This window comes from Capricornis sumatraensis, chromosome 3 (assembly GCF_032405125.1).
Source record: "Capricornis sumatraensis isolate serow.1 chromosome 3, serow.2, whole genome shotgun sequence".
Classification (NCBI taxonomy): Eukaryota; Metazoa; Chordata; class Mammalia; order Artiodactyla; family Bovidae; genus Capricornis; species Capricornis sumatraensis.
Window position 1 is genome coordinate 2,900,152 of NC_091071.1, and position 245,017 is coordinate 3,145,168.

Genomic DNA, 245,017 nt, shown 5'->3' on the forward strand with positions numbered 1-245,017 from the left:
TAAAAATACAGAGCCTCAGGCCCCACCCCAGACTTTATAGATCAGAATCTGTATTTAAACCAGATCCACAGGGGATTCACAGACACAGTAAAGTCTGAGATGCTCCGCTCAAGAACCCTGGTCCTTAAGACCAGCTGCGTGTTGAAACCATCCGCCGAGCTTTTCAAAAATGACCCTGATGTAATCTGTTGGCTACAATCTGCATATCAGGGATTTTTTTTTTCAACTCCCCAGGTGATTCTAACAGAAAACAAAGTCCAACTGCTTTTCTTTCTATTAGAATAGTTTATCAATATTTTATTAAATTTTGCTAATAGTTTTCTTAATATCCATAGGAAATTTTTTCTCCGGGGAAGATACAGAAATAGCCAACAAGCACAGAAAAAATGCTCGGCATCAGTAAGCAGTAGGGAAACGCAGGAGGAAACCAGAGTGAGATGCCACCTCCCACCTACTAGGGCGGATATCATTGTATCAGTGGGCAGTAAAAGGTGCCAGTGGGCACAGGCAGAAACTGGGACCCTCGCACGTTGCCAGTGGAATGTAGAGTGATGTGGTGCCCACAGCCTGTCAGTTCCTCCAAAACTTAAAATGGAGCTGCCATATGACCCTGCACTTCCACTCCTAGCTATTTACCCTAAAGAATTGAAAACAGGGAATCAGACGTTTGCTCATGCAAGCTCATTGCCGCATTACTGACAACAGCCCCAAAGTAGACACAACCCAAGTGTGTACCAACAGATGAACGGATAAACAATATGTGGTCTGGCCACACAATGGAATATTAATCACCAATAGCAAGGAGGGAGTGGCATGATGCATGCCGCACCATGGAAGACCTTGCAGACATTAAGACGCTCACTCCTTGGAAGGAAAGTTATGACCAACCTAGACAGCACATTCAAAAGCAGAGACATTACTTTGCCAACTAAGGTCCGTCTAGTCAAGGCTATGGTTTTTCCTGTGGTCATGTATGGATGTGAGAGTTGGACTGTGAAGAAGGCTGAGCGCCGAAGAATTGATGCGTTTGAACTGTGGAGTTGGAGAAGACTCTTGAGAGTCCCTTGGACTGCAAGGAGCTCCAACCAGTCCATTCTGAAGGAGATCAGCCCTGGGATTTCTTTGGAAGGAATGATGCTAAAGCTGAAACTCCAGTACTTTGGCCACCTCATGCAAAGAGTTGACTCATTGGAAAAGAGTCTGATGCTGGGAGGGATTGGGGGTAGGAGGAGAATGGGACGACTGAGGATGAGATGGCTGGATGGCATCACGGACTCGATGGACGTGAGTCTGAGTGAACTCCGGGAGTTGGTGATGGACAGGGAGGTCTGGCGTGCTGCGATTCATGGGGTCGCAAAGAGTCGGACACGACTGAGCGACTGAACTGAACTGAACTGAAGCTAAAGAGGCCAGGCAGGAAAGAAGAGCAGTGCAGGAGCCCTATTACATGATATATCTGGACTAGGCAGATTCCTAGAGGCAGACATGTTTTCCTGAGTCTTCAAAAAGCCAAGTTCTTGGACCCTCTTCTTCCAGTCTATTGCAAAGTGGTCAGGGCCCTTCTTCATCAGCTAAAACACCTCGGTTTCATCAAGAAAACTCCCGTCTTTCAGTCCTTAAAGGGAGAATAATCTGTCCTAAAGACTTTGCACATTTTTTAGGTTACTCCTGGGAAATTTCATCTTTTATTGTAAAAGGGATCTTCTGTTTCTTTCATTTATTTATCTTAATTGGAGGATCATTGCTTTACAGGGTTGTGCTGGTTTGTGCCCTACATCAGCATGAGTCAGCCGTAAGCGTGCGGATCTTCTGTTTTCTAAGGAGATGCTATCGCTATATAGAGCTGCTATTGATTTTTTTTTTTTTTTGCTGTACACCCACCCTTCTATTTTCAGTATTGATTGATTGATTGATTTGGCTGCGTCGGATCTTGCAGCACGCAAATGCTTAGCTGCAGCAGGTCAGATGTAGTTCCCCAACCAGGGACTGAACCCAGGCCCCCTGCACTGGGAGCACAGAGTCTGAGCCACTGGACCCCCAGGGAGGCCCCCTACCCAGGTCATGGTGGTTTCCCAGTGGCCCTAAGGAAACTGGTAGTTCCCTAAAACAGGATGTAAGCTAGAGCTGACGTCACGTACAAAAAAATCTTCAGTGAGTTTTTTGTGCACTGAAGGACCAGACTTGAGTCTTCTTCCCACTGAGTTTTATACAATTTTAACAGATGACAAGCCTATAGAAACCACTCCTGGATGCCATTAGAAGGTCAAATTGCTAAAGAGGTTTCTAAAGACTTATTTCCGATTTCTGTGCTTTCTTGCCATGGACCAGGAAACACTGGACAGACCAGGAGTGGTCCACAGACTTAACATTTTGAGTATCGTTGCTTTTTTCTTAATTGGGGTATAGCCAGTTAACAATATTGTGGTAGTTTCAGGTGAACAGCGAAGGGTCTCAGCCATATATATGCATATATCCGTTCTTTCCCAAATCCCCCTCCCATCTAGGCTGGTGTACAAAATTGAGCAGAGTTCCCTGCGCTATACAGGAGGTCCTTGTTGGTTACCCACTTTAAATCTAGCAGTGTGTACACGACCTTCCCAAACTCCCTAACTATCCTTCCCCGCTGCAGCCGTAAGTTCATTTTCTAAATCTGTGAGTCTCTTTCTGTTTTGTAAGTAAGTTCATTTGTAACATTTCTTTTTAGATTCTACTTACAAGGGATGTCCTACCTTATTTCTCCTCTGTCTGACTTCCTTCACTCAGTATGACTGAGTGTTATTGCTTTAGACCTGGTCTCCAACTTCATTAAATGTTAGGATTCCAACCCTACACTCTGTAATACGTTCTCAGGCGTTGTTGCCGAACTCCGTTTATTACTGCAAGATCAGACTGCTTCTACAAAGTACAGGAACGTGGATTATTAAGTGTGTGTGTGTAGTAGACTTTTTATTTCTAAAACCAGGAAAAAATGAAGAATGCAGGACATTCCAGAGATAGATACACTAGTATATCTTGATATTGGAATACTTCCTGGATTGTCTCCAGATTTGATGGAGTGAAACACTGCCAGAGGAAACTGGGCCAAAAATAAAGTTTAAAAATTCTGAGCAAATTACAGTTTGGTGACGAGGGACAGTGGAGTCTTTAAAAACAGAGGCTTCAGAGAAGCTGTCTGCCGTTCCTGTGAACTAGCGTCACAGGCAGCACGCACCGCCTGTGGCTCCTGCAGCAGCAGACTGCCTCCGCGTCTGGGGCCCTGGAATTAGCATGCTGGCCCGTGTCTCACAAGACCTTCGTGGCACTACTCAGGGCGAGTGGTATCTGGGATGCTGCCAGTTCCTCCGCTCTGCTGGCAGGGGGACAAGTCACGCGCGGCAGGGACACCAAGTCTTCCTGTTGGATCCTGGGGCCTGCTGGGCACAGCTGGGCCTCCCCACCCTGACTGGTGGATCCCCTGCAGCTAGCCTCCCCGAGCATCTTGTTTTAAAATCAACCATCGGTGCCACTGAGGAAGGCAAGGCTGCCAAAGCGTGTGTTCTTTCCGAGATGAGGTGTGATGTAAACACATTTTGATTTTTTTTTTTTTTTATATTTATATATTTGACCACACCGGGTCTTAGTTGCAGCATACAGGATCTTTAGTTGCAGCATCTGGGATCTAGTTCCCTGTCCAGGGATCGAACTCAGGCGCCCTGCATTGGGACTGCAGAGGCTTAGCCCCTGGACCACCAGGGACGTCCCCAGACACTCATATTTTAATAAGGATGCCTCACGACTGTCCCTGGGGGCCTCCACAGCTGACTGAACCCTCACACTTACTGCCTCTTTAACTCGTGACAAGTTTGGGTGATGGGGGCGAGGGGTGTCATCAGTGGAAAAAAATGATCCCACCTGCAGCTTGAGCCCTGGTTCTCCCTTCTGGAGCCTCTATTTGCTCATCTTTAAAATGGGTCCAAGAGTTGCTGGGAGGACCACGTTGATGACTACATGGCTGTTGCAAGCAGCAGTTAGGAAGGCTGGGTACACTTGCATTAAACTCATAGGTTCCTCTTGGGGGCTTCATGAACGCTTCCTGCAGGCTGAGCCCCAGCTGGAGGCTACAAAGGCAGCTGTGAGTGAGACACACTAGACTCCCGGGAGTGGACAAGACAGACAGTGAACCGCAATCCGCGTGATAAGGCCTGCGAGGGCTGTGCGCTGCTTGATCAGGGCAGCGCTCCGGAGGCCTCCAGAGAAGACACCTCAGCCACAGATGGGTCAGGAGGCTCTGATCCTGCAGCCCCTTCCCTGTGGCTGGAGCCAAGGGCGGTAAGACAGATGGAGGGGCCTGGATCACTCAGTCCCAGCCCAGCTCCACCCTCTAGCCCTGGGCAAGTCACTTTGCCTGGAAGCATCATTTTCTCAATCCCTAAAAAGAGCTAAGATCACTTGTGTGTAGTGATTTTTTTTAATATATAATTAAATATTTTTAAAGTATTTATTTATTTGGCTGTGCCAGGCCTTAGTTGTAGCATGCAGGATCTAGTTCCCAGGACAAGGACAAACCCAGGCCTCCTGCATTAGGAGCACAAAGCCTTAGCCACTGGACCATCAAGGAAGTACCTCTGTGTAGTGATTTTTAAAACATGACTCCAAAAATCTTTGACGCTCCTCCGGCCAGGAGGTCGGTCTCCATCACCTCTCCTTGAAGCTGGGCAGGTTTCCAGTTGCTCCGACCAACCACATATGACTGTGACTTCCAAGGATATGTCTTAAAATAGGCCCTTTCCACCTGGCTCCTTTGGGCACCTTGCTTTTTGCAAGAAGTCCACTTTTCCTGAGACTACCACGTGGAGGAAGCCACAGATGGGCAGCCCCATCTGAGCCTCCAGCTGACAGCTGGCATCACCTGCCAACCTGGGCATCCAGCCCCATCCAGCCATCAGCTGCCCACACCTCCCCACCATCTCCTCCTGGTCACCACCGAGACCCCCACCACCACCACCCCCAAGCGAGAACTGCCGGGCTGAGCCATCAGATTGTGAGTCAGACAAGACGGCTGTCTTACACTAGTAAGCTCAAGGGTCATCTGTCCCCTGGTTTTAGTGATGGGAGCACCTCTCTCTCTACCCTCACTTTTGAAACCTCTCTTGCTCACCAGCTCCTACCACCGCGTCTTTTTTCTGTTCCTCAGACACACTGCAGTGGTTCTGGCCTCGGGTGTTTTCCATGAGCCATCCTCTCTCTCTCCCTGGAAATTCCCCTCCCTTCCCCCATCTTCCATGGGTCTCCTTATCTTGTAAGGTCTCTGTTCAAACAGCCAGCCCTCAGAGGGCTCCTCGGGTCACCTGATCCAGATTAGATCTCAGATCAGGAGCTGCTGTCACATCCACAGAGGCTTCTTAAACACTTAGGCAGCATCTGCTAGTTTTCTGTGTCTGTTGACTGTCCTCTGCCAGACACAGTCCTCGAGAGGAAAGCCCTCCCCGACTTTGATCTCCCATGTATCCCCCTGCTCCTTGCAGAAAGTCTAGCACAACTTAGGCGTGGATCCGTGTCAATTAAATAAATGAATATACAAGAGGACACAGCCACGAGGACAGGAGAGGGACACACATTTCTGTCCGAGAACAGCAAGAAGTGACGAGGGTGGCACGTTCCGGGTCAGAAAGACACCTGGTTGGGGCTCCAGGGGTTTGAGATGACACAGGCAGGATAAGAGGGGTCCGGGCCTTTTAAAACATAGGATATTTTCACATCAAGAAAATTAGGCACAATGTGAAGAAGGCTGAGCGCCGAAGAATTGATGCTTTTGAACTGTGGTGTTGGAGAAGACTCTTGAGAGTCCCTTGGACTGCAAGGAGATCCAACCAGTCCATTCTGAAGGAGATCAGCCCTGGGATTTCTTTGGAAGGAATGATGCTAAAGCTGAAGCTCCAGTACTTTGGCCACCTCATGCAAACAGTTGACTCATTGGTAAAGACTCTGATGCTGGGAGGGATTGGGGGCAGGAGGAGAAGGGGACAACCGAGGATGAGATGGCTGGATGGCATCACCGACTCGATGGACGTGAGTCTGGGTGAACTCCGAGAGATGGTGATGGACAGGGAGGCCTGGCGGGCTACGATTCATGGGGTCACAAAGAGTCAGACACGACTGAGCAACTGAACTGAACTGAACTGTGATCTCACTGGGGGGTGGGGGGGTGCGGGAGGGGAGGAGATGGTAAAATACATGTAACATACAATTTACTTGCCTTAACTGTTTTTAAGTATACATTCTGCGTGTGCATGCTCAGGCGTGTCCGACTCTTTTTAACCCCATAGGCTGTAGCCCTCCAGGCCCCTCCGTCCATGGGATTCTCCAGGCAGGAATACTGGAGTGGGTGGCCATTTCCTCCTCCAGGGGATTCTCCCCAGCCGGGGATCAAACCGGACTCTCCTGTGTCTCCTGCAAGGTGGGCGGATTCTTGACCAGTTCAGTTCAGTCGCTCAGTCGTGTCCGACTCTGCGACCCCATGGACTGCAGCAGGCCAGGCCTCCCTGTCCATCCCCAGCTCCCGGAGTTTACTCAAACTCATGTCCGTTGAGTCGGTGAGGCCACCAGGGAAGCCCCTTAAGTGTACAGTTCGGTGGTATCAGGACGTTCACACTGCTCCCCTCCGCCGCCGCGGTGTCCGTGAATCTGCCTATCCTAGAGGCCTGGCGGACGTGGAATCTTAAAGCCCGTGTCACTGTGGGTCTGGATTACTCTCCCCGGCCCACCCATGTTAGACAGCACACACTGCGGCTAACACACAGCACGCATTCTGCTGCTTCTTAAGGTGGAACAGCAACTCCACTGCGTGCGCACACCGCCTTCTGTTCACCGTTCACCAGCTCGGGCGGACGGGCGTGTCCAAGGCTCTCTTCAGGGCCGGGTGAACCCTGCCCCGGGGCGGGGACGGCCAGTGCGGGCCGAGGACACAGCCAGGGAAGGCCAGCAGTTCACCCGCACGACCACCCGCCTGCGTCCCGCCGTACGGGCGAGGGGCCGGCCCAAGTCACAAGGCCCGGAGCGGCGGGGCAGGACCGGGCGGGGCGGGGCCCCGGAGCCCAGCCCATCCCTCCTTCCCGGCCGCCAGCCGCCCCTTCCCGGCCGCGCGCCCCGCCCGGCGCAGCCCCGCCCAGCAGCGCGCAGGCGCGGGAGAAGCCTCGCGGCGGCGCGCGGAGCGCATGCGCGGAAGGTGCCCGGCGCGGAAAGCGCAGCTCCCCGCCGGGGTTTCAGTCCGCGATCCGGGCTTTCGGTCTAGCCCGGAGTTCTGTTTATAAACACACGGCGCTGGCCGCCGGCGAGGGGTGAACCCTAAAGGTGGTGGGGTCAGAGGTCAGAGGTCGGCGGGAGCGCCGGCTAGGAGACCCATCCGTTCGCCTTCTCGGGCCGCTGGCCGTGCGGCGTGGCCGGCCCAGCTGCCCTACCGGGGTCTGGGACGGCCCGGGGGGAGGGGGGGCGCCACGTGGTGCGCACGTGGTCCTGCCTGGCGCCGCGGCCGCCCCTCCCCCACAGCGCGGGCGGCCCCGGCGCCCCCTAGCGGCGGACGGGGGTGGGGCGCCGCGCTGCAGTCACGCTTGCGCACAATGCGTCACGACGCGCCTTCCGGTGTGCGCTGTGGTCGGGCCACGCCCGTTACGTTGTCGTGAGGCCGGCAGTGCGTGTGGGGCTGGCGGGGGCTTGGGGCCCCGCCCTGGCCTGAGAGGAGACCTCGGGCCGCTGGGTTGCGATAACGCTGCGGGGGAGTGTGCGCCGGCTGGACGCTGCCCGGCGTCAGTTTAGGTTCCCCAGGGCCCGGTGCCTGCAGGTGCGGTGTAAATGCTCGGTCAAATCAGTAAACGGAGGGCGGGTTAATCATTATTCAGGAAATGCTGATTCAGATTTTTTTGTCACTTCGCCTACTTTTTGTAAGTTTTATTTATGGGATTGTGCGTAAAAAGCTCGGGCTTCCCTTGGTGGCTCTGTGGTAAAGAATCGGCCTGCCAATACAGGAGACGCAGGTTCGATCCCTGGGTAAGGAAGATCCCCTGGAGAAGGAAATGGTAACCCACTCCAGGATTCTTTGCCTGGAGAATCCCATGGACAGAGGAGCCTGGCGGGCTGCAGTCCATGGGGTCACAAAGAGTTGAGCACCACTGAGCGGCTAAACAACAACATGCAAACCAGTTCGGCTCAGAGTCAGCACTGAGGGCTTCCCTGGAGGCTCAGATGGTGAAGAGTCTGCCTGCAGTGCAGGAGCCCTGGGTCAGGAAGATTCCCAGGAGAAGAGAATGGCAACCCACTCCAGGATTCTTTCCTGGAGAATTCCATGGACAGAGGACCCTGGTGGGCTACAGTCCACGGGGTCACAAACAGCTGGATGCGGCGGGGCTTCTGACACTTAGCCCTGAGCCTATGGTAGTTACTGTTATGGTGGTGCCTTTTATTTTTTGTCCTTTTGAGTTTATTCTGTTAAGTGTAAAAAATTTGAGCTGCGCCTTACCAAGATTAAAAAGACTTTCCCCCTCTTCTGCCATTTTATCCTAAAGACTCATAATTGCCACTGCTGGTTGTTTGTACAATTGTTTCTCAGAAGTTTACCCACTTCTGTGTTTTTAAAATATCAGAGTATGTGCCAGGACACTGCCCCAGGTCCTAAGGAAGATGGATCCCACCTTGGTAAGAGAAAAGCTAAAAGTGATTTCTTACAAAGGAAATCAGGAAGTACTTACCCTAAAGGTCAGGCCGATGGCACCTGTGTAACAGCTGGCGGGCGAAGAGTGCGCATTTACACACGAACATTTATTATAAACTACTAATACAATGCGTGTGCAGCGCCCTTTCGCAGACGGGCAGCTTTTAGGCAACAGACGTGTTCCCACAGTTTGGTGTGGCGTGTGCGTGCTCGGTTGCATCCCTCTCTCTGGGACCCCGGGAACTGTAGTCCAGGCTCTGTGCATGGCATTTTCCGGGCAGGAGCGCTGGAGCAGGTTTCCCCATTTCCTTCTCCAGGGGGTCTTCCCGGCCCCAGGATCAAACCCTCTTCTCTTGCATCCCTTGCGTGGGCAGGCAGATTCTCCACCACTTGTGCCTCCTGCAAATCTGAGCTTGCTGCTTGTTTCCTCCAAGGCCTCTGCTTGGCTGAGAGAGGTGAGCGTCTTCCTGTCCTCACGTGCTCGTTCCCCTATGCGTGTCTGCGTTCTGACCTCCTCTGCCAAGGGCACCAGTCTCACAGGGCTACCCTGGTGACTTCGCTTTGCCTTACCTCTGCAGAGGCCTCGTCTGCAGAGGTCATGCTGTGAGGAGCTGGGGGTTAGGGCATCCACATATGAATTCAGAGGGGACACAGTTCAGCCATCACAAACCCCCAGTTTACAGATGAGGCTGAAGTAGAGAAAGGCCACGTCACTTGCATGAAACCATGTAGCTGATAAGGAACAAGCCAGGACTCACGCCCAGGGAGCCTTACTCCCTGCTGTTGGACTGAACGCGTGTGCCCCCCGCCCTGCCCCCCACCCCCAGATTCTTTTGCTGAAACACTAATCAGCCAGGTCATGAGGGTCCTCACGGATGGGGTTGGCACCCTTAGAGGAAGAGACGCAACAGCAATATTTCTCACCCTCCTCCCACCCCCGCCCACGTGAGGAGGAGGAGAGAAAGCAGCCATCGACAGAGCCGGGGGCAGGTTCTCACCAGACAGCCGATAAACTGACACCTTGGCCATGGGCATCCTCACCTCCACACCGTCAGATAAATGGCTGTTGTCTAAGCCACCCAGTGCATGGTATTTTTGTTAGAGCAGCTGAGCTGATGTAAGACACTCCCACCGTCAACCCCTGCTCTAGCGCCTCGGAGAACTTGTTGGAAAACACTGCCGTGGCACCCTAGGGCCACAGTTGACCATGTCGTCACTTCCCACCTGCAGACACAGGGCCAGGCACCCTGCCTGAGTTCCCAAGGGTGCTCCTGTGCTGATGGGGGCTTGGCAGTCGTCAGACGAATGAAGGGAAAGGGCCCAGGGCAGGGACACCTCCCAGGACAGCCTTCTTCTACCACCCTCCACCCCACCCCGTTCACCCCAGGAACAAACAGCCCCAGGAAGCGCCCAGCCCGGTGGGCTCCAGATGGGCAGTGGTTTCCAGGCCTGGGTGGGCCAGGTTGCTCTCCTTCCTATTTAATGGCCCCCTCCCCCCACTGCGACTGGTCCCCTTCCTCGCACGTCGCAAGCCCACCTCACTTGTGTGGTCACAGGAGGCCTCGCTCAGCCTGCCCACAGCCTGGCTGAGCCTGGCCAGGCATCACATCCCATCCCCAGGCCTGGAGGTGGAGTCATCAGGCCGCCTCCTGGAGTCGGCCCCTCTCCGACCCTGCCTCCTGTTTCCTGCTGGGTTTCACAGCAGAAGGGCTTCCCTGGTGGCTCAATTGGTAACAAATCTGCCCGCAGTGCGGGAGACCTGGGTTCAATCCCTGGGTCAGGAAGATTCCCTGGGGGAGGGCACGGCAAACCCACTCCAGTGTACTTGCCTGGAGAATCCACGGACAGAGGAGCCTGGGGGCTACAGTCCATGGGGCCGCACAGAAGTGACTTTCACAGGAGAAACTGGGTCTGCGGCCCCAGCGCTTGGCGAAGCCTGGACGCTGCACGCCCAGCCCGCGATCAAAGGCCCGGGCCCTGGAGCCTGCGCGGTGGTCTGTTGGAACCTTGGGGTAGGTCCCAATTTATCTCTCCCTTTCGTGCCTCCGAGGCCAGAAAAGGAGGCAAACAAAACCTCTTTTCTAAGCCAAAGGGACTTTAGAGAGCGAGAGGAAGAGCTAAGCCAAGTCTCCCGGCCCCTCTCACCAGTGTAACACAAGTTGCCTACCTGGGCCTCCCAGACTCACCGATGGGAACAGGAGTGCCCCGGAGAGGGGTCCAGACGAAGACCCATCGCCCTGGTGAGCCCAGAAGGCTGCAGCAGGGGAGCCAGCAAGGGATCCTGGCCTGTGTGCACACGCCCCCCCCCCCGCCCCCACCACCTTGATTTATTTAAAAAACCAACACAACCCAATTAAATGGTGTGTTTTTTTTTTTAAGTAGACACGCACTCGGAGGGTGGGAGAGAGAAACAGAGCCCATCTTCCTTCTCCGACGTCACCTGAATCTCAGCCCCTTTGTCTGCTTCCCCTGCTGCTGCCAGCTGCCTGAACCAGCAGTGAGAAAGAACCCGAAGCGTAAGGAACAATGCACCTGCCTCACTCCTCTGTGAGCAGAAGTTGGGCTTCTCTCTGTAAACAGGGCTTGGCCCAGCCCAGACACCAGCAGGCCCTCGCTGCCCCCAGAACCAGGCCTGTTGTCTCTGATCCCGTGTCCGGACTGTCCTGTTACAGAGAGAGATGGCCTTTTCATCCAGACACTGGGGCGCTTTTTCAGGCAGGAGGGGCAGCAGTCCTGGATGTTTATGCCTCTCAGCACAGGCACATTCTTCTTCATTAAAATTTAATTCAAAAGAAAAAAAAAAAGCTGGCTCAGAGGGCATCGGCATGTCGTCTGTTTAGAGATCAGGGCAGAAGTCCGTCCAAAAGCAGTGCAGAGCGATAGCCTGGAAAACCAGAAGAATGAAGCAGACAGCAGTTGGTGGAAAGGACCTCCGCCTTGGCCTCGCCACGCACGGCAGGGGCGTGATTCCCGGCACAGGTTCTGGCCTACCTGGGCTGCAGCCTCGCTCTGTGTTAGGCCCCACCTTGAACACGACCTTGGGCTCTGAGCACAGGCCTGCCTCCTTCCGTCCTGAGCCTGTGCTAAGCCCTGGGTCCTGTCGAGCAGGTGTCATTTCCCTGTTTTACAGCTGAGAACGCAAAGCTGCCCCGGGCCAAGCGGGGCCCAGCTCCCGTCGCGGGAAGAGACCACTTAGCACAGATGCGGGAGCGAAGCCCAGGGCCGCCTTGCTCCCGAGTCCACGCTCCTTCCCTGAACTTGGCCGCTTGAATCATTTAAGAGAACCCACTTCGGGGCAGTGGGAACAGGGGGGTTCATGTGCTGCTGCCCAGGAGACGGGGGGACAGAGTCTCACATGATAGCATCCATGCGGGGCTTCCACCCAAGAGAGCAGATGCTCTTCTCACAAAGAGAAACCCGAGAGTCAAATCCTGCCCCCTGACTTAACGCTCGGCGAATCCCACCCTCTCCGCAGGGCGTAACCGAGCTAAACGACGAATTCACGCCCTGTCAGGTGTGCAGGTGGTCCGGCCTGGCACGTGCCATAATCACATTGCAGGGGAAGTTGCCAGCGTGGCAGTTAAAAAGTATTTCTGGAGCTTCGCTATGGTGAGGGTGGTTGTTGTTTTTATTTTTTTAATTAAAAATAATAGCACTGTCCTAGGAGAGATGATTATAATGACAGCTCTAGAGGTTACAAAGGAGCCGCCACACCAGAGAAGCTGGGAAAATGTAGCTACAGCTGAAGCCGAATCACTGTGATTCCAGGAAGCACTGAGGTCTTTGATGGCCAATCAAACAAACAAAAAAAAAAAAAAGCTTCTAATGAGCCCACAGCTTTGTGTTTTGCTTTATGGTTTGCAGCGCAAAGCAACGCACAGGGGCCCGCCCCCAAAATCCAGAGACCTTCCTCCCACCCCACTCCCAGCACAGGTTTTTATTTTTCCCAAACTGGAGATTGGCAAGAAGCCACACCTTTGAGCTGAACAGAGAACTGACAGTGAGGAAAGGCTGGCGCTTAGGTTCTCAGCTTGCCCCCTTCCCCTGCTGTGGCCGTCCTTCCAGAGCGCCAGTTTATACTGTTTTGCAGAGAGTAATTGATCAGCGTCTGTGCTGTGCAGTTACTTAAAGTGACGTCCACTAAGGATCTCTCATAACACAGGGAAACACCCCCGTAAGGTGAAGTGGATAAAGCAAGAGAGGAGATCAGGCTTGTGCGTGTTCTGCAGAAAATGTACCCAGCTCCTAAAAGCCATCGGCGGTGAAGTCATGCGTGTGATTAGTTTTCTTTTGATACGTATTTTCCTAATTTTCTGCATCGAGTGAACAGACGTTGCGTAGTTGCACCGTGGCGTGTAGTTTCTTCAGTGAAATTTAACAGAAACTGGGTAACTCTTTTCCTAGTCTTTTTCTCCCATATGGGGCCTTTTTCTGATGATTGACTTTCGTGGTCCATTTACGGTCCTTTTATTTAATTCTTGCTGTGGCTGCTGGTTGCTTGGTAACAATCATTGTTACTGATTGCCTTTTCCTCGTCCGTACTCTGTGGCAGTGCGGCATTGCGGAGCAAATCAGTGTGAAATGATTTCAAACCAGGGCAATAAAGGAAACTATCTGACCTCAATTATCACACTTTCCACCTTAGGAGACGTGGCTACCCTGCCAACTCCTCAAAACATTACATTTAATAAATGTACTAGAAAGAACTATGGCTTAAAGACCCGTGGTTCCTGGTTTTCACTCCCACGCCCAGCTGTGAAAAATCTCTCTCTGAGCTGCTGCTGGTCTCCAGGACGCTGTCCCCTCTCCTGCTGCAGCAAATGTGTTCACGGTGCCTACCTAGCAGCCCCCTCCCCAGTATTCTCTATTTCCTTCCACGAGAACCCAGGTTTTTGTCCTGAAACCATCTTTCTATCGACTTCAGGAGAGCCAGGGCCCGGCTCCTGAGCGAGACTCACAGCTGGGCCAAGAAGAGTGCAGTGGTCACAGAGCCCTCACCGGGAAGTCGCTTAGACAGAAGCGCGTGCTGTCTTTTTGGCCAGTGAGACACGAGGCGGGGTGGGCTGGGGTAGAGAGGTCCTGAGAAACGGTGCTCCTAGGAAAGAGATGCGGGAAGCAAAAACAGTCTCCACACCCTATTTTGGGAGGATGGGGCACCCGGGGGCCTCACGTAGACCTACAGCCACCTCGAAATCAGGAGAGTCGATCCATCAAGGATGAAGGAGGCCAGTGCTGGGAGAACCTGAGCCCTGATGGCATCAGAGTCCCTCAGTCACCCCAGGGCTGCCCTTTCTCCTGAGTTCTCGTCGGTAAGGTTGGAGCCCTCCTGCATGCTGGAGCCGTGTTTTCTGTTATTTGCAGTCAGAACCTCCCGTCTGAGCCAGCCCTGACACTGAAGGTTTGCCTGACGGGGACCCCCCTGCTTCCCGCTCATGGGGTAGCCCAGGCCTCCAGACCGTCCCCAGCACTCACGGTCCCGCCTGCGATCCGAGGGCAGAGACCACGATCGCCCTGCTTCACTGTCCCGAGTGCCCCTGTTTCAGATAATCAGTTACACGTATGTTGTTATAAACTGAGTTGTGTCCCTGAGAAGTCCACCAGCTGAAACCCTACCCCTTGTAACTAGAAGTGGGACCTTCTTTGGAAATCGAGTCAGCGTAGATGTGAGAATATTAGTCGCTTAGTCACGTCCGACTCTTTGCAACTCTGTGGGTTGTAGCCTGCCAGGCTCCTCTGTCCTTGAAATTCTCCAGGCCAGAATCCTGGAGCAGGTTGCTATTTCCTTTTCCAGAGGATCTTCCCGACCCAGGGATCGAACCTAGGTCTCCGCATTGCAGGCAGAATCTTTACCATCAGAGCTACCAGGGAAGCCCTGTATTGGGGCAGAGTCGGCTGGGACTCAAGTCCAATGTGATCAGTGTCCTTATAAAGGGGAAGTTGGAGTCAGACACACACGGAGAGCGCCGTGGGAAGAGGAGGTGCGCTGCCATGAGCCAAGGAAGGACCTACCAGTCAGGGAGCGAGGCTGGGGGTGCGGGGGACAGACAGACCCTCCCTGGAGCCTTCAGGGGAGCGCGGCCCTGCTGACTCCTTGATCGCAGACCCCAGGGTGTGCAGGAATAGATTTCTGTTGAAGTTACTGCTTTGGTGGTACTTCGTGACGGCGGCCCTCACAAGCCCACGCAGATCCCACTGCAGGAGCGTCTGAGGGGGAAGGGGCTACTTCTGGTCACAGGTGGCCGGCGGTGGTGGCCCTGGAGGGGCCGTGGAGGAAGGGTGGAGCGTCAGCAGGCGGGGACGCTGCCTGGGGAGAGGGCCCGAAAGATGCGGAGAAACTCGTGAGCTAAAAGCACGCTCACAGACGCCCCCCGTTGCCTCCTCTGACTGCAGCCAGATACCGGCAAAGGATCTGCCCAACTCGAGAGCGTCGGGCTCCTCCGAGAGGGAGGAGCCTTCCACGCTGGGTGGCCACAGAGGAAGTGGGCTGGCATCTCGGACACTGAGGTGCCCACCCCAGTTCCCGCAGATACACCAGTGAAACGACAGAGCAGACACAGACCCACGTGCATTGATGTGGTTCAGTCGCTAAGGCGTGTCCAACTCTTTGCGACCCCACGGACCGCAGCACGCCGGGCTCCTCTGTCCTCCACCGTCTCCCAGAGTTTGCTCAGGTTCTTGTCCAGTGATAGTCGATGCCATCCAACCATCTCGTTCTCTGTCATCCCCTCTCCTCCCGCCCTCAGTCTTTCCCAGCTTCAGGGTCTTTTCCAGTGAGTCAGCTCTTCGCATCAGGTACCCAAAGTATTGGAGCTTCGGCTTCAGTGTCAGTCCTTCCCTCCAGCGAGTGTTCAGGTGGATTTCCTTTAGGATGGACTGGAGCATGTAACCAACGGCATTGGCGGCAGTGCAGAGACATAATTTTCAACCAGTGGCGCTAAGAAAGTGAGGTATTCAGGTGGGAAGAAAAGAAATGGAACCCCTGCCTCACGTTACACACACAAGTCAGCTCTAGACAGAGTTAAGAATTAAATGTAAAAGGCCAAGCTACAGAGTTTGAAAAAGACATTTGAGAGACCGTCTTCATGACTTCGGGACAGGGAAAGGTTTCATAACAAGTTATTGAACAGAGACATATCAATACATTTTTAGACAGTGTCACAGTTAACATCCGGCTTCCCTGGTGACTCAGCGGTAAGGAATCCACCTGCCAAGGCAGGAGACATGGTTTCAATCCCTCGGTCGGGAAGAGCCCCTGGAGGAGGAAAGGGCAGCCCACTCCAGTATTCTTGCCTGAGGACTCCCAGGGACAGAGGAGCCTGGTGGGCTACAGTCCATGGGGTCGCCAAGAGCTGGACACATCTGAGCAACTAACACACACACACACACGCGTCACCACCCTGCAAAGTTGTTAGAGCTTAAAATTGATCAAGGGTTCAGAATACAGCTTACAGTTATCGCTACCATTCACATTTTGCTTCATTAGGTTTTTGTCCCAACCTTGCATACATTATAAATGTAAACTTTTCAAAAATGGCACATGGCAACATTTTGAGCGAGGGAGAATTTTTCGGTGAAATCTATGCAGATACTCTTTTCCTGATTGTCCAAGCAAAATGTATACCAAGATGATAGTTCTTCTGAATATGGCTCTGATTCAGATGTGAATATTAGATCAACAGAAAGACAGAAGCCTTAGTGATTGATTCTGATATGAAAAGTGGAAATGAAGCTCACGGTGCTGGAGAATGCGCGGCTGCTTCTACAGCAGAGTGGACTGAAGACAACATTTCAGTAAAATTAGAGGACTTTACGGGTGTGCCAGGTGTCACTACTGAACGTGATAACCCCCAAAGTGTTAGTGAAATAACAGAATTATTTGGAGCCAGCCAAAATAAAATTCACCAGCCACACGTGTTACTTTCTGCAAAAATGCGCTCATCACTAATGAGTTATCTCATTAAAAGCATTTATGATAAATAAAAACAGCGATAAATTAAAATGAAGAAGTTGTTCATCAAAGGAGGATTGCAAAGAGAAAATGGAGGTGAGAAGGACAGTCTCAGAGCAGTGGAAGATACCTGGACCAAATATAACCAAGAAAAACCAGTTTTCAAAATATTTAAAGAACTTCACACTGATAAGGAAAAACAGACAACCCAATAGAAAAAAAAAAAAACGGGCAAAAGACTGAACCCGCACATCACAGGAAGGTCAGACCCAGAGGAGCAGAAACGCGTGGAAAGGTGTCCCCTCACTGGAGGGTATCTGAGTGCCCCTTAAAATTCTGAGGCATCTTTCTACCTTCCAGTCTTTGCCTGGCAAAGACCTTAAAGTCTGATGGGAGCGAGTGGTGGCACCGGCTGAGCCACGGAGCTCTAAGACAGCCCAGGTGCCAGCGGATGGGTCCAGCGATGGGAAAGCGGTGCCAGCATCTAGGAAACTTGACTTTCACATGTGCGGTGACTCACAGACCTACTTCTGGAGGTGCAGCCTCGAGAAGCGGCTCTCAGACTTCTGCAGACGTCAAAATCCCCGGAGGGCGTCAGGGCCCCACCTCCAGAACCTTTAGTCAGTGGGTGTGGGATGCGACCGCAGAGCCTGCATCCCTAGCAGGTTTCCCCCCAGGAAACGCTAACACTGCTGCCACGGGGACCACACTTTGAGAACCGCCTGGAGAAATGTGTGCTCGGCGCCTCAGGACGCACGTGTATTAGCTGGCCTCAGTGTCGTCGCTAAGACCGTCCACCAGCAGCTGCATGAACAAGGTGTGCAGTGAGTGAGAGTCATTCAGTCGAGCCCGACTCTTTGTGACCCCTACAGACTGTAGCCCCCAGGCTCCTCTCTCCACGAGATTTCCCAGGTGAGAATACTGGAGTGGGCTGCCATTTCCTCCTCCAGAGAATCTTCCCAACACAGGGGTCAAACCTGTGTCTCTTAAGTCTCCTGCATTGGCAGGCAGGTTCTTTACCACGGGGCCACCCACATGCAGTACTGTTCAAACCACAAAATGTTGAAACGTAAAAAACCAATCAAGTCCTGTTATTCAGGGTTGCATGGGTATGTGATAAAACTATGGAAAAGCAAGGAAACGACATCAAAGTCGGTGCCATGGTTTCCTCCGAGGGAAAGAGAAAGTGATGTGACCAGGGGAAGGGTGCCAGTTATTCAGTCATCAGCCCGGTCCCAGCTTTGTGGGCCTGGGCCTGGCACCTGCATTCCGCGCTTCTGTCCAGCCCGCTGCCTCCCTGGCAGGATCATCCAGTAGGTGGCGCTAGACCAGGGCTGGGAGCGGACGGGAGGAAGGGGCCCGTCTGCACCCCCGCTTGGGGTCTACACCTGGTCCTTAGTCCCAAGCACTGCTGCAGCAGCGGCTCCCTGCCGCCGCCTCCTCGGTTCATTCGGGCAGCAGCAGCTTCTTGCCTGCCACTCTTCTGAAGCCCACAGAGACAGCTCCCACGGCCCCTGGGGACCCCCGGCACAGCCAGCCCTCTTGCCCCCAGCACCACCACCAAATGATCCATCTCGTTCAGTCACGACCTCCGAGAGCCAGGGCTCCCTCTGGACCCTTTCAGGTTACACCGAGGAAACCGCTTTGTGCCCGGTGCACGGTCCTTCCCATCAAATTCTTCCCATTACCGTAACTCAGTGGCTTTTGTCTTCGCGCGGGTCGACTCATCGTCCCCTCCAGGATGGAGGCTGCGTGCTGTGCAGTGAGGGGCCGCAGGCGGACGGGAGCTGCATCTCCCCTTTCTCCGAGCAGTCTGCGGGGCTGGCCAGCCGTCCGTCCAGTTCGTGCAGGGCTGAGAAGTCAGTCACCCGGGACGCAGGGTGTTCAGGGCTGAGACTGAGAAAGTGTCGGTAGTGAGCTGGTCATCCTGTGACTTCACCTAACATGCTAACCCTAGTTATGTCTTACAGCTGCACTTGGCTCCAAGAAAGGATGGGAAATGTAGGTTTAGCGGGGCTCGTCATTACCATCTAGGAAAAAGCAGAGTTGTGTTCCTTGGGGAGAAGGCCAGAATGGACTAAGGGAGGCGGTTCTGCCCTTTTAACTCCAGACTGAGCACCACGCCCCGAGGCACTGCCTGAGACAGGGCTGGGCGGCCTGAAGCTGGGTGCTCTGGCCGTGGTCTCCCTTAGGACGCAACGCCTCTTCCGCTTCCTTTCTGGCAGCTTAGAAGGGAGGATGATGCCTGTCCTTCCAGCTACGTCAACCCTGCGTCCAAGGGGCTGGCAGCACCTCTTCCCACCACGTCACACATGGCAGTTTTACATAAGTTCTGTTTTCCTTTCTGCATCCACAGTCACCATCTGAACAGAGCTCAGGGTTTTCAGTTCTTCGTTTTGAGAGGGGTTTAGGGATCTTGGTCTTGTCTTTCTCCTAATCTTGTATTTACTTGGTCCTCTCTCGGGCATTAATTATCATTCATGCTGGTTTATTCTATGTATCCTTCAATACCTGCATTTACTGGGCTTCCCTGATGGCTCAGTGGTAAAGAATCCGCCTGCCAGTGCAGGAGATGGGGGCTCAATCCCTGGGTCGGCAAGATCCCCTAGAGAAAGAAAAGTGAAAGTCGCTAAGTCGTGTCTGACTCTTCACGACCCCATGGACTACACAGTCCATGGAATTCTCCAGGCCAGGATTCTGGAGTGGGTAGCCGTTCCCTTCTCCAGGGGATCTTCCCAACCCAGGGATCGACCCCAGGTCTCCCACATTGCAGGCAGATTCTTCACCAGATGAGCCACCAGGGAAGAAAGCCCACGCCTGGAGAAGGGAATGGTAGCTCACTCCAGTCTTCTCACCTGGGAAATCCGGAGGAGCCCGGTGGGTCACGGGGCCCCAAAGAGTCAGACCCGGCCGAACGGCTGGGCACCCACCAACACACACCTGCATTTCTTGCTCTTAGCTTGGTAGGAAAACCCTTGCCAGAGAGGATTTTCAAAGCCAGTCAGTCACTATGCTGACTCACTTGAATTTCAACAGCCCGATGCTTATTCTTTATGACAACAATAAACGTAGAAAGAGGGAGGCAATATCGTGTCTTGAAGATTTAATCTTTTGATTAACTGAAACTTCGCAAGACTCTTAGCCCACTTGATCTTCCCCCTGATGCGTGAGTCGGTTCAGCCCAGCAGGGGCGGGGCGACGGCTAGGACTTGGGCGGCTGGGGCTATGTGCCCTGCCTGATCCCCGTGTGTTCGCCCCATGCCGCCGTCGAAGGCGGCGAGTCCCCACGGTCCCTGCCAAGCGGGAGGCTGATCTCCTCTGCTGTCCATGGGCCCAGCGTGTTCAGTGCAGCCGTGCTCCTTGCCCACGACCGAGAGCCGGGCTCAAAGCCAGGGCTTCTCAAATTCCCTTTCCTTCTCTCCGATACAGACTTCCCTCTAGATGTGGGAAGCTCCATTTTTCCTTTTCTCCAGCTTCAGAGCAGGAATTGGGGGCTTCCTTGCCGGCTCTGTGGTAAGGATTCCTCCCGCCAATGCAGGGGACGTGAGTTCAACCCCTGGTCAGGAAACTAGGACCCCACCTACCCTGGGGAAACTAAACCCACCAGCTGCAACTAGAGACATGCCTGCATGCTGCAGTGAAGACCCCACACGACGGAACGAAGGCCCGATCAGCCGAATGAGTGAATGGACATTAAGAAGTCGCCCCCGTCCAGTGCCCTTTGACACCACAGAGCCATCCAAGGCATGCCATGTGCCGTGGGGTGGGCAGGGGGAGAAAGGTGCTGAGGGGGACCCTGATGTACAGATGACCCTTGGAAGGAAACAGGATCTGAAGGATGGGCATTTAAGCCAGGTTTGCAACAAGCCAGGGTCAGAACCAGCCCTCTCCTTGGCTGGGGAGGGCTTCTCGGGGCCTCCGAGGTCAGCTGGGAATGTGGCCTGCGGGGAGAGGGGGGTCCAGGTGCAGGAAGTCGCCCTCCTCAGGAAGGCACCAGTGGCTCATCCACCGGCCCTTGGCCCCACGCTTCCCAGACACCAGCCCACTTGTCACTCAAGGGCAAGAGTGTGGGCATGGAAGAAGGTGCTCATGAGCTGCACGAAAAGGCTGCTCACCAACTTGACTTCAAAACAGACTCCCAGAGACAGGCAAGGGATAGATGAGGACCTCGGGATTAGCAGATTCACAGTACTGTCTATAAAACAGCCAGGATCAGCTACATTCAATGAGTACAATAGTCTAGTAAGGAGCAACAGTGAATCCCTGTGTCCCATGCCTGAGACCAACACACTGTCCCAGAGTCCTGGAGCGGGCAGCCTTTCCCTCCTCCAGGGGGTCTTCCCGACCCAGGGGTCGAACCCAGGTCTCCCGCATTGCCGGCAGGTTCTTTATGAGCTGAACCACAGGGAAAGCCCAAGAATACTGGCTTAGATAGCCTTTCCCTTCTCCAGGGGGTCTTCCCGACCCAGGGGTCGGACCCAGGTCTCCCGCATTGCCGGCAGGTTCTTTACCAGCTGAACCACAGGGGAAGCCCAGAATACTGGCTTAGGTAGCCTTTCCCTTCTCCAGGGGATCTTCCCAACCCAGGAATCGAACTGGGGTCTCTTGCAGTGCAGGCGGGTTCTTTACCAGCTGAGCTCTCAGGGAAGCCCCAACAAGGGAAGCCCACTGTAAGTCAACTCTGCACCAATTTAAAAAGAAAAGGGGGGCTGACTTGAGAGTGGGGTTTCATGTTGTTTCTGTTCTGTTTGCATTTTTCTGGTTTTGGGGGGGAGTTTTGGCACAGACCTAAAAGGGTAACTGATGTTCTAAGCACTTTGTTAGAAATTCTCTTTGTTACAGCATTTCTTTCTCTTCCCAGCTACACAACATTGAAGCTGGATGATAAACACTCAGATGAGGACCTCAATGTTGTTGAAAGTTGTCTTTTTTGACCTAGAATTGAAAGTCTGACTTTCCATATTATCTCATCAGCTCCCAAACAACCTTACTTACCACCTTTAAAAAAGAATATTTATTTATTTATTTTTTTAATTTATCTGGCTGAGCCAGGCCGTAGTTGTGGCACACAGGATCTCCAATTTTCCTTCCGCCCACTGCCTTTTCTTCTTTTTTTTTTTTTAATCACTGACGTTCCCCCAAAAAAGGTTGTCGTGTACTGTCCAGGTCACCAGCAGGGGTGCCACCCCAGGAATTCCTACCACATCCCTAGTAAGGAAGAGGGGATGATGTGGAAATCCTCTGTGGTCTCTGTCAGGAAAAGGCCAGTTTCCTGGGAGGAATCAGTTCGTTTTTATCTTCTGAACAGTGACTCTTGTAACCGAACCTGTTTCCTTCTTTGCTGGGGCTGTTCGGAAGCTCAGAATTAAAACAAGCATTTATCTTTCCCAACTGTCTTAGACTTTAAGGTTTGTACTTTGTGTACTGACTGTATCTGTGGCTTAATCTTGTATTTTTTTTTTTTATCACTATTTCCCTGTTTTCCAGTTTCCCCACTTTTTTTTTTTTTTTTTTCCTTTTTCAGTTCAGATGAATGTAGACTCCATGAGATACAGTCAGTAAAAGTGGGAAACAGACTCTGGGAAACTTTAATGAGCAAATGACCCAGATTTTAAAAATAAATTGCAAGCGGGAGAAAAGGAGGCAGAGGGGCAACGTGGACTGAAAGAGATTAAGAGAATCCTCACTCGTTGCTGGGAACATCCAGCTCGGCAGTCATTTGGGAAAACGGTCTGTTAATTTCTCTAAATATATATTCAGCGTGTAACCCAGCAGTTCCATCCCTCGGAGAGAAATGAAAGCGCCTGCCAACAAGTTGTGCATGAATGTTTATAACAGAAGCATTCATAAAACCCAACCTGGAGACAACCTGTGTGTCTGTCACATACTGGACTGATTATTTTCCGCAGGGGAATATTCATTCAGTGGGCTTCCCAGGTGGCTCAGTAGTGGTAAAATGCAGGAGACGGGAGAGACTCGGGTTCGATCCCTGTGTCGGGAATATCCCCTGGAGGAGGAAGTGGCAACCCACTGCGGTGTTCTTGCCTGGAAAATCAGTCCCATGGACAGAGGAGCCTGGTGGGCTACAGTCCATGGGTTCTCAAAAGAGTCTGACTCGACTTAGCAACTAAAACAGCAACAACAATAAATTGCTCCTTAGTTGAAGTAAATTATCCTTCCATAGGGAAAAAGGAAAGTGAAGAAAAGGAGAGAACGCTGGCCGGGAGTCGTATGCTGCTAAGCCAGGATTAGGCCTCTCCTTGGGGTGACAGTGTCGTGGTAATTTCTTAATCTTTTGTCTGCATTTGTGTTGCCACTCACTTTGTTCCATTGGCTTACTGGCTACGCTGGGTCTTAGCTGTGGCCCTCAAGGTCTTCGCCCTCCATTGCTGCACGCGGCGTCCGTTAGTTGCGGTGCTCGAGCGCTTAGTTACCGCACGTGGCCTCTGGCTCCCCGACCAGGGTGCCCTGGGTTGGCAGCGTGGAGTCTTAGCCACTGGACCACCAGGGAAGTCCTGTAGTGATGTTTTTGAAGCCAACTCTTATCTTCTGGGGATACACACTGAATTATAGGAAATGATATGATGCCTAAGACTGGCTTCAGAACAGTAGAGGATTTGAGCGGCTTGTGGATGAGATGAGGCTGAGTATCCACAGACCCGGGTTGAAGCTGGGTTTGGGGTACATGGAGGTTTGTTTTATTATTCTGTCCTCTTTCATCTGTGCATTCAACGTTCCGATAAGTGAAAGTTTTAAAAGAGGGGCTTAAGAGTCCTTGAGAGCAGGCCGAGTGGGCCGAGTCCCTGACGACATCCACTTGGAATGAGGAGGTGGACCAGCTATTGTTTGTCTGCCCGGCAGCCCCGCCCCCTGCACTAACAGGAGCCAGACCCGCTCCCTGGACGGGCCAGCCCTGCAGGGTGGGCTGCGTGCCTGCCTTCCAGGCTGGGCCCCGCCTGGCGCCTGCCCGCCTTGGGCCCAGGCCTGGGCACAGACCTGGTGCTAAGCCCTTCAGCGGAGTTCTCCTGGGGATTCCAGCCTCCTTCAGAATGACGCAAGACCCGGGAAAGTTTGGAGCCAGTTAATCCCAGTGCGGGAAATCCTGGGAGACCAGCCTTGGGGTTTTTGCAGCTAACTCTCCAGGGCCCCTATGCCTCCAGCCCTTTCTGAAACCCTGATCTCAGCTCTCTGCAGTTCTGTGATCACCCTAGCGAGGACGTACATGCCTTTTTGTTGAAGTTGGCCAGAGTCGGTTTCCAAACTGAAAACCAAAGCGCCCAGCGAAGGAAACAGCAAGCTCACCAGATCATTGGTGTGCCCTTTGGAACCTCTCCATACCCCTCAGCTGACCCTTTGAACCTGAAAACTCCCACACGGTGGTCTGATAAACAAAGAGGAGGGAATGTACTTGATACAGAGACACCAGGTTGATAGCAACACGCCCGTGCTCCACTAACACACAAACCCAGAAGTGAAGTGAAGTGAAAGTCGCTCAGTCATGTCCGACTCTTTGTGATTACATGGACTAAACAGTCCATGGAATTCTCCAGGCCAGAATACTAGAGTGGGTAGCCTTTCCCTTCTCTTCCCAACCAGGGGATCTTCCCAACCCAGGGATTGAACCCAGGTCTCCCTCGTTACAGGCGGATTCTTTACCAGCTGAGCCACAAACCCAGAGCATTGTCATAATTAAGACAGAAACATCTACTGGGACAAAAAAGGTTACATTGGTCTCTAACAGCCCCATCCCATAGGAATATCATATAAGCCACAAATGTGAATTTTAAAAATTAAAATGTTTAACTTCCAAGTAATTGCATTAAAATGGTAAAAAGAAATAAGTGAAATTAATTTGGGTAGTGCATTTTATTTAGCCCAATGTATCCAACATATTGCCATCTCAAACTATAGCCAATATAAATATATGAAGTACTAATAATACCATTTTGGTTCTTTCTTTTTTTTTTCTCTCTCTATAATCAGTATAGTTTTGTTGTGTGTGCTCAGTCACAAAGTCTGACTCTTTGTGACTCCATGGACTGTAGCCTCCCACCAGGCTCCTCTGTCCATGAGATTTCCCAGGCAAGAATACCAGGGTGGGTTGCCATTTCCTCCTCCAGGGGATCTTCCAGACCCCAGGATGGAACCTGCGGCTCCTGCTTGGCTGGCAGATTCTTTACCACCGAGCCACAAGAGAAGCCCTAATATAGAGATGCAAAATACTAACACTTTGCTTAAAAAAAAAAAAAAGCTAGGCCTTTCAAATCAGGTTAGTGTTGTACACAGACAGCATGTCCCGCTTTGGCTGGGTCGTGTTTTCGGTGCTCAAAAGCTATAAATTATAAAGGGGCTCTATGTCATCCATTGGAGGTTTCTGCATATGTTCTGGATCGAGCATCCTTAAAACGGCCGGCTCTGTCCTCAGGATGGTACCAGAGGCTCCACCGAGGGCTCAGCCCCAGCGGCTCAGCAGTCCGGGGCAGGTTCTGTCCGAGGTGGGGACATTCCACCAGGATGATACCACCGACTGGGCACTCGGAGGGCGGCAGCTTTAAAGATCTGATGTGACCTGTCCACCAAGTACAGAGGGGGCTCGCAGGGCCCAGCAGGCGTCTCTCCAGAAGAGCAGGCCCCTGAGCTCTTGAGCGAATTGAGCTGTTCCTGGTGGAGACAGCATGAAAACCCTTGGAGAGAGGAAGAGACAGAGCTGCTCGATTACCACTTGGAATGACTCCCGTGTCCAGTCCTGCATGCATGGAGCTTACGATGGTCTATGACACATAGGAGTGAATAGTCAAAGCTACTGTTTTTCCAGCAGCCATGTATGGATGTGAGAGTTGAACCATGAAGAACGCTTGCTGCTACTGCCGCTAAGTCGCTTCAGTCGTGTCTGACTCTGTGCGACCCCGTGGACTGCAGCCTACCAGGCTCCTCCATCCATGGGGTTTTCCGGGCAAGAGTACTGGAGTGGGTTGCCAGTGCCTTCTTCAAAGAATTGATGCTTTCAAGTTGTGGTGCTGGAGAAGACTCTTGAGAGTCCTTTGGCCAATCCTAAAGGAAATCAGTCCTGAATATTCATTGGAAGGACTGATGCTGAAGCTGAAGCTCCAATACTTTGGCCACTCGATGCGAAGAACTGACTCACTGAAACAGACCCTGATGCTGGGAAAGACTGAAGGCAGGAGGAGAAGGGGCGGACAGAGGATGAGATGGTTGGATGGCATCACCGAATCAGTGGAGATGAGTTTGAGCAAGCTCCAGGAGTTGGTGATGATTGGCAGGCCTTGTGTGCTGCAGTCCATGGGGTCGCAAAGAATCAGACTTGACTGAACAAATGAACAACAGCAACAACAACGTAACGCATTACTCCAACCATGGAAGAAAAACGCTCAACAAGCCCGAGCCCGAGCCGAAGGATGAAAACTCTTCCTAGACACATCAGAGAAGTGAGGTCACAGGCAAACTGCCACCCCAGGTTGGAGGGACAGATGGACGAAGGTGCAGAGTCACGGTGCAGTAGAGCAGAGGCCAGAGAACAGGAAAGGTGGCGGCCCAGGGCCGGGCGGGCAGGCACACACTCCTGGGGGCCTGTCCTGGGGGCCCCGACACGGCCAGGAGTTTTACCACCCGAAGCTCTGCTGGGTTTTCACAGTAATGACCCCGAGCTTCCTTCGTTCCCAGGAGAACAGGAATTGTGTTCTTCCTGTTCTCTGCAAGGCCTGCCAGCTGAGCAGGTTCTGGGGGCTTCTGCGGAGCTGGCCCTTAGGCTAAGAGCCTCGCTTTCCCGACTTCGAAGTCTGTTCTTACAAAGCACTCTGCATTTCTTGAGGTCGCAGGAGCGACTCTGTGTCCCCCCAACAGCCCTCAGCCCACTTCACAGCAGAGGAAACTGAGGTCCAGAGGCCAAATAACTTATTTAAGGGCACAGAGCTGGCTAATAGTGGGGCTGGCTCCTCCTTCCCCTGGCACCGTCACGCTGCTTTGTCTTATTTTTTTAATATATATCTATTTTTATAAAAAGATATTATAAAAATTAAGAAGTTAAAAGTTAAACTTAATTTTAATTTTAATTAAAATTGAGAAATTTTTCTTAAAAATTAAATTTAAAATTTTTTTCTTTATTTATCTGTTTTTTGGGGGCCCTTCCCTTGTGGTTCAGCTGGTAAAAAATCCTCCTGCAGTGCAGGAGAGCTGGGTTTGATCCCTGGGTTGGGAAGATCCCCTGGAGAAGGGAATGGCTATGCACGCCAGTATTCTGGTGTGGAGAATTCCACGGACTGTTTAGTCCACGCGGTCACACAGAGTCGGACAGGACTGCACGACGTTCACTTTCACTCTATTTCATTTGGCTGCACTGAGGCTTGGTTGCAGCAGCATGTGGGGTCTTTACTTGTGACACGTGGGATCTAGTCCCCTGACCAGGAATGGAGCCGGGGCCCGTGCATTGGGAGCTCAGAGTCTTAGCCACTGGACCACCAGCGAGGTCCCACGCCACTTTGTCTCAACGTGGCAAATCCTCCAGGCTCCAGTGAGCTTCCAGAAAGCACAGCCCCATACGTCTCAGGAGGGACCCTAAGCCGAAAGCACCTCGCCGGTCACCCCTAAATTCCTGCCCCATGGACACGGTGAGATGGTACACGTCGGTGGTTTTAGCCGCTACATTTTGGAGCCGTTCGATATTACACAGCAATGGATGAGGTTTTTTTTCCCCGAGTGCCAACACCCATGCGCTCTGTCGAGAGGAGTTTTCATCCCAGCTCTGTTTGGACAGCTTTCCTCTAGGGTCGAAGTCGGACCTATCTTTTCCTGAATTGGCGTTCCAAAAACGTGGATGGACAGGTTCTAAACTATAGGGTGGCCGGAGGAGGCTGTAAAAGAAAATCAAGCCCGGCTGCTGTAAGCGAGCTGAGGACACAGAGGCCCTCTCTCTGGTTTGGGGGCCTCAAGCAGGTGAGGAAATGGTTCGTGGAGGATTGTTCCGACTGCCTCTGTCCTTTGGCGTGATACAAAGCTGCAGTCCCTCTCAGTGGTGGTCAGAGGCGCATCACCGTGGGACGTTCACCACCACCCAGGGACTCGGTGAACAGACAGGAAGCAGCACGGGGGATGCGAGGAGGGTCCGAGAAGGAAGTGGCATTGAGCAGACAGGAAGAGGAAGGGGCGCGGAGAGCGCAGAGCGTGGTCTGGCTTCCCCGGCCACTTGGCAGATGCCGCAGGGAGCCTCAGGCCCCAGAGGCTGCGAGTGTGCACTGGACGCTATCAGACTCCGAGGCGTCTAAGCCCCACTCGCCCGCCTGGAGGCCCGGCCAGGACTGGGGGGGACCCTGTCTTCTGATGGGGCCTCCCTGCCGCTGCCTTGCCCTTAGCTGCCCTGGAACAGCAGTCATTGAGTCCCTTTAGCAAGAGGGTGAGCCCATCGGTGCTCCCTGGGGTGGGGGCAGGGGTGGGGTCCCCTTGTCCAGCTGCTCTGTGCACGCAGCACGTTGCTGTGATTGCCTGACTCCGGAGGACGGAGGGAGGAGGGGGCAGAGGCAGGCCAGCGGCAGCCCCACCCCCAGAGCAGCACAGTCCAGGACTTACTTTGTGCGTCTGCATGGATCACACAGATGCCGTTAGCCACGCTCTCGCCGCCTGTCACAGCGAAGGGTTTCATTCCATTTCATCTTCATTAGAAGATAAATGTAGATGGCCAGATGTGAGTGGTGGCTTCTGAATTGGACAGCATTGCCCTTAACAGACCCTTGTTTTGGGTCTATAATGATACAGCCTCTTTAGATGTGTGTGTATGTGTGTATGTATTTTTTAATTTGGCTGCATCAGGCCTTAGTTGAGTTACTCAGGATCTTACCTTGGAACGTGAGGACTCTCTAGTTGTGGTGAGCAGGTTTAGCTGTTCCGTAGCATATGGGATCTTCGTTCCCTGGCTAGGGATTGAACCCATGCCCCCTGCATTGAAGGCAAGACTTTTTACCACTAGACAGGCTCAGCTGGTGAAAAATCTGCCTGCAATGCAGGAGGCCCCTGTTCCATTATCGGGTCAGGAAGATCCGCCGGAGAAGGGACAGGCTGCCCACTCCAGTATTTTTGGGCTTCCCTTGTGGTTCAGCTGGTAAAGAATCCACGTGCAGTGCGGGAGACCTGGGTTGGATCCCTGGGTTGGGAAGATCCCCTGGAGAAGGAAAAGGCCCCACTCCAGTATTCTGGCCTGGAGAAGTCCATGGACTATATGGTCCATGGTGTCCTAAAGAGTCGGACACAACGGAGCGACTGTCACTCTCTAGAGCACCAGGGTGGTCCCTGGAAACATTTTTTCACTATTAATTTATTTGGCTATGCCGGCTCTCGGTTGCAGCACGCAAGACCTTCTCCACGTCCCTCGGAATCCTCTGCTGCGGCCTTCCAGCTTTCTAGTTGCAGGACGCTGACTTAGTTGCTCTGTGGCTTGTGGCATCTTTGTACCCCGACCAAGGATCAAACTCGAGTCCCCCGCAGTGTAAAGCAGATTCTTGACCACTGGACCACCAGGGAAGTCCCAATATTTCCATTTTTTAATGAAGGTTGATGTACATATAGAGTGAAATTCACTCTCTATTTTGTGCACCGTTCTGCTTTTGGCAAACGCGTGGAGTCACATAATCGCCACCACGATCAGCACCGCTCCCCCTGCCGAGATTCCCACATGTCATTCTGTGGTCAGCCTCTCCCCAGACCTCCAGCCCCTGGAACTGCTCATCTCTGTCTGTCTCTACAGTTTTGCTTTTCTTTCCAGAACGTCCCCCAGGTGAAAGCATACGCGCTGCCCTCGGGGTCCTCCGATTTGTCCTGTTACGCAAACCCTGCTCCTTGCCTAGCGCTGCATCCATCGTGTCCCATCACGTTTGTTACCCCTTCCCCAAGTGGGGTGCATTTGGGTTGTTGGGTTGTTGAGGTTTGGGTTGTCAGGAATAAAGCCACTGTAGACCATCATGAACAAGTTCTTGTGCCCACCCAAGTTTTCATTTCACTTGGATAAATATCTAGTCATGGGATTGCAGGCCATTTGGTAAATCAGTCAAACTAAGAAAGTGCCAGACTTTTCCACAGTGGCAGTACAATCTTGAATTCTCCAAGCCCCGTGGAAGAATTCTAGAAGTTCTCATCAATTTTAATATGTAATAGATGAACTTAAAACGGATGAGATTAAGACCAGTGTGGTTTTAATCTGCTCCCTAACAATGAATGGTGCTGAGCATCCTTTCCTGGGCTTGTTTGTCACACTTGTATCTTTAGTGAAAGCGATTTATTTTTTATTTACTGTCTTTGGCTGCACTGAGTCTTCGGTGTTGTGTGCAGGCTTTTTCTAGTTGCAGCAAGCGGGGGCCACTCTCTAGGTGCGGTTCACGGGGTTCTCACTGCGGAGGCTTGCAGGCTCACAGCACGTGGAATCTTCCCAGATCAGGGACTGAACTCATGCCCCCCTGGGTTGATAGGAGGATTCTTAACCATTGGACCAGCAGGGAAGTCCATGGTTTTCATTTTAATGGATTGTTTCTGCGGATACCCCGTTGCCTCTTTTTAACTGGGCCTTCATCGTCACCCCCCAATATGGTGTATGTTTCTTGTCGATGGTTTAGTGTCTCGGCGTTAATTGTGTCCTGTTTTGTTCCTGTGACCAGGCCCAGGGCCTTGCACCCACGGCTTGCACTGAGAGCCTGGGTGTCGGGCTCAGTGGCTGTCTACGTTCTCCCTTGCAAGCCTTTTCTTTTTCCTTTTTCGTGTGAAGGCGTCGTGAAGCAACTTTTGCAGGCCCCGTAGACCCAGAGGGAGTGTGAGAAGAGTTCACTTTCTCCAATTCTGGATCTTTAATGCCTTTTTATTTTGCCCCTGTTCTGACCCCTCTCTATGTCAAAGCTGTCAGTGTATCTGAAGGCTCCCCATTTACGGAGAAAAGAATTGCAGGTTAAATGGGAGTCTGGGACTGCAAGGCCATCATGAGTCAGCCCTGTACGCTCCCGCCATTATCACGGACATGTTGCTGCTCTTCAGGAAAAGAATTGTCTAGGTCTGTCCGTCTGCGCGGAAGTCTTCACATTTAATGTGATTGGGCCTGAGGGGCCTGAAAACACGCGTCCCTCGTATATCACAGACCTGTCCTTAAGAAGTGGGAAGTTGCCCCAGATGAGCCAGAGGAAAGAATTTGGGAGGTTGTATATAGAACTTTTTCTTCAAAAGTGGTAAAATACGTAAAATTTACCATCTTAACTAGTTTTTAAAATATTTTATTTGGCTGTGCCAGGTCTTAGTCGCGGCAAGAAGGATCTTTGTGGCGGCCCATGAGATCGAGTTCCCTGACCAGAGGTCAAACCCAGCGCCACCCACCCCACCCCAACCCCGAATTAGCCGCTGGGCCACCAGGGAAGTCCCTTAACCATTTTAGGTGCATAGTTCAGTAGAGTCCATTCACAGCGTTGTGCAGCCATCACCTCCAGAGCTTTTTCATCTTGCAGAACTGAAGCTCTGTCCCCCCTGAACACTAACTCCCCATTCATTCCCCGTCCCCCAGCGACATGCCCACCCGTCCCCCACCTGTCTCTATGAACCTGACTCTGCCAGGGACCTCGCCGCGGTGGACTTGGGCAGCGTCTGTCTCTTTGTGACCGTGATATTTCCCTTAGTGTCTTCGTCCCCAGGGTGCACCCGTGCGGTCACGTGCGTCAGAACTTCCCTTTGTTTTTAAGGCTGAATAATGTCCCATTGGACAGGTCGGCGGGCCTCTGGCTTCTTAGGGCACTCCAAATACCGCTGCTGTGAAGGCGAGAGCATAAATGCCACCTCAGGACCCTGCTTTCGGTTCTTGTGGGCACAGACCCAACAGGGGAACTGCTGAATCAGACGAGCATGTGCTTTCCGCCCCACTGTCTCCCAGAGGGGCCGCACCGTTTTCCATTCCCACCGCCAGCGTGCCTGTAAACGTCTGTCTGAGATAAACGCCGCTCGACGCCCTCGGTGTCTCTCCACCACCCGATGCAGCCTCTCGCCTGGCCTCCTAGTTTCCTAACCGGCCTCCCACAGTCAGGCTGGCCCCTCTGCAACTCAGGCTTCACACAACAGCCAGTGATCCTATTTCGAATTTGTGGTCCTCGCGTTGCCCTTCTGCTCACCCCTCTCAGGGGTTCCCACTGCTCTGGAATCAGACCCAAGTTACCTGACTGGTCAGGTTCAGCTGATCTGGGCTCTTCCCTTTCCCAGCTACCTGTCAGTCCCTAGAAAGCACCCCTTTGCTTAAATCACGCTGTTCCTTGGCTGGAATGCCATCCCCAGCTCTCTCCCCACCCCCCAGCAGCCTTGGATTTCAGCATATCATGGCTCAGGGAAGGGTCCCGGATCCCAGGACCTTGTCCTGATTCCACGGACAAGTGCCATCTCTTGTTGCAGCTTTTTGTAAAAGCGTCTTTCTTGCCCCTAACCGCAAGCACTAGTTCTGTTTGTTTCTGTGTTTTCAATCACATGACGGTTGGGTTAAAACCTCCTGCAGCCCCAGACTGGACAGTGGGTAAGCGGACAGGCATCCCATCCTGGGGAGGAGGGATGGGAGGGGGCTGGGCCCATCTTCCTACACATGTCACCTTGCAACAAGGCCTGACAGCTGTAATTTTGTATTTGTTAGAATGTTACTTGACTTCTGTCTGCATCTGCCACTACAGTGTAAGCTCTACCAGGAAGGGTCTGTTTTCTCCCCCGCCTCAGTAATTATTAAATGACGACAGTGCGCAAACACTGCCACCTTTTTTTAGAGGCCCCTGGCTGATTCAGCAACGCGCATGAAGCACGTCTGAAGGATGCCTGAAGTAGCCAGATCTGTCTTTTCACAGAAGACCCCGCTGCAGGCGTCTGTCTCCCTGCCCCACCCCACCGGCCCCCCATTACACTGTAACGGATGTAAGGACCTAGGCGCCTGGCCTGCGTCCTCCGTCACTCCTGTAGCTACTTGTTGAGTGAATGGATGACTCCAAATTGGAACACAGAGCATCAGGGGTCGCCAGCACCTTGAAGCAAACTCCAGTTTCAGCGCGAGACCCCTCACTCTTGGTGCTTAAGTAGGATCGCACTTTGGGGTGTCAGTTGGAGCCTCTAGAGCCCAGGAGGCCGCTGACGTCAGTGATCCCTTTCTGCAGCGAGTGACCCAGGATCGAAACTTTCCAGTGCGGCTTCTTCGGGGTGTGTGTGTGTGGGGCGGGGGGGGGTTCCCCTCCCGCGTCCCGGGGCCGGAGGAGGCGGCTCCCCGCGGCCGGGCGCGGCGGCGGCGGCGGCGGCGGCCAGGGCGCCACCCCGGGGCGGGCGCGGCGGGCTAGGCGCTGCGCGCCGACACGTCCCCCTGGCGGCCCCGCGCGCGCCGCGCCCGCCGGCTCCGCTCCGAGCGCTCCGGGCCGGGATCCCGCGGCCGCCGCGCCCGGAGCCCCGCCCCGCGCGCCGCGCCGCCGCCGGAGGCCGCCCGGAGCTGCGCGAACATGGCCGAGGTCGGCGAGGACGGCGGGGCCCGCGCCCTGCTGGCGCTGCGCTCGGCGCCCTGCAGCCCGGTGCTGTGCGCCGCCGCCTTCCCGCCCGCCGCGCCCGCCGCCGCCCCGTCGCCGCCGCCGCCGCCCGCCCAGCCCCCGCCGCCCCCGCCGCCGCCGCCGGGCGCGATCGCGGGGGGCGCGGGGGGCGCGGCGGGCGAGGCCCTGGTGGCCGCGGCCGCCGCCTCGGTGCGCCGGAGCCCCGGGCCCGCGCTGGCGCGCCTGGAGGGCCGCGAGTTCGAGTTCCTCATGCGGCAGCCCAGCGTCACCATCGGCCGCAACTCGTCGCAGGGCTCGGTGGACCTGAGCATGGGCCTGTCCAGCTTCATCTCGCGGCGCCACCTGCAGCTCAGCTTCCAGGAGCCGCACTTCTACCTGCGCTGCCTCGGCAAGAACGGCGTCTTCGTGGACGGGGCCTTTCAGCGGCGCGGCGCGCCAGCCCTGCAGCTGCCCAAGCAGTGAGTGCCGCGGCCCCCACCCCGGGGACGGCCCTCCGACCCCTGACGGTCGCCCTTGCCCCTGGGCTTGGGGTCCCCGCCCCCCGCGCCCCATCCCCGCCCGGCGTTGGACAGGAGTCGCCTTCTGACCCCTGCCTGCCTTGGGCCGGGAGCGGCCCCCACCCTCCATCCCGGGCCGGGCTTCAGGGTCGCCCTTGCCCTTCCTCCCAGCAGAGCGTGGTGTTGCCCCGTCTCCTCCCCATCTGGACACGGGATCGCTCTGGATCCCTGCCCTGCCGGCGCCCAGGGCGTCGAGGGTCGCCCTTGCCCTCCCCCACGACCTGGACACCAGGGACCCACTATCCCCGCCCCTTCTCTGGACCGCGGTTGCCCTCAAACGGACTGGCTGGAAGGGTTGCGCCAGGCGGTCTGCGGGGTCCCCGGGGTGGGGTGGGGGGAACCCCGGAAGGTCAGGCCCCTTCAGTAGGGGCCGGGTCTGAACTTGGGCCCGGAGGGGACAACAGGAGAGTGGGCTAGGGTGGGGACCGGAAGTATCCTCTCCTTGGTGTATCTGAGGACGCAGGTCAGGGGTCCCCATGACTCGGGGCATCCAGGGCACAGTTGGGGTTCCTGGGCAGGAGGGTACATCCCAGCGAGGAGGCAGGGCAAGGAAAAGGGGACCCGCCACGCTTGGGGAACAGGCGGCCAGTGCCCCGTGGGACTTCAGCAACACCCTCGTGTTCCCTGGCCCTTCCGGTTCCCAGCCTGCCTGGCCGCCCTACCCGGGAGGTGCTTGGTTTCTCCCATCTGCGGGTCAGGAGAAACCCCGTGCAGGTAGCCGTGCCGCGTGGGGCACTTTCTTTTTCTCTGTAGCACTTGCTCCTCGGTCCTCACCACTGTTCCGTTCCTGCAGCGTGCCTGTGTTCCAGAGTTGTCTCTGACTAATTACTCTCGCTTTTATAAGCACCCTGGGTCCGCAGGATTTTTTGGTGGGGTGAGTCCCAGGGCCCAAAGCCTGTTTCTGTAACCTTCTCCCCTTTCTAAGATCTCAGCATGTTTGGTTGTTAAGTGTTGTACTGAGTAATTTTTCAACATCAGCAAGGACTTACTGGTGTTTAGGGGCTGGGAGTGTGGGGGGGTAGGAGGTAAAGGTGTAGACAAACTTTGTTTTCCAAACATGAAAGGTATGTGTTTCTGTAAAGCCAGGACTTGATGAATAACAGAGTTGTCTTATCCAGTGGTTGCTGTCTCTCTGTTGTGTCTTTTCCACAACCTACACACTCCCCATCCAGGCCATTAACTGCTGCTGGGGCCAGCCCCTCCCCTGGTGAGAAAGTGACAGGTTAACAGCACCTCTCCCCTCCCTGCCCTGTGGCCCTTGGAGGCCCAGTCTGCTAGGCTTCTTTGTATAAAGTCAGGTTCTGGAAGGGCGTCCGCCCAGCAGTCTTGTTTTCAGAGCTCCCTGCCCAGCCACTGAGTGGGTGCAGCCCTGGCGAGGCGAGGCTCACTGATTCGTGAATGCGCTAGTATTTTCTCTAAGTCAAGGGGAAGAAATTTCAGCCGGAGGAGTCCTCGGTTCACATGCTGAATCGGCGAGTCCCGGGCCCATTGTTTGTGAAACGTGACTGGTGATCACGCTGCCTCCCTGGCCCCTGGAGCCAGCGGCTGGCACGGCCGCCCCTCTCCGGCCGGGGCCCTGCCCACGGCGCTCGTCAGGCTGTGCTCAGATTCACTGCGCCGGGGTGATGGAGAATCCACAGAACAGGACGGGCATGCTGGCGGAGAGACCTCGGGCGCAGACGTCCGAGTCTGCGTTCCTGGGAGAGGGCAGTTGTTTCTGAGACCATCCAGGCCTGTGGACAGACGTGTTGGCAGCCTGCCTGGTTTGACGTTGTTTTTATTTACGGAAGCTCAGCCTAGGTGGTCACATCCATAGGACGGAGGGGCTGTAGAAAGCTGCTGTTTCGAGTCGGGGCCAGGGCTTTGGCTCATCACGTGGAGAAGCGATCAGGCAGCGTTACTGAGCTCAGGGGAGGGAAGTTGGGTGCGCACTGGGTGTCGCCTGGGGATGGGAAGTTTGCTGCTGACTTTCAAAGAACGGCGGCAGCGAAGGCCGCTTCCTCTCAGGCCTCAGTGGCCTGTGTTGCCCTGAGCGCTTGGAGCCATGATGTTTCTCTGTCGAACTTTTAGGGAGTGCTTACCTGAGTGGGGCCGCGTCGCCTGCAGCTTGTGGTGGGAGCTGCCTGAGACCTGGGGCTCTTCTTTGTGTGGGTCATCCCGCTGGGCGCCCCCGTGTGCCACCCTGCACACACACGCACCCCTGCACACACATGCCCCACACACACGCGCACCCCCGGCACACAACACACCCCTGCACACACACGCACCCCCCCCTGCACACACACGCACCCCTGCACACACACGCACCCCTGCACACAAACACACGCACCCCTGCACACACATGCCACCCCACACAGCTCCCCAGGCCATCCCTTCTCTCCCTCCAACTCAGGGACGCACGAGGTGGAGAGGAAACCCAGAATGTACCCACCTTTGTGACTACGAGTAGGTCTTTCCAAAACTAAAATGAAACACTTTTGAAATTACTGGCAGGAAAAAAGAAAAATCACAACTGCGTGTGACACCCCTGGGGGCTGACCCCGCTGGGTGACCGTGTGAACAGGGGGCGATGCAGTCAGTCCTGCCGCGACCCCCCCCTCTGCAGACCTCCGGGGGCCCCAGGCCTGGGCCTGGCACCCGTCAGCTTTACGTAGAGACAGGCACACCAGCAGTCGGTGTGTAAAAAGCGCAGTGTTTACAGGCGTGTTTGTCGATAAGGAATCCGTGACTGAGTCCGCAGCTCCCCGCGGAGGGGAAGAGGGTCCCCGAGGCTCTGGGTTTCTGAGGCGGGCGGCCAGCGGGCCTCTCCTGGGCCCTGCGGGCGGACGTGGTTCCTCTGTGTGGCTGGAGGTCGTCAGGCCAGCAGATCCGGGGTTTGAATTGGATGGAACCTGTGAACTAAAGGAGGGGGACCCCGCACGGCCTCGGGCGTGCTCTCTCGTCTCCCCTTTCCAACCGCCTTTCCCAAAAGTGTCATAAAATAAGTACCTGAACATGCAGATGTGAGTTTTTACTGTAAAAGCGAGACTGTGTTTGTGGTGGCTTCCGTGGGCGGTGACACTGATGGGATTCTTCTTACTTTTCTGTGTGTCCCGAGTTTCCTGTGATGAGCATAGCTCGAGACAGTGGTTGCCCGTGCCCGTCGCCCAGTTCCCACGGCCGCCGCGCTGTGGCCAAGCTCGTCTTATCTGCATCCCCACGCGTCTCCCTCCCACTCACCCCCCCACAGGTCGCAACTGTCCCAGCACTCCGTCTGTGAATATTTCAACAAAAGATAAAGGTTCCTTTTTCAAAAAACCCAACCACAGTGTCATTATCACACATAAAAAATTAATAACAATCTCTTACTATCATCAAACTTCCAATGAATGCTTGGATATCCCTTCCCGCCGCGTGAATTGTTTTTTTCTTTTCTTTTCTCACAGCGAGTTCATTGGAATCAGGAACCAAATCAGGTCCAGACGCTGTGATTGGCTGGCCTGTCTCTCACATCTCTTTCAAACTGCAGGCTCCGTCCCATTCCCCCTCTCCCCCCCTCCCTTTTTTTGTCCTTGATGAAGAAACAGGGTCATTTGTCCCGTACCCTTTCCCACGGTCTGTCTTCCCAGATTGCATTCCCGTGGTGTCCACTGTGCCTCCCCCCCGGCGTTCTGTGAATCTGTGGTCAGACCTGGAGCTTTGGTCAGACTCGGATCCGGTGCTTTTTTTTTTTTTTTTTGGCCAAGCCTGCCCCGAGGGCAGAGGCCGGGCAGGAAGCAGGCACGTGCCTGTCCCCGAGGCGGGCTTCTGATGGGCGCTGCCCGCGTCCCTCGGCCTGTTGTCCCCAGCCCTCCCGTCGTTGATGGTGGCCGCCAGCACATGTCCCGGGCTGTGCTGACGCAGTCCGCCCTCCGAAAGGCGTGTCGTGAACGGAGATGTTACGGATCATGGCCTCTGTAGGCATCCCGTGATAAAAATTAATTGTAACCACCAAAGTATTTAACTACATAAATAATTGTTCAGGCGCTATGAAAACATACAGGCTTCCCTGCTGGCGCCTGTGGTAAGGAACCCACCTGCCAGTGCAGGAGACACAAGAGACGCAGGTTCGATCCCAGGGTCGGAAAGGTCCCCTGGAGAAGGAAACGGCAACCTGCTCCAATACCTTCGCCTGGAAAATCCTGTGAAGAGAGGAGCCTGGCGGGCTGCTGTCCATGGGGTCGCAAAGAGTCGGACACGACTGAGCTTGCACACTGTGAACGCCTGCAGGACATACTTGCTTGTTGCTGGCCCAGCTGGTCACCGGAGGAATGTTGAATTCGTTACTAACCATCTGACGGTAGTCACCAGGTTGAAATTATATTAAAATTAACAGGAAAATGCCCTAGACTTGGTGAGGACTGCAGGTGTGGGTGGAAGGCCTCAGAGCCCAGCATCCCCAGGGAGAGCAGCTGGCTCCTGTCCTCCCTACCCTCCTCCTTGTCCCCCACCCCCACCCCCAGCCCGCTGGGAGCCCCAGGGGGCCCCAGACGTGGTCCCTCCATCCTGGGCGGTGGGTCAGGAGCAGGCCTGCGTGCAGAGCTGGGGCCACCGTTGGGGCAGGGGGGGCGTCAGGTCCCAGGGGTGAAGAGGTGAGACTTGGTGCTGGCTGTGTTTCCGCGCGGAGAGGAGAGCGGTGGGCAGGGAGCAGGGCCGCGTGCGGCCTAGTGTGGAGCCAGGGGCCCACAGAGCCCCGTGGACATGGTCATCAGGCCTGACCCCCAGGGACTGGGGGCGGGGGTCCGGGGGACCAGAGAGGAAGAGATGCAGCCGAGAGGCCTCCTGAAGGAGGTGCGCTCTCATCTGGTGATGGAGCAGGCCAGGCGGCGTGTGTCTGGAAGCTCTGGGCGCAGTGCCCACGTGGAATGAAACTCAGAGGAGGTTGGGGGGGCGTGCTGTGGAAGAAACGGAGCTTTGGAGTCTGGCTAGTTGGATCTGGATGGTGCAGTCGAAATACGAAATGTGGCATTTTCTCTAAGTGAAAGCTTTGTTGTGTGTTTCTTGCTGTGTGCTCAGCCACAGCAGTCATGTCCGATTCTTTGTGGCCCCATGGACCGTGCCCACCCGGCTCCTCTGTCCATCGGATTCTCCAGGCGGGAATACTGGGGCGGGTTGCCGTGCCCTCCTGCAGGGGACCTTCCTGACCCAGGGGTCAAGCCCACATCTGCATCTTCTGCGTGCAGGTGGACTCCTTACCTGTTGAGCCATCGGTTGGCAGTTATTGTGTTATCACATATGCCAGTTCAAAGAATGAGTCTTGTTAAAAACTTACTTTAAAAAGGTTTGTAGGCGTGTAGTAATAGGAAAGTGAGGGTTTGTGCATTGAATCTGTGTTCCAGTATTGAATTCACATTGGCTGTTTTGGACTCATCACCTGTGTAAAAAAGTTTCTATAGTGCTTAAAAAAATCAGTCTGTAGTAAGGATGGTTTTTGTTATGCAGTATGTGTTGAATTTATAATATACTTATGAAAGTCTTCATCGTTGCTGAAGGAATGGAATTGGTAGGTGCTGAAAGAGTACTGAGTAGAGTTTTAGTGGTGTTCGTAGTACTTTTGAAAAAGACACGGCTCTGTTCACAATTATGTGCTGGCATGAAAAGGAAGCATTTGATGTGTAGATACAGTAATTTACTATGCGCTGTTTCTGCATCTTGCGAATGTCAGGGGATAAACTTGCTAAGTTAATGACAACTCGAATTACAGCAATGCCTCATTTCCATAATTACCCTGCATTTAAACCATTTCATATTAAAATGAGAGGGTTATATAAAATGCTTTTACTTTGATTTCCTGGAAAATAGGCCCTTGCATTTGTGACTTGTTACGCGATTTTGTAGTTCGCTCCCGTGGCTTCTGTGGCTTCTCACGAGTTTCTAGTTTTCTGGTAAAAAATGTTGCTGGTAGATCTAAAAAGAAAGAGAAATGTAGTCTGCCTGTGTGCACATGTTTCATGGGCCCGGAGAGGGAGGCTCTGTACCGTGGCCGAGTGCACCCAGCCTCTCGCTGGCTCAGCGGCCACCGGCCCACGGCTGCACCCTGGGGCCTAGCGGGCTCTGCCTGGGTGCAGGGTGAGCCCGTGGGGGGCTCGCTTGGGTTAGCTCTGAAGGCTCGGCGTCAGTTCCTGAGGCCCTAAGAGCCAGCTCAGGTGTAGGCATTTGTTTGCGGTGACTCCGTTAGGAAGGAACTCTCATCCTTAGTCACCAGGGATGGGTTTAACTGCTTGATTACCGGGGAGCCCAGTGAGCTCTTGTTTACATGGGGTGTGTATGTTACACTTGCCAGATTGGAAATTGCCCTGAGAAAATAAGGTTTATATATTTATTAATCTATTTAAAAATAGCAATAAGAGACCTATTTTAAAAATAACTTTCAATGAGAAAATAGCTCCGTCTCCCCAAACAAAAGAAAGTAGGATGGGTGTTCATCTCTGGGTAAAGTCTGCCCTGATTGACGCAAGACTCTTGACTCTCCCTGGCTGGCCTCTGCTTAGCACGTTGTGATACGTTGTTTCAGCTGTTTCCTGGGAAAGGGAGGAGAGTTTTATAGTCTTTGGGCAAGTTGTGGGTGTTCTCCCAGGCCTCTCCAGGGCTGGACAGTGGTAGTTTCTTAAAGGTTGACTGCAGGATGCAATCTGCAGCCTCATCCCTGGACTTTGGGGTAAAACATTAAAACCCATTGCCCTCTCGTGTTTTGAAGAAAATCTTTTTACCCATGGGTGATTTTGTAGCCTCATGCTTTGGTCATTGAGGAAAATACCGATTGAACTATATCTTGAAATTGAAAGATATATCTTATTATACAAATGTTTTATTTTTGTTCTATTGTTAGTTACTTTTGATCCACTCAAACCCAGTAACTCACATCTTTGAAAACAGAAATCTTTGAAAGGATCAGTCTTTCTGATGTAGTTTAATTTTGCTGCAAAAGTTGAGTGAGAGCACATTTTGTAGAAATGAGTCAGTTTCGTTGTCAGCCTTTCTTAGCATCCTGTGGCACGATCTGGCGTAAATTCTAGTGCTCTCCTATGTGCAGTCAGTTCCTGACTAGTTCAGGCGGAGCTGTCCAGCCCACCAGTGACTTCTGCTCCTTCCCCGCCCCCGGAGGGATGCTGTGGGGTCCCTGGGGGGCTCCCCCCTTTCCCTCCTGCTGTGGCCGTGGACCCACCCGGAAATGGGAGAGTGAGGCCAGCGGTCATGGAGTGACTCAGCCCTCTAGGACGTCAGGGACAACATGGGGCTTCATGGCATCATTCCTTGTTTGGGATTTTTCGTGAACCCTTTCTAAGCACACTTATAAAACAAGACTGGGCCCCTTTTGGTGAACATAAACCTTCCCTCCCTTCCTCCCACTCCCATCTCCTCTAAGTGGATGTCTTTTTGTCTGTCTCTCTGTGTCTTCCCTCCGCACTAGTCGCTCGGCATCACACACAGCATCAGGCCCGTTTTCTGTCCCATCCTGGAAAGACTTTGCCTGTCGTGGTTTGTGTCAGAAAAGCCTGAGGGTCTTGCTGTGCTTCTGGATGAGCGGCTGTGAGGTCAGATGTGCTGGGACCGCACCCCCCCTCCCCAACACACACACATCGTCGCCTTTCTCTGAGTCACAGATGCTCTAGGTGAGGGGCCAGTCTAGGTGTTGACCTGATGAGGCGAGCATGCCATCAGCTAGGGACCCGCAGTGCTGGGTTAGGGGGTGGCTGCAGGCAGCCGGGCGTGGGTCCTGGAAAGCCTGCCCAGAAATCCCGCTCCCGCCCCCGTCTGGTTTGGATGCAGTTTACACAGAGGTTAAGGAGCCGCCCATGTGTTACCAGGAAGCCTCGCTGGAGCATTCATCAGTGAAAGGTAGCCTGTAAACTCAGTGACTCTCCCGAGCCCACGTGGAAAGGATGTCAGAATGAAGCCCGATGCTTCTGATGACGGAGCAGCCGGCAGCAGACCGGCTGGCGCCCAGGGCCCACGTGAAGAGGACGACGGCCCGCTGAAGTTTGTGCCCTCCCCCCAATCCCCCCCCCCGCCCCCCGCCACTGCGGGGACGTAAACGTCTGGCCTGCTTGGCAGTTACGTGCCCCACACTGGGAACAGTGACTCATCGAGGCCGGAGGAAAACACCTTCGCTCAGAGGGCCCGGCTGGGTTGGACCCCGTGTGGACCAGGGGCGCCTGCTGGCTGCAGCGCCCGGCCTGCAGGGTGGCTCAGCCGACCGTCGGGCTTTCTCAGCAGTTCAGTCTCTCTGGCGTGGCGCTGTGAGCAGTTTCCAGGCCCCTCCCCGGGTGGCCGGGCGGGGATCTCCCCAGCGTCTGGAGCACCCTCCAGCAAAAGAAGTGCCCAGCAGGACTGCCCGCGTCCTGCATGGCTGTTGACACTTGAAATGTGGCTGGTGTAACCAGAGGGCCGATTTCTTTCCTTCTTTTTGGCTGTATGGTGTGGCATGTGAGATCTTAGTTTCCCAACCAGGAGTGGAAACCAGGGCCCCTGTAGTGGACTCAGGGGCCCCAACCACTGAACTGCCAGGAAAGCCCCTGAATTTTAACGTTTATTTTGCTTTTCAGTTTTTGTTGTCAATCAGTCGATAAGTTGTGTCCAACTACCTCTGACCCCATGGACTGCAGCACACCAGGCTTCCTGTCCTTCACTATCTCCCAGAGCTTGCTCAAAACTCATGTCCATTGAGTTGGTGATTCTATCCAACCATCTCATCCTCTGTCATCCCTTTCTCCTCCCACCTTCAATCCTCCCCAGCATCAGGGTCTTTTCCAATGAGTCAGTTCTTAAGTTTCAGCTTCAACATCAAGCTCAATGATGAATATGAATGAATGAATATTCAGGACTGATTTCCTTTAGGATAGACTGGTTGTATCTCCTTGCAGTCCAAGGGACTCTCAAGAGTCTTCTCCAGCACCACAGCTCAAAAGCATCAGTTCTCTGGTGCTTAGCCTTCTTTGTGGTCCAGCTCTCAGATCTGTCCTGCCCAGGTGTGGGGCTGTCCCCGGGCAGCCTTGGGGAGGTGGCGGGTCTGTGGATGCCCAGGCTCCAGGGCACGGCTGCCACCTCAGTTTACTCCACTGGCCTCTGAGGCATACGTCTTGCTTCTGCCATGTACCTCAAGGTGTGGGGGTGGGAAGGCCTGATCCAGGCTGTGGGGTCAGGTCGCATGCGGGGCGAGTGGTCCTTCTGCAGAGGAGGGCCCCGTTCAGTGTCTGCTGCCTTGGACCGAAGCTAAGTCCAGACGGACAGCTTCTCTGTTTCCCTTCGTTGCCTCAGTACTTGAAGTCAGAGGAAGAAAGTCAGGGGATCCGAGACACGACTCCTGTTGGGGTTAAAGACGAACGCAAATTTGCAGCTTTGCAGGAAATTAACAGTGAAAACCCTCTCCCTGGCCTTTGTAGCCCTGGGTTTATGGTGCATTCAGTATGGAGAGATCCCCTGCGAGTCCAGCTCCCTGAGGCTCGTGTTTGGGTTTCTGTCCTTGCAGACTTTTCCCTCCTTGCTGAGCAGGTGAGTATCTGTCCAGAGTTGGAGTGGACACCTGCTTGGACCGGGTTGCTCTGGTCTGTGTGCTTGTGAGGGGCCCGTGCCCTGAGCCGGCCGGACTTCCCGGGCCAGTCACGTGCTGAGTGGACGCTGACCCTCGTCCCTCTGGCCCTTGTGTCCCTCTCAGGGATCGGGAGGTTCCTTGAGGGTGGCGCTCACACTCGTGGCCCCAGGACACTCCTCGTCTGTGGAGCGGATCTGGGTGCCTGATTTTGTGTGGCCTCGGGTGGCTGCACGGGGTCTGTTCCGACATCTCACTCACAGGAAGTCCAAAACCGTTGGTTCTGACCAGCGGTCAGAAAACCCTTTGAGTGGCCAGGCTAGGACCCAGGCGGGCGCCATCCAGTGTCGCGTCCGCTCGTCCCAACCCCCTCATCAGCTCAGTCTGCAGCTGGCCTGCGGGGAGTCGTGCGGGGCCCTTGGGTGGGCTTGGGCCCAGGCCCCTTCCCCAGGCTCCTGTTGGTCAAGCTTTTCTGGCTCTCGGCCACACCCCTGTGCCGACCTGCCGGGGCTGCGGGGTCCCGACTGCACGACCGCCAGCACCACAGCTGGCATCTGCTGGTCCTCTTCACGAGGAGCCCCACGCCCCTTGTCACATTTAATCCCTGCCGTTTATAGACTTCTCTCGGGCATGGGTAATGTGATGGGGACTTTTCTCCCCGATTGTTCTCTAAAGGTCAGAGCTCACAGGTAGGGAAAGGGGGCCCTTTCGCTTCACCCTGTAGTGTGTATTTCCTCAGAGTGAGAGTGTGTCCATCGCCAGGTCTGGCCCTGAGTCCGGGCAGTGTCACAGAACCTGTTTTCCGGCAGCCCCCTTCTTGGGCTCATTACCAGCTGGGCTGGGTCCAGGCTGGAGGCTGCACCCAGGGCCCATCTCCAGTGACCTTGACACTCTTAAGAGAAAACAGGACTCACTGAGTCGGAGGGACTCGATTTTCGGGCGGTCTGTCCAATTTGACAACGTCCTGATCGGGTTCTGGGGAAGCGTCTCTGGCTGGAACGCTGGCCTGGGCTGCGTGCCCTTTCTGGGTGTTGCACACACGTGGGCCCTCTCGACTGGGTCGTGTGGCCACTAGGAGGATTTTGTGCTGTCGGGCTCCTCCACCAAATAGTTACTGGTGTTCTTCTTGTGATTAGTAATCTCTGAGATTCGATACTGGAATAAAACAGTAATTTCTAATCCAGCCGCATTTACCCCTGCTATAACAGTGTGTAAATTCACTCTCAGTGGTGGGAGTCGGCTTGGCCGGGCCCACCCGGCAGGGGCAGCGACTAGCTCACCCCGGGCAGGACCCCGAGAGGTGGGCGGGTGGGGCCTCTAATCTCACACCAGCCTCCTATGTGCCCAACCATCACTGTGGTGTTTGTCCAGCACAAATGGGGGTGCAGGGCGCTTTGCAAAGGAAAAGCTGTGCCTTGGAGGTGGAAGCCCAGAACTGATGAAGTAACTCGTACGTTACTGAAGGCATTTTAAGAAATACAGGAAAGTGCAGAGGACAGTGTAACGTGTCCTCAGTCACGTCCTGTCATTTTTTGTTTTTGTTTTTTTTTTCAAAAGAAACGACAGGTCACAAGTGACTTTGGGATCCTCTGAGTTCCCGAGACCCTTAGGAGTTTGATTCTAGTCCTTTGTTATACCTTCCCGACCCAGAGCTGTCTCCAAGTGACGCTCGTGCAGTTGTGTGTGTGTCTGTGGCAGGGCCCGGGGGGGACGATTTATGTGAGTGGGGTCTTAGCATCAGTGTGTTTCCTCGGCTGCAAGAGGAGTGCTTTATGGGCGAGACAGTCAGACGCACGGCCGACCGTGTCTTCAGAGCCCCGAGGCCTGACCGCTGCCCTTCCCGGCCCCACAGCCTCTGGTCTCGCCTTCCTCCCCCTGTCCCAGCTGCTCCAGCGCTCAGACCCCTGCATCCGCGCGCTCCCAGGCCTCACCCCGGCATCCCTGCCCACCCCTCGTCCCATCTGGGAGCCCCGGGATCACCCTCAGCCGCCATCCCTGAGCTCACGGCTGGATCTGGGGGGCCCCAGGGGGCCTCTCCATGCTGGATGTGGATGGAACCTGTAAGGTCACCCTGCGTCCCCTGCCACACCCCAGTGGCCTCTCGGGCCTGAGACCTTCAAATTCCCGGCGGATCCAGCCGCTTGTCTCCCACATCAGCTGCTGAGCCTTCTGCCACGCTCTCCAAGGGTGATGCGTCCAGTTGACCCTGGGCTGGCCACCGTGAGCATCTCTGAGCATCAGTCAGCTTGGGATGTCAGCACATCCGCGCTGTCTGCAGCCCGCACCCCCTCCGTCTGCATTCTCTCATCTTCCCAAAGTGGGACTCATCCCCACTGACGGCCAGCTCCGCAGCCCCCGCCCACTTCACTCGAGTGCTGACCACACGCCCACCACTCCCGCTGGCCCCCTGCCTGGCGCGCCCGCAGCCACCCAGTGGCCGCTGAGGCTGCAGAGCCTTCTCCTTGCGCCTTCTTTCCTTTTTGAAAAAACAAAACAAAACACTAGAGCGGGGACTCTGCTGAAACTGCATATTTGCAATTTCACTGCTGCTGGCGAATTGGAATCCGTCTAGCCAGGGGCTCTAAAGCACCTTTTTTATGTTAATATCTGTGTGGCTGAGTAGGTTAGGGCCCTGAGCCCAGCGTTGGTCTTTAAACAGAAGGGAGGGTCCCCACAGAGTCTGGCCTCAGGACTGATCCCCTGAGGCTGGGCCGAGTCAGGGGCAGGGCGGGGGCAGGACCCTCATCCCCCCGTCCCCGGGGGCCCCAGTTCCTAGCGACCAGATCAGATAAGGCTCTTGGTAACCAAAATGCAGTGTCATTTCTCATCTTCCTAGGTGGTTTTCAGCATGGGGAAACGTGAAGGGAAGAGGCCGAGATGCGCCTGATCGGGGACTCGTCGCAGGGTGGAGTGTTGGAAGCCTTTGGGGGAGGGGCCGTTGCCCAGGCTGTAAATGTTGTAAGTCCTGTCTGACCACGAGGTCAGGGTTGATTCTTGCTTCCCCTGCTGGGGCATTGCCCACCACAGACAGGACCTGCTGTCCTGAACACTTTTTGCAGGGTCTGTCTACAGATAATTTTAATGAATAAATAACACAGGAGGTCATGAGAAACACAAGCTGGTTTATGCCTTCACTGAACTCCATTGCACTCTCCCTGTGAAAGTGAAAAATAAAACCTGAGGGTCCCCTGCCTTTGTCCCCATGGGGCCGAGATGCTGCGTGGCCCAGATGCTGGCACCAGGGCGGTGCCCCCCAGGCGGAGGGGCCGCCTCCAGCCGCAGGGAGAGAAGACCGCCTGCCCGCCCTGCTGGGGCGGCAGGTGCTGCCCAGACAGCAGAGGAGAGGGCGGGGCCCCTGGAGACCCAGCGGGGCTGGCCCTGTCCGGAGGGTGGGTACGGACCCCTGATGGGTGTCTGGCTCAGTCTTTATTTCAGAGAAAACGGTTCTGACGATAGGCCATCCGGGATAAACTGGTGGGTTTGAGGCTGTAATTTACATAACAATTAAACCGGGTTAGTTTATCCTCACACTGCTGAACACAGGCTTCTCCCGGCGCAGTTTCTCAGTCTCATTAGCCTGGTGTATGACCCAGTTTCCCCAGACGGGTCGTTTCTCCTCCGCGGTGCTAATACCTGAGCAGAGACGTGGCCCCGGCTGGCAGGGGCCAGTGGTGCTGGAGCAGCCCGCCGGGAGCTGGCGGGCCGTGGTGGGAGCGGTCCCTCCGGCCCTCCCGCTCCACGCGTGCACGCACTCAGCCCACCAGCACCGCACACGGGGCTTCTCCCCGTCCTCAGTCATGCCGAGGGGAGGGCTGGACCACCCCGTGGACGCAGGTGGGCTCTCCTCCACTCCTGGGGCGTCAGGGGTGAGCCCTGGGACAGGCCCGAGGCCTCTTCCAGGTGTGCGTTTTCTCCAGGCTGGCTCGGGGTCTTTAAACAGCCCCGCTGCTTTGCAAACAGACGCCGCCTCCCTCCTGGGCCCCAGCTCCTGTCTTTATCAGTGGCCCACAGTCAGCAGAGAAAGAGCACTCCTTTGGAAAGGGTTGGAAGGGTTAAAATCTAAGGTGACCTCAGATTATCGAAAGTGATCCTCCTGGGTTCGTCCGGAATTTCACGTGCCGGGAAAGAGGCCATGAAAGTGTAGCAAAGTGGGGTCATAGAGACAGGGCGCTCCAAGTGGTGTCAGCTTCTACTTCTGTGTGACTGGGAGAGGGTTCCTCCTGGACATCTGGTGAAGGCCCAGCAGCTGGGGGTGGGCCTGGGGCCCCACCCCCACTCCCGCTGCCCCGTCCTAGGGGGTTTGAGGGTGAAGTGAGGTGCTGCTCTGGGGACAGAGGCTGGCGACCCGAAGGCTCCGGGCAGGCAGCGGGCGGCCATGTCACCAGGCTGCGTCTTCCACGCTGCTGGTGCTCGGGGGGCCCCTGTGCTGGGCCCCTTGCGCTCTCTACTCCCAAGGTCGAGTCCGCCAAGTTGCCCAGCTCTCAGGCCCTCTCCCTGGAGAGAACAGCACTGCTGTCCTCGGGGCCCGTGCGGGGCCTCCCCTGTGAGCGGGCGCCCGGTGGGCCCAGATGGCCCCGCTCGGCCGGGCCTGGGGCCCGGGACCCACACAGGCCTCAGCCGCATCCGCCACGCCCGCAACAGCTGTTGCTTCGTGGTGGCTCCTGGGTGGCCTGCGAGACGTCGTGCAGGGTGTAAAGTTTCGGGATTCCGCGGTGGGAAAAGGGAACTAATTTTCCACCTCAGAGTTCAGATTGCCGGGCCCAGCGTCGTCCTGAGCACCCGGGCTGTGCCCGCCTCCCCGCGATGCCAGCCGCTCGCCTGTGGGTGATGCCGGGACAGCAGGGGGTGGGCCCAGCAGGCCCAGGAGATAGTGAGCTGCGTGGTGGTAGGCTGACTCAGCAGCAGGGGTTTTTCTTTGTTTGTTTTTTATGGCGTTTTATTGTGTTCTTTGTTTTGTCCCAGGAGGAGTCAGGAGGTCAGAGCCGCCCCGGGCTCCAGGGCTAACCGCGGAGGAGGATGAGGTCATGGCTGCCTCCCCGAAGGTTCTAGGCTAAGGCGCGTTTCCTACCAGGGGGTTTTGACTGGCGTTTGGATCAGGGGCGGGGCGCCGGGATTCGGTGCCGACTGCCATGGGACCCCCGCACTGAAAACGTGTGGTGGTCGGTATTTCTCCTGCCTCAGGACACCTGGTCTTGGCCTTGGGGCTGCCCAGGGGCGGGAGGGGCCTGAGCCGGATGGTCTGCACCACTGATGCTGCTTTTGATGGGAACAACCCAGAGCCTCCCCTGTCCCCCATGTGGAGCTACAGCAGCGCGCCGTCTGGAGTCCCCCGCGTCGTTGTCGGCCCCTGGTCGTCGCAGGCGGCCTCACGGCTGTGCCCCCGGTGGCCCTGCCCCATGTCGTTCCTCCTGGAGGTGGCGGGGTGTGTGCACGTCGGGACGAGCCCGACGCCGCTGCTGCGTGGCCACGGCCCTCCCCCACGGAGCGGCTGGAGCGTCCCCGAGCTCAGAAGGGCCCGAGAGCCCTGAGCGGGGCACCTCGAGCCTGACCGCTGCGTCGGGGCCAGGTGGCCACGCTGGGACTGGACTCCACGTCTCCTGACCCTCGGTCAGCACCGCTGCTGTCTCGACCGAAACGGGCTTTCCCCGGGATGCATCCACTGTAAATCCGAGCAGGCAGTGAGTTCCCGCCCCTCTGCACCGGGCAGCTCTGCTGAAAGCCGCGGGGAGGCTGCTCAGGGCTGATTGGTGTGCTGTGTCAGTCAGGGAGGCTAGGGTGTGGTAACAAACACGCCAGCGGCTCAAACGCAGTGGAAGTGAGGCGCAGCACCTCGCAGGTGACGCGGTGAAGAGAGGGGCATCCGGGCATCCGGGCAGGAGCCTGAGGGCTTCAGGAGGGAGGTCAGGCTGGTAGAGCTGGAGCTGGGGCCCTGAGTGCAGAAAGGGGCTGGCAGCGATGGGCCTCGGGAACTCTTCTCCAGCAGGGCCGAAGCCAGGCGCCTGGTTCCTGGATGTCTGAGGTGGCTCGTTCGTGCTTGTCCCGTCCTCGCCGCCTCCCACGTGAGACAGGCCGGGAGGGTGGGAACCGGGTCCACGCGCGGGGGTCAGCGTCTCGGGTGCGCTCCTGCAGCCCGCGGTGCCTCTCAGTCCCTGGTGCTCACTGGCGAGTGCGCTGCTTCCAGCGGTGCTGTGAGGGGTGCTGTGGGCGGGTCTGCTCGGTGTGAAGGACAGGCATCCGGACCGAGGACAGGGCTGCCCTCTGCGGCAGGGGATGGCCTTCACAGGGGCTCAGACCACCCGGCCCGCGTGTGCAGACAGCCCCACCCGCCGTGGGCAGACCAGGCCAGTGTTTGCTGTCCGGGACGAGCCCCGCCTGTTCCACTCACACGTCTTTGGGAAGGAGTGCTGACCGCTGACAACCAGACCACTGCTCCGTGGGTTGTGGGCTCCTCCTCGTCGTCTGGAAGGTGGTCCTGTCTGCGCTGGGTTCAAGTGCGCCTGCTGCCCGGCTGCTCCCTTCACACCTGGGCTTTCTGTCCTCCCACCGCGCTGACCTGCCCCTCTCCTGGACAGGTGACGTTCAGTTCTGTGTATGCTTCTGCGTGCGTTCAAATCCATTTATGATTAAACACTGCTCGAACACCCAGGGCGAGACTCATGGACACAGGTCAGACCAGAACCGACGAGGATGGCGTACCAGGGGCCCGTGTGGATTGCCTCCCTCTTCTGTTTATTTCCAGTTGGCAAGAGATGACATTTATTTTTAAACTGTGCTCACAGCTCTGTGACTTCTGCAGAACTACAAGCAAGGTCTCACTGTAACCCCACGGTAAGAAAAGGGGTGAAGGTCAGTACCTCTGAGGGGCAGACCTCTCCCCGGGCTTCCGGCAGCCAGTGAACTTCATCTCCAGGTTTGGAATCAGGCAGGCAGCCTGGCCCAGGGAGTTTGACTCAAGGACGTTCGTAAGTTTAGAAAGTTCTATTCCCGTCCTTTTTATCTGCTGGTCGTATTTTTTAGCAGTCAACAGAGAAAGTTCACAAGTATTCCTCACGTTTAACTGTGTGAGCTCTAAGTAGTGAAAAGCGTCTTTACATAATCAGTTCAGTACTGAAGTGTGTGGGCTGAGTTGGGGCTCCTGGGAGAGGCCTGTTGCCCTCTGGAGCACGGGAAGTCAGCTTCCCAGTAGGGAGGTCCCGAGAGCCACTGCCCTCTGAAGGCTCATTCGGTGCTGATGGGGATCTTAGGGACTCCGACCCCCGCTTCCTCCCGGTGACCCCGGCCCCCTCCTTCTCCTTTGACCCCCGGCCTCCCCCTGCTCCTGGGGACCCCGGCCGCCTAGGGGCCGGGCAGTGGGGCGCTGTCTCTGGATCAGCGCCATCTCAGGGTTTACGGCGCCCTCGCCCTCTCGCTCGTTTCATGTCCGCTTCTAGCGTGAGGGCTGCTTTGGGGTCATCTTGCCTTTAGGGCGCATCTTACAGGTTCTGACGTGCGTGCTGTCTGAGGAGGAGGTTCACAGCCGTGGCCCCCTCGTCCCCTCCCCCAGTGTCCGTCCTGCAGACCTGGGAGGAGCGTCCTCCCACGGAGAGAGCCCCGGGAACACGTGCCTCACCTGCGCTTCTGCCCAGGCGTGTGTGGTAGGGCCTGTGGACCCAGAGCACTGGGCGTCGCATCCTCCTAAGCGCCGCACAGAAGCAAAACCTCAAGAGTGAGAAGCAGAAGTCCCCAGACAGGGAGGGGCGCCCTGCTGGCCAGCGAGTCTCTTGGCTTCATCGCGCGCAGAAAACCCTCAGTGGGAGCGTGGCTGGGACCGCGCTGGGTCTGGGTGTTCCCTCTCCAGGAGGGGTCACGGCCAACAGCCTCCATCTGCTGGCAGAGCGTCTCTAGGAGCAAAACCCCTAGCATCAGGCCCCTGGTGTGCCCGGGTCCCAGCCCCGTGCACCCTGCCGGCCCTGCGGCTGGCCCTGCACTGGCTGGAGGCAGAGGCTGGAAGCCTGACCTGTGAGAAGCCATCTGCTTTTCAGTGTTTGGCTTGAGCAGAGCCAAGCTCAGAACAAACCAGGGCTGTGTGAAGTGCTCCAGTGCTATGGAATAGGAAGCAGAGTTCTTTGTTTCTTACTGTAACTGACCGATTAGGACCTGGATCTGGCCAGAGTGGCTGCACTGGGCATGTGGTCAAGTTGGGAGTCCGAGGCAGCTCGCAGATTCCAGCAGCCAGTTCCCTGAAGGTGGAGCGATGTCGGGAAAGCAGTGCTTGCAGCGGCCGGCCCCAGGGTGGGGTCGCCAGGCTTCAGCGTAGACCCCGCGGTCTGGAAGCTGTGAGTAAGGGGCCAGGAGTGAGGACCGCAGGACGAGGGTCTCTCTGCAGAGCTGTGGTCGGTGTGTACCTCCCTTGTCCCGGTGGGCCAGCTGCATTGGCCATGTGCACAGTCAGGGTGCGAAGCCCCGTCTGCCTCTCTCCTAGGAAGGGAGCCGGCCCCCTCCCCGGGAGCCCAGGGTGCCCCTGGACGGGTGCTCTGAGTCAGGCCTGCAGGCACAGCACCGTGCATCCGTCTGGGCCGTGTGGGGCGGTGGTTCATTCCTCTTCGCCGCTGTGGGACCCAGTGGCTGATCGTGGCTCCTGCAGATAAAGCTGCCGTGAGCAGCCGCGGGCAGGTTTCCAGCCCACCTGATCTTCCCTCTCGGGGATGAGCGCCCAGGAGCGCGGTGGATCGGTCGCTTCACGGGCTGTGTCTAGTTGAGGAACTGCCCGCTGGTCTTCCAGCCCCACCAGCAGGGCAGAAAGACCCGCACCACTTCAGCCATCTTCCAGGTGTGCCCCCCGGCGGCCCCCGATGGGCAGTGGGTCCCTGCAGCAAAGCGTCCACTCTCTGGTCGCACTGGTTTTCCCTCCCGTGGGTGATAACAGCTTTTCACTCAAGCTTTTAGAACCTTTTGTCTGGCTTCCGTTTTCCGAAGGTTGGCGTGGATTTCTCTGAGTTTCGCCTGTCTGGGGATCATTCATCTTCTTGAACCTGTAGGTTTACCTTGCTGCCTCATTTGGCGGTTTCTCAGCTTTTTTTTTTTTTTTTTCACCCCACCCACTTTCTGTTCTGGGACTTGGGCGTCAACCTTCTGTTTCAGCCCCACAGGCTCCTGAGACGCCGGTCCTTTATCTCAGTCTCCTTTCCCTTTGTGGCTCCAGCTGGGTGATTTCATTGTCCTTGGCTTCAGGCTCACTGGTCCCCTCCTCATTCTTTTCATTCTGTCTGAGTCTGTTCATTGAGTTTTCAGTTACCACGTTTTTAGTTCTCACATTCCCTTTGGTGGTCTTCTGCTTACTGAGATTTTCTGCTTCTTGTGATTGCTCATTTTCAGATCAGTGCTTTAGAATCCTGGAAAGGTAATTCTGACACCAGCGTCCTCCTGTGTGGGCATCTATTCATGCCTTTTCCCATTTTGTTTGAGATTTTCCTCATAATAGAAATCTGAACGTTTGGGGAAACGAGCTCTGAAGACTTTGGACCTTACTTAAATCCAGTGTTTGATAAGCACGCCTTTGGGGAAGGGGGACCGCCCCCGTCACTGCCCACGTGGCCCCCTCGGTGCTAAGAAGGAGTCCAGGGACTCACGTGCCACTCCCGCCCCAGACCCGCCTGCTGCTGGCCCTCCACACTGGCCTGTGCACCCATCCTCGGCGGGGGCAAGTCCCCCCCCCCCGGCCCCTCGGTGGGGACAACGTGTGCCCCTGCCCTCAGTGGGGACAAGTCCCCGGCCCCTCGGTGGGGACAACGTGTGCCCCTGCCCTCAGTGGGGACAAGTCCCCGGCCCCTCGGTGGGGACAACGTGTGCCCCTGTCCTCAGTGGGGACAAGTCCCCCCCCGGCCCCTCGGTGGGGACAACGTGTGCCCCTGTCCTCAGTGGGGACAAGTCCCCCCCAGCCCCTCGGTGGGGACAGCGTGTGTCCCTGCCCTCGGCGTCCCCATGCTGTGTCCCCACACTCCACGGGGAGGACATGGGCCCCGCCCTAGGTTGGGAGGCACAGGCTGCAGGACTGGTTTCCTCTGGGTCCGTGGCTGAGCCAGAGCCAGGACTGTGCGGCCTCACCTGCTGGGACCCACTTCGCCCCTCACCTCAGTATGTGTGTGTGTATGTGTGTATGGAGGTGTGTGGGGGGGTGGGGAGGTCAGAGCTGTGTGTGGAGGTGTGTGGGGGGCTGGGGGGTCAGAGCTGTGTGTGTGTGTGTTTGGAGGTGTGGGGGGGGTGGGGGGGTCAGAGGTGTGTGTGTGTGGAGGTGTGTGGGGGGCTGGGGGGGTCAGAGGTGTGTGTGTGTGTTTGGAGGTGTGTGGGGGTGTCAGAGCTGTGTGTGTGTGTGTAGGTGTGTGGGGGGTAGGGGGTCAGGTGTGTGTGTGTGTGGAGGTGTGGGGGGCTGGGGGGTCAGAGGTGTGTGTGTGTGTGGAGGTATGTGGGGGGGTGGGGGTCAGAGGTGTGTGTGTGTGTGGAGGTGTGTGGGGGGGTGGGGGGTCAGAGGTGTGTGTGTGTGTGTATGGAGGGGGGTGGGGGGGTCAGAGCTGTGTGTGTGTGGGGGGGGGGGATTGGGGGGTCAGAGGTGTGTGTGTGTTTGGAGGGGTGGGGGGGTGGGGGGATCAGAGCTCTGTGTGTGTGTGTGTGTGTGTGTATACAGGTGTGTGGGGGCTGGGGGGTCAGAGGTGTGTGTGTGTATGGAGGGGGGTGGGGGGTGGGGGGGTCAGAGGTGTGTGTGTGTGTGTTTGGAGGTGTGTGGGGGGATGGGGGGCAGAGCTGTGTGTGTGTGTGTGTGTGTGTAGGTGTGTGGGGAGTGGGGGGTCAGAGGTGTGTGTATGGGGGGTGGGGGGGTCAGAGGTGTGTGTGGGGGGGGGTGGGGGGGTCAGAGGTGTGTGTGTGTGTGTGTTCGGAGGTGTGGGGGGGGTGGGGGGATGAGATCTCTGTGTGTACGTGTGTGTGCGAACCGTGGTGCTGGCTGTGGGCGGACTGTTGCTCGTTATCCATCACAGGTGGTTTCCCGGTCTCTCTCCGAGGTCTGATTTACAAGAAAGTTACGGAGACTTGAGCGGCCTGCTCAGCCCGTCCCCGCTCCTTGTCCACAGGCCCCTGGCCCCAGCTCCCCGCTCTGCAGTCCCCCCTCCTTTCTCCCTGTGGTTTGGGCCCAGAAGCCCCTGTGCAGAGTCTGTTGGGGTCTCTGTCCTACACACCCCCGGAGGGGCAGGCGGAGCACCCCAGACCGTGCCACCTGGACGAGAGGCTCGGGTCCCGGCGCCCCGTCTGTCAGCCTTGCGATCCTGGGCCTGAGGCCAGGTCCCCTCCTGGGTGGGGGTCTGTCTAGGACCGAGCAGGCGCAGGCCCGGGGGTGCTCCCACGGGGCAGCAGGTCGGGCCAGAGCACTCGCTGGTGAGCACGGCCCGACCCCGGCCTCACCGCCCGCTCACGCCCTGCGCCCAGCCCCCTGTGCGCATGCCCCTGTTCCCTGACGGCGGTTGAGGCCCGTCTCCGAACCTTCTTGCTGTGAGAAGCCGACTCAGGAGCCCAGAGGAGCTGGCTCCACGCTGGCCGTCACGCCCACCCACCCGCCGGGGGCCCTCACCCCCAGCTCCTCGGCCCCGGGCAGGGCCCCGTAGGGCAGTGCAGACGGCAGGGAGTCCATCTTCCAAGCAGACGCTGTTCAGGCTGCTGTCGTTAATTGTCGAGCAGCTGACGAGCCCTGCGCTTCCTGCTTCTCCGTTGGTGGAGGCCCGTGCTGTGCTGGGTTCTCCGTCCACCCCGGCGTGCGGTCGGTGCCGGGCCACCCTGTGCCCCGCTCGGCGGCAGAAGGCTTTGGACACGCGGCCGCCCTGCCCGCTGTGCCTTGGTGCACGGCCCGTGGTTTGTTTTTCCCTCAGTGGAGAGCTCTGGTTTATTTTCCTTTCTGAAGCCAACTAGATTTGTTTCGTCCAAAGCACATCAGGGACGGGGCATCACATAGCCAGCCATGTGTTGAGCTTGGCCCGCAGGCAGGCCGGGCTCCGGGCCTCATGCCTGTGGAGGCTGCTATCTCTCTGTCCCACCGTCCTGTCCTGGCCAGGGTGGGGCTCCCACTTCAGGGCAACCTCCTTGCCCAGGGTGGTTGCTGGCAGCCGGTCATCACGTTCCACTCCGGGCGAGGAGCGGGAGGAGGGACGATGGGCAGGAAGCCGCCCTTGGGAGCTGTCTGCCGGCCTCCGCTCTCTTCCCCTGTGCCGCTGTCCATCAGTCACCCCTGGGGACGTGGGCACCCTGGGAAAAGCGCTGGGAGGGAAGTGGTTCGGGGCAGGGTACCCCCTGGAGTACCCCTTCACACCACGCCTGCCCCGCGAGAAACCCGGTTCCCCTGCCTTCCCAGGGGCAGCCCCAGGATCAGCTCACCCCATGAAAGCCAGCGCTCCTGTGGGCGGGGGAGCTGCCCTGGAATAACGCCCCCACCCCCGGGTCCCCCTCCAGGGACGCCCTGCCCTGTCCGCCTCTGGCTGGAGCCTGTGGGAGGAGGGGAGGGGGCCAGGGGGCCAGGCGGTAGGTCGGTGGGTCTTTCTCCCTGCCGCCTGAGCAGAGGTGAGAGCCGGGGTGGGGGGCTGTCCTGGGAGTCAGGGCATGGGGGTAGACAAGGTGACCCCCCACCACCTGGCCCGAGCGCGTCCACGTGCAGCAGGGGTTCATCCACCTCCGTGGACTCTTGACACCTCCCCGGGTGCCTCCTCAGGTTTCGGTTCTTTGGGGAAATGGGCTGGCGGCCAAGTGCAGTTCTCGGGCCGCCCATGCCCCTCCCCAGGCTCCGTGCAGGGCGGCTCCGTCCGGCTTCCGTGTGTGCCTGTCGGATTCTCCAAATTAGGAAGGCGAGCCGAGCTGGGCTAGAAGCAGTCAGACAGGGTTCCTGTTGTGTTCTGACAAACGGAACATTTTTCTTTCTTTCTTTCTTTTTTTTTTAAACAGCAAAGGCTGTGTGCTCTCTTCGGAGGCGGGGCTGAGGTTTGTGTTTGGGGTTCCCTGCTGAGCTTCGCTGCTCTCTCTGAGGCCGGTATCGAAAGGAAGGTCTTGGTTTGGGTGGTGGTGCACCCTGGGCGGGAGGCCCCACGGGTCCACCTGGATCTGTCTACGTGGGAAGGATGAGGCCGCTCCGGGCCTTCCCCGCCAGCCTGGGTGCCCGCACCTCTCTAGCCGCGCCCCAGGCTCTTTTGCCTGCAGCTCCTGACGGCGTTTTCTAGCCGAGTCTAACAGAAGTGGACGTGGCCCTCCTGAGCTGCTAGCGCCGGGAGAGTCAGCGCGCAGAGTGGGTTCCTGCTTTGTTTTCCTGATTCTCCTCCAGCCACGACGTCGTGGAGCCTTTTTCTTTCTGCCCCTCAGACTTAGAGGAGCTGTGATTGCACAGGGCCCTCTCCACAATGTCCTCCAGACACACGTGTTTAACTTAAGTGTCCAGAGAAATGGAGTACGTTGGTTAGTGGACACACTTAACTTGCCAGCTTGTGGTTACCAGGGACATGAAGTGATAGCCTAGGCTGCTTTTTCACTGCCTTTCGCTGCATCGTATTATACTGCGTGCTCGTATCGTCGTGTTCTTGCATCTCACGTTGACTGAGGTCTGATCTCAGAGCTGCGGACCGCCTCACGTGTTCCGCCCCAGCAGCTGACAGCGGCCTCCCTGAGCTGCGAGTGCTAGTCGGTCAGTCGTGTCCGACTCTTTGCGACTCCACGGGCCGCAGCCCGCCAGACTCCCCTGGCCATAGGGATTCTCCAGACGAGAATCCTGGAGTGGGTAGCCTGCCCCTTCTGCAGGGGAGCTTCCCGACCCAGGAATTGAACTGGGGTCTCCTGCATGGCAGGCAGACTCTTTACCAGCTGAGCCAGCAGGGAAGAAGGCCTGGCCAGCCCCAAACTCGTGATGTCAAATCAGCATCTTTCCTCGGGAGGGGGCGGCCTGCTCCCCCCAAGGCGGGGGTTACTGCCGCTCCCTGGGTGGAGTCCGAGTGTCGATGCAGCTGTTACTCGTTGCAGGCTCGTTCTTGTTTTGTGCACTTGGCACTTTCCTGGGTCTTCGTCTTTATGCTTAGACACCCCGTCCTCGGGAGGGAGGGAGAGGGGAGCTGTGTGTAACAGGGGTGACCTTGGCTCCTGACTGCAGACCAGGCGCATGTCGCAGTGGGCAGGCGGCGGTCTCTGCACAGAGCCCGGCAGTCCCCCAGCCCCCTCTGCAGTGGCGCTGGAGCCGGGGGCGGCCCGGCCCGCTGGGCTCTGCACGTGGGGTATCTCAGCCCATCCTCACTCCTGTTCTCAGTCGAGCCTCTCTCCGTAAAAACCATGGGTGCAGGTCTGAGCAGTGACACGGGGCCCCCCCACCTCCTGTGGCAGGGAGGGCCTCCGGCTGTCCCCTGGCTCTCTGCCCTGCGACTCTGTGCACACAGAGCAGGCGTGTGGTCCGTCTCCTGGCATGGTTCACCCAGGGTCAGGGAAGTCTGACCCTTGCGCTGGGGCTTGGATGCTGGGCTTCAGCCGTGACCTCCGGGCTGCCGCGTCCCTGCAGAAGGGATCAGGGTCCTTCGGCCTCAGGCCTGACCTTTACATCCTGGTAGGCTTGGTTACCCCGTGAGGCGCGGTCTGCTCCTGCAGCGTGCACACACGCGTTACAGCTCCTGCAGCGTGCACACACGCGTCTCCCCGTGAGGCGCGGTCTGCTCCTGCGGCATGCACACACGTGTTACAGCTCCTGCGGTGTGCACACACACGTTACAGCTCCTGCAGCGTGCATACCCGCGTTACAGCTCCTGCAGTGTGCACACACACGTTACAGCTCCCGCAGCGTGCATACCCACGTTACAGCTCCTATGGCGTGCACACACGCATTACAGCTCCTGCGGCGTGCACACACATGTTACAGCTCCTGCGGCGTGCACACACGCGTTACAGCTCCTGTGGTGTGCACACACACATCTCCCCGTGATGTGTGGTCTGCTCCTGCGGCATGCACACACACGTTACAGCTCCTGTGGCGTGCACACACACGTTACAGCTCCTGCGGCATGCACACACACATCTCCCCGTGACGTGTGGTCCGCTCCTGCGGCGTGCACACACACGTTACAGCTCCTGCGGCGTGCACACGCGCGTTACAGCTCCCGCGGCGTGTACACACGCGTTACAGCTTCTGCGGCGTGCACACACACGCGTTGCCTGGTGATACATGGTCTGCTCCTGTGGCGTGCACCACACGTGTGTGCAGCATGGAGGGACAGGCAGCCACTGAGGTGACCCCCTCCGAGGGAGCCTAAGGCCTGGGAAGCCCTGCAGGGAGGAGCAGGGGTGCCCAAGGTGGGCTCTGTGCAGGGCTGGCCCTGGGGACAGGAGTCTGGAGACTGTGCATCCGCTGGGACACAGTTGGGCCCTGAGCTGGCAGCAGCCCGGCACCGGTGGGCTCGGCGGGTCCCCCACCTGAGGCTCCCCCACCAGAGGCCCAGCCTGTGGTCCATACTTGACTGCCCCGCTGCAGCACCCATTCATTGGGCAATGACCTTCAGGAAGCCAGGACCTTCAGAGTGGTAATTCTGACCTCTGTAGCTCCCCCATTCACCTGACTGGATCACCTTTGATGTTTTCCAGGCAGATCCGGAAGGTAGTTGCTTTTTCTGATACATTGGACTTCCTGCCCTGTCTGATGTTCCAAACTGTAAAGCTTGGGAGCTCAGCTTAGGAGTCATTTTCTTGTCGTTTGCTTGTTTTAAACCTGACGCTTCCCCACCGAGGGGTAAGAATGTCCCGGGGAAGATGGCCTGGGGTCCTCCCAGCAGCTGCTGGCCCTGCTCTGCTGGGATGCTCTGAGCCCGAGGTCCAGGCCACAGGCAGCCTGGCCTCTGGAGGGGGGCCCTCCCCAACCCTGCTCAGATCCGCCTGCTCGCTGTGCTGGCTGGCTGTCCCGTGCTCACGGTCCCTGGTCCACACCGCTGCCCAGCACAGAGCGGAGATCCAGCCTCTGCTGTCTCCAGCCTCCTAGGCCCAGCTCTGTGTTGGTTTTTAAGATGTTTTAGCAAAATGTATTATGTTTTTAATAGGAAGTAGATATTTTAAGTTAAAGACCATTAGGATTGTCAGACTCTTTTGATTTGGGGATTGTATATATAAAAGGTTTTTCAAAACCATTTCCTGAACTGTCGTGTTTTTCTTTGGTTATTCTTACAGAACTCAGAGCTTCTACTGCCTCTGGGGGTCCAGCTCCAGACCTCTGTAGATGGGGGTTGCTTGTGGCCCAGGGCCCACCTTGGGCAAGCCACCCACTGGCCTGCGCCTGGAACACCCCGGTGAGGGTAGGCAAAAGGCGCTGCTGGCTGTCAGCTGCCCCAGCCCTCCCTTCTGAAAGGAGAGGCCCAACCATCTTCCCACGCCTGGGTTGTGGTTATTTACAAAATTTGAACAGACTGGTCATCGAATGTGTAACGGCTTTTTTCCATCTCGAGTCTTTCATTTCTTTAAGGACACAGTTACAACATTCAGAAAACGTTTTGAAAGACTCCAGGCCTCTGCAAGGCCACCCTCTCGCCAGGGCTGTTCTCACCCCTCCTCCTAGTCCTTGTCCGCCGTGACGGACCAGAGCCTGTGTCATCAGCCACTTGCGGTGCCAGCCTCGCCCGCCCCGGGGCTCCTGCACCCAGGCTTGGCACTTTGTCCCTGGTTTACCAGGGAGAGGTGTTAGGTTCAACCACATACCCCAGGTCCCCCCACTTCATCCCAACAGCCCGTTCTCAAACCAAGTCTGTCTGATTTCAAATCCTGTGCCTTTTGCCAGGATGCTGGACCACTGGGTCTCTGCTGTTTTCCTTTCTTAGAGTGTCATCAGCATTTTTAAGCGTCCTCCACGGGCCGGTTTTAACGAGCGACTGTTACTTCTTAGGGCTCCCAGTTGGCACCGGTGGTAAAGAATCCTGCTGGAGACTCAGGAGCCGCGGGTTCAATCCCTGGGTCAGGAGAATCCCCTGGAGGAGGATGGCAACCCTCTCCAGTGTTCTTGCCTGGAGAATCTGAAGAGCCTGGTGGGCTACTGTCCAGGGGGTCGCAAAGAGCCAGACATGACTGAAGTGACTGAGTGTGTGCGTTACTTGTTCGGCACCGTGTGAACTTCCAACTGCTTTGTCTGGAGTATTTCATTTAATGCTCACGAGACTCAACAGCGTACACTCCGAGAATACCCCAGTTTTCCTGACGAGGAGAACGGATCGGATGCTTTAAGAGATTTTCCCAGGGACACGCAGTTCTGGAAGGCATCCTTTTAAACGGCTAAATGATATTCTTCCGAGAGTGTGTACCCTGGTGCACTCAGCTGTCCCTCACAGGGAGCTCATCCAGTTCAGTTGCTCAGTCGTGTCCAACTCTTGGCGACCCCGTGGGCTGCAGCACGCCAGGCTTCGTCCATCACCAACTCTTGGAGCCTGCTCAAACTCATGTCCATCGAGTCGGTGATGCCATCCAACCATCTCATCCTCTGGCATCCCCTTCTTCTCTTGCCTTCAATCTTTCCCAGCATCAGGGTCTTTTCCAGTGAGTTAGTTCTTTGCATCAGGTAGCCAAAGTATTGGAGTTTCAGCTTCAGCATCAGTCCTTCCAGGGAATATTCAGGACTGATTTCCTTTAAGATTGACTGGTTTGATTTCCTTGCAGTCCAAGTTATTCTCAAGAGTCTTCCCCAACACCACAGTTCAAAAGCATCAGTTCTTCAGTGTTCAGCTTTCTTTATGGTCCAACTCTCACATCCATACATGACTACTGGAAAAACCATAGCTTTGACTAGACAGACTTTTGTCAGTAATGTCTCTGCTTAATGCTATCTAGGTTGGTCATAGCTTTTTTCCTTAAGGAGCGAGTGTCTTTTAATTTCATGGCTGCAGTCACTATCTGCAGTGATTTTGGAGCCCAAGAAAATAAACGTCTGTCATTGTTTCCCCATCTATTTGCCATGAAGTGATGGGACCGGATGCCATGATCTTTGTATTTTGAATGTTGAGTTTTAAGCCAGCTTTTTCACTTTCCTCTTTCACTTTCATCAAGAGGCTCTTTAGTTCCTCTGTGCTTTCTGCCATAAGGGTGGTGTCTTCTGCACATCTGAGGTTATTGATATTTCTCCCTGCAGTGTTGATGCCAACTTATGCTTCATCCAGTCCAGCATTTCTCATGATGTCCTCTGCATATAAGGTAAATAAGCAGGGTGACAATATACAGCCTTGATAGCTGTTTACAGTCAGGATGTAGGTTTGGTTTTTGTGACAGAGGTCAGAATGACAGGGGTGAGACGGGTTTCTTTTGCACTTGGCAGCCCCATGATGTGACCCAACATGGAAGCTCCAGGCTCTGTCCTGCTGCTCTGTTGCCCAGTGTCCACTTTACGGCCCACTGTGGCCGCTCCAGCTCCTGCCATCACACCCACATTCTGGCCATTAGGAAGGGGAGAAGTGGAGAAGACGCTCTCTTTCTCCTGAGGGCACAAACCATCCACATCTCACTGACCAGCACAGTCTCACGGGTGCACAAGATGCAGAGAAACATCATCCTTAGTCCAGCAGCCATGTATCCAGCTGAACCGAGTTTGTTGTTGAAGCAAGAGAGATGCGTGTCCAGGGGACTAGCTGTCTCTGTCTCCCCTCTCAGCAGCCCCTGGGATTTGTGGCCTGGGTGATGCCAGGGGTCCTCCTCTCCTGATCCTAGAACACCTTTTCTTCAGTCCCCACCCCCCCCCACCACCACAGTACTTGGTCCCTGTTTTTCTGGGGGAGGCGCCCCCAAATGTACACCTCCTCCACCCCCAGCAGCCCCCAGACTGCTGTCATCTCTGCAAATTAGGGCAAGAATTCTGAGGCGAGCTCTCAAGGGACCACCCCGCGCGGTGGGTGGATGCTTGCTGGGAACCATCCCTGGGCTGGTGGGTGGTGGTTTCAGCACGCACCCCCACATTCAGCCAGGGCCCCACCAGCACAGGCAGATTGCACCTGGGTTCAGACTGCATGGGGGCACCTTCAGGAGAATAGCCTTAACTGCAGAACGCACTCATTAAAACTCCAGCCAGAGCCCTAAACCAGAAAGGGCCAGCTCTGCGGGCACCCTGGGAGGCATCTATTTAATCAAGGAGCTCCCCGGTATCTCCTCTTCCCCCCCTTCCTCCTCCTGAGTAGCGGATTGGCAGCCTCGGGATAATTTTTGGAAGAGTGAGTCACGAGAAGCTTCTGAAATAGCTGTTGCAGTAAATACTGTGAAAATGTTTATGGTTAAAGCCTAATTGGGAAATCGCTGTTCCGGTGAGAAACGGTCCTGCTAGTATCAGTTATCGACGGCAGTCGATTTTGCTGCTGACCGTGTGCCCACGTCCCTGACCTGTCAATAGCCTATTTTGTTTCACTGAAGCCCCAAGCCGTGTTCGTGTACCGTCTATCCGGCACCTTGGGTTTGGACTGGAAAGCTCCCAGGAGGGAATCGCTCCTGCCCTGAGCACGCAGGGCCCCAGAGGCGTTAGGGCAGGTGGGCACAGAGCAGAAGTCAGGCTGGGAAGCGGAGAGAAGGGGGCCTGACAGTGCCCCCCGGCACCTCGCCGCTCCTCCTCCCGAGCTTGTCCCTCAGGGATCATGTGCATCATCTCATCTGAACCCCAAACCCCGTTTCTAAGATTTCCCCCACCGTCTTATGACCTCTGCCTGAGGCCAGAAGCCACATCCCCTCTCTAGTTGTCTTGACAATTGTAGCTGTAAGATGACCTCAAGGTTGTGGTCTGATCCCATGTTAGCACGAGGACTTCACAGCGCAGGAAGTCAGAACTCCGCCCTCCTCTGGCAGAGAGGAGCGCGTAACTTGTTTCGTTAATTTGCAGCAGTTAAGGGCCATAGGAACTAACCGTCTGTCACAGTTACTGCCTTCCTCCGTGGCACTGGTGGCAGAGGGGGGTGTGTGTGTCCGCGGGCACAGACTCCCCCGCTGTTCATCGCGGCCCTTCGCTCACAGGTGGCGCTCACCTGTCCTCCACCTGCTCCCAGGCTGGGGGACGCTGGGCCCATCTTGGACTCGATGGGGATGCACGTGGGCTGCGAGTTACGAAGCGGGCCGGCCTCTGGGTCTGAGGAGACCCCGGGCCTCAGAAGGCATCTTAGGCAAATGTGTGATACGACTTTCTAGCCAAAATACTGACGGAGCACATCTTCACAGGGTGGTGGGGAGACTGAGGCAAGTAGAGGGGACAGGAGGCTTCTTTCATAGGAGGTGGAAACGGCAGGCTGTTTCTATACTGCCCGGTGGCCCTTTAAGCAGAGCACGCATGACGTCGCCATTACAGACCCCCGTGACCTTCTGGTGCTGAGTCAGAACAGAATCAAACAGGAAGACAGCGTCTGTTGGAGCAGTATCAAGATCCCCTTGTTCCGATTTTAGATTTGGAAATAGGAGCCTGGCAGCCGTGAATCCCGCACGGCACCGCCCCCCCACCTGCTGCGGGCGGGGCTCTGCCTTCACGGCCACACGCAGCCCCTCTCTGCTCTGCGTCTCTGGAAGATCTGCACCGGCCAGTCGAGCCAGTTGGAGCTCCTGACGTCCTCTGTGAGATGCGGGCAGTGGCTCTGAGCGTAGGTGCTTGCACTGCTGAGTCATGGAGGGAGAGGTGAGCCCTCCCAGCAGGAGGCTCGCACGCACCCCTCTTGGCTGGGGGGCGCTGGGGTCCCCGCCTGCTGGGTCCCAGAGCCTGTTCTGACTGGTTCCTAAATCCCCCTTCTGAAAGCCTATTTTACTGAGAGAAAAGGGAATGCAACTGAAGTGGTGCTTGCTATATCCCCGATTTGCTACTTAGACGCTGAATTGATTGACAGGACCAAATATCAGGCGCTTTTTGGTGTGGACCCAGTGTCTGCTCCATGGCTAGCAGCTTGTGGAGAACTTGGCGGTGTAGAAATCAAGAGGGTGTGCTGGACAGGCAACGCCCTGCTTTTCAGGCTGGGGCTTCTCAGAGGGCGAAGAGCGCTGGGCTCCTGTGCGCACACGGAGAGGGACTCGGGTCCGTGATGGGCTGGGCGGCCGGTCACCTGCAGTAGAGGACACGAGGTTCCCTCGGGTCCAGGGCGCTTCCTGCCAGACCCCTGCCCGCACCTGCGGCTGTTGCTGCTGCTGCCCCGGGGCGGGAGCGCTCGGCGAGGTGCTGACGTGGGCGGGGACACGGGTGGGGTGGGGGCCGGGTGGGGGTCCGTGCCCGCCCGGCCTTGTCCCGGGAGCCGAGGACGCGCATCGGGGCGCGGTTTGGGCTCGTGGGCGCGCACGGCAAGGCCAGTCCCTGCGCTCGGCGCGCCGGGCGCCGCTCCCCTCGCTGGCCTAACGCCCGCTGCCCTCTCCTTGCAGGTGCACCTTCCGCTTCCCCAGCACGGCGATAAAGATCCAGTTCACGTCGCTGTACCACCAGGAGGAGGCCCCCGCGTCCCCGCTGCGGCCGCTCTACCCGCAGATCTCCCCGCTGAAGATCCACATCCCGGAGCCGGACCTCCGGAGCCTGGTCAGCCCCATCCCCTCCCCGACCGGCACCATCAGGTGAGCGGCCCGGCTGGCCCCGCGCCGCCGCTGCCCAGCGAGCCCAGGGCGCTGGCCTCCAGAACGCGGCTGAGGAAGAGGAAAGTGATACAAAGAGGGTGTTCTGTGCTTGATACACTGCGGAGTCTGTTTCTGGAAAATGGGCCATGGGCGGAAAATTTGAAACTATTTTAAGTGGATCAGGGGACCTGACAACTTGAACCGAGTCTCTGGAGAATGATCTTACAAAGTGAATCACTACCTGATTAGTCACTTTTCCAGTTTGAAATTCTGTACATTAGGGCCTTTGAAAGCAGGCATAGGTACCATTTTTTACAGACAGTGAAACTATTGAAAAGGAGGATTTGTATACCAGGATTTGGTGGACTTGGTTTTTCCAAACTTGGTAGAAATCCTTTCCAAAGTTTCAGAAATTAATCTAGTGTCGAAGAAAGGCAGGTCCTCAAACGTTCTCATCCTTGGCATGCTATACAAAGAGAACTCCTGGGGGGAGGCTTGAGGGTGACGCTCACAACCAGAGACGCGGAGGAGGGGTGGGGCAAGCTGCCCCCCAGGAACACGGCGGGCCCTGTGCCTTCTTCCCCTTTTGTTGTAAAAACACGTTGGAAGACATGGATTTGAGGATCAAGATTTAATAAACTGTAAAGCAGTTTATTGCTTCGTTAAGGAGTTTTAACACGAGATAGGCCCTGGAGATGGAGAGGCAGGCCGTGTCTCAGGGTCGACATGAAGCTAGTTTTGAGCTCATGTTCCCCCTGAAACGGTCTCAGGGACCCTGGGGGCCATGCTCTGACCGCTCTCCCCCAGCAGAGCTTGCGCCCGGCACCCTGCGGGTGTCATCAGTGACAGTCACTCTCTGGCTGACCAGCCCGGGCGGGGCCCTGGTTTTGCACCTTTAAAGGTTTACATTTGGAAGCTGAGGTCGGTTCATCTCGGCATGGTCGCTGGCCTCACACGTGCCCTGTGTTCTCCAACTCGGTGTCCATGACCAGCTGGGAGTCATTTGCATCGAGCTGCCTGGAGTCAGTTCCCTCCCGGGCCAGTGAGCAGGCGTGTTTCTCTTGCAGAGAGAGCTCAGGCATGCCTTTGAAATGTCACAGCGCTGAACTCAGGTCTGGGACCCCATTTCTGGTTCTGGCCACATCTCCAGTTGATGGGAGACCGGGGAGCAGGTCTCTGCAGCCTCCTTGGACCTTGTCTCCTCTGGCAATGAAGTGCACCCTCTAACACCGCAGTGGCCCGGGATGACAGGAGGAGCAGTGAGTGAGTGGCCAGGCCTGCCGCTCAGCAGCTGCACCTGCGCTGTTTTATTTAGTCCTTAGGGATTTACAATCGAGATTCTGTCCTAAGCTCTTTTCAGGTTTCCAGCAATAGCTCTGTTCCGAAACCCGAAATGTACATCACCTCCCTGCCCTTTCTGACATCGACCCTGAGAACAGCCTGAAGCATGAGGGCTCCTCTTGAGTTCACGAGGAAGCTATGCTGTGAAAATGCTCTTGCATTCATACATCGATAAAAAAATTATGTGTCGGAGAACGAGGCAGCCACTTTGGGAAACAGTCTGGCAGTTCTCCAAAACATTAAAGGTTTACCTCAACTGCCCAGCAACGCACTGGGTCCTGAGGTCTCCGTGAAAACTCCTCTGGCGGGGTTCAGGGCAGCGATATTCATAGCCACCTCCAAAATGGAAACAACTCAGCCGCTGAGTGGAGGGAAATTGTGTTGCAGCCACCGCTTGGAGAATGAAAAGGAGCAAAGTGCTGGCACCTGGTGACCCCTGAAAACCTGATGCAGAGGAAAGGAACCGGTCTGCAGGAGAGCACGCGCTGGGTGGTTCCATTGACAGGCAATGTCCAGAATAGGCACAGCCTTAGAGGAAGACAGTAGAGAGCAGTTGTCAGGGACTCCGGAGGTTTAAGGGAGTGACGGCTCCGTGTCCTGGTTTGTGTCCTGGTTTCTTCTTTCTGGGGTGATGACCATGTTGTGGAGTGAGATGGTGGTCACACCACTCCGGACACTAAAAGCCCCCGAGTTGTACGCTGGAAACAGGCGCACTGTGCAGCGTGCGTAGCGTGGGGAGCTGGTAAGGAAGCCCTGCCCTGACACCTTCACCCCGCAGCACCTCGGGGCAGGGGCGGGGATGCCGGCCAGGCACGTGCCCCGCGCCGCCGCCGGGAGCCCACTGGCCTGTGCCAGGCCGAGCGCGTCGGCCCTCTAAGGCCCTTGCACGTCCGCCGAAACCAGCTCAGACTGGCACGGGACTGTGAATCAGCTGAGATTCCAGCCACATCGATGGCTTTTATGAGCAGAAAGTGTTTTGGTCTGTGCCCAGAGAGCTTCATAGAATAAATATAATTCCCAGTAACATTTTGAATAAAAGCAACGGTCAGCAGGTCGAGCTGGAGTAGCGACCTCGCGAGTGTGGAGGCCTGTGTGCCTGGGGGAGGCGGCGGCTCTGGATCCGGGCCAGGGTTAGGGTAGAAGGGGTTCCCGGAGCGGAACCGGGCCTGGCCCGGGGGTGGGGGCGGGGCTCGGAGGGGGCTGCGGGGCGGGGGCGGGGCTGCGAGGAGGGGCGGGGCTTGGAGAGGGGCTGGGGCGGGCCGCACGGGGTCTCCGGTGAGCGCACGGGGTGGAGCATCTTTGCGGGAAGGCGGTAGCTTTGAGACGGGCTCCCGCCCTCTTGGTATCTAAGTGTCACAGGGAAGGATTTCTGTTGACATCCGCTTGTCTCCGCGCCGCGGAGTCGACTGCACGCTGGAAACCTCAGGGGCCCTTGAGGTTTTGCCGCCCGGATCTCCCTGCTCCCGCCCCGGCGCAGGAGCAGGGCGGGGCCGGCGTGTTTACAAACAGCTGCCCCCTCTTTCCCAGCCCCTCCCTGCGCCCCAGGTCCCCGCGGATCGCCGGGGAGGTAGGCTGCGGCCCGGGTCGCGGGGGTCCCCGTAGGGCGCGCGCCCCGCCGTCCTCGTCTGCCGCGTCTGCGCCCGCAGCCGGGTCGATTGGCTAGCTGGGGCTCGGAGAGCTCGGTCTGGGCCGGCCCTCTCCGGAGCGGGTTTGGGGCGGGTCCTTTCCAGGACTAGGGGGCGGCTGGACCCGTCGGGGCTGCCCCGCCGCCCCGCCCCCTTCCCTGCTGGCTGAGCGGGGGCGGGGGCGGGGGCGGGTGTGTGCGGTTTTTTTCCTGCCCTGAAGTACTCCACCCAGAAAATGAATGAACTCTCTTTGAAACAAGTTCTGCTATCTTAAGCAGCGTTTTGTTGACTTTTTTTTTTTTCTTTCCCCGTTTTGGACTGAACTGGTGTCTTTGAGAAAGAACCGACTGGTTAATCATTTTCTGAGTGTTACAAAAAGAGACTAATCCTTAGAGCTGCAGTTTAAAGAAAACTGCTGGAATTCAACCCGAGAAAGGGGGCAGCACAGACAGCAGTCGACTGGTGGCTCAGACAGTAAAGAATCCGCCTACAATAGGGGAGACCTGGGTTCAACCCCTGGGTCGGGAAGATCCCCTGGGGGAGAAAATGGCAACCCACTCCAGTATTCTTGCCTGGGGAATCCCAAGGCCAGAAGAGCTTGGTGGGCTGCAGTCCATGGGGTCGCAAAGAGTCAGACACGACTGAACGTCTAAGCAAAGACTTCAGAAGCTATTTCTTGAGAAAGGCCTTTCTTGATTTTTCTAGTATAGAGATCACAAAACCAAAAGTAACCTGCTTTGTGGAATTCGTCCAAGGTTAGTGGAACCCTGTATAAAATAAACATTAAGCCACTGGCCTCGGTTCCTAAACCACTGTCACCGTGACCTAGCAGTCCATTCCAGCTTCACTGTGGCAGAAGAGTCAGTCCTCACTCTGCAAAGTTGTGTGTCTTCTGAGTTCAGATGGGGCGTGAGGACGGCTGTTGTGTTTCTGGCAGACTTTGGATCCTACCTGAGAGTGATTTACTCTGCTTTTCCTCGGTTCTCCCGATGACCGGGAGAGGAGGCTGCCTGTGCACCTGTGGCCCTCACCGCACCCCACACACACAAACCTGCACCCACGAGGTTCCTTTTCTCATCTGGAAACTGGGGATATAAAAGTTGGTTCATCGACACAGAAAGATGTGGCCTTCCGTGTTCCTTATGGTTCTCTTCCTGCCTCTTCAGGAGTTGGGGCCAGGGGGCCTTTTGGCTGTAAATTGTTGAAAGGAAGTGGGCTAGGCTTGTGCTGTAGTCCGGTCTCCAGGGGGACCCTGGGGCCCTGAAGATCCTGCCTTGTGTGTTCCTGGGTGTGCCTTCAGGGCAACGCCCGCCTGGCATCCTGCTGCTGAGGGCCCTTCCTTTCCAGATGACAGCTGTGGTTCAGGAAGCAGGCAGAGCGAGGGGGAGGAGCAGAGGGAGGCCTGGGGCCCCCTCCCCTCCCAGATCTGCCCCCTGCCTGCTTGGAGAGAGAGATGCTGGGAGGTCTGAGCTCAGGCCAGCTCTCCGATCTTCTGAGACGACATGCATTTCAGACACCACCTCCCTCTTCTGCAGTCACTTCCCAAGGTTTCACAGCACAGAGTTTCTCTTCGGGGGCACAGACCTGGTTAAGAGAGTGCTGAGAAACTGGCTTCCGTGAATTCTCTTTGCCTGTTCTTTGTTTTCCCCCTAGATTACAGAAATACTGTGTGCGCACTACACAAAATAGAGATGTTTCAGAAAGTGAAATCCCTTCAGTGACACTCCTGGAGAGACGTCTACAGGGGCCTCTACATGTGAATGAGTAGAGAGCTCGTCTGATGGCTGTCAGTACTTGTGACCCCGCTCCAGAAGGGCGCTGTGGAGCCCAGAGGGCCCTGCAGCCCGTTTTTCCTCCTGTCCCTCTGTCTCAGCCGCTTTCCTTGTCACCGCATCACTCGTGGCTACAAGGTAGACTGTTTTGACGTGGCCTTGGTTTACCAGTTCCCCCACGAGAGCCACGCAGCTACTGCTAGCTTCTTAGTCTTGTGGACAGCTCAGCAGCTGGTCTGGTTTGAAGTCGCCTCTCTGAGTGAGTGAGTGAATGAAAGTCACTTAGTCGTGTCCAGTTCTTTGCAACCCCATGGACCATACAGTCCATCAACTTCTGCAGGCCAGAATACTGAAGTGGGTAGCCTTTCCCTTCTCCAGGGGATCTTCCCAACCCAGGGATTGAACCCAGGTCTCCTGCATTGCAGGCAGATTCTTTACCAGCTGAGCCATCAGGGAAGCCCGTCACCTCTGAAACGTCTATGAACGGCTCATGCTGAGGCCATCAAACCCTGAGCTCTGATTATTCTGTTTACAATACTCTCATTAGGATCGTGAGCCACAGCATTTTAAGAACAGTGATTAAAAAAGAGCTGGCTCTGCTGTTCCTGCTGGGCCTGCGAGGAGGGCGGGGCGCCCAGTACACCCTTCACCCCGCAGGACCCGGCTCGATGCTCCCCTGGCATTCGGCTCTTTGCAGATGAGGAAACCGAGGCTCCTCCTCGGAGGTCGTTCTTTCCAGCAAAACCATTGGGTGTCTGGGCTGCACGCTCAGCAGGCACCCACAGGAAGAGGCATACTAATTGCGTTCATGCTTTTTATTCTTATCAAAATAATAAGTGCACCTAAGAAAGAAACCCAACCACTAATGCAGAAGAAGCTGAAGCTGACGGTTCTATGAAGACCTACAAGACCGTCTAGAACTAACACCAAAAAAAACAGAGACCTACAAGACCTTCTGGAAATAACCCCTTTCATCATAGGGGACTGGAATGCCAAAGTAGGAAGTCAAGAGATGCCTGGAGTAACAGGCAAATCTGGCCTTGGAGTACAAAATGAAGCAGGTCAAAGGCTAACAGAGTTGTGCCAAGAGAACCCACTGGTCGTAGCAAACACCCTCTTCCAACAACACAAGAGAAGACTCTACACATGGACATCACCAGATGGTCAGTACCGAAATCAGGTTGATTATATTCTTTGCAGCCAGAGATGGAGAAGCGCTATACAGTCAGCAAAAACAAGACCAGGAGCTGACTGTGGCTCAGATCATGAACTCCTTATTGCCAAGTTCAGACTTAAATTGAAGAACGTAGGGAAAACCACTAGACCATTCAGGTATGACCTAAATCAAATCCCTTATGATTATACAGTGAAAGTGACAAATGGCTTCAAGGGATTAGGTCTGATAGACGGAGTGCCTGAAGAACTATGGACGGAGGTTTGTGACATTGTACAGGAGGTGGTGATCAAGACCATCCCCAAGAAGAAGAAAGGCAAAAAGGCAAAATGGTTGTCTGAGGAAGTCTTGCAAATAGATGAGAAAAGAGAAGTGGAAGGCGAAGGAGAAAAGGAAAGATATACCCATCTGAATGCAGAGTTCCAAAGAGAGATAAAGCCTTCCTAAGTGATCAATGCAAAGAAATAGAGGAAAATAGTAGAATGGGAAAGACTAGAGATCTTTTCAAGAAAATGAGAGCTACCAAGGGAACATTTCATGCAAACAATAAAGGACCTATGCACCTAACAGAAGCAGAAGATATTAAGAAGAGGTGGCAAGAACACACAAAACTATACTAAAAAGATCTCAATGACCCAGATAACCACGATGGTGTGCTCACTCACCTAGAGCCAGAAATCCTGGAATGTGAAGTCAAGTGGGCCTTAGGAACCATCATTACAAAGAAAGCTAGTGGAGGCGATGGAATTCCAATTGAACTATTTCAAATCCTAAAAGATGATGCTGAGAAAGTGCTGCACTCAATATGCCAGCAAATTTGGAAAACTCAGCAGCAGTCACGTGACTGGAAAAGGTCAGTTTTCATTCCAATCCCAAAGAAAAGCAATGCCAAAGAATGCTCAAACCGCACAATTGCGCTCATCTCACACACTAGCAAAGTAATGCTCAAAATTCTCCAAGCCAGGCCTCAACAGTACGTGAACTGAGAAATTCCAGATGTACAAGCTGGTTTTCGAAAAGGCAGAGGAACCAGAGATCAAATTGCTATCATCCATTGGCTCACAGAAAAAGCAAGAGAGTTCCAGAAAAACATCTGCTTTACTGACTATGCCAAAGCCTTTGACTCTGTGGATCACAACAAACTGTGGAAAATTCTTCAAGAGATGGGAATACCAGACCACCTGACCTGCCTCTTGGGAAACCTGTATGCAGGTCAAGAAGCAACAGTTAGAACTGGACATGCAACAATGGACTGGTTCCAAATCGGGAAAGAAGTACATCAAGGCTGTATATTGTCACCTTGCTGCCTTAATTTATATGCAGGGTACAGCATGTGAAATGCTGGGCTGGATGAAGCACAAGCTGGAATCAAGATTGTCGGGAGAAATATCAGTAATCTTAGATATGCAGATGACACCATCCTTATGGCAGAAAGTGAAGAGGAACTGAAGAGCCTCTTGATGAAAGAGGAGAGTGAAAAAGCTGGCTTAAAACTCAACATCCAAAACACAAAGATCATGGCATCCGGTCCCATCACTTCATGGCAAATAGATGGGGAAACAGTGGCAGACTTTTATTTTCTCGGGCTCCAAAATCACTGCAGATGGTGACTGCAGCCATGAAATTAAAAGACTCTTGCTCCTTGGAAGGAAAGTTATGACCAACCTAGACAGCATATGAAAAAGCAGAGACATTACTTGACCAACAAAGGTCCGTCTAGTCAAAGCTGTGGTTTTTCCTGTGGTCATGTATGGATGTGAGAGTTGGACTGTGAAGAAGGCTGAGCGCCGAAGAATTGGTGCTTTTGGACTGTGGTGTTGGAGAAGACTCTTGAGAGTCCCTTGGACTGCAAGGAGATCCAGCCAGTCAATCCTAAAGGAAATCATTCTTGAATATTCATTGGAAGGACTGATGCTAAAGCTGAAACTCCAATACTTTGGCCACCTGATGCAAAGAGCTGACTCATTGGAAAAGACCCTGATGCTGGGAAAGATTGAAGGCGGAAGGAGAAGGGGACGACAGGATGAGATGGTTGGATGGCATCACTGACTTCATGGATATGAGTTTGAACAAGCTCCAGGAGTTGGTGATAGACAGGGAAGCCTGGCGTGCTGCAGTTCGTGGGGTCGCAGAGTCGGACAGGACTGAGTGACTGAACTGAAGAAAGCAGAGGCTTCCGCAGGCTGGCCACGCCCACCGGTCCTCATGCTCCTGGGCACCTCCTCACTCTGGTTTCTCTGTCTCAGATCATTGGACTGCCTGCCTGTGGGATAAAGGACTTGGCTTTTCCTCCTCACCTGTCCGCACAGTGAGATCAATGTCACAAGGGTCGGTTACTGCCCCCCCAAGTGGCCGTGTGCCATTCACACTGTTCAGCCTGAGCTCCTGGGACTGGTTGCCCCTAGAGCAGGCAGCTCTTTGCTCAAGCCTGGCGTCACAGCAGGGGCCTCTAGGGATGCCCTGTGTGCTTATTCTGTGGCTCTTCCCTGCTTTGTTGATGGTCGGGGGATTTGACCTGGACCAGGAAACTCGGTCAGTCTCTCCAGTCATCTCTGAATCGCACATTCTCCGCCCAGAGGTGTCCTGCTCGCCTCCCTCCAGCTCTGCCCCACCCCACCCCCCCCAGCCCGGACGTGTGACCCCAGGGCGGCCGGGTACCAGGCACAGCCCTCTGGGCCCAGGCCAGCCCTCGGGGACAGCTGAATGAGGTTTATTGAGGCTGGGGCCGCCACGCGCGTGGACACACGCTCTCCAGGCCAAGCCCCCCAGGCCCTCTGGGCATCAGTGGTGCTCTTTGCCCAAGGAAGCTTCCCTGGGGAGGCTCTGTCAGCACCAGCCTCCCCCGCTGTGGAAACCAGCCTCCCCTCCCGCTGGGGAGCTTGCTGCCTGTTCAGTTTCCACTGGAAACTGTTCTGTGAGGAGTGACAGCCTTTTCTCTGGGCTTTGCCTTTGGAGGGTTAGATGTAAACCTTCTGAGATGTTCTACAAAGGATGGACTTGGGACAGGCAGTGGACCCCAGTGCCCAAGCCCAGAGTCCTGTCTGCCATCTGCACTGGTCAGGATGCCACGTGGGTCACGTAGGTCAGATGCCAGCGAGGTTTTCCCAGAGGAGCCCTGCACGCCCACCGAGCTGGACATCACCTGATCTGTCTGCTGGGGGCTGGTGTGTTTCTGGGGCACGCTTCTCGCCTCTGTGGTCAGAGCGTGGACCAGGTGTTGTCCAGAGCGGCGCTGAACCCCTCTGGGACTGGAGACAGTGCCCCGGCGCCTCTGCAGTGGCAAGCCCTGCAGCATCTCCAGGAGAGAGTCTCCAGGAAGCCCTCCCCCACCCCCGGCCGAGTTGAATCCTCTCGTGCTCCGGTGTTTGGTTCCCCGATGGGCACATTGGGAACCTGATGCTGAGTGTGTGACCATGTTACCAGTGAAACACTTTCCCTCCCCTCCCACATTACTTCAAAAGCTTGGGTTTTGTATGTTTGGTTCAAAATGAAATTCAGAAAGAGCTGCTTTTATTACTGCTTCCGACTTCTCAGCAGCTGGTTTATTATTGTTGGTTAAAGTGTCTATACTCGCACGACTTAACCTGTCCCTGTATCTGCAGAGTCAAATTGAGAGGGGAATGATTCCTGAAAATTGCCACCTGGGTTGCTGGGATTCCCGACCCCACAGGGGGTGACAGTAGGGGAATTCGTCATTAACATCAACCGCCCCCTTTTTCTCAGACACAGCGTTTTGCTTTTTCCTTCATCCCTCCCTGAGATCAGTAACTATCTCTTGAGCCCCTCCTACGAGCCACAGACGGCTCCCCAGCTTGGAGGAGCCGGGCAGGGAAGCCGGAGACAGCAGCCCAGCCAGAGAGGAGGCTGTGCGTATGTGTCCAGGAAACTGGCACGGAGGGCTTCCATATGAACTTGACTTACGGGGGAGTTGCGGGCGTCTTGTCCCTTGGACAGTGAAGGGAGACGCCCTCGGGGGCTGTGGGGAGTGGGCCTGGGAGGCCCCCCTGCAGGTGGGAGGTGGACGCAGCGGGGCTGGGGACGCGTGGAAGGAGACGATGACCTCCGAGCTCTGGTCAGCCCCCAGCTCGGGGCACCTCATACCTGGATTTGTGACCCACTTTTAGAGTTTATGACGGTTTTCTCTGAATACTTTTAATTTTCAAAACCAAAATTTCCACACGGCTTGACAAGCGCAGCCAAATTGTTAGCGGCAGGAACCGGGCCACGCCTGTTGGTTGGAGCCCTGGGCGGGGCGGGGCGGGCCGCTTGCGCCGAAAGCTCTGCGGTGCGGAGGGGGAGCCCCGCCGCTTCCCGCCCCCGGACAGGTGCGCAGTTTCCAACCGAGAGGAGCGCCAGCCCGGGCCGGCGGCGCCGGGTGGGGGAACGGGCCGAGCACGTGTCTCTGTGCGGCCTCCCCTCGGGCGCCCCCGTGTGGCCGAATGAGCGCACCGCGCCCCCTCGGTGCAGCGCGGACGTCCCCTAGGGCCTACAGCGGCCGCCTCGGTCCGGAGTCAGACCTCAGGACGTGTCCTTTCTCTCCGCAGTGTCCCCAACTCCTGCCCAGCCAGCCCCCGAGGGGCCGGCTCCTCCAGCTACCGCTCCGTCCAGAACGTGACCTCCGACCTGCAGCTGGCCGCAGAGTTCGCCGCGAGGGCCGCCTCTGAGCAGCAGGCCGACACGTCCGGAGGGGACAGCCCCAAGGTCTCAGCCCTGGGCGCGCTGGCTGGTGCCCGGCGGGTGCAGGTGTCCCTGCCCTCCTCCCCGAGCCCCCCTTGTCCCGTCCACGGGGCCGGGTCGGCTCCAGAGCCTCCTTACGGTCTCCGGGAGGGCGTCAGGCGCCTCGCCTCCCAGCTTAGCTTAGTTCATTCCCATCAGACAGCTGTCCTTAAATCAGTTTGCAGAGGAGGTGAGAAATTTCAGAATCAAACCTGACTTTCCCCCATGAGGCAGAATTGGCTCCTCCCAGTCTAAACCCCCAGGAGGAGGTGGGGGTGATGTTCTTAGACACCCTGAGAACCTGTGTCCCCTCTGGAGGGGGGGTGGCTGGATTGCAAACGCGTCCCTCCGGCTCACCCCCTCGTCTGCGCCCCCAGGACGAGTCGAAGCCGCCCTACTCGTACGCTCAGCTCATCGTGCAGGCCATCTCGTCCGCGCAGGACCGGCAGCTGACTCTGAGCGGAATCTACGCGCACATCACCAAGCATTACCCTTACTACCGCACGGCCGACAAGGGCTGGCAGGTGTGCCCCTTTCCCGATCCCCTGTACACTGTGGCCCCCACCCTGCCCCCAGAGTCCACGCCACCCTCCCGGAGCCCACAGACGGGAAGATGTCCCCAGGCTCAGTGCACGGGGCGCTCCTGTGTGACCTGCAGACACGCCTCCCTGCTCTCCACAGACCCTTCCTTGTTTAGGTTCACAAGACCTTTGTTCAGTGTTCTAGTTGGCTCAGCACGCGTTCTGAACCTGGCGTCCCCTGGACGAGGGCTTCTCCTTAACGTCTGGCTTTTCTGTAAGGGCTCCTCATGAGCCCGTGCTGAGTTTTCACAGGCACGACCGCTGTGGCACCTCTGTGCTTGGGGCCCCTCCAGCCCTGAGCCCCGGCTCGAGTGGCCGGGCCTGCTCGGGTCAGAGCCACACCCACCGTGACCGGTGACCCCCTGCTCTGCCCACAGAACTCCATCCGCCACAACCTCTCGCTGAACCGCTATTTCATCAAGGTCCCTCGCTCCCAGGAGGAGCCGGGGAAGGGGTCCTTCTGGCGGATAGACCCTGCCTCAGAGGCCAAGCTGGTGGAGCAGGCGTTCCGGAAACGGAGGCAGCGCGGCGTCTCCTGCTTCCGCACCCCCTTTGGGCCGCTGTCATCCAGGTGAGCCCCCCTGCCCCGCCACCCCCGCAGCCGCGGCCAGTGAAACCGCTTCACCCTTTCTCGGAGAGACCAGCTCGGGCCCGAGAGGCAGAGAGAGGGCGTCGGCCAGATGCCCACGATGAGCTTTGCTCTCTGGGTGTCAGTTTGTCCCAAGGGAGGTTGGTGCCCGTCCCAGCAAGACTGCTGTTCTTAACATAGAAGCACAAGCCTCTTTCCGGGGCGGGGCAGGGGGGCAGCTGGCCGGGGCCCTTGGAGGTGAATGCGCTGGTCGTGGCCTTCCCTGGGCCCAGGATCGCGGGGCGGTGGTTCATGTGGCGGACAGCCAGCTGTGGCTGCAGGGTCGGGCAGCACTCGGGCAGGGTCACTGCCACAGTCCCGTCTCCCCATCTCCTAGGAGCGCCCCAGCTTCACCCACCCACCCCGGGCTGATGTCCCCGCGTTCCAGTGGCCTGCAGACTCCAGAGTGCCTGTCCCGGGAGGGCTCGCCCATTCCACACGACCCTGACTTTGGGGCCAAGTTAGCTTCTGTTCCCGAGTACCGCTATTCCCAAAGTGCACCCGGTAAGACCGGCCTCACCCTCTTGTCTGATGTCCCGGGACTCAGAGTCACGAGCCCCCCGGCAGGGCACGTGCGGGCCCCCACTGACCCGGCCCCTCCTCTCCAGGCTCTCCAGTCAGCGCCCAGCCGGTGATTATGGCCGTGCCACCCCGGCCTCCCAGCCTGGTGGCCAAGCCCGTCGCCTACATGCCAGCTTCCATAGTGACGGCCCAGCAGCCCTCAGGCCACGCCATCCACGTGGTACAGCAGGCACCCCCCGTCACCATGCTCAGGGTGGTCACCACCTCTGCCAGCTCCGCCAGTGGATACATTCTCGCCAGCCAGGCTGCAGCGGGGGGTACCCACGAGGCGGCGGGCACGGCTGTGCTGGACCTGGGCAACGAAGCGAGAGGTAAGTTGACCGTACGGTCACCTTGGTGGGGCTGCGTCTGGCTCTCATGGGTCTTCAGAAGGTGGAGCCATCAGCCTGGGTCGTGGGGCTCAGGCCATCTCGGGCAGGATGTCTCTGAGGGGCCGCCCCTCGTCCCCTCCCGTTTTCCGGGGGTTCGTTCCTATGAAGCAGCGCTGAACATCTTCTGAAATGCCGCTCCTCACAAGCAGCATCTGGGGCTCCGGGCGCCCTGGACTAGGTGTAGGGCCTCAGACTGGAGCCCCCAGCGAGGGCTGCTTAGATGTCCTTCAGAGTGAAAGACTCACAGTCCTGAGTTGGGTGTCAGGGTCCCAGAAGATTAACGCGGTGATGGTTGGGAACACCATCAGTGCTTTCAGGGGCCCTGGAGCCAACACTGAATGAAGCAGTGTCTTAGGGGTGGCGGGCGGCTCATCCCAGCAATGACATCCCTTCTGATCCCGTCCTAACGAGGACATGTGCGTTTTGGTGAGAGGAAAGCTAGGTCGTAGCTCCAGGTGCAAATCACTTCATTCCAGATGATACGCATTCTTTCTCAGATTAAACTTACTTTGGCTAAAGTATGCAGTATTTAAAATTTTCCCTAAAACCCTATGGCTTGTATTTCTCTTGTTTCAAAACATTCCATCAGTGGGAGTTTTCGTTTGAGAGCCCAGGTCTTTGCCCAGTGTCCCGGCTTCAGGCCCTTGGCCCCCCGCCCCGCCCTGGGGGCACCCCCTCAGGGCCGTGACCGTGGCTCTGACGCGCGCCGCCCCCGCAGGCTTGGAAGAGAAGCCCACCATTGCACTCGCCACCATCCCCGCCGCCAGCCGGGTGATCCAGACGGTGGCCAGCCAGATGGCCCCAGGGGTCCCCGGACACACGGTCGCCATCCTGCAGCCTGCCACGCCGGTGACCCTGGGGCAGCACCACCTCCCGGTCCGGGCCGTCACTCAGAACGGCAAGCACGCCGTCCCCACAAGCAGCCTCGCTGGCAGCGCTTACGGTGAGGCCCCACCTGGGGTGGCCCCCTCTCCCCGACTCAGCCCTGAGCGCCAGCCTGACCGGGGTCAGTTCAGCTGGCCAGTTTCCTGAGCACTTGCTTTGTGTCCAGGCTGGGATTTGAGGCCAAGGTAGCTCCGAGGGAGCACCCTGTGGGGACAGTCAGAGGGAACGGGAATGCGCTCAGCACCGCACAGTTAAAGCAGCTGTGGCAGGGGCAGGGGCGCTCCGAGGCACATCGCTGGGGTGATGTGGAAGCCGTCCGGGTGTACAGGGGGATCCCCGCACAAAAGCAACCGAAAGAAGGGGGACAGGGTTGGAGGCCCCGCGGGGTGGGGGCCGGAAGGGGCTGGTGCCCAAGAGCTGCCCCCTGGCTATACCCGGAGGTGCCAGGCAAGCTGGGGAGTGGGCCCCTCGTCTCCTCTCCCTTGTGTGGCAGCGCTAGTCCGACCAGCTCTGCAACGTGACTCTCTCTCTCTCCACCCTAGCCCTCACCAGCCCTCTGCAGCTCCTCGCGGCCCAGGCTAGCTCATCCACACCGGTGGTGGTCACACGCGTGTGCGAGGTAGGGCCCGAGGAGCCAGCAGCAGCGGTGGCCACCAGCACAGCGCCCCCCACCGCCGCCTCCACCTCCCCCACTGGGGAGCCCGAGGTCAAGAGGTCCCGAGTGGAGGAGCCCTTGGGGACTGTGACCACACAGGCCGGCGTGATGGCAGCCGCTGGCCCACAGGGCCCCGGGACCGGGGAGTGACGTCGCGGCGTGGAGGTGGAGTGGGACACACGCCAGACGGAGCTCTGGGGCCGGACCGGGGCGGCTGACCCCGCCATCTCTGGGACTGAGACGAGAAAGCTCCCCGCTGGCCGAGCGCAGGGCCACGTGGGCGGGCAGGACACCTCTATCAGCACCCGGACACCCGTCCTCCTGCCCCCGCTCTGGTTTCAAACAAAAACACATAAACGCGTTCAGTCAGCTGATTGTACGATTCTGGAATTCTTTGTCTTCGTTTCCTTCTCCCCCCACCCCCGCCACCAGCACCGCCTTTTCTCCCCAGGCCTTTCGCCAAGGGCGTGGGGAGAAGGTCGAAGCCCAGTGTCTCCGGAAACGTATCCAGGCGGCCCGGCCCCGCACAGAAGCCAGGCTCCCAGAGCACCTTCACCCCGAGACGGGATGGAAGCACAGGCCGGGGGCGCCAGCCCTGTCTGTAAGAGACGGGACCCCGGCGAGAGAGCCGCCGAGCCGCCAGCTGTCAGTCGGTCCCCATCGCTGCTGCTTCTAAAGTGACACCAAAAGTGTCAGCTTTCGCTGGACGGAGGGGAGGGGTCTGGTCTGGCTTTGGACCCCACGTGTTTCTGGTTTTGTTGAAAGGCGGAACTGAGGCTTCACTGACGGCCTGAGACAGACACAGAAGGCATCGCCCGTTCCTGAGGTTTCCACCCGAAGACAGTTCAACAGCTGGGTAGGTCTGGGTCTTCCCTGCATCGGTCCCCACAGAGTGAACTCTTGCCGCTCCGTCTGCTAACTTCAAGGAAGACCGACGGCCTCCTGGACTGGCACTCAAGGCAGAGAGCTGTTTGGATGAGAGGCCCACCTGCAGCGTCCGCTCTCGTCCCGGCCACACCAGGTTGCTGGGGGCGGAAGGACGCGGCCGCCCCCGCGGGAGGACAGTCACACCGAGCAGCCTCGTTTCCCGCTGACTCTGACATCTGGGGGCCCTGCGGCTGCCCGCCCAGCCTCCTCACCAGCTGCCAGGGTCTCTACTGCTCGACAGCCTGCCTGCCATAACCGACCAGAACCGGTTCTGCAGCCCATGGCGCCGGAGGCCCCAGGCTGGGCCCACAGCCCTCACCAGCTCAGGGGCACTCGGGAGCATCAGGCAGAGCAGGGCGCCTGCAGTCCTTCAAGTCTCGGGAGAGCACTCTCAGGAAATGTTCAGCGCGTCTCTGTGAAGGGTGGCTTAGACCTGGCCTGGTGTCAGCCGGGCCCCGGGGGTCCCCACGGACATGGGCTCCCCGCTTCCAAACCACCATCGCAGCTGCAGGGCCGGGCGTGCAGGCCACTTGCACCGCCAAGGTTGTCCCCAGGCGCCCCTCGGGGACTGGCGTGGAGTGTCCTTCCTACAGCCCGGTGTCCACTCAGCCTGCAGGCCAGGTGCGTCCGTGCCGCCAACCCTCACCCTACGTCGTGGCCGTGGTGCCCCTGTGAGGTCAGAGACAGGAGGAGTGGCACCCAGCTCTGCGCCCATGCCGCCCTGGCGTTCTCTGTGGAGTCCCATCTGGTGTGAGTGCGGAGCGTGAGACTGAACGGGTCGAGACGGGCATCCGGGCACCGCCAGGCTGGCTCCGCAGGTCCTGGGCAAGGCTAGGGGGCCGTCGTCTCTTTCTCTTCCATCGCTGCTCAGCCCTGGAACTGCGCGGGTCTCGCTCAGATGCCTTCTTGCTCACAGACCATCCTCCACACCACAGCTCGCCTCCCGCGGAGACAGACGCCAGGCCAGCCGGGGCAAAGGACACGCCCAGCCCCGGCCCCTCTGCCTGGCCCGACCAGTCTGGCCAGACCCTGTGTTCTGCTGACTTCCGAGGCATTTTGGTTTCTCTGTGTTACCATGGACCCCCTCACTGTTGTACCCTCTGGCAGTGGTTCAGGGAGGAAGGAGTGGAGGCGGGGCCGTGGCTGGAACTGGGAGGGAGATGGGACGGGGTGTCCTCAGTGACGCTCTGCCACGTGCCGAACACATGCCTTCTGGGCAGAAGGGACCCCATGGGGCCAGGTCCAGGGGACCAGCCACTCCAGGTTCCTGGTGAGCCTCTGGTTGGGCTTTTGGTCATCTCCCCAGATGGCCTGTGGCGCCCGCCAGCACTTATCCTGAGACCAAGAGGCCAGGATTGGGCAGCTGTCCAGGAAAGATGCTGCTGTAGCCAGAAAGATCCCTGGTGTCCTCGGAGCCCCCCCAGGCCGTGGGGCCACACCTGCCCCCGCCACACCCGTCTGCAGGAGCAGCCAGGAGAGCCAGCAGCCGTGGTTTTCCACATGCCCGGGTGTGGCACGTGGACCAACCCACCCAAGGCTGGGAAATAAAAAGGTAACCTGGCTTGATGCTGGGGCCACGGCCGCCTCGGATCACCCAGGGGCTGGACTCCACAGAGGGTCGGCCGGGCGGGTGTGCTCGGGCCTGTCGTCACAGCCGCTCCCTCCATCCGAATACCAGGCCCACCTGTCCGGCTGTACTCAACCTTTACCAGCGCCAGATACAGGAGGGCGCCGCAACACAAAAATCCCTGCCTTACCCCGCTGAGCGGCCTCCCCTCCGGCCAGTGTCACCTGCTCGCGGGCCCAGGGTGGACGCTGAGTGTCTCTCATCTGCCACCTGCATCTCTGTGAAGCTCTGGGTCACCTGGCGCTGTTGGGCAGAGCCTGTGGTCGGGGTTCAGACCATCTGTCCTTCCCCCCACCCCCCTGGGACCCCCTATGAGGTCAGAGTAGCACTAGGGGGCCCCCCGGGCTAGACATGGTCACCTCCGACCCCCTCTGCTGCAAGGGGCCCTCAGGCTCTTTCTGCCGCCTGGTTGGCTCACGTTTGCAGTTTGCTGTTTGTGGGAGGTTGTTTTTTCTGCTTCAGAATTAAGCCAAATGGAGAAGGTGAAAAGTGGACTTCTGAGCTGCTAATCAGCGCTCATTGGTGATTCTCAGGCGGGAGGGGGTGGGCTTGGTGGGGCCACCAGGCTGCTGGCTGCTGATCCGGACCCCGCTGGGCCTGGAGGGAGACTGGTTTAGGTCGCAGCAGGTCTTGTTCGGCTGGCGCGCTTACTTCCCCTAAAGAAAGGTCTGCCTGGACCAGTCAGGGTGAGCCGCCTGGCTCCTGGGGCGCGTCCCGAGGTCTCTAGACAGAAACTTCTCCACTGACCCTTTGAAATTCAGGAGGAGACAGAAACTTGGATTTTTCCTTTGGTCAGTTTCTTCCTTTTTGGAGGCAAAGAAAAGACCGAATGTGAGCGTGTGTTAGAGAAGAGGGTCCTTCGCGCGGCTCCTTTTGGGTTTAGACTGAGGGGCGGTTGAGGCCGGAGAAGGAGCTGTCTTCTTCCCAAGCCCCAGGTTCTGCTTTGCCCTGAGACGGCTTCGTCTGAGATGGGGCGCTGCCGAGCCCCCGGGAACCGGCCTCGGGCGCCGCCAAGCTCACGGCTGGCCCTCCACGGCTTCAGTGCAAGAAGGGATGGACGGAGCTGCTAGGCAGGCCCCGGGGCGGTGGGGGGCGGTGCCAGTGGGAGCCACGCCCTCGCGGCCAGCCGCTCGAGGCCGCCCTTGGGGATACCTCTGCCCAGAAGCGAAGTGGCCTACCGCGCGTCGTTTACCTTATTCACACGTGCTGCTACGAGGCGGGGACGGGCCCCAGAAGGAGGGAGGCTTCTGTCCGCAGCCCTCAGGCTGCTCTCACGCGTGAACTCCTCTCATCTCACCCGTCCCTTCCTCCAGGCCTCGTCTCCATCGCGCGGACCCGCCCTTCCCGCCGGGCCGGCCTCTTGCCTCGTCTCTTACCCCCAGAAGCTGCTCCCCCCTGGGGCCAAGGGCCGGTCTGGGCCATCAGTCACCACGCAGCCCCTGGGGTGGCTTCGTCCGACCGTGAGGGGGCCCCCCCGGAGTCACAGCTGCCCTGCAGCGTGTTGTGTTTGACACCGCGAGCGTCTGCTCTGAATGGAAACAGAAAGTGGGCCCGTTGGCTGAGTGTGTTTAGGGAAAGTAGTTTTGCTCTTGTGCTGAGAAGAATGGTCACTTGCCGAGTCGTCGGTGCCCCACCCCCCGCACCACCGGGTTGTCTGGGCGTCCCTGCGGAAGGCCTGTCCGCTGGGCTCCGGGCTTGGCTCAGCTCTGCCCCCGCCCGCGGGGTCATCCGCTCCTGTCCTCATGCCCGGGAGCACGGGACTCAACAGAGGAGAGAGGCTGGAAGGGTTCATGTCTCTGGGTTTGACAAGACCCCCCCCTCTGTCCCCATCACGTCCGAGTGAATGTCCCCGTGAGAGGTCTGACTGTCTGCAACACTTGCCCTGGCCCCGCCCCCAGCTGCAGGCCTGGCCCCGCCCAGTGACCCTGCCCACCGCCCGGTGACAGGAGGCTTCCTGCGGGCTCAGCGCTGACCAGGAGGGACTCTGTGCTTTGTCTTCACGCGGCCCTGAGGTGGAGATTGCTTCAAGTAGGCAAGCCTCAGGGTGTTCAGCGTCTTTTCCTCTCTCTCAGTATTCTAAAAAAGACAGGGGGCTGCAGGTGCTTTCTTTCTAGGCATCTTTCTTTTTCTCCAGGGAAGAATCTTGCTCAGAGGAGTTCCTTCATTCCTTGGACCTGCTTGTCATGCTGGAAGCAACTGGGTAAAGGTCCTGAGAAGACAAATTTGGGAGGGGGAGGGGGGGAGCTGTAGCAGACAGGCTTCTCTACTTTGGTTGATGGGCTGAACACTGGCTGCATGGGACCCCCTCACCCTCACCCCCAGCCCTGACGAGCCAGGGGGTCTTCAGATTACACCCTCCATCACCCTTTCGCTTCCAAGGGAGGCAAGAGGTCTCCAGGCTATACTCTCTCTTGCCCCAGATCCGTTAAGAGTCAAAATAGAATTGGAAGAATTCTAGTGCGTTGCTCTTTGAGATCCTTTTTCTGCAATCAGTGGCTCAGCGGACTCATCCAAATATTTACTGGTGGTTCACTCTACATGAGAGACAGTAAGAAGTGCAGGGGAGTCCAGACCTGAGAGGAATGTAGCTGTTTAGCACTGTGACCCCCCCCCCCGGGGCTACCATCGTGTTGGTCCGACTCACTAAAGATTCCATGCTGCTCATGTGAAGGTTTTTCTTAGTTGCTGGTGGCTCAGCTGGTAAAGAATCCACCTGCAATGCAGGAGACCTGGGTTCGATCCCTGGGTTGGGAAGATCCCCTGGAGAAGGGAAAGGCTACCCACTCCAGTATTCTGGCCTGGAGAAGTCCATGGACTATATAGTTCATGGGGTAACAAAGTCAGACACAACTGAGCAACTTTCACTTACTTATTTACTTACTTTCTAAGCTGCAATGATAAGACTGGCCCCTCTCAAGCTGTTGCCATGACCCCCAAGGAATGCTATGAGCTGTCCCCGAATTCTGAGCATATTGGCTGAGCTGGAATGAGGCCCATGAACCCGAAATGGATTTCTCGTGCATGAAGTTAACTGGCCAAAAGGCTACGGAACTATGCCTGTGGCTTCTTAAGACGTTAGCCTCTAAATTTCTGAGTTGTTATCCAAAAAATAATTGTAATAAGTAAAAATAGGATTTAAAATCAAACATTCTTAAGTCTGGCCTCTCCCAGCTTCCTTCCAGGATGGGCTTTCTGGGTACCCGGTCAAGGGGGACCGATCCTGCTCCGTTTCTGCTTTAGGACAGGGACGAGGAGGAGAGATGAAAGTGGGTCCTTGATTCTTGCTTATATTCAGACCCAGATCCCCGGCAGCTTGGTGCACATGGGCAAGGGATAAACCCAGCACAGATTGTGTTTTCTTATCTGACTGACAATTAGCCTGTAAAGGCCCTTCAGCGGGGGCGGGTGTTGTTAGGGGGCGTGTCTGTGTGCTTTTTTTTTTTTTCATGGTGGCTGTCTAAAGTTTTTTCCACAATACGTTTAATCATCAGTGCTTTAAAAGAGTGGCGGTATCCTGTAGAGTGGGAATTAGGCTCCGTGGCGTGTTGGGCGGGAGGCTGAAGTCACGCTGCGTGGCCGTGGTTCACCATCCGCATGTGGGCTCTGGCCTCTGGGACACCCAGGAGGGACACATACACCCCAGCACCTGGGCAGGGTGGGGGGAGGGGTGCAAGCAGGCAGGACCCACCTCAGCTAGGCTGGCCTGTGTTTTCATTTCAACTGGGATACAGTATTTTTTTTTTAATAAGGAGCCATACATTTTTTTTAAAATGTTTGAGATCTGAATGTGATTTCTAATTGTACCAGACGTTAATGTTTTAAAGCTATAACAAAGTTTAAAATTTCTACCTTTTTTTTTCCATTTAACTGTTCTTTTATCTATTAAATTGTTGTATGTGGACGGGGAAGTTTTGTCTTTCCTCTTAGCATTTGTTTCTATAACCAGAAATAAAATTATATATTGAAGAAACGACACGGGGCTCCGCGTGGTCTTGTGAGCGACTGCTGAGGGACAAACGTAGGCAGGTGCCCTGGACACTCAGCTCCCCTCTCAGCTGCAGGGAGTCGCCACCTGCTCTTTCACTGCTGAAAGAGTGTCGAAAGGTGTTTCACTGCTGTTGGTCGCTCCGTCGTATCCAACTCTTTGCGACCCCATGGGCTACAGCACACCAGGCTTCCCTGTCCATCACCAACTCCTGGAGCTTGCTCACACTCATGTCCATCGAGTGATGCCATCAACCATCTTACCCTCTGTTGCCCCCTTCTCCTTGTTCCTTCCATCTTTCCCAGCATCAGGGTCTTTTCCACCGAGCAGGTGCTTTCCCGTTGTGCTGCCGTATTGACAGATCACCGGAAGGGGGCGCTCAGGCGTCGGCACTGCAGGCCGCCTCTGACCAGGGTCTGAGGAAAGATCGTCACTGATCCGTCCTCTCAAGGTTCCCCAGTGTTTGTGACTCACGTGCCTGCTTCAGATCTCGCAGTGGCCTGCGGTGCTAAAGGAGCTTCCAGCACCTCTCTTCCTCCCTCTGGAACTCCACCACCATTCCAGAGGGAGGATCGGTGAAGCCTTAATGCCACAGTAACAGGTTAAGCACAGGTTGGGAGTCCAGCCATATAGCAAGCAGGAGCAAGAGTGGTAAGCTTCGGGAGCTACGCTGGCTAATTAGCATCTTTTTAAACTGTTGAGGTCTTAAAGGTTTGTTTTTGATGAAGACCTTAAAATAGCATTTTACACATTTTCGTAAGAAACCGTCAAATATCACCCTTGGTAATTCAGTCGGATGTGTGTGGGGAGAGAGGACGCAGTTCCCAGTGAAAGCTAAGCTCCCCTGTGACCCTGGGTGTGGACCACTGAGGAGTGCACATCTGCCCCAGTGCAGTCACCCTTGGACTCAAGCTGTGCGCTTGGCTGGAGTAAACCAGTAGACTCCCACCAGAACCATGTGTCGTTGTTAGGCTACTGTCTGCTAGCTGCAGACCCAGCTTGCCGTGCTGTCTCGTGGCTTCGGGTCTGGGCCTCTGCCAGACCATCCCCGCTGTGCCAGCTCCCCGACATCGGGCAGCCTGCTGCAGGGTGTGGAGTGGGGGTGGGGCTGGAAGGCAGGAGCACGCGTCCTGCGCCCAGCAGTTTTCTTCAGCTCCAGCAGGCATCCTGAGAACAGCAACTGACGGCATCTGGTGGTCCCAGCCTGCGGGCCTCCTCCCCGGTCAACGTCAGCCCTGCCGGATCCCTCGGCCAAGTCCCGGACTGTAACCCTTCCAACTTCTTCCCTTGTCTCCCACACCTCACTGCAGTTCTTTCTGTCGAATTTTCTAATGAAATGACTTGCCTTCCATCTCCATACCAGCCGCAGATGGACACCAGGTGCCCCGAGTCAGGCTGACCTCGCTCAGCCTCCCCACGGCACTTGGAACTCGACCCTGAGTCCCGTGGCCTCTGGGACCCCATCTGTCCCTGGCTGTCCTCCCGCTTCACTGGCCACTCCTCAGCAGGCAGTGGGCAGAGTGGCTCCAAGCTGACCGGGAGTCCGGCCGTCAGTTCAGATCCCTCTTCTTCCTCCAGGTATGACCCTGGGCTCAGCCAGTTCTTCAGCGTCAGCCATCTCCTTCAGTAACAGCCCTCCTCGTGTGAGGTGTGAGACGGTTGCTGTGCGGTACGTGGCAGGCTTTCAGCAAGACGGCCTGTGACCAGGCTCCCTTCCCCAGTTCCCTTCCTGATGAGCGCTGAGCTGTCCCCCTTTCCCCCATCCAGGGTCTTCCTCACCGCTCACCCTTCCAAGGCCTCGCTGACCTGCCCTATGCAAAGACACCCAACCTTACCCTCCCCTCTCCTCCCCTCATCAGCCCTGCAGAGCGTTTGTCACCACTGAGCTGCATGTGGCTGTGTATTTGATAGCCGTGTTTCTGGCTGTAAATTCTGTGAGGACAGGGACTTAGCCTCTCTTGTCCCCCAGAACCTAAAACGCTGCCAAGCACAACCCAGGGCCACCATCATGGCTTGTTCCATGAATGAATGATTCCACAATCCTCTTCATCCTCTCCTGCCACATGGCCGAGAGCACCACCCTAAAGGCAGGAAGCTATTGGCGCCCTTGGTTTTCCCTGTTCCTCCACCGGTGGCCCTTACCTAGCTCAGGCAGGCTCCCTCCCTCCCTCCTCTGGATCAGCCCCTTCTACACACCCATGCACACGCACACACATTCACTCAGGATCAGCCCTTTCTACACCGCACCCTCTCCTCCCCCCCAACAACCCAGTCCATTCTCTCCTCTCCTGCCAGTATGTAAGCCCGGGGAAGCAGGCCTTCATGCTGCCTTCAAACCTTCCCTCTGCCTTCCCCTCCCACCCCTTGGCCTTGACACCCTCGGGGCTCATCTGAGGCACCCGTTCCTGACGTCCCTCACAGAGAACTCCTCCTGGTTCGACTGTGACAGCATTTATCACGCTGTCACTGCGCAGAGGACCCGCCCTGTGTCCCCACGCGGTCTGCAGGGTGGAAATAATGTGGCCAGCACACCTTTCAGAATTAACTAGAATTTGACCTTCCCTCTCTGAGCCTGTTGCCCTTACCTGTAAAAAGAGATACTGAGAGCCTGTGATTATGGTGGGGATTCAGTTGTTTTTTTTTTCTTAAGAGGCAGGTACAGCCTACATTAGATGCAAAAATGAAATGGGAATTTTAGAAAGCAACTTCTAGGAGTTGCCGCTGTTCCTTGCAAACTTCTGGACACGGACCCAGCGCACGGACGGGGTGTGTGCAGCAGTTTTGGCTGCGCTGCACACAAGACCTGCCGGCGACGGAGCGGACGGCGTTTGTGGGACAGAACCCGGAACGGAGGCGCTGGGCTGAAGCTCCTAACGGCGCCCGGAGCCACACCAGGACTCCGGGCCCCAGCGATCCCGGGACCCGCGGCTTAAAGCGCCGGAAGCCCGTGCAGGGCCCCCAGCGCAGAGTCCCGCCCCCCTCCCCCGGGCGGGGGCGCCGCGTCGAAGCCTATTGGTCGGGGGCCGTGCGCCGAGCCCACGTGACGCGGCACGCTGCGCGGCCCGGAAGCCGGCGTCGGTGCGGGCACTGCTCCGCGAGGCGCCCGCGTCTGAAGCGCGCGACCCGCCCTCAGGGCGGCGGCGGCGGCGGCGGGATGCTGGCGACGGGGACGGAGAGTCTGCTCCGCCAGGCCAGGTGAGCGCCTCGGGCGTGTGGCGGTGGGTCTCAGCGCGGGGCCTCGGAGGAGGCCGGGCCCGGCGTGAGGAGGTCCGGGGGAGGCGGCGGGCCCGAGCGGCGCTCTGAGGGAAAAGCGGAAAGCTAGCCGGTTGGGGCCCCGCGGGGTGGGCCGGAGGCTCGGCGGCGCAGGGCCGGGAAAGCCACAGAGGCGCCGGGGAGCCTGCTGGACTGAGCCGTGGCGAGCTCTGTGTGCGAGGTTCGCGAGTCCGATGCCTTCCGAGGGCTTCGGGGAGCCGCGAAGGGTTTAGTGACTTAGATTCTCGCGCGCGCGCTGGGCGTGTTGAGGGGATGCTGCTCGGCCCTCTGGCCCCGGGCTGCCTCTGGACGCCCACTGACTGGTCGCTAGCTCTCTCCTCACCGACTAGCCACTCACGGGGGAAAAGAGAGGTAGCCTCGGACCCAGACCCCAGTGTAAGACTCGGTGCTACTCGAGGAGAAGCAGAGGCGGCCAGAACCGTGGTTTAAAAGAACTACTTGGATTCAGAGCTAGACCAGTTGCTGGAAAAAACTGGGCTGGTTGAGGCTCCTGTGATCTTAGGGAAGCAAGATCTTGAATGCGGGTTAGGTCGTAAAGGCTGTGAATGGGCAGAAGTTTGCTGTAGTCAAAATAACCCTTGAAAATTTGTTAGGCTGATGTTTTCTCCCACTGAGTCCAAAAACGTCTGTTTCCTGCAATCTTGGACATATATTCCAATACTCAAGTTCCACTATTCCAGTTCAGCCTGTTTTGAATTTAGAAGCTGTATTAAGGGAAAATAGCTTTTTCAAAAAGTCGAAGTACAGTTGATTCACGGCATCAGTTTCAGGGGTACAATGTAGTGCTTCAGTATTTTAATAGATTATATTCCATTTAAAGTTGTTACATTGACTACCTTGCCTGTGCTGTACAATATGTCTGTACCTTGTTCAACGCCTGGTTTGTGCCTCTTAACCCCTTCACCTCCCCGGTTCCGTGTCCACTGATAACCACCAGCATGTGCTGTGTGCATCTGTTTTGTTGTGGTCATTAACCCCACTTTGGGCTCTGCGTATGAATGACGATCAGACTCTGTGTCCTCCGACTTCTCTCACTGTGCACAGTGCTGCCTGGCCTCTCCCATGCTCTGCACTTGCAGAGTTCCGTGCTTTGTGGCTCAGTGATGCTCCGTTGTGTGAGTGCACGCCACGTCTCCTTTATCCAGTCATCTGTTGATGACACTTGGACTGCTTCCGGGTCTTGGCTGTTGTAAACAGGGCTGCTGTGAACATTGGGGTGCGTGTTCCCTTTCAAATTAGAGTTTTTGTTTTCTTTGGATATACACCCAGGAATGAGTTCAATTTTTAGTTTTTTAAGGAACCTCCAGTTTTCCAGTGACTGCACCAATTTACATTCCCGCCAACAGTGAACTAGGGTTTTCTTTTCTCCACTTACCAGCATTTGTTATTGTGGTCTTCTCATTTGATAGCATTTCTGACAGGTATGAGGTGTTACCTCATTGTGACTTTGATTTGTTTCTCTCAGTTGAGCGTCTTTCTGTCTGCCTGTTGGCCATCTGTATGTCGTCTTAGGGAAAATGTCTATTCAGGTCTTATGTCCTTTTTTTAAACTGTTTTTTTCATATTGAGTTGTGTGAATTGTTTACTTTGGATATTAAACCCTTGTTAGTCACATCACTTGCAAATGTTTTCTCCCATTAAGGTGGTTTCCTTTGCTGTGCAAAAACTTTTAAGTGTAATAATTGGGCCCCATTTGCTCGTTTCTGCTTTTGCTTCCTTTGCCTTAGGAAACAGGGCCAAAAACCGTTCCCACTGTTTCTGTCACAGAGTGTTTGTTTTCTTCTAGATTTATGGTTTCTGATCTTACATTTAGGTTATTTAATCCATTTTGTTTTTGTATATGGTGCGAGGAAATGTTCCAGTTTCCTTCCTTTACAGGCAGCTCCAGCTTCACCAAGCACCACGGACTGAAGAGACTGTCTTTTCCTCCTGCATTTTGCCTCCCTTGTCATAGGGTAATTGACCATAAGTGTGGTTTTATTTCTAGGCTCTCTGTTCTGTTTCATTGGTGTGTGTGGGGTGTGTGTGTGTGTGTGTGTGGTGTCTGTGTCTGTCTGTGTTGCTGTGTGTGTTGCTGTGTGTCTGTGTGTTGCTGTGTGTCTGTGTCTTTGTGTGTGTGTGTGTGTGTGTGTGTGTTGCTGTGTGTCTGTGTGTGGCTGTGTTGCTGCCAGTACCATGATGTTTACATAGTCATTACTGTAGTTTTGTAGTTTAGTATAGTCTGAAATCAGAGAGCATGATACCTCTCTCTAGCTTTGTTTTTTCTTAAGATTGCTTTGCCTGTTCATGTTTTAGAATTATTCTAGTTCTGTGAAAAACCATGGGTATTTTGATAGAGATTGCATTAAGTCTGTAGATTGCTTTGGGTAGTATGGAGATTTTAGCAGTTTTAAGTCTTCCAACTTGTGTACATGAGATTTCTTTCCATTTCTTAGCGTCATCTTCAGTTTCCTCTATCAGTGTTTTATAGTTTTCAGAGTATAGGTCTTTCACCTCTTTTGTTAAGTTTATTCCTAGGTATTTTATTCTTTTTCAGATGATTTTGACGTGTGTAGGAAAGCAACAGGTTTCTGAATATTAATCTTGTATCCTGGCAACTTAACTGAAGTTATTTTATTAGTTGTAATAGTTTCTGGTGGAAACTTTAGAGGTGTTTTTATTTTATTTTATTTTTTTTTAGAGTTTTATATATATATGGTATCGTATCATCTGCAAATAGTGGGTTTTACTTCCCTTCCAAGTTTTATGCCTTTTATTTATTCTCCTAGTCTGCTGTGGCTAGGACTTCTTTCTTACTAAAGTGCTCCTACAAAACACTACACTGTGTTAAATAGATAGAAATGGTGAGAATGGGTACCCTTATATGTGTTCCTGATACTGGAAGAAAAGTATTTTCAGCTTCTCAGTGTTGAGTATGATGTTAGCTGTGGGTTTGTCATAAATGACCTTTATTATGTTCCCTTGATGAAGAGAGGCAAAAAGCAAAGGAGAAAAGGAAAGATATAAGCATCTGAATGCGAAGTTCCAAAGAATAGCAAGAAGAGATAAGAAAGCCTTCTTCAGCGATCAATGCAAAGAAATAGAGGAAAAGAACAGAATGGGAAAGACTAGAGATCTCTTCAAGAAAATTAGAGACACCAAGGGAACATTTCATGCAAAGATGGGCTCGATAAAGGACAGAAATGGTCTGGACCTAACAGAAGCAGAAGGTACTAAGAAGAGGTGGCAAGAATACACGGAAGAACTGTACAAAAAAGATCTTCACGACCCAGATAATCATGATGATGTGATCACTCACCTAGAGCCAGACATCCTGGAATGTGAAGTCAAGTGGGCCTTAGAAGGCATCACTACAAACAAAGCTAGTGGAGGTGATGGAATTCCAGTTGAGCTGTTTCAAATCCTGAAAGATGATGCTGTGAAAGTGCTGCACTCAGCATGCCAGCAAATTTGGAAAACTCAGCAGTGGCCACAGGACCGGAAAAGGTCAGTTTTCATTCCAATCCCAAAGAAAGGCAATGCCAAAGAATGCTCAAACTACCGCACAATTGCACTCATCTCACATGCTAGTAAAGTAATGCTCAAAATTCTCCAAGCCAGGCTTCAGCAATACGTGAACCGTGAACTCCCTGATGTTCAAGCTGGTTTTCGAAAAGGCAGAGGAACCAGGGATCAAATTGCCAACATCCGCTGGATCATGGGAAAAGCAAGAGAGTTCCAGAAAAACATCTACTTCTGCTTTATTGACTACACCAAAGCCTTTGACTGTGTGGATCACAATAAACTGTGGAAAATTCTGAAAGAGATGGGAATACCAGACCACCTGACCTGCCTCTGGAGAAATCTGTATGCAGGTCAGGAAGCAACAGTTAGAACTGGACGTGGAACAACAGACTGGTTCCAAATAGGAAAAGGAGTACGTCAAGGCTGTCTATTGTCACCCTGCTTATTTAACTTATATGCAGAGTATATCATGAGAAATGCTGGACTGGAAGAAACACAAGCTGAACTCCAGATTGCCGGGAGAAATATCAATAACCTCGGATATGTAGATGACACCACTCTTACGGCAGAAAGTCAAGAGGAACTAAAAACCCTCTTGATGAAAGTGAAAGTGGAGAGTGAAAAAGTTGGCTTAAAGCTCAACTTTCAGAAAACGAAGATCATGGCATCCAGTCCCATCACTTCATGGGAAATAGATGGGGAAACAGTGGAAACAGTGTCAGACTTTATTTCCTTGGGCTCCAAAATCACTGCAGATGGTGACTGCAGCCATGAAATTAAAAGACGCTTACTCCTTGGAAGCAAAGTTATGACCAGCCTAGATAGCATATTCAAAAGCAGAAACCGTTACTTTGCCGAGTAAGGTCTGTCTAGTCAAGGCTATGGTTTTTCCTGTGGTCGTGTATGAATGTGAGAGTTGGACTGTGAAGAAGGCTGAGAGCCGAAGAATTGATTCTTTTGAACTGTGGTGTCGGAGAAGACTCTTGAGAGTCCCTTGGACTGCCAGGAGATCCAACCAGTCCATTCTGAAGGAGATCAGCCCTGGGATTTCTTTGGAAGGAATGATGCTAATGCTGAAACTCCAGTACTTTGGCCACCTCATGCGAAGAGTTGACTCATTGGAAAAGACTCTGATGCTGGGAAGGATTGGGGGCAGGAGGAGAGGGGGACGACCGAGGATGAGATGGCTGGATGGCATCACAGACTCGATGGACGTGAGTCTGAGTGAACTCTGGGAGATGGTGATGGACAGGGAGGCCTGGTGTGCTGCGATTCATGGGGTTGCAAAGAGTCAGACACGACTGAGCGACTGAACTGAACTGATACCAACTTTGATGAGAGTTTTTGTGGTGAATGAATGTTGAATTTTGTCCAATGCTTTTTTTTGCATCTATTGAGATGGTCACGTGAATTTTATCCTTCCATTTGTTAACATGGTATATTACACCGATTGATTTGCAGATGTTGAAGCATCCTTGTGACCCTGGAATAAACATAAATCTAACTTGACCATGGTGTAGGATTTTTTTTTTTTTTTTTTTTTTGCCGTACTTCATGGCTTGTGGGATCTTAATTCCCTGACAGGGATTGAACCTTCACCCTCAGCAGTGAAAGTGCAGGGTTCTAATCACTTGACCACCAGAGAATTCCCCATGATCTTTTTTTATCGTTGAATTTTGTTTGCTAATGTTCTTTTGAGGATTTTCAAATCTATGTTCATCATAGATACTGACCTGTAATTGTTTGGGTTTGTGTGTGTGTTTTTTTTTTTTTTTTGGTAGTGCCTGCCTGATTTTGGTATCAAGGTAATTGTGGCCTCATAGAAAGAACTGAAGAGTGCTCCCTCCCCTTCGGTTTTTTGGGATAGTTTGAGAAGGATAGGTATTACCTGTCTATATGTTTGGTAGAGTTCCCTCATGAAGCTCTCTGGTCCCAGACTTTTGTTTGCTGGAAGTTTTATTACTAATTTAGTTTCACTGCTAGTGACAGGTCTGTTCAGATTGTCTGTTTCTTCCAATTCAGTCTTGGAAATTGTATGTTTCTAGAAATTTATCCATCTCTTCTAGGTCATCACATCCGTCTGCCTGTAAGTATCGGTGCTCTTGTCTGTGGAGTGTTTGGCGTCTCACTTCACGATTTCTCCTCTTTCGTATCTTGCTTTATTTGGGTCCTCTCTGTTTCTCTTGACCACCCTGACCCACGGCTTGTCAGTCTTGTCCTTCGCAGTCTGGTCTGTGGTTCCCGTCTGTTTTGCCTCGTCTCTGCTCTTTATATTTCCCCCCATCTGCTGACTGTGGCCTTTGTCTCTTCTGTTGTTTAGATGGTGGTTGTTTGAGACTGTTGTTCCTTGAGGTGTGCCTGGATTGCTGTAAACTTCCCTCCTGGAATTGCTTTTGCCACGCCCGTCGATTTGGGGGTGTGTTGTTTTCCTCTTGAGGTGTTTTCTATTTGCTCTTCCTTTTCTATGCCGCTTATTTCAGTAGCATGCTTAGTAGCGTGTAGACTCTACATGTTTGTGTTTTTCCCGTTTTTTTCTTTCTGTAATTCATTTCTAGTTCCATACTGTTGTGGTCAGAAAGGGTACTGGGTATCATTTCTGTCCTCTTAAATTTGTTGAGGCTCATTTAATAATCTAACGTGTGATCTATCCTGGGAACACTCCATGTGTGTTTTAAACAGTGTGTACCCGGCTGGTTCTGGATGGAGCGCCCGCCTCGTCAGCTTGGGTCATTCAAGGCTGCTGCTTCCTTACTGACTTTATGTCTGGATAATAAGTCTGTTGATACAGTTGCTTCCCTGGTAGCTCAGATGGTGAAGAATCTGCCTGCAGTGTGGGAGACCTGCGTTCGATCCCTGAGTTGGGAAGAATCCTCTGGAGGAGGGCATGACACCCCACTCCAGTATTCTTGCCTGGGAACCCCCAGGCACCTGGAGGGCTGCAGCCCATGGGTGCGCAGAGTCGGATGCGACTGAGCCTCTAAGCACAGTGCGCCCATTGGTGTGGGATGCTGAAGCCCCCTGCTGTCACTGGACCGTTGTCAGCTCTCCCTTTGGCCTGTTAGTATCTAGGCGCTGCTTTATTGGGCGTGCAGATGTGAGTGAGCATGCTGTGCTCTTCGCGTATGGGCCCTTCTTTGTCTTCTGTTGGACTTCGCTTAGAGTCTGCCGTGTCGATAATGAGTGTTGCTGCCCTGCTTTCCTGTTTCTATTCACATGAAGTCTCTGTTTCCACCCCCTTTGCTTTCAGTCTGTGTCTTCAGTTGTGGAGTCTTTTAAGTAGCATATATAATTGTTGTGTCTTGTTTTTAAACTAATCAGTTTGGCTTGCTGCTGCTACTGCTGCTAAGTCACTTCAGTTGTGTCCGACTCTGCGACCCCATAGACAGCAGCCCACCAGGCTCCCCCGTCCCTGGGATTCTCCAGGCAAGAACACCGGAGTGGGTTGCCGTTTCCTTCTCCAGTGCATGAAAGTGAGAAGTGAAAGTGAAGTCGCTCAGTCGTGTCCGACTCTTGGCGACCCCATGGACTGCGGCCCACCAGGCTCCTCCGTCCGTGGATTTTCCAGTTTGGCTCATGTCTTTTGATTGGAGCATGATAGTCCACTGGCATTTACAGTGATTACTGATGGGTATTGGGAGATTCCCTGGTGGCTCAGATGGTAAAAATCTGCCAGCAATGCAGGAGACCCAGGTTCAATCCCTGGGTCAGGAAGATCCTCTGGAGAAGGAAATGGCAACCCACTCCAGTACTCATGCCTGGAAGAGTCCACGGGTGGAGAAGCCTGGTGGGCTACAGTCCATGGGGTCGCAAAGAGTCGGACACGACTGAGCGACTTCACTTTCCCTTTCGTGTACTTACTGCCGCGCTGTTGCTCGCTTTCCAGCTGCTTCTCCATCGTTTCTTGAGGGTTTTTGATCTGTGGTTACCTACCATGGGGTTCATGTATGTGACCTTTGTGGCAGCACAGCCTTTACTATGTATTTGCGCTTACTCATGGGCGTTTTCCTACTCTGTAAATTCCTATAACTCTTAGGGTCAGTGTGGTATTGATGAACTGTTTCCGTTTTTGCCAGTCTGAAAAGTTCTTCACCTCTTCTTTAATTCTGAATGGTAACATTGCTGGGTAAAGCACCCTAGACTGTAGGTTTTTCCTTTTCGATAGCCATATGGGGGTTCCCGTTAGAATTCTCCTTAGCTTTTGCCACTTTAATTTTGGTGTGTCTTGGGGTGGGTGTCTGGGTTTGTCTTTTTCAGGGGTCTCCGCTCCCTGTACCTGGCTGTTTCCTCCTTTAGGGTCAGGAAGTTTTCAGTCATAATCTCATCGAATGCATTTTCGACCCTTCTCAGACCCCTGCATGTGAATGTTAGTATCCTTGCTGTTGTCCCAGAGGGGTCTTAATTGGTCTCCGTTTCTTAAAATGTGTCTCTTTTGCTGTTCTGATTGGATAGTTTTCACTCTGTCTTCCATGACACCTACATGTTCTTTTGTATCACGTAGCCGGTTGGCATTCCTTCTAGTATGCTTTTCATTTCAGTTGTATATATCTGCTCTGATCATTTTTTCATATTTTCTAGCTCCTTGTTAAAATTCTGTGTTCAATTCTTTTCCCTAGTTCAGACAGCAGTCTTCCTACTAATACTTGGAACTCTTGTTCTGGGAATCATGTTTCGTTAGTTGTCTTCTCAGGTCTCTGCCCTTTCATTTTGCTTTACTGTTCTGTGTCTGTGACATCAGATGAAACAGTTAGCTACCGCGTGTGACCCTGAAGGGGTGCCCCAGGGTGCTGCCTTGGTAGGAGGTGGGCTGGAGACGGAGGGGCTGGATTCTCCTCACCACAGTGGCCATCACTGCCCTTGTGGGGTGGGGTCGGGTCCCACGGCTGGAGCAGAAGCCCTGAGGATGAGGTCCAGGCTGGGTCTGCTCCCTGAGTGTGTGCTCACCCTCCTCCCAGCAGTGGCATCCTTGCCCTTAAAGGGGAGCAGGGCAGGTGCTCAGCTGGGCCGGCATGGAAACCAGCCAGCGCATGCTCAGTCGCGTCCCACTGACTTGCGACCCCATGGGCTGCAGCCTGACAGGCTCCTCTGTCCGTGGGGTTCTCCAGGCAAGGACCCTGGAGTGGGCGGTCTTGAGCCAGGCATCGAACCTGCCTCTCTTGCACTGGCAGGCGGCTCTTTACCACCACGTGCCCTGGGACACCCCGGACAGTCGCGTTCTGCTTCCTCTGCCTTGGTTGAGCCGCAGGCGAGCGTGTGCCCACGCGTCACAAGTGGAGGCTAGGTTTCTCGCAGCCCTGCTGATGGCCTCACTGGTTTCCAAACCAGCCAAAGGACTCGTCTTCCTGGTGTCAGACTCCAAGGCTGGGACACGCAGTGTGTGGTTCACACCCTCAGTCCCCAGGACGGCACTCAAGCCCCTGTACCCCCCTTTTCCTGTGTCCCTCCGATCGCTCCTCCTCCCCAAGTCCATGTGGGTCCCTCTCCCAGCCAGGCTCGTTTGCTTTCAGTGGGCACTGCCTCTTGCGTCGCTGTGGTTGTCTGCTCATGGGGGGAAGTGAGCTCTGTCCTCCTGCTCTCCCGTTCTCCTCGCCCCAGAAAAGAGGAAATGCTAGCAGCTCGCTGAGCCTGCGATGTGCTGGGACACAAAGAACCGCGACCCACTCCGGGCTCCCAGCCTGTCTTCTGTTCAGTCAGAAACTCACAGACTGAAAGGCAGGAGGAGCAGCCCTGCTTCTCATTTCTCTGCCCCTTCGGTGGGCAGGAACTCCTGTTAAGATTTGAGGAACGGTTAAGTAACTACCAGTTGTGTTTCACTAGTGTTCATTATTTCTTTGATTTTTTGTGGCACTTTAAAACAAATTACTAAAGTTTTGGGAATTAGGATTTGGAGAAAATTTTAAAGTTTTCAGAGATGGAAAGAAGGATGGAGAAACTTATCAGAAGCATGACTTGTGAGCTGCAGAGGAAAGGGGGACTCGGGTAAGCGGGGAGGGTGAGTGCAGGGCTGGGGGCCTTTCCTGAAGGACCAGACGACTAACCAGCAGCTCAGAGCAGGAAGGGAAGCAGCCAAGAGCGCTCCGGGCAGAGGGTCCAAGCTGGGCGAAGGCAGGCGAGCAGGACGCGGTGTCCTTGGTGAAGTAGGGAAGGCTCGGAGCTGCTGAGCGTGTGGGTGGCTGGACTCTCCTTTCAGAAGAGTCCTTGAGTTGGGATGTGGATGAGGGGCACTGCTGTCTGGGACAGGCTGGCAGTCTCTGCCTCCGACATCACCCAGAGAAAAGCAGGCTGGACCGGCCCAGGGCCAAGTCTCCGCCCACTCACGCCTCTGCTTGTGTTTGTAGGGGCTGCGTCCTGCTCTGGCCGGGGTAACGGGGAGTGGTGGGAGGTCTGCTGGGACTTCTCTGCCAGCCCTTAAGTAAACGGGGAAGCACAAGCCACCGCCCAGGGCCCCTCCACAGCCTTAGAGACTGGGGGCGCATGCGCTCTAAGGTCAAAACTGCAGACCCTGAGTGCCAGCAGAACGGATTTGGAGGGCTTCACCCACAGCTTGGGGGAGGGCCCAGCTGTGGGCTGCGCCCTTCCGAGAACCCCTCAAAGCTCGCAGCGTGGTAACTTGCTGGCATGTTGCCTCTCCTTGCTTTTCAGCATGGAATGGGAAGCAGGCTGTCTTGAGACCACATTCAGTATAGAACCTGTTTTAAATGCTTAGTAGATATATGTACATTTCAAATTAAGCATTAGAGTAATGTCATAATATTTGCTCTATCATACTTAATTCTTATTCCCAGAAGTTAAAAAAATCTTTTGAAAAGCAACTTGGTTCAGACTAAAATCTCCCTGAAAACCAATTGGTGTTTCTGGTCCTGGAATAACAACACCTGAGTGTGTGAAGGCTTGCTGTGGACGCTGGTGGCATGAGGGTCTCCCGCTGGCAGGGGAGGGGCAAGGACCTGGGTGGGTACCCGTCAGCGGTTCATCCCGAGGGGCCTAGCGCCCCGCCCACACCACCTGGGCCCCTCTGTTCGTGAGGGCCTGCCCCCCGCTGGGGCGGCCTTTCCAGTTACCCATGCGGCGGTCTCCCTCTCTCTGCAGGGAGGTCGGGGCCGTGGAGCTGGGCAGGTTCTGTGCCCGCGTCAGCGCGCTGCTGCAGGCGGAGGACTGGGGCCCCGACACCCTGGACGCCCTGCGGAGGCTCTTCCTCATCGTGGCGGCCACCAAGTACAGCAGGAGGTGAGCGCCCACCTGGCCTCTGGGCAGCCTGCCCGGCCCCACGGAGGCTGACCAGCCCCTGCCCTCCAGGCTGGAGCCCACGTGTGTGGCGCTGCTGCAGACCACCCTCTGCTCGCCCCGCTGCCCCGAGCGGCTCCAGCTGCTCTGTGCCGCTGTGCTGCGAGAGATGGCACCCTCCAACAGCCTGAGCCTGTCCTGTGACCATGCCCAGAGCTCGCGGCAGCTGGGGCTGGTGGCCTCCGTGCTCTTGGCCCAGGTAACGTGACTGCCGCGGCCCCCAGCCCACCCCTGGTGGCCCTGGGCTCAGTGATCCAGCCGCCGCGTGCGCCCTGTGGGCGAGCAGGCTGGTCCGGGCCTGCCCTGGTTATGTTCTGGACGCCTGGGCAGAGTGGTGGTTGTGGGGGGGAGTTGGTATTCACGTTCCGCCAGGGGTTCTGCAGGGCGACCCGCAGCAGGTCAGGACCGTGGGCCAGTGCGTCATCAAGGCCCTGGAGAGTCGGCAGTCCGAGGGGCCCAGCCTGACACACCTCCTCCCCGTCGTGTCCAAGGTCGCCAGCCTGGCCCCGGATGCCCTTCCTGAAGGTCAGCAGTGTCGGCTGGGGGGGCCGGGGGTGACCACCGGGGCCATGCAGACTTAACTCCGTCCCCACGGTGTCCCCCCCCGCCAGAGCAGACCAAGGCGCTCAGCAAGCGGCTGGGGGACTGGCTCCGCTATGCCAGCGTCCAGCAGGGGGCGGCCCATGCCTCCGGGGGCTTCTTCTCCACACCCAGAGCCCGGCAGGTGAGTCTCAGGGGCAGCGGGGGTGGGGGCTGCCCTGTCCTGGGGCCACCCCGTGGGCTGCCTTCAGCTCCTCCTGTGGGAGCACCGCCCTGGTTCCAGGATGACCCCTCTCCTGTCTCCACCCGGGCGTTGAGGGCGTGGTGCTTGGGTCCTGCGCCCGTGATGCTGTGAGGAGTCTCGGGTTGTGTGGGCGGGGATCCGGCGCAGGGCTGTGTCGTCAGCCCAAGTGCCCGCGTCCTCGCGCCCTACAAGGGCGCCCTGGCTGTTCCTGGCCCTGCCGTGCCTGCTGACCTTCCTTGTCCCCTGCAGCCGGGCCCTGTCACTGAGATGGACGGGTCCGTGGCCACAGACTTCTTCACGGTGCTGTCCACGGGCCAACGCTTCACGGAGGACCAGCGGCTCAACGTGCAGGCCTTCTCCATGCTGCGGGCCTGGCTGCTGCAGGGCGGCCCCACGCGCCCGGGTGCCACGGATGCAGGTAGGACAGGGCGGGCCCCTGGGCGCCTTGGCCAAGCCTCGTGGGCTCCAGACGTTGGAGTCAAGCAACTCCTCATCCGCACGCCTGCTAGCGGTTTAGACAGTCCGGGTGTGTCTCCACCACGGGTGTCCCGTGAGGGTGGGAGCAGGTGGGACTGAGCTCCGGCCCTGGCAGCCCACCGGCGCTCCCCCGCCCTCCAGACCACCCGTCCCTGCGAGCTACTGAGCCGCCCCTCTCTTTAGACGACAGGTCAGAGCTGGAGGGCTCCACCGTGTCAGTGCTCTCGGCCGCCTCCACCGCCAGCCACCTGCTGCCGCCCGCCGAGTGGCTGCGGGAAAAGGCCCTGGAGTATTGCCAGCGCCTCCTGGAGCAGAGCGGCCGGCGTGAGTCCTGCGCCTGCCTCACCTGCCCCGCATCGTGTCCGCGGTGGGGTCCCCCGGGGTGTGGGCTCCCTGGCCGCCCTTTGAGTTTCCAGAACATGGGCCGCCGCCTCATCCGGAGGTGCCAGTGGGACGGAGAGACCAGGTGGCCCTCTTCCCTCCCCCAGGAGCCCTGAGGAAGGCCGACTCAGACCTGCAGAAGGCGGTGAGTGCCAGCGGGTGGCCTTAGGTGGGGCCCACGGCTCCCTCTGAGCCACCCGTGTCTCCGCAGTGCCTGGTGGAGGCCGTGCTGGTGCTGGACGTACTCTGTCGGCAGGACCCCTCCTTCCTGTACCGCGCCCTCCCGAGCCTGCGGGCCCTGCGCACCCGGCTCTGCGGGGACCCGGCTTGCGTCCGTGTGCTGCTGCCCGTCGCCCAGTTCTTCCTGCACCACGGTGAGCACCTCCTGCGCTGGAGAACAGGGCACCGGGCAGGCCGCTGTAGAGCAGCAGCGCTTTGATAGGTGCTTAGCAGTCACGTGCAGGGGATTTTTAAAATGTTACCAGGTTGATGGTAATCTCGAGCTCTCTTTACCAAGGAGTTCCCTAGAAGGTGCCTGAAGCCAGCCCCTCTAAGGAACAGTCTTCGTCTCTGTACCCAGAGGGGTGGGTCTGTGGCCAGACACTGGGGAAGAGCTGGGTGCGCTCAGCCCGCGCTTGTGACGCCAGACGTGTCTGCCAAGGGTGTCCCGGGGACGCGAGAGGCCCTGGAGGCCAGGCCTGAGGCCTCCTGGCCTGACGGAGCCGGTGCTCTCAGGGGAGGCTGCTGCAGTGGACGCCGACGCCGTCTGCCAACACCTCTTCACCAGGATCCCGTCCGAACACTTCCACAGCCCAATGCTGGCCTTCGAGTTCATCCAGTTCTGCAGGGACTACCTCCTGCTGGTCGGCGGCAACCTGGACCTTCTTAGGGCCAGCTTCCCCAACCTTTTCAAGGCACGTGAGCTGGGCCTCAGGGGCAGCGGGCACCCATGCTCGCGGTGGCCCGTTCCCTTGGGCAGGTGCGCTCGGGCTGGCAGAGCCCACGGCGTTGGTTCAGAGTTAGCGTCTCCACTGGGCGGCTGCGCCCGCTGTGTCATCCCTTTGGTGCCTTCATCTTTGACGGGTGTTCTGGGCCTGTCACTGCGGAGCTTTTCCAAAACCAGAGACTCAGTCCTTTAGTCAGGAAGAAATGATGGCTAGTGGTCATTGGCACCAGGTCCGGGTGGAAGCAAGCAGGATCCCGGGGAAGACGGTGAAGGGCACGTCCTGACCCTGGGGTTGGGGGCACTGAGGCGCCCCTCCTCCCTGCAGTTCCTGGCCTGGAGCAGTCCGGCCCTCACCTCCGAGTTTGTGGCGCTCCTGCCGGCGCTGGTCGATGTGGGCACAGCCGTGGAGATGCTCCACCTGCTACTGGACCTGCCAAGCCTGACCGCGGCCTTGGAGCTGCAGCTCCGGTGAGCCCAGCCCGCTGCTGCCCGCTCCCACATGTCTGCCCTGCCTGCTCCAGAGCAGGTGCCATTAGGGTGACGGCGGCTCGAGTCTCTCCCTGACCCGGGGACACCACGGGGCAGGGGGCGGGGCTGGAGCCACGTCCCAGCCCCACCCCGCCGTCTCTGCTTGCAGGTTGTCGCAGGCTGCGTCTGAGAGGCCGCTCTGGGACACCTCCGTGAGAGCCCCCGGCTGCCTGGAGGCCTTGCGGGACCCCCAGGCCCAGGGCCTGTTCCAGCACCTGCTGCGGGCCAAGGCCAGCGGGACCGTGGAGAGGTAGGCCCTCGGTGGTGGGCCCTGAGCGCAGGCTGCTGTGGCCGGCACCCGGCCCAGAACCTGCTGCTTTCTGATCTGGCCAGACAGTTCTGCTCACGGCCACCAGCAGCGCTGGCTGCATGGCTAAGCACTTCCCAGGCACTGAGCTTGTGGTTTGTTCCGCTACCCAGTCCCGTCCTTGTTTCTCCGGCGGGTGGGGACACACTGACTCCTTCCGCAGACGGAAGAAGTAAGGCTGAGCACCTGAGAGGCAGACGCACCAGGACTGGCCCCGCCCACACGCATGTCCCGGGGGAGCTAGGGCAAGCCAACGAGGGCAGCAGCGGGTGCTTAGGACGGGGCTGTGTGTCCCCAGGCTGACACCGCTCCACCAGCTGCTGCAGCCCCTGGCCAGCTGCGCCCGGGTACTCCAGTGTGCCCAGGCTGTGCCCACTCTACTCCGAGCGTTCTTCGCAGCAGTGACACAGGTGAGCCCGCCTCCCAGGGCCTCTGTGCCCGCAGCAGAGGGCCAGCCGGAGCTGCGGGGCCAACTGCAGCAGTACGCGGGTCAGGGCGCAAAGTGCTGCTCACAGCAGCCCAGGCCGAGCTCCTGTCCCCCGAGAATGTGGCTGTGAGCAGCCCCCAGGGCAGCATACACAGCAGGGCCCAGCGCACAGGTGCCTCTGGCCGGGCACCCAGGCTCTCTCTCCCTCCCAGTTCGCCGATGGGGCCCTGGCCAGCCAGCTGGCACTGCTGCTCTTGGAGAGAAGTGACTCGCTTTTCCAGGTTGAGGGGTATGAAGCCGACGTGCACAGGTAGGTCTCCCCCGGCGGCTCTGCGGGGCTTCACCCCTCCTGCGGCTCCAGCCCCCCTGTGCCCTCAGCTCTGGTCAATGCAGACCCCCTCCCCAGCCTCCTCCCAGGCCCAGCCTCGACACTTCGTGGGCTGCCGCACAGACTCTTCCCACTCGAGAGAGTTGCCTCATCCCCTCCCCCGCCAGCTTCTCTTGGGCAGCGCCTTCCAGAAGGTGCCCTTTCTGAAGGCCTGACTCATGCGGGCTCATCCCCTCGCCAGCCCGGCCCACCACCTGGTGGTTCTCCTGCCAGGCCATGGGGCTGGGGTCTCTTGAGTGGCGTTCTCTCCAACAGGGTGCTGAGCTCCCAGTTCCCAGGCCTGTGCAGGCTGCACCCCCCGCTGGTGGTCGAGCGGGCCAAAGAGCTGCTGGAGTTCGTGGGCAGCCTGGGGGGGCCCCGCAGCACCGGGCACATGCTCACCTCTGTGGTAAGGCAGCCTCCCCCTCGCCCTGGCCCGCGCCTGCCATGGGGCCTGCTGCGGGCTGAGTGCTGTTCCCCGCCCAGGTGTGGGCCATTGGCGAGTACCTCTCGGTGTCCTGGGACCGGCGCTGCACCGCAGAGCAGATCAACAGGTTCTTTGAAGCTCTGGAGGCCCTGCTTTTCGAGGTCACCCAGTCTCGGCCCTCCGCCACCCTTCCCAAGTGTCCTCCGCAGGTCATCACTGTGCTCATGACCACGCTGACCAAGCTGGCTTCCCGGAGCCAAGACCTGATCCCCAGGTACAACCTGCAGCCTTCCCGTGGGGAAAGCGAAGGGCTTGGTGGTGGCCCCCTCCTAGACACCTGGACAGAGTGTCTGCATGAGCCTACCAGCTGGGCGCCAGTGGCCCGGGCTGTGGGCACTCCTCAGTCAAGGCCACACTGGCCCGTGCTCCTGGCGGCTGGGCCCCTCCCCGAGCCCCCGTCCACCTGAGGGGTGTTCCTACGCTGACAGGCTGACCCACCCCCAGGGTCTCCCTGCTCCTGTCCAAAATGAGGACACTGGCCCAGAGCCCAGCCGTGGGACCCGTGCATGGCGAGGACGACCTGGGAGCCGTCTGCACACGGGCCACCGAGCTGCTGAACTTGCTCAAGATGCCCAGTGTGGCCCAGTTTGTGCTCACGCCCAGCATGGAGGTGTCCCAGCCCCGCTATCACCGCGACTGCAACACCGCCCTGCCCCTGGGCCTGGACATGGTCAGCCGGCTGCTGGAGCGGGAGGCAGGCCTCCTGCCAGGGTGAGGGGGACGGGCCCAGTGGGCACCAGGCTGCAGAGCCTGCTGTTCGGTCCCTGCCGTGGCCTCAGGGGTCGGAGAAACCTGGGGAGGCGGCGGCGGGGGAGGCCACCACTTCAGCGTCAGTCTCTGCCTCCTCTGGGGGGAACGGCACTGACTCGGCTTTGGCCCTTCTTGGGCATGGGGGGAAGCTGCCTGGTCTGTGTCCTGCTGTTATTTGGGGGTAAGAGGAGAAAAAAATAAACCTCCTTCACGAAATATTTGTGTGCACAAGGGCAGGGTCGTTTCCCTTTATCTCCACCCAGGAAGTGGGGAGCCTGTGGGTGGGGCCTTCCCCGGTGGTCCTCCCACCTAATCCCCACGTGTCCCCAATGATCGAGGGCAGAGCGCTGACATGCGGTCAGAAAGGAGCCGTGTCCCTCTCCCAGAGCCGGAGGCAGCCACTGGGAGGTGAGTCTGGTCAGTGACAGGAGGGCTTTCATGCTCCTGAGTAGCTTGGAGACGGGAAGGTGGGTCTGGGGGCCCTGCTGCTTCCACAGGCCTGCAGTCTCCCACCGGCAGGACAAGGCCACCCCAGCACCTGCCGCTGGAAGCCTTACTCGGGAGATCAGGTGCGCTCTGCTCTTACCCCAAGCGGGGGACACAGTGGGTGCGGTGGGGCCAGAAGCCTCTGCAGCCGCAGTGCTCCCTACCCTCCTCCACTGGAGTCGGCCTGCGGTCCTGCCCACCTGAGCTGGGAGGGGCCCAGCCACCAGGAGGCGCTGCTGCCCCGCGAGGCCCAGCCCTGCAAGCCCCAGCGAGCCCCTCACCCTTGCTGCCCAGCCCTCTGGACTTGCGTCCCCGGAGGCCCAGATGGAGCACCATGACCCCTGGAGAAACACTCTCCGCTTTTCCAGACGCCCCCTAATGGACAGCTCTCAGGGTTTTCAGGTCATCAGATGTGGCAAGTTTGGGTCCCAAATGTGCCTAAGAACATGGGTTCTGGGGGGATCTTGCTTGCTTCCTCACACTGAGCCAGGGCCCCTCCGCAGTGTCCCCTTAGGACTCTCTTCACAGGGTGGACTTTTGTGGCAGCTGAGTCTACCTGAACGACCACAGTTCAGATCCTTACTGCCGCCCAGGTGGAGGTGGCGATTACGCCCCGTCCTGCTCTGGCCTCGTGTGGGGAGCGTGTGCCCACTCATCGGTGGGGCCAGGCAGCCCGCAGGGCGGCTGCACCACACACAGGTGGACGCTGCGGGCCGGGGAGCCTGACCCAGCTGCGGTGTGAGGTCAAGGTCGAGGTCTGCGTGCCTACAGAGCACTCACCTGAGGCCGTGCCCACACGCAGAAAGGAGGGTGGCGGTGGCTTGCAGAGACTGGGTTCTGTGGGGTATCCTGTTATTCCGGCGCTCACTTGCCCAGACAGAAAAGCACAGCCCCACACGCCCCACGTTCACCTGGAAGTGAAACGAGAACATGTTTGAGGGACTGTCGTGTCTGACTCTGCAATCCCATGGGCTCCGCCCGTGAAATTCTCTAGGCAAGAACACTGGAGTGAGCAGCCATTCCCTTCAGTGGGGTAATAACAGTACCGGCCTCAGAGTGACCTGGGCACTTCGCCAGAGACAGGTGGCAGCTCCCACTCCCTGCGAGAAGAGCCCCGAGGTCTAACCCCACACCCGCGGGACTGCGGTGTGCAGGCGCCCCCCCAGCCAAGCAGCACCACAGAGATGGGGGGAGGTCGGCGGGCCTCAGGCCTCATTTCAACCTGGGCTCTCAGAGTTCCTTCTGGGTTCAAGCATACGTTTCAAATGACTTTTTAAGAGCACGCTTCATCCAGGCACCCTGGTGGCTCGGCGCCCCTGGCACCTGTGCTCCGCAACAAGACGCTGCCCCGGAAGCGCCCGCTCCCCGCAGAGAGCAGCCCGGGCAGCAGCCAGCCAAATTCAGGGAAAAAAATGCATCTCACCCAGCACCTGCGGAGCTGCTTCAAGGCATCTGGAATCCGATGCCGACACAGAGCAACCAGCAGGGCCACCCAGCCCGCCTGCCCCACTCACCCCACTAACCAGGGTGTAGCTGGGAGTTCGTGGCACTTGAGCCCCAGGGCCTGGGACCCACCTGGGGCTGACCGGGCTGCTGCTCCCTGCAGGAGACTCTTTTCCACGTAGGCGGTGTCTGTAGCGGACTGGCCAGGACCCCTCGTCCCCAGAGCCTGTGTGCCCATCAGAGGAGGACGCAGGCCCAGAGCCCGGCTCCAGGCTCTGAGCCCGGTGAGGACGCGGCCAAACCTGCTGAAGACGGTCAGCGCCTCACCTTGACACCAGCACAGCCCTGTGTGTGGCCCCGCTGCTGGGGCAGGAGGCAGGCCGGACACTGGGCAGATGCCAGATGGAGAGCCCGGGGGTGGCCAGGCTGGTGTTAGGGCCCAGCCGCGGCAGAGAAAACACGGAGGGGCGTGAGGCCCGGGGAGGCCTGGGCACCCACAGTGGGTCAAGACTCCCACTTTATAGCCTCCCGAGGTTTCTAGACCATTTCTTTGGGACTGTGCTGATCGCGGCACCCCGAGCGCAAAGCCCACTCTGAGGGGTGGGCAGCTCTCGCACTCTTCCCTCCGTGGCAAGGGGCTGCCTGGCACGGCCTGCTCCTCGTCTGGGGCGGGGGGAGGGCAGACGCGGAGTTAGGCAGAGCCATCCCACCACCCCCGGACCCCGTGTTGTCACTGGTCTCCCACGCTGGCGGGGACGGGAGCAGATCCAGGAGCCCCTGTGGCCCCTCCGGGGACCAGCATGGTGCCCCCCAGATGCCATGCCCTGCCACCCTCTGGAATATGAAAGATAGTTTATTGAATCTATATTTTCCCATTAAAATCTTCAAACATAAAAGCTCTGTAACAAACATCACAACGTTATGTCATATAAATACAACATACACGAAGGGACTGCAGGGGGCGCACCCGCGAGGAACAGCCTGGCAGAAGAGACGTGCCCGCGGGACCCAGGTGCAGGCGGGCGGCCCACCGCCCAGGGCGCCTAGGGGGGCGGCGTGCGAAAGCGGACCTTCCTGGCCGTCTCCACGTCAGACTTGGCCACCAGAAACCGCATCTTCTTGCCCCCGTGTCGGATCAGATCCACCGCCCTGAAAGCAGCCAAGGGACGCGGCCGGTGTAGACGGGCGCCCAGGGAGGACTCGGCGCCGGCCCAGCAGGTGGAGCCTCCTGGTGCTGCCTGGGGCGGTGGGGGGAGCAGCCTCCCCACGGGAGTCAGAGGCAGTAACCCTGAGCCGCCCGAGTGGGACGGAGCTCCAGGATCACACAGCCAGGACGCCCGCTGCCACTCCAGAGCCTGAGGCGCCTGAGCCCCTGGGTGGGGACTGCGGTGGCATCAGGGCGAGTGAGGGAAGGAAGGGTAGGAGGCGACGCTGCGCCTCACTTGCTCATCTCCAAAGCGGGTAGTGACAGGGCCGCTGCTGGGCTTTGAGGCGGCGGCCAGGCTCGTCCCCCGGGGCGGGGCGCGTACCTCGGGTAGCTCACGCCCGCCAGGCTGCTGCCGTTCACCTCCAGGATGCGGTCTCCCAGCGCCAGCCGGCCGTCGGCCGCGGCGGGGCTGCCCGGGAGCAGGGTCTGGATGTAGAGCCCAGGGGCGCCCAGGGGCGTGTGCTGCGGGAGAGGGGCAGCCTCAGGGCTCCGTGGGGCCCCGGCACCAGCACCTCCACACCTCCCCAGCTGGGCCCGGGGCGGCCACTCACCATCCCGTCGATGAGGCCCATGCCCAGCCCCGAGGGGCCACGCTCCAGCTCCACCACGAACATGTAGCAGAAGTCATCGGTGCTGGAGCTGCGGCTAGACGGGGCCGGAGGGGGCCCGTCCTCTGGGGCCGCACAGTCTCCTGTAGAACGGGAAAGTGCTGCGGGTGGGTGAGGGGTGGCCACGCAGGCCTCTGTCCAGACTCCCCCCAAGTCCGGGACCCGCGTCCAGCTCAGCTGCTCCAGAGGACACTTGCTCACGAAGGTCCAGGGGAGGCCTGCTGGGGCCGTCCGGGGGACGGGGACCGGCAGGCTGCCTGGTGCTGCCGCTGGGCTCCACCCTCTCAGGAGGCTGAGCAGGGCTCCACTCGGTCTCACCCGCCTCCCTCCCCAGCCTCACACCCCTCAGCGGTGAGCCCCGTTGGCCCCTCCCGAGGGGCCACCCGGCCCCGGCCCCTCTGAGCTGGGGCCCTGCTGCCCCCTACCAGGATGGCCGGTCCTCCCCGCGGGGCCAGCCGTGCTGCCCACCTGAGCGGTGTCCTGCCTCAGGCGCACCCACCCCAGTGACCCTGCCTGCGGGCCACCCACCCAGCTCGGCTGGACACCGAGGACTCGCCAAGGCTGCCCCTCAGCGCCCTCAGCCTGGCCAGCGCCCAGGGCTCCACCTCCCCCATCCTCCCAACCCGCAGGCCTTGCACCAACCCCAGGGCAGAACGCACATCGGGAGCCATCCGTTCCCCACCGAGCCCCCTCTCCGGACCCCCCACCCTGTGTTCCAGGGTGTTCCCCCCACCCCAGGCCCAGCTAGGGCCCATTCTGGGTTCCAGGGTGACAGGCGCTCGGGGGCGACTCTGACAGCCCAGCCAGACATGCTGCCCTACTCCGCAAGGGAAGGACCCTGAGGGAGCCGCCGGAGCACAGGGCAAGCTAGTGGGCTCACCTTCCCGGGAGGCGCCCCGTGGGCCGCCGGGTCCCATCCTCCGCCCTTCCGGGAGCGCCCTCCCACAGGCACTGCTGCCTTCGGGCCAGTCGGGGGCCGCAGGCTCCAGGCCGAGCGGCGTGCCTGGGGGTGTGAGCAGGCACGAGGGGTCCCCGTGCGGGTCCGCAGCGTAGGGGCCCCCGCGGCTCGGGCAGCCAGGCGGCCTTCCTGGGAGGCCCTGTGCCCAGGGACCCCCCACGGAAGGGAGAGGGTGCTCCAGGCCAGCCTCCTGGGCTCCCCCACTGGGGTCCCTGGAAGGCGGGGGGCAGCTCTGGGCCTCAGGGTGGCCCTCGGGACTGGTGTGGTGTAGGCCCTGGGGAGACAAGAGAGAACTCAGCCCCAGCGGCGGATGTGAGAGGGGAAGCAGGGGCCGCCCCGAGCCGCGGGCTCCCCGCGGCGGCGTCCCCAGCACCTGGAGGCCCTCAGGCCGGGCGGGCGCTCCGCTGGGGCCGGGCTGGCTCCGCAGGCCGCACAGGAAGTGGCGGAGATAGAGGAGGTGCTGGGAGACGCGCTCGTCCGGGCACTCCGCGTCCAGATCCACCTGGAAGCCCTCGCTCGGCAAGACGATGGGCGGGGGGTTTTCGTAGGACTCCAGGACCTCCTCTGGGGGGGGGGGGGGGCAAGGGGCTGGGACCTCGGCCAGGAGGCGCTGCCTGCGACCTGCCCGCTGCCACAGGACCCCAGGGACCCAGGGGCGGGACCCAGGCCGGCCCAGCCCCAGGGGCCACCGGGATGACCCAAGCTCCGCCAGGGGGAACATGCGCCCCACGCCCTCCCCGGCACCCCCGGCCCAGCACCCACCCACACTGGGGGGGCGCCCTCAGCCGTGCTGACAGCACCCCACACTGTCACCCGCGGGGCACGGCCCACCCGACCCCCAGACAGAGGCCCCCACAGGCCTTGGACGTGACCCAGTGCAAGGGGGGACTGTCCAGAGTCCAAGCCCAGGTGATGAGGGGGAGACCGGGCAAAGCCCCTTCCGTCTGCACCCCCACCCTGCACTGTCCGTCTCTGTGTCACACGGCTCACGACGAGAGGAGCTTGGCCAACTCGTGAAGAGCCTGTGTACGTACGTGCATCTGTCCCGTGTGCACGAGCATGTGGGCACGGCAGGTGTGCCCAGGACCGCGCTGTGTCAAGCTGCCCAGTGTGGACAGCCTGCCCCTTCCTTGGTGGCCGAGCACTGGGCCAAGGCCTCGAGGGGCAGCAGGGACCCGTTACCGAGCCCGGACCTCGGGGGCCAAGGGGAGCCCCAGCCCTGGGCCACCTTCCTCCTCAGGGGTCCTGCCCTGCCCCCACGGGCGACGCCCCAGCTCCCAGTGCCCCCGCGGAGGGGCCTCACCTGACTTGAAGGCAGCAGGGCCGTCCTGGGCACCCGGCTCCCAGGCGCTCATGGGACCCATGGCCGAGGCCAGCTGGTACTGAGTCAGCAGCCGGTGCAGCTGCGCGGGGCTCAGGGCAGGGAACGCGGCCCGCAGGCTCGCCCAGCTCATCTGCGACAAGAAGTCCTCCTGGTCAAAGGCCGCGGAGCCCACCCCATGCAAGGGGGGCCAGCCTGCCTTCCAGGGAGCCCCCGCGGGCCAGGCGGAGAGTGAGGTCCGTAAGGGGACCGGCTCTGGCTGTGATGGGGCCCAGGGAGGATCCCGGAATGCTCAGACCACCCCTGCCTTCTGCGGGGGGAGCTTCCGAAGGCCTGGGGTGGGAAAGCACCCTCCGGCCACCAGGGCTCAGGACTCCAGGTGGGAGGCCCTCACGGGGAACCTGGGCGGCAGCTGTGCGTCAGCTCCTGAGAAGCAGGCTCCTCCCTGAGAGCCCGCGGGGGAGCGTCCTGCGCAGGTCTTGGCCCCTTCTCTCTGCCTCTCTGGCCTCCTGCTGCTAGGAAGCAGGTGTCACTGCCTGTCCCTTACCGTCCTCCTCTCTCCCTTTTGCACCTCACTTCCCTGCCAACATCAGAGGCCTGGGCGGGGTCACGGGGGTCCTGAGCTGTGCTGGGGGCGGCCCCACCCTCACCGCACCCCGCACCCAGCAAGGCCTCGGCTGCTTCTCCAGGGAGGGAGTCAACGGGCGCCCGACGGCCGGGCACCTCCTTCCCATCTCACAGGCTCTGCTTCCTGAGAAATTCCCTGAACTTCAACTTCCAACTCTGCGCCTCTGCTGTCGCTTCAGCTTCCAGGAAAGCTCGCTGTCCTCCCACTCACAGCACGCGGTCATTACGTGACGGGCGCTCTGCCTCCTGTCCACGAGGATGTCAGCCGTTTTTCAATCAAGCTGCTTCTCCCCAAACAGCCTGTCTCCAGGGTGGCAACCGACGGTGCTGGGTGGCGAGTGACAGCCCGGGGCAGGACGGCGGGTGGCAGGGAGCGGGCCCATGGGGCTGCCCGCCGCCCGGCAGCAGAGGGCCTGGCGGCCTCACCCCGCCCGGTGACGGCCGCGTCATGGCACAAGTGAGGGAGGCGGGCAAGCTGGCATCCTTGCCGCCGGCTGCTGTCGTAGCAAACAAGCTCGAATGTGGCAGCGAGAACACAGTCTTGCAGGTCTCGGGGTCAAACAGCCGGCACGGCTCACGCGGGGCTAGACCGAGGGCCGGGGGCTGTGCTCCCCGGCGGCTCCAGGGCAGAGGTCCCGGGTCCGTGCCGGCGCCGGGCCAAGGGCTGCTCCTGAATCCCGTAGGCCGCCGCGCGCCCCGGCCCGGCCGCCGCCGCTGCCTCTCCCGTCTCTCTGACCCACTCTTCTGCCTTCTCTTCCTTTTACGGAAGCAGAGTTGACTGACAGTGCTGCTAATTGCCGGTACGGGTTTATACACACAGAATCACCCACCTGCGGCTCCTTCAGACTCTCCCATCGTGGTTTACTGCAGGGCACTCTGTGGCTCCTTGAGCTGCACGGAGAATCCCTGTCTCCCTACTTCACGCAGAGGCGTTTGCACCTCTTAATCCCAAGCCCCTAACCTCCTTCTTCTCCCTCCCCCTCTGGCAACCACGCGTGTGCTTCCTGTGTCTGCAAGCCTGCCTCTGCTTCGTAAATAAGCTCCTTTACGTCTTATTCTGGATTCTGCACACAAGCGACATCACATGGCAACCGTCCTTCTCTTTCCGACCTGCCTAGCATGATGCTCCCTGGCTGCACCCATGTCGCTGCAAATACCGTTATTCCATTCTTCCTAATGGCTCAGCAGCATTCCACTATATACAGGTACCACGCCTCCCTTCCATTCCTGTCTGTGGACGCTCAGGCTGATCCCACGTCTTGGATGTTGTAAATAGTGCTGCTATGAACACTGAGGTGCGTGTCTTTCTGAATCAGAGTTTTCTCCAGCACCACAATTCAAATTCATCAATCCTTCAACACTAAATCTTTATGGTCCAACTCTCATATTCATACATGACTACTAGAAAGACCATAGGTTTGACTCTATGGACCTTTAGCTGGCAAAGTGATGTCTTTGCTTTTTAATATGCTGTCTAGATTTGCCATAGCTCTTCTTCCTAAGAGCAAGCATCTTTTAATTTCGTGGCTGCAGTCACCATCCACAGTGCTTTCGGAGGCCAAGAAAATCTGCCACTATTTCCATTTTGCCCATCTATCTGCCACGAAGTGATGGAACCGGATGCCATGATCTTAGCTTTTTGAACGTTGAGTTTTAAGCCAACTTTTTTACTCTCCTCTTTCACCTTCAAGAGGCTCTTTAGTTCTTCACTTTCTGCCATTAGAGTGGTGTCATCTGTGTACCTGAGGTTGCTGGTCATTTCTCCCAGCAACCTTCATTCCAGCTTGTGATTCAGCCAGCCTGGCATTCTGCATGATGTCTGCAGACAAGCCAATAAGCAGAGGGACGATATACAGCCTTAACGTCCTCCAGTTAATTTCGAACCAGTCTGTTGTTCCATGTCCAGTTCTAACCGTTGCTTCTTGACCTGCTTACAGATTTCTCAAGAGGCAGGTAAGGTGGTCTGGTATTCCCATCTCTTTCAGAATTTTCCAGAGTTTGTTGTGATCCACACAGTCAAAGATTTTAGCATAATCAATGAAGCAGAGGTTTTTCTGGAATTCCCTCACTTTTTTTATGATCCAACGGATATTGGCAACTTGGTCTCTCTCTGGTTCCTTTGCCTTTTCTAAACCCAGCTTGAATATCTGAAGTTTTCAATTCATGTACTGTTGAAGTCTAGCTTGAAGGATTTTTAATATTACCTCACTACCATATGGATTAAGTGCTAAATCGTGTGGCAGCTCTATTTTAAATTTTTGAGGATTCTCCACACTGTTCTCCAGAGTGGCTGCACCAGTTCACATTCCCACCAACAGAGGGCCCTCCACGCCCTCTCCAGCATTTCTTTGTTTGGGGCTTTTTAGCAATGGCCGTCCTGACAGGCGTGAGGTGATACCGCTTTGTAGTTTTGATTTGCATTTTGCTAATAATTAGCAACGTTGAGTATTTTTTCACCTGCCTCTGGCCATCTGTATGTCTTTTTTGGAGAACTGTCTATTTAGGTCTTCTGCGTATTTTTGATTGGGCTATTTTTTGATACTGAGCTTTATGACTTGTTTGTAGATTTTGGAAATGAAGCCCTCGTCGGTCACATCATTTGCAAATATTTTCCCAGATTTAAGGACTCATGAGCCTAGATGGGGCCACCAGGTGACTGGGGTGACCGCCCCACCTCAGGGTCCTTCACCCCCGCCTGTCAGCAGGGCGCCCCTGTGGGTCAGGGACGAGACACAGACATGCTGGGCAGGGTGACAGCTGGGCAGCAGGGGCTGCAGCTGGAAGAGGGCACGCAGGGCACTCCTGGATTCCTACCTAGAGAATCCCCACGGACAGGAGCCTGGTGGGCTATGGTCCATGGGGTTGCAAAGAGCTGGACAGGACTGAGGCGTGCTTCCCCTGCACGCAGGGACTGCAAGCTGCTGAGCCCAGAGAGACCACCGCCCCCTAGCCCCTCTCACCTGGATGAGCTGGGCGCTGGGCGTGGCCAGCAGGTTGAGCGTGCAGGAAAGCTTCCGGAAGAAGCGCTCCCCTGCCTCTCCGAAGCCGGCACTCCTGACCCACTCCAGGAGCTGCTGCAGGCGGGCATAGGCCTGGACGCCCCTGGGCCAGTGGAAGCAGCTCAAAGAGGGGCCTGCAGGAAGGACGGCGGGAGGGTGATGCAGAGCCCTCGCCGGGCGCCCCCAGGGGGGACAAGCCCGGCAGCGCCCTGGCCTCTGGACAGACGGGAGGCCTTCCATTACTTTCCCAGCTTCCCCACCTGCTTCCAGACCCCTGGGGGAGGCGGCAGGAGAACCCATGGGCCTGCCCCCCTCGCCCGGCCCTGTGCCCCAGCTCTGCCTTGGCCAGAGATCCCGGCGGCCCTGAGCCTGGGCCAGGTGACAGAGATCTGGGCGCTGGTGAGGCCGGGTCAAAGGTCTCGCCAGTTCCCGGAGCCTGATCCTTCCTCTCAGGGGCCCAGGGCTGAGTGGGGATAGCAGGAGCCAGGCAAGGCCGGAGGGCCCCCTGCACACGCTGCCGGGGCACCTGCCCGAGTCCAGCGCAGCACGACGGCCTCCCCCGAGGACACGCGTGGCGCCGGGGGTGTACCCGCCCTCACCCTTGTCCAGCAGCTGGTTGAGCAGCAGCGTGCCGGAGAAGAAGAAGAGGTAGGCCAGCACCTGCGCGGCGACCTCGGGGTGCACGTGCAGCCGCCGCAGCAGGTCCAGGGTGGCCTGGTACACAGCCACCACGCGGCGCAGCTCCTCGGGCAGCGGGGGCCCCGTGCTCCAGCTCTCCCGGAACTCTGACTGGAACGGGGGGCACTCCAGTAGGGCTGGGAGGCAGACGTACAAGGCCTGGGGACCAGACGAAAGCGCTGCCAGCAGAGGCCCAGGGCCTGCCCCGGCCATACCACATGTCAGCCCCACAGGAGCCGCAGGGGTGCGGGAGGCTCAGGAAAGCTCCTGCAGAGGCGCAGAGGGCATGGGCAGCGGGGGGCCTGGCAAAGGGGCCAGGACGGGCAGGGCCACTGTTTCCCAGAGCAGCGAAACGGAGGGCTAAGTCTATGGGAGGGACAGCGAGCAAGGGGACAGAGGGGCCGGGGCCACAGAGAGTGGGGCCGGGGGGCCGGGGAGACAGAGGGCGAGGCCGGGATGGGGGGACCGAGTGTGGGGGGACGGAGGGCGGGGCCAGGGGGCCGGGGGGGCCGAGTGTCAGGGGACAGAGGGCGAGGCCGGGGTGGGGGGAGCGAGTGTCAGGGGACAGAGGGCGAGGCCGGGGTGGGGGGAGCGAGTGTCAGGGGACAGAGGGCGGGGCCACGGGGCCGGGGACGGGGCCAGGGGGCCGGGGGGCCGAGGACGGGGATGGGGGGCCGGTGGGCTGGCGCTCAGGCCCCAGGCGCACGTGGCGCGGCACCTTGGAGACGTAGTAGACACACTGCTGGAAGGCGTACAGGACCACCTCCTCCAGCATCGCCATGGCCTCCTCGCTGGCCGTGAGGGCGCAGGAGAACAGGGACTCCTTGGAGCCTGCGGGGAGAGCGGCACCGTCACCAGGGCGAGGGGGTGCACGGTCGGGGATGCGGACAGGAACCTTCCGGAACCGCCCCGTGGCCTGAGTGCTCCGCCCAACGCCTCCTCTTGGGCTTGGAGAATGAGATAACCCAAAGCCAGGGGGCGACCCACCCTCCCGGAACCGGCCCGCCACACCTCTCCAGGGCCCCGGCGTCCCGAGGAGCTGGCCGAGGCGGCCGGGACCCAGGCCCCACGCCTCCTGCCCGTGGACGCTGAGCCACTGTGAGTGCAGCAGGCGCTCGTGAACGAGTCGATTCGGGACTCAGTCAGCACCCAGCGCCCGCGACGGCAGATCCGGTCCCAATCACTTCTCACTGGGACCCAGGTCAGAGGGCACGGGCCAACGCTCCCCCAGAGACCGTCACTCGGGAGAGCAGCGACGTTTTCCAAGAAGAGCCCACACGGCCCCCAGCGCCCCAGTCGCCCCGCAGGAGCTGCGCTGTCCCAGCACAGGGCAGAGGCCCCGGCCCTCGGCACCTGGGGTCTCGGGTCCAGTGGGCAGCAGGCAAGTGGTGGGCAGGGCTTCCAGGCTGGGCGGCAGCCAGGGTGGGGGTGTGAGCGGTTCTGGGCGACTCCCCCCAGGAGGGGCTCCGGTAGAGCCAAGAGCCAGACTGGCCACGGCGTCCCCAAGAGCAGAGGCCCCAAAGGGTGGGGCCCCCTGAGGGGCCTTTCAGACGAGGGCGCACGGTGCCCTGGGGGCAGAGCGGACCAGACGGGACCCCACCCCGGTCTGCACGCTCAGCCCCCGTTTCTCTACGAGGACAGGAGGCCGCCCTCACGGCTGTCCTCCCACTGTGCGCCCTGCACCGCCTTCTAATTAGCACACATCATGAACCCACGTCCGGGAATCTCCTCTCAGGCGGGAGGAGCCCAGGAATCCACTTGAGCCCTAAGCCGGGCCCCCGGGAGTACGGGGCTGGGGCCGCCAGTCAAATGGAGAGCAAGCGGTGTGAGTCCATCAGAGACCCACCCAGCAGACCACGCCATCAAGGGCTTGGGCCCCAAGAACCCACCCGACCAGGAAGCCAGAGGCCAGCCTGCGGGGCCCCCCAGGGCCCATCCCAGAGTCTGGCCTGCAAGATCTCATTTGAGAGCCTCCCTGTGCTTCCGGAGGGCCTGAAACGTCAATACTCTGGCCACCTGACACGAAGAGCTGCCTCACTGGAAAAGACCCTGATGCTGGGAGAGACTGAAGGCAGGAGAAGGGGACGACAGAGAGCGAGATGGCTGGACGGCATCACCAACTCGATGGACACGGGTTTGGGTGGACTCCAGGAGACGGTGATGGACAGGGAGGCCTGGCGTGCTGCAAAGAGTTGGACACGACTGAGCGACTGAACTGAACTGGGCTTCGGGGGAGAAGCCAGTGGGGCAATTTGAGGGCCCCAGGCCTGCATCCTGCAGCCTCGGATGCTGCCCGCTAGTCTTAGAAGGCAGACCTACACCCCTGCGTGGGCACCGGGGCTCCAGTGGGAGGAGCCAACAGAGAGGCGGCAGCTGGGGACCCACAGAGCACAACCCCGGGGTGGCCCCCAGCAGATGCCCAGGAACCCCCCGAAGCCCCGCCAGCCACAGCGCAGGCTCTGCCGGTGCTTCCGACTAAGCCAACGCCCCCACGAGCCTGTCGGAGGGCCAGGAGCCTCGGCTGCTCCCAGCTGCGTCCTGAGCCCCTGGGCCCTGAGGACACCCCTCCCATCTCTGATCTGAGGCACAGCCTCCAGGTCTCACAGGAGAACTTTAAATGACTAACATAAACACCCCCAGATAAGCTAATGTTTCATCTGCCATGTGAACGGGTCTTCTGGGTAAGAGCTTCAAGCAGAAAAGGGTGTTTGGGGAAGAAAAACTCTTTCCAACGCTCAGGACGTGACGTCCTGCCCTCGCGCTCTTCCCACAGACGCTTCCTGCTGGCAGGCAGGTGGCCGGCACACCCTCAACCTGCCCTGGGCGCCGGGCTGGTGGTGCTCCCTGCTCTCTGCAGGCTGCACGCCCCCAGGCCGTGTTTCTGGGGCTCAGGCCCTGCTGTGGCTGCCCCGGTCCCCAGGGTGGGCAGAGGCTGGACCCCCTCTCCCAGCGTTGACTGGGCTACACAACATCTGGGCCTTGGATCAAAAATAACTCCCTCCTGAGAGCAGAGGCAGCGGCCGAGGGAGCGGAGCACCCCCGCCTCCCGCTTTATGAACGTCAGCCGGACCTGGGGTCCCTCTGCAGGTCACGGCGTCTGAAATGATCGGACAGGAAGGGGCGCCGGTGGGACTCGCCTGTGAACACCGCGCCCAGAGTCTGGGGGTCGGGTGTGGTCGGGGAGCCTGCCTCCAGGCTGGCAACCTGCAGCAGACCGGCGGGGTGGGGGAGAGCGCCCAGGAACCACCGGGCAAGGCGCACAGCGTCCACGCAAGGAGGACACGGGCAGCGCGCCAGGCCGGCGGGCCCAGACACAGACCAGCAGACACAAAGGAGCCACGGCTTCGTACCACGCGTCCACGCAGGCCCAGAACCCCCGGCCCCCAGAGCCTCAGGAACCAAGACGGCCACGGGAAGAAGACGCACCCACCTCCCCAGCCCTGGCGGGGTCCGCCCAGGGCCCGAGCCCCCACGGGCTCGGCTCAGCCAAGCCTCCAGCCCCGCAACCGTCTCCACAGCCGGCTCCCTGTGGCCAACTGAGCAGAGTGGACTGTGAAGCCTGCCCACGCCGCACACCATCGGCCACCACGAGCCTGTCCTCCAGGAGCTGGGCCGGTTGGCATTGGGCCCGGCAGCGGCATCGGGCCCAGAGCCTCAGGCTGACTGTGAGCCTGGGCCACGTCCCGGGAAGCAGGAATGGGTCAGTCGCCCAGCACACCCTGTCCTGTCGACTGGCCTCCCCACAGCCCTGCGCAGCCGGGTCTTGGGGCCGTGCCCCTGGGGCAGCAGCTCCAGGGAGGCTGGCAGGAGTGAGGGACGCGCGGTCCTGTCCAGGCCAAAACCGAGCTCTTGCGGCCCGGCCTGCACACGCAGCCCTGGCGGTGTGCCTGGAGGAGCTGGACATCACAGGTGAGCTATGTGCCGGCCCCTGCCACGCAGCCCCGCTGAGCTCCGCTGCGGGAGCTGGGCTGCGCAGGGACCCAGGGTCAGCCTGCTGCTGCGTCCCAGGACCCGCCAGGGCCCCCAGCCCCGGCAGACACACGTCCGCTGAAACCCCGCACGCCTCGGAGCCAGGCCGAACACCACCTTCCCCGCGAAGCCCTCCCAGACGGCCCCCTTGGAGCCCCTTTCTCACTGAGCGTCTTCAGCACTTCACGCCAGTTTCATCAACTCTCCGACGCACGGTCTCGAGCCTCAGTCTTTGAGTTTCCCATCACATGCTCTCGCGGGCAGCACGCCTCTCTGAAACTCTGCCGCGTGTAGGAGGGGCCGTGGCCGGGGGCCAGCAGTGCCCGCAGCAGAGCTCAGCGGGGCCGCGTGGCAGGGGCCGGCACACAGCTCACCTGTGACGTCCAGCTCCTCCTCCAGGCTCTGCATGTACAGCGGGCACCTCTGCTGGACGAAGTAGAGGAGCTCCACCGAGTTGGACATCCAGAAGAGGACGTGCTGCAGGTCAGGGGCCAGGCCAGCCAAGGAGAAGCTGGTCGCGGACGGCGGCTCGGGGCTGCCGGACAGAGAGACCCAGGGTCACCGCGAGGCCGGCCCGCCCCTCCGCTCCCCCCGGGCCACCACACCCCGCCAGCACCCCGCGTCGGGCTGGGCAGTTAGACTCAGACCCCTGACGGCGAAAGGCACGTTGCCCACGAACCTCATGGGAGGAGTGCCTGCGGCCCCAGAGCAAAGGCCTCTGGCGGATTCGCCGTCTTCACGCCTTCTCTCAGAGTTAGGTTGCACGGGAAGGGGGCTGCGACCGATCAGACAAGCAGCAGGGGTCACACCCCTGGTGCTAAGGAGCCAGAGAGAAGCGCCGCGTTCTAAGCTCACAGTGGAGCTAACAGGGAACGACGGCGTGACTGCTCGGGGGGCGGGCAGACAGGGCCGGCTAAGCGCAGCAGGACCTGGAAGATGGTGGGCAGTCAGTGGGCCGGGAGGAGGGGTCACAGGGGTCACTGGAAGATTTAACCATCAGGAAACACCACCGGCCCCAGGTCGCTGACACACGGCTCAGCTCGCGCAGAGGCACTCGAGTCCCCGGGGAGGCAACGCAGGCGGGGCCCCCAGGCAGGGAGCAGGGTCCCATCACTCTCCTGGGGGCCGGTCCCCCGGGCGGGGGGACCCAGCACCTCTCCCTTCCCGGGGACACTGCACACTGTGGGGCCCCCTGCCTCCGCGGTCAGGCGGCTTCCGCCCGTCTCGGGCCCTTCCTCCCCCACCTCCAGAGCCAGGACCTGGGGCCCAGGTGGCCCGCACTGTGACAAGCTCCCGTGCTGTCCTCGCCAGCCCCCGTGGCCCCTCGTGTAAGCGGCACCCCAGCGTCTCTGTCTGGCTCCTGCCCCGCAGCAAGCCTGGCTGGGAGACATGTGTCCCAAGAGCATCCTACACTGGGTCCGACCACACCTGCCGAGGCTCCCACAGGCGAGCAGGGATCCTCGGACAAGCAAAGCAAGCCCCCCGGAGACACACTGGGTCTGTCCGCGGCGACCGCAGCTGTGCCTCTCACTGGCGGGATTCCAGGGGCAAGGTAGGCGCTGCAGACATCGTGCGAAGACAGGGCCGACACTGGCTCTTCATCCTGCCTGGGGGACTTCCAGGAACCCAGAGCAGCTCGCAGACTCCAGCTGTCGCGGTGACCGCCAAGCTGGGGGTGCTGGGGGTCAGACCACAGGCCCAGGCAGGAAGCGCCAGGAGGGCTGGGTCCCCCTTGAGCAGCAGGCCTGGGCCCGCGGCGCCTTCCCACGCCCAGCTCTCCTCGCCCTTCTGGCTCCTCTCGGCCGTCCTCCTCGCTGGTCTGAGTCACACACACATCTGTGCGCAGGAGTGGAGAGCGCTGCGTCGTTGCTGTTCAGCGACTCGGGGCTGTGTCCATGCACTGCAGCACGCCAGGCCTCCCTGTCCTTCACCACCTCCCGGACTTTGCTCAAACTCCTGTCCATCGAGTCGGTGATGCCATCCAACCATCTCATCCTGTCGTCCTCTTCTCCTCCTGCCTTCAATCTTTCTCAACATCAGGGTCTTTTCCAGTGAGCTGGCTTTTCACAGCAGGTGGCCAAAGTACTGGAGCTTCAGCTTCAGTCCTTCTAGTGAGTATTCAGGGTTGATCTCCTTTATGATTGACTGGTTTGATCTCCTTGCAGTCCAAGAGACTCTCAAGGGTCTTCAACACCACAGTTCAAAAGCATCAATTCTTTGGTGCTCAGCCTTCTTTATGGTCCAACTCTCACATCCATACATGACTACTGGAAAAACCGTTAGCATTGACTATACAGACCTTTATGTCACTAAAAAAGGATTAATCTGTTTGTGTGTGCAGGCAAAGCTGCTTCAGTCATGTCCGACTCCGTGCGACCCCATGGACTGCAGCCCGCCAGGCTCCTCTGTCCACGGGATTCTCCAGGCAAGAACACTGGAGGGGTGGCCAAGCCGTCCTCCAGGGAATCCTCCTGACCCAGGGATTGAACCCAGATCTCATGTCTCCTGCACTGGCAGGGGGGTTCTTTACCACTGAGCCACCTGGGAAGCCCATTAATCTGCTTGTCAGAACCCAATTCCATTTTGTTTCCACACGTATCGCCCTTCTCAGTCTCACCCAGAACTCAGCGGGACAGACATGCCTCCACATAGGAACAATCCACCAGCTAAGCTACGGCCACCAGCGGGGCTCTGGTGTTGGGTCCTGGTGTGGTCGGCGCTGAGGTCTGTGCCCCGCCAGCCCGGGTGGCGCTCTGAGGCCCCAAGGAGGCGCTGCAGCCTGGCCCACCGTCCAGGAGAGCCTGAGTGGGGCCAGGGCCAGAAAGGCACCGGCCACAGAGCGGAGACCGACCAGTGGGGTCAGACCAACGGAGAGGCGACCGCTCACAGAACGAGAAGGCGGCCGACAGGTGGGAGAGAGAATGTACAAACCGCGTGCCCGCTGGACGGGGCGGGCCTCCAGTGCACACAAGGGACCCGACACTCCCAAAGCAAAAACCCCAATAACCCGATTACAGACGGGCTAAACGTGAACAGGTGTGTCTCCAAGCAGACCGACAGCGGGGGCAGGAAAATCCTCAGCCTCCCTGAGCACCAGGGAGACACAGGTCAGACCACGGGGTGTGGCCACCTCACATCTGCCAGATGCCCGCAGCGGGAAGACAGACGGGACCTCTGGCAGCCCAGCGGTCAAGAACCCACCCTGCATGGCAGGGGGCGCGGGCTCTATCCCCGGTCAGGGAACTAACCCCCACCTGCTGCAGAGCCACTGAGCCCCACACAACCAGGCATCCGTGCGCCTCAACCAAGGATCCTGCCGGATGCGACGAGGACCCTGCGTGCAGCGCCTGAGCCCTGCTGCAGCCAAGCACATAAATCAGCACTTTTTTTAAAAAGACCCAGTCCAGCGAGCGTCGCAGAGCACGTGGGGAAACCGCAACTCCTGTGCACCGCCAGCGGGGGTGCAAACTGGCACAGCCGCTGTGGGACAAAGCACGGAGGCTCCTCAAAGAATAAACCAGAGCTTCCCTATGACCCAGCAACCCCACGTCCGGGCCAGCGCTGCTTGGATGCCCACAAGCCCCAGGGCGATTCTGTTCACCTCAGCCCAGCGGGAGCCTCGCTGATCAGACCCCGGCTCCCAGCTCCATCCCTCTAGGTCCCAACAACAATGCAGGAAGGAGGGGGCGACGACGCTTCCTCCTGCTCCCCTTACAGGACCTACCGCAGGTGGACGGCACCCCGCAAGCACGACAGCAGGCACGTGCTTTATAAATGGACCCTCTTCACTCGACATCTTCACACGAACAGTTCACTTCAGTTGCTCAGTCGGGTCTTTGCAACCCCATGAACTGCAGCACACCAGGCTTCTCTGTCCATCACCAACTCCCGGAGCTTGCTCAAACTCATGTCCCTCGCATCAGTGATGCCATCCAACCGTCTCATCCTCTGTCATCCCCTTCTCCTCCTGCCTTCAATCTTTCCCAGCATCAGGGTCTTTTCCAATGAGTCACTTCTTCGCATCAGGTGGCCAAAATATTGGAGCTTCAGCCTCAGCATCAGTCCTTCCAGTGAACATTCAGGACCGATTTCCTTTAGGATAGACTGGTTGGATCTCCTCGCAGTCCAAGGGACTCTCAAGAGTCTTCTCCAACACCACAGTTCAAAAGCATCAATTCTTCAGCGCTCAGCTTTCTTCACAGTCCCAACTCTCACATCCATACATGATCACTGGAAAAACCATAGCCTTGACTAGACGGACCTTTGTCGGCAAAGTGATGTCTCTGCCTTTTAAATGCTGTCCAGGTTGTCACGTGAACGGGGATGAGGCAAACCCCTGCGGACCGCAGTGGGACTTGTGGCCTCAGGAGCCCCGCACCCCCGACGTGTGGCGGCTGCGTGCAGCGCTCCTCCAGGGGGCGGGCAGCCACGGCTCAGGCATGTTTGCGAAGGCGGTTCCCTGCAGTGTCCACTCATCTCTACCGCCGATGCCAAACGGTCTTCCCAAGTCCTCCAGCATCGAGTGAGAGTAGATCCAGGGCTGCTGGTTGGAGAGCCGAGACCGGCTGCCCCATCTGGGCCCTGGAGTGTCCGTTCCCCCGAAGAAGCCGGTTCACATTAACACGGTCATTACAGGAGCAAGTGAGGAGGCGGCTTCCAAGAGGGTCGCGCCCACTCTGTGTCACACACTCCCCCGACACACAGTTCTGCAGGTGTTGACTGCAGACATGGAGAGAGCCCCCCAGAGACAGACACTCTAGGACGGGCCGGCTGGATCTCCTTGCAGTCCAAGAGACTCTCAAGAGTCTTCTCCAGCACCGCAGTTCACGGAAGCACAGAGCAGACCCCAGGGGGGGTGGGGGGAACCAGGGGCCGGGGGTGGGCACAGTGACGGGGCCGTACTTACAGCTGCGCCTGCTTCTCTGCCAGTTCTTTGGTTTTCTCCTACAATCAGAAACGGAGAAAGCAAGGTGAGACGAACGGGCCAGCGCGGCTGTGTGCAGTCAGACTGCCACCGGCTGCAGCTCTGCCCACGTGCGCACGCGGCCTCCCTGCCGGGGCGCCCTGTGCCCGCTGACCTGCTCTGAGCCACACCGGAACCTATCTTTCCATTTGGTCGGACCTCGCAGCACAGAAGGGACATTTCACACCCAGCTCCCTTATGTAACAACAGGCCAGGCAGGGACGAGGAAAGACAGGTCAGACCTTTGACAAGTCTCAGAATAAGGATTCCAGCAACTCCCTGATGGTGAAGCTTCATAATCGCACTTTTAAAAGCCAGCCCCCGGGAACAGCGAGCAGGTGCACGTGGGCTTGCGTTTGTACAAATACACTTCAACGTGCCCACAGGGATTCAGGTCTAGCCAACATTTTCTGTCCCCTTCAGTCAAGAAATCATTCTTGGACTCTCCTGCCAGTCCAGTGGTTAGGGCCCCTCACTTCCACGGCAGGGGGCTCATGTTCTGATCCCTGGTCTGGGAACTAAGATCCCACGTGCCTTGGGGACGGCCACACGTACATACAAATAAAAAAGGAAACCACTCCTGCTTTAGTGAAGGTGGCCCGGCGGGCCCTAATGGACCCCCTCGCAGGCTCTTAGTCGCTCCCGGCGCCTGAGCTGAGGAGACTTGTGAGCGCTGGGTGGCGGCAGGGAGAGGGACTGCTGAAGCCCCCAGAAGAACAGACAGCAAAGGAGCCTCGGGGGCTCGAGACAGACCCATGCGAGACTTCTCACCCTTGGGGAGGCAGCTCGGGACCACCCAGCCCGGGACCCCGGGAGAGCGGTCCACCACCTCCACAAGCCTGCTCCGCGCCCGCTCGGGGGCGCGGCCCCGGGGCCGGCGCTACGAGCTTTGGGGGGAAGCCAAGGGTCAGGCTCGGGCTCAGGAGATGCGGGTCTCTGCCCCAGTGCTCTCAGCTGGGACATGGGACTCCCACGCTGTCGGGGTGCTGTGAGAATGGAATCCAGCAGCGGCGGACAACTACACCCAGTGTCTGCAGGGGGCAGACTCGGGAAAGGAGGGTCACTCGAGGGAGTCGGGACCTCTGAGCATCTGGCCCCTCCACCCGCACGGCCCGGCCCCACCACTGACCCAGACGGTCTCGCGGATCAGCCGGGCTATCTTGAGCAGCAGCTGCCCGAAGGAGCCCGGCTCGAGGCGGGTGGCCGAGTGCTGGATGCAGACGCAGAGGAGGAAGGCAGGCGCCAGCTGGTGGTCAGCGCCACCCGGCTCGACCAGCGTCATGATCCGCTGCAGCAGCGCGTCCTCCGCGTCGGGCTCGAACTCCAGCTGCAGCGGCCGCGGCCTGGGCAGGGCGGGCCGGGCCGGGGCGGGGGCGCTGCGGGCCCGCAGCAGGGCGCCGCACAGCCGGCAGCTCTGCGGCGCAGCCCGGAGGCGGGCCAGGGCCTGGGCGGGCAGCGGCTGGGCCTGCGCCGGGTCCTTGAACAGCAGCAGGTAGTAGAGGCCCAGGGACAGCAGGTCGCCATGCCGCAGCGCCACCGGGCGGGTGCCCACCTCCGCGAAGTTGACGGCGACGGGCGCCCCGGGCAGCGGCTCCAGCAGCAGCTGGGCCCCCGCCGGGCCCTGGCCCGAGGGCTGGCGCCGGCGCAGGGTGCAGTGCAGGGGAAGGATGTCGGGGGCCGAGAGGCTGATGCTGGGCTTGCTGGATGGGGTCCTCTGGCCCACCGTGTGCCGCTCTCGGTTGAGCACGTACACCAGGCTGTCCTGAAATGCAGACGCCAGAGCTCAGGAGCTGGCCGCCACGCCGGCAACTCCATTCCCGGCAGCTCAGCTGCCGGGGCGCCCACCCTGGAGCACGGCCTGCCCCCAGCCTGCCCACCCTGGGCATCCACCCCGACTCCCAGACACCAGGGCGACTCCAATGGAGACCTGAGAGCGGCCCTGCACACACTTGGGGCCACAGGAGGCAGGGGCGTTGGCCCAGGGGAACCACTCCCTGGGACCCGCCAACCCCCCCACCACGGGGAGGCGGCAGGTCCCCCCCAAAGCCAGGCAGGCAGCGGCCTAAGCGACAGGTGGGTGGGGCCCAGGATCAGGTGAGCCCTGGCTGGGGTCAGTCAGTGAGGAGCTGGAGGTCCCTCCCAGGGCCCTGCTGCCTCCTACTGCAGCCTGCACCAGAGAAAGTTCTAGAAGCAGAGAACAGGGAAGCCTCTACTCTCCTCCAGAGTCCAGGACTGACCAAAGCCACCACAGCCCCCGGGCCCAGCTAAGGCCAGCTGGAGGTGTCCACCTGAGAGCCCCTAGCCCCCTGACCCCCAGGTCCATCTGAGAGCCTCCTGCCCCCCGCCCCCGGTCCATCTGAGAGCCCCTGCCCCCTGCCCGCCACGTCCATCTGAGAGGCCCGCCCCCCCCCCCGGGTCCATCTGAGAGACCCGCCCCGCTGGTCCATCTGAGAGCCCCTGCCCCCCGCCCCCCGGTCCATCTGAGAGCCCCTGCCCCCCGCCCCCCGGTCCATCTGAGAGCCCCTGCCCCCTGCCCCCCACGTCCATCTGAGAGCCCCTGCCCCCTGCCCCCCAGTCCATCTGAGAGCCCCTGCCCCCCGTCCATCTGAGAGCCCCGCCCCCCGCCCCCCCCCCCCCGGTCCATCTGAGAGCCCCGCCCCGTGAGGGCTCACGTGCTGCTGGCTGTAGCCCTGCAGGAGCAGCAGGTGGGGTGACTCATAGAAGGAGCAGCGCATGGCGTCCCGGCCAGGCTCCTCGGGGTCCCGGGTGGAAGCCGAGCTCAGGCTGGTCTCGCTGACTGTGCGGCGCAGCCGCGGCGGTGGAGGAGGGCTCCGGGCACCCCCTGCGGCCAGGGCCGGGGTTCCCTTGGCACGGCTCCGCTGCAGCCTCCGGGCTTGGGCGTTTATCCCTGAAAAGCAGCCGTGCGAGGTGAGCAGGGCCTGGGCTCAGGCCTCAGGAGCCACTCCTCATGCCGGTCACTGCTCCGTCCAGCAGGCCTGCAAGGAGCCGCAGGACTCTGCCCACTGACCGCATCCTGGAAGGCTGGGCACCTTGGGGGCTCCCCCAGGAGCCAGGCATCCCAGCCATCCTGAATCCCAAACACCCCCCAGGAGCCTGGCGGCACGCTGCAATCAGCCCCCTGAGGGATGCCAAGCCCACCTCCACGCCCAACCCATCCACCCGACCCATCCTGGCACCCCGCATGAGCGTGTGTGCGCTGGTTAGATGAGAACCGCTCATCCACCCCACATTCCACAAGAAGGAAGCCACCAACTCACCACGGCACCCCAGCCCACCGCCCGGAGCACAGCCGCGCGTTCTCAGGCCACCTCCAGCACGGCAGGTCAGAGGTGCGCTGTGCCCACTCATGCACACACCAGCACCCCCCAGGAAAGCCTTGGACAGACCTCTATGGGTGGGAAGCGCTCTTTCACAGTAAAGCCACACGAAAGCTGAGAAGCCACCCAGAACTCGAGACTGGTCTCCCGTCGCGGCCTCATCCCCGGCCAGCCAGGGCTTCCGCTCTGAGCCCTCCGAGCGCCCTCCGCAGCCGCTGTCTGCAGCGTCCTGCCCACGACCACTCCAAACAGAAGCAGACACTGCCGGGGGAAGGGAGGGGGCAGGCGGGGCCAAGGGCGCGGCCTTACCAGGAGCTGGCAGCCAAGCGGGAGGGAGACGAATCTGCTTTTAGCAGGAGAGGGAAGCCGGCTCCTCTGCAGCCACAGGGGGCCAGGGCTGCGGGAGGGAGGCCGCTCTGCTCAGCCCAGCCGCAGTGCGAGTGTCAGCCGGGACCGCCGCTGCCGCAGAGCCGGGTGAGGGAGCCAGGGGAGGGGCGCGGTGGGGGCAGGAGGCAGGCATGGAGGAGGCAGCCCCCTCAGCCCTGTGTCCCAGCTGGGGCGGCGCCGTCCGAGCCCCGGGCCCCCCTCCCTCCATAGAGGACGCGCCCAGAACCGCCTTCCAGAAGTGGGCTCCCAGGCAGCAACAGAGCCCAGAGGGTCACCCTTCCCTCTCGGACAAGGACGAGGCCTGGGCGCCTGGAGCCAGGGTCCCCTGGGATGCACAAGACGGGCGTGGGCGCCAGCTCCCAGCCACCGGACCCTCAGCTGGGGTCCCGCCCCCAGGCCACACCAGGGCCTCTCACCCACCCGCGCTCAGAATGGCCTGGAGTGTGGAACAGCGCCGCCGGCCTGGCTCCCAGGGCTCCTCCGCGGGTCCCCGGGGGGCAGGACCAGGGCTGTTGGCGGCAGGGTGGGGTGGAGGCAGGGGCAGCTAGAGGCCAGGGCCACTGGACTGCCGACACAGCACGGCCAGCACACAAAGCCGACTCCAACGCTGCACACCCCACCGGGGCACAGCCAGGACGACCCTCGCATGCAGACACCGAGCAAGGACAGGCACGGGGCCCCCGTGAGCTCCACGGGGACCGTTCACCCGGCAGGATGGAGCCACGGCCGCTGCCCAGGTAGAAAGGCCGAAGGGGGCGGCGCAAGGGCAGGAGACCCTGTCCGCACGGCAGCCGTGCGGGAAGCACCCCTGCGTGTGCCCGCGGGTGGATCCACAGACACGCCAAGCTGCTTGCAAAAGCAGACAGGAAGCACGCAGCAGGTTCTAGAACTAGCCGGCTCACAGGTCGGGGGAGGGAGCCCAGGGCCGGCCAGCACACGTGGAACGCCACACGTGCACACACAAGGACACGCTTCACGGGCAGCTGTGTGTGCCGTCTACTCACTCATAAAAACTCAATAAACAAGGTTTTTCAAGTGTCAAGGTCAACTCTGGAAGGGAGGTACCCAGGTGTCAAGTACGTTATTGTCTATCCTTTATATTTTAAAACTTTCTTAAAGTAAAAGTCGTGAACACCACGCGGTCCCCTCCTGCGTGAGGACTCTGAGCTGCCCCGAGGTGGGGGGATCACCAGGCAGCCAGTAGCTCCGAGGAGGTCGTGGCTTTCGGGGCTGATGCACGCATCCCAGTGGCGTGCAAAACCAGGGCAGCTCTGCCCCCCTGAGCAGACCCTCCTCGCTGAGCCTGGGATGGGGACGCGTCCCCGCACAGCGGGAGGCAGGACACAGGAGCGGCCTCGCTCCTGGACGGGGTGTCTCTGACGGGGAAGGGGACCGCGTCTGCGGGAGGGGTCCTTGACGGACAGAGGGGCGGCGTGTCCTCCAAGCACAATGGTTGCAGCTCAGGGAAGGAGCGGGCTCTCCTCTCACCGCAGCACTGCAGGGTGGGACCCGAGTCTCCCATTGGATGCTCCGGGGCAGGCAGCACGGGCCAGGGGGACGCCCCACCACACGGAGGTTCCTGTGCTGGCCCAGGCATCCCCATCCTCTCTGCCGGGAGAGAGCAGAGAACCCTGGACACGGGGGAGGGGACGTCTGCTGGAAGCAGCTGTGGTCAGGGCTCCAGAGCAGCCCTGGAAAGAACAACAAGGCCTTTGCTGCTTGTCAGGACGTTCCAACAGCAGACAGGCTGCAGGTCTGACCCTGGGCCCGTGTGAGCCTCTCTCCCCGGAGCCGGAGGGTCTGAAACAAGACGAGCAGCTCGGAGCAGCCCCTGCTGCCACCCCCACCACCGGGGCCAGGGCAGGACTCGGACTGACTGAGACGGGGGCTGACGAGGCCAATGAGCCTGCGCAGGCGAGTTCTGCTGAGACAGGGCTGACTGAGCCGACTTCAGGGCCCTGACAACAGCTGGGGATGCGCTGCTGAGACACTTGGCCGTGGCCGTGGTGGAGTCCCAAGTCAGACCTGCCTTCAGCACGCCCGCTGGACTGGAATGCTGTTTCCAGGTCAGCAAAGGCTGCGTGACGAAGCTCCACAACAACCAAGCAACCCGTGAGCTTAACCTGAAGCTTTCTTGTATTTGAAATGTACAATAACGGAGACCTCAGGATCGTCCGGACAGCACCTGTCTCCTACACGGCTGGCCTTATTCCACGCACTTTGCATTTAACTCCATTTCACTCTCATATTATAACAAACGCTACAAGGGACTGCAGTGAGATAAGAATATGTTACCTGGTTTTCCAGGCTCAATCTTCCCATGGGCAGACACAGTTCTAAACAGAAGCCTCTGTGCAGGGCCTGCCTCCCCGCGAGGAGCACACCCGAAGACCTGCCGGCCACGTCAGTCACGCGGCACTGGGGTCCTGACCAGTACAGTCATGTCCGAAACACACACGGGCGGCGAGAGAACTGGAAAGGGGAGGCTGTAACTACGTTACAGACGACGTGATTGTGTACAGAGAAAACGCAAAGCAATCTATGGGCAAACTCTTAGAAGTAAGAAATGAAGTTACTCAGCAAGGGGACCATACACCGCAAGTAAAGAAATGCAATGCTGATTTTAAATGCTAGGGACAAAGCAAAACCGGCACGTCGTTACGAATGGCGCCATTTACAGCAGCGCCAGGGGCCGTGAAAAGACTAAGGAATGAACCTTCCAGAAGCTGCGCAAGACCGCACCACTGAAGACCACAAAGTGCTGCTGGCAGAGATGAAGGAAACCGAAGCGGAAGCAGCACCAAGTGCAAGCGAGGAAAGGGAACCGCCAGCGCCCCGCACGCCGCCCGGAAAGGGAACCGCCAGCCCCCCGCACGCCGCCCGAAAAGGGAACCGCCAGCGCCCCGCACGCCGCCCGGAAAGGCAACCGCCAGCGCCCCGCACGCCGCCCGGAAAGGCAACCGCCAGCGCCCCGCACGCCGCCCGGAAAGGGAACCGCCAGCCCCCCGCACGCCGCCCGGAAAGGGAACCGCCAGCCCCCCGCACGCTGCCCGGAAAGGCAACCGCCAGCCCCCCGCACGCTGCCCGAAAAGGGAACCGCCAGCGCCCCGCACGCTGCCGGGCGGCGTGGGGGCCAACCAGCAAGCAGCTGGAAGACACTGTGGGGCCGCATCTCTACCACTGGCTGTCAAGGCCGCTCTGAGGTGGACGCGACAGGGACATGCACAGCAGGGCCACTGCAAACGGGCCCAAGCTGGAGCCTTTACTCACCTCCGCCAACAGCAGGATGACCAAGTCAGCTGCTCCACAACACGCCGAAACGACGCAGCAGGCACTGACGCCACAGGAACGCACTTTAGCAGTGTGGACTCTGTCACGCCAGTTTTATTTCCATTCTTTAAATCAGGCTTTAAAGACCCTCATGTGAAAGGCAAGACCAGGAAGCTCTCCAAAGAGAACAAGGGGAACATCTTTATAACCCCGGAGACAAGGAAGAATGTCTTACCCAAAGCTGAAACAGAAAAACACTGACCGTAAAGAAGAGGATGAACAAATCCAACCACGTTCACGGACTTACTCATCAAAAGATGCTGCAATTAGGATTCAGAGCATCAGCTCACAGATCTGGAGGAAATAATCACAACACGCATCGCTGACAAAGACGAGAGGCCAGAGTAAAGGACGCCCACAGAGCAATACAGGGCTTCCCCGACAGTCAGCTGGCAAAGAATCCGCCTGCAGTGCAGGAGACCCTGCTTCGATTCCTGGGTCGGGAAAGAATCCGCCAGCAATGTAGGACCCTTGGGTTCAATCCCTGGGTTGGGAAGACCCCCTGGAGAAGGGAACGGCTACCCAACTCCAGTATTCTGGCCTGGAGAATTCCATGGACTGTACAGTCCATGGGGTCGTGAAGGGTTGGACATGACAACCAACTTCCACTTTCTCATTTCACAAATCAATAAGGACAAGATCAGACCATAGAAAATGCAGAAGAGCAGCCCACGCTCTTGAGGTGGCCAGTGGGTGGTGGACCAGGAAGCTGGCCTCATCAGGTAGAGTGAAAATGCACACACTCAGGGTCCAGCCAGTCCCCGCCAGGCGCGCACCGCAGAGGGGCTGCACACATGGGCACCAGGATGCTCACAGCAGCGTGGCTCCCAGACTCACTCGCGAGGGACAGGCCACGGCTGGGAGCAGCATGATGGAGGAGACGTAAATCCACGCACACAACTCAAAACAAGCAAAGCCAAACTCGCAGGCAGAAATACACGGGCGATAATGCTACAAGGAGAACCGAGAAGACAGCCGTTGCAAAATCACGACAGCGGTTCCTTCCGAGGGGCACGGAGAGGGTGGCGCTCAGGGCGGCCCCGGGGGACAGCAAGCCGAGTCCACGTGCCCTCCTCAGCCTTGGGACCAACCTATGGGTCCACACAGGGTGCCTCCAACAGCCCCACACCCGACCGAAGCTTCAGGACCTGCCACCGTACCTGTCTGGGCGGAGGGCACCTGGAGGACACGGCGGGCACCAGAGCCCCACGTCTATCCCACCGAGGGCCCTGCCCCCTGCAAGCGGCCACAGGCTGCAGTAACCCGAGTTCCAACCAGCATCGAGGACGCGTCCTACACCAGCCGCTCCAGCAGCTGGATGCTGCCAGCCCTGCGGCTCCATCTCTCCCCAGCCCCATGCCCAGCACGAGTCTCCGCCCGCCACCCAAGGAGCTGACAGATGTCCGCCTTCCGCCAGCAGCCCAGGGGCGCCAGCAGCCCAGGGGCTCCAGTCCCAGGCGAAACGCAGACGTCCTGCGCCTCCCAGCCTCCTCTCCAGGGCTGGGTGGAGAGCCAAGGACACCTCCCCGGGCCACGGCCCCGCCCCTTCCGCCGCACCCCAGCCGGGACGTCTCATTTCTGAAGCTGGCTCACGGGTGCACAAACAGGTCACTGCATTACCGTGGAACTAGTCCTCTGCTGAAAGTATTTCAAAACAAAGACGAGGAAAGCAACGGGAGGCGGGTACCGACTGTCAAGCACAGATGGCTTGTGTACAGTCTAAAATCTACTCCGTCTCACAAACTAACATCAGGAGTGTGCGTCCCTGTCCAGTCGGCAGAGACTCTAAGCCACATGAAAGCGAAGGCGAGGCGAGACGGGCACGCGCAGAAACTGCCCGTGGGGGCGCCACCCGGCGTCGCCAAGGTCGAAACCAACCAGAGGCACGGCACCAACCACGTCCTGCTAGACACGCACGGGCCTGCATTTAAAAACGCCTCTAGCTCTCCACGCTGAATCCCACCTTTAAGTTCCTATCCTCCAGAAATAATCAGAAAAGAATCAAAGATGCTTACATAAGCATTACTTACAGAGAGAAGTGGGAAATATTCTGAAGCTTCACTAAGGACACAGTCACGCAGACCACACCCCACTAAGCGCTAAACATGACGCTCACAGCATAAGTGAGTACACCGAGTTAAAAAGCGTGAAGGGCTCTGCGCACAGGTTGATTCGAATTACGCAAGAAAATAAACTTGATAGTAAGAAAAGGAAAGGCACCAAATGTTAAAAGCAATTCTCTTTTGGAGGTAATTTCACAGACGATTTTTACTCTCTGTATACTTTGTCTTATTTTCCAAATTTTCAACAATAAAAGCATTTTAAAGTACCGAGGAGGGGCTCCCCTGGCGGCTCAGCGGTAAAGAATCCGCCTGCCAGCACAGGAGACACGGGTTTGAGCCCTGCTCCGGGAAGATCCCACCTGCCGTGGAGCAGCTCAGCCCCAGCACCTTGACACTGAGCCTGCGCTCTCAGCCCGGGAGCCGCAACGGGGGAAAAGCCCGAACGGCGATGAAGAACAGATTAATCAAATCTAAAACCTGTTTTTTTCTTTTAAAAAAAAGAACATCCTTAAAGTACCGAGGAGTATTATCTCCATGGTAAAACCTAGACCTCCTCCTACTAATTAGGGCCTTAATCAGGAAGAGCAGCGTCTCTGGGAGGGCTAATAACCTAATTAAGATAATGGGTAACCGAGCAGATCAAATGCTTCGGCCACTTGTCAGCCCGTCACAGATGGAGACGGGCCTCCCAGAGCCGTGCCAGAGACAGATCGGCGCGGCAGAGGCCGGATTTTTCTTCAGCTGAAACCGAAGGCCCCGTCAGATTCCCCGGAGACTCCTCGAGCCCTCCCTGGAGGGGACCCTGGTAAACACAGCACCCGCCCAGCTGCGCCCCAGGCCTCGACGACCCACGGGAGGGGCTTGCCCACCGGCGGCGCTCAGCCGGGGACGCGCACTCCGTGGCCGAGCTCAGCGCCGAGCTCAGCATCGGCTCTGCTGCTCCGCTAGGAGAGGCCTCCTTGCCCCCGAGGCCATGCCTCCAAACGCCTGCACGGCTGCCCACGTGCACACAGGCTGGAAGCCAGGAGGGGAAATCACTGGGAAAATCGAGCGAGCAGACAAAACAGAAGCTAGGAGAGAACACATCACGGGAAGACGGCCGCCCGGGAGGCACCGAGCCCAGGTAAGAGCAGGCCCGGCAGGGGCGATCCGAGGACCGGGGTGGTCCTTCAGAGAACGTGCGTTTTTAGGGTGAAATGCCCATTAAAAGTCGCTAAACACAGCAGAGATTAAAAATGCATAAAGGGCCAAAATCCGCAAACAGAAAATTTTAATAACCTTCATAAAATAAGAGAACATGGACTTTATAAACAAATATGACAACTGATGCTGGAGTAGGAAGTGGCAACCCTCTCCAGTATCCTTACCTGGAAAGCCCCATGGACAGAGGAGCCTGGCTGGCTACGTGCATGGGGTCTCGGAGAGGGGGACACCACTGAGTGACTGACAGACGGCGCAGGATGACTGATACAGCCGTCGTTTTTACATTAAAAAAAGAAATCTGACACAGAGGACGCAGATGCACGCTGAGTCTGTGGCAGGAGGCTGGGGGGAGACACTGTGTTTCCAGGGGAGAAGGCGGGGATTAAGTCCAAAGGAGCAAGAACCACGTGTCATAGCTTCTCCCGGAGGGAGAGTTAGAAGACGTGCAACAGAGGCCTCCAAAATGCTAGGAAAGAAAGTATTTTCATCTAAAACTCTACATCCAGCTACACTATTAATCAAGCATTAAGGTAGAAAAAAGATCTTTTAAGCAACTTCACTTCCCATGGACACTCTCAGGAGGCCACTGGAGAAGCCAGTCCACGGAAGCCAGGCGTAAACCTACAGCCAGGAAGAAGGGGACGGGAGATGGGGCGGGGTGGGGGTCCCCTCTGCAGAGACACCAAGGAGGGGCGGTGAGAGCGGGCTGGAGAGCAGCCGCTCCCAACTGGATAAAACCCACACACACCCGAGCATCTTGAGAAGAGATGCCCGCAGAGGACCGAGGAATCCTGAGTGAGTGAAAAGTACCGAGGAGAAAGGGCAAACAAGTAACAGTGACAGCAGTTAATTTCAAAGAAAACAGAAGCTGGACAGGAAGAAAAGGTCCTCAGCTGTCAAACGCTGTCTCTGGCCCTAAGAATGTAAACACTGATTACAAATCTAAACAAACTTCTTTAGATTCTTGAGCGGACAGGGCCGAGGGGCTGATACTTTACATGAGCGAGAGTGAGCAGAGTGGCATTCTCACCCAGCGGTAGTGGGACACGTGTTACCGTAAGCTGTGGGATTAAATGCCAACAAGGGCCAGAGTTCACAGCCGAACCTGGTTCCCTCTGGGCAGGGCCAGCTGGGAAGCGGGGAAGGCGAGGGCAGCAACGGGCTGTTGTGGCTTCTGTGGTTTGCTTTGTTGATCTTAATTAGTGATGAGAAAGTATCGCTTTACCTGCTCAGGGATGTAACTGGTGAAAACAAGCTTTTAAATGCACATGCTTTTCTACCTAGTGAACCAAGGAGTGAATGAATGCACGCACATATGGTATATGTTTCCTCAGTGCCGAGACACACGTTCACATCTCTGAATGCACCCTGCGTGCACACGGAAGTCCCAGGCAGCAGCTGTCATGTGAGAGCTGCCTGTTGCTCCTGGGGGGCCAGATTGTGCACCATTCCAGTCACTTAGGAACCACCTGAAGAATGGACGAGTTCTGGCTGCCGAGCACAAACGTGCCGAGGCCGAGAGACAATCCCAGGATAACAGTGAAGTGCTCTTAAGAGGCGTGGGCTCAGCAATGCTTTTTGCTTCTTTTCATTTTTGTTTATTTTTGGCTGTGCTGGGTACTCCCTGCTGCCCGGATTCTGCTCCAGCTGTGAAAGTGAGAGTCACCCTGTAGTTCCGGTGCTCGGGCTTCTCACTGCAGTGGCTTCTCTTGTTGCGGAGCACAGGCTCGGGGCACACGGGCTTAGCTGCCCCACATGTGGGATCCTCCTGGACCAGGGATCAAACCTGTGTCTCTGGCAGAGGGATTCTTTACCACCGAGCCACCCAGGGAAGCCCAGCAACGTTCCTGAGGCCCAGAAAAGGGCACCTGTGCGCAAATAAGTAATAATATGAGGCACTGTGTCCTCGCTGACCTTGTAGCACTCTCTACGTTAGCGGTAAGGAGGTACTGGTGTTCTTACGATCAATAGCATTTTTATGTGGTGAAATACAGTGCATACAGCAATGCCTACTGCAAGATTTTCCTTAAATGATTCATCAGTAAAAAAAAAAAAAACCTAAAATATACACAATGTTCTGACCATACCCTGGAGTATTCCATAAGCCCTAAAATGAATGAATTAAAATGATAACAGATGACATGCGAAGATTTTCAAAAGGAATTTGCTAAGACAAGATACAGAGGTCTTCCTTGGTGGGCTAGTGGTTGAGAATCTGCCTGTCAACGCAGGGGTCACGGGGTTGATCCCTGGCCTGGGAAGTTTCCACCTGGCACGTAACAGCAAAGGCCCGTGGGCCACAGCTACTGAGCCGCACTCGAGAGCCTGCGAGCCCTGCGCTGCCACTGCTGAAGCCCACACGCCTGCAGCCGAGCTCTGCAGCGAGAAGCCTCTGCAATGGGAAGGCTGCAACCAGCACGCAGGGCAGCCCCTGCTCGCGGCGACCAGAGAAAGCCCACGTGCAGCAAGACGACCCCGCGTGACCGAGAGTAAAGCAATAAATCTTTAAATACAGAAAAATAAGTACGCGATCCTGTTTCTTTAAAAAAACTTAATGAAAATCCCACACAGGGACATGTTTACATAGATCTGAACAGCAGCATGGGCACACAGGATAACTATGGAAGGCCATGTGGGAGCAGAATTCTAAGATGCCCGTGACCTCTGCCCCTGGGGTCTCTCCAGGAGTAGCCTCATGGGCAGGAGAGATCCTGCAGGTATCATAAAGTTCCTGAGCAGCTGATCTGGAGACAGAGATTATTCGGCGGACCCAACCCAACATGCAAGCGACCTCCAAGCGGAGTGCTCTCTGGCTGGTCACAGAAGAGAAGGTCTGAACAAGGTGGTCCCCTCGCTCAGTCGGGAGGGGCCACAGGAAAAGGAGCTGAGAGTGGGCGCTGGTCCACAGCTAGCAAGGAAAAGGAAGAAATGAAACAGAACAGGGCCGTTTCAGTCCCACAGCCCCGAGGAGCAGATGCTGCCTTGCACCAGCGACTCCTCCCCACCGTCTGTTTTCCCCTTTCGACTCGAACACCCGTGGCGTTACCCTGCACCTGTCCCACCACTGGCTGCTGGGAGCAGGACGGGTAACTCGTCCCTGTGCCCACGGCTCCATGGGGGAAGGACTGTGCCCCTCCTCCCTCAGGGCTGTACTTAATGGACTAAACCCAGGGGCCTCCTCCACACCTGACTGAGGCTACTAGGATGATGAGGTTTGGGACTTGACCTGATACGGTAGGGGGGTGAGATCTGGGGACCGGGAGATGAGCTGCGTGCACTTTGCACGTGGATGAGGGTCGCTGGGGCCAGAGGGCAGACTGCAGCCAGAATTCTGGATGAGCCCAACAACCGTGCCTGGTCTAACCTCCTCCCCAGGAGTGGGTGGTGGTCCGCAAGGGGCGGTGGGGAGAGGTGTCTGGGCATCAATAAAAACAGGGAGGGGAGAAGGAGAGAGTTCTAACCAACTTCACATGACCGGCTGGGGTGCAGGGCGGGTCCAAGGGACCTCGAGCTGCGGCCTCAGCTCCAAGGCCTTGGCTTTTCCAGGGCAACCAGTGCCTGCTCAGCAGGAGGCGGCACCGAGGAAGAGCCAGCAGGGACAGACAGGCAGTCTCCCCCAGGAGTGACCAGACAAGCACACCCCCAATCCAGGCGACGACGACAACGGTGTGCCTCGTAACAGCCTGAGACCTGAGCTGAGCAGGGACTGGCCTGTGGCGGGCCCCACAATCAGAGCGCGTGGCGCCCCCAAGCTCAGCACAGCAGGACCCACGGTCGGAGCGTGGCGCCCACGGCAGGCGGAGCACCCACGGTCAGTGCGCGTGGCGCCCACAAGCGCCTGCCTGAAGCTCGCAAGCAGGCTGAAAGGAGACACAAAAGCCCGCACACCCTCTGATTTAGTTCACAAAGTTCACACTGAGGCAAAACCGGGCCATCTGGAGAAAAGCAAAGCACGACCGTCACAGAGTCGGGATGTGGGCACACCTCCGGCAGAGACCCCGGCCAGCCCGCCGAGGACCAGGAAGGCGGGGCCACGGTGCTTTGTAACGACTGGTTCGGCTGCACAGACGCGGCTTTGTTGGTGACGGTCTTTGGTTTGTCACCTACTATTTTCTCTCCCTCTCTTTGCTCTGCGCCGGGCCCTCACTGCTGGGGGCTGGCTCTCTCTAGCTGCAGAGCATCCACGCGAGCGTGTGCCGGCTTCAGCAGCTGCGGCTGCCGGGCTCCCGGGCTCAGGCTCGGCAGCCGTGCTGCGCAGGCTTACCGCTCCCTGGCCTGTGGGGTCCCCGGGATCAGGGGTTGAGCCCATGTCTCTTGCAGTGGCAGGTGGATTCTTTACCTCTGAGCCACCAGGGAAGCCCTCGGATATGCTTCATATCCTCTTCTGTAAAAAGGAAAACGGTTCATCATGGTGGTCTAACGGGAGCTCGGGTCTCAATGACCTTTCCTCTCTATATTTTCAAGAGTGGTTCGAAGTCTTTAAGATGAACATGTGTTGCTATACGACCAGGATCGGGGGTGAGCAGACCTCCCCTAGCTCCCTGACAGTGGGCCCTGCCCCGGCACCCCACACGCTCTGGGCTCCCAGCCCTGCCTCCACCCACACCCGTAAGCCACAGGCACAGGCGCCTCCCTCAACCCTCCTTCTCAGCCTAACGTTGTGGAAAAGCTGTCTGCGCACAGGCTTCCTAGTCTGTCTGCTACTCACCCTCCTGGATAACAAGGAAACACTGCAGGCGCCTGAAAGGCTGTGAAGAACAGAAACACATGCCCTCTGCAAAGGACACTCTAGACATGGGTGAGAATTCTTCCTCCAGCCAGAGAGAAGAGCTATGCTGACCTGGGGTCATAATTCCTAGGTGTGTATTTTTTCATGGATTAAGTATGGCTGGGATATTCTATACATACAGAGTAAGTATCTCTGAAAAGCACATATTTCATCTGCACCGTGCCGTGTGACACTACAGCTTGTGCCTTGCACGCTCAGATCACATGCCAGGGTTAAAGTCAGCTCCCACGCCCTAAGGACCCTCCGTCAGCCTACAGAGAGCTGGGGCCTCCTGCCAACAGCCAGCATCAACCTACCAGCTGGCATCGCAAATGTTAAATTACCTTAGCCTTCTAGAGATCCATCAAACGTGCTCAGGATGGTTTGGTATACATTTCTGGTCTGGGTTTAGTTTTCGTATCCACATTCATAAGTGAATTTGGCTGATCACTTTTATAATGTTCTGCCTCTCTGGTTTTTACATAAAGGTTATATTTGTTATATATATAAAAAAAAATGTGTCTTCTTTTCCTGTTTTCTGGCATAGTCTGATGTAAAATATTGAAATAAATCTTCTCATTGAACATCAGGTAGAATTGGCCTGTACAACCTTCTAGGTCTTACTTTTTTTTATTTTACTTTGGTTTTGGTTGGGGACATCTTCAAACTACTCAAGCCATTTCTTTTAAGGTGGTACGTCCATTCAGGCTTTCTATCCTTCAGTAAGTCTGGGTAGGTTATCTCTGTGTAGGAGATTGCCCATTTCAACTAAGCTTTCAACTTTACCGGCATAAAGCTTTATAGTGTATCGCTTACGTGTATCATCTTTAGCTTTCCCCAGTCTTCCCAGTTTTGACTGTTTCTTAGTCTTTCCAGAGAACCTGCTCTTCGCTCGGGTGGCCCTCCGCACTGCCGGTATACTCCCGTCTTTACTCTCTGCTCTATATTGCTTCTTTGAATTGTTGTGTCCTTTTCTAACCCAGCTCTGAAAGCACAGAGCACATCACTCTTCACTCTTCATTTTCTTCGAGGGCAGTGCTTACAGCCAGGGCCCCCTCCTCGAAACATCACGGCCGCATGCGTAAGCTGCACTCTCATCACTCTTCAGTTCTAATTCACGTTAAAGTGTCTTTTTTGATGCTTATTAGGAAGTGTCTTAGTGTCTAAATGTATGAGTGTGCAAGACGCTCTATCATTGTATTTCAACACCCATTCTGTCCTGTTTTCCTCTCGCATAACAATGGGGATGGCAATGATGCGTCCAGCAGGCACAGACTGCGCCTTCTGGCCTCCCGTGCAGGTAGGCAGGGCCTTCTCGGCTTCCCTAGTAGCTGGGGTGGCAAAGAACCCACCTGCAATGCAGGAGACCTGGGTTCAGTCCCTGGGTCGGGAAGATCCCCTGGAGAAAGGGACAACAACCCACTCCAGTACTCTTGCCTGGAGATCCCGTGGACAGAGGGGCCTGGTGGGGCACAGTCCATGGGGTCGCAGAGAGTCTGACGTGACCGAGTGACAAACACATGGGGCCTGCTAAGTTCCATCAGCGAAAGACGAGGGCATGCCATCTTCCAGGACAGGGTCTGCAGAGACACCGTCTCCCCTTCCCGCTCCCTTCCTTCCTCCCGCCTTAAAGGAACATGCGGCGGCAGTAGCCCTGCCGTCACCCTGCACCTGGAGGTGACCCTGGGGATGGAAGGCACGAACTACAACGGTGGGGCTGGCCCCAGAGAAGCCAGGGTCCCTGGGGACCAGGAAAGCGTCCCCACTGGCCCTGAACCGACTCCCTCTGGACGTGAAAGAGAAATCTCCCTGTCCTGGGCTCAGTCACTGTCAAATGTAATGTCTGGTCAAACGCAATTCCTAACTGATGAAGACGAGTTTAAGACAACCCTCTGGAGGTGGCCCTGGGGCACGGTGGACAGCCCACTGGACTTCGGGAGATGACATCACCTTGGTGCTGGGTTTCCTGATCACAGACGTCACACACACAGAAGCATTTACAACTTGGACTAACAATAAAACCAACACCATCTCCTCCCCCACCCAACCTGCAAGAAGAGGAAGGCTTCCCGTCTGCCTTCCGGCCACTGCAGCTCCCCTCCCGCCCCTCTGGCCCCAGCTACTCTGGATTGTTCCACTTTCCCTGGTTTTTCCCTTAGAGTTACACTCCACAGTGGTGCTAAACGACACTGCCCTACTTTGCTTCTCTTTAAACCTCATACAGAATGGCCACACCGCGTATTTTCCTGCGCGTTTCTTTTCCCCTCAGCGTTATGAGATGCACCTATTAATATTATCTGGACACACGAGGCCTGGGTCCACGTTATTTACTGCATGACTACACCGCGCGGCCTCCACTCCGCGCTAATGGAGATGTGCATTTTTTCGGGCTTCAGGCTATTACAAAATGCTGCTGTTTTACTCTCCTACTCATCTCCTGGGGACCGCAGGGCAGTCTCTCTAGCAAAGTGCTTCCTGAATTGGCACACATGGGAACCGAGGACATCCACATGGCATGTGGGAGGTAAGCTAGAGGGGTTGAGGTGTCTGCAGAGGCTGCAGCGGCGGCCCAGATTCTGGCCACCTCGACAGACGAGGGAGCAGTCAGATGGAGGGCACCAGAGCCCCACGAGCGGGGTGGAGCCCTGGGGCACGTTGCCACACTAGCAGAGAGCCCCCACCTCCTGAAGGGACCAGTCTGCATTGTGGCCCCCTGGCCATCACATCAGCGTGCCCCCCTCCTCACCAAACCTCAGCACTGTCAGACTTCATTTTTGTTAAAAAAGGAAAAGGAAAAAACAGCTCTGTGGTCTCGATTCCCATTTTTCTCACCACTAACAAGATGCAGCGTCCTTTCACGTTTACTGCCCACTCTTATTTCCTCCTCTATGAAATACCTAAGCATCTCTTTTGCCGTTTATTGGGTTGCTTCATCTTGTCAAAGACACCTTCTCCCCCCACGTTAATCTCTCCTGGATTGGACTGTCTCACGTATTGTGAAGTCTCCGTGCTTACAGCCTGCCTTCCTCTTCTCACTGTTCATCACTTGATAGAATAAGGGATTCTGTTTGTCAGTCTCTCCATGACTTTAGCTCTTTTGTGTCTTCTTTAGGAAATTTTCCTCTGTGCTGTTTATCTTTCATTCCCAGCTTAACTGTTTTGCAGTCAGAGAACATGTCCCACGAATCAGGTAATTTAAAATATGTTCAAGCAGAAAGTAAAGAGAGTTTCACTTTCTGCTTGAACACGAGGGGGGGGGGGTGTGTGTGTTACATGCCCAGTGTTTATTTGACAATAAAGTGCATTTTCTAATTGTTGAGTGGAAGGTTCTATAACAAACGCCTAACAGATCGAGACTGCAAGTGCCGGTGGGGAATGGGTGGCAAACCCGGCCTGGGTGTCTGCTGCCACGCGTCCTGCCCTGAGCTTCCTTAAAGGGCAGAGTTCCGCAGCCACGACGGAGACTGTAGAGCCTCACGAGGCTGAACACACTTCCTAGCCGGCTCTTTATGGGCTTCCCCAGTCGCTCAGGGGTAAAGAATCCGCCTGCCGTGCAGGAGACGCAGAAGACTCCGGTTTGATCCCTGGCTGGGGAAAATCCCCTGGAAGAAGAACCTGCTACCCACTCCAGTACTCTTGCTTAAGAAGTCCCATGGACAGAGGAGCCTGGGGGGCTGCAGTCCCTGGGGTCGTAGAGTCAGACATGACTGAGCACCATTCCACCACCACCTAGCCCTTTACAAGAAATGTTCGCCAACTCCTAGTGTGTGTTCAAAAGTATTTCCTTTTTGTCTGCTTCACATGGATTAACGAAAAGAGCTGTGTAAAAGCCTGCGACGACGACACTTGGGACAGATTGTGGCCCTCTGTTCACGCTGAGGCTGTTCTACTAGACGTGAACGCTAAGCTGCGCCCCTTCCCGCTGCCGCTCCTCTCCTCTCCCAGCACTGGGCCCTTCTGCCCCTGGCAATCACTTTCAGTTTGAAGCGTCTGGATGACACTGTTACTCTAAGCGCTTTTTGCCTTTTCCCCACTCCCTCGTCTTACGTTCTGGGCGTGCTGCTCGTCAACAAAGCACCAAAGCTGAGCGCCGTTTCCCACAGACTCCGACAGCCTCCGACAGCCTCCGTCTTCCAGCCAGGACGCTTAGTCCCTCGCTACGTACGCAGCGACAGACAGACTTGGTTTCACGTCCACCATCTTAGACGGTGCCTTCCTCCTGCACCTTCCGTCTGTGCCTCCCACGCGCCTCGTCCCTGGCGTCCTGATGATTGACCCGCACCGAGCAGCTCGGCGTCCTGATTGACCCGCACCGAGCAGCTTGGCCGGCTGGCGCGCCCTCTGTGCCCTGACCACGGATGGAACGCTCGGCCCTGCCTTAGAAGTGCTGAGGTGTAAGCACTGGGTCACCAGGCAAGTCCCCTACCTTCTTTTGAATTAGGAATTTTTTAACTCTATTCTTTAACCATTTCCCTCCAAAAGAAAGTGGTTTATTGCTTTTAGGACAAAAATGCTCTCAGAAATTTTTTTAGTGAAGAAATTTTTTTTGGAACTTTTAGACTTCTAAAATGCTATTTTTGTCCGCTTCAATACAGAGGCCACTGCCGGGGCTGGAAGGCGCAGTCCGCGGCTCTGGGTCCCCTCCCCACCTCTGGCTGAAGCCGCCTGTTCAGAAGCAGGGCTGGTGCTGTTGGTGCCCCCCTGCCCCGCCGCCTGGGGCGCCCCTCTGCCGGCACCCACTCCAGCTCTTGCTCACCACCACCAGCCCCCTCCCCGCCGCAGCATCCTGTACAGGAGCCTGGGGGACAGGCAGGGACCAAGCTGCTTCTGGTCAGGCTGGCTCAGAAGGAAAGCCAGAGGCCATGCGTCCACTGCTGCCGCTTACGGCCCTAGTCTGGTTGTGGGGTCAGCATGCTTGAAGTGAAGTGTGAATCTTTTCAGGCTTCTCCCTAACGCTGTAACATGAACTCTAGACTTCAAACACAGTGGACAGGTTCATCAGTGTCTCCCTGCTGGAGCACTGTAAAAACAGCTTAACCGTTATCCTCAGGTTTAAATCCCTCTGCTTGCTTCTTTCTCGTTTATTTTTATTGTTTTTTTTTTAATGGAGAAATACATCATCTGTTTTCAAAATAGCGCTTGAAAAATACAAGGAGTACAGATACTATAAAACAAAGCCAACTCCAGTCATGAGATACTACGCACACAGTATGAAAAAATAGTCCGATATTCAGGTAATGAAAACAAGAATTAAAAAGCTCCAACTTTCCAGCTTGGAAAAACAAGTACAATTACACGAAACATTTAATAAACTAATTTTCCCCCAATGTGTGAACAAAACGACAGGACTAAATTTGTGCCTGGCAATTTCAAGGACACAATCGCTATTCAAAATACACAGGTACTGTACACACGTCACCTGATTTTATTGTGGCAGAAGGGGAGAGGACCACACAGGTAGCAGGAACACCGTGTACTAGGCGTCAGGAAGTCACGGTGAACAGAGTCTCAATTACTGCACAGCCCACAACGTAAACAACGAGAATCCAACTTTGGGGAAATTATTCAAAAGGACAGGGAAGGAGTTTAAGAAGCTGCTGTTTGAGATGAAAAATGCACGTGTGGTAGAAAGGAACACTGTCGGGGGATGGGAAGAATCAGAACCAGGCTGTATGGAAAACCTGTTAGGTTTGCTACGTCCAGAATAAGACTGAGTTTTCATTCACCTACAAGCGCGGCATTCCTGTTTTTCAACATGAATGTTCTGTGGCTTAATTATGAGTGGCCTTTTTTTTTAAAGAAAGGTATTTTGAATCTTTTGCAGGATAAACAAGAGTAGAAAGCTGACCAGATGGCAAGTGCTTGCTAGAAACTTTATGTCTCTACATGTAAATTTCACTAATGAATTTTACTAAGTCATTACAAATAAAAATTGATTTAAAATTCTAGAGAAAATGCTTTTGCTTACACGTTTAAATTAGAAATTAACTTTACCATAAGCAGGTATTCTGTGGAGTATACGCATCTTCTCTTACGTGGAGACTGTTAACGGCCATCCAAGATGGATAACATGCTTCACAGGAATTACTTTTAGTAAAACTTCGCTGCGATACTAGCCAGGTGGCCAGAGGGCTGTTGGCCTCACATCATGGCTATGGAAACACTAGCATACCGAGTGTTCTGTGAAACAATACACAAGCGCGCCTTGTGCACACAAGCAGAGAGAAGGCAGTGGGGGTAGGGGTACGAAAAGCTTTTTCTTGTTTTAAGACAAATGATTAAGTTATGGAGCTCTGTTAGCTCAATACAGTATCTGCTGTCTGACCGCTGATTGGTCGCACCCTGAAACAGTTCTACAGATAAAACCAGTGTCTCCTTTCTTGATCCTGTCCCATCAAAACCAAGCACTTACTAATTACTGTTCCAACACCAAGCGCATATCCTAAGAGTTGATACTTGTCTGAAAGGGTGGCCTCACAGGGCTGAGCCAGGTGGCCTTGATGCCACTGAAGCACAGTACACCGCTCGCCACACAATGGGAACTCACCGCAAGATTCATAATGAAGAACACCCTTCAGGAAAAAACTGAAACCCATCAAGCTGAAAAAGCTAAAATTAGTTCTACTTTCTAATAAAAATATACATAAAGTGCATCGTCAGCATAAGGAATTCTGATACCAGTGTGTACTGCAAGCTTCCCCCAACAATGCATCCAACATCAATCCCTTCCAGATGTCAGTCATGGGCACAAATATAGCTGGAGGGGTTTTTTCCTCACTTTTTCCTCCTCAAGGGCAGGAGTCCTTTGAAATAGCGTCACTGTGGCTAACACATAAGTAACCTGACACATTAATAACAGTCCTTCCAGCTTCACATACTAACCTGGACTTCTGATCAAGATTAGCCCATAAGAGAAGTCACCAAATACACCTAATAGACCTACTGGGAACCGTATCTAGTCTGGTGCCCCTCATTCTCCTCCATTAGCATGTGAAGACAGCAGGCTGAGTTGGCAGACACTGTTTATGGACCCTCGAGGTGTTTTTCTCAGTTCAATCTGTTTATTGAATCCTTGATAACAGGAACAGGGTCTGCGGGGAGAGCAGGGGTACTGGGAAGGCCTGCAGTGGATGTTCCCGTGAGGCCACCAGCAGCGGCTGTCTGAAGTCTTCACTCGAGCGACACTGGTCTCTCTCTGAGAACACTCCTCTTCCGTTCTGGCTGCCTTGGTCCTTTCTTCTTGGTGACGCGACGATGTCCTCTAGACTCCTACGATAGGATTAGCTATGCTTGTTGCTGTGCTCCCTGAAGGCCTGGGCGGATGGCTGACCAGCCGTGCTGAGGAAACGACTCTGGTGACCATGGGCTTCGGTGCTGGAGGAACAGCGGGCTGCGCAGCCGGCTGAGGGATGCTTTCGCCGGCCACGCCCCCGGGGCCGTCGCTGGGATTTGCCTGCTGCGAGGAAACCTCAGGAAACTGTACGCCGCTCGCAGACGCCGCCGGGGCAGGGCTGTTCCCGCCTGGAGCGCTGCCAGTCACTGGGCCAGTCTGCGAAGCGGCGGGAAGTGACGACACAGGCGTGCTGCTCTCACTGCCGACAGACAAGTCACGGCTGCCGGCATCCAGGGCTGTCAATCGGACACCTTCTGTCGAAAGCGTTTTCTTTTTCTGCAGCACATGATTAGGCAGTAGTTGATGCAGCTCCTTTCTCTTCAAATGCATCGCAGCAATTTTCATGTCCACCTCAAACATTTTACTATTTATCGCTTGCCTATACACAGTGTCTGTGAAAGACTGGATATCGTAGGTGAGGTCAATACTGAGAACTTCAGAGTTTTCTGGCTTTTTTAACACTAACCCAATCACCCACATAGTACGAAATTCTTCCTTGTCAGGACTCTCCTTGGGTGCTGGAAATGACTGAGGATTCACATGAGCCAGTGTAATAAATTCATTCTTCTCCAAGCTTCCAACCAGGATTCGGATTTTTGATTCCACCAAACCCACCCACTCTAGATGTTGTTTCTCTGTTGGCGCACTTGCCAGAAGCACAATGTAATGTTTGTACTTCTGGAAGAAGCTGGGTGCTTCGAAAAGTTTGGACCACTCTGCCTTACTCAGCAAAATCTCATGTGTGATAGCAAGCCCTTGCTTAAACTCTTCAATCATGACCATCCGTGTTGAAACAGACACGTTGTACGTGGAGTTCTGCTGTGGGTATGCTGGTGTGATTATGGGCATGAGATGGTACCTATCACTGGGATTTACTCTTGGGTCCCAGACAGGCAAATTCAGATTCCGTTCTTCGGGTTCTTTCAGTAGCACTGGATTCGGCCATTCCCACTCAGAAAACACCAAGAAAAATTTACGGACAAGAGTGGATGCTATGGCATTTGGATAAAGCTGGCAAGTTCTTGCTACTAGCATCGCCCAGGAAACACCACCAAGGAAACCTAGTATATTGGAATAAATATTGTGGCATTTGGCCCACAGCTTGATGGCTCTCAGAGTTAATCTGAAGTTGTCAATGTTTGGTACTAGATGTAAAATCTCATCAGTTACCCGGCAACCATTAAGGCTTCTTATGCATCTTATATCTAAGTTTTTAAGCAGACTGTCATCTCTTAGGTCCAAATCTTCAGGAATAGTCTGCAGTGCTAATCTTGCAAACAAAATATCAATCTCTATCCCATCGAAACACAGTTTGATAACTGGTACAAATGCCTCCTCAACAGCCCTTAAATCCTTTACTTCTTCATGTAGTTTCAATTTATCATAGAAGGAGGTGAAAAAGTCGCTTCGATCAACGTGTCTCGGTGCCACGCACAACGCATCGATATCTGCACCTTTCGTATGCACCCCTAACCTGTAAGAACCAAATGTAAAGATTTTCCCTCCAACATTTTCAATTACAGCTTGTGGAAGACTCTTGCTTTCACTGATTTCTCGTATCCATTCCTTTACCAGATTATTTAATTTCTCCAAAATTAAAATCCTGCGCTGCAGTTCCTCTTCCTCTTCAAAAACCCCGAAGGGCTTCAGAGTTTCAATTAATTTCTGGGTAAGTATGCAGTCAGTCTCCCTGGGGGGTGCGAAACTGATGGGGGAAGAGATGCCGTAGTGCTTGGGCGGCGGCGGGGTCCGCTGTGGTCCCAGGGTGGTCACCGGAAACGGCATCATCTCTAGCGCTGGCCCCGCCACGCCGCGTCCCCCGCCACCGCGACCTCCGTGGCCGCCGCCCGGGTCATGATCCGCTGAGGCGGGAGGGGCGGGGCTCCTACCAGCCCAGGTCCGACCCGCTCCCGCTCCGCTCCCGCCGCTTCAAGCACCTCTCCGCGGTCCCCTCGGCCCCAACATGGCGCCGGGGCCCTCGCCGCTACGTTCTAGAACGCCCACGCACGCCACACCGCGCGCCACGCACGCCACGCGCTGCGCCCGCCACGCCTGCCACGGCGCATGCGCGCGCGCAGAGCCTCATGGGGGCTGTAGTTCCGGGGGCTCTACCCCGGCATCCGGCCGGTCCGGGCAGGCAGGGGTGCACCCCGGTTCCGGCCGTGTCAAAGCCGTGTGGGACGTTTGCCCAGACCTACCGTCCATCTGCTCGCTCGCCATTTCCTCCTCGCCGGGTCTCGTTGTCTCCCGCGGCACCTTCAGGGGGCTTCTGCCCTCAGGCCCGTCCTTGAGGACCCCTGCACAGAGGGGTCCGTTGTGGGGGAGCGGCTCTGTTGCATCCCCCGTGGTCGGCTACCTGGGTGGCGGGGCAGCCGCGACCGCAGCTCCGGGTTCTCGGTCCTGTCCTGTCCAGCTCCGAGCGTCCCATCTGCTGACCTCTGGTTTCTGCGGCTCCCGGTGCAGAGTCTGCAGCCGGCCAGCCTGCTGCTCGCCGGTCTTGTCTTTGTGACAGCTGTAAAAATCGGTCTGAAGTGTCCTGCGGCATCGCCACCAGGGAGCAAGGGGCGAACCTCTCGTTCATCTCACGCGACAAACGCCGAGTCACGCTCCCGGGTGCCTGTCGGACACGTCCGTGGGGTGCGTCCTTGGTCCATTCTCTTGGCCCTCTTCGTGGGGACATGTGACAGGCCTTCCCATCAGTTCCCCGTGACTCTCAGCCCATTTCTGTCTGCATGATCCCGGGCCTACCTTGTTCTCTAGTCCTCTTCAGTCGTATTTAGTCTGCTGTTTAAACCATCATCGAAGTGTCCCTTTACAAACCTGCATTTTTGTTACTAAAAGCATCTTTTTCTTTCCCAAATCCTGCCTTTGGGATGCCATTCTGTTCTTTCCTGTTTTCTTTCTACCTTTTATTTCATTAAATAGTTTAAATCTACTTAATATGTTATAACTAATGGTTCCATCTCCCAGGCTCTTGAGAATTTGAGTCTACAGTTTTCTACTGACTCACTTCAAGCAGCATCACTTCATGTGTCTTGTTATTCGGGGTTGTGAGCTCTTCTCTGGCCAGATTTGGGAGACCTGTGTGGAAGGATGTCCTTCCAAAGAGTACTTTGTTCTATCTGATGTCCTTGTACATCATCAAATTATGTACAATGTAATTTCTTATCCACATCTCTTAAACAGTACAATTCTGAACTCCAAACATGTGAGAGGAAGAGTGATTTTTCAATTCTAGGAAAGAGTATTTAGTTTTTCCCACCCAGAGCCCAGGTCAAGAGAGAGAACTCTGTCATCTCCTTTTACCAGGTAGCAAATTTTTCCTATTTTATCTTTTCATTGAGTGTGTCCACCTTTATAATTTCCAAATATATATGAGGTCTCAGTTCCAACTCCCTACATCTTTCTTGGACAGCTATTAAACTTAAGTTTCTTGGTTACAAAGACTGGCAAACACCTGCAAGGCAACTGCAGCTTCATAATCAGTTCAGATTCTAAGGTCTTCATTTTGTCTTTTTTTTTCACCCCTAGGGATTCCTTTTTTTTGGGAGGTTCTCCGCTATGCATCTGGAAGGAGAATTGTTACAATTCATCCAGCACTTCCAGGTACTTTATACAGAAAGATCTTCCAGGCTAATTAATCCCACATATTGCCAGAAATATAAGCACCACTTTCTCAACCTACTTCAGCGTGGTATGCGTGCTAAACGTTCCAGCAACAAAGCTACCAGGAGGGCCTTTAGTGACCACCATGTTGCCTAACACAATGGCTTCACTGGTCTGCACCTCTTTTGACCTACAGTAGACTCACACGCGCCTCCACGGCATCACACGCTGTGTTGTCTTGTACATCTCTGGTCTCCCCTCAGTCTAATTTGCTCCTTCATTACTTTTCCTCTAAAGTTGGAGCTCTTCCAGTTTCCTTGTTAGGCCCTTGACTCTTCTCACTGTATATGTATTTATTACCTGGGTCATTTATCAATTTTCACAGCTTAAGCATCACCTATTAACAGCTTAAGTTTTTATAACCTGCTCTCTTCTAAGCTCCAGATCCACACCATCTGACTGCCTTCCTGACACCTCCACTTGGGTGTCTCAAACTGAACACAGTCTACAGAGAACTCTTACTCTTCCCTCCGTAACCTGTTCTCTCTGGGAAGTCACCACTTTGGTAAATGGCACCTCCATCTACGCAGCTGCTCTTATCAGAAATCTGGGCGTCATTCTTGACACCTCTTTCTCATCTTTGGCGTCCAGCTCATTTACAAATATTGGTGATTCTACCTCCAGAATATATCTGGCATTCATCAGCTTGTACCTGTTTTTCCGTAACTCTAGTCCAAGCTACCATCAACTTTCACCTAGACTCCTACAATAAAGTAATTCATCTATTACTGACTTTTCAAAGTATTCTCTACCCAGTAGCCACATCAGTCTTTAACCCCTTCAGTGGCCTCCCATTAGACTTAGTCTAAAGTCCAAACTCCCTAACACCCCCTTACCGTCTCTCCAGCCTCACCTCTCACAGCCTCCCCGCCCTCTGACTGCCTTGCCTTCTGGTAACTCATATTTCTCTCATTCTCTCACATGTTAAAAAGCAGAGATGTCACTTTGCCAACAAAGGTCCGTCGAGTCAAAGCTATGATTTTTCCAGTAGTCATGTATGGATGTGAGTTGGACCGTAAAGAAGGCTGAGTGTCAAAGAATTGACATTTTCAAACTGTGGTGCTGAAAAACACTCTTGAGAGTCCCTTGGACAGCAAGGAGATCAAACCAGTCAATCCTAAAGGAAATCAACCCCTAATATCCATCAGAGGGACTGATGGTGGAGCTCCAATATTTTGGCCACCTGATGCGAACAGCCACCTCATTGGAAAAGACCCTGACGCTGGAGGAGAAGAGGGTGACAGAGGCTGAGATGGTTGGATGGCATCACTGACTCAACTCTGGGAGACAATGAAGGACAGGGAAGCCCAGCGTGCTGCAGTCCATGGGGTCGCGAAGAGTCGGACACGACTGAGTGACTGAACGCCAGCAACAGCTCATTCCTGGGTCTCCGCACAGTGCTGCTCCCTGGGCCCAGAAGGTTCTTCCTGCCCCACCTGCTGTCCACTCCTCTCACCTGCTCAGTGTTGCCAATTTTGAGACTGGCTTGAATTTCATCTCAGAACATCCCTAACCTCCCTGCTAAATTAGCACCTATACTCTTCTTTTATAGCACACAGAAGTCGTCATTCTGTGGTTTTCAAATGATCTTTTATTTCCCACTGTAGACTCTTAGCTCCATAAGAATATGATCTGTTTGTTAACTGCTGCATATCCAGTACCTAGTCAAGTACCTAACATAGTAGCATTCAACAAATATTTGCTGACAAATAAATGAATTTGCATAACAAAGAAAAACCCTTCAGGACTTCCCTTAGTCCAGTGGCTGAGACTCCGCACTCCTAAAGCAGGAGGCCTGGATTTGATCCCCAGTCAGAGAACTAGATCCCACGGGCCACATCTAAGAGTCCGCACGCTGTGAGGAAAGGTGCCACTGCTGCAACCAAGACCTGGCACAGCCAAGTAAGTGTCTGAAAAGGAAAATTTCTTCACCTTCAAATCACTGGCTAATCAACATCCAGAAGGCCCATCTCTTGAGTTTTGTTTAGGCCGAGGGACCCTTTCAAAGTTACACTCTGACTCAGGAAAATCATCTCATGACTCAGTTCACAGCCGCTCACGCCCGCCGGTAAGGGCATCTCTCTGGCCACATGACTCCAGCACCCTGCCACCCTGCAGCACCTTCTGATTTTAACCTGTTTCTGGGAACATTTCCATGGGGCGGGGGCTCATACTCAATGCTTAGGGATGCGGAATGGCTATCCAAGAAAGCAGGCAGCCTGTCTGCAGAAGCTGCTGTCCCTCAGTAATCCAGAAGCGCCATGCCCTAGTGGGGACCCCCAGGGAACTTGGCACAGGCCCTGGAGAGGGTCATCGTGCCACGGTCTGTAGCAGGAAGAATCGGATGCAACCTGAGTGCCCATGATTAGGAGAACGGATCATGGAGAACAAAAGCAAGTGGTGGAAACCACGCCTCAACAAAAGCAATGCCGCAAAAATGAGCTGGATTTACACGCAGCACCACGGTGAGAACTGAATGCTGTATCTTATCACACATTACATAGTGCATAACGTCTGTAGGTGGAAAGAAAGCTTAAACGTCAACATAGTCAAATTTATCTGCCTTTCCCCCACGGTTTGTGTCCTATAAAGAAAGCTGAGCACTGAAGAATTGATGCTTTTGAACTGTGGTGCTGGAGAAGACTCTTGAGAGTCCCCTGGACCGCAAGGAGATCCAACCAGTCCATCCTAAAGGAGATCAGTCCTGAATACTCATTGAAAGGACTGATGCTGAAACTCCAATACTTTGGCCACCTGATGCAAAGAACTGAAACACCCTGATGCTGGGAAAGATTGAAGGCAGGAGGAGGAGACAACAGAGGATGAGATGGTTGGATGGCATCACTGACTCGATGGACATGAGTTCTGAACAAACTCCAGGAGTTGGTGATGGACAGGGAGGCCTGACGTGCTGCAGTCCATGGGGTCGCAGAGTCAGACACGACTGAGTGACTGAACTGAAGCCTTAGTTATGAAATCTTCCTTTTAGCTCTATAACTTTATCTCTGATGTGTGGGTTTTTAAACTGTTTGGAGTGAGGATCCAACTTCACTTTTTCTTCCCTGCACCGTCCCTGGCCATACTTAAGCCAATTCCCCATACGTTTTGTGTCTTTCAAACATTCTGCACCAGTTCTTATCTCCTGCTGTGTCTTGTGTGTTAAGCGGTGAGCCTTTGAAGGCTCCTTAGATGAAGTGGCCTGAAGTCTCCAGGGGTGGTGGGGGAAGGTGCTGCCAGCCAAGCCCCAGGTGGGCACATCTGGCTCGGGGGACAGGGCTTCTAGGCTTCTGTCCAACACCCCGCCTCTATGTGAAACTAAAGGCTGTAATGGTTTTTTTTTCAATCTAAGCAGTGAATCGAAGAGTGAAACTGGTTTGTTAGCTAACCAACTTGATGTTCTCTTTAAATTAAAAATCCTCAAGAACAGACTTCCCTCATGGTACAGCAGATAAGAATCCACCTGCCAATGCAGGAGACATGGGTCTGATCCGTAGTCTGGGAAGACACCACATTCCTCAGAGCAACTAAGCCGGTGTGCCTTAACTCCCGAGCCCGAGAGCCGCCGCTCCCGAGCCTGCGATCCTGAGGCCCGTGTGCTCAGCAACGAGAAGCCACCACAGTGAGAAGCTGAAGCGCTGCGCCGCGACAGAGTAGCCCCTTCAACACAGCTAGAGCAAAGCCCACACACACAGCGGCGGCGGCAGCCCAGCACGGCCACAGACAAGCAATGCAGGTCCTCAAACATGCCTTTCAGGCTCAGTCGGTTTCCTAGCTTTAGATGACGGGGAAAGCTGGCCATTGTTTTGCTTTTACTCAACCACGTAAACTAAAGCTTTCCCACAGGGACTGTCGCTGAGAACAGGCTCAAGGGGAGTCTTGTTCAAGACTCAAGAGGCAGCTACTCTTCAGTAAGAGAGAAAAGAATCCAGATCACCTCCTTCACCCTGAGAGAAGTGTTATGAAACGTGAGATTCGTGGCAGGAGGGAAAAAAGGTCAAAAGCAAACAGCACCGAGAAGCTGGGGGACACAGGACAGAATTCACAGCACACAGCAGCCGAGACAGCAGCGGCCTCACCAGACGCCTGGACACCCCAGGTTAGTCAGGGCTCAGGCCTGTCCCCTCCTCCATGGACGGGGTGGGACGGCAAACACAACCCCAGTCGGCTGCTCATATGACAGGCCCGCCCCCGCCAGCCCCTCCAGCCGGCCTCGAAGGAGACAGGTGGCCGGCAGGTCCCGTGGTCGGTGCCGGAGCAGCGCGTTCCTCCTCACTCTATCCCCAGCCCATGCTCGTGGGCACCCAAGCCCCCTGCAGGCCGCCCCACCGCCCACGCCCCACAGAGAAAACCAGTCCCAGCCCTGCAGCCTGGGGTGCACCATGAAGCCCAGACCTACAGAGGAGCTCGCCCTTCTAGTTTGCATCAACCCTTAAACAGGCACTTAACGAGCACCTGCTGTATGCCAGACCACAGACATTGCAGAACCATTGGGACAAGCCCAGGGCTGATGCAGAAACGTCCCTGCAGAGAGAACCTTGTGACGCAGCAGCTTTAGAAACCCTCTCAGCCGCCCTCCGAAGAGGGCGCCCAGAGCCTAGGAGGCCCTGCCTCTCAGACAGGAGCAAGGCCAGGCAGGCCGCAAGGAAGGCACCCCAGTCCCTCAGGCAGGGCCCCAGTGCCCAGCCCGGCTGAGGGCCCAGGATACACGGCCTCGGGCGCCTGTAAGAGGCACAGGAGCAGCTGGCATGCTGAGTTCCTGCCTCCCAGGCCACCGCGTCCAAACCAGCAGTTCCCATTCGAGGGTGAACTTGAACCCTGGCCACTCAGCCAGGCCCAGAGACATCTATGGTTGTCACAACTGGGGGGCGAGGCTGGGACAAAGCTAAGCATCCTACTGGGCCCAGGGCAGCCCCCACAGCAGAGACCTTCTGGCCTGGAGTGCCCCAGAGCTGCGGGTGAGAACCCAGCTCATGAGCTCGCCTCTGACCCAGGACACAAAACAACCCCACGCTCTCGCCTTCCCTCGCCACTGACAAAAACCACATGGCCCGCACCCCTCCCCGGGGTCAGCAGAAATGACTGCCGCCTTTTTCCAGGGGACAGGCCCAGAGCTCTCTGCACGGAGCACAAGCCCTAGATGCCAGCCTCTGGAAACAGGCGGGAGCGGCTCTGGCCCCGACCCGCGCCACACAGGGCTGCCATCCTCTGGAAATCGTGGGCAGGCTGGCAGCTGGGAAAAGGCAATATTTACGGAAAATACACGCCAGCACTGCCCAAGGACACACTACGGGTGCGTGATGATGGCCAGGCGGTCCTGGAGAGCCGGGTGGGGTCTTCCTCCAGCGCCCTAGGACAGCCCCTTCCGCCGCCTGGCCAGGAGGGGCGTCCCGGTCACCGGAGGGTGCCTTGGGGGCTCCTGGAGCCTCCAGGATGCACGAGGGGGCTTTTAACCTGAAACCAGGGCAACCATTGAGCCCCTGCGCACCACACAGGCGCTCTTCTGACGTGAGGACAAAGTGGGAAAAACCACTATTGCTGTGAGTGTTCAGTAACATGACACCTAGGGAGGTGGCGCTTGTTCACAGCTGCACACACGCCCACACGCACACGTCCACGCACACACACGTCCACGCGCACGCATACACGTCCACGCGCACGCATACACGTCCACGCGCACGCACACACGTCCACGCGCACGCACACACGTCCACGCAGGCGGTCCATTCCTCTCGCACCCTTCTCCCGATGAGGTGGACCGTCCACTCCCGGGGCCTAGAGACACCGTCACCCATCCGCAGGGAAGGAGGCAGGGAATCTGGTGTCTGGGTACCCACCGCAGCCCACACCGCCTCACAGCCTTCGGCGACACTCGGGAGACTCGGGGCGCCTACAGCATCTCGGGGCTCATCACGGGCCACCCAGGAGGTGGGGCGCCCCTTCTCTGGAGACGCGAGTGTTAGGAACAGGGGCAGAGGCCGCCAGGGAGGAGCTGCCAGAGGGGCTCATCGACCACCCTCCTAACAGCAACACCTCCACTCTTCAATCTCTCTGCAGGCCGCGCCGTCGCGAGGCAGGGGCCCCGGACCCCGAGGGGCACTAGGAGGTAAGGGGCACCGGGGGACCCAGGGGCTGCAGCGGACTCTACGTGGGGGAAGAGTGCAGACTGTGAGTTCACGCGTGCGAGCGTATCCACGCAGCTGGCTATCCCCAGGATCCCCAGACACCTGACACAGGGGTCCTAGGCTCTGGTGAAGCTCCACCGCCCATGCCCGGCGGAGCAGGGCTGGATGGGGCGGGCCCGCTGCAGGGTCCTCGGTGCTCGCTCTGCGGCGTGGTCACTGGCCGGGGGGACGGTCCAGCCAGGAGGCACAGGGCACCCAGGCCACACCCGAGTCAGAGGCTGGCCAGAAAGGCCGACTCCCTGGGGCCCGGGAGGCCTGCCCCAGACAGGTAACACAACCGGCTTCCAGCCCGGAGAAGTGTGTCAGTGAAACCCCACCCAGGTCAACAGACTCCTCTGAAAACCATCCCCAGAATGAATAGGCCGGGCACCTTCTCCTGCCTCAACAGTGTAAAAGGAACAGGTCTAAATAGTGTCGCAGAACCGGAGACAAAACCCTGCGCCCCAGATGGCGTCCGGCCCCGGGGTTGCGCTGCTCCCCCTCCGCTCAAGCATTCACCCCTGTAACAGCGCGGCCCCCAGGGCCCACCCGGGACCCACAGAACTGGCAGGGCCGGCCCAGCCCACATGCTCTCTGCTCTCCGTCCAGCAGAGGAAACACTGGGCAGGACGGTGACCGTGAGCCGAACACCCACCCGCCGCCCACCTGACGCGCCGCGGCCCCTTCCAGGCCTCCTAGAGCGAGGCGGGCAAGGAGCCGGAGCCTCGGGAGCAGCAGGGCAGGGCCGGACCGGAATCCACAGCCTGAAGCCAGGCCTGCGGGTGGGGCGTTTGGGGCGCTGGTCCGAGGAGAACTAGAAACAATAACATTGAAATTAACACGACACTGTAAATCACCTCTACTTCGATAACATTAGTTTTTTAAGAAAAAACAATAAAAGAAACAGCCCAGTAACATCAGCTACTCATTGGGCAGCTTCTCATCTCCCAGGTGCCTGCAAATCTGCACAACATCATGACGGCACACCTGGCCTGTCAGAGGGGCCCCAAGCCCATCACAGGTCCCCCTCCACTGTGAACTCACAGAACAAACCCCAGACCGACAGTCACAGTCGGGAACTCTGCACACACCCCTGCACCCTGGGGCCCCCGAGAGGCAAGCACCCAACCTCCAGATCACAAGACCGAGGCCAGAAGGGGTAGCGGGCTCCGCTGCCGCCCACCACCACCCGTGGCAGCCCTGGAGCTGGCACCATGGCCCTGGCAGGCCCCAGGCCCCCAGCCATCAATCCACCTGCCACACCCTCGTCCCCACACCCTGAGCGTGCAAGGCAGGCTCCACACCAGAGGAGGACCAGAGCCCACGAGCGTTCGACACACCTGGGGACACGCACAGGATGTCAGCGAGGGCTCCAGCCTCCCGGCCCCGCAGGACCAACTGATGGGTCTCCCGAGGCCACCGAATGACCTCTGCTCTGAGCCACGTGAGACCACTCCATTTGCTCACATAAAGCCACCGTTTTCATAAGAAACGAAGGAGAAGTCAAATACGACCCGAAATATCTTTAAGAGTCTTTGGCATTTGGAAAAAACATCTATTTTTCATGGCGCTTACTATTAAGATAACCAGCTTCTTCCACCAAGTGAATAAAAGCCAGACACAAACCAGCGGCCCTGCGGACCCCAGAGGCTGCAGCCCCTAAGGGGCCTGGGCTGCCCCAGCGAGCCTACGGCAGTGACCCACCGCCTCCAGGCTGGGCCTCCTCCGGCCCAGGCCCCGAGCCCGGGCACGTTCCCCCATGCACCGCAGCTGAGACCCCTTCCTCCAGCAGCACGCAGCCCCCTGCCCAAGAGGCTCTGGGAGCCTCAGACACTGACGGCCTTTCTGTACCACATCTGCCGTCTGCGCAGGCGAGATCCTCCCTGCCCCAAGACACCACAAGGTGGCAGGAGTCGGCACCAGCAGGCGCCCGCAGTGTGGACAGGACCCTCCATCTGTCCCCTCCAGACACCCCGCCTCCCTGCGTCCCCCGAACCCCTACCTTCACCGCCTCACCTGCTGTCATGGTGTCCACGTCCTTGGCAGCCAGCTCCTCCACCTCCGACCTCTTCCTCAGCTCAAATCTCCGGGACAAGCCTTCTCGGGGCTTCCATAACTCCTGGATCAGGAGAGGCTTCTCGTTGTCGCCGAACACCCGGAAGCCCTGAGCCTGCCACGCATTCCCGTCGCCGCCGGCCTGGCCCACCACGTCGCACAGCACGAACTGGGAGGCGCACTCGGGGCTCAGTGCATAGCGCTCCAGGGCCTCCCTCACCAGCTCCCGGGCGCTGGACGTGCCAGTGGCCAGGACGCTCTTGTAGTGGGTGCCTGAGCATACGCTATCCCCAAACACCTTCAGGACCCCGGGGGCCGAGAGCTGCGTGGACAGCTCGGCAGGGTCATCGCCGGCACCCAGGCCCGAGTAGGGGGCATCCAGGTCGCGGTACTTGTAGCTCAGGGTCCGGGACAGCACGCTGGACAGCAGCTGGCCCTGCCGCTTCAGCTTGCTCTTGGCGGGTGGGGACATGATGAAGTGGGTCCCATAGAACATGGTGGGCCCGTCTTCACCGACGAGCACCCAGGGCTCCGGCCAGCGGCAGGGAAGAGGCCGCGTCCTGGGAGAAAACGAAAGGCAGGTGAGCACCGACCAGCAGGAGCCCACGGGGCTCAGGAGAGCTTCACCAGGCTGGACGGCTGCCCAGGGCCCGCTGCCCCAGCAGAAGCCGCACAGAAGCCGCGGACACGGCACCTCGGAGGAATCAAACGGGGAGGATACAGCCGAAGCCGGTGGGACTGTAGGAGACAGAGCAGGTCTGGAGTGGCTGGGGTTCCCTTCAAGGAAAGCCGTCACTAGGAACTCTGCGAGGTCACCCAAGGGCGGAAAAGAGACGCCCAGAGCCAGGGCAGAGTTCAGCATGCCTCCCCTAAACGCCACCTGTCCCACCTGTGCTCCGGGAGACTCAGTGAACAGGGCAACACAGCCAGCCAACAGACAGAGCCGGCCACACGGGCCAAGCGGACAGCCGCCCGCCGTCAGCACACAAGCCCCTGACACGCTGCTCCAGGCGGACCGGTCCTGGTTTGGAGGAGCACTTCCCTGGACGGCAGCACTCGAATGGACACGTGACCACGACGGACACAAAAGGGCTCTTCCAGAAGCAGCGGAGGCATGGCTGGAATGCCGGTGTCCACCCACGGCGTCCAGCCTGGCGCGGGCCCTGGCCAGGCCAGAGGGGCCATCTTGCCGAGGAAATCAGAACACAGGGCTGAGATGCCGAGGAGTGTCCTAAAGTCACGACTCTTGTGCACTTGGGGCCCCAGAGGCCTAGGGTTCCAGAGAGCAGGGTCCCGGGCCCTCTCCCCACAAGCTCCGGGTGGGCGGAGGGGAAGGAAGACATCCTCCTCCACGACCACTGGGGGAGGCCAAACACCGCCAGCTCCCAACTCTGTGCCCCCTCCAGGCAGGCAGACCAGAGAGGACAGGTCCGCTTTCTAGAAGGCTCTGGAAACCCAGGCCAGGCCCTGGTGAGAGCAGCTCTGGGCACCGGCCCCCGTGACCAGCATCAGCACGGGACTCTGCCGCGGTCACCGCCTCAGCCCTGACTCACGGGCGCTGGGAGGGGCTTCCCGGGGGGGAAGGGGACCACCCCAGGCGAGAGAAGTGACTAGGGAGCTCCCCAAAGACCCACGCCCACACCGCGGGACCCAAACCAGGCGAGGCCCCTGGCCGGGGCACCAACATCGAGCCGCGTTCTTCCCGGCGGGCCGGCCCCTGGGCCTCGGTCCCGGCCGGTGAGGTCATCGCCCCCGCCACGACCCCAGGGCTGTGGGGAGGAAGGCTGAGCAGCAGGCCTGCCCTCACGTTCCTCCAAAACCATCCGCAGAGGACCCCGAACTCTTCAAAACGCTCCTGACAACATCACACCCCGACGACGGGCTTCCGCACACCCACGCGCGCCCACCAGGTGGGCTGGGCTCACAGCCCGCTGTGCAGGCTCACCACCGCAGAGCCCCGCGCTTGGACCAGCTTTCCGAAGTCCCAACCTGCTGAAAACAGCCAGGGGTCCTCAGCCAAGGCGCACACGAGGTCTCCGGGCTCGAGTCCGGCTGGAAAGGAGCAACTCCGTCCTCCCCGAGGAAAGCGCACCAGCCTCTCAGTTCAGAGGCCGCGGAGCCCAGAGCTGGCTTGGCTCCCCGGCTCAGACCCGTCCGAAGCCCCGACTGAACCTACCACGGAGGGGTCTCCGCTGGGCCTCACGTGACAAGCACACGGCTTTGGTTCACACACCACACGAGTGCCTTCAAACCACCGCGCCTCCTGAGAGGCACACCGCGTGCCTCAGAAAATTCCAACTCGTGCCTCTGGCCACCACCCATTCTCTGTGGACCTGACCCTCCACAGACACACGGCTCACCTCGAGCACAGCCCCCACAGTCCTGACCCAGCCCCGCGGTCCGCCAGGGATGTCTGGCAGAGAAACCTCTCTGTCCAGAGACGATATCCGAGTCTAAGAGTAAACAAATACAATGCTGAAGATGGCAGAAGCCGTGTCTCAGCAGAAGGCCAACTCACAGAAAACTCAGGAAGTAATAAATGTGGGGATTTAAAAGGCCCCAGATACAACAGAGGCCTTCGCAGGTGGCTCAGTGGTAAAGAACCCGCCTGCCAATGCAGGAGACACGTGTTCAATCCCTGGGTCGGGAAGATCCCCTGGAGGAAGGAAAGGCCACCCATTCCAGTATTCTTGCCTGGAGAATCCCACGGACAGAGGAGCCTGGCGGGCTACATTTCATGGGGTCAGAAAGGGTTGGACACGACTTAGCAACTGAGCAGAGCAGATACAACGAAGAAGTAAAAAGCTATTTTGCACCAGAGAGTGCATCTTTACAGGTTCTTTAAGGCTCTTACAGGTTCTAAAACTTATGTGACTCTACTTTAAGTAAAACCAGAAAATCACAGACACACAGCTGCTATGTGCAGAGTCACAGAAGGGAGCCCTCCCTGCTCCGGGGCAAAGTCAGCAACATCAACAAAAAAGAGACACTGACTCACTCCCTTCCAGCAACTGCTTCTTGAGCCCCAAGAAGTCCCAGTAAACACAGACCCTGATGGGCTGGACCCGCTTACCAGGAGACTCATGCCTCCTCATGGTCACTCCCCCTGTGGCCACCCTCAGGGAGGGACCACGAAGCATGGCCACTTGCTCACAAGCACCCTTCCCCCACAACCACACACAAAATGCAGAGTATAGCCTGTTTGTCAAAATGGGACGCGTGAGTTTTTTGCAAAGGGCAAGAGGCGTGCAGGAGTTTCCTATGGAGCGGAGCACACCCGGGGTAACCAGATCTGTTTTTTTGGAAGCGTGACCAGCCTTTTCCTCTTCTGCTCAGTTCCCTCCTCTTTCACACAAAAACTTGGGGAAACAGGGGCCCAAGGCTGCAGGTCGCCTGCTGTTGCTTCTCCTGGAGAATGTTTTTCTCTTGTTCCCAAGAAAAGAGTCCAATTTCTGATGAAAACAAGCTCAAGTCACAGCAGCGAGTGAGGTCAGTGCGGGGCTGACTGAATGGGTGGAGGGACATGGCCGTTCCAACACTGCAATGTGGGATCCATTAGCATTTCCACCGGGGCAGGAAAGGAAGAGGGTGGATTCACAGGCTCTGTCTGATTCCGACCAGCCATAAATCCTACATTGACAGCTCCGGCCAGAGGCACACTTTTAAAGATGAAAATAATCTAATCAGATTTAATTCAGGCGTGCTAGCCTCCTGAGAGGGGTCTGACTTTTCTGTCTGTGGGATTAGGGACTGTCTCCTCTCTCCAGCATACTCCAGAGGCTGCCGGAGCTAGTGGGAGACACCTGTAACTAACCAGAGACGCCTGTAGTCACGGCTGGAAAATTCTTTCCAGCAATTCAGATTAATCAAACACTCGACCAGGTGCTGGGAGCCCGGGTGTCTGGGTCTGCAGCCCCGCCCTAGCCCCACCCACTGGCTCCAAAATGGGATAATCCTGTTTCTTCCGCAGGGGTCCCCAGGAGCCCCAGCCCTGCGTGTTTTCTTAACAGGCACTATTTTGTCGAGGGGCTGGAAATGGTACAGAAATAGCTAGGAGACAATGCTTTCAGCTGGCACACGAGCGAGGAACGTGCTACTGTGTGAACAGGAAAACCAGGATAGGCTGTGGGCGTGGGGGGGTGGGGGAGTTGTCGCCCCGACCCTGGAGAAGAGGGTGACGGGCTCCTATGCTCCGTGCCCACCTGCAGGCGCCCCTCTCCAAGAGGGCCGCCAGAGAGACTGAAGCTCGGGGGACGCCGCGGTTGGGGGGCCTGGATTCGGAAGGCCGCAGGGGGCGGTGGTCGCAGGTGACCTCCTGGAACACTCAGGCTAGGCCGACCTCACCCCCTGCAGCTGGCCTGCGGGACGCGCCCCCTGAGACCGCGCCCGGGCCCCCGAGAGCCGCCTGTTTCCACGACAACCGGACAAGCCTGGCCTGGGCGGCCCGAGAGACGCCCCGTGCGGGCCCAGCCGCCTCGGCGCGCGACCCCCGCCCCGCGGCCTCGCCGCCCACCCAACCTCCGCGACTCGGAGCCCCGGACGCCACAGAGCGACCCCAGCCGCAGCTCCTCGCGCAACCCTCACTCACCTCCAACGCTGCCCGCTGCCGCCGTCGCCGCATTCCCGCGCGGCTCCCACCCCCGCCGTTGGCCCGAGCCCGTGTCCCGGACCCGCGCATGGCGCGACGCCTCCTGCCAGCCGCCCAACGGACGGGGGCGGTCCCTCGGGGGCGGGGCCCGGTGGGCGGGGCCGGTGGCGGGAAGACAGGAGCGCGAGCTCCTCCTGCGGCCAACCCGAGACACAGAGCGGGCCTCGGAAAGGGGCGGGGCCTCTGAGGGACGAGCCGCTGGCCCAATGGACGCGGGTGAGACCTGAGGGGGCGGGGCCTCCGTGGGTAGGCGGGGCGATGAGAGATGGGCGGGGCCTAGGGTCCTCCCGCGGCCGCCCAATGAACGCACACAAGGCCTGGAAGGGGCGGGGCCTCGAAGGAGGGGTGGAGCCGATAGGGGGCGTGCCGGGCTCCAGCACCACGTGCCGACCAATTAATAGGCACAGACGTGCCTCGAAGGCAGAGGTGGGTGGGGCCGGCCGCAGAGAAGCGGGGGCTGGGCCTCGCACCTCTATCTTCAGCTCAAGGGGACTATGCTGGAGAGGCCGGGCCAGTGCTAAGCTCTGGGGCCAAGTGTGGCCTCAGGCTGGGTGGGGGCGGGGGCTGGCAACCTATTTTGTCCCCACCTTCTAGTCCCTAGGTGGACAAGGCCAAGGCAAAGAGGAAGCTAGGTTAAGACAAGCGCTGATGGAAAGCGCTTATGGCGGTACATAGCCGTTACTCTGATATATGAACATCCAAAACACGGAAAGAGGACGAGGGTGGCAAGTTCCCTCTCTCTTACAATCCGTCCCCCACCTAGCAGCCAGAGTCTTAAACGACAATCAGATCATGGCTCGCTTCCGCTTAAAACGATGCAAAACAGGGTCAGCTCAGCTCCGGGACTCCGGCCCAACCGCCCTCCTCGAGTAACTTGTTTTAAAAGAAGCTCCTGTCCTTAGAGCTCACTTTGGCACAAGTCCTCCGGCTGGGGTTCCACCTTGGAGAAAGGCTTCTCACAGATAGCTGTCTTTGTACCGCCCTGTTCTTGGTCTAGACCTGGGGGATTCATCTGGCCTCTGGATAAAAACATGCAGAATTCTGACCCTGCAAGTGAATCTTTCTGGTGACAGCCATTGGGGTATAAAGGGTTTCCCTGGTGGCTCAGACAGTAGAGAATCTGCCTGCAACACAGGAGACCCAGGTTGCATCCCTAGGTCATGAAGATCCACTGGAGAAGGGAATGGCAATCCATTCCAGTATTCTTGCCTGGAGAATTCCATGGAGGAGCCTGGCAGGCTACAGTCCCTGGGGTCACAAAGAGTGGGACAAGACCAACTGACTAACACTTTCACTTTTTCACTGAGGTATAAAATTTTATGGTCATGACCCCAAATTTGCAAGGGAGAGACTGAGGAGGAGGGAACAGCAATCTACTGACCACCTACTGTATGCCGGACCCTGGGCCAGGGGCTTTATGTCAGTCACCTCATCTAAAGCTCACATCAACTCTTTGAGGCAGATGCTTTACACCCAGAGAGGTCAAACAGAAGTAGATCCAGAAACTGAGGCCAGGACTGTGTGATTAAATAATATCCTCGGCAAGACTCCCCGTATATCTGCACAGCCTTCCCCACTCTGACCCCGAAGAGGCAAATGTCAGCGCTGGAAGGAGAGCCTGGGTTTAAACCTGTGTTTTTCTCCTAAGGCATTCCTCACCATCATCCTGTCCCAAGGCTTACCCTTCCCCTTACCCCGCTTCAGCAGGGTGGTAGCGGGCAAACTCCCACCTGCGAGCCAAATCTGAGCCGCTGGGTTTTGTAAATAATGCTGTATTGGAACCCAGCCACACCGCTTTGCTTATATATCGTCTGAAACTGCTTTCAGGCGGCAAAGACTTTTCAGACCCCAAAGTCTACAATATTTACTGTATGGCCCTTCATAGAAAGATCCACGGCCCTGCTCTTCAGGATCTAGTAATGCCAACTGTTTGTTATTTCTTAGCGTCCTTGGTGACTCAGATAGTAAAGAAGCGCACGGGATCCCGAAGAGTTGCACATGACTGAGCAACTCACATCCACACACACACACCACACACACCTTTCACATCTCTGTCTTCGCTCAGCTCATCCCCGCTGCTCTGGTACACCTTACCCAATTGTAGCACTCTGCCCAGGTGCCCGTAATGAAATAACACAGACCAGGGGGCTTAAACAGTGGAGATTTATTTTCTCACGGTTCTGGAGGCTGGAAGTCCGCGATCAAGGTGCCGGCAGAGAGGCTTTCTTCTGAGGCCGCTCCCCTTGGCTTGCAGATGCCAGCTTCTCCCTGTGTCCTCACGTCCTCCTGCAGTCTGTCCTAATCTCCTCTTGTAAGGACACCAGTCAGACTGGATTAGGGCCCACCCTAATGAACTCATTTTCACTTAATCACTTCTTTAAAGGCCCCATCTCCAAATGCAGTCACATTCTGAGGTGCTGGGGGTTATAGCTTCAACATATGGATTTTTTTTTTTTTACTGTATTTTTTCTGGCTGCACTGGGTCTTCGTTGCCCTCAGGCAGGCTTTCTCTCGTTGTGTGAGCAGGAGTTACTCTCTAGTTGGGGTGTACAGGGTTCCCATTGCGGCGGCCTCTCTTGTTCCGGCGTGCGGAATTTTCCGGGACCGAGGATCAATCCAGTCCACACACAGGCGGATGCTTAGCCACTGGGCCACCAGGGAAGCCCTCGATGCATGGATTCGAAAGGAACACAATTCAGTTCCTCATGCAGTCTTCATCATCTGGCTAATTTCCACTCATCCTTTAAGACTCAGAGTGGGTGTTACTTAACGTAGCTGTTGCCCTCCATGGTGGTCCCCGGTGATTCACACTTTCTGGTTTCACACCCCAGTGTAGTCCCCTCCCAGGCTGAAACAGATCGGAGCTGTGTAAACAGGAAGATGCTGCCAAAGTGACAGTGTGACTTCCGGGGCTGAATTATAAAAGCTGTGGCTTCCGCCCTTGCTGTCTCCAGGATCAGTCCCTCTGGAGGAAGAACATTCAAGCAACCCTGGAGGGGTCCACGTAGCGAGAAAACCAATCCCTCCCATCAAGACAGCACCAACTTGCCACCCGCATGAGCCATCCTGGATGTGGGTTCCCCAGCCCCAGGAACCGCCGTGGCTGCCACCCCAACCAATATCCTGGCCGCATTAATGAGGGACCCTCAGCCAGAAGTGGCTCAGACAGTAGAGAATCTGCCTGCAATGCAGGAGACCTGGGTTCATTCCCTGGGTTGGGAAGATCCCCTGGAGGAGAAAATGGCTACCCACCCCAGTGTTCTTGCCTGGAGAATCCCATGGACAGAGGAGCCTGGCGGGCTACAGTCCATGAGGTCGCAGCGTCGGACACGACTGAGTGACTAACACAGCCAGAATTACCCAGTAAAGCTGCTTCCGAATTCCCAGCCCTCAGAAACTACCTGAGATGATAAATGCTTACTCCCGACTCGAGCCCCTAAGTTTGGGGCCACGGTTATGCAGCAAAAGATCAATAGATCAGGGAGTGCCCCTTATCCAGAAAGGCCTCCCTGCCCCAGAGCTGGCTGCACACCCCTCCTCTGTGCTCCCACAGACTTTTTGGCCTTGCCACTCGGCTGGTGGGATCCTAGTTCCCAACCAGGGATTGAATCCGGGCCCTCGGCAGCGAGAGCATGGAGTCCTAACCACCGGACCCACCAGGAAATTCCCTCCCACAGACTTTTGTTTTCTACCTTTTTATTCACCAAGTCCAAGTTATATCAAACCGCGTTCCTTAAATGCAAATCAGAGATTTCTCCTCCCCGACCTGCGGTCCTCGAATCACTTCCCTTCAAGCTTAAAATCCACGCCCTCCTCCAGGGAGGCCCTGCTGACCCCTCCACCTGCTCCCTCCCTCCGCCACGGAGCTCCAGCAACGCCAAGCTTCTGTCTTCAAACACACCAAGCTCCCTCTTCTGAAACCTTTCCCCTTGCTGCGTCCTCTTCCCCAAATGCTCGTCCTGCTGTGCAGGCACAATGCCATCTTTCTCTCCCCGAAACCCAGCTCTGGAACTTCTCTGGTGGTCCAGCGGTTACAACTCCTCACTTCCACTGCAGGGCCACAGGTTCGAGCCCTGGTCGGGGAACTAAGATCCCACATACTGTGCGGTGCAGCCAAAGGAAACAATTCTGTTATATGCTGACCATTCTCATAGTGGTCACCCCCGTGTTCATTCTCTGTCTCACAACCTGTTTAATTCATAGGCCTTTATCACTATTTCTATTTGTATTTGTGTTTATGTGTATTTGACACACACTAGGATTTGAGTTCTGTAAAGGCCGGCTCCTCATCTTCTTCTTCACTGCTACACATGGCAGAGTAAGTGAAAAAGTGCTAATCACTAAGTCACGTCTGACTCTTTTCGAACCCATGGACTGTAGCCCGCCAGGATCCTCTGTCCATGGAATTTCCCAGGCAAGAATACTGGAGTGGGTTGTCATTTCCTTCTCCAGGGGATCTTCCACGGATTGAACTCACCTTTCTTGCATTGGCAGGTGGATTCTTCACCATCTGAGCCACCGGGGACGTCCCAGATTTAGGGCTGCATGAATGTTTGTTAAATGAATAAGCAACGGAATGAACAGATTTCCACCCAGTCTCAACCTCTCACCCCCGCCCTCACCTGGAAGCTTCTCAGGTGGATTTTATTCATCTTTGTATTCCTTCTGGGAAATTCACTCACCGATTCAGAATAAGGGCTTCCCAGGTGGTACCTGCCAATGCAGGAGACACAGGTTTGATCCCTGGGTCAGCAGGATCCCCTGGAGAAGGGAATGGCAACCCACTCCAGCGTTCTTGCCTGGAGAATCCCATGGGCAGAGGAGCCTGGCGGGCTGCAGTCCACGGGGCCGCAGAGACCCAGACACGACTAAGGGGCCCACACTTGTATTCCTGCAACTGCTGCCATGGATGGGGGAGCACAATTTGGAGCTGTAGGTTAAATGGAGCGTTGAGCTGCCCTTTGTGGCCACCAGAGGGCAGCAGAGTCCTGGGACTCAATCTAGGAAAAACTGCAAGGTGCCCAAAGGAAAAAACATCGTTAAGGTCAAAGGGCAGGTTCAGGGGCAGAGAGAGACTGGGCTCTCCAGAGGCCAGGAGAAGGGGAAGGAGGCAGCAGGCACAGGGAGGAAGTTACCTCTCCATCCCTAGAAGGGGCTGGAGAAACGAGCGGTCTCGGGCTCAGGTTCCATACCCCATGAGCTCAGCACCACGACCCGCAGCAGCAGAGCTTGGGGCTCCCTGTAGACTCACCAGCCGACAGCTCTGCAGTTATCTGTCTTCCCACATCCTCTGCTAAACAGCTTTCGGCTGACAATTAGTACCCCCGGCAATGGTAAGGTACCGATGCCAGGACTTAGGTGCTGGGTCCTTGCACCCTTTAATCAACAGAGGCTGGTAAGAGGTCAGACAAGCAGTTCAGGCGAGGGAGGCTATCCCGGGATTCCTGCTAGCATGAAGGAGCAAACACGAGTAACAGGTGTCCTCGCTCGCTCTAAGGAGCGTGGGCTGCTTCCTTAACCGGGGTGAGGGTCGGGGAGCGTCAGCGCATCTGGCGGGAGGAGCCACTTGGGTGGTCTGCCCACCCCCTTGGTGGTGCTGCACGTGGGGATCAAGCCGAGGACCCTGCTTTTGCTCCCAGAACCTCAGATGTGGCAGTTGGTTTGTAGCCTTTTTGTATCTTACTGTTCCTAATTGGCCCGCCTCCACATGCCTGCAGTTATTTTTAGCCCCTTTTAATTTCTTTTTATTTCCTTGCTTGAGGAGATGTTTGTCCAAGGGCAAGCACTGCAGTTAAGGGTCCCAGGTCCCAGCAGAGCTCAGTATGGGGTGTCAGGAGTAATGTCTGGAGTAACAGGACTACGAGAGTAAAAGACGCTTGCTCCTTGGAAGAAAGGCTATGACAAACCTAGGTGCATTAAAAAACAGAGACATCACTTTGCCAACAAAGGTCCATCTAGTCAAAGCTATGGTTTTTCCAGTCATCGTGTATGGATGTGAGAGGTGAACAGTAAAGAAGGCTGAGCACCAAAGAATCGATACTTTCGAACTGTGGTGCTGGAGAAGACTCTTGAGAGTCCCTTGGACTGCAAGGAGATCAAACCAGTCAATCCTAAGGGAAATCAGTCCTGAATATTCATTGGAAAGACTGATGCTGAAGCTGAAGCTCCAATGCTTTGGCCACCTGATGGGAAGAGCTAACTCACTCGGAAAAAAACCCTGATGCCGGGAAAGATTGAGGGCTGGAGAAAGGGGTGACAGAGAATGAGATGGTTGGATGGCATCACCAACTCAATGGACATAAAGTCTGAGCAAACTCTGGGAGACAGTGAAGGACAGGGAAGTCTGGTGTGCCACAGTCCATGGGTCACAAAGAATCAGACACGACTGAGCGACTGAATCACACCAAGAGGCCTACAGGATGATATGAGGGTACCATGCTGCTAAGCTGCTGCTAAGTCGCTTCAGTCGTGTCCGACTCTGTGCGACCCCATAGACGGCAGCCCACCAGGCTCCCCCATCCCTGGGATTCTCCAGGGTACCACAGCTTCAGAGTAATGCGTAGGGCACCAGGACTACAGAGACACAGTACTTGATACTATTCAGTTTGAAGTTGGTGCATATATTCTGATGTAGACATCCAACATTTGGTGCTAGGCATCTGTACCTCAGGTGAGCTATTTAGTTGGAAAATAGTAACTCAAAGTCATTAGCATAACCCACTATATAACACAGGGAACTATGCTCAATATCTTGTACTAACCTATAATAGAAGAGAACGTTAAAGAGATAAAATATATATATATATATATGGGCTTCCCACATGGTGCTGGTGGTAAAAAGCCTGCCTGCAATGTAGGAAACAACAAATTTCAAAAGTCATTAGCATGTTGACAGGAAATGAAGCCTGGGCAGTGTTTAATTGGAACCAACAGTAACACTAACATTCTGCTATTGTTCAATTGCTAAATCGTGTCTGACTCTTTCAACCCCATGGACGGCAGCATGCCAGGCTCCCCTATCCTTCACTATCATCCCGGAGTTTGCTCAAACTCATGTCCACTGAGTCAGTGATGCCATCCAACCATCTCTCTCTGTCGCCCCCGTCTCCTTCTGCCCTCAATCTTTCCTGGCATCAGGGTCTCTTCCAATGAGTTGGCTCTTCGCGTCAGGCAGCCAAAGTATTGGAGCTGCACCTTAAGCATCAGTCCTTCCAATTAAAGTAGACCACGTCAAATTACTCTGGAGTGTTGGGTCCGTCATAAACTTGAAGCATATTAACCGTCAAAGATTTTAGGCTGGGTGGGGGTTGCTTTAAGAAATCCTCTACCCCAGTGATTATTAAACTGCTCATGTGGAGACGTCTCTGGAAGTTCTAGCGCTCTTGGGACTGGGAGTATGTCTCAGACCACACAGGAATCAGGATTAATTTCCTTAGCCAAAAATGGGACCTTGTGATAAACACAAGACCTGAGCACCTGTGGCCTCTAGAGGGCACACTGTTGAGCCGACATGCTCGCCTGGGTCTGCCATTTCCGTGGAGATTAATTCTTTACTGCTTACTTGATTTGTTGCTGCCTGGGAGCATTTTGGGAGAGGTCCCAAGACAGGCTGGGACCCGAGACCCCTTGGCGCAATGCTTGCGCTTGCACCTACACTATACAAGAAAATCACAAAGAACCAAAAGTAACCGCGTGCGTGCACAGCCGGGGCAAATTCTGGGCAAGAGGTGCGGAAAGACCGAGAGAGCCCCGCTGCCCCCTTCCCAGGGAAATCACAGCGAAGGCTGAGGTCCACCTTCCCCCGCTCCGTCTGCTTTCTGACCCACCTGGTGCTCCCCACTGTAGCCCTGCCTGGCAGTGCACACCTTCTCTTGGGGTCTGTGAATAACTGTCTTTTCAGTGGCAGTCATCTCCTGATCCGATGGTCTCACCATCCCTTAATAATAATAAAATCTACTTTAAAAAATATATATTTTGGCCACACCACTCAGCATCTGGGATCTTAGTTCTCCGACCAGGGATTAAACCCGCACCCGCTCTGGACTGCCAGGGAAATCCCACGATCTACCTTTTAAAGCAGGGTGTTTGGCCAGCCTCCCCAGCTGACTCTCCCCACCAGCTGAAGCTGATTCTGAATTCCTGACCAACAGAATCCAAAAGAGAGACTGATGGTTATTTGCTGTTTTAAGACTACATCACAGGATAACATCTTATACAGCAATACACAGTTTTTCCTTTATATTTTTCTAAATATTCCAAGTTTCCTACAATGAACAGCTTTTATCAAAAAAAAACTTTTGACCAATGTTATTTTTAAAAAGACAACTGGGCAAGAGTGAGGCATCTTGAATTTTTATTAAGTTCTTTCTACTCCACTGGAAACGACCACATTCGCCAGCAGGATTATTCTTCTTAATACAAATGTTTATCCAATAACGAGTTAATACAAAATGACAGTTTCACAACCACAGAAAATGTCCAGTACCAGCAGGACGGTTTTTAAAAGTCATGCCACAAATGTGCCAATCCCAAACACTGTAGACATGACGGATCTATAAAAAACGAATAGGAAAGACAACCGGAGCTCCTGTTCACTGCTCCACCCTCAACCCCACCCCCCAGAAAGGGCTGAACAAGCCGCAGCGGCTACACCTGCACACAGGTGGGCAGATTCCTCGTGAAACCTGGCGGCGTAAACAGGACTGCTGGCCGAGCCATTCCCCAGGGTCAGAGCCTGAAATCTGAAATTGTTTACGGAGGCAAAGCTGCTCCTCCAAAACTCTGGGTCCAAAACCTCTGGATTCCCCTCTCCCTCCCGCCTTCCCAACGCCTCCTGGTCTACAACCACTCAGCTCCATGGGCCCCTGAACATGGGAACACCACCAGGACAAGAGACCCCCAAAGTCTGACGCTGTATTTCCCTCAAGGGGGTCAGGGCTGGCAGTAACCAGACCCTCAGAGCTTCCCACATGGTCCTGGGACACCCAGGCTCCCGAGGCATGGCACCATGCAGACCCCGGCCGATCACGGCCAACTGGCACGAAGCCCCTAACACCAAGGCCCAGGGCTTTTCAGACAGTGCGCCCAGAGCAGTTCCCAGAACTGAGGCTGCAGGCCCACCAGTGGGCCACAGAATCATTCCAACTTGAAAGCAACGCCATGGGATAAGATAGAGCCGGGGGGTCGGAGCAGGTCAGGGGGTGTCACAGTGCGCCCCACCAGCAGGTCCTGTTTCAGGGCGGGGCATATACAAACGGAGTCGCCATGTAAAACGCATTTCTTATGATGGGTATTAAGAAGGCTTGGAAAACACGAACACCAGCTAACCCCTGCACCCTGCAGCCTGACCCATCGTGGCCCGGGGCCAACCCCAGGACGCACAGGCCACCCTCCCGAAACGGGCTGCCGGGCCACCGCTGCGATGGCACCTCCCCCTGACCACCACGACGAGCGTAAACGTCGGTTCGAAAGCCCACCGTGAGGCCAGGTTTGCAGGGAGAAGGTGGGGGCGTGGTATAGGCAGATTCCGAGAGGACCTGAGATGGATTCATCAGTCACGCCGTGCCAGGCCCAGCAGACCCCAAGCCCTCACCCGACAGGCCGGGTGGATGAGAGCGGTCGCTTCTCCACGCGTGGACCCATTAGAGCGTGTGTGCACCCTGCCTTTACCTTCTGGTGCTGGTGGGAAAGCCGTCAGCTGGACACGCGCGCCTTAAGAAGACAAGCACCACTGGGAGCAGGAAATACCCGCGGTCTCACCCTCAGACCTGCCGAGGCGCGGGCAAAACTGACGGAATTCGGGGATTCAGCAGCCAAATTGGGGGCAACGTGGCCCCAGAAGGACGTTAAGATGACGCCTTCACCTGCGGCCCAGAGCTCAGCGCTCAGGAGCAAGACAGCCCAGCCCCTTGGGAGGAGGAAGGAGGCCTCAGCCAGGGACCGCGCCCTGGGTTCTGCCCGCTGGGCTGCCCCAGGCAAATCACTCGGCCTCTCTGAGCAGCCTCAGTCTCCCCAAGTAAGACGCACAAACAGCAGTTTCGTCTCACCAGGCTTTGTGGGAGAAATGCATGAGAACACGGGTGAGGATGAGCACTCGTCTGTAACTGTACACGACTGTGTGCTCAGGTGCCCGGTTGTGCCCTGCTCTTGGTGGCCTCCTGGGCTGTAGCCCGCCAGGCTCCTCTGTCCATGGGACTCTTCCAGCAAGAATACTGGTGGAGGTTGCCTTTGTCTCCTCCAGCGGATCTTCCCGACCCCAGGATCGAATTGGTGTCTCTTATGTCTCCGGCACTGACGGGCGGGTTCTCTACCGCTGCGACACCTGGGAAGCCCCCCAGTAGTGTGTACCTGACCTGCTAATCATGAAGAGGGGATGGAACAGAGAAAAGCCTGCCCGGGGTGCGGGCTCCGGCCCGCTGGTAAACAAGCTCCCCCAAAGGCAAAGCTCTGATGTGCGGGCTTTGCCGATTTTTCCACAATTGTAGATACTCCACTCTGGCCAGATCCGCACTAGCCGTGGTTTCAGGACTTTCCAGTTTCCTGAAAACGTGACAGTTGGTCTCCACGGCACCACACGTGTGTAAAGCGCACCAGGAAGGGCCCCTCACCTCCCACCAGCAGCTGACAGCATCAGCCAGGGTCAGCATGCACACCCAGCAACGGCCCGCCACAGCCCGCCAGCCTCTCCCTCTCGCGGGCCACCAGACCACCTGTTGTTGTTCAGTCGCTCAGTTGTATCCCACTCTTTGCAGCCCCATGGACTGGAGCACGCCAGGCTTCCCTGTCCTTCACCATCTCCCAAAGCTTGCTCAAACTCATGTCCATTGAGTCGGTGATGCCGTCCAACTGTCTCAGCCTCCGTCGCCCCCTTCTCCTCCTGCCCGCAGTCTACAGGCCACCTGGAGGACACACAGACACGTGCTCCCTTCCCCCTCCACCACTCACACCTCATGCCTCATGGGCTGACTTTTCCAAACCTCCCAGATAATCCAGCTCTCTGGCAGCAGCCAGGCAGGAGGTCCCCAGAAACCCAGACTCCTTCAGGGATGAGGACAGTGGCCAGTTACAGGAACAATCCGCCCAGTGTCCACAGGAATGGTGGTGGCCAGGATGCGGCAACCCACATAGCAGGAAGCAATTCCGCCTGCTGTCTGCAAGGGGCCGAAAGCAAACACACTACATACAAGGGGAAACTTGATGGCGAAAGATCTTCGTTACAGACCAATCTATGCTTGTCTCCTGAATTAAAACAATGATTAAAGAAATTGTGGTACATCCACTTAATGGAGGCTTTTAAAAGAATGTTTACAAGGAGCTTGAGATAAGGAGAAATAGAAGTCTTTTTTTTTTTTTTTTTAAAGTAGGCTGTAAAGGTGTCTATGGCAAGAGAAGAAAACATCAAAATTTAAAAGTACGCATCGAGGGACTTCATGGCGGTCCAGAGGTTAGGACTCTGCACTTTCACTGCAGGAGGGCCTGGGTTTAATTCATGGTCAGGGAACTAAGATCCCGCAGGTCTCCCAGCCAAAATGAACAAAAAACAGTACCCATTGAGTGAGGAGAATAGAAAGAAAAAAACTAAAAGTGGTTATCTGAGGCGTCTGTGTGTGTGTGTGTGTCTGTGTGTGTCTGTGTGTGTCTGTGTGTGTCTGTGTGTTAGCTGCTCAGTCGTGCCCGACTCCTTGTGACCCTATGGACTATAGGCTCCTCTGTCCACAGAATTCTCCAGGAAAGAATACTGGAGTGAGTTGCCATTCCCTTCTCCAGGGGATCTTTCTGACCCAGGGATTGAACCAGGGTCTCCCGCATTACAGGCAGATTCTTTATGGTCTGAGCCACCGGGGTTATCTGAAGTAGGTCCTGGCAAATATTGTCTACCTTTCTAGCATTTTCTGAAAATGTTATAGTAAGTATTTTTTATTATAATGAAAACATAAGAAAACCACCCCCCAGGGGAATTCCCTGGCGGGCCAGTGGTTAGGACTCCCAAGTTTCCACTGCTGTGGGCCCAGGTTTAATCCCTAATTGTGGAACTAAGATGCCACAAGCTCTGGTGCAGCCAAAAAGAAAAAGAAAGAAAGCCACCCCCTCCCAGTCACTAGGACACACGCTGCCACCCACAGGCGTCTCAGGGCCCCTCCAGACGGCCATTCCGACCTGTGCAGACCTTGTTTCCCTGTGGAGTCCTGTCTCCCTCATCCTGGGGTACCAGGGCTCCAGACCGACTTGGGGCAGAGGCAAAGCTCGTCCCAAACCTGAGTTGGAAAACAACAGCCCCGAGGTGTCTTCCGATGAGCAGAGACACGAGAGCAAAGGCAGGGCAGTGTCCCGCAGACCCTGGTCATGAGCCTGCCTCATCTGGCCCCAGACACCAAGGGGCCAGGACACACAGAACTCCTTGCCCAGTCTTCCGCCTCAGGGAGGAGGAGGAGGTGGAGACCACGCCAGGCCACGCTCACCATCCCCCGTCCCTTCCGCACATTTGTCTGAGCGTTGGCAGGCGAGTTCTTTACCACCGAGCCACCAGGAAAGCCCCTTCATAGCAACGCTATGACAGTATCTGCCTCTTTCCCTCAACTGTACCCACACCTGTAACCTGTGGGTGCTCCTGAGCCGCTCCACCCGTGTGGAAGTGGCTGCTGGGGCTTCCCCGGGCTCCTTCAGCACCCCACAAAGCCCAGAGCCTGCATCTCAGCATCTGACCACACAGTTTGCAGTGGCACGTCTGACAGGTCCTTTCTGACCAGGTCACCAGGCCCAGTCAGCCTCTGAGCTCCACCTGCCCGTCTCAGCACGCGAGGGCTGTGGGCAGCCTGAGCGCCACCCTGCCTTGTTCCTGGTGGAGGCCTGGGTCGGCTGCAGGGGCCCGAGCAGGGTTACAGGAAAAACCTCAGAGCGCTTCAGCTTTCACAAATACAGAAAGCAGAGCTGGGAAGAGTTGAAAACCCCCAGAAACCCCGGGACTGCAACCTTCTAAATGAGCCCTCTGTGCGGGGCGTCCACCCACAGCCTAGGTGGCTTTAGGGCTTCAGATCCAGGCCCACCGACAAGTCCCGTCTCTGTCGGACCCCCTCCACTTTCCTAGGATTCTTCCCCAGCCCGACCCGGAGGCTGATGGAAAGGCGATGCTCGGCCCCGCTCCCGCTGTACATGCAATTGGCGACTGGAAAGACGGAAAGGCAGCTCTGGTCTGTGACGACGACGGAACCCTCCCCTGGGCTGAGGGGACAGCCTTGGGTGAGCTCTGCTCTGGGTCTTCCACGGAAACCCCGCCAACTGGCGGCCAGGCCTCCAGCAGCAAGCATGCCTGCTCGGGTTTGTCGTGACGATCGCCAGTGGACCAACTGAGCAGGTGGTCAACAGCAGGCCGGTCCACCAGCGCGGGATGCCATGGGGGGCATGCTGTTGAAATGTGAGCCCCACCCCCTCCGGCTCCTGCCTTCCTCCCCAACCTTCGCACCAGCTCCACCTCTCGCCCTGCCCTGGCAGTGCCCACCTAACTCAGGAGCAGTCACTGAAGTGCCCGGAATGTCCAACAGGCCACTCTGCTGCCAACTGCTCCCTCCCGGCTTCTTGGGACACAACAGCTGTCTTGCTGGGTCACCCTGGCACAGGATGGCCTCAGAGGAGGACAGGACGAGGGAGCTGGCGGGCATCTGAATTTCTAGTGTCCTGACCACCCCGCCCCTCGCCCCCGGGCACAGCCTAGGATGCTACCTGGAGAGAGTCTTACCTAACGAGGGACTAAGGAAAGTCTTTTCCTTGCCTGCGATGTTTGTGATATATGTGAAGGAATGCCAGGGTCTTGGGTTAAATGGCGTCCTGGGAAACTCACTCTCAGAATGATGCTGGGGAAGAAAGTTCATGGGAAGCAAGTCCTGAACAGGAGTTGGGGGGGGGGGGCAGGGTGGTCAAGGCTGCACAAACACCGTCCAGTGTCTTCACCAGCCTGTCCATAGTCAGACATTCCACCATTGGTGGTTCATTCCAAAGGGGCCCAGGCTTTGCCACACCTCTCATTATCACCACTGGGGACTGCTTTCCAACTCAGGGAGCTAATGAGGATACCAGGCCAAAGGGTTTGACATTCAGCCTCCTGCTGAGTCTTCAAACAAACCTGCGAGGTGTCGCCTTACCACACTCATCGTACAGCAGAGGAGACTGAGGCACAGAGAGGTTGAGGAGTTGGCCCAAGCCTTCCCAAAGAGGTGGGAGGACGCTGGAATTGGTCCCGAGTCTGGCAGACACAGTCCCTCCCTCCAGGAGCACGTGTGTTGGGCAGCAGGCACAAGTACCAGGCGATGAAGGAACACGGGTGGGCAGGTGAGCAGGGGGGGTGTTGGGAAGCAGAGTGGAGGGAGCCCCTAAATCAGAGGAGGATCAGAAGTTCTGCGCTAATGCCTGAGTGGGGCTTTGAAGGCTATGTAGGAGTTGGGTGGATGAGGGGGTGAACAGAGTCCCCATCAGAGGAACAGGCACCTCAAAAAGTGTGGGGATAAAGGAGCAGGCTGTCTAGGCAGAAATGTCATACCCAGTACCCAGGAGAAGCACGAGGAAACGCAGGCATCACAAGAGCTCTGCAGAGGCTCGGCGACAGGAAGTCCCGGGTCAGCGTCTTGAGCGCTCGTGGCTCAGCCACTGGGCTTCAGTCCCCATCAGCCCCTCAACAACGGGACTGTCGTCTCGGCCTGCCATGGTGCCATGCTTCGGGAGTTTTCCTAAACAGCATCCCAGGACCCACGTGGTCCCTCCCCCACCTCAGACCCCAGCTGAGGTTGGGTCACAGGGTCCCTGCCCTCAACCAGGGCGAGCCTGCCCTCCCCCTCAAAGTTCCCCTCCCCCCATCTCCAACCGTGACCCCCAACTGATAGGAAATCCTTGGTGGGCTCACAGGGCAGGTTTGCACAAACACACACACACACCCAGGCAAGAGGACAAAAACTCGCAAGCTCAGAAACCCGCCCGCCTGAAGATGTATCAGAGGACTTAATATCGTCTCAAATGTGGGGTTCCAGACGCCTGATCCCTGAAACACCCTGGCACGAGCGAGAACTCGGCGTGAGGCACCCTGTCTCTGCCCACTTGACCCTGGCTGGGAGTCTCGGAGTGAAGTCTGTCTAACCAGACGCAGATCCTGATGCAGTCTGAGATGCCAGGTCAGACTCTGCAGGCGGTCTGGCTCCCTCCCCAGCAGATGCCCTTGTGCCAGTCCCAAGCACTGGCCTAGCCCTGCGAGAGGGCTGAGGACATTGGCTGAGGGTTGGTTAGTCAGGCTTCCACCTCTGGAAGCCTCCTGATCTTTGGACTGCTGTAGGCTTCGCAGGTTGGGGTTGTCTCGGACACTCTGCCCAGATCCTCATCAAACGACCCGAGGCCTTCCCTCCAGGGCTCATCTGAGGAGCCTCCAAGGGCGGCTGATCAACACCCATTGAAAGTCTGAATCACAAACCCTAAATCTGGAGCGAGCGAACCGAGTTCCTGGGGTCTGCTTGCCCCCACACCGCCCCACCCCAATGAATGGCTCTCGTAATGTCTCTGGGTTTGTCGGCAAGAGAAGAAATGGCCAAGGGACAGGAGGCGCGTCCCCCGCCACCCGCCCTCTGTGCTGAGAACCCACTGCAGCGGAGCAGGATGGCGGGCTGCTCTGGGTGCACCTCAGTCTCCCCCCATAGCCCCCAACTGCCCCCGCCAGGGAACCAAGCCCGCTCCCCAACACGGAGACGCCGAAGTGGTCTGGCCACGACCCCACAGCAGAGTGCACAGGGCGGGCAAGGCAAAGAGGGGAGCCCTCATGAGTGCCGACTCGATTAGCAGTGGCTGCCCAGAGAAGTCGTGGAAAGAATTCTGAAACCGCACTGCGCGGCAGCTGACTGGGGATGCCTGCCACGGTCACAGATTCTCACCATCCCTGATCTACAAGCTGGGGGATGTCCCCCCGTGAGCAGAGGGTAATCCCCCAGCCAGGACTTTGGTAGCAGAGAAGGAGGCCCAGGCCACCCAGGGTGTCAATAACATCAGACTCCCCGATAGACTTCTCAGGGCCTTCAGAAGCACATGCGAGGCCCGTCATTCCTCAACTGGCCAGGACCGCGTCTGCCCCCTTTTCTGACGATGTGAACGTTGTTTGCTTTAGGAAATGTCTGTCTAGAATAGGAACGCACTGCAGGGTTCATTTTTCCTCTGAGAGAATGACTACATGCCTTCTCTCTCACCTAGAGCCCAAGGGATGGTCCGGCTTATCACCAGAAGTGATCTTGGACCCACTGAAAGCTAGACCCGTGGGAGGGCAGGTGGGCCTGGGCGCTGTGCTCTGGGCTCAGGGTTGCAGGAACACTCCCCGTGATGCTCTGCTCCAAAGGCCTACATGTCCCCACGCAGGCTGGGCCGCCTCACTTGGACACCCTGGCCTGCAGGGTGCTGGGCAGATACAAGTACCTCCAGATGGCATAGTAGTGGGTGCCAGCACCGAATGCCACAAAGAGATGCCAGATGGCATGGGCAAAGGGGATCCTCCCGTCGCTCTTGAAGAACACCATGCCCAAGCAGTAGAGGACCCCTCCAGCCACCAGCTCCCAGATGCCCTCGGTGTCAGGCTGTCGGCAAGGACAAGGGTAAGCACAGGTCAGATGAGCGGCCAGCAAGACCAGAGCCACCCAGGCACCCCCCACCACCAACCCCCCAGACAAGAAGACACGTGGATGGCGGGGCCACCCAGAGTCCCAGGAGGGGGATCTCAACACACCCATGTCATCAATTCTCCACCCCACCCCCGCCCCACCGATTCATTCTCATGTATAACGCATTTCTGTCACAGTCTCAAAGGGTATCTCGAAGCTTTTTATCTTTCCTAAAAAGCAAGACATCGAAGAAGGGAAAGCAGAGACACACACAGATACTTGTACAAGCAAGTTCCCTGCAAAATCATTTACTGCAGCCAAAGGGGGGAGGCAACCCAGCGTCCACCAGGAGGAGAATGGATACGCAAAATGGAATCCGTGTTCGTTTACACAATGGGGTGTTACTCAGTCTTAAAAAAGGAGGAAACTCTGACACATAATACAACACGGAGAAAACCTCAAGGACGCTGTGCAAAGTGAAATAAACCAGACGCAGAAGGACGGCGACCGTAGGCCTTGATGACCTGAACAAATCAAATTCACGGTTGGGAAGCACAGTGGTCGTCTGGCTACCAGGGGCTGGGTTGGAGGGAACAGGTAGGGAGTGAGGTTTAATGGGGACAGAGTGTGGGAAGGTGAGACAGCCCCGTGGATGGACAGTGGTGATGGCTGCACAAGATGAATGAACTTCACGCCCTTGAACTGTACACTTAAAGACGGCTAAAACCATAAACTGCATGTGTATTTTATCTCAGTTCTTAAAAAGTAATATGTATCCATGGGATGGATGTGAGAGTGGACTATAAAGAAAGCTGAGCGCCGAAGAACTGATGCTTTTGAACTGCGGTGTTGGAGAAGACTCTTGAGAGTCCCTTGGACTGCAAGGAGATCCAACCAGTCCATCCTAAAGGAGATCAATCCTGAATACTCACTGGAAGGACTGATGCTGAAATTCCAATCCTTTGGCCACCTGATGCAAAGAACTGACTCATTCCAAAAGACCCTGATGTTGGGAAAGACTGAAGGCGGGAGAAGGGGACGACAGAGGATGAGATGGTTGGATGGCATCACCGCCTCGATGGACATAAGTTTGGATGGACTCTGGAAGTTGGTGATGGACAGGGAGGCCTGGCGTGCTGCAGTCCATGGAGTCACAAAGAGCTGGACACGACTGAGCAACTGAACTGAACTGAACTGATCCATGGTGAAACATTTTAGAGAAAAATCAAAAGCAGTAAGAAGAGTGGCATTCGCGGCCCTCTGAGGTGAGCGCAAGTGACACCTGGGTGGTTGTTACGGGGGCTCAAGGGGAACAGGAGGGACGGGGGAGTAAGAACCTCCCGCCCCGTCTCCTGGGCCCCCTCCCACAGGTGTCACTGCTCACCACCAATAACCGTGTCTGACGGTATCCTTCCAGACTCGTCTAAATGCACGCAACACACAGTACGCACTTCATAAGCATGTACGTGCCCAGAGGGACGGGTCACTTAAGATAAGGGGGCTCGGGCCACGCCTGTCATCCTGATACATCACTTCCATGATGCAGTCTCGTGGGGATTCACCTACCTCCCCATGTGGGGACCCACCTCAGTCTTCGGAACAGCTGGGCAGCTTTTCACTGGAGGTGTGTACAAGCACACACCCAGCCCTCCAGAGGGTGATGCCTGACTATTGAAGACATATCACGGTAACACTCCTCAGCATGGACTGCTTGCCATACCCCGTCCTAAGGGCCTTACGTGAGTTATCCAATGCCATCTTCACAGCAATCTCCCGAGGCAGGTACGGCTCGATGTCACAGGCCCTCGACATCACGCCAAGTGAGACAAGCGAGTTGCAGAACAGTTTGTACAGTGTGATCCCATTTTTTTGTAAAAGAACAAACAAGTCATCATGTCTGCAGATCCACAGAGACTTGCTGTTAACCATCCTTAATGGTTTGCTGTGTATCTTTTCCGTTTCTCATGAAGAGGCATTAGATAACTCACATTACCGACTCAACAGACATGAATTTGAGCAAACTCCGGGAGACAGTGAAGAACTGGGAAGTGCTGCAATCCATGGGGGTCACTCAGCGACTGAACAACAAACTCACGTTTTCACAGGGAAAACGTTGAGTAGGAACGCCAAGGGGGCTGTCACAAGCTGGAGACTCGGCTCTGCCTCCACGGCCACCTGCGTTACTATCATTATCATCATAGATGTAATTTAGCCAGCAAGTACTTACTCTGTTGCAGGCACCCTTCGGGTCCCTTCCCCTGAGTTTTCTTACCTGATCCCTAAATAAGCAGGAAAAACTGGAGCCCAGAGGGACTAATGAACCCGCTGAGGTGAAGCAGAGAGAGGAGGGGCCCTGCAACCGAGGAGGGGAGCCCAGGGTGACCTGCACGCCTCCTGCCTTGGCGGGTGAGTCAGGTGGACCCCCGGCCTGAGATCACCATCTGCCAGAGCAGAAGGCTCAGCCTCACCATCTCCAGTACCACTCTGGGCCCCCTCCAGCCAGACGCGAGGCTCACACCGGGGTCGGGGGGACGGGTGACTTACCATGGAAAGGACGACCAGGGCGGGGAAGAAGCCCATGATGACATAGCAGAGCAGCTCCACGAGCTTGTACCTGCCAGGAAGACAAGGCGTCATGGCCTCGGGGCGGCCTCTCCGTGGGCATCACCTCCCTCATTCGGGTTGGGAGGGGACACCCCCAGCCGGAAGAGTAACGGAAGGGGACTCTGCCCTCTGCCCAGCACCCCTGAGCTCGGATTGGACCCAGCTGCACCCAGCAAGTGCTAGCAGAGCTGGGTGGCCGTGGGCGGGTCCCTTTCCCTCTCTGAGGCTGGGTTTCCACACCTGTGAACTGACATTCGAGGGTGGCAAATGCTGGGTGGGCATAGCATACCTAGGGGCTCCTCCCTTGCTCAACCCAGGGCAGGCATTACTATTCAATCCCAGCACTTTTCACCCCAAGGCTCGAGCAATCGCTCTCCATCCACCCAAGCGGCACCAACTGATACCCGTCCGCTGTCCTCGGACAGTCCGGGGTCTGTGGCTGCCTTTCACTTCTCCAGCTCTGTCTCCTTCCCCCTCGTCCTCACTTCCCTACTGTCTCTCAGCAGGATGGAAGTGGGTGGGCGGCCCTGAGACCCTCTCCTCACCTGCTAACACAGCTTAAGGAAGACCCCATTCAGGGGGTCGAAGCACCAACAATGACCCTTTTTTTTTTTTAACTCCTCACATTGACCCCATGGACTGTGCTGGACACAGAGGTGCCAGGCGAGGCTGTGCCCACACGCTTCGGGAGACATGCTGAGGTCTCCTCCCGCCAGGGGCAGGGAGGAGGCCCTGATGGAGGCACCGCGCCCCCTAAGACCCCGCCCCTCCCCACCCAGCCCCTGAGACCCCGCCCCCTCTCCCCACCCCTCTCCCTGAGACCCCGCCCCCTCACCCTCGCTCCCCTGAGACCCCGCCCCCTCTCCCCACCCCGCCCCTGAGACCCCGCCCCCTCTCCCCACCCCTCTCCCTGAGACCCCGCCCCCTCCCCCGCCCCCTCTCCCCACCCTGCTCCCCTGAGACCCCGCCCCCTTCCCCCCACCCCCTCCCCCGGCTTACCGCTCATGAAAGAAGAAGACATAGACTGTGCCGACCGAGGCCATGATCCAGACCAGCCATCGCATGTGGGAGGCCCAGGGGCCCAGCTCGCGGAGGTTCAGCCTGGGAGGCAGGACGGGAGGGCACAGGGGCCTGAGGGGGTGGGGGCAGGCCTGGGACCTTGCCTTCCATGGCCAGCCCCTCCCAGGGACACACGGACCCCACAGAAGCCCTGTCCCCTGTGGCTCCACGTCTGGGGTGTGGCCTCTCACGGAGGACACGTGGAGAGACAGAAAAAGAAACCGAAACTATGCAATTATTCGAGCCAAGTCAGCAAAACTGAGGAGGTCCCAGCACGAAGGAAAAGGGCATCTCAAACCAGTGGGCGTTTCCTGGCGCCGGGCTTCCGGCAGCAGGCCGTATTTTCGGGGAGCAGGGATCGAACCCGAGTCCCCTGCACTGGGCAGGCGGACTCCTACCCACTGGACCACCAGGGAAGTCCTGCCTGCTGGGTGACAGCTGAGCTGGCCTCGCGAACTCCTCCCTCTGCAGCCAGCAGAGCGTGGGGTTCAGCAGTAGACGAGACTTTGCAGGAGGAACTCCTTCCTTCCTTCCCCACTCCTGAGACTCTGCCCAGGCTCCCAGAAAAGTGGATTTTTCTCTCCGCGGCTCCAGCCAGGTGGTGTCCCCTGGGCCAGGTGCCTGCAGGACCCAGCCTTTGGCTCCAGCTGTTGGCTTAGGTCAGTGGCCCCCGACCTTCGAGGGACCAGGGACAGGTTTCGTGGAAGACAATTTTTTCATGGACTGGGGAAGGGATGGTTTTGTGATGATTCAAGCACATTACATTCATTATACACTTTACATTTTATTATTATTATTACATCAGCTCCACCTCAGGTCATCAGACATTAGAGCTCAGAGGTTGGGGACCCCTGGCTTAGGAAACGGCTGCGGAGCCAGGGGCCCCGGGCAATGCAGGCCTGTGCCCCAGGCCAGGGGGCTGGTCCTGCACCCTCTCTCCAGCCCAGCATGCATGCATTCTGGCCTCCAGCCTGTGCCGCTGTCTGTACAACCTGACTGCACAGAAACACGCTAGATTCCTGCAGAAGGGGCTCTGGTTCCGGAAGACGGTGACTTTTCTTTTGTCCACCTCAATATTTATGACTCGATTATTAATGGTTTTCCAAAGCACTGGGGAAAGGAAGGTTCTGTGTCACCTCTGACCCAGCTAGTTTTCTCCATCATTCGTGACACGGTCCTCCCTGCCTGATCGCGTGAATGGCGTCTGTGTGCGGGTCACCATCATCCCTCTTCAAGACAGCTGGGGGAGGGGGTACTATCGCTGCCTCCCTTTTAAAGGCCAGGAGACTGAGGCTCGGACAGACTCGGGAGTTATCCCAGGACCCGTGGCTCCGGAAAGGCTGATCAGGACCAGGGCCTCATGCGGTCTGATGCCACAACTGTTCTCTTCGAGCAGCGCCGGAGACTTGCGACCACCTTTTAGACCGTTTCTTTAAGGAAAGGTGATATGCTGGAATCTTATATGTAAGCTTAATCCATCAAAAATGAAAATAAAGGGGCTTCCCTGGTGGCTCAGCGGTAAAGATGCTGCCTGCCAGTGCGGAAGACACGGGTTCGATCCCTGGGAAGATAGGTCTGGGAAGATAGCACGTGTCTCGGAACAACTAAGCCCGTGTGTCGCAACTACTGAGCCTGTGCTCGAGAACCGGGGAGCCGCGCCTGCTGAAGCCTGAGCACCCTCGAGCCCGTGCTCCACAACAACAGGAGCCGCCGCGAGGAGAAGGAGCCCCCGCTCGCCGCAACCAGAGAAAACCTGCACAGCAACCAAGACCCAGCACAGCCAAAAGTAAATAAATAGAAACTTTTCACGAACGAAAATAATACCAAAACACGGAGTTTTTTCAGATTGAGGCAGGGATGGGGGGACCCAGAGTCATTCACGCCTCCACCCCCTCAACCAGAGCACAGCGAAGAGAAACACCCACAAATCACTCCATGAACCCTTGCCTGCTGCCTCCCTTCCCCCATGCAGCCGGGTGTAGGACACTGTCACCACCTCTGATCCTCTCTCAACCCCACATCCAGTCAACCGCCAAGTTCTGCCGACCCTTCCCCCGGCAACACAGCTCGAAAACCCGGGCACTTCTGCCCTTCTCGGCCCCTGCGTCCCTCCTCCACAGCTTGGACCACGGTGGTGGTTCGATCTCTGTGTCGGTGTTGGGACACAGTCCACACTCTCCGGGAGACACTAAGTCCCACAAGGACAGAGGGCCTGTGTCTCTGTTCACAGCCACATCCTCAGACACCAGCACTCGACGGGCACAGAGCCAGTGCCCAGACCGTCAGCGTCAGGGATAAAGGACAGAAACCCAGGCGCTGCGTCAGCCGAGGCGGGGGGGACAGTCAGAGGGCGGTTCCAGAAACCTCAGTCAAGGATAGTTACTGCAGCTGAGCACAAAACCTAGCTTTACTCTAATTGGCAACATCCAAAAAAGAAACCAGAGATTGCCCAACTCCTGAGAACTGCAGGTGGTGCCTGGGGGTGACCTGGGGCCATCGGGAGGCACCCTCCCATCGCTCCTGGCTTCTCTCCCCTGCTCTCTGCATCACCAGGGGCCCCCACCTACCCACCCGAACAGCAGCCCCTCACCCGTGACTGACCGTTCTTTTCAGGGTCTCCATAAACCAGCCCACCGGGCACCTGAGGACCAGAAGCACCCTGGGTTACACGTCCCCTCCTCCCACAAAGCTCAGCTGGGCACGGGCTGCCTCTGATTACGTCCCCAGGCTGACAGCAGCAAGAGCCGATTTTCTGGAGGAAACCAGGAACCCTGGGATTCCTCCCCACCTTCAGTCACTCATAGTTTCCACTCTGTTTCCTGTAAATACATCTTCCATCCATCCATCCATCCTCTCAACTCCAAGGCCAGTGCCGGGGCCCTGGCCACAACCATCTCTCTCCCAGCTCCCTCCATCAGCCTCCTTGCACCTCCTCGCTCCCAAGGCATCATCCTTCGGTCCAAAACATAAAACCAACGACTTCCCTAATGGTCCAGTGGTTAAGACTTTGCCTCCCGATGCAGGAGGGGGATCAGATTCAATCCCTGATCAGGGAGCTAAGAAACCAAATGACTCACAGCCTAAAAACCAAAAGGTGAAACAGAAGCAATGTTGTAACAAATTCAATAAAGACTTTTAAAATGGTCCACAGAAAAAAAATAAAACCAAGTGAATACTGCTTCAAGCCCCACCCGCTCCTCAGTTCACAGCCACACCCACAAGAGAAGAACCAGAGGACCCCCCGTGGAGCCACAATCACCCGAATGTTGGGAACCCCGCAGAGAGCCTGTCACAGGGGATGGACGCCTCTGGCTCATGCATCAGAAGGCTGTCCAGCAAGGAGACTGGACTGCGAGTCCTGCAACCATGACTCCGTGACCCTCAGCACACAATGCTGCCCGAAAGCAAGACCGGAAAGAACGACGATTCCATCCACGTGAAAGAAGACATGGGGCAAAGCTGCCCCAAGACGGCCGAGCACGGGATGCGGACCGGGGAGGGGCTGGACACCCGGGGGCCGGCCGCGGGATGTGGGAGGTCCCTGTGTGGACCCCCCAGGCACGTCTCAACAAAACGTGCTCTGAAGGCAATCGCCTTCGTGTGCACCAACTAAACCCACTTATTAGCTGACAAAATGAAAAAGAGCACTCCATTTACGATAGCCAGAGATCGGAATTCCCTGGGCAAGAGCAGGACAAACCTTTCCGTGCCTCCCACGCCTTGGAGGCCGACAAGCACAGGCTCCGGGGTGGGCCGGCTTCCGTAGCCGTGGCTCCTGGGCTCCAGAGAGCGGTTCAGCAGCTGCACGAGCGCAGCCACACTGCAAAATATGAGATCTTCCCGGACCAGGGACTGAACCCATGTCCCCTGCACTGGCAGGCGGTTTCTCAACCACCTAGTCCACCAGAGATATCCCTGCTGGGGGCGTTTAAACTGGTACAATCTGTGCAAAGTGCCTTGGCAACAGTTAGCCAAAGAATTAAGGCCCACTCCTGCCACCAAGCCTCCAAGTTTGGTGTTTACCCCACAAAGATCAGGCTCGGCTTAAGAATCTGTGGCTTCTGTAGCTCAAAACATGTTGGCTCAGCAGTTTCACTTGTTTCCAGCAACCGGTCCAGGCACAAGGGGATGCATGACCCATCACCAAGGACTCTCACTGCAGGCCCGTGCGCTACAGCAAAGGAAGGGGAGCCCTGATGTCATAAATACTCATAAATAGGAGCAGCCAGGGAACGCTATGCTGCTATAAAAAAGGAATGGGGATATCTTCAAGGTACTAATATGAAAAGAGGTCCCTCAGAACATGACTAAGAGCATGAAGGCTGACTTCAGCGTCTGTACAGTATCCTTCCTTTTCTACTCAAGAAGAAAAGGTGGCTCAGACAGTAAAGAATCCACCTCCAACGTGCGAGACCTGAGCTTGATCCCTGGGTGGGGAAGATCCCCTGGAGGAGAGCACGGCTACCCGCCCCAGTATCTTGCCTGGAGAATCCCCATGAATGGAGCCTTGCAGACTGCAGTCCATGGGGTCACAAAGACTCGGACACAACTGAGCAACTGAGCCTAACGCAGGAAAGTATAGGGACTTCCCTAGCGGTCCACTGGTTAAGACGTCACCTTCCAATGCAGGCGGTGTCGGTTGGACCCCGGGTCAGGGAGCTAGGATCCCACATGCCTCGTGGCCAGAAAAAAAAAAAAAAAAAAAGGTAAAACGGAAGCAATATTGTAACAAGATCAATAAATACTTTAAAAAAATAAAGTAGGAAAGTGAAGTGTGAATGTGTATTTGCATATATGCATATGCATGTATGCAAATGTGTGTATATACATATACACATACATACACATTTGCTCTTTTCTACACAAAATCACCCTGGAAGGATACACAGGAAGCTGGCGCTACCTCATTGCTTCTAGGAAGGAGGATGCGTGGAGGGTGTCCTTTTACCTACATTCTTGTGCTGAAGTCACAGATCACCCAGCAAAACACACAGGGAAACTCGAAGAAGGGAAGGAGAGGAAGCCAGCCCCAGCCCCCGCCCCGCTCGGCGACCCGCAGCGACACTCACCAGGGCGCGTAGGAGGCCGCTATGAAGAAATAGATGGCCATGCGGTCCGACATGTGCAGACAGTGCTCTACCGTCCTGCAGCAGAGAGGGCGGTTACGGGGCCCAACCTGGATAAACCGGCTTTGTGGGGGGGAGCCTGGGCGCAGGGCTGATGAGCCTCCATCCAGCCACGACCCCTCGGGCCTCAGTGTCCCCCCATCTGTGACTGATCAAGGCAGTGCTTTTCCAGCCAGGCTCCCTGTCACCCCAGGGGCTGAACGCAGACACCTCGGGGCTCCCGTCAAGGACCCTCCTCCCCCTGACATCCTACTTCTCTAATCAAAGCAACTCTGCACTGTTTTACATTCTGGGCTTTTCGAAAGATTTCAAATGATAAAAAATTCAGTAGCTTAAAAAAACACAGACTCACAACAGACAGAGAGAAACACAGTCTGCAAAACGCAGACTCACAGATACAGAGAAGAAACGAGCGGTCACCAGTGGGGAGAGGGAAGGGGGGCGGGCAAGACAGGGAAGGCAATGAAGAGATACAAACTGTTAACGTTTAAAACAAGCTACAAGGGGAGTTCCCTGGTGGTCCAGTGGGTAGGACTGGGTGCTTTCACTGCGGTGGCCTGGGTTCAATCCCTGGTCAGGGAACTAAGATCCCGTATGCCTTGAGATGTGGCTAAATAAATAAATATTGAGTAATGAAACACAATAAAATCAGCTACAAGGACGTATCATACAATACGGGGAATACAGCCAGTGTTTTGCAGTAACTATAAATGGAATATAATCTTTAAAAAATTGTGAATCACTAATTGTACACCTGTAACTTATGTGGTACATCAATTATACTTCAATTAAACAGTGAAAAAATTCAACTATACTCTATTTTTAATAACCTATATGGGAAAAGAATCTGAAAAAGTATATGTGTGTGTGTGTGTTTGTGTAACTGAATCACTTTGCCATACGCCTGAAACTAACACAAGATTATAAACCAACTATGCTTCAGTTAGAAAAAAAAATGAACTAAAAAATACACACTCAAGAGAAGCGCAGCAAGCAGAAGAAAACTTGGAAAATTAAACATGTATTAATTTTATTTCAGTCTATTTTCATTAAACCAGCAAACCCAGGTGCCCCTGAAGACCCTCTGGGTTCTGGTATTCCGGTTCAGGTCCAAGTTCTGGAGCCAGAAGGCCTGGGTTCGGATCCCAACCCTACCACGGAGGAACGGTGACCCTGAGCAAGAGCTTGCCCTCCCCGGTCTCCGCTCCCTCACCTGTGAAACAGGGAGGAGTACTGGCATCCTCCCACGGGGTGAGGGTGAAGAGGGTCAGGACTCAGCACCACGCAAAACAGGAAGTGCTCATAAACGCCACCTGTTTCCATGGTGGCCTCACCTTCAAGAGCAGACTACATGCCTTAGTGCGTCTGGCCAGCGTGGGGCAGCCTCCAAAACGGTCCTCAAGGAGCCCCGGCTCCTGGTCCCCACACTCTCGTGCAGCCCTTCCCACAATGAGTACAGCAAATGTTTGGAGCCGACGCGAGGTCGCACACGTGCCGGAGTGTGGTTTCTGAGGCTGACAACCTTTGCCTTGTTCTCTTGGATCAGTAACTACGGAGGGGAACAAGCCACGGGGCCGTGGAGAGGTCCACGTGGGAAGGGCCAAGCACCCCCAAGGATCCAGCACCGATGCGCCAGCCCTGCAAGGCAGCAGCCTCGGAAGTCGCTTCTCCAGTCCCTGGAAGCCCCAGCAGCATCTTGACCACATCAGCAACCTTGGACCGGAGCCACACAGCAAAGCTCCCCACTTCCTGCCTCTCTGAAGCTTAGAGAGAGAACACTGGAGTTCATCATTATTTGAAGTCTCCATGGTTCAGAATAATTTGTCACTCGGCAGTAGATAACTAATACAAACTGTGATTCAGTCTGGCCACTGCAGCCCTCATTAAATGTGGCCAGCGTTTCTATCCGACGCTGGGCTAACGACGTGTCTCCCTAGAAATACAGGGAGTAACAACAGCTAACATGTACAGAGCACATTCTGTAATCAGAGCACCGCGCAAAGCTCTTAAGCATGCCCTCTTTAACCCCACCTGGGGGGCAGGGGCCGTGATTTCATCCACCGCATCACACAGAAGGGCAGCATGGACACACCGCTGACCAGTGGGCTCCACACCAGGGACTGGTGTCTTTAGAAGGAAAAGGAGAGGGGGCCTGGGACGCACACACGCACAGAAGGAAGGCCTATGGGGAGAGGCGGAGACTGGAGTGACGCTGCCCCGAGCCAAGGGACCGGGGAGCCACCAGAAACTGGAGAAGGAAATACAGGGTCCTCCCCTGGAGGCGTGGCCCCACTGACTCGCTCATCTCAGAGTCTGGCCTCCTAGACCACGAGTGGCTAAGCGCCTATTGTTTCAGGATGCTCCGTGTGTGGTAATTTGTTACAGCAGCCACAGGACTCTCATACAGTCGGGTCCACCAGGACCCACGGAGAGAACGGGGACAGGACCGGTGGGATACAGAGAGTCACAGGGCCTCTGGGGGCAGGAGGGGCACTGGACATGGGGACCAGCTGTGATCACTGCAGCTGCTACAATGGACCAGAGTCGCCTCACTCTGTGGGGGGCCTGGAGTCCTGGAATCAGTTCTGGCCTGGCCACGACCAGCGATGTAACCTTAAGCATGTCCCGTCACCTTCCAAATTCAGAGTCGTCACCCACAAAAACCGGGATTCTGTAAACTGCCACGTGGATGAGCCCCCGGGATGTCTCAAAGAAGCCCGTGACAAAGGGCAGAAGCACCCCAAGTGTCCGTAACAGCTGAATGGATAAACAAAGTGTGGTCCAACCGCACAGTGAGACATGCTCCAGCCTTGAGAAGGAAGGCAATTCTGACACCTGCTGTGATGAGGATGAGCTCTGAGGATGCTGTGCTCACAAAAGGCTAAGTAGTAAATGGTCCCACTTACACGGGGTGCACAGAGCAGACAACTCATAGAGACCGAAAGCAGAAGGGCGGTGCCGGGGGCCGGGAGGAGATGGGGCGTTAGTGTTTAATGGAGACAGGGCCTCGGTTTGGGAAGATGAAAATATTCAGCAGATGGATGGTGGTGACGGTTGTACAACAGCGTTAATGTGTTTAATGCCACTGGATGGTGCACTTGGAAACGGTCAAGATGGTGAATTTTACACCATGCTTATTTACCACAAAACAAATCAGAATGAAAACCCAGGATGCTAATCCCTACACGGCAGAATTTTCGGAGAGATCCACAGTGACAGCCGCAGAGTGCCCGGAACCTAGGGGTGCCCAGGAACGGGCAGCTACTGTGACAGTTAAAAGGGTCCCTCCTAACGGCCTCGGAGTGAGGGGCTTGCTCTTCCGGCTGCTCAGAGGGGAGCACACGAGGCCTCTGAGGGTGAAGGGGTTCCCCGGGGGACTCAACCCCGCTGGCCGGAAGCAAATGTGGCGCAAGGCCTTCCATCCTGGGCCCCTCTCCGCTCAGCCAAGCATAGCCCGAGGCATCTCGCCTCCCCTCGGCCCGCTGTGGGCCCCAGCCCTGGTGACCCCGCCACACACACACCCCCACCCGTGGGCTGGGCAGCAGGCACCTGAGGTGGCTCTTCTTCCAGGAGATGGTGTGGAACACGGTGGACACCACGAAGAGCCCGCAGAGCCCGAGGCCGTAGATCCAGGCGGAGATGGCCTCCCAGTCGTCATCCGACAGGAAGTAGAGGTTGGAGCTGCCGAGGATGCTGGGGATGATCCAGAGCTGGAGGCAGGGAGGGGGCGGCGCTGCAAGGCCGGCCTCTGGAGCAGGGGCCAGGCAAGTGCAGAGCCCCTGAGCGACCCCCATGCGTTTTCTCCTGACCTGTACCGCCCGACAGAACTCCTGTCATGGAGGGAAGGTTCTCGACCTGCACTGCCCCACAGAACTTCCACAGTGGTGGGAAATTTCTAGACCTGCACTGTCCAGTATGGAAGCCTCCGAGCCCACACAGCTACCGAGCACATGAAATGTGGCTCGTACCACTAAGAACTTGCCGTTTTCATTTTCTCTCATCTTAACTGGCTTCAACTTTGAATCTAACAGCTACACCAGGACAGTGCCAACCATACTGGACAGCGTAGCTCTAGACGATATGGCGGTAAAACAGGAAGCCCAGACCTCCCGTCTTCAGGACGCGTCTGGCCACCGCCCCCATCCTCCACGTCTGCTGCTAACCCAGCCTCGAGCACCCTAGGCTGGCCACGACGCTTCACACTGCTGCACTGATGCCCACAGGGTTCTCCCCGAAGATGTCCCTCCCACAGTGCCTACCTGGAAAACTTATTCTTCAAATCTTGGTTTATCCTTTCGTTCCTCTGAGAAGTCTCAGAGTTCTGCAAAGCACTGGCCGGGGGGCGGGAGTACAGGGTCTCCAAAAGAGTCTGTCTAATTCTGCGTGTTGGGAGCACTTATTTTGGAGAGAGGCTCAACAGCAGCTCCAGCCGACAAAAGTACTTAACACAATGCAGGTGGCGCAGCAAATTTTAGTTTTAATTAGTTTTTAATTTATTTACGTGCCTGTGCCGAGTCTTAGTCACGGCACTTGGTATCTTCAGTCCTCACTGCCGTGTGCAGGATGTCTAGTTGCAGAGTGCAAACTCTTAGTGGCGGCATGTGGGATCTAGCTCCCCGACCAGGGATCGAACCCGGGGCCCCCTGCGCTGAGAGCACACAGTCTTAGCCACCAGACCACCAGGAAGTCCCAGCACAGGTAATTTTAGATTTTCCAGTAGCCACATTTTAAAAATGAAAAAATACATTTGTTAATATATTTTGCTTTATTAATAAATGTTTTATTAATAAACATTAATTTATCTATATAAATTATATTTTTTAAATATTATATTAATTGATATATTTGACTTTATTAATGTATTTTGCTTAGTCTGATATATCCAAAGTATCCTTTCAACACGTCATTAATATAAAAAGACCTAAGAGATCTTGCATTCTTTTTTTTCATGCTGAGTCTTCAAAAGCTGCTGTGTAGTCTGTACTCTCAGCGCACCTCAGTTCAGACGCGCCGTATTTCAGCTGCGTGAGGCCAGTGGCTACGAAGCTGGACAGCGTAGGTCCGGATCTTCGTAAGATCCTCAAAGGGGCCCAAAGGCTTAAGGACCGCTGCCCAGAGCAGGATTTCGTGGGGGAGACGGGAAGTATTCCCAGCCCCGGGAACAGCATGTGCAAAGACACTGGGTCGTGCCTTCTAGTTTGGAAACAGCGGGTGGGATTCAGGGTAAGATCACGGCAAGGGGGAGGTGGGCCGACATTCAGGCTAAGACCTGTATCTGGGAGCTTCTACTGAGCCCAGACGCTGTGCCGGGTACTAGGGAGCCACTGAAGGCTCTTAAGGCCAAAGAGAAGCACGCTCAGAGCCACAGTCCCATTTACCCACATGGCCTTCCCTCGGGATCCCACTGACTCTTCCAGGGCCACGGAAGAAGGCCTGAGGGGCAGGCCCCTCAGGTCACCGCCCTGGGATGAGAACACTGACTCCAAGGGCAACAGGCTGCCTCCCGGCCCCTCTTGTGCCGCTCAGCGCCCCGAGACTCACAGCATGGGTGGCACAGTTGGCAGCATGCTCATACTCCGTGGGCTGGTACCTCTTGTGGGCGGGAACCCGGTGGTTCATGAACCTGGGGGTAAACACACAACCATCGGGAGCTGGGCCGAGGCAGCTGGCAGCAGCCCCAGTCACAGACCCCAGGCGCCCTCGGCCCTGCTGGTGGGGAGGGCCCGCCTCCGCTCTCACCCCTCCCCTCATTCTCTCTATTACACCTTTTTTGAACTATCCAGCATTTTGAGCCAAATCCCCAAAGTCACCTTTGCTAAATATCAGGTTGCAGGGAATTCCCTGACAGTCCAGTGATTAGGACTCTTTGCTCTCACTGCCGAGGGCCCAAGTTCAATCCATGGTCAGGGAACTAAGATCCTGCAAGTCGTGAAGTATGGCTAAAATATTAATAAACAAATCCTGGGGCATAGCATGCTCTTTCATTTCCTATTTTTAATTTTCTTTATGCGTCACAGATACACGGTCTATAGCTCCCCAGGGTGCAGTTCCATGGATTTTACACAGACACACACCCACGTGCCCACCACCCAGAGCACCCAGAGCACCCAGAGCACCCAGAGCTCCTTTCCCACGCCCTAGAAAGTGCCTTCAGGCCCCTTCCTCGGAGCACCACCCCTCGAGGAACCTGCCCCCCGACCCACACACCCTGCCACTGTAGACTAGTCTCGCTGGTTCCTGATCTTCCCATCTGTGGGATCACACAGCACACACCCTCTGGGTCTGGCTCCTTGCGCACAGCGAGACTTTTGTCAGATGTAGTAATTGGTTGCTTTCATTGCAAAAGAGTATTTTGCCAGGTGAGCAAACCACAATTCATTCATCCCATCTCCTGGAGGTGGACGTTCCAACTTGAGGCTGTTGTGGTGACTCTGCTGTGAGCATTCACGGTAGGGAACCTCTGCTCTCATTTCTGCTGGGCATTGATCCACAGGTGAAACGGCCGGGTGACTTTATCTTGACAGTAAACATTTCTTTTTATAAAACTTGTTTGGCCACATGCGGGATCTTACTTCCCCAACCAGGGATCGAACCTATGGCCCCTGCAGTGATTGTGCAGAGTCCTAATCATCGCACCACCAGGAAAAATGAAAGTGAAAGTCGCTCAGTCGTGTCCGACTCTTTGTAACCCCATGGACTACACAGTCCGTGGAATTCTCCAGGCCAGAATACTGGAGTGGGTAGCCATTCCCTTCTCCAGGGGATCTTCCCAACCCAGGGATCGAACCCAGGTCTCCCGGAAGTTCCAACGAGAAACATTCCTGATGTTCCGGTGTCTTTCGAGAATCTTCCAAGCCCCACCCCCCGCCTCTGTCCGCCCCAGTCTCTCTCCTCCTTACAGGAGCTCCACCAGCCCACAGAGCCATCACGACCCCTGCTTTCCAGAGGGGGACGCTCCAGGGCACAGTCAGGAAGCGACATCACCCAGGTGGGACGGGACGGTGCACCTGACCGACAGGACTCCCTGCAGGCGTCTCCAGGTCAGGCTGGCAAGGGGGTGGGGGCTGGGGGATGAGAGCTGCCAACACCTGGCTCTCGGGCGGTGGGCAGCGCCGCACCGGCTCAGAGTCGGGCAAGTGGGCAGTTCACCTTGGACTCTGCCAGGAATCATCCACCAGGTGGGGTTAAACTCCACTTAAACACCGAAAACGACCCCCCCACCCCAGGAACCCGATTATTACCAGAAAGACCCACCAACATGAGAAATGGGGGTATGGCTCAGAACAAAGAGCTCAATGCAGTACCGTGCACAGAGCATTTATAAAGCACCACTGTATGCTGTGTCCACGCCAGGTGCGGGAGGCTTCCCTGCGCTCCAGCGGTTAAGACTCTGCGCTCCCAATGCGTGCTGTGTGTGGTCCACTTGGCATTTGTTGAGGACCTCCTATATGCCGGATCTACACCACTAAAGCAAATAAAACAACAAAAAATAGCGTTATAACAGCTGAATTGTGTCCTCCCAAAATTCCTGTGCTAAAGTCCTGACCCCCCAGGACCTCGGAATCGGACTTATTTGTAAAGAGCTGCAGATGTAATCAGCTGAGATGAGGTCACACTGAAGAGGGGTGAGCCCCTCATCCAACACGACAGGTGTCCTTGTAAGCAGAGGAGAGCCACAGAGGGCAGACGCGGCGGAGACAGGCCTGGGGCAGCTTCGCGCTGAGGGCGCCAGCAGGCAGCTGGCAGAGGCTGGGAGGGAGGCCCGGAGCAGGAGCATCCGCAAGCCTCCAGAGGGAGCCAAACCGGGGCCCGATTTCCATTGCTTTAAGCCACTGACTCGGAGAAGGCGATGGCACCCCACTCCAGTACTCTTGCCTGGAAAACCCCATGGATGGAGGAGCCTGGTGGGCTACGGTCCATGGGGTCGCTAAGAGTCGGACACGACTGAGCGACTTCACTTTCACTTTTCACTTTCATGCATTGGAGAAGGAAATGGCACCCCACTCCAGTGTTCTTGCCTGGAGAATCCCAGGGACGGGGGAGCCTGGTGGGCTGCCGTCTATGGGGTCGCACAGAGCCGGACACGACTGAAGCGACTTAGCAGCCACCAACTGTGGGGACTTCCCTGGCGGTCCACTGGTTAAGACTGTGCTTCCACGGCAGGAGGCACAGGTTCAGTGCCTGGTTGGGGAACTAAGATCACGTATGTAGCACGACATGGCAAGAAAAAATAAGATAATATAACAAGCCACAAAGTGTGTGTTCATCCGTTCCCAGAGACACTAACCCAGGGACACACAGTGCTCCCTTTGACGGATTCTGCCCCAGAGCCCCCCAGAGAGGCGGTGCTGGTTTACACCTTGCTCTTATTGGGCTGGGGGCCAGGACTCCGAGGCGAGCCGTGAAGGGGAGAGCTGACACCTTTCTCCTGAGCGGGAAACCAAGTCTCCTCGACCTGTAGCCATGACCGCCCTCTCCCTTGCCCCTTTCACAAACACCAAGCCCCCCGCGGTGCCAGCCACTTGGTCTGAGGGTGATGTCACGGTTGCCAGGGCGACCAGGATGGGGCAGTTTATTTATGTATTTCTGGGCTCCACAAAACTTTCCTTGTCTTTCACCCGGAGCTGCCGCTATTGAACGAGGTCGGGAGAGTGGAGAGGGGCCAAGGGCAAAGACCCAAGTAACAGAGTTCCCACAGCCCGCAAGAATCGAGAACGCTTTCTGTAACTCCTTGTGGTGTCCTTTCTCTTCCTCCATAAACCTCTAGGCAGGCATTTTGAAGAGGACAATGCATCCACTGTTTGTTTTTCATTTTCCTTTCCATTTACATTCAGCAGAAGTTCCCCTTTCCGCAGCACATCTTTATATAAGTTTAGGTGAATGAAGAGAGTTGCATAACCACCACCATAACCAAGAGCAACCAAGAGAAACAAGCGGTCCGTGACCCATCCCCCCGAACGCCCTCCCGCCTCCGGCCGCCCTGCCCCTTTCTGCAGTCCTGTAGCCGCGGCTCTGCCCTCTGACCCCTCACAGCTTTCCCATTTCCAGAACCTCATACACACGGGATCATACAGAAGCCCTGCAGGCTTTTTTTTTTTTTTTTTTTTTACTGTCTAAAAAGAATTGATTGCTTAAAGTCAAGCGTATTCTTAGATGAAAAGAAACTGTGCTTGGAATGCCAAACAGGGATTTACTTCTTTTCTGCTTCAACTGTATCTAAGACAAGCTTGTTTCCTATGAAAAGCAAATGGACCCTTCTAACATTACTATTCTTGGCCATCACCTCAACCCTTCCAGCCTCTTTTCTTCTTTTCCCCTGGCACAGTCTTTTGAGTTTGGCTTTCTTCACTCAGCTTAAAGCAGGTTAGCTCCATCCATGCGGTTGCCTGGGTCAATGGTTCTTTCCTTTTCATTGCTGAGAACTAGTCCTTTGTATGGACGTGCCATGGCTTGTCTATCTGTTTCCCCAGTACGGGGATGAGGGAGTCATTTTTAACAGCTGAAATGCAGAGAGAAAATTTAGAATGTTCTGGAACAGAGCTGGCAGCCTTCAAGACTGTAGGAAATTTCAGAGTCAGCATTTCTAGTTAGTTGCTGCTCATTCAAATAAAGGAGGGAAATGGGCCTTCTGCCTCCTTTCTGGAGAACGGAATCCGAGTTCTGGGCCAGCCCGGCCACTTAGATGACCGCGTGGCCGCAGCACGTCATGGGGGTAAGGAGGCTACCTCCTTGTGGAGGGCTCAAACTGAGCTGCCAGGAGACCAGGACCAAAGGTCGACGCCCACCCTGAGCTGATGGGGGCAGGGCTTTGGAGCCAGACACACAGCTGGGTGGAAAGTCCCTGCCTGGTCACATCGCTGCTGTGTGACACAGAGGAAACATCTTAACATCTCTGGGCTGCCACACAACTTTCTCATGTGTCCATAGCATACCACCACAGGCCCCTCAAATGTACGTTCTTCTTGAACGTAAAATACATTCGTTCCATCCCAACAACCCCAAAAGTCTCAACTAAACTCAGCATTACTTCTAAAGCCCAAAATTCAAAGTCTCATCGAAACATCATCTAGGGGCTTCCCTGATGGCTCAGTGGTTAAGAAAACGTTTGCAATGCAGGAGAGGCAAGTTCAATCCCTGCATCCGTCCCCTGCATTGGGAAGATCCCCTGGAAGAAGAAATGCAACCCACTCCAGTATTCTTGCCTGGAGAATCCCATGGACAGAGGAGCCTCCACGGGATCACAAAGAGTCAGACCCGACTGAGAGAGCGAGCAAGTCAAGTGGAGCGAAACATCGAACGCAGACGTGGGTGAGACACGGAAGTACAGGTCATTCAGGCAAAATTCCTCTCCAGCTGTGAGTCTGGGAAACCAAATACGATGGTAGGACAGGCGCGGGACAGACATTCCCATTAAAAAAAGAAAAGATAGCAAAAAGAAGGAAGGGATTCCAAGCTCTGCAACAAGAGCTGCTGCTGCTGCTGCTAAGTCACATCAGTCGTGTCCGACTCTGTGCGACCCCTTGGACGGCAGCCCACCAGGCTCCTCTGTCCCTGGGATTTTCCAGGCAAGAATACTGGAGTGGGTTGCCATTTCCTTCTCCAATGCATGCATGCATGCATGCTAAGTTGCTTCAGTCGTGTCCGACTCTGTGCGACCCCATGGACAGCAGCCCACCAGACTCCCCTGTCCATGGGATTCTCCAGGAGAAGCCCCCGTAATGAGAAGCCCAAACACTGAAACTAGAGAAAGCCTTCACGCAGCAACGAAGACTCAGCACAGCCAAGACTAAGTCAATGAAAGCAAGGGATCTGTTAAGAGTTGGAAAAAAAGGAGGAAGGGGTGACGGGGCCCCAGCAGGTCCAAAGGGGAGCGAGGCAAGCTCCTTGAGACCGTCAGGCTGGAGAATGTCTTCTCCGGTCCCATGCTCTGCCCTCCGGGGGCCTGGGGTGACAGCATCACCCCCACAGTTCAGCAGGTCACCCCACCCCTGAGACGCCCCCACCTTTGGAAACAGGAGCAGCCGGTCCCGCCCCAAGATCTCTGAACCGCCTCTGCTCGTGGCTCTTCCCTCTTTCCCAACAACGGCGCAGGTGTGCAGCCCTCCTCCACGCCTTCGCCCCAGCTGGGAGGACTCTGCCCCAGGCTTCAGGGCAGAGGCAGATGGGCCCACAGTCCCCACTGACACTAACCTCCTCACGAATGGTCCGCGGGCCACATCCGCAGTGTCCCTTCTAAACACGTGCCCGCTATTTAACTAACGTACGGACAGGCGGAGAATTCTCCAAACATTTACGTCCCGGCTGCTTTCTGCGTCACAATTCCTGCTTCGTTTCATTTCTCTCCTCCCGTATCTCACTATAAGCAGCTGGGAGGACCAAGCCACTCCATCAACACTGGGCTCGGGGACCGCCTCTGCTCGACGTCCAAGGACACCACGTACGAGTCCCGCCCTACCCAGAACACAAACACAAAGACAACTCAGGCAAAGGTCTCAGCTGCTTTACAGTGAGGACCTTCTGTCTATTATCCAGTAACATGCCCCTCACCCCACCTGAGACCACGCCACACTGGCCTCAGAATCCCCCAGGAGCGGGGAGGGTGCTGATAACATCCCCATTGCTCAGATGAAAAAAGTGAGGGCCTGAATTTCTGCCAACATCCTAGTCACGACTGTCATGAATTCTCCCAGCAGATGGAGGCTTTCTCTACCACTCTCTTTCCTTGGTGGGTTCACACCGGAATTACCTTTAAAAGTCCCTTCTCAGGGGACTTCCCTGGCGGTCCAGTGATTAAGAACCTGCCTTGCAATGCATGGGATACAGGTTCGATCCCTGGTTGGGGAACTAAGATCCCACATGCTGTGGAGCAACTAAGCCCCAACTAGAGAGTCCGTGCCCCATGACAAAAGATCTCACGGGATGCAACTAAGACCCGCCACAGCAAATAAGTAAATACATTTCTTTAAAAAGTCCCTTCTTGAGTTTTACTTCCATGAACTTCAAAACCCTTCCAGTCCCTACTCGTTCAACCCCAGCCCCAGCCCTTATCAGCCCGCATGTCTGTGGACAAGTTACTCAAGCCTTCTGGGCCTCACTTTTCTCATCTGAGCAATGGGGGTGTTATCAGCACCCACCCTGGGGGATGCCAAAGGGATGGAATGGGTTAATACGTGCACAGCACTCAGTACACATTGACCCATGACTGATACTGATGATTCTCTTACTATAAATCCTCCATGGTTTTACTGAACCCACTTTACAGCTGAGAAAATTGAGGTCCAGAAAATCAAATCACCTTCCTGATGCAATACTCTGGCCACCTGATGCGGAGAACTGACTCATTCAAAAAGACCCTGATGCTGAGAAAAACTGAAGGCAAGAGAAGGGGATGACAGAGGATGAGATGGTGGGATGGCATCACTGACTCGATGGACATGAGTTTGAGCAAGCTCCGGGAGTTGGTGATGGACAGGGAGGCCTGGTGTGCTGCAGTCTGTGGGATCACAAACAGTCAGACACGACTGAGCGACTGAACTGAAGTGATTCAAGACAGCTAGGAAAGGACGGAGCCAGGATTTCAGCCTGGGATTGTCCAACCTCAAGACCTGGGCTACAGGAGGGTAGCGAGACACAGTGTGTGAAGTGACCCGCACACAGGAGGCACGTATGCACGCTGACTCCTCTCTGCCTCCTCTTTCAGCTCTGGAAGAGGTGCTCTAATGTGTCTAAGTAAGGAAAGAAGAAGCTTTGCACAGACAAAGACCCTCTGTTAACACACCAGCATGGAGGTGACATGAGCTGAGTCTCCACTGAGCCATCACTGCTCCCCTCCCCGGAACCCGACACCGTCCAGGACAACAGCATCATCATCCCTCGCCTAGCAGGCTGGAGGAAGGGCCCAGGGCTAGCCTTGCTGCCTTTAACAATCATCGGGGAGATCTGAAAAGTCCCAGACAAAACAGAATCAATGGGGTGGGGGGAAAATGTTTTTTAAAACTTCCCACATGATTCCAGTGCAGGGGCACGGCTGAGGAGCACGGGCCGGAGGCAGAGGCCGGCAGGCAGGGGGTGAGGAGCATGGGCTGCAGGCAGAGGCCGGCAGGCAGGGGGTGGCCCCGGACCCCAGGACCACGGAATGAATGCCGGGCCCAGCAGAGGCAGCACACGGACTTCAGCTCACACGCCAGTTCTGACCAACGGATAAGAGCCTGCCTGGAGCGCTGTGCTGGAAGAATTCTGAGAACGAACCTAGGTGATGAATTAGCAATGTCTGCCACGGGTGCCGGGCAGGCGAGAGGCAGCCGTCGCTGGTGTTAAGAGTTCCCTGCAAAGCTTCCACTCCCTCCCCTTCTCCCAGCCTCACAAGGACGCTGTAAACTGAGCAGGGCAGAGATGATGCTTGTTATGTTATACAGGGATTCTGAGACGCAACTCAGATGTGGTGCGGCTGACTGCAACCCAGACAGGTTTAGACAATCCACTCACCGCCTCTTTCAGCCCTGTCCATGGTCCTGATGGGAAAGGTTTTGCCATCAGTCTTTCACACCGTAGGATGAAGTATCTGGTCATCGCCTCCTGGATGGAGGACTGGCCGTGGAGCCAGAGGTGAGGGGAGAGAAGGAGCAGAGCCCTTTCTTAGCTCCTGAAAGCCCCACCTCACTGGCCAGGGGTCACAGCAGCCCTGGCCACAAGTTATCCATGACCCCCAGGCCCCCTAAACTCTGGCTGTGTCAACCCCTCCCATGCTGGACTGGCCTCACCAAGACTCCTTCCCAGGCCCCACTGGCCAGAGTAAAGCCCTGGAGGACCCAGAGCATAAACACCTGTGCCAAGGCCAAGAACGGAAATCACCAGGCAGCTCCTGCATGGGCTAGAAGACCCTGTGTTCCAGGGCGTCTGCTTCCTTCGTTTTCTATCCCTGACTCACTCCCTGTAATTTCTCCTCACCCCAGGAAAGATCTCTCCATAGTCCACAGTCATCACGCCTCTTGGCCTTGCACACATTGTTCCTTCTGCTTAAAAGTCCTTTTCCCTCTTTTCTAGCTGGTGAACTCCTATTCAGCCTTCAGAACCCAGGTCAAAAAGCCCTTCACCTGAAAAAGCCTTCCTTGAGCCCTACTATCACACCCCATCCAGACTGGATTGTAAACTGCCCCCTCTCACCTCAAAGCCACTGCTTAGGTTGCCTGTTTGGAATCTCCTTCCCCCTCTTGTCTTCCCAGACCATTCCCAGGGGGAGGCGGCTCTTTCCTCAGGACCTCCACAGCAGCCTGTGTGACCCCTATTGTAGCACGGATGATCCATATTTGGGTGCTTCTGGGTCTGCCTCGGCCCCAAGACGGCAAACCAGGGGACTGGCCCTGATTTCTCTTCACCTACCTGGACCCAGTGCAGAACCTGCACACAACAGGTAATGCTCGCACGCAACCAAATAACAATCATCTCTGAGCATTTACGACGTTGTTCAGACTCCACGTGACCAGTCAGGAACAGCCACTGTCTTTTAAAAACCTTCAGAGCTTTTGGATTCAATGGATTCCAGAGACATGGGTTAATCCAGCCGGGACCTTGGCTGCCCAAGGTCACACGGTTCCAGCGGTGGGAGACAACTTGCTGGTTCAGAAAAGCAGGAGGTAGGAAAGGAAACCCCGATGAGGGCCTGGGGAGAAGAGGGGAAACGCTACTTCTTTTCCTTCTATTTCTGGGCTGCTTGACCGGCTACAATGTTCAGTCACTAAAAAAACATTTTGTTAAAATCTAATAAAATATTTTAAATATGGAAGTCTATGTCTGAAATCAATATTTGAAACTCTATGTTCTCCAACCTACAGCATTAGAGTTGGAAGAGGAGAGAGGCTGGTCCCAAAGAGAGTTCTGGAAACCATCCAACTGCCCATCCAGAGTACCTTGGAAATACACAGCAGAGGGTCCCAAGCAGAACCAGACTGCAGAGAGAACCAGTCAGAGAATACCTCGCACTCAGAGATGCGGGCACATCACAGTCATGGTGCCAAACAGGACGGGCTCTTACATGAACTTCAAGAACCGGCAACAGCAGTCCTTGCGGGTAAACACCAGGACAGTGGCTACCCTTGGAATCATTGAGGGATTTGATCTGGGTGCTGGCCCCATGGGTGTGCTGTTTCCCAGCCTTAATAGAAAGGCGCACTATTTGCTGTTTTTAAGTTGCTGAGTCGTGTCTCTGCGGCTGCATGGACAGCAGCATGCCAGGCTTCCCTTTTCTTCACTCTTTTCTGGAGTTCGCTCAGATTCATGTCCGTTGAATCAGTGATGTTACCTAACCATCTCATCCTCTGCCATGCCCTTTGCCTTTTGCCTTCAATCTTTCCCAGCATCAGGGTCTTTTCCAATGAGTCAGTTCTTTGCATCAGGTGGCCGAAGTATTGGAGCTTCAGCCTCAGCATCAGTCCTTCCAATGAATATTCAAGGTTGATTTCCTTTAGGATCAACTGGTTTGATCTCCTTCCAATCGGAGGGACTCTCAAGAGTCTTCTCCAGCACCACAGTTCAAAACCATCAGTTCTCTGGCGCTCAGCCTTCTATATGGTCCAACTCCCACATCCATACGTGACCGCTGGAAAAAACCATAGCTTTCCCTATATGGACTTCTATCAGCAAAATGACGTCTCTGCTTTTTAATATGCTCTCTGGATTTATCATAGCTTTCCTTCCAAGGAGCAAGTGTCTTTTAATTTCATGGCTGCAGTCACCATCTGCAGTGATTCAGGAGCCCTAGAAAATAAAATCTGTCACTGTTTCCAATTTTTCCCCTTCCTTTTGCCATGAAATGATGGGACCAAATGCCATGATCTTAGTTTCTTGAATGCTGAGTTTTAAGCCAGCTTTTTCACTCTCCCCTTTCACCCTCATCAAGAGGCTCTTTAGTTCCTTTTCACTTTCTTCCATTAGAGTGGTATCTTCTATATATCTGAGGTTATTGATATTTCTCCCGGCAATCTTGAATACAGCTTGTGATTCATCCAGCCCAGCATTCTGCATGATGTACTCTGCATGTAAGTTAAATAAAGCAGGATGACAAGATACAGCCTTGTCGTACTCCTTTCCCAATTTTGATCCGGTCAGTTCAGTTGCTCAGTCACGTCCTACTCTTTGCGACGCCATGAATCATAGCACGCCAGGCCTCCCTGTCCATCACTAACTCCCGGAGTTCACTCAAACTCATGTCCATCAAGTCGGTGATGCCATCCAGCCATCTCATCCTCTGTCGTCCCCTTCTCCTCCTGCCCCCAATCCCTCCCAGCATCAGAGTCTTTTCCAATGAGTCAACTCTTCGCATGAGGTGGCCAAAGTACTGGAGTTTCAGCTTCAGCATCAGTCCTTCCAGTGAACACCCGGGACTGATCTCCTTTAGGATGGACTGGTTGGATCTCCTTACAGTCCAAGGAACTCTCAAGAGTCTTCTCTGACACCACAGATCAAAAGCGGTAGTTACACTCTAATAGAGGGTTAAAGATGGAGTAGCCTCAGGGTTCTACCAGCCAGGTCTGGGCGGGGTGTGCTTTCTAACCACCACCCTGGGATCTATGCGGGCAGCCCTGGTCAGGGGGCCTAAGCTTGCTGACCACCTGCCCTGTGCCCACCACCTGGGCCCCCATCCAGGCCTGGGCACGCCAGCGACTGGCTCTCCCCTCTGCCCTCTCCCCGCCTGCAGTCTGAAGCAGCCAGGCCCAGGCTCAGAGTTCCTCAATGTCTCCCTCCCCTCCTGGCCTGGGCCCAGCTGGGGTCCGCAACCCCAAGAGAGAAGCAGGTCTCCTCCTCCGAATGAGGCCGGGGCCCAGGGAAACTGCTGCAGCCGCCTCTTCCGGGCCAGCCTGGTGCCTGGCGGTGGCAGCCTTGAATCCCCAGGACAGAGGACTAAAGGGAACTGTCCAGGAAACAAAGCAGGGTCTGTCTGTCTGTCCCTCTGGCCCCAGGCCCTCTGGGCTGCTCCGTTTCTCCAGCGGGGTCCCAGGCTACTTCTTTGTGCCCATTCAGGAATTCACAGCTCCTCCCAGATGGCAGACGGCAGCTTGGCGTGGTCTCTGGGAAACAGAGTTGGGGAGAACAGACCATGGGCTACCGCCAGCTCGGAACTGCTGTGAGATGGAAACCCCAGCGAGGAGACAGTGGAACCAGCAGGACAGGCCAAGAAAGGAGGGAAAGGGCTGGGGTCTCTGGAAGGCCTGCAGCAGAGAAAATGTGGAGTTCCACGTGAACGGCGCCCCCTGGAGGTGTGCAGCCGGCAGTCCTGACCCAACACAGAGGAGGCCAGAGCCCAGCCCTGCACCCTCCCCGGGGGCTCCCTGCAGAATCTGGCTTAATGAGGGTCCACGCCTCTGAAGCAGGAACCACCCCATCCTCCTGATCTCACTGGAAGCTCCCAGAAGATAACAGCAGGTGCCACAGGAACCCAGACATTCTGGACCAGAAACCCGGGGTGGGCCTCCACCCTCCGGAATCTCCATAACGGGGAGCTGATAGAAGCCGAGTGGTCAACTGTCCGCCTCGAAGCTGGGGACGCCCAGCCCCCTCCCCACAGCATCCAGACCCCAGGCCAAGACCTCTGAAATTTGCACCAAAGCTTCAGGAGCCTGGGAACAAACGCTCGGAGGAATCAGCCTCCCCAGGGACTCCTCGGGCTGACGGAGACCCCACTCCTCTGCCCTCAGTGGAGACAACTCCCAGCCTCACTCCCCATGGTCTCCCGTGCAGGACCAAGCTCTGGGCACCTACAGGGCAACCTGCTTCCTTTTTGTGGCTGCGTGCCCTCCCGTCCTCACTCCCACTCCCTCCTGCTGCTGCACCTTGGGGTCACCTCCCAAATACACCCTTTGCCCCTGTATCCTCATCCCTGGGTTTAGCTTCTGGGTAAGCCCACACGAAGGCAGATTATTGGCAGCTAAGAGCAAAACCCCAAAAATGCAGCCACAGGCGCTCTGGACAAGAAGCAAGACTGCAGACGTCCCTGGCAGTCCAGTGGTTAGGACTCCTTGTTTCCACTGCAGGCTGGGGGCCCAAGCTCGGGAACGAAGATCCCACATGCTGCACAGCACTGCCTGCAGCCAACAAGCAACAAAGAAGCGGCACCGCCTCTGACGGGTTCCAGTCCCGGCTGCTGCTGCTGCTGCTGATCCCAGGAGGCTTGTCTGCACAGCACCGCACAGTCCACCCTCCGGCTTCCACAGCCTCGGGAAGGGACAGGCCACCACCCTGCCCATCCCCGCTCCCCTAGGCCCACCACATCCCAACTCTGCCGCTTCCCCCTCCCAGAAGCCAGGATGGGATCGCAACCACCTCCCTTCTCCTCGCAGGGGCCACACCAGAAACATGCCTCCTAAGAGGCACATCCCAAACCAGAATCCACTGGGGGGAACTTGGAGAAACTCAGTAAGGGACTTCCCTGGTGGTCGAGTGACTGAGACTGCAGGCTCCCAATGCAGGGGCCCAGGCGTGATCCCTGGTCAGAGAGCTAGATCCCACATGCTGCAGTTGAGACCCGGCACAGCCAAAATAAGTAAATAAATACTCACATAAAAAGAAACTCAACAAATATCTCCCCCTACTCCATCCACATCAGCCGCGGGACCTGTCGCCACCCTGGGCTCACCTTAAGTGGCAAAAGCAGCCCTAACTCCAGAGACCGGGGCAGCCACCTTCCAACAGGTAGGCTGCACTATCCTCCCACCAGAACCACAGGGGCATCCTGGGATGGCTGATCCTGTCACAGAAAATCGTTTTCTCCCCGCTCATACTAGTCCCCGTGAAAGGAGGGGCCACCCCGGGGCCTGTGGAACAGGCAGAGGCCTAGGCACGCCCCATCCCCGCGGACACAGCGTCACTGGGCCTGGCTTAGCCCAGCCCCGCCCATGCCCAAGTGTCCAGGACACCATCCTGGGTGGAGCCACGGAAACTCCAAAGCAGAGGGCCCTGGGCCGTCCCCTCCCCCCGAAGCTGGTTCCCGGCCAACTCCACCCCTTACGACCAGGATTCAGGCACCAACTGCTGAGCAGAGCAGCTGCCTTCAGGGAGAAACAGCTTTCCCCATACACCTACACCTTTCTGGAGCAAAATGCACCTAAGTGCATGCGCACACACCCACATGCACACAGACCTGCATACACACACACACACACACACACACACACACTGCACACAACCCCAGGGGGCTCACAGAGCCTGAAGTAGCATCCACACATTCTGAGAACGTCTCCACTTCGAAAAGGGACTGATTCATTCCTTCCACCTGAGGCCTTTCTTCGAAAGAAATGAAGGCTCGGTTTTGTCTTAGATAATAACAAAGATCCCCCCACTTCGATACACTGAGTGCAGAGGTGTTTGAAGTGAGGGTCTTTTTCCCTGAAGAGAGGCTCCTGAAAAATCACAAAACTGCAACCCCTAATGAAAGCATGGATTCAGGCAAGGGTGACCAACAGATGCAGAGCAGGTTGATGAGAGGTTGCTAAGCAATGGGATGGTCCAACGCAGCGAACCCAGCATCACCTCGCTGGCCCCGAGATAAACCCCAGCATCACCAGAGACAGGGCAGTCAGGCACCCCCTGCCTCCTTGGGAGACGCAAAGCGACGTTTCTCGCCTGTCTTGCCAAGGACGGCGATCCTGAATACAATAAGCCTCTACAGCTGTGTGGGCCACTGTGGCAGCCGCGGGCCATGTGTGGCCAAGTCAACAAGAACTCACTCAAAATAATTAAAAGGCACAGCTCAGTTCCTCAGCTGTGCTAGGGCTCAGCGGTGCCAGGGAGTAGTGCCCTCGCTGTTGGTGTGCTGGGCGTCTTGTGGTCACGGAAGTAACCCTCACCAGTTAGGAACGTGGACTGAAACAGTCGCATCACCAGGGCTTTGCCTTCACCTGTCCACAGAGAAAAAGCAAAGCGATGAAGCAAGGCTGGCAAGTCGTCCGTTAATTAGTAAATTTTAGTTAGGCTATGGGGTCCATCATAACTATCCTCTCTACTTTTTGAATGGAAGTTTTCGTAATAGGAGAAATGGAATGTTTGCAAGCTCTCAAGCACTTCCCCTCCCTCTGCAACGGTATTCATCACGGAAGGAAATGGTAACTTTACAGAGGCAACCTGGTGGATTCCAGCTGAACCAAAGGTCAAGGTCGTGTGTGCTCGCTCAGGCGCAAGGGTCAAGGTTAAAACACCACGACGACAGTACGGGCATCCTGCTGCTGGGAGGTGGTCACTGAAACACTGATGTGGCAACTGGGGAAGTCTGTGGGCCTCCCTGAATAATACTGCATCAGGGACTTCCTGGCGGCTCCGTGGTTGAGCCTTCACCTCCCAAGGCAGGGGTTATGGGTTCCGTCCCTGGTCCGGGAGCTAAGATCCTACATGCCTGGAGGCCAAAAAAAAAACAAGACAGAAAACTGAAGCAACACTGTAACAACTTCAACAAAGATTTTTTTGAAAAATAAATAAATAATACTGCATTAAGGCCAATGTTCCTTTTTTTCCTCTCACATTTAATAAACAACCTGCGTATGTCACCATTTTCAACTGAGCTTTCCTTTTCATAAATTTTCTAATTGTGGTAAGACACAACATAAAATTCACCATTTTAACCATTTTGAAGGGTGTCCTTCTGCAGCATCAGCTCAGTTCAGCTCAGTCGCTCAGTCGTGTCCAACTCTGCGACCCCATGAATCGCAGCACACCAGGCCTCCCTGTCCATCACCAACTCCCGGAGTTCACTCAAACTCAAGTCCATCGAGCCAGTGATGCCACCCAGCCATCTCATCCTCTGTCGTCCCCTTCTTCTCCTGCCCCCAATCCCTCCCAACATCAGAGTCTTTTCCAATGAGTCAACTCTTCACATGAGGTAGCCAAAGTACTGGAGTTTCAGCTTCAGCATCATTCCTTCCAAAGAAATCCCAGGGCTGATCTCCTTTAGAATGGACTGGTTGGATCTCCTTGCAGTCCAAGGGACTCTCAAGAGTCTTCTCCAACACCACAGTTCAAAAGCATCAATTCTTCAGCGCTCAGCCTTCTTCACAGTCCAACTCTCACATCCATACATGACCACAGGAAAAACCATAGTCTTGACTAGACAGACCTTTGTTGGCAAAGTAATGTCTCTGCTTTTGAATATGCTATCTAGGTTGGTCATAATTTTCCTTCCAAGAAGTAAGCGTCTTTTAATTTCATAGCTGCAATCACCATCTGCAATGATTGCCGGGGGCCAGCGTAAGGAACTCCGCCCATGGCAAAGGTCATGAGGAAGGAGGCTTCGCATACGCAAAGGCGTGATCAAGCCTCAGGAAACCCCCTGTTCCCGAGCATCTACCCTCAAAACCAGAGTCTGTTTTATGCTCTCACCTACACCTCTGACTTTACGGGGGGCTCTCCCCCATAACCGTTTCTCTCGGAGAAGGAGTAAACGTGCAGCTCCAAGGCAATAAAAATTCCTGGGTGTGACAAGAGTGTTTCAGCTTACGGACTCCTCTGAAGGTTATCTAGCCCGCCTGTATAGGTTTGTCTGGCCACATGTGATTGTTTATAGCCTCCCAATCTGAGAGGCACAAGATGTTTTAGACTTACTAAAGGCAAATTCTTTCGGGAAATTGTCAGTATAATGGGTTGGTTAGGAATTATATTGGTGAAGGGTTTTTCATTTGTTGTGCCAATAATTGCTGCTAATTCCCTGCCTTGGGTGTGACAAGGGTGTCTCAGGTCAAACCTCTCTGCTGACAGACTAGCTCGTGTGACAGGATTATCCATTCACATGATTGTTTACTACCTCTCAACCATAAACAGCACAGAGAGTTTGGAGTATTTTGAAAGTCTTAATTAGCATAGGGCTTTTCTCATTGTTGAATCAATGATTGCCGCCAGGCCTCCATATCCTTAGGCACCTGGGAATATATTAATCAATGTATTTGGAATATAGAAAAGGAAATATAGTAGTTTTTAAGATTAGCAATACTACACTTTTTGAGTTAATGAATTTTCTCTTTTGTAATAGATCACTGTACTTTGTTATAAATCACTGTGTCCTTGCTATGTAAAAATGTAACTTTATCACTATCTTAAGACTAAATAGATCTTAAGGGGAACATTGGGGAAAGGATTTTCATTTGTTGGGCTGATGTTTGCTGCTAAATCTCCATGTTCCCTGCCCTTATAATGAATATAACTAGCATATAGGAGAAATAAGTATTAACCTTTAAGCGTATAGGAGAAATAAGTATTAACCTTTAAGATTAGTCATGTTAACCTTGGGTTAAATAAATTCCTTTCTCGATTGTAACTCACTACACCCTCACCCTATAGGAATGTAACTTTATTTGGAGGGTGGTGCCTGGTTTAAGAAAAAACACCCTTGGAAGAAATAAGTTTTTTGGTTATCAGAAAGGGTCATAAAATGTCAGCAGGTCTCATGGCCAGAAGATAATGTAAAATCCCTAAGACCTTTTTATGTGAAGCACCTGATTTTGATAAAGGTCAGGACTGCTGACCCCCACGTGACTCTGTATTCATCCCTATGTGTAACAAAAGGTATATAAGCAAACCCAAAAATAAAGAAATGGGATCAGTTTCCAGAAAGAGTGATTCCCTCATGTCGTTCTTTCTTGCTCCCCGTTTTTCTGGCTGAATTCCCATCTGAAGCATGGGTGCTCGCCATGTCTGCTTACTTGCCCTGGGTTTCAAGCCCATGCGAGAAGGAGCCCAAGGAGGGGCACCTTCCGATAGTCAAGTGACACCGGTGGCCCAACGTAGATGGCACAAATTCCTTGTCTTGGAATTTTATTGGTATCCCACGTAAACCAAGTTATTCAGCCTCTTTTTCTCTGCTAATTTTCTAATTCCTCTCTATCTGTAATTAAATAAGTTATTTCCAAGTACACCGACTCCGTCTCCACCTTCGAATCATCCTGGATTCACCGGGGTTGGACCCTGGCAAATGATTTTGGAGCCCCCCAAAATAAAGTCTGACACTGTTTCCACTGTTTCCCCATCTATTTCCCATGTAGTGATGGGACCAGATGCCATGATCTTAGTTTTCTGAATGTTGAGCTTTAAGCCAACTTTTTCACTCTCCTCTTTCACTTTCATCAAGAGGCTTTTTAGTTCCTCTTCACCTTCTGCCATCAGGGTGGTGTCACCTGCATATCTGAGGTTATTGATATGTCTCCTGGCAATCTTGATGCCAGCTTGTGCTTCTTCCAGCATAAGCACATTCATACTGTCGCACAAACATCACAGCATTCCACCTCCAGAACCTCTCCATCTTCCCAAACGAAGGTTCTGACTGCACGAAAGGCACCCTGCTTTCTACCTTCTGTCTCTATGATGCTGATGACTCTAAGGACCGCGTGTAAGTGGAATCACACAGGATGTGTCTTTTTCTTTGTTAGCTTATTAGCAGAAGGCAACAACAGCATTCTGTTCACTACGTTTATAGCAGAATGCCCTCAAGGTTCATTCATGGTACAGCCTGTATCAGAATGCCCTTTCTTTTCAAGGCTAGGTTTCATTTTTTAAATCTCATTTCACAAGACAGTGCCCTGGGACTGAGCAAATACACACTGCAGGCTTTGAGGCCAAGGGGGACATCGCCAAGGAACCCTCCTGTAGCCAGTCGAGTAGCCCTTTTCAGTGAGCTCCGGCAGCCCTGGTCCCTTAGGGGTCCCAAGAAGCCCCCCACTTTTCATCACCAACAGGTCTGAGAATGGGCGTGAAATCCAAGCCAGGACAAGAAGACTCGGCTGCAGGGCCGTGGTGCTCCTGGAGGAGTCTGCAGGGTGTTCTGCACCCGTAAGGGCTGTGAGCAGTCCAGAGAATGAGAGGCCAGCAGAGACAGAGCCCAGGGACGGGCAGAGGCAGCCCGGTGCCCTTGGAGACTCTGGGTCCAGCTGGACCTGAACCTACCACCTTTCCATTTCCGAAGATCAACCTGCTTTCCCTTCTTTTCCCTCCTCCTCTTTCTCCTTCCTCTTCCCTCCCTCCCCGCCCTCCGCCACTTTCTCTCTCTCTCTTAAGCCAGTTCAAACTGAAACTTCTCTTACTTATAACTGAAAGGCCCGAAGTCACCCTCAAACCCCTCCTCACCCAGGCACTCAAGCAGAAACCATACCTACATTTCCAGCATATGTATCGATATATCAATTATGCATTTGTTCACATACTATGAGCAGATCAAGCCCTCCCCTAAACTATGAGCATCAGAAGGGGAGGGGGCAAGCTTTGCACGGGGTTCATTCTTCTGCCCCACCCTTGGTCCTCAAACAAGGTTTTCAAGTGAGTCAGTGAACCAACTGGCCAACTGTGGGTGCCCAACCAGTGGACAAGTCAGTCACGCCCACCACATGCCAGACCATGCTGGCCCCTCACGGGACAAAACGGGGGGTCTGAATAGCCCCCAACCCACCTCTGCTCCAGGGAGCTTGCAGTCTGGCTGGGGAACACTGGCCAAAGACACAAGGCCCGCCATGCTGGCCCCTGCCTGAGACGAGGGCTTGGGAGGAACCTGGAAGTGCGGGGGTGCTGTGTCGGGATGGATCTGAGGTGCGAGTCTGCACTGCCACTGGCGTGGGGTCTCCAGACAACTGTCACTTCCCAGGACCCCCTGCACGTCTGTCAGCTCAGGTCTGCAGGCACAGGGCACTGAGCTGAGACCTGCTGGTGCTGAAAGGACAGCTCCCCGGGGCGCCCAGCCCTGCAGCAAGCACCCCATCCCTGCAGAGCCAGTCCAGCGCTTAACGCACACCCCCCGTACGCAGGTGTACGTACATTTCCTCCAAACAGTCCCACGAGAGTTAATTTCAATGCACCCTGCACCTCACATCCTTGTCTGGCCAGTCACCCCTTGAAATCCCATCACATAGTCATCCTTCTGTTGTCCGTTTCTCACACCAGGACGTGAGCTCCAGGAGGTCAGGGAGCTTGTCTTGGTCAGCCCTGTGTCCCTCAAAACCTCGCCACGTGTGGTGATTATTGCTGAATTTATGAACAAATGAAACATGGATGCAGCTGTGTGGTGCAGCTATGTGTCCACGTCGAGGGCGGGGAACATGTTCCTGGTTGTCCTCTCCGTGGTCCGCCAACACACGTGGCGCAGACCCACCCTCTCGCCCCTCCGTCTCCTGCTCCACCCCCATCTAAAGACTTCAACCCCAGCAGTAATTATTAAAGTCGGGGGGACTTTCCTGGCGGTCCAGTGGTTAAGACTCTGCACTTCTAATGCAGGGGGCACGGGTTTGATCCCTGGTTGGAGAACAAAGATCCCACACGCTGCACAGATGATTGATAGATAAAAAAACAGCCGCAGAATCACCAGGGCTCCTGCCTTCTGGGTGGTGATATCTGCTCATATGGCAGAGACTCAGGGGCATCCCAACAACCCCAGTCCAGATGCCCTCACGCCCCTGATGACTCCTTCAGCTGGACTTTCTGGGAGGAAGGGAAACTTCACCATCGGGTGGAAGAAGGGAGCCCAAGGGCAGAGCCCCCACCCAGGCCTGAGGATCACAGCTTTGCAGCTCAGGTCCCCTGAAAAGCAGGACCTGAGGGTGCAGGGACCTGGTCCCAAGACGAGTCACTCCTGGAGTGACCCTAAGGACTCTGCTTCATTCAGGGTTACTCACTGTCCAGTCTGCGGCCAGAGGGACACACCCCACCCGCTGATACGTGTATGCGCCGGGCCCACACCTCATGCAGTGATGGAGGACCTGAGTCCCAGGGACGCTGAGTGACCAGCCCAAGAGCCCCCGGTTGGGGAGTGACGGGACCAAGACGGACGACACACCACGAGAGCACTCACTGCATGCCGAACGTGGGCCAAGCACGGGCCAAGGTCGGCATTTAGTCTTCCAAATGTCTCACAATGGGGCCCAATTATTTTGTCCATTTTACAGATGAGGACACTGATGTTCAGAGACTCAATCGACCCTGTGAGATTAGTGCTACTATTATTCCCCATCTCTCAGAAGAGGAAACCAAGGCACACAGAGGCCAAGTAAACGTGCCCAAGATCACAGCCATTCACTGGAGGGGCTCCCCGAGGCACACATGGGAGGTCTGACGCCAGAAGCCACCAAGGTGAAATCCTACTTCCGTTTCTCAAGCACAGTCCCAAGTTGCAAACTTCCAAAGATTCGAACGTGCTACCACCCAGACATCACTGGGTCTTTCCTTTTTTTCCAAGAAGGTAGATAGAATTTAATCCAGCAAGGAACCAGAGCTGTGCCATTAGCATCAGCGTGCCCCAGGTCTCCTACTGCTGGAGATCCTTCAGTTCTGCCATCTCTCACCTCCTCTCCCTTCTCCGGTCAGTAACTCTTCTTGCCTGTTGACCCAATGCCCGCCCCTGTATGCCAGCTGTTGTACTGGGCTGCTGGACTTTTCAAGGAACTGTTCTATAACATTTAGGATGCTTTCTTTGTGTGTGTGTGTTTATGTATTATCTGTGTGAAAAAGTATTATAAACCTGCAACAGTACAGTCCTGTGTTAGCTGGGTACCTAGGCTAACTTTGTCGGACTTACAAACTGGACTCATGAATGCATTCTCGGAACAGACCTCAATCTGCTGGGGACTTGTTGCATTTACTGTGTGCCATTCACTCGCGGGTAAAGAGAGGACACACCGACATTCTCCACCACCCCCAAGTTCATGGGGAGACAGCCAAGGAAGGAAGTCAAATACAGAACAGGATGGAGGCCGCAAGCAGCAGAGGTGGAGAGCTGAGGCTACGAGAAAGCAGAAACTGTGAGGAGGAGGCGGGGGCACCAACCGAGTCCAGGGTGATGGAGGGAGACGGCGGGAAAGAGGAGAGCAGGGAAAACCCCCGGAGAGGGGCCGAGGTCTCTGTGGGTGCTGGGCCTCCAGCTCCAGGCCCCACGGAGCCCTGAATGCACCAAAGTCTGCAACGAGCTCAGACGCTCTGCTGTTTAAGAAGTGACTTCCCTTAGTCAAGGATTCCCTGGTGGCTCAGATGGTAAAGAATCCGCCTGCAATTCCGGAGGCCCAGGTTCGATCCCTGGGTTGGGAAGCTCCTCTGGAGAAGGGAACGGCAACCCACACCAGTATTCTTGTCTGGAGAATTCCACAGACAGAGGGGCCTGTGGGGTACAGTCCATGCGGTCACAAAGAGTTGGACACGACTGAGCAACTAAGACTTTCACTTTCTTTCATTTTCACTTAGTCACAGCGAACCACTGTCCACAGTGACACTGAGAACTAAGCCAGCACTCCGGGTCAACTCCAGCGGCCCTTCCGCTCATCTGGCTAGGGGTTCCCAGACCCTCTCCGCCCCGGGAGGGGCTGCAGGGGTCTGGGCCTCAGCCGGGAGCTCTGGCGGCTTGGGGATCCTCTGGGCCTCAACCAGGAGCTCTGGCAGCTTGGGGATCCCTGGAGGGAGGGTTGGCAAAAGCTCAGACTTGAGGTTAGATGGAGCTGGGGTTAGAGCTGGCCGCCCCTCTGCCTGGCCACCGGGCCAGCCTCCCCGGCACCTCATCTGTAACTCGGGGCCAAGGACACTGGTCTGGCAGGACCCGGGATGGGTAAGAATCAAAGCACACAGTACTGGAAGCAGAGCCTGGAACGTGCAAAACACTTGGGAAATGGTGCAGGTCCTTACTGTGGCGGCAATTAACATGGAAAAAAATAGAGGCAGAGAGGCAGCCTGGGACACTGGGACTTAATTTACCCAGATCTCGATCCACTTTCTTTTTTTGGCTGTGCTGGGTCTTCGCAGTCGCACAGGCTTTCTCTAGCTGCGGCGAGCGGGGGCTACCTTTGGTTGCGATCCACAGGCTCCTCACCGGGGTGGCTTCCCTCGCCTCGTTGCGGAGCCCGGGCTCTAGCGCTCACGGGCTCCGCAGTTGTGGATCCCGTACTCGAGAGCGCAGGCTCAACAGCTGTGATGCACGGGCTTAGCTGCTCTGCCACTGGTGGGATCTTTCCAGACCAGGGAATCCACACCTCCCGCACTGGCAGGTGGATTCTTACCCAGGGAGCCCCCAGGGAAGCCCCCAACCCACACTTCCTCTTGCACCCACCTGGCCACGCCCCTGATCTTCGTCTCTGCTGGTCAAGGGCGCTGGGTTGAGGAACCCGAGGCTCCCTCTGCTCAGTGGGAAGGACGATTTTGAATTTCATGGTCGATTAGTGATGTCTGTCCTGGGCACAAGGGAAGGAGGGCAGTCGGGGCTCTACTGTCCTACTCTAGCAATCCTATCAGGACATGAGAGCTGGACCATAAAAAAAGCTGAAAAAAAAAGTGAAGTCGCTCGGTCGTGTCCGACTCTCTGCGACCCGTGGACTGTAGCCCACCAAATTCCTCCATCCATGGGATTCTCCAGGCAAGAATACTAGAGTGGATTCCCATTTCCTTCTCCAGGGGATCTTCCCGACCCAGGGATTGAACCCAGGTCTCCCACACTGCAGGCAGATGCTTTAACCTCTGCGCCACAGGGAAGCCCATAAAAAAAGGCTGAGTGCCAAAGAATTGATGCTTTTGAACTGTGATGTTGGAGAAGACTCTTGAGAGTCCCTCCGACTGCAAGGAGATCAAATGAGTCAATCCTAAAGGAAATCAACCCATTCATTGGAAAGACTGATGTTGAAGCTGAAAGTCCAATACTTTGGTCACCTGATGCAAAGAGCCAACTCACTGGAAAAGACCCTGATGCTGGAAAAGACTGAAGGCGGGAGAAGAAGGGGACGACAGAGGATGACATGATTGGATGGCATCACTGACTCGATGGACACGAACTTGAGCAAAGTGTGGGAGATGAAGGACATGAAGCCTGGGGGCTGCAGAACATGGGGTTGCAAAGAGTCAGACACGACTCAGAGACTGAGCAATAACGAGAACCCCATGAGAGCTGCGCTCAGGCAGCACCACCCTGAAACAGGAGGGCCTCTGTCCCTAACCCTGTCCTTTAGATCTGTGCTTCTCCAACTTTCATGCACACCTCATCACTGAAGGACCCTATGACAGTGAAGAGTCTGATTCCACAGGCCTGCGGCGGATTTCTAACGAGTGCTAGCTGACGCCAAGGCAATGGATCTCTGGAGTGTGCTGCAGGTCAGGGTTACGGGGGCCCTGCTCACACAAACACAGGCTGCGCTGTTAACGAGACGTCGAGCACCTTGGTCACAGGGGATCCGGCGCTCGTGGTCAGCAGTGTGAGCTCTGACCCTGGACGTCCGCTTTGTGAACAATACTGGCAGTCCCCAGACAAGTACGTCGTCACATCTCCTGTCCTGTGTCCTTTGAGCAACACGTGGGTACAGATCCATACAATGGAGTGTCATTCAGCCTTCAAAAGGGAGATTTACAATGAGACACCACCTCACACCAGTCAGAACTGCTATCCTAAGAGTCTGCAAATGACAGGGACTTCACTGGTGGTCCAGTGGCTAAGACTCCGAGCTCCCAATGCAGGGGGCCCGGGTTTGATCCCTGGTCAGGGAGCTAGGTCCCACATGCTGCAACTAAGACCCAACACAGGTAAATAAAATAAACATTTCTGAAACGGCAAACTTTACATTATGCATATTTTACCACAATTACAAAAAACAAAAAACGATGACATCCAAATGCCGTGGAGCTTTGTGGATGACGCCACGTGTGGCACTAGGAACAAGGAGGATGTGAGCAGCAGAAAGATCTGGCTAAGAGAAAGACAACCTCCAGTCGGCCCTCCCCACCAGGGGTTACACATCTCAGGGATCCACCAACCGCAGGTGGAAACCACTAGCGACCGGCAGCTGGCTCAATCTACAGATGCGGAGCCCAAGGATACAGAGGCGCGTCCGCTCCACAGACTCTGGGAGTCGAGGGAGTCCTGGAACTAACCCCCCACCCGGGGGGTACCGAGGGAGGACCTCGATTCACCCTCGAAAGCCTTCCTCTCAAGGCAACAATCTCCAGCATCCAGTTTGTCTCTCTTCCCGTTTCGGTTCCAGGTTTCAAAGACACTCGTGAACTGCCCTGGAATTCCCAGTAGGTGCGCGTGGCAGCTGAAGGACACATGAAAGGCTAATACATCTGTGTCACTCCTGAACTCCTACACGTGCAGGGCTAGAGGCGTCTTGCATAAGACAGAAGTCCTGTTCTTTCTTTAGTGGAAGTATAGTTGATTTAGAACGTTGTGCCAATCTCTGCTGTACAGCAAAGTGATTTGGTTTTACATATAGTAATATACACATTATTTTTTAATATTCCTTTCTGGACTTCCCTGGTGAGCCTGTGGTTAAGAATCCACCTGCCAAGGCAGGGGACGGGTTCGATCCCAGTCTGTGAAGCTTGCTTCCCCGTGCCATGGGGCAACTGAGCCCGTGGGCCACAACTCCTGAGCCTGAGCTCCAGAGCCTGTGAGAAGCCCCCTCGAACTGCAACTAGAGAGGAGCCCCTGCTTGTCACAAATACAGACAGCCCACATGCAGCAATGAAGACTCAGCACTGCCAAAACATACAGATAAAATATTGTTTTCCATGATGGTTTAGGGGCTTCCCTGGTGGCGCAGCTGGTAAAGAATCCACCTGCAGTGCAGGAGACCCCAGTTCGATCCCTGGGTTGGGAAGATCCCCTAGAGAAGGGAAAGGCTACCCACTCCAGTATTCTGGCCTGGAGACTTCCATGGACTGTACAGTCCGTGGGGTCACAAAGAGTCGGACACGACTGAGCGACCTTCACTCACATTCACACGATGGTTTATCCCTGGACCCTGGACAGTTCCTGTGCTACACAATAGGACCGTTCCATCCATTCTCTGTATGACGGTTGGCGTCCACCAACCCCAAGTTCTCAGTCCCCTCCTCTCCTTCCCCCTCCCCTTGGCAACCATAAGCCTGACCCCCATCTAGACCTTATGTTGGCAACGAGCTGGACATTGGACTTGAGGCGTGAGCAATTTCATTTCCATAAGATGGGTTTCAATTACATTTTCCAAAAACTCAAATAAAATATCTCAGCTTTAACTTAAATACTGCTTGACGTTAAAATGTTATACTCACCCATCTTAATTGAATTTTGCCTTTTCAATTTAATAGGAATTTTTGAATACTTTAGAATTAAGAGTCACATAAACGGTTTCAGTTTCTGACATTTGCTTTAATTTACATTTGTGGAGTCTTTTAATTACATTTTCCACTTGAACCTTTTAGGCCAGTGCTCTCCCAGAGGAATTTCTGCAGTGATGGAAATGTTAAATGTCTGTGTTCTCCCGTAGAGCGGCTGCTGGCCCCTTGTGACAATGGAGCAAACGTTTGAAATATGGCTGGAACTAGCTTGTTCGTTTTGTTTACCTTATGAATTTAGATGTACTTTTTGGTTTTGGCCACAGAGCATGTCGGGTCTTAGTTCGACCTGGTGCCCCATGCACTGGGAGCATGGAGTTTTAACCAATGGACGGCCAGGGAAGTCCCAAAATTTACTTTTAAATAAGCCACATGTGGCTAGGCCTACAGCCCTGAACAGAGCACCTTTAGATTACCACTGTTACTAAAACCCAAAAACAAGTGAAAATCTTGACTATAAAAACGATTCTGCTGTGACAGTCAATAAAAATAAATCATATGACATCCATAATAAACTGCGTCTGTCTTCATTACTCATCCAAGCAAGGCTGCCCAGCAACGAATGCCGGAGACGTGTGTGAAAGTTAACAGCGTTCAGCTGTCTTTCTACGTATTTTCCTGGCCATGCCCCATGGGATCTTAGTTCCCAGACCAAGGATCAAACCTGTGCCCCCTTCACTGGGAGCATGGAGTCTTAGCCCCTGGGCCACCAGGGAAGTCCCACCTTAAGCTGTCTTTGAAACCATCCAGTCTTCAATCATATGGAGGCCGCTGTTTTACAGTGTTCAGTTCTGTCTCTATAGAAGCACAGCTGTCGAAAGGACAGAACCCATTTTGTCGAGAAGCTTGTCAGCTTGACTTTTAACTTGAGATTATCCAGACGTAGAGCAAGCGGGCTTCATGGGGACACCGCTTCGGCCCCACAGCGCTGGGGGCGGGCCCGTCAGTGAATGAATGAAGGAGGCCGATGATGGTGTGTTCCGGGAGCCCTGCCAGGCCCGGCCAGGGTGTGGGCAGTGGGGAGGGCTAATTCCCTGCATCCGGCAGGGAGCAGATGATCCTATAACATGCCGCGTGTGAGACTCTCACCCTGCAGCCGTTGGTGATGGTGACTGCTGTCAACCCCCAGGTCTGCACAGGAGGCAGAAGGGCAGAGAAGAAGAGCAGAGGCCAGGCGAACCCAGGTGTGAATCCTACCGACTGCGCTATGACCCCCGGGCAAAGCAGGCAGGAATGAAAACTGCAGCCACTCCCAGGACGGCCAAGGGTCAGAGGAGATGATGTACAGAAACCGAGGGTCGGGACTTCCCTGGTGCTCCCAACGCAGGGGGCCTGGGTTCGACCCCTGGTCAGGGAACTAGATTCCACTTGCCGCAACAAGGAGTTTAGGAGTTCAGGAGTTCGCATGCTGCAACTGAAAAGGTGCTGCTTACCGCAACTAAGGTCAAAGATCTTGAGTGCCGCAACTAAAACCTGGGGCAGGACTTCCCCGGTGGTCTGGTGGATGAGAGTCAGCCTGCCAGTGCAGGGGATCCGGGTTCGATCTCTGGGCTGGAAAGGTTTCACATGCACTGCAGCTGCTAGGCCCTCGGGCCACAACGGCTGAAGCCCTCGAGCCTAGAGCCCGTGCTCCGCAGCAAGAGAAGCCCCTGCTCAACGCAACCAAGAAAGCCCGCTCGCAGCAGTTAAGACCCAGTGCAGTTGAAAATAAGAAATACATTTAAAAAAATAAACTTGGTGCAGCCAAGTAAATAATTTTTAAGTACGGGTCACCTCCCTCTACTCCATGAAGCCCTGTCCCCAGGTTAGTCCAGCAAGACAGACGCGACCATGAACCTCACCTCCCCACCCACCCTTTCTCCATCCACCCAGCCACCTGCTGAAGTCAGAGAAAGCTTCGCCAAGATGGAAGGGTTTCTCTGACAGCCCCTGATCTTCAGAAACTTGCTTTGTACAAACTGCCTCCAAGCTTCTCTGGAAAGAGACACCCTGGACCAGAGTCACCATGACAAACAGCCATGCTCCGAAGCACCACCTGTTGACCAGGTACCTCGCCAGCTGCTGCACGTACCTCATCTTAATCACCTTAAGGACCGCCAAGGTTTAGGAAAACTGCGACCTCCAGAATTCGGAGTCCCGGCTGAAGCAGGACAAAGCAGCTTTGAAGGGACTTCAGGCAGCAAGACAGGACTAAACCTACAGAAGGCCTCCGAGGGCCAGCACGAGCGTCACCACCCCCTCCTGTCAACCTCCCTTACAAAGGGGAAAGCGGGGCTCAGAGAAAAGCCCCCTGCCCGTGAGAAGGAGCAGAGAGGAGGGCAGGGTCACAGCACCGGCCCCTGGCTCCTCCTCCTTCCCCAGGAAGCTGCCGTGGAAGGAGTGAGAACCCATCTCGGAGCTTAGGAGCAACTCCAAACACCACGGCAGGACCTGCGCTGAGAAGGGGGTGGGGGTCCCCAGCCTGGTCACTGTCGTCTTGGCAGCCGGCGATCCTCACATGGACCTGGTGACCAGGGCAACACCCTGAATGGACAAAGGATCGAGTGTGCGCTGCAGAGACGCTCCCGCAGCGTGACTGCCCAGAAGCAGAACCCAGAAAACAACCTGCGTGTCCAACAGAGGGAAAAAATAAAATAAAACAGGGTGTGATGACGAGCTGGGACACACGCAAAAGCCCACGTCGAACTGCGGCTGCAAGCAGTTAGGAAAGAGGAAGGAGAAGGGAGTATAGCAAGTCAATTTTTAACAATCAGGAGTGCTAGCTGCAGGGCATCCACAGGAGAAAAAGACTAGAGGAAAAATCACACATTTAAAAGCGACGATCTCGGGACCATGGGATCGAAGGTCTGCTGCTGTTTTATACCTACTTCCCAGGATTTAAAAACTTTTCTCCAAGGAGCATGAGCTACCTCTATAACCACATTGCTGTTTTATAATGACCCCCCCCCACCCCGGTTAAGGTCACACTGCATTAAGCCAAAGAGGACACTGGTGTCTGCACAGCTTGATTCAATCATCTAAAGTCACACAGCCAGGATCCACGCAACAGATTTTGATTGGTCACTACTCAGGTGCCAGGTGTTGTTCTGGGCACAGAGAGACAGATGGGACTTCACTCCCCAGTCTCCCTGCAGTGAGGTGTGGCCTCATGGGGCTCGCCCAGGAAATGTGAGACCTTGTTGCCTTCAGGACACATAGAACCAAATTTATTTTTATTCTCAAGACCTTGGACTTCCCTTGTGATCCAACAATTAAGAATCCACCTGCCAATGCAGGGGTCACAGGTTCAAACCCTGGTCTGGGAAGATCTCACCAGCTGTGGAGCAACTAAGCCGACGCACCGCAATTGCTGAGTCCTAGAACCCGTGCTCTACAAGGGAAGCCATCACAATGAGAGGCCCGTACACTACCAGAGAGAAGCCCCTGCTTGGCAATGAAGACCAGCGCAGCCAAAAATAAATCAAAATACGTTTCAAAGAATTACAAACACCCAGAAGCACCCTGTGTACCTTTCCTTCCCTCCCTTAGAGGTGACCACTAACCTGACCTTATAATCACCACTTTCTCACTTTCTGCATACCTTTCTCTGCATTCCTAAACCACACAGCTGGTTTGCAGGGCTTCGCGTGTTACACGATTGGAGTCGTGCTTTCTTCCGTGTTTTGCTATCGTTCAACACATCCGTGCGTCCTATGTGTGTTCTAGCCACACACTCTTTGCAACTGGAGTTCGTTTGCATTACAGGATTACTATTCCACTATATAAGGAGACCCTGTTCAATCAGCGTGGACCTCTGGGCTGCCTCCAGGTCTTGCTTATCATGAACAGTGCTGCTGAGAAGTTTCTGGGCCATCTTCCCCTGGTGCACATGCGTGCAGAGTTTCTCTAGGGCAGACACCCAGACCAGAATGGCTGTGCCCAGGTTCACATGATAATTTCTGTTTTCCAAAGCAATTATAATAGTTTGGTCAGACTTCCAACATACTGAATACAGGCACGGCATCCCGAGGACTCTCACTTTGCATTTCCTTGCGCTAACACAAGTGAGCAGTTTTTCACATGCTTGCTGCTCGTCTGTGTTCTCCCTTCCAGAAATGGTTCTTCCCATTTTGTACCGGGTTGTCTTTTCCGTATTGCAGTTCTTTATGGATTCTGGATATTAAACTTTTCTGGTCATGCTGTGTGGCTTGTGGGATTTTAGCTCCCCAAACAGGAATTGAACCCAGGCCACAAGAGTGAAAGCGTATAGTCTTACCCACTGGCAGTGGTGCTGGTTTTAGTCGCTAACACGTGTTTGACTCTTTTGCGAGCCTGTGGACAGTGGCCCACCAGGTTCCTCTGTCCACGGAATTTCCCAGGCAAGAATATTGGAGTGTGTTGTCATTTCTTTCTCCAGGGGACCTTTCCAACCTACGATCAAACCCAAGTCTCCTGTGTCTCCTGCACTGGAGCCACCAGGGGAAGCCCCTGAACCACTGGACCACCATGGAATTCCGGATTCTGGGTATGAATTACTTGTTGGTTAAACGTGCTGCTAATAAGTCCTCCAAGTTTGTGGCTTGTCTTCTCTTGTTTTCTTGGCATTTTTTTAATTTTTGGCAAATAAACATGTAAAATTTTCTACTGTAGTTGAGTTTATCAACCTTTTATAGTTTGGACATCTCTGTGCTTCAGAAATCTCTACCTAGCATGAGGGCCAAAAGATACTGTTTTAAGTTTTCAAAAGGTTTCCAATTAAAAAAAAAAAATGTCACTTGTGAATGCTTTTTCATGCTTAAAGGCAAATGCATTCAGTTCCTTTCCATGCAGAGCATACAGTATCTTCCATGCTTGTTCTTTCTTTTGCATATCAAGTCTGGGACAACCTTTGAGGGCCCACTCATCCTCCACAGAGGGCCACCTCGTACCATGTTCTGGTCAGTGTCTTCCAAAGGAGAGAAAGGGATATGCTTGCTGACCTACAGATTAGTCCAAGTGAAGTGTGCTAGAAAAGGTAATGGCTACTGTCTGCCCAGTTGTGGTCAAGCTCACAGTAGGGTCGTTATCCAGGTGAACCAACAGATGCCTACAGAAGCCATTCAGATACACCATAGCACGTAGGGAGCCACAGGAGAAGAAGGGGAGAGACGTGCTGGTCTAGGGTGAAGTCACGAGACTGCTGGCTCAAAGAAACAGGAAAAATGGAAGTGCAGAAAGCCTCCAAAAAATCCACCAGCCGCTAGAAGATTTTTCTTCACAAACGACACCAGCTCCTCTGCTTTGCTGCTGGCCTGCAGCTTCCCTGGCGGCCAGGTCAGTAAAGTCCAGCCACAACACAGGAGACCCAGGTTCGATCCCTGGGTCGGGAAGATACCCCGGCAATGGAAATGGCAACCACTCCGGCATTCTTGCCTGGAGAATTCCATGGACAGAGGAGCCTGGTGGGCCACAGTCTATGGGGCCACAAAGAGTCCGACACAGCTAGGTGACTTTCTTTCTTCTCTCTGTGTAGGTATCCGTCGTTCTTTCGGATCTTCAGCTGCTCCTTGGCTTTCTCCCGTGTCCTTCTCTACCCACTGCCAGTCCACTTTGATGGACCTAGTATGGTTCACAAGCTAAAGGGAAGAAACTCACCTCCCAAAGCCGTCACAGCCAACCTTCCCACCTTCTGGAATATGAAACTATCCAGGTGGTGTTCAGTCGCTCAGTCGTGTCCGACCCTTTGCGACCCCACGGACCGCAGCACACCAGGCTTCCCTGTCCTTCACCAAATGACATCAATTAACAGCTGGGATGCCACACTCTACATTTTTGGCTGAAGGTTCAGATTCCTGCCTAAACAGCATTTGCCACCATGGCTGCTTTTTAGCAAGTTCTGCAAGGTCCAGGGACTCAAAACTTTCCTCACAGTTCCCTAGACTGGCTGCCGCCATTCCGTCGAGCTCATCTCGCGATGACACCTGCCTCGACTCCGAGAAGGAAGGCGCGCGGTGGAGCGCAGGCGCGAGCTGGGTTGCGGCACGTAGGGTAGACGTGTCCATTCCCACTGGGAGACGGAAAGGACCAGGCAGGGCTGGGGCGTCCACTCCTCTTCCGCCCGCACCCAAGTCTGCCTGGAAAATCCCCTGGACGGAGGAGCCTGGTGGGCTGCAGTCCATGGGGTCGCAAAGAGTCGGACAGGACTGAGCGACTTCACTTTCACTTTTCACTTTCATGCATTGGAGAAGGAAATGGCAACCCACTCCAGTGTTCTTGCCGGGAGAATCCCAGGGACGGAGGAGCCTGGTGGGCTGCCGTCTCTGGGGTCGCACAGAGTCGGACACGACTGAAGTGACTCAGCAGCATTAGCATATCGTCATTGCAGCAGGAAAACTTTTGTTTTTGGCATATGGGATCTAGTCCCTGACCAGCAATGGAACCTCCGTCCCCTGCATTGGGAGTGCAGTCTCAGCTCGGGCCACCAGGGAAATCCTCCACTTGTTAATCTGTAAGCCATCTACGAAAGCTTTTTCTGTAAGGTGTGAGGTAGGGCTCCAGTTTTCTTGTTTCCATCTGATTAACTGTCTCAGTACCATTGATTCACTAAACCATCCCTGCCTGATCAGCAATGCCGCCTCTGTCAAAAGCCGAATGCCTTTATATGCACGAATCTCTTTCTGGGCTCTCTATTCTGTTGCATTGGCCAATTCCCCAAGCTCTGCGCCCTGTCTTTAACTCCTATAGCTCTGCAATAATTGTGTTCCTGGATGTAGATAAGTCATTCAAGGACTTGACGTTAGAACCTTAAAGATCAACTGGTCCAATCAGCCACTGAGAAACAGAGGCTCAGAGAGGGAAAGCATCTTTTGCAATGTCATACAGCATTTAACTAAAAGCACTGTTAAGAACTGGATGTTTGTGTTCCCGCCTCCAAAAAAAATTCATATGTTGAAATCCAACCCCCCCATGTGATGGCATTTGGAAGTAGAACCCTTGAGACGTGATTAGATCATGAGGGTGGAGCCTCCATGAATGGAATTAGTGCCGTTATCTGAAGAGGCCAAAGAGCTGGCCCGGTGTCTTTCTAACATATGAAGAGATCAGTAGTCTGAAACTTGGAAGAGGGCCTTCACCAGACCCAGACCATGCTGGCACCATGACCTCAGACCTCCAGCCTGTAGAACTGTGAGGAATAATTTTCTGCTGTTTATAAGGCACCCAGTCTATGGTACTTTATTATGGCAGCCTGAATGGATTAACATCCATATCTCACCCTGGAGGATGGTCTTTTCCTGTTCAATATGGCAATCACTGACCGCCTGTGTGTGGTTACTGAGCACTTGAAAAATTTGTTTATATTGATTACATATTGAACGTCCTTTGGATAGAGTTAACTAAAATATATTCTCGTAATTAACTTCACCTGTTTCTTTTTACCTTTTTATGACGCTGAGTTGGGACATAAGCCACACACTAAATTGAATGCCCACTAGGAAATTTAAAACTTCCTCTACGACTTGTACGGTATGTCTACTGGAGAGAACTCACCTATACTACTGAATCCACTCGATCACAAAGCCTCGATTATGGCCCTAATACGTGGACTGGACGGTAAAAAGGGCCGCACCAGGAGGAAAAGAACAGAAACAATCGATGCACTCCGTCTCCTCACTGGGCTCATTACCCGGAGAAGAGTCATCAGTCGCAGCATGAAAGAAAGGGCTCACGGTCCAGCCCTCAGCCCAGCTGGAGCTGTATTCCAGTAAGGGAGCGGGCAGCACCAGTGCCTAAATCTAGCCATCATTTACACCAACCCCCCTGTCTTACAGATTAACCAGCAGAGGTCCAGAGGAGTTGAGACACCTACCCAAGACCACACAGCGGGTGTGGGACAGAGCTCCTTCCCCCAGTGTCTGCATGTGTAGCCTCCAGTCCTGGGCATTCCCCTTCCCTTTGAGTGAACACTCCACCAGCTTACATCTCACACAAGCACACCGGACCCTTGAGAAAAGCCTAAGAAAGTCCGAGTGTCCACCCCGGAGGAGACCTCACAGATCTGTGCAGCCAGCCCCTCCCACCTTCGTCCCAAGAGAAACTCCACAGGAATTCCCACTGGTATCCCCTTCCCAGGGGGACTCCCCAACTTTATGAAGGAGACACAACACGTCTCCCTCCAGGGGAAACCGAGATGAGACCGAGGGGGAAAGGACCCACTCTCCCTGCCCCCAGCCCTGCCCAGGCTGGGCTCTGGGGCCAAGCTGCGCTCCCTCTGATGGGAACTTGCAGAGACGTCGTGGGACCAGGGGCCCTCAACGACTGCTGGGAGACAATGAGCCGTGTTGTGCCACAGCAAAAAAGACGCCCACCCAGCTCAACTCACCGCCTGCCCCCCTCCACCCCTGTAGGTGGGAGGCGTGGGGGAGGGCAGGGGCGGGGAGGGCGAGTATCCTCTCCCACCTCAGGCTCCCCCCAGGGCAGGAGGCAGAAGCCAGGGCTGCATGCCCAGAGTGGCCTGTCCTCCCGCAGACCCCTGCGGGCCAAGGGCCAACCCTAGAAAAGGGTTTTCATCCAGCTTGCAGGCAAGCCCACGCTCCCAAAATCTTCGAGCCATTTAATATTCCCTCCCCTCCCCCAGCCCCTTAATTGGGAATCTGAGCCACAGGACCTTGGCTTCCACTCAGCAATCTGAAATCACCACTTTAGAAGAGGAAACCAAGGCTCAGGAGGGACCACGGATTTCATATTATGAAAAGGCCAAGACGCACAGGTCCTGGCCCTGAGCCTCAGTTTACCCACCCTAAAAGAACACTTACCCATTCGTCCTGCTTGCTGTGAGGGCGGTCAGGGGTGGTGAGAGGACAGGGCCAGTCAGGGGGAACAGGGGTGGCCAAGGAGGACAGGGTGATCGGGGGGGGGGGGGGGACAGGGGTGGCTGGGGGGATGGGGCGGCGCGGGGACAGCGTGGTCGGGGGGACAGGGGAGGTGCTAGCCAACGCCTTTTATCATTAACAAAAGCTCCAGGTAGCGACTGAGCCCGTACAAAGTGCTTTCAAGGGATTGTCTCACTTAACCATCGCGAGGGGGGCCCCAGGGGTGGGGGCGCTCGTTATCCCCGCCTTGCAGAACTGAAAATCAAGGTTCCGAGAGGTGAAGCGACTGGCCCCAGGGCACCCCGCTAAGTGTGTCTGAGGCGCTGGGAACCCGCGCGCCTCCCGGCTCCAGGGCGCAGAGCTCACAAAGACCGCGACGTCTCGCGTCCGGGCTCTTCCGGCCCGGGGACAGGGTCCACTGGTCACCCCGAATTCTCTGGGAGTCGTGGGAGCGGGGGGCGCGCTGGCCGTGCGAGTAGTCGGACCCGCGCCCCCGCGCCCGCGCGCCCCCGCCACTCACCTCGCGTACTTGGTTTTCTGAAAATCCAGGAGCCGCGGGGCGAACATCGCGGCGGTTCCATCGGCCTCCAGCCGGGGGCTCCGACCGCGGCCACTCGGAGAGGCCGCGGGGCAGGAGCAGCAGGTCGGCGGGCGGGGGGCGGGGGCGGCCGGGGGCGCGCGGAGCCGAGCTGGAGCTGAGCCGGGAGCCGCCGACGCCAAATCCGAGCAGATGGTGGCGGGCGGGGCGGGGGGGCTGCGGGCCAATCGCCTGAGTCCCCGCGGCCCCGGCCCCCTCCCCGCGCGGGGCGGACCCCTCCCGGTCTTGCTAGGGGGCGGGGGCCCTGGAGGAGGAGTGGGGGCCCCGGGGGGAGCTTCCGAATGCAGCCCCTTCCCCCTCACTCCCCGGGCCCCCTCCTCCCGTAGTTCTTCCAGCCAGAAGACGGCCTGTTAGACGGAGCCGCGCTGCCCTCGCCTTGCTGTTCCCCACCCTGCGCCCTCCACCCCGCCGGGGCTGGGCTGCAAGGCGTGGGGAGCCTGCAGGCGAGGCTGCCCTGCAGCCCCTCGCGTGCCCGGCCCCAGAGGGTACTTGTAGCTCGCGAACCCCCACCGCCTTGACGCCCCTTCGAAGCTCGACGGCCCCAAGGGGATGGCCGCAGACTCTGGGGAACCCCCCCCAACTCCCAGAGGCTATGATTCTGGGGACCCTCGTGATCCCTAGATAGGGGCGCAAGCGTCTGGACATTTGGTCACCAGATTCCAGATACCCAGGATCTGCCCACCTCCACCCTGAGTCTATACAAGATGCAGCTTTCTCCTTTAGAGGGGCTTGGCTTGGGTGATGGGCTCCGTGAAACTACCTACTGGAAGAGGCAACACCCTGAGGGGCTGCTGGAGGGCAGGCCAGCCTCCGACAAGGAAGGACAAGTCCTCAAATAGAAGGACAGGCCATCCCTTCGCACCCACACACCTCTCCCTCCTCCCCTCCCTTTCCAAGCCCCAGCTCCTTGCTACTTTTTATAACCAGCTTTATTTGAGATCTTACTACACAGTCAGAATAATCCCACCCACGTCCTCTGCCCCAAGGTAGCTGCAACAAGAAGGAGAAAGACAAAGGGACTCCCATCAAATTCATTTCTGGGTTCCAGACGCTGAGCACACACCTGGAATGGGTAAGGACCAGAAGGGTTGCAGGTATATGCGTTCAGAGGCCACAGCGGGGCTGGCGGGGCGGGATGGACAAGGGAAGGGATCCAGGAGTGCTTAGGAGGTAAAATCCACCAGACCCTGCTGATGGAGGATTAGAAGTGGGGCATGGCCCCTGGGTTTCTGGCTGGGCCTGCTGGGTCGGTATTGATGCCACCTAGCTTCCCTGTTGGCTCAGGTGGTAAAGAATCTGCCTGCCATGTGGGAGTCCTGGGTTCTGTCCCTGGGTTGGGAAGATCCCCTGGAGGAGGGCATGGCAACCCACTCCAGTATTCTTGTCTGGAAAATCCCCATGGACAGAGGAGCCTGGTGGGCTGCAGTCCATGGGGTCGCAAAGAGTCGGACACGGCTGAGCGACCAAGCACAGCACAGCTCAGGGAGGCGGGCGGGGAAGGAGTAGGAGGAGACCAGAGGGGAGCAACAGGAAGCCCGGAGATCATGAATGGGGTTTCGGCCAGGTGAGCTTGAGGTCGGGGTTGGCACGAGTGCCAAGGGATGAAGCCAAGCATGCCAAGCATGAAGGCCAAGGGATAGATGTGTGGGCCACAGGGTCTGGCAGGGCTGAGGGTCCAGCCGGTGAGGAGAGGCCAGGAGGGCTGGGCTGGAAGGAGCCCCATGGGTTCGACTGGCTCTCTGGACTTGCTAAGGCTGTGACTTCCAATACAGCGGCCACCAGCCTCGTGCAGCTGTTTACATCTTACACTGAGTGAAAATCAAATAAAATTGAAAATGCAGGTTACGCTAGTCGTATTTCAAGGGGCTACCATATCAGACCACTGCCAACATCATGGAAGGTTCTGTGGGACCGCATGACACGAGATGATCATGGAGTCAACCTCGGGATGGTGAACAGCATTTAAAAAGAAAGAGAAGTTTAAGGGACACAATAGGAACAGGTCACGTTCAAGAAGGGCCTTCCCCGGTGGCTCAGCGGTAAAGAATCCATCTGCCAATGCTGGAGACACAGGTTCGATCCCTGAGTTGGGAGATCCCCCTGGAGGAGGCTCTTGTATTCTCGCCGGGAAAATCTCACGCACAGAGGATCAAGGCGGGCTATGATCCATAGGGCCGCAGAGTCAGACAGTACTGAGCCTGCACACACATTGAAACAGCTTTTGTTTGTACACATCTGGGTCCTGGTTGGGATGGTTGGGATGGCAAATGTGTTTCTTACGGGGTCTCGTGGTTAAGAAAGGCGGGGCTCACGGCGGTGGTGGCCAGCGCCTCTTCCCCTTGTATACAGGAGGGAAAGTGAGGCTGAAAGGGACCAGGGGACCCTCCCCAGGTCACAGCCTGAGGAGCCCCGCTCTGCAGACTCTGAGCTCCCTGCCCACACAGAACCTCCCGTTCCAAGGAGTTATTAGACCTCCAGGAGCCCAAAGTCAAACTGAAGAAGGTAAGGCCAAGCCCTGCACACCGTGGCTATTTTTCACTGACCACCTCCGTCGCCATTGCTCTGACCCCCAACCTCTGCCCCCAGCCTCACCGTCGGCTGCACCAGGACACACCTGTCCCCAGGCACCAGCCAGACCTCCTCCTCCAATGCCCTGCACCTCAATTTCCAAATCAAAATCTCTGGCTTTTCAAGGTGAGAGTCCCCCACTTTTTCGAATAGCCAGGCCAGGCTCAGGGTGTCCGCTGCTAACCACAACCCCAGAGGCCCAGCAGAGTTGCTCAGAGAGAGGCTTGGCCCTCCCCCGGCTCCAGGTCCTCTCGCCTCCTCCCAGCCCCCAGTACGGTCGAGCTTCAAGCAGGTCTTGCCAGTGGGCTCGGCAGGGCCGCAGAGAAGACCCCCCGTAAGGAAACACAAGCCTAGAAATGGATTTTCTTTTCCTCCAAGAGCAAGAGAAGTTGAATAAAAAATAAGTTACTATTTTTACCACCGGGATCCAGTTGTTATAGCAACCGAGGGCCTGACTCCTGCACCGGAGTCAGGGTTGGGATCCACGTGAGAAAGAAGATAGGTGGGCTCCGGGGGTAGCAGGGGCTGGTGGACAAGCCTCAGGCCCCCGCCCTCAGGGCAAAGAGCCCGGGTCTGCCCTACCCCCGCCCCGAAGGGAAGTCCAGCCCTGCTCGCTGCTGACCCTTTGGTGCAAGCCCGTGCGTGCGTGCGTGCGTGCGTGTGTGTGTGTGTGTGTGTGTGTGTGTGTGTGTGTGTGTCTGTGCACGCTTGTGTGCTAAGTTGCTTCAGTCGTGTCCAAATCCGTGTGACCCCATGGACTCCAGCCTCCTCTGTCCATGAGACTCTCCAGGCAAGAATACTAGAATGGGTTGCCATTTCCTTCTCCAGGGGATCTTCCCAACCCGGGGATCAAACTGGCATCTCATGTCTCCTGCACTGGCAGGCAGGCTCTTTACCACTAGCGCCACCTGGGAAGCCCCGCCTCCCGCTAGCTCTGTGGTCCCAGACTCGGCCCGACCTTGCCACCAAGGCCTGGTTCACCTCTCCTGGGACTGGGCGACACGACTCATCTCCAGATGGGACCTGGGCCCCGCCACAGTGACAGCTCACGGACGGAGACGGTCAGCCTCTCAGCCTCGCCTGGCCGCAGCCCCACTCGCGAGGCCCCCTCCCTCTCTGCTGCTCCTCCTCTGGTCCCCCGAGCCCCAAAGTGGGCACCGGTGCTACCCCCCGGGCCAGGCAGGGCAGTGCCTGGGAAGCTCTGAAGTGGCCTCCCTGGGACTCAAGGCTGGGCGCTAGCGTTCCAGCCTCAGCACCCCCACTTGTAGAATCGGGGTAGCAGCACCCACCTTGCAGAATGACCCGGGAACAAAGGCGGCCTGGACCTGATGTGATTATGGGAATTCTGCTTCCCCTGAATCCTCTCTCCAGTTTATAAGTGAGGAAGCAGGCTCAGCCAACTTAAGCCACACGGCTAGACTGAAAATCACCACCGAGTCCATCTAAGCCTGGAGCCCCTGCACTATTGAACAGATGTTGATCACACACTCAGCGCGTTCCCAGCGATTACGAGGGGCAGAGTGCGAAGTAGGTGAGCGAGATGAAGCCCGCCCAACCGCCCATGCTTCTACCCCCTTCCTTGGAGCCCTGACATTCCCCGCCACCCAGATCACCCCCCCAACCATGAGGCCGTCTCTGCCTGGGGCTCCCCAGCACGCCTCTCCCTCTTGGTGACGTTAATCTCCAACGGTAGATATGAATGGGCACCTACGATGTTCCTAGCAGGGTCTGGGAGCTAAAAGCAGGCACAGTCCTGGCCGTCTAGAGCGTGCGGTCTGGTGTGGTGATCGCAAACCATTTGTCTGATGCCCAAGTGATAAATATGAGTACCTATCACCTGCCTCACTTTTCACATACATCATCGCATGGATCCTTTCAACAGTCGGACAGTGATTCCCGTTCAGTCGACCAGCTGAGGCTTGGACAGGAGGCTGGGGACCGAAAGGAAGGGTGGAGCCAGGTTGGAAACCCACACTGACCTCACAGCAAACCCCCTGTGGTCTCTAGACTTTCTCTTTCCGTCCCCCAGCCTCCCGGCTTGAGGCATCAGATGGAGGGGACAGGCAGGCCTGGGGAAAGCAACAGCTGAAGCACAGGTGAGGTCTTGCGTGTGCGGACTGAACAGAGGAAGCGGTTTTGCCTCGGGGCCAGGGCTGGGGGAAGGCATCTCAGCTGAGGCTGTTCCATGGCTAGACGTGGGCCGGGAGGACCAGGGGCAGCCGTGGGAGGAAGCGCCTTCCAGGCAGAGGGAAGGGCGTGTGCAGAGGCAGCCTGGGTGAGGTCTGGACAACACCCTCTGGGCAGTGGAGAAGCAACAGGTTTTAAGCAAGGGCGTTGGGTGCGTGGCCCTCTCCGCGCTACAGAGGATGTAGCGGGGGTGCTCACAGGAGACTAGCTGCCATTTAGGGCAGAGACACCCAGCTGAACTGAGGGAACAGAGAATAGACATGCCGGAAGACAGAATCCACGTGTCTTCAAGGGCTTCCCGGAGATGCAGTGGCTAAGAGTCCACCTGTCAGTGCAGGGACACGGATTCAACCCCTGGTCCAGGGAGATTCCCACGTGCCGTGAGGCCACGTGAAGCCCGGGTGCCACAGCTACTGACCCAGGGCGCTCTAGAGCCCATGTTTCACGTGAAGCCCTCGGGCCGCAACAGAGAGCAGCCCCTGCTCGCCGCAACTAGGGGAGGCCCTCGCACAGCAATGAAGACCCCGCACAGCCAAAAATAAATAATAAATAAGGAAGCTTTGCAAGTGGAAATGGAGGAAGAGAAGGCACTGAGGTTACTCCCCCCCCAATTCCCAGCTGAGACCCAGCTTCTCGTCAACAACGCCACTTTTCATCAAATCTAAGACACCATCCAGGTGAGGTGCGCTTCTGGGTAACACTCAGAAAGATAAATTGCTGGCAATTAATGTTGCCAGGTTGGCATCACGAACTTTTTTCAAGCATACAGAGTTCAGTGAATGGTACAGCGAACACCCATATACACACCACCCAGAATCTACGGCTAGCATTTGGTCCCGTCACATATCTATGCCTCGATCCATACATCATTCCATCTTTTTTTTTTTTTTTTTGAGTGCATTTCAAAGTAGCTTAGAGTCATAATAGACACTAAGGTACATATCATTAACTAGGGTTGAATATGTGTTTACAGTCCTTTTTTAAGAGAAAATCTACAAAGAATGAAATACAAATCTTGAGCGAACATTCACGGGTATTTGACAAGAACATACACATACATAAGCCCAATTCTTTCAAGACATAGAACCCCAGAAAGTTCCTGCATATCCCAGTCAAGCTCCACCCCCATCCCCAGGGAAAACCACTCTTCCGGTTAGTTTTGCCTGTTCTAGAACTTCACATACAGGCTGCATTCACCATAATGCCTTTGATGTCCTTTGATATCCTTTGATCCTTAGCGTAACGCCTTTGAGATTCATCCAAGTTGCTCCATGGATCAGTAACTCATTCCTTTTATCACCAAGTCCCTTCCCCAGGGTGTGGGCGTACCGAGGTTAGTGTGGGCACTCCACTGCTGACTGACACCTGGGCTGTTCCCAGTGTCTGGCTGTTATTGCCAGTGAAGAGGTCACTGAATGCTAAGACACGTCCTGATTTCAGGGCTGAAATGGGAGCTACATGGCGAGCTGCTGTGAACTGAGCACTGACTATCTGCAAGGTGTGTGGTTTGCACAGATTTACTCATTTCGTCTCTCAGCATCCCTCGGTAGACTTCCCTCCCTGTTGTCCAAAGGGGGATACTGAGGTAGTAAGAGGTTCAGCCCCGTGCCCAAAGTCAAACAGCATAGAGAGGGGGGGTCAGGAGGCAGAGCCAGGGAGGCCGGGTCCAGGGCTTGGCCTCTGTGCTGCCCTCCCTGGAGGAGGGGGTGGGGCACCCGGTGTGCCTGGGTCACACTCCAAGAGCATCCCACTGCTGGTCGCCTGCATCTTGGCCCTGCAAAGATCCAGGCCTTGTCGGGGGCAGCTAAGACCCTCCATGGGCCAGACAGGCCCTGGAGTGGAGGGAGGGAAGCTTCCTGGGGCGGAGCTCACAGGCCCACCCAAGTGCCGCCAGCTCCAGGGAGGGGGTGAGAAGCCAGCTCCAGGGAGGGGGTGAGAAGACGGGCCCAGGACCTGCCCTCCCCCACCAGGCTTCAGGGGCCCAGCAGAGTCCTTGCCAGGCCTGGACCCCTCCCTCCCACCCCCTCCCTACCAGAGCAGTCTCTCTCAAATGCAAACCAGATCAGGCCAGTCTCCCTCATCTGTGGCCCTCAGGGTGGAATCAGGAGAAACGGGCCTCACCCACCATCACAGTAAATGACTCTAAACTCCTCCAAACACACATGGCTTTCTCCTACTCTGTGACCACACAGATGCTGTTTCCTCTGCCTGGAGCGCCTTTCCGCCTTAATCTGCCTGGCAGGCCTCGATCTGTTCTTCCAGACTCAGATCAAAGGGCTCTGAGGGAGCTTTTGGGAAAACAGCTTCCTCCTTCGTGCCACCTTGGAGCCAGCGTGTGTCTTATCTATGTATTACATGTGTATATACATGTATACATGTGTGGTATGTATATGTATGTGCATGTACATGTGGTCATATATGTGTACATGCGTGTGCGTGTATTGTGTATATGTGTGTGGCTGTATATACATGTATATGGATGAAATTATATGAAGATGGTTTATGTGTGTGTGTTAGTCGCTCAGTCGTGTCCGATTATCTGTGACCGCATGGACTGTAGCCTGCCAGGCTGCTCTGTCCGTGGATTCTCCAGGCAAGAAAGGGAAGGCCATGCCTTTCTCCAGGGGATCTTCCTGATGCAGGAATCGAACCAAGGTCTCCTGCGTTGCAGGCAGATTCTTTACTCTCTGAGTCACCAGGGAAGCAAAGCAGTTTATATATACATATATATCTCAGATTTTATAGTACATTCCAGACTTTACGACCTACATCAAGTGTGTACGTCACTGCTGGAGTGTTGGTCTAACCAGGCTGCTCCATCCTCTGCCATCGGCCGAAACTGGGACTTGACCATGCATCCCTTGCTCGGGCCGCTGTGCCAGGGCCTGAGCCTGACAGAACTGCCCTCCCAAGGAGGGAGGGTTGGGGGCAGAGCAGATGGCTGGGGAGGGGGACTCTTCCCCCTTTCCAGCCTTGACACCCTCCCCCACAGCCAGCTTCAGATCTGACCAGAAAGGAAAGGCACAGCTCCCCCAGCTGGGTTCCCAGGACGCAGGCTCTGAGACGAGCTTAGTGAGCGGATTTATTAAGGCACTATTTTTGGGGTGGGTGGCAGGACAGGGCGAGCCCTTGGGCTGCAGTGATGCCTTGGCTTCAGCAAGTCCCCAGGGGCATTCTGAAGCTGGGGAGACCCTCCAGGAGTGAAGGAGCGGGGTCTTCACACCCTATCCAGGCCTGGCAGCCTGGAGGGTAACTCTGATTGGGGGTCTTGCTGCTCCCAACTGCTGGCTCCGCCTGGGTCCCCTCCTTCTCCTCCCTGCCTCCCACCTCCTCCAAACACATCGCTCCTCTCCTGACTTAGCTGGGGGTCCAAACCCCGAAACGCCCCAGCAGCAGAGAGCAGGGCTGGAGGAGGGCCGTGGGGGCTGTTAGGGATCTGGACTTTGTCCTCCAGACACCTCTTATCTCAGCCCGGTGATCCGAGGGAGGAGAGAGTCGGTTTTACTTCTCTGTCTGCAAAGTGCCCAAGGGCATCATTCAAGTGAAACTGGTCTCCTGTTCAAAGAGACCACTAGGGCTGGAGGGAATTCTGAGAGAAAGAAGCCAGGTTCTCCAATGCCCTGGGGGCCTAGGTGGAGGGGGAGGGAAAGAGGGGCAGGAGGAGAAGGTATTCTTGCTCTCAAACTGAAACTGGAACTTCCCTGGTGGGCCAGTGGTTAGGACTCCACCTATCCAATGCAGGGGGCTGGGTTCAATCCCTGGTGGGGGTACTGAGATCCCATATGCCAAGAGACGTGGCCAAAAGATTTTAAAAAATAATCTTTAAAAAACTCTAAAATAAAAAGATAGCGATACCAAAAGAAGGAAGTTGGAGTAATCCTGCTAGGTGATTTCAATTTACTTTAAAGCTACACTAATCAAGACGTTATGAACAGGAGAAAAGAACATACAGGCCAGCAGAAATAAAACAGATCCTTTGATTTTTGACAAAGATGTCAAGGTAACTTAATGGCTGTACAAGACGGTCTCTTCAACAAATGGTGCTGGGAAAAACTGGATATCCATGTGCAAAAATATTGTTACTTCCATATCTCACATCACATACAGAAACGAGCCCATAGGCATCGGTACTTTCTGGGGGCTTGGGACCGGGGTGGCTGAACGTGACGACAAAGAGTGAATTTTAGGGTGATGGATTTGTCCCAGATCTCGCTCTTAAGGGTGATTACATGACTGTATCAACCTGTCAAAACTCTTAGAACCGAACGCTTCACGAGAGTGCATTTTGCTACATGTAAATTATACTTTAATTAGACTGAAAAGACTTAAAACACATGTAACGGTATAGAAAAAAAGCCACATTATTGTACCTGCTGGGGGTGTGTGTGTGTGTGTGTGAGGACAAGAAAGGCAGACAGCAAGTGTGTGTTGTTTGGGGGCCCATTTGCTGCTGTAATTGATGGTTATCAACTTTAACTTTTTTAAAATGACGTTTCTTTATCATTTCCGTTTGCCATCAGATAACATGCCTGAATTGAGTGAGCTAGCGTATTCTCAAATATCTTAGAAGCTCATTAAACCTTAGGAATGACATTCTCATAAAAACTATATATATGAACTTGCTAAGGATATGGGTAGACAATTTGAATTTCCCTGTTATAGCAGCCATCTGTGTTTATCCAGACTCCTCAAGGGATTCCCCGATAGCTGTCCATGCTTCCCAGGTGGCTCAGTGGGTAAAGAACCTGCCTGCAGTGCAGGAGACCCAGGTTCAGTCCCTGGGTCGGGAAGATCCCCTGGAGAAGGGAATGGCAACCCACTCCAGCGTTCTTGCCTGGAGAGTCCCATGAACTGCGCTTCCCAGCTGAGTGAGCCTGGCATGCTGGGGCTTCCCAGGGGATACTGGTGGTAAAGGCCTGCCTGCCGATGCAGGAGACATAAGAGATGCGGGTTCAGTCTCTGGGTCACGAAGATCCCCTGAAGGAGGCTGTGCCCACCCACTCCAGCGTTGCTGCCAGGAGAATCTCATGGACAGAGGAGCCTGGAGGGCTACAGTCCATAGGGTCATAGAGAGTCTGACACGAATGAATCGACTTAGCATGCACACACGCCCATAGCCACTGTCCAGCACTTGAAATAGCCATTCCCATCCACTCCCTTTGATCACGCCTCCCCTCCTGACCTCTGTCGAGAGCAATGGACTAAGCTCCAAATTCTTTATCCATAGCACTAAAAATTAAAATAATGATTGGAAAACTAGCATGCGTTTTTCATCACAGAAACGTTCAGCACGCGAATCCCCAGGAACTGACCACGAGCCCTGAGAGGCCAGCCCGTCTCTCATCCTCTCTGACACACCAAGCCCGTCATCCATACCTGCCCGGTCCACCCCACTCACCCACCTCCCCGTCACTGGACGCCCTGACCCTGGCCGCCCTCAAGAGGATCCAAAGCCCAGGATCCAGCCTTGGAGGGTCCCTCAGGTCCAACATCTGGGCCTTGCTGGCCTCTTGTGGCCAGAAGTAGAATTATCACATGTTAAAAAGGAAGGTGATCCGGGAGTTGGCTCTGACTGGGGCTGGGGGTCGGGGTGGCGGGAGCTATAAACTAGGAAAACCTCAGCGGTACACGTCGGAATTTAGGATGCACCGACTCTCCACCCCGCTGACCCCAGCTCTGGGTATCCCGGATGAGTTTTCTCACCAAAACACACTTCCTCTGGTTCTCAGTAAAAGAGAGAAGAGGAACATTCTCATCGCCGAGATCAAAGAAACCACATAACCCAGAATGTGAGGGTCCCTGCAGGACCAGTGTTCACGGACTTCTCAAGGCGTGAACGCTGGAGTGGATCGCCCTTCCCTTCTCCGAGGGACCGCGTTTTGTCAGAGCTCTCCACCATGCCCCTTCCGTCTTGGGTGGCCCTTCACCGCGTGGTTCATAGCTGTGTGGGGTTACACAAGGCTATGATCCACTGATTCTGTCACTTCAACAAGTCCCTGGCATGAAAACGGGCAGAGGGGAGACTGTGTTGATTAAAATGAGATTTCCGGGCTCATCACATCGTGATTCAAAGGAAACCACCGTAAACAAGACCTGTTATACTGTCAGGGGAATGGAGCCTGGACGGGGCGCTTGACGATGTTAAGGAATGAGTGTTCATTTTGTGAGGTGAGACGTGGATTTGTGGCCATGTTAAGGGCGGGGGAAGGTTTTCTAGGGTGTAAACTGAGGTGCTACGGGTGAAATGAAATGGCATCTGGGATCAGCTTCTCAAATATCCCCCCAGATGTCAGGGAGTGGAGCTGAAAGGAGGAGAGTGAAATGGCGACTGCTGGTGAAGCAGGGCAGTGGGTGTGTGGAAAGACATTACGCTCTGTGCTTTGGGTGCACGTGAAAATAGCCGTAATGTTTTCTTAATCAAGTGCTTAAAGAGGAACAGAGGGATTCCCTGGTGGTCCAGTGGTTAGGACCCCATGCGTTCACTGCTGAGGGCCTGGGTTCGGTCCCTGGTCAGGGAACTAAGATCCCATACACCACATGGCGTGGCCAAGACAAATAAATGAAAGGGGAGCAGAGAAGACAGCAGGACGGGGCTTGGGGGCCTGAATGGTCGTGTTCCAAAAGCAAACCTGGGTCTGCTCGCCTGCACACGGTAAGGCCAGTCTGCCGACACTCGGTGGTGGTGAAGGAAAAGGGCAGCGCTTATTGCAGGACACCAAGGAGGGAGTCCAGACGGAAGCCTCTTCTCACCCCAGCATGAGAGGCGATGGCACCCGGGACACGGATGGCGGTGGAGAGGGGGCGCGGTCGGTTTCTAACTCTATTCTGGAGGCAAGCTCTGCATTGTTTGCTGAGAGTGCAGCTGACTAGGTGCACAAACATCCCACAGCCAGATCAGTAAGTCCAGGGCCCCAGACAAACACCCCTGCAGCCATCAGCCCCAGACACCGGGACTGATCAGTAACTGACAACTGCCCCACTTCCAACTCAGGACCAACCTGAGAAAAGCAAGTTCGCGCCCCTCAGCAGGAGCACGGGATGTTTCACTTCCCGGGAGCCTGCCTCCAGCCTCCCCGGCGGCAGTCTCCAGGCAGGACCCAGCTGAAACCTCCTCTTCTTTCCCCCATGAAGTCCCACCCCTCTGCCTGAGTCTCTGCCAGACCCCAGCGATGGCGGGCGACCCTCTTGCTATAGCAAGTGCAGAGTAGACAGCCTCTGCTCGTTCTCGTGCGGGTGGTGGCTGTTCCTGCCCACGGTGGTGAGAGAAAGGTTGGGGCGAGGTCCCTGGCCAAGGTGGGGAAGGCCTCGGGGAAGAGTGGCTTCGGGGAAACCACTGTGGGTCAGAACCTGCTTTGGGTCTTTAAGTTGGAGATGCTCCATGTGAACTCTCTAAAGGGAAGACGCCAACATTCTAGAGCCCAGGGGGGAGGTCGGGGAGAAGGAATAAACCTGGGAGTCAAAAATAAGATGGTACTGGGACCCACTTGTGGTCCACTGGCTAAAACTCCACGCTCCCAACGCGGCAGGCCGGGGCTTCATCTCCGGTTGGGGAACTAGATCCCACATGCCTGCCACTAAGACCCGGTGCAGCCAAATAAATAAAAAAAAAATATATATATATATATATATTTTTTTTTTAATAGGACAATATGACAAATAGTGAAAAAGCGGGAACATGCTAGACACCTATCAACTCAGAAACGCTGCTTTAAACGCGGGTGGGACAGCCATACGGTGGGACCCCAGAGCAACTGGTAGAAACGATTCATCCCACGTGGATTGGCCTCGGAGTGTCCCCAGGCTGCGAGGTTAAGCGGAAAAGCAGGAGGTAGTGCAGCTTCCGTAAGGATGGACGGGAGCTCAGCGGCCCCTCTCCCTGGCAAGACAATTCTAACTGGTGCCAGTGTTCCAGAACAGTCAATCAACATCTCTGCAAACGGTCCTTGGGGCGGGCAGCAAGCAGAGCCGCATTCTTTCAAGAATACCGACTAAATCTATGCAAACCAGCAGTCTGTAGCTTTCGAGCCACAACCCCCAGACATCACCCAAACCAAGGGCCACGTCACAGAAGCTCCACGGATGGCTGGGGAGGCCAAGAAGATGAGGCAGCTCCCTTCAGCCCAGGCTGGAAGGGAAGGGCTCCCCCAGTTTCTCATCACCCCCTGATGTGGGAACTCTAGACCTGGCCCATGTGACTGGCCTAAAGGACCCATCTCTGCTCTCCACCCGGTCCTCGCCGGGCGGAAGCGGTGTGCCAGGCGTCACTGAGAACACTGAGGTCCCCACCGACCCCACCCCGGTCCACTCTCCACCTTGAGACGTGCGTGCAGAGGAAACCAGGATGCCCCTGCGTCCCCCCAGGGCTGGCTTGAAGAGCTTGGAGTGACGTGTGTGTCACTGCGAGATGGGCTGGTTGCCACCCCGAGCTCAGGTGAGGCGACCCAGGATTCTGCTCGGAGAAAGCAGCAAGACTCAAGGACATGGAGCTCAGCTCCCATGCCCGAGCGGACTGGCCACATGGGAACCCTGAGCCGAACGCGTCGGCCCTAAAGGAAGACCTCACATGTCTTGGTGGAGATGCTCGGACGTCCTGGAGTTTGAGAGAGAGAGCCAGAGGAAGAGACAGCCGAGAAACGCCCGCCTGGGGTCGCAGACAATCCTGGAGGCAGCAAGGGTGTGCCCACTCAGGGCAACACTCGGGGTCAAGGGGAAAGCCTTCCCCTCACGCATCCAGCCCCACCAAACAGACGGCCGCCTCCTTGGCACAGGGCCTCGCCAAACTCCTGACCTAACCGCCACTGGACAGCAAGCTGCTCCTTCTCAGTGGCTGCTCTCGGAAGCCAGGAGGTTTGTTTGTTTTTTGGGCCATGCCACACAGCATGTGGGATATTAGCTCCCCAAGCAAGGACTGAACCCATGCCCCACTGCATGGGACGTGTGGAGTCAACCACTTGAGTGTCAGGAAAGCCTCTGTTCAACCTTTCTTCGTAGCATTCTCAGGAGGTGAGTTCAGTCCTGGTGATTATTGAGGAAGCTGATGCTCGGAGAGGCTGGGTGACTGACCCAAGAACATACAGCCGGTAAGGATCTGAGCCATTGTCTGATCTCAGTGTTCCGTACAGCCGACCCCGCCTCCCACCGCCGCACCTCAAGCGACATGCCCGCCACCACCCTTTCGCTCCTGCGCGTGCTTCCCTCCTCCGTGCCAGCTGCGTATCCTGCGCGTGTGCTCAGGACCTTGCCTGTGGGCGGGGCACTGTTGATCTCAGCATTGCTCATGAGGACACTACTGAGGAATGCTCTACAGTTGCAGCTGATGCCTCTGTTCTGAAACAGGGCAGGACCCTATGGTCCTTGCCTGCCCCCTCACTTCATGTCCTCTGCCTGCGTTTTGCCTTCAATCAGAGTAGGTTTAACCAGAGAAATGAGAACACACGGAAAATAAAGTCAAAGGAGATGCGATGATAACAATGTGGTCACTAAGTATAGCCAAGGACCTTTAGTTCTTTCTCAAGGGCAATAGATAATATTCTGATCCATATCCTGTGAGCTGTCTTACAGATACTGAAATCCCAGGTGGAGAAATTAACTATATAATGACCGGACTGTACCCATGACATGAGCTGCCACAATTCAGAGATCTGACCTCAAAGAAGTGGAAATAAACCAACCCTGGAACTGAAGATGTGTTGTTGTTCCGTTGCTAAGTCGTATCCGACTCTTCATGACCCACGGACTGTAGTACGACAGGCTTCCCTGTCCTTCACCAGCTTCCGGAGTTTGCTCGGATGCATGTCCATTCATGTCGGTGACGCTATCTAATCATCTCGTCCTCTGTTGCCCCCTTCTCCCTCTGCCCTCAATCTTTCCCAGCATCAGAGTCTTCTCCAATGAGTTGGCTCTTCGCACCAGGTGGCCGAAGTATTGGAGCTGCAGCATCAGTCCCTCCAATGAGTATCCAGGACTGATTTCCTTTAGGATGGACTGGTTTGATCTCCTTGCGTGGCATGGCTCAGAGCTTCACTGAGTGATGCAAGCCCCTTCCCCATGACAAGGCTGTGATCCATGAAGGGGAACTGAAGATTAACTGTACCCAAAACAGTCAAGATGATGCTGGTCGGACCACCGATGACCAATCTGAAGATGACTGTCAGAGCTAACTGTACTGTTTTTGCTTGGGGCCCCCTCCCGCTCTCTATAAAAGCTCTTGCTCACTGGTTGCCAGTGGGGGGAGTCAGCCTTTGGACAGATGTCCGCCCTCCCTGTCCCCAGTTGCTGGCATCTAAAATAACGCAGATTTTCCTTCCCACCAACTTGGCCTGTTTATTGGCGTTTCAGCAGCAAGCAGCCAGACCCGACCTTAGGGTAACAGTTCTACGGTTGATCAGAGGAAGGGAAGTGCTTCTCCGTGGGACTAGCATCAGGCCAGTCACCTCGAGGAATGCTGAAGTGATGACAAGCCCCTGAGCCTCCTTCCTGCTCTGCATGCCATCAGGAATGCCAGCCATGCCATGCCCGGGTGCACAGGAACCGGAGGGTGTGTGAGTCACACGCAGCTCAAGATCTCTGGCACGAAGCCGGCCTGCTCGCCAACATATGTAGATGTTTCCTAACACCACGTAGATCGCAAAGCTGTGAAGTAAAAACCAGGTGAGCCCTCAGCTCATCCCGTCACCAGGAATGGAGGCCAAGAATTTAGCTCTCCAGGCCGTGCTGTAAGCAATGGGAAAAGCGTGAACAACACTGACAAAAATTCTGCCTTCATGGAGCATGTGTTCTAGCTGGGAGGGAACACTATTGGACATACTGGACGAGATAAGTGCTATTATTGTTGTTCAGACACCAAGTCCTGTCCGACTCTTTACGACCCCATGAACTGCAGGACACCA

The 245,017-nt window shown here is 56.2% G+C and overlaps 5 protein-coding genes and 1 pseudogene across 7 annotated transcripts; 2 read left to right on the top strand and 4 right to left on the bottom strand.

Moving 5' to 3' along the window:
- Window positions 1-33,118: 33,118 nt before the first annotated feature.
- On the top strand, window positions 33,119-79,463 carry FOXK1 (forkhead box K1). The gene is made up of 9 exons (XM_068968843.1): window positions 33,119-33,621; window positions 64,634-64,819; window positions 75,276-75,432; window positions 75,825-75,971; window positions 76,406-76,599; window positions 76,994-77,160; window positions 77,265-77,549; window positions 78,328-78,552; window positions 79,037-79,463. Exons 1-9 carry the CDS (start codon window positions 33,119-33,121, stop codon window positions 79,297-79,299), a joined length of 2,127 nt encoding a protein of 708 aa, XP_068824944.1. The 3' UTR covers window positions 79,300-79,463.
- Window positions 79,464-88,786: 9,323 nt separating this feature from the next.
- AP5Z1 (adaptor related protein complex 5 subunit zeta 1) lies at window positions 88,787-105,388 on the top strand. Of its 3 annotated transcripts, none has more exons than XM_068967568.1 (17): window positions 88,787-88,883; window positions 99,552-99,689; window positions 99,759-99,945; window positions 100,130-100,271; window positions 100,358-100,470; window positions 100,780-100,948; window positions 101,191-101,331; window positions 101,496-101,533; window positions 101,600-101,762; window positions 102,124-102,302; window positions 102,660-102,802; window positions 102,972-103,112; window positions 103,468-103,579; window positions 103,809-103,906; window positions 104,240-104,372; window positions 104,450-104,664; window positions 104,895-105,388. In XM_068967568.1, the coding sequence occupies exons 1-17, from the start codon at window positions 88,843-88,845 to the stop codon at window positions 105,163-105,165; spliced, it is 2,424 nt and encodes an 807-aa protein (XP_068823669.1). In that variant the 5' UTR covers window positions 88,787-88,842; the 3' UTR covers window positions 105,166-105,388. The 3 variants fall into 3 exon arrangements, with proteins under 3 accessions (XP_068823669.1, XP_068823670.1, XP_068823671.1); XM_068967569.1 differs by having other exon boundaries at window positions 100,238-100,271; XM_068967570.1 differs by lacking the exons at window positions 88,787-88,883; window positions 99,552-99,689; window positions 99,759-99,945 and having other exon boundaries at window positions 100,154-100,271; window positions 100,363-100,470.
- Window positions 105,389-108,172: 2,784 nt separating this feature from the next.
- RADIL (Rap associating with DIL domain) lies at window positions 108,173-159,319 on the bottom strand. The gene is made up of 13 exons (XM_068969432.1): window positions 158,785-159,319; window positions 127,132-127,367; window positions 125,589-126,221; window positions 124,403-124,440; window positions 119,871-120,031; window positions 116,246-116,358; window positions 115,449-115,686; window positions 114,811-114,983; window positions 111,206-111,356; window positions 109,825-110,466; window positions 108,888-109,027; window positions 108,659-108,798; window positions 108,173-108,278 (listed from the first exon to the last, which is right to left on the bottom strand). The coding sequence occupies exons 1-13, from the start codon at window positions 159,317-159,319 to the stop codon at window positions 108,173-108,175; spliced, it is 3,306 nt and encodes a 1,101-aa protein (XP_068825533.1).
- PAPOLB (poly(A) polymerase beta) lies at window positions 146,810-148,729 on the bottom strand. Its single transcript, XM_068969021.1, has one exon. It carries the CDS (start codon window positions 148,727-148,729, stop codon window positions 146,810-146,812), a length of 1,920 nt encoding a protein of 639 aa, XP_068825122.1.
- Window positions 159,320-179,859: 20,540 nt separating the features above from the next.
- MMD2 (monocyte to macrophage differentiation associated 2) lies at window positions 179,860-202,856 on the bottom strand. Its single transcript, XM_068967502.1, has 8 exons — window positions 202,824-202,856; window positions 201,655-201,815; window positions 194,418-194,499; window positions 192,426-192,586; window positions 188,820-188,894; window positions 183,691-183,792; window positions 182,632-182,701; window positions 179,860-180,063 (listed from the first exon to the last, which is right to left on the bottom strand). Exons 1-8 carry the CDS (start codon window positions 202,854-202,856, stop codon window positions 179,860-179,862), a joined length of 888 nt encoding a protein of 295 aa, XP_068823603.1.
- A 22,238-nt stretch (window positions 202,857-225,094) lies between these two features.
- On the bottom strand, window positions 225,095-225,967 carry LOC138075616 (FUN14 domain-containing protein 2 pseudogene; annotated as a pseudogene).
- Window positions 225,968-245,017: the final 19,050 nt, after the last annotated feature.

What these genes read in the sequence shown, in the direction of transcription:
- RADIL (XM_068969432.1), bottom strand. Translation starts at nt 159,319, where the DNA reads ATGTTCTATGGGACCCACTTCATCATGTCCCCACCCGCCAAGAGCAAG. An exon ending in CCCTGCTGCCTTCAAGTCAG is followed by an intron (nt 110,467 to 111,205) that starts GTGAGGCCCCTC and finishes CCCCCCCCCCAG; the next exon opens with AGGAGGTCCTGGAGTCCTAC. An exon ending in ACGGGGCGCCTCCCGGGAAG is followed by an intron (nt 109,028 to 109,824) that starts GTGAGCCCACTA and finishes CCCGTTCTACAG; the next exon opens with GAGACTGTGCGGCCCCAGAG.
- FOXK1 (XM_068968843.1), top strand. Translation starts at nt 33,119, where the DNA reads ATGGCCGAGGTCGGCGAGGACGGCGGGGCCCGCGCCCTGCTGGCGCTG. An exon ending in GCCCTGCAGCTGCCCAAGCA is followed by an intron (nt 33,622 to 64,633) that starts GTGAGTGCCGCG and finishes CTCTCCTTGCAG; the next exon opens with GTGCACCTTCCGCTTCCCCA. An exon ending in CCTGGGCAACGAAGCGAGAG is followed by an intron (nt 77,550 to 78,327) that starts GTAAGTTGACCG and finishes CCGCCCCCGCAG; the next exon opens with GCTTGGAAGAGAAGCCCACC.
- MMD2 (XM_068967502.1), bottom strand. Translation starts at nt 202,856, where the DNA reads ATGACTGTGGACTATGGAGAGATCTTTCCTGGG. An exon ending in CTCATGTCACCTCCATGCTG is followed by an intron (nt 194,500 to 201,654) that starts GTGTGTTAACAG and finishes GTTTACCCCCAG; the next exon opens with GTTCATGAACCACCGGGTTC. An exon ending in GCGGCCTCCTACGCGCCCTG is followed by an intron (nt 183,793 to 188,819) that starts GTGAGTGTCGCT and finishes CCTGCCTCCCAG; the next exon opens with GCTGAACCTCCGCGAGCTGG.
- AP5Z1 (XM_068967568.1), top strand. Translation starts at nt 88,843, where the DNA reads ATGCTGGCGACGGGGACGGAGAGTCTGCTCCGCCAGGCCAG. An exon ending in CCCGGGTGCCACGGATGCAG is followed by an intron (nt 100,949 to 101,190) that starts GTAGGACAGGGC and finishes CCCTCTCTTTAG; the next exon opens with ACGACAGGTCAGAGCTGGAG. An exon ending in AGCCAAGACCTGATCCCCAG is followed by an intron (nt 104,665 to 104,894) that starts GTACAACCTGCA and finishes ACCCACCCCCAG; the next exon opens with GGTCTCCCTGCTCCTGTCCA.
- PAPOLB (XM_068969021.1), bottom strand. Translation starts at nt 148,729, where the DNA reads ATGATGCCGTTTCCGGTGACCACCCTGGGACCACAGCGGACCCCGCCG.